The sequence below is a fragment of the Borostomias antarcticus genome (assembly GCF_949987555.1).
Source record: "Borostomias antarcticus genome assembly, chromosome: 8".
Taxonomy (NCBI): Eukaryota; Metazoa; Chordata; class Actinopteri; order Stomiiformes; family Stomiidae; genus Borostomias; species Borostomias antarcticus.
In genome coordinates this window covers 18,479,893-18,723,233 of record NC_140241.1, presented here as the reverse complement: position 1 = coordinate 18,723,233, position 243,341 = coordinate 18,479,893, and the positions used below count along the sequence as shown (strand labels likewise).

The window sequence follows — 243,341 nt, the reverse complement described above, 5'->3', positions numbered from 1 at the left end:
AATGCCAAGAGGGGATACTCCTTGACAGCCGCCATTTTGGACTGTCAAGTTGCTTGCGCAACCTGGGGCCTCATTTATCATTGAGGTACGCCTTCTTTTACACGGTCTTTTCCGCGATTTCAGGCGTACGGCTGCAATAACTTTATCGCGAACGGAATGAATACCATCTACTAGCAAACAAAACATGTTCAGTTATATTTAACCTGTTAAAACTAAGATGCCTGGATGAAAAAATAATTTCTCCAATGGATATATTTGACAAAAACAGGTTAATATGCAAGCCGGTTTTCATTGCTAAATCAAAGCGGGGAGAGCCGACAGAGCCGAGAACGTGCGTCTACATTTCACATAAAGGTGAACTTTTTCGTGGACGCGCGTCGGACAGAAAAGCTCAACTGCGCAAGTACAAAAGTCACCGGAAATAGTCAAATGACTACAAATCTAGCCAAGATGGCGCGGTTCAATAGGCCTTCACTTTAGATTTCGAATCCTGGGGGCTTGCTTTCTACGCGCTTTTGTAGGACACCTCTCAACACAACCTCTCAAAAGTCGTACCGATTTAGACGGGTTTTTACACCCTTTTTGAACACAGGGGGAACTGGCGACGCAGGTGGTGCGTCGGTGAATTACAATGTTTGATGGAGAGAATAAGAGCGACAGTTCATGAACGCACAATCATGTAGGCTAATAGCCCAATTCAGCACAAACATATATCTCAATGCAAGATCGTGTCCTCTAACCGGCTCATTAATGGTCCGATATGGATTTGTTCCCCAAACTTAACCTATGCGCACACCTAATGCAGGCACTCCATCAAACGGCAATAATTGACCAATTAGATTGTCATTAATATGTGATCATGTGGACCTGTTTGCTGTTTGGTAAGCATATAAATGACAGCCCTCCTGTGCGTAATGCGAGCCTAAATGAATCCGGCGCTACTCGGCCTACTGGCCGAGATAGAACTCCAAAGAGGTGACGGCGATGGCGACTGCACCCACATATTGATAAGGGCACCATTAGTGAATGAATACGTCTATGTGAATCGCAAAAATGTGCACACTATAAATACCCAAATCATATGTGACGCCGACATGCTCATCACAAGTGTAGTGGCACGGTGGCCTGGCTCCACGCATGACTCATTCATCCTGGCGCACAGCAGGGTAGGGGCTAGACTGGAGGCAGGCGCTGCGCGTGACGGCTGGCTTGTTGGTGTGTGCATAGCCAAGATACATATTCTTTGTCTTTTTTACTTTAATCTTTATTAGCATTTTCCATCCATACAACGACAATACAATAAAACATAAAAACTTACAATAACAGCTTATGGGTACTTCCATCCATGCAGCTTTTTTTTCTTACTCAAATATTACAATTTTAATATTAGTGGTATCATCATACTTCCTTCTATAATCCATCCATTTTTCCCATCTCCCTTCAAACTTTCCTTCCTGCATCCTCAATGCATAAATAAATCTCATAAATCTCCTCCACAACACCCACCACTGCTCCTTGGTTGGGGGTTCCACCTTATACCAAGCCCTCATTATTGTCTTTTTACTAGCAACCAATAGTTCTTTCACTAGGTATCTGTCCCCTCCTTGTGCATCATCCTGTGTTATGTTTGCCAAGATATATATTCAAAGCTGATAAGAATGAGAACCAGTCAAGACCCCACCACAAAATGAGGACCCAAGCCCTCAGCCCCCTCCCCGTCATGAGGGTTACCAGCGGGGCCAAAGGGCCCGCACTGAGGTCATGCGCCAGCTATGAAGACACAAACAAGTAAGGTTCACATTTTTACCATTTTATTGTCTGTTGGTGGGTGACTGTGTGAGGTGTGTGAGTGCGTTTGTGAGTGAATGTGTGAGGTCCGTGAGTGTGGTAGTGAGTGACATTGTGAGGTCCGTGACAGCATGTGTGAGGGAATGAAGTGCAGTGAGGATGTCCTGTTGGCTCTGGTGGTGTAGTGTGGTGACCTCCACCAACTGCCCCACAACTGCCCCACAACTGCCCCAATCCCTTCTGCCATGTCCCTCTGGGCCTCTAGGGTCATGAGCCTCCAGCACAGTGTCTGAGTGGAAGCCCAGCCCTCAGGGACCCTTGAGGCAGGGACGCTGGCAGCCGGAGGTGGAGGCGTGGGCGGTGGAGACGGAGACGGAGGCGCTGGAGACGGCACTGGAGGTGAAGGCCGGCGCGCTGGTGGTGGAGGCACTGGAGGTCGTGGCGCTGGAGGTGGAGGCTGCAACCGGCGGGGGCACGACCGTCAGGTCAAGGACCACTGCAGACTCCCCCTCCTCTGAGTCCCACCCCACGTCAGAATCTGGAGAAACAATTTCAGTCATTTTCTTTGAGTTTGTCTGTACACTTTATTATGCATTAAACATTTCATTGTGCAGCCATATTCATTTGATATGTTTTTCTGTTGGCAGTCAAATAAATGCTGTGATTTACCGGGTGATTTAGATGAGAGTCTTAATTTCCCAGAGGGGAAAATGTTTAATGTGGTCTAACATTATGAAGTGGTCATCTGTGTTATCGTTCCCTGTTTTTGGTCCTAAATCAATCATAGCCTACCACAGAATGTTTGCTTTCCTCACAGCCACATAATACAGCATGTCCGTGTAGCCTACACCAAATACAGGATGCACGAAACATACAGTAGGCTACCTAAACTGTAGGAGCAATCAGACAAAGGTAGGCTAGTACAAATACTTCCGAAGATGATTTTTTTTCCTCGCGTGGACCTCACCAACAAGCACATGCACCTCCGTCTCCGAAAAGTTTCTCTTCTTTCCGCGTTTTTCCATAAACGTAATTGTCTTGCCTTTGCTCCACGCTATATTATGTCGGTTCCTTCCGGGTATCCACGTTGTGCGCTATCATAGTTTTGACCATATATGGTTGAATTTGGGCGTGGAGAGGGCGGAACACGAGGCGCGTGCACGTCCGCTGTCTTCTACGACACCGTCGGATTTTTCATTGAGGAATCGGCGCAGCAGCGTGTACGCCATGTTTGATAGATCCGGAAAGCGTGTAAATATTCTCGTCGTACGCGGCAGTCCGCCCTTTTCTCGTTTTCGTCGTACGCCCTCTTTTACACCTGAATTTACACGCTCTTTGATAAATGAGGCCCCTGCACTGTTAGCTGTCAGTGTCATGCATTCACTTTTTCATGTTGACACTTGCGTTTACTAAATAATAAATCATCAGGAATTCCCACTATTATGATCTCACTCTTTTTATTTTATCTTTATGGAAATATACAATTAAATCTGCACAAATACTATTCAAGTTATTACTCATTCAATATAGACTGATACAGCTACATCCACACAGGTTTACAAAAGGTCAAACTTGACACAAGGTTTTCCCTTTTTTTCACTGAATTTAACTTCCACAGAAATTCTTGTTTCATATTGAAATCTATGTTCATACACACATATTTACATACCTACACTTCACAATCACAATCTTTATACCATATTTACATCCCAGCTATACTTCTATTTCATCAATGTGCATACCCATATTTACATACAAGCTATAACTTGGCTAGACTAGCCATCTTCAGTAATCCCAAGCAGCTGTGTCTGGGAGGTAGGATGGAGCAGCATGGGGCCTTCAAGCCTGCTATCATGAAGGGGCAGAAAGTGGAACAGGCCACTAACTTTAATACCTGGGAATAATCATTGACAATGAACTCACCTTTCAGACCAGCGCAGGCCATTCTAAGCAAGGACCTACTATAATACAATAACCCCCCCCCCCCCAAAGTGCAAGAGCACACAGCACTGTATTTATTAACTTTATGTTTGTTTTTTATGCACTTTATTTTTGACAGTTTTTATACTGTGTTGCCAGAGTGCCAAATACAAATGTCCATTGCTTGTAAATATAATGGACAATAACATTTTTCTTAAATATCTTATCTTACAACAAAGCTAGACTAATACATGTTTATTTTACTGATTTCTCTTCTGGTTTGGCTGAGAGATAGAGCAGTTTCCCTCCTGCGGGATGTGATGGGTTCTGATGCGTAACAATAACTTGAACACATAGATGAGTCACACACCACTCTGTTGCACTCTCTCTGAACCCTCATACTAGTGGTAAATAACCCCCCCCCCAGGCCATCTGTGTGTATAACTGAGGTGAGGTTTTTTCTAAAGTTATTTTCCATGGCTGTGATTAGATCAACCTGTGCCAGGCTGGGCACTTAAAGCCCTTTTCTTCTAGGTTGAGATAAGTGTGCTGTTTGTAACTTATAAATGTGCACCATGGATCATCAGGGACATCTACAGGTGCATCTCAGAAAATTAGAATATTGCGGAAAAAGTCAGCCGAAGGGGGGGACTTTAGGTTGGCCGGTGTCACGTGGTCCGTCAGTGAGTGAGTGAGTGAGTGAGTGAGTGAGTGAGTGAGTCAGTGAGTGAGTCAGTGAGTGAGTGAGTGAGTCAGTCCCCCCGTAGTACCAGAACCCACCACATAAGGGGCGCCTTTCCAATGCAATTTTCCAGTGACAAGTACATTTAGATTTTTACATCAAAAACTCTGCTTGGTGTCTCAGTATAGTTTTAGACAAGTTTACTCGGGAAACCATGTACTTTCTACATCCGCAGAGAGCAGACATTGAGGTGTTTAGTAGAGCTAGATATGTCTGTATTTCAACATTCATTATAGGATTTTAGACCATACAGGTGCATGGACTTGTTTGCCCACTAGATGGAGACGTTATTGTACTCTTATTCACTCTACCATGGCTTGTTGAGAGCTTACTTTGGTCAATCATTGATACACATGATTTTACATTAGTAGCACTATGTCAGTATGTCAACATTCAATATAGGACTTTTGACCATACCGGAGCATGGACTTGTCTTGAACAACTAGTGAATGTTGCGTCTAAGGGTCACGCCTCTCGATTCCTGATTGCCGGCATGCTCTATAAAATCACACATTATGCCGTCTTTCTTTTGTTCATTATAAACAAACAAAGCCATAAAATGCCTAGTGAGAGGCAGGAGGCTTGATACCACAAAGGAACATGCATTATGGGTGGGGGACAACATGTTTACATGTGTAGACTACAGGACGTGTTACAATATATTCTGTGCCTTCTTCAGAACTATTACATTTTGGAATATAGCAAAAAACGATTTTTTGATTTTGCGCAAAAGAGACAAGCTAAGATCTAGCTTGTATCTAGTTAAGATATAGTTAAGATTTAGCTTTAAGATTTATGCCTGTTCAAAATGCAGTTGCCATGACACAAATGCGCCCCCCTTCCCATTATATCCCCCCAGAAGCCAAGATATGGGCATCGAAACGGCCGCTATATTGAATGAATGGTGTTGAATATTGTTGATTTTCAGAGAAATGCCTTTTAATATGATCCTGTTAGCTATTTCCTAATTATGATGATTGACCTCTGAGTAGGGCTGTCGGCTTGAGTTTTCGGTAAGCAACGGTGTCCCTCTTCCATAGACTTATGAGATAACGACATTCCATGGCTGGTACACTCTGGGCCAAACACCATTGTTGTGGTTAGAGATAAAGGCCTGGGCGCCGAGGCGGCGTAGGTTAATGGGACAAAACAAGACCACAGAAGAGACCAGAGACAGTCTTTTCGGAGAAGAGACGAGGGAGGGGGGAACACTCAAACCACATGAGAACGTTGCAACGAGACCAATGCTTTGACTTTGGTTCAGACAGCATACAGAGAGGTCAACTGTACATTAGGCATGCCATCGTCTTTTGTATGTAAAACCTTCTGGAAAAAAACGCTTTTGCTGAGGCTCAAATCCCGTGTTGGAGAGATTCATTTGGAATACACCTGAAAAGGAGACACTGGACTGTGTGGTATTGTGTGAGATTGGGGGCCGTCTTTTATTGAAATCAAAACACAACGCAGAGCTAATCAAGGACAATAATAAAAGACAACGAGATTCATCAATTGGTGCCGTGACCCGGATCGGACATCGAGCCCTGAGAAAGTCCAAGACTGGTCTTCAGCCAAAGCAGACAGCGACAGCCACGGGAGACGCCTGGCAGTCATGCTGTGACCTGAACGACCCCGGACAGAAAGTCCAAGACTGGTCTTCAGCCAAAGCAGACAGCGACAGCCACGGGAGATGCCTGGCAGTCATGCTGTGACCTGAACGACCCCGGACAGAAAGTCCAAGACTGGTCTTCAGCCAAAGCAGACAGCAACAGCCACGCGAGACGCCTGGCAGTCATGCTGTGACCTGAACGACCCCGGACAGACAATCAGACCCAACTGGGTGAGTGGGTTCGATATCCCGATCATAAAGAACAAATCAGTAAATCTCAACTATACCACACATAGTCTCTCAACACGTAAAACAAAACCAGTGCTGGATGTAAATGTATGTCTATATGTAGCTACATGTCTGATGTTTGTAATGCTAGAGTGCCTGCCACGGTGCTTGCATGTATTTTGTTATGTGAAGTAGATCACTTCTCTATGTGTAGCCTTTAAGGACAGCCTGTGGGAGACAGGGAATTGCCTTAAAGTAGACCAGCAGGATATTGGACATCCTGGGGTGCCTTCTCACATGTAAAACTGTGAAAGGTGTACGTAGGCCCTTAGGCTTTACTAAGGAAGACCAGCAGGATATTGGACATCCTGGGGTACCTACCACATGAAAGACTGTGAACAGGTGTATGAGGCCCTTAAGACTTTCTTAAGGAAGACCAGCAGGGTTATCACCCTGGGGTTGCCCGCCCACGCGAGAGATCGGTGGAGGGTATTTCACTTCTAAGGATCGGCCAGTCCTTGAGAAGGCCCCCGTGAAAGACCGGGGTTTTGGATGGGTTTGTGATGTATGTGTATTGTCGCACATGGATTCTAGATGTACATGTATATATACACAGTCTAGGGAAGCGGTTTGGTTAGGTCACTGTGATAAAATCATACTGTGTGTGAACCAAGACCTTATCTGCTCCAGCAGAGTGCTGGAGCCATTCCATCTCGCTCCCGACTCAGCCCCTCCCTTACACAGCCACAGAGCCAAACTACAGTAAGTAAGTCGCTTGACTATCAGTGAGAGCAGAGTAGGCTTAGGGAGGGGAGTCGGAGGAGGAGATAGAATACCGTCAATGACGGTCGGAGGTCTGTCTCATCTTACCAAAGTGAGCCCGTCCCACTGAGGGGGGCGGGGCTGACAATGCCGTCAGATGAGGACAGAAATGACGAGAGGTTAAAGGAGGAGCCCGAGTTTTCCGCCCCCTCCTCACACAATCAGGAGACAGAGGAGGGATCGTACTGTAGATGTAACACTCCCACCAGCTGTTTCGAACTGGCGCCCCCTACGACCGGGGGGTGTTACTGTCAGTACAGATGACGATCTAGAATTCTGGTCGGCTAGTGTAAAATATCCATGCGATGTAGGGGATGTGAACATGGCTCAGGCCAGTCACCCGTTGGTCGGTGACACTCTAACTTAAGCAATCACCACCAAGGTCAAGAGAGTAGAGGAGAAAGCCAGAGCTCCACAGATCCCATTCAGAGCTAGGGATGACAAACGAGAACGCTGTCATCTTTGTGGGAGCAGAAGCTCAGAGAACAGCTTTCACCCTCACACGGCTCCCCCATTATTCAGAAGCTGATGCTGCTCCGTGGCCAAGGCCGCTCTGTTACAAAAGCCAGAAGGCCTGGGTGTAACAACCACCTTGAACGGAAGCCAAAACATGTAAAGTTCCTCCTCGATGCGAGGGGGGGGGTGGCCACCGTCACTCCTTGTCGCTGTCTGGAGGGAACCGACACAATGGTGAGAGAGCAAGGCATGCATGCATTGGTGATGGGGGGGGAAGCCTATTTTTGGGTGAGAAAAACCTGGCCATTCCTGCGGGAATTGGGATCTGTGTCTCTCACGACCTCTGTGTGTGTGGGACCGGTAGGATTACCCCTACTGGGCCTTGATGTGTTAACAAATAGATTCATCCCCTCAGTTCCCACAAGGGAAAGTTAATGGAGTTGGGTAAACGAACCTGACTTGGCAGAGTTGCCAATCTGGGCAAAAGACAGAAGTGATAGAAGGTTTCTGAAGAAACTCACAGGGCCTCCAAAAGCCCAGCGTGGCCTGTGTTGAAACCTTCAGGTGAATGGCGCCTCTGTGTGAACTACAGAGTGGCCAATGAGTATGGGGATAAGATAGAGCCCCTGGTGGAGACCGGTCCACCATTTTCAGTGCCTTGAAACCTGAACACCAATGGGTTTCAGTCATCAACATGACTCAAGGCTTAGCGTCCCTCTTGCAGAAGAGGTGCAACCAGGGACAGCTTTTAATATTGATGGAGATCAATATCAGTTCACTTGAACGCCAATTGGGTTTACACAGCTTCCCAAACACCTATCATCAGGTGTTGCGTAATCACCTACGCGAAATGTCTCCCATCACTTTCCACTTAAAGGGCAAGACTGCAAACATCCATGTAGTCAGTCGGTATGCACATGGCATGACTTTGGAGAACTTTGGAAACAGAGAGGTTTCCCGTCAGCATTTAGGGACGCCCATTAAGAAGGGAGAGTTGGTTAGGGAGCTCATGGAGGCCATCAGCCTGCCAAAAGGTGACAGTGATTAAGGTCAAAGGACACTCTCATGGAGTTTGAGTCGAGGTAACACTCTGGTTGACCAAGCAGCAGAACAGACAGCTCGTGACAGAGATACCATACAAGTGCATTTGTCCTCAGCCCGACCTGCACCCCCGTATCAGATTGATACTGTCACTGACCACAAGGTGATACAGGTAGAGACTGAGAGGGGGGAGGTGTGGACATGAATGGAGAATGGGGCAGAAATGGACTCAGACGAGTGTGGCGACAAGGTCAGAAATTGGTTGCACCACAACGGTTGCTCCCTTATCTGCCAACACAGATTCACTTCACTGTTCTTATCATCCTCAGAGTAGTGGACTCAGACTGAAAGAATGAACCGTGTCATCAAGGGGAGACTCACAAAGTCATCAGGAGGGCGTGATTTGGCCCGACGCTTTGAGTCTCGTGCTTTGCTCCATTCGAGCAACACAATCAGGAGATGGGCCTTAGCCCTTTCGAGGTCATCTGTGGCAGGCAGATGTTCATCTCACTAGTGAGGTGTTGAGTGGTTACTGTGAGTAATTTAGCATGGCTGTGGCCAGGGCCCACAACAGGTGCTGGCAGTATGGAGCGAGATCCCAGAGGGGGGACAGGCTCTAATCCCAGGCCAGTACGTAATGATAAAGGGGTTTTCAAAGAAGAGAAATTAGATGCAAAGTGGGATGGACCTTATCAGACCTGGCTCATCACCCACACAGCAGTTAAGGTAGTAGGGAAACCCGACTGGAGCCAAGCTAGTCAATGCAAGGTGGTAGCACCACCAGACACAGATTAGACTGAGTACACCTCAAAGCGAACACACCCTTGTAGTATTGAATTGGATAAATTGCAGAGCCAACCACTCCAGACTTAAAAACATCGGGGTAGAATAGCGTCCAGGCTTAGCACCCCAAAACTAGGGACAGTCGTGGCAGCTGTTGTTCGAGCAGAGTCCTTGAGCTAAAGAACCATCCGTCTAGCGGTGGGGGTCGACTCGGGATGAAGACGACAACTTAGAGAATTACGACGTAATGCTCTATACCTGTGCCCACTGCTCGGATGACTGTAGCGCTGCTAAAGGGACAGGAGAATGGGTGCTAAGACCGCAGGCAGGCTTAGAACGGACCTTCTCGGAGGGTCACAGTCTGGAGTGGGGGGGGGCTCTTCTAGAAATAGGATAATGGAACTAAGGATTTTGTGAAACCATAACCTCTAGATCTGGTCTGAGTGAGAGAGAGTGAGAGAGAGAGAGTGAGAGATATGCTATCACAATCAGAGTCGTGGAATGAATGATACCGTCGCAGTTTTCTTGTGTTTTTCTGTGCTAACAGGTGGAGTTGGAGAGAAGGACTTCCGGGTTGACTTGAGACACGGGTGTACAACGTGTGCTGGAGTTCAGCAGGGAGGACTACACTACTCCGGGTGGAGACGTCGACAGACCAAGACGGGACATTTGAACTTTCACACCACACAATAACCACATCTTCCATTTACAGCTTGCTGGTCAGGGACAGGACGTGGAGGGTGTGGGTCATTGTCATTCTGTGATTAAAAACTCCAGGTTGCACTTGAGATATACTCATGAAACGGAGACAGGGGTATTGGGACGTGTATTTTGTTAAAAAGGTCATTTATTTCTGGGTCGGGGACACTCGGATTTTGAGTAAATTTTCCTTTCACAGCAGAGATACACACAGCAATTAAAGAACGTCTCTCAGGGAGAAGACACGTCGATTCAAACTCACAGACTAGATTTGGGTGGTTTTAAGTTGCTATCATGAAGGGTTTGTGTCTTATCATCCTGTGGCTTTTATCATGACGGGTGGTTAGACCAACACCGTCAGCCGTGGAAAACCTTGCTTTGAAATTGGGCTTATAAGGTAGTCAGTCAAGAATGTGTCATCATGTTTGTGTGTATGCAGATCCCAGACTCCCAAGCGAGCGGAGTGCCTCAAATGGCACACCTCTTTAACTCTACTTTAATGCTACGATACATCAAGTGTTCCAGGGAAGTAGCAGACGCTGAATTAGAAAGAGGGATTGTTCAGATGATGGTTAGATTCCACTCTGGAGGGACCTACAGAGAACGTGGGGTTAGGACCGCAAAAGTGGGCTCAGATCAGTTCACCAGTTTCTCTTCCGCAGAAAACCCAGGGCTGTTTTTGTCTACAGAGAGAGGAGCAGGGAATGTGGGGCACAGCCAGTGTCTGCATACTAGGCTTTGTACTGCTCCGAAATGTGGTAGATGGAACTTGCGCACCCTAGGGGGTTGATGTAGTTTCGTTAAAGGGGTTTTTGACACAGAATGCCACGTTTCAGTAATCTCAGTCACCATCCAGATAAAAGCTATATCAGGCTACAGTGACTCTGTACCAATGTATATTTAGATCACTGCTAAAGGTGTTAGCAGATCAGGAAAGGTCAGAGGGGTCTCAATTGACCATGCAGTCAGCAGAAGAGCCGTCAACAACAGCTGGACCATTGCTCAATCCGGACATTAGATATAGTTCAGGTCTAATCTTGAACTAGGTTATGTTCCATCACTGCTTCTCACCATAACTAAAAGAATTGTCAGGTGACCAGCCTCTGCTAGCCACCCCTCCATTAAACAGTATAAAAGAAGCACCACCAGGAATGGCGGGTGCGCTTAACCTCGTAGCTCTGTTGGCTTAGGCTATCTTACTCTGGCTTTAGCTTAGCTTAGCAAGCTAGCATGTCAGCATGCTAGCTCCACCTGTTGTCCACATCTGCTCATCTGTATACGGTATTGTACTTGTCTAATCCTGTTACGTAACTGTTTGGTAATAAGCTATGTGTCAAATCTATATTGAACCATGCCTAAAGCGTGGATGCTGTATGTGTTTTGATATATGCTTATTATGATGAATAAACATCACAAAGATTTCTCTTCTCAGCATTCATTGATCAGTAAGGTTTAATCAAGGTTCCCCAACATCAGGGTCTACTGGGTTTGGGGAGAGACAGTCCTACCAAGGAACTGGACGGGTTCCTGTTTGTTTGGGGGTTTACCTTGCCAGGGGTGGTTACCCATCAGGATTGCGGGACTCAGCGGTAGGAGGTTAAAGGCATAGTGGGAGAAAGACCGATTCAACATTCTGAAATCCGCCATACTAGGAGAGACTAGGGCGGGGGTTGTGGATGGCATACTCAATCACATAGGGTCTAGAAAGATAGTTTGCTTTTCTTTTTCACGCATAGCGTGGGGGTCGAATTATTAGTGACAGACATTGAGAAACTTGCAGTGGCATTTGGGACGTTGTCCAACAGAACAACTGATGCTTCGGGTTTGATTAATGAGGAGATGTCTAGCATGCGTGTGATAGTAATTTAACTGATCTAGTCAAAAGGATTTACCAAGATTCGCTCAAAAGGTTAAGTCTGGTTTATTGTGAAAAACATACGAGCGCAAGGACTTCCTGAACAACGAGTGGTTAGTCAGCCAAGTGCCCGTTTGGTCTTCTGCTGTGGCTTATATGCAGTCAAAACACAGGTAAGGTCCTTCCAGGATGTGATTGGCTACTGCATTGTACATCATATGAAATGGCAGGCGTGGCCAAGAGTACAGACATGTGACATGAGAAAAAGGGCGGCAATTGGGGACAAAGGATGGTTATTCTATTGTAGACAGATGGCCTTCTGGAAGCCATTTTGTATGTTAGCACAGCTATGTGAATATTTGAGGGAGGTGATGAATTACAAAAGGAGTGAGAGGACAAAGGTTTAAGGTGTTTGGATGTAAATTCCTGGGTGTTTGGATGTAAATTCCTGAACAATCCCCCATTTGTGCCTGAACAGGTACACAAAAATAAAATATAAAATCCAAACACAAAGTTTAAACATTCAGCTATGCTATACATGTGGAAAGGAAATAATCTCTCCACTAGGTGGAGCAAAAAAAATAAAAAAAAATAGATTATTTTCTTTCCACGTGCAAAATCACGCACCAAAACCCCTTGTTTCAGAAATTTGACAGGAAACAAGGTAAAAAAGATGACATGATTATACTATTTATAGTCTAAGAGTGGACAACCATTCACCAAAAAACCTTGATTTAAAGTTTGAACAAGGCAAAAAGATAAATGGTTACCAGTGTAAGAAGGGCAAAAAACCTCTTGGTCAATTTAGAGGAAAACCCAAACTTATTTATCAACTCATGTTTCAACCATTGTAACTCTTGTAAACAAATATGATATTTTTTTCAAGATAATTTCAAAGTTCATTCACTCTTGTTGTGAATAATCGCATGTAATTTCCTCTGGATCATAGCTTCCATGTTTGCGTCTCTGAATGTTTAATGTAGGTTCCAGTGTGTGCGGTTAGAGGTGCAGTCATTGCTGTTGAGATTGTCCACGTTGTCATACCACAACCACGAGAAGGAGGTGACCGGCAAGGTCAGTCTCCGATTGCTCATCAGAGGAGAGGAGAGTGTGGCGGTGACCGTCAAGGTCACTCTCCGATTGCTCATCAGAGGAGAGGAGAGTGTGGCGGTGACTGTCAAGGTCACTCTCCGATTGTTCTTGAGATCTCTGGTTCGGCTGCATGGACCATCCTCTCAGCTACTTTTTACAGCTATTCCACACAGGCCAGAATGTCCTGGTGCTGATTGTTCCATCTTTGACGGGTAGGTTCCTCCCGCAACATCTACTTCTCTTCCATGTTTTCTGGCCTGTTCTCAGGCTGCTCATCTGCTCCTGGTAGTCTGTCTTCCCATTGGGCAGGTCTGCATAGAGCGGTCACCCAGCGAGCTCTCGGAAGGTGAGGAGGGGGTCCCTGTCTTGGTTCAGCAGGGTGAAGGTGCGCAGCCAGGGCGCCAGCAGCACGTACAGGCTCTTGAACTGAACCCGGTCCACACGGTACTGCTCCACGTAGGGCCGGCCCGGGTCGTGCTGCTGGAGGGCCACCTCGGCGCTCCCGCTCCCCCAGTACAGGCTGATGAAGTGCTCCGTCTGTGGATCCACAGATGAGAGAGACAAACAGAGACAAAACAGAAGAGAAAAAAGGAGAGTCCTCTGGTCTGGTTTCCCTGTTTCCCTTTGAGTCCTCTGGTCTGGTCTCCCTGTTTCCCTCTTTGGTCAGGAACGGTTATCAGCAGTCTGTTGGGAGATACTCAGAAACATGGTTAAGTGCAAGCTCCTGCTTTGGGGAAAAATTGTGTTATTCAGTCAGGAAAACTTAAACAGGGTGTCTGTTCAAGTGTCATTAGAGCCAGTCAGTTCGTATCTAGGCTCTGCAGTAGCCTACAGTGACATCAGGGGCAGTGTTAGAATGACTTTAACATGCTCAGTCCGCAGTCATGATCAAGGCAATTGGATTTGGCTCTAGAATTTCTCTCGCGATTTTATGAAATAAAATAAACACATTCTCGTCTCAACAAAATAACACCCCTTAAGGGTAGAAACAAATTTCCTGAAGTCAGGATAAAACAGAGGTGGGGGAAAAAAAATGCATCACTCAAATAAAATGACACTAAAATGAACTGGCTTCATTTACAATTAAGAAAACATCAATTATCAATTAATCAAAAAATCCATCAAAGCTTCATTTGTATAGCAAAAAATTGTATATCTAAAACTTCCCTCTTCTGCATTTGAGGACAGAGTATTGGGCCCGCTTCGGACAAAAATGGTCTCTTCCCTATGTCATACTTATCTGTCGCTCACAGTGAGTCGGTGACATGGCGTTGGTCCTGCATCCCACGAACCACAGATCGCCCATCTGTAGAGAAACAGGCCGGTAACCCCCATCTCCACCTCCGGTCCTGTGCCCGTCTCCTGGTTCAGCATTCACCCATCACTCCCGGAACGACAGTTGTCTGTAAAAAAAACACTCAGGAAAAACACTCAGGCCCGATGAATGTGCCTCAAACTATAAACATGAGATATTTAACATAAACATTAAAAATATATAATTGGGTTAGGAGATGCTGTATTCAGGTTAAGACACTGGCAAACATTATCTATCCCCCCCACTATCATGTACAAACCTTACGTCCTCAGCTACATCTGTCTCGTCCTGTTTATTTACCTTAAAAAAATGGGTCTATATTGGCTAGTTAAAATCTACCTTGTGGGTTGTTCAAGGGAACTCCAGCAGGTGGCGCTGGACCCCAGGTCTGAGAATTCTCCATTTCTTTTATCTTGCGGTAACTGTGACACTGTGCCATCCAGTGACCATACTGACCACAATGGTAACATGAATCGTCTCTGTCTTCACTTCGATTATACCTTTTTCCTCGCCTAACCCTACCAGAACGCTTCCCATTGTTTCTCTGTCGCCCCTCTGGTCGTTGTTGGTTGGGAGCAGACGGAAAAACAGAGTTGGGAGGCGGGGCGGCAGCTACAACAGCGAGTGAAACAGACATAGTTCGGGAAAGAGGTGTGAGCTCTGAGTGCCGAGTCGGCGTGATAGAGTTCAAAACGGAATGACTAGGAGGGGGGAGGGACTCTGAATATTCCTCTCTCTGATTAACTTCGTCAGCTACGCTTCTTTTTGACTTGAAAAAACACTTGTGTGCGACTATTTCCCACTTCCTGAATGCATTCCAATCTATCGCATTTCCAGGCTCCCTTCCTAACCTAGTCATCTCAAACGCCTGTAACTGAGCCCTAACAGTCGCTAACTCACTAATATTGAGTGTACCGGACAGGGGGAAATCAGAATGCTTCGCCCAGATCAAATACTGTACACAAGCATCATCCCAAAACCTTTGCGCAACAATCTTAGCTGGCCCAGACAGCGAACTAGTATTGGTATTCATAATTAACACAGTACCCTACAGCCTATAATTCAAAACTAACGGTGAAAAGAAAAATATAGTTAAACACAGGCGGGAAATAAACAAAGGAATACAATTTCGAAAGAAACAAAGACACATTAAACCGCTAAATAACTCACCCAGTCAACTGGTCCTTTGTTCTCTGGCTCGATGGCGGATCACCGGGAGAGCGGAGTGGTGTTTTCCTGCGTCTCCCAGACAACCAGCTAGCCTACTGGAAATCTAGCAGTTACGAATTTAACAGTCTAAACAGTGTACAAAATACTTACAATACTTTACCTGGATCCATGGCGCGCTTAACAAACAATACAAGGCAAGAGCCGAGGCTCAAACAGTAAACAACAAACTAACAACCCCGTGCACATACAAGACAGAGCCGAAACTCCAACAGTAAAACAGCAGACTAACACGGGGACGCAAAACAAAGAACGACCAAAGATGATGAAAAGAGGACGAACACACGACTTAACACACGACAAGCATGCCTGGCTGCACCAGCCACTTAGTCAAAGCTAAACTTAGTTTAGGTTGACTAAACCACCCGGGATCAAAGGGACAAACGCTTCTACCAGAAACGCGGGTCGGACTAACATACCAAAACCACTCCCGTAGCTACCCTCGCTGAGAAAAAAATACAACGGTACAACCTTCGCTGAGAAAAAATACAACGGTACAACTCCTACGACCGGTCAAAGGGAAATACGTTCTGTGCCAACTCTTTGGCGTATTAACTCAAAAACCCGTTCTAAACTGCAACCGATAAACAACCTGAATTGTACATCAACTACAGGGGAACAAATTCACGAGACCAAAACTCACACTTCTTCTGAACGGCATATACCCTCGTAACGAAACAAGGACGAAATCAAAGGACAATATAATATATAAATATATCTATTGCTGTTCACATCTCCTTGGATAGTTACTTACTTATAAAATACCCACGCCGGGGTTTCTGTTTTCAATAATCCAGACCAACACAATCTGAACCAAAACCATGGCAAATAACAAGCATAAAAGGATTCGTTTTTCAACGTACCGTGAGTCTAGCCGAGTGGAACCAACGGCGGACTTCTCCGAACCAGTGCGCATAGACGCAAAGAGAGAAGTTTTCCAGAGCAGCTACCGCTCCGCACGTCTGCGTCCTTTGGTTCCACCCCAGGCGAACCCCACGGCAGTCGATCCCGTCCCGAGTCGCCAACTGTGATAGTAATTTAACTGATCTAGTCAAAAGGATTTACCAAGATTCGCTCAAAAGGTTAAGTCTGGTTTATTGTGAAAAACATACGAGCGCAAGGACTTCCTGAACAACGAGTGGTTAGTCAGCCAAGTGCCCGTTTGGTCTTCTGCTGTGGCTTATATGCAGTCAAAACACAGGTAAGGTCCTTCCAGGATGTGATTGGCTAGTGCATTGTACATCATATGAAATGGCAGGCGTGGCCAAGAGTACAGACATGTGACATGAGAAAAAGGGCGGCAATTGGGGACAAAGGATGGTTATTCTATTGTAGACAGATGGCCTTCTGGAAGCCATTTTGTATGTTAGCACAGCTATGTGAATATTTGGGGGAGGTGATGAATTACAAAAGGAGTGAGAGGACAAAGGTTTAAGGTGTTTGGATGTAAATTCCTGGGTGTTTGGATGTAAATTCCTGAACATGCGGAAGGCAGTGTAAGAAATTAAGGCGGACATGCTGTTTCACCATTGCGGATAATCAACTCCTGTTGCAGAATCAGATTGAACAGATCAGAGCCATGACTAATTCGCTACACATAGGCGAGGTGTCTCATTTCACAGATCTGTTTGGTTGGTTGCAGGGCAATCCGCTCATATCTTTCTTACTGCAGCTAGCGACACTTGTTTACAGATCGCTGTATCCTTAGCAGGGCATGTTTTCCGGAGGGAGGTCACATTCGTACGTCAGTAGACTGGAGATGAGATCCAGTGCCCGCAGGTTTTCTGTAAGAATGGTCTAAGGGACACATGTGAAGCTATTCTACATAGGGTGTACCTGTATGGATGTTAGGTTCATACATGAAGTAACCTAATAGATAGTTATTTTGTTTTCCTTTGAAATTGTAATCTTGCTAGAGGAAGCAACGATTGGGATATTATGTAACTGTTCATCTGTTTATCTTAAGCACGCTTTTCTGTTCAGTTATTCTTTTTCTTTCTGCATAATGGCTGTTCAGGTTTAGGTTTTGGAAGTCAACATTTCTCTTGATCATTATGATTCTGCGTGTTCACGTATAATCTTAGGAGGGATTGTTGAATATTGTTGATTTTCAGAGAAATGCCTTTTAATATGATCCTGTTAGCTATTTCCTAATTATGATGATTGACCTCTGAGTAGGGCTGTCGGCTTGAGTTTTCGGTAAGCAACGGTGTCCCTCTTCCATAGACTTATGAGATAACGACATTCCATGGCTGGTACACTCTGGGCCAAACACCATTGTTGTGGTTAGAGATAAAGGCCTGGGCGCCGAGGCGGCGTAGGTTAATGGGACAAAACAAGGCCACAGAAGAGACCAGAGACAGTCTTATCGGAGAAGAGACGAGGGAGGGGGGAACACTCAAACCACATAAGAACGTTGCAACGAGACCGATGCTTTGATTTGGGTTCAGACAGCATACAGAGAGGTCAACTGTACATTAGGCATGCCATCGTCTTTTGTATGTAAAACCTTCTGGAATAAACTGCTTTTGCTGAGGCTCAAATCCCATGTTGGAGAGATTCATTTGGAATACACCTGAAAAGGAGACACTGGACTGTGGTATTGTGTGAGATTGGGGGCCGTCTTTTATTGAAATCAAAACACAACGCAGAGCTAATCAAGGACAATAATAAAAGACAACGAGATTCATCAATGGGAACTGCTCAAAAGCAGATTCTGTAGGAATCCAGTGATATCCACCTGTTGACATTTGGTTGATTTTACTCACAGTGAAGAAGACCAATTTCACTCTTGGAGCTATTAGCGTATCCACTAGCCTGGTCACGAAGCCAGGCTAGTGGATATCAGTGGATAAGCGCTATTCAAGAGCAAAAAGTTGTTTTTTATATAAAAGGTTGAGGGATGCAACTGTAGTCACCTCAGAGAAATGGCTTCTATCCTTCTTCCTGTCTTCACTTCGGAGAATAACAAAATAATATTATCTGTAGATATGGTAATGGAGACTGAGTGAAAAAAGTAAATGGTGCAATGAATGGTTCCTGACGGGGCGGTATACCGGGATAGAGCCCCGAAATAGCATACTCATCTGGACTAGGGCTAAGGCATAGAGTGCTAGATATAATAGCTAAACTAGATAAGAAAATGTAACATTAGGACTTGTATCAGAGTGATGTCTTCATAGCCCAAAACAGGCCAGGTCCAGCCTGGCTTATGTGCGTAGCTGGCTTGTTTCTGTTCAGGACTGGTAGGACGGAATCTAGTCATGCCACTGAAATAGCTGTGAATTGAAATGACATGAAATAATGTCTGATAAATTAAAGTCAGGTTTTAAGAACTTTAGACAGATTAGATAGAAGGATAGCGTTGATTGACGGGTGGATGTCGTGAGATTATTGGCCTAAAATCTAAGGTACCTGTTGTCGTAATTGCACGTGACCTACCGTTTTCCAGGAAGTAAGAAATTATATACTTTAAAATAACATTACAACAAAAGTAGAATTTTGTAACATTTTTGGGCATACATCGTTGAATAGGTGAACACTATGACCAATTATGTGAACCATAATGGGACAGAATGCTTTTTTCATTTCTGTGCGACTTTAAGATAGGTCTTGTCGCCTGGACACAGGGCCGTTGCTAGGAATTTTGGGCCCCCTGAAAGAATATTGGTGTGGCCCTCCGACTTTTCGTCACCACTTTTTTCTACCCCTTTTTTATTTTTATTTTTATGTATCATTTATATATTTATGTATCATTTAAATATTATTTGTCTGTTTTGTCTATGTTCTTTTTCCAATTAACCTTTCCATAGACATTTACTTGTGTAGTTCCTGTGCTTGGACTGTCTCTGTCTGTAGCAGTTTCATGACTGGAACTACTATGAGCCTCTTCACTCCCTTCACTCTCTGTTTCTGGACCTGGCTCTGTAGACAGTAAGAACAGAGCAGTGTCTTCTTAAGACTTGTGAATAAATCTATGTAGCACTGTAGAGTTTACAGGAAGCTGGCTAGGCGGCTGTTGATTGGCTAATAAACGCCTCTCTTATTTCAAGAGCATTCATATGTAGGCTATCTTAACCTGGATTACATCTACATGTTGCTATTCAGTACAGTAGTTCAGTAATACGTTTAACTAGCCAACCAGTGTCTACCTCACTCACTCACCATCTAAAGCATCTTCTGGGGGCTGGGGGTGGGTGTCTAGGTCAGACGAGGCCACAGCTGATTCTGTGAGTAGCAGGACATAAAGATTTTAAAAAGAAATCAACTCTATATGAATTTATATTAATTAACTTAACAATATTTATTTATTAACCATGGATTTCTTTATGTAATGTAACTGTTTCATATGTAGGATATATTAACCTGGGTTAACTTACATCTACATTTTGCTATTCATAGCAGTACAGTAGTTTAGTAGTACGTTTAATAGCCAACCAGTGTCTACCTGTCACTCACTCACCATCTAAAGCAGGGAGTGGGTGTCTAGATCAGAGGGGGCCACAGCTGATTCTGTGAGTAGCAGCACATAAAGGTTTAAAAAGACATGTCAACAGGACCGGCTAGCTAGCATAGCACATTATAATTTAAGCATTCATGAGAATGGAAACATGTGTCCTGGCTGCTGCTACTGGATTTTTATGTATTTATTTGGACAGGAAGTATTTGCAAGTGTGCCAGCTGGCAAGCTAGCTAACAGTAGCCACCTCACTAGAACAGTGCAGTGGTTGAGGCTGGCTAGCGAAAGCTAGCTTACTAGAACTGTAGTAGCTGTCTAGTTAATCTTTCATCTAGTTAATGGTAGCGTAATGTTATCTAGCAGCTAGCTTACCAGAACAGTAGTTGGCTGGTTGCTAGCACTGTAGCTACTAGCTGTCTAGTTAATGGTAGCTAACGTAAGTAAGTAAGTAAGTAAGTTTTATTTATATAGCGCCTTTCACAGCACGAGTGCACAAAGCGCTTTACAATACAAATAACACATAAAAGGGAAGAAAGAGCGACATACAAAATACAATACATACAAAATACAAGGCAATTACGACATACAAAATACATTACAAGGCAGTTACAAAATACAGTACGAGGCAGTTACAGTTACCAGGGGAGGGGAGGGGGGAGGGAATTACCATACAGGCAGCCAGCCTGCGTGTGGTGTGGTTTGTGTATGTGTGTTTCTGAGTCCGTGAGTTCAGTCCATGTGTGTGTGTGTATGTGTATGCCTGAAGGCCTCTGGCCGAGGACTCGGACGGAATGTCTTAGCGATAACAGCAGGTTGCTATGGAGACGTCCTCGATCCTCAAGACCAAAAGTCAACAGGAGGAGGGCAGGGAGGAGGGGGGACGGTGCAGCGCCTCTTTAGCCTGTGAATCTTCAGGGGAGTTTGGGCGAAACGGCCTTGACGGCCGGGTGGGAGTCAAAGTAGATTAGATGTTTGGGTTAGGGAGAAGAACAACAGGTTCCAATGGTCATTCCTCTCTGTAACGCTTCTCTTTATCGAGCCTGGTTTTCAACTCTGCCACGTCGCCTTGCAGGGTATCGATCTTACGGTTCAGTTCAGAAATCACCACAGGTAGATTACTCACTGCTCTGCCCAGCTCCGTTAGCATGACGTGCACCCTTTGGGCTAGAGTGACTGCCGTCTTCCCAATTCTTCGATAGACCAGGGCAAAGCTCAGTCCGAAGAGCAGATGTCCTGTTATCATTAAGGCAAATAGGTAAATGTCTTCAATGTCCTCTATGGAAAGGGGCGCAAGGCACAGAACCTGCCAATTGTCCCACGCGTCCCTGGAGTAGCCCGCGGCAAAGGTCCCGTCTGGGCACATAGGTTCCCCCGGTCCTGAGTTTCTTGTTGAAAAGATTTTGTCGATTGCGTTGAGAGACCAGCTTATCAATTCCATGTTTAGATTCGAAAATCCACAGAAAAAAGAAGAACTACAAAGTAAGGGGAGATAGAAAAAATACAAGAGCAGGAGCAAGCAACAAAAGCGTCTGCTCTGAACGAAAGCCGGAAGGAAGTTATCTAGCAGCGAGCTTACCAGAACAGTAGTTAGCTGGTTGCTAGCACTGTAGCTAGCTGTCTAGTTAATGGTAGCTAATGTTATCTAGCAGCTAGCTTACCAGAACAGTAGTTGGCTGGTTGCTAGCACTGTAGCTAGCTGTCTAGTTAATGGTAGCTAACGTTATCTAGCAGCTAACTTACCATAATGGTAATTGGCTGGTTGCTAGAACTGTAGCTAGCTGTCTAGTTAATGGTAGCTAACGTTAGCTAGCAGCTAGCTTACCAGAACGGTAATTCGCTGGTTGCTAGAACTGTAGCTAGCTGTCTAGTTAATGGTAGCTAATGTTAGCTAGCAGCTAGCTAACCAGATCAAGTTGTTACCAGAACATAAGCTTACTAGCTAACGTTAGCTACCTAGCTTAGCACTTTCTTCACACACTAGGCTAATGGCTCTCGTTATGGTTAATGTGAGACCGCGGGCAACTGACCGACCGTCTTAACATAGCTACTCTCACCTTTCTTGTGGGAAAAAAATGCTTATGGGCTCCCGCTCTGCTGCCTTTTCTCCTGGCTTCTCTCTCCACTCTTTTCTGGTGCCCGGATTTATGTATGGGCTTGATGTTTATGTTATGTTATTTAACGTTAGGCTATTAGTGCTAGTATTTGACAGCCAGACGGTATAGTGAGTTAATGTCAAAAGAGGTGAGACTTGCCAGCATGAACCATGGCATGGACCAAACCATTTAAGAAGGGGGATATTTCTCAGGAAATTAAAACTTTTTTCATCTGTATTGCATTATTTGTGGCTTAATTTGAATTCTGATGCAGCATTAGTGTGACTGATCTACAAGCAGAATAATTTCGTCATAGATAGAGGGACCTCTTGTTTTTTTGTGGGCCCTTATAATCATCATCACCTTTCACCGCTAAACAACGGCGCTGCCTGGACACATCAGTTCTGATGCTTCCAATGCTAATCCAGCACAATAAGAGCGGGATAGCCAGTTAGCTCATGAGCTCACAACAACTAGAAGCAGCTTCCATAACATTAATGGTAGCGGTCAGTGGCTAAAGCAGTTACACTGATGATTCCTGTAACATTAGTTATTTTGCTGCAATTGGTTCAACTTCTGTTTCTGGACAAAAGTCATTACCTACTGTATGCACTTCCCTTTAGGTGGTGAAGTAGACGGTAATCTCTGTGAATTTCCCGCATGGGAGCCCAATGCTCTGACCACAATTCTTGTGGAATTTAGGTAAGGGATAAAACAGTTGGAGTGAAAGGATGAACGTGTGGAGGTTTGGGGTATAGTCCCATAAAATCATCCCCACCGGGTCTTGAACCCCGGTCTCCCGGGTGGGAGTCCAATGCTCTCACCACTACTCTGCTTGTGCAGTGGAGATCAGTGGGTTGGTTTTGGTGTCCTTCTTCCAGTCCCTAGTGTGGGATGGGGCTAGAATATGGTTTGGGGTTGGGACAGGATCTGACCTATAAGGCAAGGGGATCAGTGGGTTGATTTTGGTGTCTGACTTGATTTGGTGTGCTGGGACTACTGCCTCTTGTGGTGCCAACAGAGAGATGCAGGCCAACATTGTCGGGAGTACGGGAGTGATAACCCAACAATCGCTATACTAGGTGCGCTGGCTTCAAGCCACGTACAAAAAAAAGGCACAAAACGCCGTATTTCCATGCACCCAAACAGCTAGTTTGCCATAAGCTATTCAAAACACCTGTAAAATAATACATATTAAAAAAAAATCTTTCTAATTTTAGAGTTAACATTTTAATCGAATCTAATTTCGTTTAATTTACCAGAAGACCGGTTACAATTGTGGGCGTGTCCTCTGCAATGGGATTTTTTTTCGCCTCTGAAACACAGTGCACATGCGCACATCGTGTTGGCATGTCATTGTGATCGGTGGGTCAGACTGTCAGAACACGAAGCCAACACAAGCCGGAGAGATCGCTTCGCACTGCTGGGCAGAAGAGGAAGTTTGATGCGCTTTACCTGACTGCGGTTTCTAAACCTAGAAACAGTCTCTGGATCGTTTATCAATGCCAATTGGTCGAGAGATTTTACAGAAAACAAACCCACCGATACGAGTCTCTTAAACGTAGAGCTATGAGTTTAAACGAGCATTCACTGCAAGCTCTGTCTTGGAGGAAACTCTATTTGAGCCGAGCTAAACTGAAGGCTTCGAGTCGAACGTCAGCTTTGCTATCAGGATTCGCTATGGTAAGGAAACGGATTGTCATCTCCACTCGGACAGACCGAATTTCTGCTTTCTGTGATGCAACATACTGTATAGCCTAATCATTATCGGGCTTCAGAGGCAGCATTGCTGATGATGAATTTAACGCATCATCCCCAACATTTATTGTTTTTATGCTTGATCCATTGTAGATACTCAAGATGTTTAAATCTGATTAAATTGTAATCATGTGACTGTTATATCCTCTTTAGGTGGCGATGGTGGAGGTACAGTTGGATACCAACTATCCTTATCCACCTGGTCTCCTCATTGCTTTCAGTGCCTGTACCACTGTGCTAGTTGCTGTTCACCTCTTTGCGTTGATGGTCAGTACTTGCATTCTCCCCAATATAGAGGCGGTCAGCAACGTCCACAACCTGAACTCTGTGAAGGAGTCTCCTCACGAACGAATGCACCGCCACATCGAGCTGGCCTGGGCCTTCTCCACTGTCATCGGTACCTTGCTTTTTCTGGCTGAGGTGGTGCTGCTCTGTTGGGTCAAGTTTCTACCTGTTAAACGAGTCAATTCAGACAAAACTAATGGAACCATGTCTGCCGGTGTGGCAGCCGCCATCACCTCCACTTCAATCATGGTGCCCTTTGGATTGGTGTTCATTGTCTTTGCTGTGCATTTCTACCGTTCTCTTGTCAGCCACAAGACAGACAGGCAGTTTCAGGAGCTAGAGGAGCTTTCAAATCTGACCAGGCTTCAGAATGAGCTGGACCACAGAGGAGATATCTCCATCATGCAGTCCCCCAGCTCTCATTTCCCCTGAGTCATAATCCAGAGACGTTTAGAGGAAGAACTTTGGTCTTAGGGATATTTCCTATAAGCTAATGCTGTAGTGACAATTATTGTTGACATCTCCATGAAGACAATTCACATTTCTATTATGAACATATTTTATTAATAAGCACTTGTGTGAAATGTTTTTTAATAGATTTTTAAAAAATGTTTTTAATATATAAAGGAAGGATGGAATCAGTGTTGCAAACTCAGCTGTGAAAGCATGCATGCTCTTCGATGCATGGAACTCTAAAAAAAATAATCTTAACTGGGTATTGAGGTTTGTTTAGTTATCATTTTATCTTGCAAGTTATGGCATACAGGACTCAGAAGGTCCCTTCATGGTTTCCAATAGATATGAATTGCTCGTCAGTTATGCTGACATCTTTGATACTGTAGACGTCACTTGACTCATTGTGTCACATGAGCACCATGGATGTGAAATGCTCCATATCACATGAGCACCATGGATGTGATATGCTCCACATCACATGAGCACCATGTGTGTGACATGCTCCACATCACATGAGCACCATGGATGTGACATGCTCCACATCACATGAGCACCATGGATGTGACATGCTCCATATCACATGAGCACCATGGATGTGACATGCTCCATATCACATGAGCACCATGGATGTGATATGCTCCATATCACATGAGCACCATGGATGTGACATGCTCCATATCACATGAGCACCATGGATGTGACATTCTCCATATCACATGAGCACCATGGATGTGACATGCTCCATATCACATGAGCACCATGGATGTGATATGCTCCATATCACATGAGCACCATGGATGTGATATGCTCCATATCTGGCCACAAGCTGCTTGCTCTGATTTTGTGGTATTTACTGCGTTACATTTTTCTGCTTATTGAACTTTTTTTTGTGTCTTGCCAAATGTTTGCATAAACTATTTTCAAAAACATAACTGTACAGATTAGCAGTAAATAAACATTTTGTACCATGACTTTGGTATAGCATATATACAAAAACTTTTGCTTAGTCCTGTTCCTCATGTCTGCACTGCAATAACTGATTGTGTCTCTTTGTACTACTAAGCAATTGCTTGAAGCAGTTGTGGTAGCACTTGTGGTGGCTTGTGATCTTACTGAATGTCAGTTAACTTACTCACAACCCACCATGACTCCTCATGAGCACTCTTTATTCGTTTCATAGTGTGTTGCACAAGGTACTCGTATGCATGTATTCTTAGCCTGGTGCAACTTAGCATGAGTTGGGCATTTTGCAGCAAAGGTGTGCATCTGGTGGAGATTCTCCTGATGTCACTTAGCATGGCATGTTGATTGTGCTTCCACCAAAACTGATCCCACATCCAGCAGATGTACCTTAAAAAGAAAAAGACATTTGTTCATCTTGTGAATGTATATTTAAATTGTATGAGCATGTAAATGCTATTTCAATGTGGCAGATAAGCCTTCTTTGTGACACGTCCAACTGGAAACAATACTGAACCTTTGGGATTGGATACATTGTAGGCCGCGGTGCTTCCTCTCTTCCAAAATCAGACACTGTTCCATATTTTGCCACTCCATCCACCCAGAAGCCTTCATAAAGCTGTCCTTTGTCCAGGTAGAAAAACTTCCCATGTCCATTCTTCCTCCCATCCTTCCAGTTCCCCTCATACCTGTTTTCATTGGCTTAAACACAAATCAGGTTTAAATCTAATTTGCAGCTTTTGTATGGATCCAGATTAGTTCAGGTACAAACTGCAGAAAATCTACTGTTCAAAAAATATCAGTATTATGCTCAATCAATAGAGGAATACCTGCCCTTACCCAGCCGAAGCATGCCTTGCCCATCGTGTTTATCCTTCAGCCATTCACCCTCATAGATGTCACCATTGTGGTAGAACATCCGGCCCCAGCCACTCCTCTGGCCCTCGCTCCACTCCCCCTCATAACAGGCAGAGGTCCTGCAGAAGTGTGTTCCAAACCCCTGGGAAGATGGACATTCATCAAGCATGTGTGGTTTACACTGTGCCCCATACAATCTCTCTAGTGCACACTACAAGGCCAATGTGCTTACGTACATGCTTCTTGTCATTTTTCCATCCACCCGAGTATTCCCTTGTGTATTCATTAGTTTCTGAGAGAAGCCTGCTATAAGTACCATATCCCTCTCGCTTGCCATATTTCCAGTCTCCATCATAAATGGCACCACCCTTCTTCCAAATTTGAGTTCCTTTCCCTAGAAATAGAGATCAGTATTCAACACCAGAATGACAGTTTTCTACTAAAATATTGAGTCCTAAATGAAATGTGCAATAGCAGACATAGAGATAATAGTGGATCGTGTTGTGTCATGATTCACTACCATGTTTCTGGTCGTCTAGCCATTCCCCTGTGTATCTATCTCCATTTACTGAGAACACTGTGTGTCGCAGTCCACATTTCTGTGCTTTTCGGTCCCATAATTTAACAAGGGGCTCGTATTTTCGATGTTTCTTCAGGTGAGGCATGGCTTCTGGTACGAAACAAGAAATAATACATTTTTGTAATGACTTCCTTATTTGGTCTGCAAATAGCTAGGCTAGCTAGAACGTTAGTGCTACGTTAGCTAGTAGCACTATGCTGATTAGTCTAGTAGGGATATCAAAAAGCTGTTTCAGCTGGTTTGCATTACCTCGTGTGTCCAAGCGAACGACTCATAAAGCTCAATCCGCTTGTTTTTCCAACTTCAAAAGTGAGGGATACTCAAAAAGAAGTTTGATTTCATGAGATCATTATGGGTAGTTTACCTAGTCTCGCGGTTGCCAGCCTGTTTACCTAGCTGCTGCTACTAGCTAGCAGGCTACTGCCTGCGTTGAAAACAGAGAAACTAGCGTTTATCGTAACCTAGCAACCTTTATCGATGGAGCGGAATTAATGCTGGGCTGCATGCGTGATTGCCGTTTGGCAGCTGCTTATGATCGTGTCTAAACAATCAGTTGCGTCCAAATGTGTTAATTATTAAACTTTTGTAATCCGTAGTAGTCCAGTCAAAGTAAGTAGCCTACTGGTTGCGTTCATAGTGTGCATGCGGCACTTAGCTCGGGAGGCCGGCAGGTTCAGTCCCAGCTCTCGGCATTGTGCCTAAGTGTCCTTGATCAAAATCCGCAAACCCGTGTGGCACGGTCGTCTCACAGCAAGAAGGTGCTTTGCGGAGTTTGCATGTTCTCCCGTGTTTGCAAGGGTTTCCTCCCAAAGAACCCAATACAAAAAACATGCAGAAGAACAGATGCTCTTCAGTCCGGCTGCTCACCGTGTAATGTGTGTGATCACTGTGTGGCAGAATAAAGACCTCCTCTGGTCATATACATAGCCTATATTTATATATGCGCCTTGATTTTAGTGATAGGCCGGGGGCTGAGCGCAGGCGCGTGATGAAGACTCGTGAACAGCGGTGGCTGACGGTCGGTCTGGCGTGTCGTTCTTCTGTTGAGGAAGATAACTTGTGTTGTTGATAACTTGAACAATGTCCCTGCAAAGATGTCAAACTGAATGGGAAGAAATTGACCAAGAATATCAACAATTACAGGTAACCAAGATTATGGGAAATCAGCTAACTCGGATAACGAGCTAGCTACAATGGCTACCGTTAGCTACAACTGGCAAGGTTCTTGCAATGATGACCTGACGTGGACGACCACCAACTGATGTGCGTGCGATATTATCAGCTTAGATTTGGCTAGCTAGCTAACTAACTTAGCTAGCTTGCTGGCTAGTAACTAACTAACGTTAGCTAGCGAACGTTAACCCGCAAAGTCACTGTGATTCATCACACTATTATAGCTAGCTAACACCCCCTACAATACGTATCACAATCTGATTAAATGTTAAAAAGGTTATCAGGTGGTTTTATGTCGCGCTTGCGCTAGTGCTAATGTAGCCAAGCTACAATAACATAATAGTAACGTACGTTAGCTAGTTGAACAATAGTTGTGTAGCTAACTTTGTCCAACTAGCTAGCTGGGTTAGTTTGCTCCTAGCCTAGGCTAATACAGTACAGTAGTCAGACAGATAGATGCTAGCTAGCTAATAGATAGCTACTACTGTAACGTTACTAGAGTTAAGAGTTAACATTATCTTAGCCAGTTGGTAGGTTGGGCGATGAGTTTGCTAGCTACGAACCATTAGCATCGCCAGAAATACTAGAGGAAAGTGTTGGTGTGACCTACTAGCTACAATCGTTCTTGTTCTCTAGCCCCGCTAGCTAGCTAACGTTAGCTGCTTTTACTGCCTTCTTGTGCACTGCCAACTGCCCCTTTCGTGTTTCTGTTTTCCAGGAAAGTCACAAAGTGTACAGACAAAAACTCGAGGAGCTCACCAACCTCCAGGCAACGTGCAGCAGTGCCATTAGTAAACAGAGGAAGGGTCTCAAAGATCTTAGACAAAGTCTGCACAGGTAAGAACAGGCAGTGTTCAAAGCTCTTAAGAATGAATAGTCTTGTGTGAATGTGCTGCTGTGTTTGTTTGACAGTTAAACACCTCTATCAAGTACAGGTATCTAAACTGCGTTCAGTCAAGCCAAGACAGATTTAGAATTGAATGGTTATTTTGAAACTGCCTTTCCAGTTCTAAAACGTCTATTTGACATGATGGATCTTCAAGACTCAGAGACATTCTATAATTCAAATGTAAAAATTTTAGGACACACATTCTAAAATTATTTAAAACTATCTGGGTTGTTGAACTGTATGTTAACCCAGTTAAACAGATGACACACAGAGAGAATTGGTTGACAAGTCGCATTGAAAGCAAGCTCTCATTCAGTGTTTTCTGTTTCATAGGTGTGCGAAAACATGTGATGACAAAGAATCAGAGCTGATAAAAGACATCCAAGTACAGATTAAAGAGAAAGAAAATGTGTTCTTTGACATGGAAGCGTACTTGCCAAAGAAGAATGGGTCAGTACAGCAAGAATATCATCTGGTGTGATCATTCCGAGCTACGGTGTTATTGTCCAATATATTGCAGAATGTTGTGTGGCTGTAGTATAAGTTGTTCCCATTTCTTCTCAGATTGTACTTAAATTTGGTTCTTGGCAATGTGAATGTTACACTTCTCACCAACCAGGCAAAGTAAGTATGACACATTATCTTTAATATGTATGTAAGATCTCAAAGCCAGCGTTCATTTACTAATCTGCGCAAATTTAGACCTGGCGATGTAATCCATTTTGGAAAAGATAATGAAAAATGAATGCAGAAAGAAAATCATGTTGTACAGAAGTGTCACAACTGCTTATGTTCTTTATATTTTCTGTTTTGCAGATTTGCCTACAAAGATGAATATGAGAAGTTCAAGCTTTGTATGACAATTATCCTGATGTTTGGTGCCATAACCTGCCTCTTCTTGCTCAATTACCGGTGAGTTTCAATATTGTTTGTTACCCTGTAGTCTTCTGATATTTAATTCTCATTCACTAATGGTAAAACGTGCTGAAAAGCAAAGCGCTGTCTTATAACTAGAAAGGCTGTGTGTGTGTTTTGTTGTTGTAGTGTCACAGATGAGATCTTCAACTTCCTGCTGGTGTGGTACTATTGTACCCTGACCATCAGGGAGAGCGTCCTCATGAGCAACGGCTCCAGGTGAGCTGCAGGGATTAAACATGCTGGAATCATTTAGTCCCTCTGGCAGGTTTTCCTAATTAATATTCTTCTCCATGTTATTGTTCAGGATTAAAGGATGGTGGGTCTCACATCATTATGTATCTACATTTCTATCTGGTGTAATGCTTACCTGGTAAGTTGTTTGGAGATTTCCAGTTCTAACCAAATAAATCAAACCTTAGTTGGGTATCCATCTTATTCACATCACATTGATATTTGAAATGTGTTTCCTCTGCCAGGCCTGAGGGGCCGATGTACCAGAGGTTCAGGAACCAGTTCCTGGCCTTCTCCATTTATCAGAGTAGGCCCCTTCCTTCTGATGTTATGTTGACTGTTGTGTGTGGTCAGTTTGAAAGGCAAAAATTGTATTTTACAACAACAATTACAAGAAAGTCTACTTTGGAATGTACTAGAATATAGTCTAGCCTGCGCTACAATGTATGTCTGGTTTATAATCCATCATTACGCTGTTTCAGGCTTCGTGCAGTTTCTCCAGTATTACTACCAAAGTGGCTGCCTATACAGGTTACGAGCCTTGGGGGAGAGAAACCAGTTGGACCTTACAGTGGGTGAGGTGCTTCTCATTATCTACCCCCTCCCCCACTTCACCAGACCTGCTGGGGGTCAGCAGGGCTAGCAGCTGTAGGGGAGAGGGGGCCGTTGAGCCGCCAGACCCATCTGTGTAAAAAGGGCAAAGGTGGCGTCTTGAGCAACGTGTCACACATCACTGACGTCAGTTGTCACATGTCTCTGTGAAGAATTCATTCAGGGAACATTATGCTGCCTTTTTAATTTGGATTTAATCAGGAAGATTTAACTTGGATTTAAACAGGAAGATTTAATTTATGTAACGAAAGTTTTGGTTGTGACTTTAAATGTAGGTTTGTCTAAGGGCGCTTTCACACCTAAACGTCTAGACCAAGGTCCGAACCAGAATCCCCTTTGGCGCTTTCACATTTGTTATTTTTTATTGATTAGTTCCATAACTTTCGCTTTCACACCAGCGGACCAAAGGATTTTTGGTGGCAGACCTACATTCGTCATCGCTTGCATGGGGGTGTGTCTCCCTATACTTGACACTGATTGGTTTGTGGATGCACGTTGATCCGAAAGTGCGAACCTTTGATTTAACATTAGGCAGCAGCGAACCTTGGTTCGAGCCGAGACCACCTCTTGAGGTCAGACCAGAGACCGAGTCTTTGATCCGCGCACTGTGGTCCAGGAGGTTTCACACCTATCAATTTGGTTCAGATCAAACTGGAAAGTCTGAAAGTCGGGACTAAACAACGTAGGTGTGAAAGGATCGTAACTCTCCCAGTTCTGAGGACCCACTGTGTTCTGCGTATAAATCTTTAGTTTAATCTCCTGCTCTCCAGAATGTTGTTCTGTGCCTCTGTTTTCCAGAGGGGTTTCAGGTTCTGGATGTGGAGAGGGCGGTGTGTGTGTGGGGGGGGTGTGTGTGTGGGGGGTGGTGGCGGTGTGTGTGTGTGTGTGTGTGTGGGGGGGGGGGTGTGTGTGGGGGGTGGGGGTGGGGTGTGTGTGGGGGGTGTGTGTGTGGGATGTGGGGGGTGGGGTGTGTGAGGGTGTGAGGGGTGAGTCATAATGTGATGTGTGTTTTCCAGAGGGGTTCCAGTCCTGGATGTGGAGAGGGCTCACCTTCCTCCTACCATGCCTCTTCTTCGGTCACGTGAGTCAAACAACCAACACATTCACTCTGAACGTGCCTATGTTCCCCAAACCTTTCACTCTGGATTACACTGTTCTGGGTTTACGCATGCTTAACAGGGAGGAACAAGACATACATGGTCATCCAAGAGTTCAGTCCCATGTTGGAGGTGTATTTATTTAGCCTGGTGTGTCTCAGGCTGCCATGTCTAACAAACACACAGTGTGGCTAGAGAAGTGAACCCTAACCCTTCAGTCAACTGAAGATACTCAGGAAGAGAGAACTGTGTTCCACATCGCATTTGTGAAAGAAAGGCATGTTTCTAATCAGGATGGTCACACGGTTCATGTGAACGCTTTCACACGCTTTCTCATTCTTGAGAAGCACAAGCAAGGAAACCAAGTCTCACACAAACACACACACACACACACACTCTCTCACACACTGTCTATCTCTCCAGTTCTGGCAGCTGTACAATGCTGTGACCCTATTTCGTCTGGCAGGACATGAAGACTGCAAGGAGTGGCAGGTAGGAATATTAACAGCACTAGCTATGAAGCCTCTGCTAACAGTGCTAGCAAATACACATTGAATTAAAAGCAGATTGAATGAGTCTTTTTTTTTTTGGAGGGGGGGGGGGGGTTCAGGTGTTCATGTTGGCTCACTGGGTCTTTTGGGAGGGGGGGGGGGGTTCAGGTATTCATGTTGGCTCACTGGGTCTTTTGGGGGATGTTTCAGGTATTCATGTTGGCTCACTGGGTCTTTTGGGGGATGTTTCAGGTGTTCATGTTGGCTCACTGGGTCTTTTGGGGGGTGTTTCAGGTGTTCATGTTGGCTCACTGTCTTTTGGGGAGGGGGTGTTTCAGGTGTTCATGTTGGCTCACTGGGTCTTTTGGGGGGGTGTTTCAGGTATTCATGTTGGCTCACTGGGTCTTTTGGGGGGTGTTTCAGGTATTCATGTTGGCTCACTGGGTCTTTTGGGGGGTGTTTCAGGTATTCATGTTGTCTCACTGGGTCTTTTGGGGGGGGTTCAGGTGTTCATGTTGGCTCACTGGGTCTTTTGGGGGGGGGGTTCAGGTGTTCATGTTGGCTCACTGGGTCTTTTGGGGGCGGTTTCAGGTATTCATGTTGGCTCACTGGGTCTTTTGGGGGATGTTTCAGGTGTTCATGTTGGCTCACTGTCTTTTGGGGAGGGGGTGTTTCAGGTGTTCATGTTGGCTCACTGGGTCTTTTGGGGGGTGTTTCAGGTGTTCATGTTGGCTCACTGTCTTTTGGGGAGGGGGTGTTTCAGGTGTTCATGTTGGCTCACTGGGTCTTTTGGGGGGTGTTTCAGGTATTCATGTTGGCTCACTGGGTCTTTTGGGGGGGGGTTCAGGTGTTCATGTTGGCTCACTGGGTCTTTTGGGGGCGGTTTCAGGTATTCATGTTGGCTCACTGGGTCTTTTGGGGGGTGTTTCAGGTGTTCATGTTGGCTCACTGGGTCTTTTGGGGGGTGTTTCAGGTGTTCATGTTGGCTCACTGGGTCTTTTTTTTGGGGGGGGGGTGTTTCAGGTGTTCATGTTGGCGCTGACATTCCTGGTTCTGTTCCTGGGGAATTTTCTCACCACCTTAAAAGTCGTCCACCAAAAAGTCCAGAAGAATAAAGAGGAGGTAGAAAAACAGGACTGAGAGAGTCTGGGAGCAGCTCTGACTCTCAAGTGGCCAGTAACCAAGCAGAACGGCACTTTGACATGCAGTCGATGGACAGACTGACCACGGGGGAGGGGCCAGAAAGAGCCTGGGCAGAGACTGCTGTGTGTCTGAGGCCATGAGAGCAAGTTAGCCAAGGCTATTGGTTAACAGGCTTTTGTTTCCAACGACTTCATGTTGTCCTTGCTACACTTGTAATTACAACACAGCAGCTTTCACCTGGCAAACAAACCACTGAAGGCTTGACCCTATAGAGTTAAATTATTTGGACCAACTGCTCTTCATTTGGGTGTTTATACATAGTGTGCATCCGTGCATGAACATGTTAGAGAGACTTTCTTCAAATGATATGCAACTATAAGAGGGTAAGTAGCACCAATTAATCAGAAAAGCGTAGTTTGCCTTCAGAGACCTTTGTCTGTATGGTCATGTGAATACCTCACAATGCTGTGAAGTAGTAGTGGTCAAACTCTGGGTAAGACATATTTGAGTACATCCAAGGCACAGTGTTCAGTTCTTTTGTAAGTACATTTATCTACATCTTGTGACTTACATGTTTTTCAGTGATATGCAAACTAATATAACACTTAAAGCTGTGTGACATGTTTATATACACCGTTTCTGCAGGTCAGTAAGATACCAGTGGGATATACCTTGAAACCAGATTGTAGTGTCAAAGCCAGCTACCTTTTTTTAGGTTATTATGGCTATTTCAGTTACATGATGGAGTATCAGTTATATGATTTCCAAAATTGTCAAAGGTAATTTAGTAACCCTGCAATCCTGCTTTGTGATATACCCCCATCACATGTCAACACAGCAGCACAAACATTGGACTAATATTGGAGTCCAGCCATTGTTTATACTGCTGCAGTTTGCCTAATGAATATATTATTGTTCCCAGTGCGAGTGTGTCTCTAAAACGACGACTTTTGATCAAACTATTTGGGACGGTGTCTTGTCCAGCTCAGGTAGTTGAAGAAAATGCTAGTAGATTCTGGATCACACTTTGCTGTTAAGGTCGACTCTAAAGAAACGCTGCTATGATCACTCGTACTGTGAACATACTATTGGGAATAATGTCAGGATCAAAATAGTGTAACATACCAGGTTTTGTCATGTATAAAATTGACTATAGCCAAACCAATTCCTTTGTCACAAACGATCATTTTGAGGCTTCTTATTTGTACTGTATTAGATGAGGATTTTGAACAAATGAATATGCATCCCTGTAGAACAGTGGCGGCTTGAATGCCTTATTTCCCTGTAGCCTGTCACACATGGCTGTCTGTTTTCCCCTCTGAATCAACTGTCCTGTCCAGTTATTTAAAAACATGTTTTGTCTAGGAGGTTGGTGTGAAGTGCATTTCAGAAACACTTGCTGTGCTCTTTAAGGGAATCACAGTTTCTGTTTCACAAGTGGGAAAAGCTACAGCATGTTCTAGACCAATGGAGCCGCCGTGATGCACATCAGGTCCCAGATCCCTCCTCTAAGATCATGTGATATCATGTACGTTCCAACCTGACTGGCCTGTGCCTGAACGTGCTCAACTAGAACCAGACAATAGGCTCTGTGCACCAGCTCCACTACTTCCTGAAAGGAAGTGGGCATCTTTATTTCCTGTCCTATACTATTAAATTAAGTAATTTATCAGGTGTGCGCTGGGTGTGCCGCACACCTGATCAATCACTTAATCCAATAGTATAGGACAGGAAATAGATGCCCACTTCCTTTCAGGAAGTAGTGGAGCTGGTGCACAGAGCCTATTGAAAAGTTATTTCATTCATGACAAATTTGATCTCCATGTTGAATTTTCAAATTGTACATTGCTGTAGGACAAATAAAACATCAGTTTTAAACATCTTACTGTCTCTTGGCACTTAATCATGCTATGTCACATGCTTGCTCAGTACACAAGTGCATGTGTATTGAATATACAGTTTCAACATCTGTGTAAACCAATTTGCCAAAGACATTGCCTTGAAGCTGCCACAAGGGGGAACTGTTGCTGAAGATTGGAGGACTTTCAGCAGCTCAAAGTGAAACGAGAAAGGATCATCTTCATGACTGCTCCTTCCTAATCTTTTAGTGGTCTACATGGTGAAATGCCCTACAGTACAGTATGACTGTGGTAGCAGTCTAGTCATTCTGTTATTGCAGACCATTGATACACTGAGTTGTATCATTGTAGGGATGAAGAAATAAAGACATGGAGAAATTACAGAAATTGTGTTTTTAGTATGAAACTATACAAGCAACACTGAATTCAATTCACTAAAACTTTGAATTTAAAAAAGGCAATGACAAATCACCGATGTACCTGATTCACACTTGCACACACAGTCCTGTATTTACACTAGGAAGAGGCCAAGTCCTCGACAGAATTGAAACCCAAGTAGCTACTGTACCTTTACAGTAGAGAACTGGACACCCAGTTGTTTTTTTTATGTTGAGTGAGTCATTGCGGTTTCCTTCATTGTACATTAGGATGAAAATAAAATAACAGCTCAATGTTCCCCGTTAACCCCACCGCAGTGACCTGGGTGGCCCTCAAGCCTCGGCCTCTACAGAAGCACACAGGGCCTCTTCCTCTTGCGGTGTCTTCCTCTGCGGCGGGCAGATAGAGCTTTTTTGGTGGCCTCTCTGAAAATGTCCTCCACGTTCTCCCGATATTTGGCTGAGCACTCCAGGTACAGCTCTGCATTGATCTGCTGCCTGGTCTCCTCACCCTGTTCATTCAAACATACATTTGCAAGGTGACATGAGGTTCTGGGTTAGAAGATTGGACCGATAGAAAAACAAAAAATACTCACCTGAATATAAGTAATAGGAGCCTGATCCATGGCTTTGAGCTTCCTGCTGCGCTCCTTATCCTTCCTAAGGTCAGTCTTACAGCCAATCAGGACAACAGGAACATCCTTACAGAAGTGGTTCACTTCTGGGTGCCACTGGATGAGACAGCGGAGGACAGGAGAGGTCATGACCTGTGTCTGGACTCGTCTCTCACAAACATTTTAAACATTTCACCAAGGTTCACCAGGTCCCAGAGATGCTGGTGAGACACATGTCCATGATAGTAGCAACAGCAGTACAATAAATTCAGAATGTGAAAAAACACAAATAACTTTACATGCTGTTAATAGTGTCAAAAGCTGCTTCATACAGCAGAGTCCCTCCCTCAGGTGATGGCTGTGTGCATGGGCATGATTCTCTTCTGTTTGTCCTCTAACTAGGTGTTCAACACTCACAATGTCTCTCAGCTACATTCCCCAGGTCTTAATCATCACTGTTTCCATTCATGTCTGTATTGACATTTCCCTGGTCATCGAGGGAGGGTTCCTGCACAATCCCAGTGCTTTACACGTGAACCCTACTGGGGTTGAAGGTCATGTGTACTGGCTGAGTGAAGTGGCAAAATGAGTCACTGTCCAATCAAAATCAATCTCTTGTAATAATTTATTAAACTGAATTCCTGCTAGATGTTTAAGCAGAAACTACTAATAAGGTGTGACCTTCAAGCCATAATGGTCAGGAAGAGGGATAATGTATCAAATCTATTTGGCAGAATGTTTTTGAAAAGTTAAATAATTCATTCTATGAGTGAAGCTGTCACAGGGGGTGGTGTGGAGTGGATGTGATGAATAACACGGTCAATGTGAAAGTACCTTGATTAGGACATTTTCAAAACTGGTGGGGTTGGTCACATCATAGCAGACCAACACGAGGTTAGCATTTTGGTAAGAGAGTGGCCTCAAGCGGTCATAGTCATCTTGGCCTGAAAAAGAAAACACATTCATATCCCCTTCCAAAAAATATTAAGGACGTCTCTTAAGTAAGAACAAATATTGAATCTACTGGACAACCCGCTGTAGAGGCACAGAGTGGGAGAACAGGTTTTCACTAGAGAAGACGCGTAATTGAACCTGTTCTGCTTTTCACATCGAACAAGTTGATACAGAATCACGCAGGGGTCCACCCACTTCCTGCCTTCAACTTCCTTTTCCTGTGAGTTATGGGTGTCTTAGCGGCAGTAATACAAAGATAAGCTGCCAACCCATAGAGGGAACTGTGCATGGACTCAAAATGTCTTCCTAACCCGTTCAGATACAGGATCCTGCTTATTCTGACACTTATATTTGTCAATACACTGTTGTGTTATTAGTCAGACCAACATCAATCACATCCCAGAGTCCCATGATCCTGTGATTCAGCCTACTGCTCATCCTTCTGAGAGACCTACAATGGGAGAAGAACTGGAGGTCAGGGGTCACGGCCTGGGCCCCCTACCTCCCCCGCCCTATCCCAAACATGAGCTCACTGTATGATAAACACAAATGATTCAATCAGACTGTTCAAACCACTGATTTTCTGTGAGATATATAATCTGTTTTAAAATCCCATCAGCATACAATGTTGACCCATTTAAATGTATTATTCTAGTTTAAGTTCAAGAGTTACATTTGTAATTACCACAAATAAGTTTTTACATCAGCCTCCATCTACCACTTCCTGTCCCAGCAGCCATTCACAGGAAGCCTGCTTCTGCCTCGCCTGCACCACGGCTGCAGAACGAGCTGTCTAGCACTGCGTAATACACCTGTTATTAACACTATCTGATACATTTACACACTAAATGTCTAGTTTACTAATGTCATATTGTTATATAGTGTGCCATTCTACTGTCTTTGGCTGTTAATCTGCATCATGGTGGACCCTCACACAGCTCTATCTGTTTATCTCGATGTTCACACGATGCTGATCACAGATCTGAGATCACAGCGTCTCTGCTCCGGCCTGTCGGCCGAGGCTCGTCATCTCCACACCCACAGAGCGTCACACGCTTGATTCTTTCCACATCTAACTTTTGTGAAGTTAGAGATTGAGATATTTGAACTACTGATACCCATATAATGGATGTTGTGGATAAGGAGCCTTACCAGCTGTGTCGTACAGGTTGAGCACAATCTCTTTCCCTCCGTGTGAGATGGTGGTGACATATTTCTCAAAGACAGATGGCGCATATTTCTGGTTAATAGAAATAACAAACCAGGAACCAAACTTAATAATTGACTGTCACATGTTCAAACAAATGACATGTTAGTCAATAGATAGCTATTCATGTCAGAGTCAACAGCGGTGTTTTGATATAGCTGCTAGTTTTCCCTCCTTTACCAATTGTCTACATTCTGTGTCCACATTCAAATGGTCATGTTTACCCCGGTACCCTCTTTACCACGTTACCCTGTTTACCCCGGTACCCTGTTTACCACGTTACCCTGTTTACCCCGGTACCCTGTTTACCATGGTACTGTTTACCCTGGTACCCTGTTTACCCCGGTTTACCCTGGTACCCTGTTTACCCTGGTACTGTTTACCCTCACTTATCAACAACTAGAATAAGGACTAGGACCCAGTTTAAGACGGGGTCGGAATATGGCAAGATAAGTTTACACTTAAACCCTAACTCTAACCCCTAACCCTAACACTTTCCCATCTCACACAAGCCATGGAAAACAAAGACAGCATACAGTATCAGTTCACCCTACCTCTGGGAAATCTCCTTTGGCATACACCATGAGAAGGGAGGTTTTTCCACAACCCCCGTCGCCCACGATGACAATCTTGAGTTCTTCGCCCTTTCTTGTGGTGCCATTGCTTGTCACAGCACCGTTTTCTGTCATATCTCCTCAGCAGAATCCAAACAGGTTTGTCGGTTAAACGAATCAGTCTCTCCAGAGTGAGACACAACACATGGTAGATACAGGACACTTCATAGAGAGAAACTGAGCATGGTTAACAGAGACGAGTGTCAACAAGAGAGAGAGAGAGACCGGAACAAGCCAGGCTCATCTCTCCACAAGGTTCTCTTGCTCGTCACCACTTCCTCTCAAACTTCCGTTTTTTCTCTGAATGACCATGAAGACACAAGCACCTTTACCAGAAGCATCTCTGTGGTGAGACCGGTGGAGCTCAGCAGTAGTTTGCTGCTCTCTCTACCTCTCCCTCCCCAACACCCTCCCACCCTTGAGTTCCTGTTCCATCACTGGGCGGGGACTAACTCTGAGGTACTGCCTACATTAGTGTGAGTGTGTGTGCATGCGTGTGCTGATCCTGTGATACAGCCTACTGCTCATCCTTCTCAGAGACCTACAATGGGAGAAGAACTGGAGGTCAGGGATCACGGCCTGGGCCCTCCAGCCTCTGGTCTTCCCCAAGGACAGGTCATTCTGTTGGCCATCATGTGAATCCTGCTTTCCTGAGTTTGTAATGTAAACCTCTAAGACTGGAGCTCCTAATTAAGTACATATTCCTCTCTTCTGCCATTGCTAATTCTAACTATTACAACCATCTAGTGCCATTTGACACCTCAAATGATTAGCCATATAATCTTCATAGTCATTCAGTTATAATTATCACTTTTTTCAAAATCAAGAAAATAGTCAATGCCAATGTCCAGACAAATGTATGTTTATTTGTATTCAACAATAACGCAGCACAAGCATTATAATAAAATGAACGTAAAGAGACAGACACAGAATGAAAAATGATTTTCAATCAAATCATCGCAAGAGGCATGAAGGAATGACAGCCTTCTAAAAAGACAACACGCTAGCTTGGGCCTGAGGCTGTAGACAAACGTTAAAGTGGTCGGCTTCAAACATAGGGTGTTATAATGTTGCCACAAGTCATTAATGCTGCCACAAGTCATTCTAAAATTGCAGTGATAGATAGCGCACTAAACATGCTAAACATAACATGCTGTTGATATGCTATTGTCGTTTCCGTCGTGGTATACATTTCCTAATTCCTTAATAATGTTGTGCGCAGCCGTAGGAATCTTTTAAATTAATCAAGCTTTTCAAGATAGCTTACCACTCCTGTCCGCTTTGTTGATGCAGCCTGTCCCCACTGCGTCACAGCCAGAGAGGCTATTCACCTCCATTTTGTGTGTGTGTGTGTCTGTCTGTTTGTGTGTGCGTGCGTGTGTGCTTGACCGATGATTGTGAGGCTTGGGGAGATAATGTGGGGATTCTCCAACGATCAAGGAGTGCATTTAATTCAGGCCTATAAAAGAGGCACTATCTTGACGCAAATTGTTTAGGCTACATGGCCCATCTGTGACATTGAGAAAACCATTCTTCAGCTCGGTAGTTCTAGAACCTGTTCCGTGAAATCCTGACAAAAATGTAACATTTTAAAACTTCTAAATCCAAGTTTACAAATCCTAGATCTCAAATGGAAGCGAAAACGGCAACTGCTGTGTCCATAGAGCGCCACTCGTGTAAAAAAAAAAACACAACAACATACATGCGTAGCCTGGTATGCCTTTAAAATAGCCTAGCCTACTTTACATTTGAGTAGGCTACATGTCCAAATCGACGGTTAATGGCTAGACTAGGGTAAACGAAATGCTTGGCCACCAAAGCAGGTTGGATCCCGGTTCTTGTCCACACGAAAATAGAACGAGCAAATAAGGACTGTAGGCTACCCTGTAGAATCCCTTGCACAACAGAGGCCCTCGCTACCTTTGGCACGTCCTCCGTGTGCATTCAGGGCCGTCAGCCTTCTTCTTTACGAGTAGATAGCCCAAAACGGAACGCAATCAAGTAACGCAAACATGCATTAAATGTTGTCTTTAAAAAAAAAAAAAAAAAAAAAAAATCGAGGCTTCGTCAGCCTTTGTAACAATCAACCAGCTAAAGAGGCTATGAGGCTTCTCTTCCCTAGAGAAAACACGGCCCCTAGCTGAAATAGCCTTGTGAACTCGGTGGGTAAAATGGATAACAAAAGGTTTTCAGTCGCTGATAGCTGGCGCAGCCTTGATTAGGCTGCTGGAGAGGGAAATAGGCCTTCAAAGTCTGAAAGGGAGAACCCCTAACCGCCCATAGCCTCGTGTCTGGATATCGTGGGCAATAGCCTACTGAGCAATAACATTTTCCCCTGAGCTGAAGCAATAATACGTATGCTGCACATTGTCACGTATTAAGTTCTGCTTAGTGGTAGGCCTAATAGTCATAGATTTTAAAAATTGAGAACTCTGTGGTTGATACAGCATAAAACTAGTGCTCACACATGACAGCCCTACCCGACCGATACACGGAAACCCTGAAGCGCGCGCGCACAGAAAACACACAGCAGGTTTTTCAACTTTTCTCCTTTACCTCCTTTATTGGGTGGTTTTTATCTTGCTGGTCTGACACCCCAATATCCTCTGAGCGTCTGGTCAACACCCCGAAATATAACATCAAACTGTTACCTTGAAGGGGACAGGGAGAGCACGGAGAAGCCTGAAATCCCCTTTTCAGTATCTTGAGAAATAAAACACAATGTACGAAATCGTTCCTTGACCTTATATGGCTGTGTGGGTGCAGCAGCCTATCAGGCGCGTGGCTACCTGCCAGATTCTCAGATTACAGTGAACCAGACCTTCACAGATCACCAAGTCAGCTGCAACCAGGCGACGAGACGGAGTGCGCAATGCTATGTAACTACGTACTGAGAATTACAATTCTGCTAGTTCCACTCTGACTTGTACACACAACATCCACCCACACCAATTGAAGCCACTTCTCACCGTTTATCCAGTTCGTTCCATATATTTTATGAGCAAAGCCGACGTGTGTGGGGGAAGTGCAGCTGCTCGAATGACTGAATCCTCGCGCAGCGACTCAGCACAGCGCTTCCCTTTGTCTGTGAAGAAGCCATTTTGAAGGTGCGAGCAGCAGAGAAGCCATTAAACGACATTTCACAAAGGCTATAGCCTAGTTGTTTTTGGACAAAGCGAGGCAAAGAGACGCCTATAAGATTAATTTTACTCTCTAAAGCACTTCTAGTCTCATTTATGGTAGCACTTTTGGATTACATGTTGTAATTCACTGTAAGTTACCAAATAAGATTGGCATTGAAATAACACAATCAAATGACACTTATTACATGACTTTTGTTATGTTGAAAAACTTTTGATGGATCATCATTGGCTAACTTCTGACAGCGACCACGTTCAGAATAAATGTTTTGAATCAGGATGAAATGTATTACCTTTGAAAATACAGGATTTCCATTGCAGTAGTTTATTTTGAATAAGCCTCATTCTTAGAATCTTGAAATTAACGAGGGTTAAGGATTTGACTGCAATCCTGTCTTCAGAAAGAGGTGGTTTGCATATTTTCTCTCAGATGCTGCTTGAAGATGTTCAGTATTTTGATAATCGTTGGTAAAGTAAGTTTATAAGTCCAAAAGTACCAGAAGAGGAGGTTTTTGGCTAACTGTTTTCTTACTTTTTAGGAGATGCCTCCCAACTCCTTAAAGTCATTTATAGAGGATCCGAAGATGGGAATTAAAGCGTTCCTTTCCCCTGTGCGTTTAGGCCTGATATACTACCTATTCCATCACAGTGCGAAGGTAAATATTTTAATCAGAGTTTCTCCATTCATAATTCCTGTTGTATTTAATGAACCTTAGTAGACAGTTGGAAGGAAGTGTCTATATACAGAAATTGAATATGCCCTTGGAGCAAGGTCAGTCAATTCTTTACCCTCATTTGGTTCTCTGTCATTCCAATTACAATAGTCTACTCTTCTAGCCTATCATTCGCACACACAAAAAGAAATGGCATTTAGTAGCCTACACTGGGTGCCATCCTTTTAAATAAGAATACTTACTGACTTTTAGGGTATTAAACGTCCCTGTTGTGTAACCTTGGTGTATGTGGAAAAATATAATGTGGAGCAGAAGTTACCATTCTGTAATGTAGAAAAAGTATCAAGGGGGGTTAGTCAGGAATCAACAGCCAATTTCCAGTCACCCTGATGGCATTTCTGCAAAAGGCCATTTGCTGTCTCTGTCTGGCCTGCTTTCTCTGCACACATTTGAGGAAACGTCGCCTCTAATGTTATAACCCATGAGCTTCTACAGCATGCCAATGAATGTTTTGAAGAGAGAAATTGGCATTTATACTTATACCATTATTCTTAGGATGCATTTGATAATATAAGTTAATGAGGCTAAATAAGATTGGTACTTTAATAACAGTACTGCATATTTGATAGCTTTTTACAAATAGAAGTTAATAAAATTTAACTTACTCATTGCTAAATCATAGAAGGCCAATACAGTGCAATGTCAGTAATATGCCAGTACACAATTTAATTATCTGTGTTTACACCTTCAATCAATAAGCTGTTTATTTACTATATATTTTTCTTTTTACTTTATAAACACAAATACTATGTTATGGGTGTGCCATGACCTAGTTAAGACAAAGATGGATTCCAGGCAGAGAAAAAAAGGTTCAAAATGTCAAAGGGGTAACATCCAGTATTTTATCTTCCTTCTTCTCAATCCTTTCAATGAGGAATCATTGTAATTTATCATATAGTCCATAGAGAGATGAGGAAATCAAGTATAAGATCCCTTTTGGAACAAAGGAAACCCATATTGGCCATTGAGTCCCATTTCAGGAAAATGGCTGCTGGGAGCGCACAGCCCCCTCTCTCTGCTCTCTGTTGAAGGGTTCCTCAACTGTGCCTCTAATAGCAGAGGCTGAAATGGTGCTTCGATCTGATTGGCTGACGGAACAGCTACTGTTAACCAGCCAATTGCCCAAGCACTGCAAAATATCAAGCAATGTGTTGTAATGGCACTCACAATCTCACAACACACAATAAGACTAACTGATAATTCATACACATTTTGAATTTAATTTCTAATGTAATGATAATAATTGTTTTTGGATATCATAGGCAATTTTAACAATAGGCTATTGTATTCTATGCGTATCTTAAACTAAGAGATGCACGTCTACATTGTGGCTCTAGATTAAAAAATAGTAGGCTAATGGGTTAAGTTGCTTTATCGTATACTTATAGTGGTGGTGAAGTAAGCAAGAAAGGACGATATGTATCCGAGATATTCATGAGCCATGAATGGGAAGAGATCCCCTGAAAACAGTTCTAGGGTCAGACCTTAATATTATAGTGCCGACCTTAACTCTTCGTTGTGGAAACGTAACCGACCCCAGATCAGTGCATACCCTCGAAAAATAGCCTCCTGTATCCATCTTGTGTTTGCCGTTTACGTAAATGCAAGGAGCAGATTCAACATTTACCACAAAGTCAATGTTCAGGCTACTGAACCAGTAAACCGACATTTTAAGACATGGACATCTATTAAATTCGAAATTGTATAAAATCCCAGTCCATGGAGTTTATTATAGTCCGACAATATGAAAGAAGGTAGACATATTAAAAGAACTTGGTATCGAAAGTGCGAGTGGTATGAGGGGTTGCCAAGCTCAAAAGTGGTGTATTGTGGGAGAGACAGAAACCCCAGACTAGAGGCACACAATATGTGTTGGCTCGCAAAAAGGAGGCAGTATCCTTTAAATCATGTAATGTAATCAGCGAAAGGTGAACGATCTCGCCGTTTGATTAATTAAAAATAGTCGATCGGACAAATCATGTCCAAGCCAGGAGAAAGAAACAGACTAAACGAAGACCATGGCAGAAAGCAGAGTTCAAGTAAGCTTGCTCTTTTTTTCTTCTTCTGTAATGTCTGTTTCGGTAACTGGGATATTATTCTCTCCCGTTTTCTTCCGCACAGTAGCCTAGTCTATGTGCAAATTGCAGATAGAATGCGATGCTTGAGAATGTGCTACAATGTGACAAGTGATCGTACGCGAGACCGTGTTGCCCTCATGTTAATGTGTCTTTTCAGGTTTGGCGAACGGCATGGAAAACAGACATCCCGTTTGCAGTTCGGGGGAGAAGCGAAGTCACCATTGGAGAAGTTACAAGTTGATTATTGATCCAGCGTTGAAGAAGGGACCGCTAAAAGTGTATCGCTACGATGGACAGACTTTTAGTACGCCCGTAAGTGGATCACTCACATCCGCCTTTCATATGACGAGTAAGCAGCGTTACATTGGAACAGTGGCCCCCCAAGATTGATCCATTGTTGATTCTTGGTGGACTGGTACTCTAGTCTTTGCACCTGACCATCACAGTTATCACTATCCCTTCCTTGCCAGTCACTTGCAGTCGAACGACATGACACTTCTGAAAAGTAATAGCCTATAGTCCAGGATATTGTCATTTGAATGGGCTGCACATTTAATTTAATCCATAATCTATACGATGTTCTTCCCGTGTGTTCCAAACTCTAGAATGGTAGCTAACGCGCTGTTCTCCCCACAGGACCCTGGCATGCCTCCAGTGGATAGTGTTCGGGACCCTAGAATCGGCCGTCTCTGGACTAAGTACAGAGAGACTGATCTCCCGGTACCGAAGTTCAAGGTACCGTATTAAACCGCTCGGTGATCCGGACTTTTATGCTATTTTAGTTTTGTTGGTTTTAAAACTCAGGTGCAGGGTAGCCAGACACACCCCCTCGCTCATCTTGTTCCAAAGTCTCGTGCCGTTTAAGTTTTTAGGAGTAGGCTAGCAGCCTGAGAGAAGCGCACAAGACGATGCACGATTGTTTTTAGCCGTTCGCAAGCTTTATTAATAATGTATTCATTTTTCTAGTCTTTGTTATTAGGCTGCCCGGTTTTCCAAATTAGAGTGCGTGTGGCATCACGCAATATGGTGCAAATAGGCTAAACGGTCTACAAATGCAGGACACATGATGTTTAGCCTGCCAGTAATGATGCTGACATCCCTTTCTTTCAGATTGATGAATGTTACATCGGCCGTGTGCCTCCCAAGGAGGTTACATTTGCGAAGCTGAATGATAACATCAGAGAGGCCTTTTTGACCGATATGTGCAAGAAATTTGGAGATTTAGAAGAGGTTGAAATTCTGTACAATCCGAAGAACAAAAAGCACTTGGGAATTGCCAAGGTTGTTTTTGGAACTGTCAAATCGGCTAAGGATGCTGTCCAGAGGCTTCACAACACGACTGTCATGGGCAACAAGATCCACGTTGAGCTTGACCCTAAAGGTAAGCAATCTATGAATTCCTCTAGTGTAGAACAAAAAACTTATCGCATGTCCATATATGTCCTATAGGTCTACCCTTATTATTATGTCACTTTATGTAGAAATTTAGGTGGACAGTTGTAGTCACGTGTACACATTTACATTGGTTGCCTGGTAACATAATTGCATTTCATTGAGCGCTTAGGACTCCCATGAGCCTCAAACGATAACCTAACATTTTACCTTGATGCACATTTTTTATTTTAACCCGCAAAAAATAGAACCAACAGCACCAACAGCTAACTCATTCCTTTTTTTATTTTTAAGATTTCTTTTTCAGTCGCCCATTAATATTGCTGTTGAAATATTAAACCCCTCGCAGCAATAGGCCTAAGCTATTCCAAACGTTTAAAAGACAAGAAAAATCTTGTTGAAAAGTTTTCCCTAATAGCCTATTCCACAGCGCTGCTTGTAAGAATAATTTGCTTCATTGTTTATCACATGTACATAGCTACATTTGACTGTAGACTAGATCATTGACAGTAGACTAGGATGTAGGCTAATAGAAATAACTCCTTCTTGCTTTGATATGAAACTGGGTTATACATAGGCCTAATGCTAAATAATATTGGTCATTTGACCTGGGCAAATAAGGACTATTCTATTTCCATATGAAACACAGTTTGAAATTACACATTGTTTTCTTTCATCCAGCAACTGTCTCGCTGCTCTCTTAAAGAGACAGTGGTTATTTTCATTCATCCGTGTGGCATGTTTATGATAGTAGTAGGCCTAATGCATTTTTGTCCCAGACATTAATTTGACTAGTGTTAAAGATATAAGCTTTATTCTCAGTCAATGGCATAGTCAGTGTGTGTCGTAGGGACTTTTATTATGCTTTTATTTATTTTTTGTACTTAAAAAAAATAAATTACTGTATATTCTAATGAATAATTGAGCATCGGCGTAAAGCTGATGTACACAACTTTTTATAAACCACTCTCATTTTTGTGCTCTTTTTTGTTCTGGTGTGTCTCTGTTATCTGTTTGACTTGCCTCTCACTGTAAAGCTTCCTTGGATTTTAGAAAGGCACTATATGAATGCAATTTATTATTATTATTATTATTTCAGGTGAGAAACGCCTTGAGTACTTCCAGCTCCTTATGGATGGCAGCTACACCCCCCGGACTCTTCCTGTGAGTGGAGAGGAGGCCAGAGTCTCTCCTCAGAGTCTGGCTGAGGCCCTGTTGGTAAGAGCCCTAACCCTATCATGACCTTTCAGAACTATCATGACCTTTCAGGACTATCATGACCTTACAGAACTATCATGACGTTTCAGAACTATCATGACCTTTCAGAACTATCATGACCTTTCAGAACTATCATGACCTTACAGAACTATCATGACCTTTCAGAACTATCATGACCTTTCAGAACTAGCATGACCTTTCAGAACTATCATGACCTTTCAGAACTATCATGACCAAGAATGAGCAGGATATGGTCAGGAGAATGGGCCTTTGCTTTCCATGTGCTTTTGACTGTGTTTTATTAAGGCCCACGTGTTTACTATACTGGACCTGGGTAACCCATCACCATGTGTGTACTATACTGGACCTGGGTAACCCATCACCATGTGTTTACTATACTGGACCTGGTTAACCTGTCACCATGTGTTTACTATACTGGACCTGGGTAACCATCACCATGTGTTTACTATACTGGACCTGGGTAACCATCACCATGTGTTTACTATACTGGACCTGGGTAACCATCACCATGTGTTTACTATACTGGACCTGGGTAACCTTCACCATGTGTTTACTATACTGGACCTGGGTAACCTGTCACCATGTGTTTACTATACTGGACCTGGGTAACCATCACCATGTGTTTACTATACTGGACCTGGGTAACCCGTCACCTTGTGTTTACTATACTGGACCTGGGTAACCCATCACCATGTGTTTACTATACTGGACCTGGGTAACCTGTCACCATGTGTTTACTATACTGGACCTGGGTAACCATCACCATGTGTTTACTATACTGGACCTCGGTAACCCGTCACCATGTGTTTACTATACTGGACCTGGGTAACCATCACCATGTGTTTACTATACTGGACCTCGGTAACCCGTCACCTTGTGTTTACTATACTGGACCTGGGTAACCTGTCACCAGTAATGCATTTGAGATTGAAGCTACATGATTTAGTCTGAGCCAGTTTGAAGGTTTACTTGGTGATTTAGCCCAGGCCTTTAGCCCATGATTTAGCCCATGATTTAGCCCAGGCCTTTAGCCCATGATTTAGCCCAGGCCTTAAGCCCATGATTTAGCCCAGGCCTTTAGCCCAGGAGTTTAGCCCATGATTTAGCCCAGGCCTTTATGCCATGATTTAGCCCAGGCCTTTAGCCCATGATTTAGCCCAGGCCTTTAGCCCATGATTTAGCCCAGGCCTTTATCCCATGATTTAGCCCAGGCCTTTAGCCCATGATTTAGCCCAGGCCTTTGTCATTGTTACTGGCCTGGACTCCGCTGAGTCCCAGTGAAGCCCTCAGCGATCTGAGCTGACACCCTTATCTCTAATCCACTTTATCAGTGCAGCAGGTGGTAAAATGGGGCCCAGGAAGGAATGTTGTCCAGGCGCTCTGCCTGCACAGAAAGGGGGAACAGCCATGGAGACCTGCTGCACTTTGAGACCAGAGGCCTTTAACAGGAGGCCCCCGCTCCCCAGGCTGGAGCACAGCAGCGCTAAACTCACCACCATCAGACGATCGGACTAGGTTGTGTAAATATAGTGAGGGCTGGCAAGTTATTCATCATAACACTATATCTGGAACATGGTCAGGTTGGGTCATTTGAATTTATGTCTTGTTTTGCTGCGGTGCCGTCAGAGTGTGTGTGTCCCTCTGACCAGAGTGTTGTGTCCCTCTCCAGGGCAGGCACTCTGAAGCCTCCTCGTCTGCGCTGGGAGGCCCTGTGACCCCCAACAGCAGCAGCACCCCCCTCTCCCTGGACACGGCCTACTCCAGCCTGAGGCAGGACACGCCCCAGTCCCAGGGCACCCCTCACACCCCCCGGCCCACGGGGACCCCCTACTCTCAGGACTCCAACTACTCCAGCAGACAGTCCACCCCGGCCTACCAGTCCAGCCGGGCCGAGGGCTCCGGCGGCTACAAGTCTCGCCGACACGAGAGCAAGTTCCAGGACGCCTACAACCGCCGACCGGAGCGCCGCTACGTCCACACCAGCTCCACCGCCGGCGCCTCCTACCGGGGGAACACCCCCTCCGAACCCGCCCCCTTTAAGCAGAACCCGCCGCCCGAACCCCCGCCGCCTGCCTCCTTCGCTCACACGCCCCCTCCCCCCGTCGCCGCTAGCTTTAAGACGGCGTTCTCCCCGTACCAGGCCCCCCTTCCCCCAGCGTTCCCCCCCACAGAGCCCCCATTCCCCCAGCCTGTCCGGCGGGAGGCGGAGTACCACAGACCCCCCCAGCCACCCCCAGAAGCCCCCACTGACTTCATACCAGTCAAGAACAAACCAGAGACCCCCCCGATCCCAGAGCCCCCCCCTCAGCCCGCCGCCCTCCCCAGCACCCCGCCCCCCCGGACCCCAGAGCACTGCCCCTCCCCGGGCCCCCCCACCCTGGAGCAGATCAGTCTGGACTCGCGCATCGAGATGCTCCTGAAACGCAAGCTGCCCTTCCTGGCCGAGCGCGACTCCGACACGGAGGTGCGGATGGAGGGGAGTCCCATCTCCTCCTCCTCCTCCCAGCTGTCCCCCATACCCCCGTACACGACCGGCTCCCAGGGGGCCCCGCACGCTTCGCGGCCCTCCAGCACCGGCCTGGAGGACATCAGCCCCACGCCGCTGCCCGACTCCGACGACGAGGAGCTCATCCCTGGGACGGCCTCGCTGCTCAAGAGGGCAGCTTCTCCTGTCCAGGGGAAGACCATTTCCAATGACCTCAAAGATGGTCGCCTTGGAAACCACACACCCACGGACAAAATGGACACGGTAAGACCCCAAAAGCAACAGCCGACCGTCCAATCAGGAGCTTCTACTGTACGCATCATTAGACATTTGAAATATAAAGACAGTTCATGTCCAGTCCATACATTTTCATTCAAAAAGTCCTGAATGTCACTCCCCACTGAATGACCCCAGGACCTCAGACCCCCCAGCTGTGAGGAGAAAGGCTGGTCAGGGCTTCTGGTCTCCTGTGTGATGTTTTTCCTGCAGTCTGACCCATGGGTCAGTTACAGAGAAGCCACAGGGAGCAGCCTAGGCCTCAGTGGGGGAGGGGGAGGATGAGGGCTCAGCAGGTGAGGGTGAGGATGAGGATGAGGGCTCAGAGGATGAGGGTTAGGATGAAGGCTCAGAGGATGAGGGTGAGGAGTGTGAGGATGAGGGTGAGGAGTGTGAGGGTTAGGGTGAGGATGAGGGCTCAGAGGATGAGGGTTAGGATGAGGGCTCAGAGGATGAGGGTGAGGATGAGGAGTGTGAGGGTTAGGATGAGGGCTCAGAGGAGGAGGGTGAGGAGTGTGAGGGTTAGGGTGAGGGCTCAGAGGATGAGGATGAGGGCTCAGAGTGTGAGGGGGAGGGTTAGGGTGAGGGCTCAGAGGGGGAGGGGGGGGTTAGGATGAGGGCTCAGAGGGGGAGGGTTAGGGTGAGGGCTCAGAGGGGGAGGGTGAGGGTGAGTGCTCAGAGGGGGAGGGTGAGGATGAGGGCTCAGAGTGTGAGGGGGAGGGTTAGGGTGAGGGGGGAGGGGGAGGATGAGGGTTAGGATGAGGGCTCAGAGGGTGAGGGTGAGGAGTGTGAGGGTGAGGAGTGTGAGGGTGAGGGCTCAGAGGGTGAGGGGGGGGGTTAGGGTGAGGGCTCAGAGGGGGAGGATAAGGGTGAGGGCTCAGAGGGGGAGGGTGAGGATGAGGGCTCAGAGGGGGAGGGGGGGGGTTAGGATGAGGGCTCAGAGGGGGAGGGTTAGGGTGAGGGCTCAGAGGGGGAGGGTTAGGGTGAGTGCTCAGAGGGGGAGGGTGAGGATGAGGGCTCAGAGTGTGAGGGGGAGGGGGGAGGGGGAGGATGAGGGTTAGGATGAGGGCTCAGAGGGTGAGGAGTGTGAGGGTGAGGAGTGTGAGGGTGAGGGCTCAGAGGGTGAGGGGGGGGGTTAGGGTGAGGGCTCAGAGGGGGAGGATAAGGGTGAGGGCTCAGAGGGGGAGGGTGAGGATGAGGGCTCAGAGTGTGAGGGTGAGGGCTCAGAGGGGGAGGGTGAGGATGAGGGCTCAGAGGGGGAGGGTGAGGATGAGGGCTCAGAGGGGGAGGGTTAGGGTGAGGGCTCAGAGGGGGAGGGGGAGGATGAGGGCTCAGAGGGGGAGGGTGAGGATGAGGGCTCAGAGGGGGAGGGTGAGGATGAGGGCTCAGAGGGGGAGGGTTAGGGTGAGGGCTCAGAGGGGGAGGGGGAGGATGAGGGCTCAGAGGGTGAGGGGGAGGGTTAGCAGACTCTTCTTTTAGTCTGTCTTATTTTGCAGCCCATTTGCTCGTAGAGGAAATGGTTCATTTTGGTGTCATACAAACTGATGTATGAAAACATTGGCTGAGTTGTTTGTTTAAAATGTGGTAATCTGTAGGTAATCATATTGATATGATATAAATGGTGCTGAGGGCATTAGGTTGGGTTTGTAAAAGGCTAACCAACCTAGGAACCGCTCCAATATGTAACTCTTACCGTTTCATGCTAGGCTGCATGCCTATGGCCCCAGTAATCTGTTCATTATGTTCTTGGATTCAAGTGTATATTCATATCTGGCCAGTTCACCACTAGTTCAGCCCAGCACTGCTGCTGATGAAGAGAAACATGAGGGAACCCAACACTTTCACTTCCTCTATCCAACCCCCACGAGGCGCTGACAGGGAGCAGAGCAGCTCTGACCGTTGGCTGCATTCAGAACCTCACTTCCTGCTTTCAGTTGAGCCTGACAGGCAGGATCAGCCACATCGCTTTTTATGGCTCGTCTTTCATGTTATCAGAAAGTAAACAAAGCCACATGCTCAGCACACACTCCACACCTCCGGCCCAACGGGTCACTTCTGGCTCAGGAGTCCCACAGATTAATTTGTCAACAGCTACAGATGTGAAAAATAACTACATTGAACTCTTTTCACGTCTGTGTGCGTCCACATTGTTTAGCCCCTCCCCTGTGTGACATCACCAGGCCCAGGCTGCCTTTGTTGTGTAGCGTTTTAAATATATCCCCACAGTTCATTGGCATTTGAATCAACAGCTGTGTTTGATTTTGCGCTTCTGAAGAGTGGAGGGTATATTTGCTGATGTCTGTGGACTGGGCTCCTCCTCCAGGCTGTGGCTGTGCTTGTTTCAGGGATTCATATAGAATCACATGCTGCTAAATGCAAGTGGGGTATTTTCAGACACTAATGTCAAGGTTAGATAGAGCCTGTATTCAATGAAGGACGCGGGGGTGACTGTGTCATTCCGATGGCGTGTCCGAGACCTATTAGCCTTCACTACATGGCGGGGCGCCCTCATGTGCAGTTGGACCTTAAATCATGATTACATTTCACGCAACTCCCGTTGAAAACGTTCGGTTCCATTAACAAGAAATTAATTGAGTAACCAAATCTTAGTCAAGTAAATTCTTATCGGCAATTAATTGATAGTGATTGATTAACATTAACATCCCTAGAACCTAACCCTAACATCCCTAGAACTTAACCCTAACATCACTAGAACCTAACCCAAACATCCCTAGACCTTCTGATGTGTTTTCTGTCCCCCAGAGCCACCAGTCGTCCGGCGAGGACATGGAGATCTCTGAGGACGAGATGCCGGGCTCCCCCAGCGCCAGCGGCGACTGCGCCAACGGCATCGTGGTCAACTCTGCCGTGTCCCCCATGCACCCCCAGAACCTCTCCATCCCTCCTCCCGGGTTCCCCCCCCTCCCCCCACAGACCCGCTTCCCTCTCCCCCCGCCCCACCTGCCCCCCCACTCGGCCGTGCCGGGACCCCACCCTCACCTGGCCGGCCCCCCCGGCGTGCCCCCCCCCATGTTGCCCCACCTGCCCTACCCCCCTAACATGGTGCCCATAATGCAGATGGAGCTGATGAACTGCCTTCCTCAGTGGAGCAGCGTTCACATGTCCTTCCAGATGCAGACCCAGATGTTGAGCCGCATGGCCCAGAGCCAGAGGCCCTACCCCTACCCCCACTTCATGGGCGCGGGCGGGGCCGCCGCAGGGGGGGTGGGGCCCATGGCGTTCGGGAGTCCCTACCCCCCCCTGGCCATGGCCGGCGGCCCAGCAGGAAACGCAGCGGCGCCCGGGCAAGCCTGGCCACACCCCAGCATGCCCAAGTTCAACCCTGCCGTCCCTCCCCCGGGCTACGAGGCCCAGAAGGAGGACCCCCACAAGGCCACGGTGGACGGGGTGCTGCTGGTCATCATGAAGGAGCTCAAGGCCATCATGAAGAGAGACCTCAACCGCAAGATGGTGGAAGTGGTGGCGTTCCGGGCGTTCGACGAGTGGTGGGACAGGAAGGAGCGCTCAGCCAAGGTACCAGCCCCCCTCACGGGTCACCTGGTCCCATGGGTCACCTGGTCCCACAGGTCACCTGGTCCCACCGGGTCACCTGGTCCCACCAGCTCACCTAACCCTAACCCTGGACCAAGAGCATTCAAGTGCTAGAATGTGTCCATTGTTGCCCGGATACCATAGAATGTTTTTCTGAAGCCACATTTAATTTATATAATGTTTCACATTAAAGTTTCTCAGTAATTGATAGTGAAAGGTGAAAGTGAGCAAAGATAAATTCACACAAAACTCTGAGAGGATATTAAGACTGTCTTCATATTATGGATAGTGGTTACAGTATGGTAGGATTTAATGTTATTTAATAAGTGTCTTTAATCTAGTAGTGCTTCTTTTGTCTTCTATGAACTGGCTGTGGTTGAATGATGGGCCTTGTACAGGGTTGAACCAGCTGAGCTCAGACCTGAGACCATGTTGTTGTTGTTGCTGCTCCAGGCGTCCTTGACTCCGGTGAAGGCGGGGGAGGGGAAGGAGGAGGAGAAGCCCAAACCCAAGGAGACGCTGGGCTCCAGCCTGCTGGAGAACTGGAACAAGGGCGAGGGGCTGGGCTACGAGGGCATGGGCCTGGGCATCAGCCTCCGGGGGGCCATCCGCCTGCCCTCCTTCAAGGTACTGGACCATCACACCTCCTAGCACACCTGGCCACAGGGTGACCAGAGGAGTACAGAAAACAGGATGGACTGGATCCACATCCTCTTCTTGCCTTCACACTTCACACGTCCCCGACTGCGTGTGTTCTAGATTGTGCAGTGCAAGTGAATAAGGACCACATCCACCAACCAATCAATCAATCAATCAATCAACCAATCAACCAATCTAATGATTTTTACATGGCACCTTTCATTTTACAGTAGGACCCCACTTATCCGAACCCAACGGGACCGAAGGTCGTTCGTATCTCTGAAATGTCCGGATGACTGAAACTTATGTTAAAATGCACCAAATTCAATAAGTGGTATACTTGTTTCATATAGACTCATAATAGACCAATAAATACCCTTAATTACTTGCATCAAAATTGTAATCAAATAGCCAACTAAACTCATATAGCCTAGCCTATAATAGACCTACAGTAGCCTAAAATAACCTGAATTTCCACTTGAGTGCGTGCTTTGATCAAATACAGTACTTTATTCTCAAATGAGGCGTAAGCTGCATCAATAGGCTACTGTATTCGCAGAACAAAATGGTATAGCCTAAAAACAACCCAACAATTAGAGCAAATGATAATCAATAAATAAATAAATGAAATGACAGACAAGTTGTCGTGTCTTAGGCTATTGTAGCCTAAAAAAGTCTCTAAAACAACCAATGTAGGCTAACGTGGCCTAGGCTGTAGGCTATTATTTAACAAATACAGTAGGTCTAGTAGGCTAATCTACATGCTCACAACACGTCTGTGTTCCTGAAGTCCATTAACTGGGAACGAAAAATGACTCGATGCTCCTCTGCTTCAGGTTGTTGACGCGCTTTCTGGCTGCCAAGGAATGCAGAATGCGTTTGCGTTTTGCGCTCGACATTAGAGTAACAAAGAAATGAAACGTGACAGTAGGCTACAGCCTACAGGCAACATGTAGGTCTACATACAGTTCTGTTTTTATTCACAGTAGGATACAGTACTGTAATGAAAATCCCACTAGTAACCAGATAGCAGGCAAAAAAAATAAATAACGTTTTTCAAGCCTGTCCGGTAGACCGGGAGGTTCGGATCTCTGAAGTTCAGATGAGTGGGGTCCTACTGTACTGTATAAATGCAGCTTTTATGAGCGGTTTAGCCTTATTTGCTGGTGGTTTGTGTGTCTCAGGTGAAGAGGAAGGACCCTCCCGAGGCCGCCTCCATAGGGGACCCCAAGCGAGCGCGTCCGTCCACGCCGGTGGATGACGAGCTGGAGGACGAGGGGCAGACGGACCTGCCCTCGGATGACTCCAAACTGGACGCTGACGGGGCGTCACGGCGACGCCACGCTCGGCCGCTGGAGCTAGACAGCGAGGGAGAGGAGGAGGAGGAGTCTGGGAAGGAGTCGCCGCGGTCGGACCGGGAGGAGGAGCCGGACCGGGAGGAGGAGCCGGATGAGACCGAGGCCTCTGAGAGACTGTCATCCAGCAAGGTGACCCGTCACATCACATAACCACAGACCTTATTAGGCCGAGTGTCAGAAATGCCTCCGCAGAGCCTGTCTGCCGCGTGTAGAACCTGATTCATGACTCTGTATGCGCAGTGATTTCACTGATCTGTAACTGGGGGGATGGGCTCTTTCAGGAGAGCAGCGCAGAGGATGAGGCGGACTCGTCCAGCGACGGTGAATCATCAGATTCGTCAGACGAAGGTTCGTTCTGCTTCTATTAAGCCGCAGCTGTTGGGCGCTGCGTGTGTGAACTGTTCAATCACTGTGTCTCTTCCTCTTCCTCCATAGATGCAGCCAGCTCTGCCTCCTCCAAGGCCGACTCTGACTCGTCTGCAGAGAGCGGAGACTCCTCCGACTATGAATCCAGCTCGGAGGAGGAGGAGGAGGTGGACGGGGTGCAAGTAGAGGTGGAGTCTGAGGGGAAAGGAGAGGACAGAGCTCGGACCTCTTCTTCCTCCTCCTCCTCCTCTTCGTCGTCTTCTTCTGATGAGGAGGAGGTGGAGTCCAAGGCTCCCAGCACGCCCACAGGGCCGGCCCCCGAGGAACAGCCCTCAGAGGAGGAGCAGGGGCCCCTCATGGAGCCCGGCGGCCAGCCCAAGGCCCCCGGAGACGGGCAGGAGGCTGTGGCTGCGGGAAAGACCGGCCTGGAGGACCTGCGACCACCATCGCCCAAAGGAGTCCCAGGTTTGAGCTTTCATCCTGCTGGCGCTCGCTCTGCAAATGCTCCTTCTGTAAAGGTGTCTCTTGTAGCTCTGATACTCGCTGTTGAGATTCACAGGTCTAATACTCGCTATTGAGATTCACAGGTCTAATACTCGCTGTTGAGATTCACAGGTCTAATACTCGCTGTGGAGACTCACAGGTCTAATACTCGCTGTTGAGATTCACAGGTCTAATACTCGAGATTCACAGTGATTGACGGCGCCGTATCGGTTTGCTTTTCAGTTGAGGAGCCAGAGATCGATCTGCAAGTCAGTATTCCGGTTCCCAAGTCTGAACCCCAGGAGGATGATGGGAATGTTCGGCCCCCTACCCCCACCGGCTCCCCTGACCGGGACGGGGGCCCCCAGCCCCAGAGCCGGGCGGCGGAGGAGGAGCTGCCCTGCACCCCTGGCCGAGGGGCCTCCGACACCCCTGTCCCCAAATCCCTCCCTGTTCCCGCCATGCACCTCCCCCCGGCCCCGGAGCCCCGCCCCCTCCTCCTGCCGCCCCCGGAGCACCTGCCCGACCAACCGCTCCGCGCCCGGCTGCCCACTGACGACGACATCCCTCGCACCCCTGGCCGGGACCTGCTGGACCGGGCACGCAGGCTGGGCAAGTCCCAGAGCACGGACCCGGTGCCCGTCACGCCCGGCAGCGACGCCTCGCTGACCGGCAACAGCCTGGCCGCCCTCTGCTCACCACACATCCCCGGGAGTCCCTTCTCCTACCCCGCCCAGTCCCCCGTCTTGAACGCCGGCATCCCCCGGACCCCCGGCAGAGACCTCACCTTCACCCCCGTCTTCCCCGACCCCGCCGCCCTGGCCGCTGGCCTGCCCCTCCACAGGAAGGCCTCCTCCGACGGCCTGGACGACCTGCCCCTCCACAGGAAGGCCTCCTCCGCCGGCCTGGACGACCTGCCCCTCCACAGGAAGGCCTCCTCCGCCGGCCTTGACGACCTGCCCCTCCACAGGAAGGCCTCCTCCGACGGCCTGGACGACCTGCCCCTCCACAGGAAGGCCTCCTCCGCCGGTCTGGACGAGCGGCCCGTCTTCAAGGAGCCTCCCCTCAGCTCGCTGGCCGGCCCGCCTCCCTCCGCCGGGTCACTGCTGCTCCTCCAGGGAGAGGTCGAAGCCCCGCCTCCCCTAGCGCCCGCAGACGTCCCCGACGCCACGCCGCCCAAGAGGAAGCCTGGCCGGCCGAAGAGCAAGAAGACGGCTCTGGCTCCGCCCCCCGCCGAGCCCATAGAGCTGTCTGTGAGCTCCATGCCCCCCTCACTCCCCCGCGACGGTCCGCTCAGAGAGCTCCCCGCCGACGCCACGTCCTCAGCGCTGCCCGACGGCCCCAGACACACCGGGCTGGACGCCTCCGCCAAGGGGCTGGACTTCCGGGAAGGAGAGGCGGAGCCTCAGATGGTGCTGTCCTCTGACGACGGGTACCTGCACTACGACGATGAGGCGCCCATCAAGCCTGCCCGGCGGGCGCGCAGAGGGTGGGAGGAGCTACTGCTGGGCAGCCTATCCCCTGTGAGCACGCCGGCCAGGCCCTGCTTTGACCCGCGCTCGGACTTTGAGGAGATGACCATCCTGTACGACATCTGGAACGACGGCATTGATGAGGAGGACATTCGCCACCTGCAGGTGACCTATGACAAGATGCTCCAGCAGGACAACGGCAACGACTGGCTCAACGACACGCTCTGGGTGCAGCACCCTCATATCCTTTACTACTGAGATCACCTGTACTGTATGTGATACGACTGTAATGAACTACTGCATGTGATACGACTGTAACGAACTACTGCATGTGATACGACTGTAATGAACAACAATGCTCTTTTTCTCATCTAGTACTTGGCGATGCAAGCGCCCTCTGCTGTCGCAATAGGTCAATTACACTGAATTGAGTGACACCATCTCCTGCTTCCCATATGAAGTAGTATAGTCTGCCAGCCCAGGCAAAGCAGTGAAGTATGGTGGTGTAACCACTGAAGGCTCTAACCTTTTTCCAAAATCTCGCTAGTGTTTCCCTTGACTCCCGTGAACCGACCAGCATCCCCGGGGTGAAGAGGAAGAGGAGGGATGATGGGATGAGGGATCACATGACCGGCTGCGCGCGGAGCGAGGGCTACTACAAGATCGACAAGAAGGACAAGATCAAATACCTCCAGAGCACGCGTCTGCTGTCCGAGGAGCCCCCAGTAGACACCCAGGTAGACCCCAGACGTGTGAGACAGAGGATGTTTTAGCTGTAGAGGGACCCTCTCTGACTGTATGACCTGAGATTACTGGATCCTTCTTTTGTCCTCATCTTCCCCCTTGCCTTCGTCTCGCTCCTCCCTCCCCTCCTCCTCCCGTCCTAAAGGGGATGAGTATCCCGGCGCAGGTCCACGCCTCCACCAGAGCGGGCTCGGAGCGCCGGTCCGAACAGCGCCGCCTGCTGTCCTCCTTCAGCTGCGACAGCGACTTGCTCAAGTTCAACCAACTCAAGGTGCGCAGAAACACGACCTGCCTGAAACTAGTCTCTGTCTGTCTGTCTGTCTGCCTGTCTGTCTGTCTGTCTGTCTTCTGCCCTGTGAAGGACGTCACGTTCTTGCACTTTTACTGTAACGCTACGTTCTTAGATGCACTTACGAGTAGTAGTGCACTACCTTATGGTAGTAGTAGACTTCACTACAGTAGTAGTACACTTCACTACAGTAGTGGTACACTTCACTACAGTAGAAACACACTTCACTACAGTAGTAGTACACTTCACTAGAGTAGTAGTACCCTTCACTACAGTAGTAGTCCACTTCACTACAGTAACTATGTTGAATGCACTTGTTGTAAGTGTGCTAAATGCTGTCCTGTTTCACCTCACCTGGCCTTCGCTCTCTTTCTCTCAGTTCCGCAAGAAGAAGATTCGCTTCTGCAAGTCTCATATCCATGACTGGGGCCTGTTCGCCCAGGAGCCCATCGCCGCCGACGAGATGGTGATCGAGTACGTGGGCCAGAACATCAGACAGGTAAGAGACGGGAGAACCAGTCTGGACCAGTACCACCTATTCACAACCACCGGCATATATATATATACTTATTCACAACCACCGACATATATATATATACTCATTCAGAACCACGGGCATATGTATATTTTCAAACCTTTATTTTGACTCGTAAAAGCAAAACAATTACAAGAAGAAGGTCAAAGGTCCAGAGCCAGAGACTTAAAGGATTAACATGGTAATTCAATATAACACTTTCCAGATATCTTTAGGCAACAACAAAACAAATGTGTTTAACTATTTCAGAATTCATCCATAAAAATTCTTTTAAAATATGTTTTTATAGGTCTGAATCTGCCACTCAAAAAGTTCACTCACTCAAAACTGGGCGTGATTCATTACAACTTCTCTGAGCAAATGACCAACTGGAATCATTATGATTGACAGACGTGTGCCCCGTTACCATAGCTACCACCGCTCCGAGCTAGACAACACGAGCTAGATCGCACAACAGCCAGATCAATAGCCATTTTTCTAGCTGCTAACCAGGGGCATTTACAAAGTCCTTAATATTATATTAACCCCCAAACATTATAAAGATACACGCTACCTAACAGGCCGTATCCTCGAATTTGCATTAGGCCTATTTGGGAAAAGTATGATAAAAGTATAACGACGACACGTCTCCCCCACGACACAGAGGAAAAAGCACCCTGCAGCCGGCCACGCAAGCTTGGAGGCTTGGGCTATTAGACTAACGTTATAGCTTTCAGCCAGCTACGAACAGTACCTATTTAGTCAAATAATTGCAATTGTGGGTCTTGCCAGAAGACAGATCATTTGCGCTGTGAAACCGACATAACATCCGCATTGTTCACCAGTCTAACGTTATTTATCTTAGTAGGTGTCCAACAAAGCCAGTTGAACACTGAAACGTTACTGTTCTGGGTTCAACATCTGTCAGTTGTGGTGATGTAAGGAATCGAGCGGAATACCACTGCAATAACTGATTATTGGTCAGATCAATTAAATCATTATAGCTCATTTCACATACAAAGGCAACACAATACATTTTGCAGAAAGGGGCTGGGGATGTAGCCTACTGATCCTACTAATATGTGGCAGACTGCATGCGTAGCGCAGCGATTCAACATAATCGATGAGTTTGGAGACAGAGGGCCGTGCACTACGACTCCGTGAATCTGGAGACTAACAGGTCATGCAGTCAATAGATCTCGTTTTGAATGTTATTGTAATGCCCTCTGGTTATAATAGAATATCGCTACTGGAGCTGTTTAATCCCAAAATGCGCAATGCTTCCTGAAGTTGGGTCGGATCGAGGTGCTGGGATGATCAACATTATGTGGAGCAGATGCCACAGTGATGATTAGGCTTACACAACTTTCAGAATGTTTTGCAGAATTACAATTATTTGGAGTTGTAAATTATGAAAGGAACATAACTTGACTTAATATCTTCACCTCCACCCACCCTGAAATGTAGTCATAATTTTAGCACAGTAGCCTCTATATGCCATCACAACGCTGCAATACAAGACCTTAGGACAAACGATTCAGTACACAGCAGGTGTGTTTGATCAAGTTAAGATCTCAATGTGAGAATAAATAAATGACAAAAAGGACTACGTCTTTATTTTCCGAGGTAATTGTTGCGCATACAACATGACATTAAATTAAGACAGGCTACTTTCTCATAAAACAGGGCGGTGTTGTAACATTTATAATATCATTAGGTGACATTGGCTGCAACCTGCCCTCCAGGACCTGCACACCTCCAGAGCCCTGAAGCGCGGGACCTGGACCTCCCGAGTCCCAGTATTGGAAATGTAGTGATCGGGCTACAAGAAAAGGGGGCAAATTATAAAAGCGATTAGTAATAGCATCGTTATTTTGCATATGCAAAACAGCATAAATTACAACAATAGGCTATTTATCAGTAAGTCTACATTATATCGAATTAAGTTTGAGCGAGAGATAATCGGGAGATTCTTGTGGAGACAAACTGACTTATATCCAACTTTGACTTCGTAACGTTGCCTATTGTATTGGCCTATACAACAAAGCACGCTCACAACAGTTATGGTAGGCTATCGCTTCGGAAACCTTACAGCACAGTTTGCACCTGGTGCAAGTAGATTTTATGCCAGGGAAGAGTACAGTATGGTGCGCTGTGTTTCTGCCATTGCACTGGAGGGCTAACGTTACCAAAAGCAAATGCATTGAGAGCTAACGTTAGCATGCTAGGATAATTAACACAGCTAGCTGACATTCCAAACATTAGGCTAGCTAACGTCAACATGCTGGATAAAGACAAATAACTAGCTGGATCAGACAGCTTTTTAAAAACTGTTGCCAATTACAGCTAACGTTATGGTTCGTTTATCTAACATTAGCTAGGTTGGCTACTCAGACACGGAGATCATGGTAAAAACTTCCCAATATGTATGACAACCACAAATACAATTAGGCCTATAAAACGTACAAATTATATAAAATTAAGAGACTGCAACTATTCAATTATTCTCAAGATGAGAAAGGGTTCAGAGCTGCCTTACCATGTTGGATAGATGGTGAAACGGCGCAGACAGCAGGTGCGGGAGCCAGACAGGTTTCTGTTGGAGGCGGTGCAGGGGAGTGGAGGCGGGATTTTCAAACTTTAGGGTGACGTCAACAAAGGGAAAAACGTCACGAATTCGGAGTATTTTTACCCCGAGTCAAATTGGACTGAAAATGTTACGCTTCCAGTTTCTCAAAAACGACAAAACGGATATATTTAATGTTTTTATTGTGTTTCTTCAATGTCCTATTGTGCAAATAGCACGTTCAAACTCAAAAAAAGTGAAAATTACCATGTTAATCCTTTAAACTCCATAAATGAAGGGAGGACCTCAAGCTTCAGAGTCAGCTGTAGGCTATTCCACGTATGTGGGGCCTCATGAATAAAAGCACCTTCCATGTTCTGAATGCACTCGTGGAACCTTAAAAACAATCCAGTCTCTTGCTCTAGTCTGGTAAGAGCCAAGGCTCCAGTCCAACAGAGATTAAATATATGATGGAAGTTTACCAATAATTGCTTTGAAAATAAACAGGTACCAGTGATACAGTAGTTGCGTCGTAATGAAAGAGATGAGCAGCCTACCTTATCATAAAGGACACAGATGACCAGCCTGCCTTATCATAAAGGACACAGTGATGTGCATCATATCTATCACCAGTAACACATCTAAGGGCGGAGTGGTAGACCCAATCTAGGGACCTCAGGATTGCAGCAGACATGACTATAGATTGTATCACCATAGTCCAACACCGATAAAAACACTGCCTGAACAACTCTCTTCCTACAGAGCATAGGAAAGCTTTAACGGTTTCTGTACAAAAATCCTACCTTCTGCCACAGCTTCGCTGCCAGGTTATCTACATGATACTTGAAGGACAGTTTGTCATCGAGCCATAGACCAAGATATTTATATTCAGTGACTCTCAATACGCAAGCCATTAGCCGTTGATAGATGGATCATATCATAAACATGGACCTAGCTCTAGAGAACAGCATATACTTAGTTTTGTTGGAATTAAGCACTAGTTTAAGATTAGTGAGAGCTTCTTGAAGCACGTTAAAAGAAAGGTGCATATTCTCAATGGCCACCTGAACAGAGTCCGCAATACAGTAGACAATAGTGTCATCAGCATATAGATGAACATGGCAACCAGTGAGTGAAGACACTGTCATTAATATGATGGTAAAAAGGACAGGACCCAACACTGAACCTTGGGGCACGCCTTTAGCAAGGGATAAAGGTTAATTACGATATATATGCCCTTATTCAGAACGACAGGCATGCATATTCCGTCCCAGGCTGTTTAACGGGTTGTTCCGGCGTGTTCCTGCAGGTCATCGCGGACATGCGGGAGAAGCGCTACGAGGAGGAGGGCATCGGGAGCAGCTACATGTTCCGCGTCGACCACGACACCATCATAGACGCCACCAAATGTGGCAACTTCGCCCGCTTCATCAACCACAGCTGCAATGTAAGACCACCTGAAGACCGTCTAGTCTAGTCTAGTCTGACTAGCTCTAGTTTCTCTATAGATCATAAGAGCAAGTGATAAAGATTGGTGATGAAGAAGAGATGAAGATATAACAGTGTTTCACATGCTAACACTTCACGTCATTTGCTTCATTCTTTCACTCAGCCCAACTGCTACGCCAAGGTGATCACAGTGGAGTCACAGAAGAAGATAGTGATCTACTCCAGACAGCCCATCAACGTCAATGAGGAGATCACCTACGACTACAAGTTCCCCATCGAGGATGAGAAGATCCCTTGTTTGTGTGGGGCGGAGAACTGTAGGGGCACCCTGAACTAGAGGAGAGAGCCTTCCAGACTCTCCAAACACCCCCCCCCCTGTACTGGACCCCAAACACCCCCCACCCCCCCTGTTCCCTGGACCCCAAACACCCCCCTCCCCCTGTACTGGACCACGCACACAGAGACCCCACGCCAAAAACACGGTGACAGAAAGTTGGGGAGCAGCTGAGGATGCTGGGTTTGAAGAGTCATCTGGATACATGCAGCTAACCTGTATGGGGGACATATTTACTCAAGATTGTTTACGATTTCAGGTGCTTCTTAAAACAGACAGATTAATGAGTTTTCCACAACTCTGCCAGTGATCTAGAATTCACACAGCTCCGTACCGACTGACTTCCTGGTCCAGCTCTCTAAACCTTCCCTCCTCCAGTGTGTTTTGCTCAGCATGGTTCCTCTCCAGCTGTAGTCCTGGGTAGTGGGATCTAAGCTCGCTTTCCTCATAAGCTTTATGGAGACCACATGTGGTACGTAAGCCCCCCCCCCCCCCCCCCACACACACACACACACACACACACACCCCTCTAGCTGCTCATTGATACTGTTGATACGCACAAGGATAATAATTCCTCTCTTTGGAGGGACATTGTCACACTATTCTCCTCCAGTAGCACAAATATGAGGTCGGGGCTCCTCCTGGTCGGGGCTCCTCCTGGTCGGGGCCCTGGTCCGCTCACACCACGGCTTTCACTTCTAATCCAGACCAGTCTGAGGGAATATAACGGTGCTTCTGCCATGTGTTCCCAAGTCTAGAATGTGCAGTCGTCACTGGGGCTCCTATTGTTCTACACCTGCTCTTACCAGAAAAGAACATGGATCATGCTGCTGCCTGTTACTTTATGCAAAATCTAGATGGATTCAACGATTTACAAATGGTATTATCCTCTTTCTGTATTTTCCATTCTTGCTCAAAATTGACCCATTAGCCTACTCTGTCTTCTCAAAGACACTACTGTGTGTGTGTGTGTGTGTGTGAGAGAGAAAATACTGAATGAGGAAAAAAAGCATACGATGACCTGTTATGATCTAAAGTAATTTTGAACCACGAACTCCAGTGTTAAGACCCAAGAAAAGCATCAGTTCGCTGTGCTGTTAGGTAATCAAGATAAATGGTGAAAATGCAGTCCAATCCCAGCTCAATGTAACTCAGTCCATCGGACGCCTCTCACGACCTTAACATGACAAACGGAAGTGCCAGATGCATGCGTCTGCAGGCCCAGTGTGAAGCCGCCTCTAGCTGCCATGTTAATGCGCTGTGTGTGTCTCCTGGTGAGTGAGTGTGTTTTTACTGAGTGAGCCGAGTGTGTTTTCCTCCGCCTGTGATGAGGATGATTGGTTCAGCTGTGCTCCTCCTCCCATGGTGCTTTTCTGCTGTAGCATTTTTGGCCCAAACAACACAGTATTCTGCCTGTCATCGTAACACAAGTGTTCCTGAAACGACCCCTTGGACCTCGTTCTGTCACCACCTCACTCAAACCCCCAAGCCCCGCCTTCTGTTCACCTCTCAATCTCTGTCAGGGTGTATGAACCACCATGTCTGGGTGTATGAACCACCATGTCTGGGTGTATGAACCACCATGTCTGGGTGTATGAACTACCATGTCTGGGTGTATGAACCACCATGTCTGGGTGTATGAACCACCATGTCATGGTGTATGAACTACCATGTCAGAGTGTATGAACTACCATGTCAGGGTGTATGAACTCCTTCATATTGTTGCCGTCTGAATGCACTAGAGGCTTGCGCTTCCGCTCTCTGTAGCCAGTTGGGTTCTTTAAGACCAAGTCATTCTCTGCTTCTCGTTCAGTTTGATAGCATACTGAGATTTTTCTTTAACAGCGGTGATGTTTATATTGTACATGATTACTTGTATAGAAGATCTGAAGCTTTTTTTTCACTGGGGGAAAACGTATAATAACACATCTTTCCTTTTTAAAACAAAAAAGACTGAGTATTTAAAAAGATATTATCAGGGATCTGTAAAAGGAATTTGTAAAGATAAACAAGGGTTGAATTGTTTATTTAAAGCAAAGGTCCATCTTGTACAGAAAAAAGCTCCACTTCCCTTTGAAAGATTGTTTCTTGTAGAAACTTCTTCATTTTCTGCCCATTTCCTTTGTAATCTTAAAATGTGTAAATACTTTAACTGAATATATATATATTTTTGTTTTGGGGGATTTGCTACAGAAGTACAGCTCAGATGTATGTGACAGCCGGAGCGAGCGTTGAGCTGGTGGCAGGATTTTCAGCTTGTGTCAAGCTTTATTTTTTATTTTCTGTTGTAAATTCTATGAAAACCTGTTTGCAGTGTGAGGTAAGAAAACGAAACCTTGGTGCAGAATCGGCAGGGGAGCGGGGTGGAATCAGCAGCCTGGTCCTCATGTCTATTTATTACACAACAAATGTATAAAAAGAAAATCATGAAAAAATAAATACTTTTTTTTTTTCAAAAGACTGCATTTTAAAAAAACATTTTCTTTTCCTTTTCCAGCGGAGTGACAAGTTTAGATCTTTCTTAATGTCCTTCCAATACATCTTATATGAGCGTATGAAATTAGCATGAATTATAGAACGTGGATCTTAAGTGGAAGTGGATCTTAATCTTATGTGGATCTTAAATGCGATCTAAAGTAAACAGGTACATGCGTGATCCTCAGTGGAGGATGAAGGCCTGTAATTAATGTTGAGCATCAGATACAGAATGGAAAGCTGAATGAAACAATGCTCTCCTGTCTGTCTGTGCTCTATAGTTTGACCAGGGACCTCATCATGTGGTTTAACCCTCCCAGTTTGACCAGGGACCTCATCATGTGGTTTAACCCTCTCAGTTTGACCAAGGACCTCATGTGGTTTAACCCTCCCAGTTTGACCAGGGACCTCATCATGTGGTTTAACCCTCCCAGTTTGACCAGGGACCTCATCATGTCGGTTAACCCTCCCAGTTTGACCAGGGATCTCATCATGTGGTTTAACCCTCCCTGTTTGACAAGGGACCTCATCCATCCATTGTCATCCGCTTATCCGGGGTCGGGTCGCGGAGGCAGCAGTTCCATCAGGGGGCCCCAGACATCCCTTTGCCTGGCAGCATCAATCAGCTCTGCCTGGGGAATCTTAAGCCGCTCCCAGGCCAGTGCAGAGATGTAGTCCCGCCACCTGGTCCTGGGTCTACCCCGCGGCCTCCTCCCAGCCGGACACGCCTGGAACACCTCCCTAGGGAGGCGCCCAGGAGGCATCCTCACTAGATGCCCGAACCACCTCAACTGGCTCGACACAAAGGAGCAGCGGCTCTACTCGAGTCTCTCCCGGATGACTGAACTTCTCACCCGATCTCTCAGGGAGACCCCAGCCACCCTCCAGAGAAAACTCATTTCGGCCGCTTGTATCCGTGATCTCGTTCTTTGTCATGACCCATCCTTCATGACCATAGGTGTGGGTGGGGACGAAGATAGACCGGTAGATTGAGAGCTTTGCCTTTTGGCTCAGCTCTTCTTTCATCACAACAGTGCGGTAAAGCAACTGCAGAACAGTACCAGCTGCTCCGATTCTCCGGCCAAACTTCTCCATGGTTCCCTCACTCGTGAACAAGACCCCCAGATACTTGAACTCCTTCACTTGGGGTAAGAACTCATTTCCTACTCGGAGTGGGCAAACCACCGGTTTTATTGCTGAGAACTATGGCCTCAGATTTAGAGGTGCTGATTCTCATCCCAGCCGCTTCACACTCAGTTGCGAACCGATCCAGAGAGTGCTGGAGGTCGCAGGCCGATGATGCCATCATGACCACATCATCTGCAAACAACAGTGACGCGATCCTCAGCTCACCGAACTGCAAACCCACCTCCCCACGGCTACACCTCGCCCCTTTTTTGAATATTGAGACCACTACCCCAGTCTGCCACTCCTTTGGCACTGTCCCGGAATTCCACGCAATGTTAAAGAGGCGTGTCAACCAAGACAGCCCCTCAACACCCAGCGCCTTCAGCATTTCTGGACTGATCTCATCAGTCCCTGGGGCTTTGCCACTGTGGAGTTGTTTGACTACCTCAGTGACCTCCTCCAGGGAAATTGACGATGACCCCCCTTCATCTTCCGGCTCTGCCTCGATCGTAGAGGGTGGGTTAGTCGGGTTCAGGAGTTCCTCAAAGTGCTCCTTCCAACGCTCAATAACCTCCTCAGTTGAGGTCAGCAGTGTCCCATCCTTGCTGTACACAGCTTGGATGCACCCCCCTTTCCCTTCTTGAGGTGTCTGATGGTCTTCCAGAAACACTTTGGTGCCAACCGAAAGTCCTTCTCCATGGTTTCTCCGAACTCCTCCCACACCCGCTGCTTTGCCTTGGTCACGGCCGAAGCTGCAGCCCTCCGGGCCTGTCGATACCCTGCAACTGCTTCTGAGGTCTCCCAGACTAACATGTCCCGGAAGGCCTCCTTCTTCAGTCGGACAGCTTCCCTGACCACCAGTGTCCACCATGGTGTCCCGAGGGTTACCGCTCCTTGAGGTACCTATGGCCCTCAGGCCACAGCTCCCAGAAGCAGCTTCAGCAATGGAGGCTTCGAACACCGACCACTCGTGTTCGATGTCCCCAACCTCCACAGGGATGCCGGAGGTGGCAGTTGAAATCTCTCCGGACAGGCTCTTCCTCCAGACGTTCCCAGTTCACCCTCACTACACGCTTGGGTTTTCCAGGTCTGTCCAGAGGCTTCCCCCGCCATCGAACCCAGCTCACCACCAGATGGTGATCAGTGGACAGCTCTGCCCCTCTCTTCACCCAAGTGTCCAAAACACATGGCCTCAGATCAGATGATACGATAACAAAATCGATCATCGACCTTCGGCCTACGGTGTTCTGATGCCAAGTGTACTTGTGGGCACCCTTGTGTTCGAACATGGTGTTTGTTATGGACAAACCGTGACTAGCACAGAAGTCCAACAACAAAGCACCACTCGGGTTCAGATCGTGGTGGCCATGCCTCCCAATCACGCCCTTCCAAGTGTCTCCATCATTGCTCACGTGTGCATTGAAGTCCCCCAATAGGACAGTGGAGTCCCCTGCAGGAGCCCCATATAGGACTCCACTTAGGGTCTGTTAGAACGCCGAATACTCCGAACTGCTGTTTGGTGCATATGTACACACCACAGTCAAGAGTTCCCCCCCCCCCCCACAGCCCTAAGGCGTAGGGAGGCGACCCTCTCGTCCACTGGGGTGAACTCCAGTACAGAGGTGTTCAGCTGGGGGCTAGCTAGTATAGCCACACCTGCCTTACGCCTCATACCGTGAGCTACTCCGGAAAAGAATAGGGTCCAATCCCTATCCAGGAGTTTGGTTCCGGCGCAGGTGTTGTGCATGGAGGTTAGCCCCACCAGGTGTAATTGGCATGCTCCTCCTCCCTCACAAGCTCTGGCTCCTCCCCCCCCAGCGAGGTCACATTCCATGTCCCCAGAGCCAGCCTTTGCTGCCCGGGTCCCAGGTTGGCAGCGCACCTCATGTGGTTTAACCCTCCCAGTTTGACCAGGGACCTCATCATGTGGTTTAACCCTCCCAGTTTGACCAGGGACCTCATCATGAGGGTTAACCCCACCCCCTCACCATGGCTGCGCTGAGACTCCAATCATAAAAGTTTATATTTGACAAACTGTACAGTGAGCAGAAACATGACACACACACATACACACACACACACAGCTTTCGTGTGTCACCGGTGGAAATTGTCTCCTGCATTTCTCCCATCCAAGCCGTCCTCCTCCAGGGGCAGCCATCGTTCATGGTGCCCGGGGACCAAGTGCTCAGTCCAAGTCCTGGTCAGGGGCCAGACTGAAGAGCATCTCTTCTTCTGCATGATTTCCATATTGGGTTCTTTGAGAGAAAAGAAAGACCCAGAGACCTTCTTGCTGTGAGGTGACAGTACTAGGTACTGCACCACCGTGCCGCACGTGAGCGATTGTGGGGTTCAGTGTCTTGCTCAAGGACACTTAGGCACAATGCCGGAAGCTGGGATCGAACCGGGGACCTTGTGATCCCCAGCCGGCCGCTCTACCTCCCGACATCTTCTGACATCTTCTTAGTTCTCACCTCAGCTGTTATATACAGTATCAGCATTGTTGAATTGTGGCCAGAGTTACCTCATCCTCTGTCAGTCCTGATATCTACACGCGCCCCGGGGGGGGGGGAGGGGGGGTTAGAGGACAGAACAGCCTCTGTGTCGTTCCGGGCCACCCGGTCAGTGACAGGAGGAGGGTGGCGTGACAAGAAGAGAGAGAGAGGCTTTTCATTATCAATGTGGCTGTTGAGATCTGTCTGTAGATATGCCGTTTCTCCCTCCTATGCATTAACTGATGTCAAACTCACCATTACTGAGAGGAGCAAGGGAGACAGAGAGGCTCCACCAGAGACACAGTTCTGTCTTTGTCTGTTATTCTAAAATATCCAGGTCACTCAACTACCAGAACACACTGATACAAACACAGAAAGCCATGGAAGGACTGTAATGTAGCCAGAAATGCATTAACAGTATGATATTGTGCATAAATTACAGTTTAGCTTACCAGCATAACATGAGTTAAAACTGTTAAAATATATTGAATTCATGCGATCATATTGGTGAATTAATGTGATCATATTGCTGAAAACATACAACAGTGAATCACGTAAACAGTAAAACTCTTCACAGTATTGTGTCCTTCCTAGACCTCATCACCAGGGCTCTGAGTCCAGATGGAGCATGGAACTGGAATCACAGTAATGAACCAGTCTTCACCCAGGAGCAGAGAACAGGGTTAGACCAGGGTTAGACCCAGGTTAGACCAGGGTTAGACCAGGGCACAGAGCCGGAGTCCATAGATGCTCCCAGGTCCTAAAGCGAGCAGCAGCAGGAGCGTGGAGGTGGGTCTGGAGAGACGCGGCGCCGTGGCCGTGAGCAGCCTGGCCTCTCTGGAAGCGTAGACGCTGCGGCTGAAGGTGGGATGGACGTGGCGGAAGTTGTTCTGGAGACGCATGACCAGTTCTGTGTCCTCCTCTTTGGAGTATATACCAGACGCAAACTGGCCCAGCTGAAGACAAGGATTTCACCATTCACATTAATTGTAATTCCTTTGCAAACCATTACATTGACTCAACAGGAAATAAGTCATGTATCATTCCTTAGATGCAGATAGGCACCTCATCAGTATCATAGGATAGTCAATTAGTAATAAGAGTATTGCTGGGTTATTCAGTAATATTTTGGGATATTCAATGGTAACAACAGCATTTGATCATAAAAACAGTTTGGGCATGCTCAGTGAACGGACCTCACCTGTGAGTAGGAGATGTAGATCGGTCCAGAACTCACCTGTGAGTAGATGTAGATCGGTCTAGAACGCACCTGTGAGTAGGAGATGTAGATCGGTCCAGAACTCACCTGTGAGTAGGAGATGTAGATCTGTCCAGAACTCACCTGTGAGTAGGAGATGTAGATCGGTCCAGAACTCACCTGTGAGTAGGAGATGTAGATCGGTCCAGAACTCACCTGTGAGTAGGAGATGTAGATCGGTCCAAACTCACCTGTGAGTAGGAGATGTAGATCGGTCCAGAACTCACCTGTGAGTAGGAGATGTAGATCGGTCCAAACTCACCTGTGAGTAGGAGATGTAGATCGGTCCAGAACTCACCTGTGAGTAGGAGATGTAGATCGGTCCAAACTCACCTGTGAGTAGGAGATGTAGATCGGCACCTCAAAGACGGTCCAGACCACCACCTGGTAACAAGGAGGGGTGGTGAGGCTGCCATGGTAACGGTAGTACTGGCTCATGTTGTTCTCTGGCAGCAGGCCCATCAGAGGGAAAGGCTTGACTAATGCTGTTTGCCCTTGAAGAAAAGGGGAATATACAACCAAAATATATAATATATGCAACCATAATATATAGTATAAACAACCATTATAAATAATATATACAACCACAAGATATAATATATACAACCATAATATATAATATACACAACCATAGTATATAATATATACAACCATAATATATAATATATACGTCCATAATATACACAACCATAATGACCACTCACACAGTTCTAAGCCCATTGCAATGAATAGGTGCATGATTCAGAAGCAATGAAGATAACGTTTATGTTCCTGTCTGTGTATTCTGCAGACCTTTGTAAGCAACTGAAGAAAGTAGCTGGGAAATGCGTCCAAACTGGCCGTTGTCTGCGTACACAACCTGCAAGATAAATGTGAGCAATGACAAAACTCAAACAGGGATTTTCATGAATGTGTCTGTTGAGCACACTGTACTGTCCACGTTACATCAATGAAGAATCCAAGAACTGCCAAGCCAGTTGGGTCATTAAAAGCAGCTGTCAGATTGGGATGGCTTGACTTCATGTTGACAATGTGCATCTGCAAAAGGAAAATCATAATGAGCGGCATTCTGTCCACGGTATAGTTCAGTGGTAAGGTTCAGTGAGCACCTCCCATGCTGATAGGAGATGATGGGAGATGATGGCTCTCCTACCTCCATGGGGTACCGGAGGAGCTGCACCGTGTGCTCGGAGCCGTTGGAGGAGGGGCTTCCCCAGTGGAAGTGGATCTGGAGGGTTTGGTATGTCGCTGGGAGACCGCCACCACTCACCGACATCCCACTTCCCACCTCCATAACAACTAGACACAAACACAGACCACTCACTGACATCCAACATTTACTACACATTTCTCTATAGACTCTCATTATCCGTAGAATGGATGCCATGTGAAAAGTGATTTAATATCATTTGACATGAGAATAATGAATCAATGAAGTCCTCCTCAGTCTGGCATGGTGTTACAGCTCTACTGCACAATCATTCAGACTCTGATCTGATCATCCTCACTAGAATGTCCGTTGTTCCTGAGTTTCCAGCGTCCTGATTGGACAGCATCAAAGCCCTCCAGGTGTAGCGCCTCCAGTGAGTGGTTCCTGGTCATGTGATGGTCCAGGTTGATGGGAGAGTGGTGCTCCTCCAGGAGAGGGTGGCAGGAGGGGTAGGTGTCCCCCCAAGAATAGGGGTCTGTTAGTGGCACACTGAGCTCATACTTTATGGTGTTTCGAAAGTCACTACAGGTCATTTGTGTAAATATTTGTCTATCATATTCATCATATACTGTACTGTATGCACACTAAATGTCAATGTTTTTTCTTATAAAGTCATAAAAATGGAAAATGAGAGCAAATTTGACACTTACCGCACTGACCCTCATCATAACAGAAGTCATCTAAAAGGGTAGTAAATCATGGGGGGGGGGGGGGGGTTAGTGGGTCAATTATTGGTTTTCAAATCTACTTGAATAGGCCCATCTAATAGTTTGTGAACATAAGGCTAGCGAATGTTGTCTTCAATCATATTCATCACATTCTGTCCAGGGTTAGGGTTAGTGCTCTGCAGCCATGCTCATCACAGAGATGAGAAACTAAAGGACACTCACCACAACAACCCTCCTCGCAGGGCTCATCTACAACATGATCTGCAAAAGGATTTTATTAAACCGTCAAATAATTAGACAAATAATTACAAATCAAGAAAATAGGGGAGGATTGTTTACAACTGTGAATCTCTACATTTCAGTAACAGGCTGAACAGAGCTGAACGGCATTAACAATTATATATGGATTAACAGTTATATATGGATTAACACTTATATATGGCACATTATATATATAAATTATATATGGATTAACAGTTATATATGGCAAATGATATATATGTTATATATGGATGACATTTATGGCAAATGATATATAAGAGTTATGTATGGATTAACAGTTATATATGGCAAATTATATATATAAGTTATATATGAATTAGTTATATATGGCAAATGATATACTATAACAGTTATATATGCCACGTTATATATATAAGTTATATATGGCACATTATATATATAACAGTTAAATATGGCACAGCTATATGGATTCAGTTTGTCCTCATTAGCCTACAGGGTACTTACCCGAGGAAGAGCAGGTAACAAACATCAGGAAAGTGGTCAGAATAATCATCTTTAGATGAGCACAGTCGCACATTCGTCTAATGAAGTCTTATGGTAAATCAAGGCGGCGGGCCAAACCGGTCTCCTGCTGAAGGGCTCTGAGTGCTCCGACCTCCAGGAGGACTGGACCTGAATGCAGAGTGGCTCCCTCAGCCAGGCTGGTCAGTGGAGGGACGGGCAGAGCGTCTCTCAGTCTCAGGCTGGTCATGGGGGGACAGGCAGAGCGTCTCTCAGTCTCAGGCTGGTCATGGGGGGACAGGCAGAGGGACAGGCAGAGCGTCTCTAAGTCTCAGGCTGGTCATGGGGGGACGGGCAGAGGGACAGGCAGAGCGTCTCTAAGTCTCAGGCTGGTCATGGGGGGACAGGCAGAGCGTCTCTCAGTCTCAGGCTGGTCATGGGGGGACCGGCAGAGGGACAGGCAGAGCGTCTCTAAGTCTCAGGCTGGTCATGGGGGGACAGGCAGAGCGTCTCTCAGTCTCAGGCTGGTCATGGGGGGACAGGCAGAGCGTCTCTCAGTCTCAGGCTGGTCATGGGGGGACGGGCAGAGGGACAGGCAGAGCGTCTCTAAGTCTCAGGCTGGTCATGGGGGGACAGGCAGAGCGTCTCTCAGTCTCAGGCTGGTCATGGGGGGACGGGCAGAGGGACAGGCAGAGCGTCTCTAAGTCTCAGGCTGGTCATGGGGGGACAGGCAGAGCGTCTCTCAGTCTCAGGCTGGTCATGGGGGGACAGGCAGAGCGTCTCTCAGTCTCAGGCTGGTCATGGGGGGACAGGCAGAGGGACAGGCAGAGCGTCTAAGTCTCAGGCTGGTCATGGGGGGACAGGCAGAGCGTCTCTCAGTCTCAGGCTGGTCATGGGGGGACAGGCAGAGCGTCTCTCAGTCTCAGGCTGGTCATGGGGGGACAGGCAGAGGGACAGGCAGAGCGTCTAAGTCTCAGGCTGGTCATGGGGGGACAGGCAGAGGGTCTCTCAGTCTCAGGCTGGTCATGGAGGAACAGGCAGAGGGATGGGTATACGGCTAATAGCTCAAATGGATGCATGTGGGCCTATATAACCTATAGGTGTACATGTACAGCCAACAGATAGTTATATATTTGATAGGGCAGAGTCAACAATAAATCACTGACACGTGCAGTGGTTTGACATGAGTCAGTTGCTTTGCGCCACCATGCTTTAAATCACCTAGATGCTAGTAGCCTAAATATGCTCTTTGGTCTCAAAACAAATCAAAATAACCAGTAAGAGGCCTTATGTGTGCGATGAATATTTCCGCTTGCTATAAATAATCTCCATCTATCTCGCCAGCAGGGACAGGAAGTCTGGGGGCTCTGCTTCCTCCAGTGGAGCGGTCCAGGGGTTTCCAGAGCGTCACCTTCATCCTCCGGACGTTTGGTCACGTGGCTGAGGGATTTCCTTGATGAATTGAGAGGGTCTAGACTACAGGGCTAAAATGCCACATGTAATGAAGCTCAAGGCCTCTTGTGACTGAAAATGTCTGTCTTATTTTAGCCCCTTCCTAAAATAAGTTATTGAACAAAGGTTGTCCTTCATGATAGAATTTATTTGGCATTTGATTAGATGTACATCTACCTCAGAAAAACACAAACCCCCCCCCTGCAAATTAAGCATAGTTTCTTTTTAAAAGCTATGAAATAAATGACAGTAAAATGTATTAATGTTCAATTTTACATAACACATTTTAAACCCATGGAAAGTATTTTTCACACCACCATAGTATAATAACACAACTACAGCGGGTCGCATCTTTAAAGGGCAACTACACCCCATTTCAGCCTTCGCATCCCCTCTCTCTTTAAAAAAGAAAGAAAGAAAACCGTTCAGGCATAGCATTAGCCAGCCGTCCCCACCTGCAGCTACGAGCTGCTCCCCTGAGATGAGAGGCCACCTCCACGGCGCTTCTACAATCAATCTCAACGACAGTTGAACCACTAAGAGCAAAAGTAATTTTGCTATATTTTAGAGTAGCCTAGGTAGGACTGCAGATGAAATGGGCGATTGTAGGCTATACTGGGCAGGTTTCATGTTACAGCGACACTAGACAGGTCAGCTGCAAGGGGAGGTAGAACGCTAAGAAGCCAGTAGGCGTGTCTGTTAGCAGCAGACTCCAGATCAGCTGAACCACAGGCGCTGCTGCACGGCGACGATGGGGGAGCTTTCAGACTACAGAAATAGGGGGAAAGTAGACAATTTAATTTCATAATAAATAAAGAACCATTGCTAAACAAAAATAAAAGTCTGTCTTCATTACTGGTGGAGGGATGTTTCTAACAGTTGCCTACTGTAGGTTGTAAATTGGGCCTATATTTAGGCTACTGTAGATAGTAAATTGGGCCTATATTTAGGCTACTGTAGATAGTAAATTGGGCCTATATTTAGGCTAGTGTAGATAGTAAGTTGGGCCTATATTTAGGCTACTGTAGATTCTAAGTTGGGCCTATATTTAGGCTACTGTAGATTCTAAGTTGGGCCTATATTTAGGCTACTGTAGCAAACCTTGCCAAAAGCTAGTAAACAACCATTATAGGCAAAGGAACTCACCTCTCATCCAAACAGTAGCTGTGGGTGCAAAGCAGGAGGCCCTCCTATGCTTGACATTTCATAGGCAACTGATTTTTCCATTGATACATTTTACATTGATAAGGCAACGTTATCCCAATCTCAATATAATTTACTTTCAGAGCCTCTATATCAGCAATACAAAGACACTGGACTAAGCTTATTAATTATGCCAAATATGCAATCAGATGGGGCATCGTCTTGTAATGCAGTGTAATGAAACACCTAAAGCCAATAAAATAGTACTGTCCAGTATGTCACAATGGAACAGGTTACATGTTAGACTTGAGTCCAGCCTACTGCTAGATGTGCTCAGAGGTGCCCCCTGGTGGTTGGGTGGAGGCCTCAGCACATTCCACACTGATGGGATCAGGGTCATCTAAAGGCCGCAGTGGTGTGGGGGTCCAGTGCACATAGAATAGAGACCTGTAGACAAGCATGAGGGCTACTCCTGAACCAAGATCAGCAGACAATGTTTGCTTAAAATTATTCCATTTTAAAAATCGTTCGCTCAGCATGCCCAAAGATTTATAATTTAAAAAAACAAACAAAAAAACATGCACTTGCAGGTCTAAAAACAAGCTGAAAACACACTCAAACCAAAGATTCCAACCCCCCCAAAAAACAGCCCCGAGACATGCACACGCTACTTTTCACAATTCATGAGAACAAATGATTTCCTTGGATAACCCACATGGGATTGTCTGTGTTGAAAAAAGACATTGGAGACCGACTAGAAACAAAGTTGAGATGCTATGTACAGTACACACATTAAAACATGGGACACACACACACACAAGCACGCAAAGCTGCAATTCTCAAGGTGGATCTGAAGCTATTTCAGTGCTGGTGGTGAGAAAACATAACAACAAAAGGCCAAGGAGATACCATACTGTGTGAGTACTGGAGATACCATACTGTGTGAGTGCTGGAGATACCATACTGTGTGGGTGCTGGAAACAGTTGGCTTGTAGACCACCCTTTAAGGGGCCTTTGTGCTTTCAACAGGCCTGGCATTGAAACCTTTGACCTTTCAACTACACGTGATCAAGCACAGCAGGGGAGGAGCTTCCCAGAGGTCTATAAAGTGATTCCCACAATGGGGTCAAATGATGCAACTTAAATATAGATCCATGGTTAGTAAGTATAGTGTCTTTCAGCTGTAAAACCCCTCTGAAATGAGCAGGAAACAGAAGTGAAAAGAGACATGCCAGGCCAGACATGGGCTGCGTTCCGAATCGCCTACTACCCTACTATATAGTAAGCCAAAACAGAATGTAGTATGTCCCAATACATAGTATGCCACATGCAGTATGGCAAAAGTACCAGGATGACCTACTACATCCGGTCGTATTTTGCAGTATGCAAGCCAGCAGGCTTTTCTGGCTATTCTGACCCACAATCCTGTGCGCAGCGGAAATGTGCGTCACATGTGCGAGTCGTGACAGCTGTAGACGAATGTCGCGTTATGGACAGCGACGGATGTGGGCAAATTTCAAGGCGCAATGTTATGACAAGGTAGTATGTCCCAATTGGATGCCTACTGCTTGCAAAGTACATACTTTCTAAGGGCAGCTGTAGTAGGTACTGGTAGTAAGAAGTAGAAGTATGCGATTCGGAACGCAGCCATGGTTACGACTAAACCAGGTTCCCACTAAACCAGGTTCCCACTGAACCAGGTTCCCACTGAACCAGGTTTCCACTGAACCAATTACAAACCAGCTCATTCAGCCTGGGTAGATTAACTCCACATGATGGCGTAAGTCACTGAAATAAATGAATTAGATGTAAAAAAAAAAAATAGTACAATGGATCCAAGGACAGCATCCAACAATGATGATACTGTATCCTAATTTTCAGTTACAGTTGAAAAACATGTTGAGTTTCAAAATACTTGTTCAGTAATGTCACTAAAAGCAAATGCATTTTCTATCATTAAAAAAACAAAACACCTGTATGCAAAGCGTATATGCACATGTAATCGACTGGAGGAGAGGATTGGTTTTGTATTCAATATTTCGCAAGGAGAATCTAGCAACATATTTTGAAAACAATGTCATAATGGCATATTGACAGTAATTGATCACCATGAGCTATAAATGAAAAGCTTGACACTGTTGCCATTTTCTGTCGTCATGTGTGCTCAATGTTCATATCTCACCAGAAACAATCAAGACTACAGTCTACCTTATTAAATACAAGGACACAAAAATCAACTCAACATCTACCACTAGAACTCAAGAAATACATTTCATATGAACATTCTTTGCAACATAATATGTTGCATCATTACCTCATAAAAAGCCTAACTGTAAAGTAGACTTCAGTAAATGACTGGTTTTCATGCCATGGACACCGGCTCCTGCTAGTTTTTCCCCTGCCTGCCTTCATCCGTTACTGCTGGTCTGGTGTCCCCACAGCATTCGTCTGACCGCTCCTTTCATTAAACCCACCGGTAGCGTAAGAAACTAGTTGAGTCCAGCAAGCATGCAGCACTCTACATCACTCAGCGTACCTTAAGATTTCTGCAAGTCGACAAACCTCTCGTACCAAAACGGTTTCATTCCAAATTTCTGCTTTCAATCTGGAAGACATCTATGAACTTAGCATATCAGACTGATTAGAGTGAAGTAATATGTATAAAACATAAAAAAGGACAACAAAGATAATGAGCTTTTTCCATTTAGAGAGGGTTAGGGACCTCAGACTTATTGCGAGGAAGAGCTGATGCCCCATTATGATGCAAACACAAGCATGAGGAACAATCTGGTGTGGATCCATCTCCTCCCTCACTACTACCTTCTGATGGGTTTTGACTGCAAGTACAACAAACTGAAACAGGCACAGACCTGAGGGACTATATACACATCAGGGTCTCTAATTCAAAAGCTTAGTCCAATTTCAACTAGAAGCAGAAGCACAGCCTCTTCAGCCGGGCGCAGTGTTAGTCATCTCTATACAGAATCACTTTCTCTGCCCAGTCCTCTTTGTCTTAGTCTGCCAGCCTGTAGAGAAACAATCTGCTCCACTCCGGTCTCGCAGATCTGCTGTAGAGGACCAGTCGTCCAGATGAACCAGGTATCAGACAGACACCATCCCCTCAGCCAGATGAACCAGGTATCAGACAGACACCATCCCCTCAGCCAGATGAACCAGGTATCAGACAGACACCATCCCCTCAGCCAGATGAACCAGGTATCAGACAGACACCATCCCCTCAGCCAGATGAACCAGGTATCAGGCGGACACCATCCCCTCAGCCAGATGAACCAGGTATCAGACAGACACCATCCCCTCAGCCACGATTCAAACAGGCCAGTAAGGTTCTCCGCACTGTCACAAAACTAGGCTGGTCCATCTTGGTCTCAGTCTGACTCAGTCTGACTCAGTCTAACCCTCGTATTCTAGTCCCCCCCCCCCCCCCCCCCTATTATCGTGGACCTATACCACGGTGCTGAGGGAGGAGCTGCTGCTGTCTGCAGGCATGGCGTCGGGGGCGTGTCCGTCGGTGGGCGTGTCCGGCCCCACCAGGAGGGTGCTACTGTCGATGGAGTCCTCCCGCTCCGTCTGAGAGGACGGCGCCGAGTCCGGCTGAGGAGCCGAGGCGTCCGGGACGTCTGGCTGGAGCCCCTCCCCCATGGCGCTCATCTGGCCGGGTACGATGGAAACCCCGTTACGCCCTGGAGAGACCAACCACCAACAACAACACTGAGCAGGTCGGTAGGCAGAGCTGGGCGGAGCTCCAACATTTACATGGGCCCCAACGACGGTGGCAACAGTTACGGGTGTTACTGCAATACGGCTTGCATGTCTCAATCACATTCAGAATGCATTTCAATTTGAGCTCCACTGTACATTCCATGTCTGAGAGGGTGTGGCATGTCCACCTACCCAGGTCCACATACAGGATGCTGTCTGGGTTGATGGAGGCTTCGTAAGGAGGCGGGGGGTCGTCCGGGTGCTGGATGTCAGGGTATTTGTAGGCAGCGTAGGGTGGCGGTGGCTCCTGGAAGTGAAAGGCGCCTCCCTCGCCATCGTCGGAGAGGTGCAGGGGGGTCAGGCCCGTGCCGAAGGCGTCCGGTCCATAGTCGAACCCTGGGACTCTGCGGCCCAGGTTGAAATGGTGCACTGAGAGCCAAGAGATCCCGCAGTCAGAAATGGGTCAGAAATACATGTAAAAACCAGCAATCACAACTGGGCGTCACGCAGCATCAGACAGGACCGGTGCTTCTACCATTGAGGTGAGGCACTTCCCGCGTGTTCTGGACCAAACATGGGTGGCTGGTCTACTCACGATTTCCTCCAATCAGAGTCTCGATGCGTTCGCGCCGACGCTGGCGCAGCCTGTGAACCATGAAGAGCAGCAGGGAGAGGATGAGGAAGGAGGAGATGCAGCTGACGATCAGACGCATCCCACTGGCCATGGAGTCAAACAGGCTGCTCCCATCTGAGAGACAGACAGACACAGAGACAGACACACACACACACACACACACACACACACACACACAGTAAGACAGAGAAGTGAAGAGTGGATTCAGCCGCCATAGGCACCCCACAGCCTTCTTCTCTGGCGCTGAGGCCCTGTCAGAGCAGTACCTGGGTCCAGACAGGTGAACTTGCAGCACTCCTTGGGGTCCTTGCGGAAGTGCTGGCAGGCCTGGGGCCTCTCGCACAGCGCGGCCACACACATCTCCGGCTCGCCGTCGTGACACGTGCAGCTCAGACAGGGGTCGTCCCCCTTAGGGGTGAAGTAGAAGCCCTCGTTCACCACATTGTCCTTGATGTCCACACATGTCTGCCCTGTTGAGGCAGGCACAGGTTTAACACAAGGGGCTAACTAACGAAGCAAAATTAATACGATACTAATGTCATATCGGTATTTCATTTCTGATGTAAAACCACATCAGAGCAATTAAAGCTGCAGGATTCACTGCTATGATTCTGATTATTATGATGACAGAGAACCAGGTTGCTTCAGCTCTCTGTCCACATCCAGACTGAAGCTACATCTGCAGGTGATGTTTGAGGAGAGAACACGTACTCCTCTTGCAGAGGAAGGGGAACTTCTTGTAGCAGTTCTCGGCGTGCCAGCTGTGTAGGCCGCGCTCGTTCATGCTCTTGATCTGGAAGCGCTGCAGCTGGGCGCAGAAGATGTTGTCCTGGGTGGGAGACGCGTCCCCGAAGTTGGTCAGGCCCTCTGGAGGCAGGAACACCTGCATGGGCCCTGCTCAGTAAGGCGAGAGAGAGATGGTCAGGCTCTCTGGAGGATGGGTCCTTCAGTAAGGAGAGAGAGATGGTCAGGCCCTAGTCTGGAGGATGGGCCCTGTTCAGTAACAGAGAGAGAGAGAGTTGGTCAGGCCCTAGTCTGGAGGATGGGTCCTTCAGTAATGGAGAGAGAGTTGGTCAGGCCCTGTGGAGGATGGGCCCTTCAGTAACGGAGAGAGAGAGAGCAGAGGGGCAAGCACTGCTCACATGCTAAATGATGGTTGAAGCTGAAACTGCTCAGAACTAAATAAAACCGTAAAATACCCAGTTTGAACTTACCTTTATTAGCCACCTCCCATTTTCCCTCCAGAGAATGGTTCTTATTGGTGATCACGTACTGGTAGCCCACCCAGAACCTGAATCAGAGAGGTAGAAACCATCAGAAACATCTAGAGGCTCATATGCCTGGTTAATACCCCCCCCCCTCAAGGTTAATGCCCCCCCCAAGGTTAATGTATGGAATTCAGTAGATAGTAAACTGACACACTTACTTGCACTGGTCTTTGCGCTCGCACACTTTCTCGTCAAAGTCCACCTCAATCTTGAGGATGAACTGGAGTTCCTCGTTGGTGACGAAGGTAGCCAGCGAGCCGTTGACTTTCCAGCACGTCTCCACAGCCTGCCAGTAGTTCTCGTTCTTCAGGTAGACCTTGTAGCAGCTGGCCGTCTTCTCATAGTGGTGCCAACCGCTGGGACACTTCTCTGTGGACAGAAAGGACTCGTTAGGAATTACAAGCAACAACGTCAATTATTTACACTGTTGTTCCACAACAATTCAGGTAGTTTAAACATGGCTGGATGCGAGGAGAGGTAAACTGAGGGAGAGAATCTTACTGTTAAAGCGCACAGGCTGGGCTACTCCTATAACGTCTTCCACCTGGTCAAAGCCATTGCCGAAACGGAACCTCTCCTCCATTATGGCTGTAAGGGAGAAACAGAGAGGGAGGGAGGGACAGGGGTTATGGTCATTGGGACATCATGTATTGAGCACTTATTAGACAAAGCCATACTGTGTATAAACTGTCCTGAAAGGTCAGATCAATGTGCACAGTGGCCTCGCGTCTCCCGGAAAGCCTGGTTTCTGTTCATGGTCGAGAGCCCCCTTTCCCGTCTCTAGAGACGCCTTCTAACAACCTCTTTCCTTGTTTATGCCGCAGTGTTGTCGTTTGTTCGCCAAAGATAGATCGCTACGAGACAGAAGACATGGACATACCAGACATGGACATACCAGACATGGACATACCAGACATGGACAAACCAGACATGGACAAACCAGACATGGACAAACCAGACATGGACAAACCAGACATGGACATACCAGACATGGACATACCAGACATGGACAAACCAGACGAAGTATTACAAGAACTTAACACCATTGAAGGAGGGTGCCCACCTGATGACCCCGATGAAGTAAGTAATCCCCCACCCTATAAGGCCTATAAGTCCCTTGTGATTTGCTTAACTACAACTTAAAGGCGAATGTTCGTTTTTGACAACCTGGACCTTATTTACGGCATATTATAAGACGTTTGACTCACAGAGATAACTTTGGTGTAATTCGGAGGCCTGTAGAAGAAATTTAAAATCCATGTAATGGCGGCGGACGGGGCACTGAGAATGCAGCTTCTAAAAAATCTATTTTCTGCCGCGAAACTGTTGTTTTCATCAATCTGTCTTTATGAATCGCTAGTTCTGCTTACATAGAGCGAGGGCTTGTTGTGGTTTTTCACATGCCTCTGTAATATGGTCTTTAGAAACGTCTTTAGAAACGAAATAGCTTCCCCACTTGCTCCAGCACACATGCGCACAGCGCGCAGACTGGCTATTCTCCGTTACGTCTGTAGGCTACACTCACGGCTCACATTCTCTACTCTACAATCGGCTTGTTGGTGCCTGGAATATTGTGTGCAATATGCCTGAATATTTATCAGATTTTGAGGATATAGAAGATGACTTAGAATATGATGGACGCCGATCGTAGCGTAGAGAATGTGAGCTGCGAGTGTAGCCTACAGACGGAGAATAGCCAGCATGCGTGCTGGAGCAAGATACTGACAAGCAATGACAAGAACTCCACTGTACCTGGCTGTACCTACTTGTTACATAAACAATTTAATGGACCTGTGCCGGTGTTGCTCCAGAGAGATGAAGTCCACGTGGTAAGTTTCCTTCCAGACTGGGTAGAGCCTACACCTTGTCCACCTGGTGAGTTTCTAGCCTACACATCCTGCGTCTTGTTGCATCTTTTGCCGTTTTTGTCAGTGTGATAGGTGGTGATGCCATTACACTAATCTTTCCATTACATTATGTAAATAAGTATTAGATTAAGCAGCTTGTTTTGGGCTGCAAATTTATTTATTTATCTATTTTTCATTTTGAGATTAGGATAGTTACTCGAACTGTAAGCGGCAGATCACAGCCCAATATCCATTTAGGAAACGAAAATCTATATCCGCTTAGACTGGGGTGACAACTGAGAAGCTGCAGGCTAGAGAACAGAGCTACGAACAAACAGCCCAATCAAATAAAAAGAAAGCTGGAGGCAACAGTGGCTACATCAAATGACATCATAATAACACGTGAAACAAGATGAACAAGCTACACAGGTCACATTGGGCATGCTGTGCCCAATCCTTCCAATAATTCCTACTATGCAGCCAGAGATCAAGGGATCAATGCCCTCTCTGGATTTAAGAAGGGTGTTTTTTCCCCAAAGAGTGTCAACAAACATAGCTGTCAATGAATGGGGTGAAGGAACATACCCATAGCTATTCAGAGCAGGAAGTCTGCTGAGATGATAAAGAGTTGTGAGAGTGGTCAGATAGTGAACATAAAGAGTGAATACAGTCTTCCTGATGCTACAGTGTCACGTCATGTCAAACATACACTATAAGCATGTGGGTGGTGGGGTTGAGGGGGAAAGCCTGAGGTCTGTGTGATTTTAGCACTCAGGTTAGGGTCAGGTTAGGTTGGGGTTAGGTTAGGGTCAGGGTCAGGTTGGGGTTAGGTTAGGGTCAGGTTAGAGTTAGGTTGGGGTTAGGTTAGGGTCAGGTTAGGGTTAGGTTGGGGTTAGGTTAGAGTTAGGTTAGAGTTAGGTTAGAGTTAGGTTACCACTTACGGGGGCAGTCGACCTCGTCACTCTTGTCCTCGCATGCCGTCCAGCCGTCACACTGCCAGGACATGGGGATGCACTGCATCTTCCCACTGCGGCAGGCGAACTGGCCAGGGTTGCAGCGCAGCTCTGGAAGACAACATGGGGTCAGCAGGTCAGAGGCATGGTCACACACAGCGCCCCCTTTTATCTGCCAGTCACTGCAACATGTCATCTGATCTCCCCCTAAATGAACACATCCTCAGAGTTAAACACAGGGAAATGCAGTAGTAGTGTATTGAAGATACAGTATGTCCTCAAAGTTGAGCCTAGGGGCCCTTATTGGTTCAGTTTACTACAGGCTGGTAACCCAGTGTATTAATGCTTTAATAACTAAAGTAAAAACATTGTTCTTTCACATAGCATTGCATTTTACAGTCCATAAAACTTAAAAATGAACAACCAAATTGCTACACAACATGGTTTTTGCAATCAGTTCTGTGTCAGAGATTCGAAAGGGAAGAGCTGGATACAAACATAAGTTTCTTCACAAGTAAAACACTAGCTGTGGAACTTTACAGGGTGCACCCCTGGGGATGCCTGTGTAAACATCCAACAACACATAACACTGCTAGATCGTCAGTATCTCTGGGTCATGTGTGATTAACGTGAGACTTATCAGGGTGACTTCTCGTCAGGCTTTTCCCCTGAGGGGTGAGCAGCACTAGCCATTTTAAGACACGTAGACAACTATTTTTCTTTATATTGTATAGATTTGTATTTCTTGCGTAATTTGTAAATTGTGTATTTGTAATTATCTGTAATGAGCACATCACGGAGCCGGCAGCAACATTGCACTGTGATTACACTACGTTTACATAGTAACCCTAACCCTAATCCTAACCCTAAACCCTAACCCTATCCCTCTAACAATCTGAATCTGAACTCTGGACATTCTAACGTAAATTGTCAGGGCACTAAAGGGACATAGAGGGTCTCAATTATCCCATGATAAATATAATCCCAGAGGCTGTTTCCATTTGTACCCATTAACAAAGAGAATAGCAACAGTGGTGAAAGCTAATGAGCAGCCTGGTTTATAACCTCCACCCTGCAGGTTGTGCTGCTTACCGGACGTTAATCCTGTTGCCAGAGCTAACCGCGGACCTGAAACACTATTTTAAAAGGCAAGATAAACCAACCTTGATCCCAACCTTGATCCCAACAAACTCCCTGTTTGGACTGAAAACCACACTAGAAGCTCAGAATGGAGCCTGGTATAAGGTCAATAACAGGCTGGTTTTCTAGGGTTAGGTAGCTAGCTAACCCTGCTACACAGTACAGTTTTCCACCAAAAGAGCTTTGACTTGCAAGTACATGGAAAAGGCCCCTGGTCCTTTACAGACATTCTCTCTGCCTACCAGTAGGTACTGGGTAAGTAATGGTGCAGGGGTATGATGACCATCTGTCATTGAGATACAGAGGGTTGAGTTTAAAACAGATGGAACCAGTCCAGGACCACCCACTATTCTAGCTCTCTCCGCTTCTAAATGTGAATGTTGTCCTATCAAGCTCCAAACAACCAGCTATGTGCACGATAATTAGCCTACCACAGAAGGTATGACTGATAACATAGAATCACTAAAAAGATTAGGCCTAAGTCTGTGACTTCTCACCTTTCCTCTGACACACAAGTCCAAACACTTTAAATCCTGGTCCATGACAGCTTGGCACAAAACTATTCTGTCACGTTCAACCCCAAAGGGGGCAACCCTGTGGCTTGTGAACACCTGTTCGAGCAGACAGTGTAATCTCCTATGAGCAGGGAAACTCATACTGGTCATTTCTGCAGGAAAGGGCCCGGATCCTGACATGTTTAAGCGTCTTTACCAGATTGATGTGGTTGTCTGATAAATTAAGACCTTTCTATGATCAGGATACATGTTATGGATTAAATTATGTGTGTCATATGTAGCATCAAGATAAAGGTAGGCTATCGATGTGTACAATTAAATGCTCCGGGATGAAAGCGATGTGGTGTGGATAGAAAAGATACCAAATCAGTTCTCTGCATGGTTTTAGGGAGATTGGTTCCGCCATATAGCATAAAAAGCTAGCAAGTCCTCTTGACAATCACAAGTTGTCATAACAAGGGCACACAAATTCCACCAAACACATAAACCACGCGCTATAGGCTTCGGAGCTGAGCGACAGAGCACTGCGCACAGCAACAGCGGCAGAGGGAAAAATCTGATCCGTGGTCGAGCAGGCAGACGCCATACAGACAACAGGCCTACGAGCTGGCTACGTAGCTTAGCCCGTGGGTATGCACAGAGCAGCAAGGCAACTATATGAAGGAATTGCAATCAATTACATATCACCAGTCTTACCTGTCCGTGGTGGGTCTGTTAAAGTAAGGACGAAGAGTAGAGAAAGAAGGACCAAACTGCTGCTGTCCGCCTTTGGCAACATTTATCCTCCATTCATAGTAACTCCTCTAATGAGAAATAAATAAGACTACCCGAGGTTTAAACCACCGTTGGCTTCGGCTCTAGAAGCGCCAAAGATAATATCTATTGATTCACAATCATTTAGACTTGGCAATTCACTACCAAACGTGGGATCCAAAATAACAGTGAGATTGCGAACTAAATAGCTAAATCCCTAAACTATTCCCTGTTTTATGTTCGGCCCGTTCGCGATTTGAGAGCGGATATAAAACAAGATGGCTCCGTCCTCCCAGTTCCACCACAACAATCCCAAACACGCAGCACAGCCTATCAGCTGGAGGGCTGTGGGCGGGCTGCCTGGCCCGAGTGTACAATGAATATAGTAACAAATTATATCCAGACAGGGATATAAGCCTGTTATGATGATTACTTGCAATTAATTGGAAAATAACAATTAGGCGTAATTGGCAAGTAAACGGAAATAAATGTCCAGGCCGGCCACCAAGGCTGGAGGGATAAGCAGGAAAAAAATGATATAAGGAATAATGACGACTTGAAAGACATGTCATTCTGATACTTTTTATACTAAAAGTAAACGTTTAACGGTATGTTATCCGGTCAGAATGATCATGCGGTGTAAAAAGTAGGCTAATGAACCCACATCTTTGGAATCATATTGGTCATCAATGCCCGTCATTATCATTTTATTGTGACGCTATTAAATATTAGGAGCAAACTTCATAATGGCATTTAGGCCTATTTACGAATCGGAGATGTCAGTAAAAGTTAGCTCGTGTTTGATTACTTGCTCAACTGGTACTTGTTCAACGTGGAGTCAAACACAATGGTATAACTACACAACTGATAATTAACCATGGACGATTCCATTGTACTGAAGAAACGAGGCTATACTTTGGGCATCAGTCTGGGTGAGGGGTCATATGCCAAAGTCAAATCGGCTTATTCAGAGCGCTTGAAGACAAATGTTGCCATCAAAATTATCAACAGAAAAAAAGCGCCAGCTGATTTCTTGGAGAGGTTCTTGCCTCGGGAGCTGGAGATCCTCGCATCCCTAAACCACCGCAACATTGTCAAAACCTACGAGATCTTCGAGACCTCCGAGGGAAAGGTCTACATGATCATGGAGCTTGGTGTGCAGGGTGACCTACTAGAGTTCATCAAATTCAGAGGTGCTTTACCTGAGGATTTCTGCAGAAAACTATTCCGACAGCTGTCACTGGCGGTCAAATTTTCACACGACCAACATGTTGTCCACAGAGACTTGAAATGTGAAAACCTACTATTGGACAAGGATTTCAATCTTAAAGTGTCTGACTTTGGATTCAGCAAGAGGCTCAGTTACGATGATGATGGTCAACTGATTCTTAGTAAAACATTCTGCGGCTCTGCAGCCTACGCAGCCCCGGAGGTCTTACAGGGGGTCCCGTACAACCCCAAGATCTATGACGTCTGGAGTATGGGGGTAGTTCTGTTCATCATGATCTGTGGGTCGATGCCCTATGACGACTCAAATATAAAGAAGATGCTGAAGATCCAGAAAGAGCATCGCGTGGACTTCCCAAGCAACAAGACAGTCCCAACAGAATGCAAGGACCTGATATACCGGATGCTTAACCCGGACGTGACCAAACGAATAGAGATCGATGATATCATTGAAAATGCATGGCTGCAGGCAAAAGCTAAAGGCAAGGATGGAAGTAAGAGACGGCAAGATGGACCCACTACATCCAAAGCTTGCTCCAAGACACAGCAAGATGGACCCTCTACATCCAAAGCTTGCCCCAAAAGTAAGGAGAACATGCACAGCAACGAGAACAGGAAAGGGGCTAAAGCTGAGGTGGAACCTGATCCCAAACTTGTAGAAAACAGACATGCAGGTGTCCTCTAGGCAGATGAAGACCAGGTCCTCCACCAATGCAAGGCCTGAGACCCCCTGCAGATTCAGAAGCTAAATGCTGACAATTGTTTTATCAATCAATAAATGGAGTGTACCTACACCTTTGTGGACCATCAGGACTATGTTCAGTTAAATGTGTTCAGTTGGGCCGACTGTGATAAAGGTGAGTGTCTGAGGCAGAATAATTTGTTTTCTCAACACATCTGACAGAGACAGTTTTCAAATTGAACAAAGATTATATTGCAGAAAGAGGCATAGAAAATAGACATGAGCAACATAAGCAATTTGGCTATATTTACAAAATCTTCTGCAACCTAATTTTAACATTCACCTAGATTCTAACCATATCAGTCTATGTACAATCAAGGGATCTTTCAAACACCACAAACAGTGTTGACAGTCTGAGGATGCCAAGTATCACATGATGTATATATAAAAAACAATGAGGAGGACCTTCCACATTTGGGAATTTGGGAGGTCTAGAGATGGGGGGGTGAAGAAATAAGTTCCTTTTGCCCAGATAATAATCCTCCTCTGAATATTAGTTGACCCCTGTCAGAAAAAGTCTGAGGCTTTCCTCCTCTTGGGCAGCTGCAGCAGGTCGTCTGTGATGGAGGCAGGGTCCTGAGAGCCGGGGGTCCGTGCCTTGCCAGGTGTGGGAGTGCCTGAGGGGGTGGACAGACCACCCAGGGGGGTCTTGCAGGCTGATCCACCGTGGGAGGGCGATGGGGTGTAGCTGGCTCTGAGCGCTTTGTCTGTGTATTTGCTGGAAGTCCTGTTAACAAGCCTCTGCAGGGCCGGGGTCAGCGCTGGGCTCAGGCCTTTAGGGGTTAAACTGCAAGAAAACATTTGGGTTGATCAGTAATACAACAGCAAGTAACTGTAGCAAAATACTGACACATTGAACATACATGATAGAAAGTAAGACTGCGCATTGGCTTTGGCCAACACAAATTATTCTATGGATATAGTGCCTCGTCACGGCAGCGGTGGCTCAAGAGGTAGAGCGGGTCATCCACTAATCTGAGAGTTGGGTGTTCGATCCCCGGCTCCTCCTGTCCACATGTCAGTGTCCCTGGGCAAGACACTGAACCCAAGCTTCCAATGAGCAGGCCCTGCATGGCATCTTCCGCCATGGGTGTGAGAATGTGTGTGAATGGGTGAATGAGAGGCCATTGTAAGTTCTTTATCCGTTAAGGTAGAAAGGCGTTATACAAGTGCAGTCCATTCACCATTCATGATTATAATCTGGAAATGTATATTCAGCCAATCTTACCTTGCAAGGTTCTCTGTGACCTTTCGCAGGGCTTCTTGCTTCTTTGCTCGGTTTTTGGCTGCAGCCTCATTAGCCATTTTCAAACCCAATCTCTCTCTTCTTCCTGGTTCTGGAATCTGTGTGTAAAATAATCTCATTAGCTGCGTTTACATGCACACCTTTTTTCAATCGGATTGAATATTTCGGGTCAACTGTTTACATAGGAGGTGATCTAATACGCTGTTTACATAGGAGGTGATCTAATACGCTGTTTACATAGGAGGTGATCTAATACGCTATTTACATAGGTGATCTAATACACTGTTTACATGGGAGGTGATCTAATACGTTGTGCTGTTTAAATGGGAGGTGATCTAATCCACACCACGTTGTGGTGTTTATATGCACCAACACACAATCAGAAAAGCTGTGTGACATGCGCACGCAGGCAGGAGTGAGTTACTATGGTTACGGAAGTCAAAGCTGTTGTTGTGGTGCTCTTAATCAAGAGCTTGATAACAACTTACTCTCCTACTGGACATTTTGTGGAGTAAATAGTTCATTATTCCTTATCCCTGCCATCTAGGTGTCCAGTAATGTTTAGTTCTGAGTTTGGATTAGAACTGTCCACTGTGGTCCAGTTCTGCTTGGAAGCAATTTGCCCGCCATTGACGCACGTACCCTTCACATTTAAAACGGAGAGCATGCGCAGAAAGAGCGCAGCCAGAGAGCCATCGGTTTCATGGTTTCATGGTTTACATGGTACTTGATTGGTACATGAAAAGGTTTAAACTACCCCTCTGCAACCGGTTTGGGACGGTTTATTCAGATTGAGGTGTTTATATGGAGCATTTGTATTGGGGTTGGGCTTTTAAACCTGTTATAATCGGATTATTAGGCTCCATGTAAACATGCCTAATGATTTACTAACTCCACTCCATTTCAGCCAAAACTATATTAAGAAACTAGAAATGGTGCTCAGAAAGCACAGACCTCCACCCATGAATGCATTTCATGGCTCTGTTCTGCAAACATGCAGGGCATGGAGAGCTTTACGCCAGTCTCTGTGACCTTCTCATGTCCAGATATGGCAGTTTCAACTCCCCCTATTGACAATGAATGGAGGGAATGGCCGTCCAAAATGAATGGAGGTGAATGACCGGCCGTGTTTGGGCGGCTCGTGGAACCACCTTGTGATTCGGATCCACTCCAAAATTGAATGGGCACTAAATTGTCATTGGTATGTGGGCCTACCTTAAAGGACGGCCCGTGGTTCCTCTCTGCATACGGGGAGTCGGAGCCGTCCAGGCGGAACGGGGTGCTCTCGATCTCCCCCCAGGTCATCAGAGGAGAGTCCGCCACACCTGAATGGACAAAGTTCATATCAGGACAAATCGCCTGTAATTCTGAAAGATATATGACAGTTGTTGAAAATAAACTATAGTGAGATCAGATGAAAAGAGAATATCTTATTACCCGGTGCAGGGGAGGGGGATCCTTCAAAGCCATATCCATTCACGGTCGGGCCCTCGTGGGGGATGAGCTCTTTGCCATCTGGGCCCACTTTACCCTGTTTGAACTGGAGATACAACTTTTGCATTACATTTTTGAAACCAGCCACATCAGGCATTCATCTATGAGCATTAACTCTTTGGATCTTTTTGTTTGGCTATTTTGGAATCCCTGAATGTCTTATGCTACTTCACTAACACCCATCTAAACATACACCATCTCACCTGAGCATTGAGGGCTGCTGCTTGCTGGATCTGGCATTTGTTGAGAGCTTTGCTGAAGGGGTCTCCCACGAAACGCGTGTTCTTGTGAACCACTTCCCTCGGCTTCTTAAAGAGGGTATCATCATCTTTGACCCCTAATCAAAATGATCATAGAGCAGTTAAACCCATGAACACATATTGAAACATATGCCACATTCTATTGAAACATATGGCAACCAAATCCCAATACACCTCCATGTTAATTCCATGGCTTCCTCACCCTACTAGGTATGTAATGTTATGACTGCAGGTCGGGCCTAACAGCACCTCTTCCCTGTGGCATATTAGCGATAATACCATGTCGTTATTTACTTAATGCACATTAACGCACAAAAATAAAGCTTTTTATTTTTAGACATTTATTTTCTGCAACATATTGTCTAATTACTCCCTACTTACTGTTCAACATTAGCCGCCGTACAAGAGAGAGAGAGGGAGAGGGAGAGAGAGAACTACTGGACTGAACTAAAACTCTGCAGCCGACGGGGCCGCTGTAGCTTGACCACCCTTAGGGAGCCGCCCCCTCTGGGATCAGCTCGTACTCGGATCTGGCGAAGCCAGGGCGCGAACCCCGGAGGGCAACTGAATCGACACCAAGGGTGAGACATTAGACCGCTACACCACGGGGGATGCATTAGACTGTTACACCACCAAGGGTGACGCAGTAGACCGTTACACCACCGCAGACCCCCCCCCCAGAAAAGCCTATTTGATCAACGCAAACAGCAGCACACTACTCACCCTCTGGATAATACATGAGAGCGTTCTTTGCTTTGTACTCCCAGGTCTCCAGCCCAGCTTTAACACACTCCAGCGCCTGCTTCTCTGAGGACGGCAACGCCAGGTTCTCCTCGTGACGCTGAAACAAATAAACATGCAAGTTATTACACAGGACCTCACTATAAGTTATTACACAGGACCTCACTATAACTAACCTCTAATCCTGTTATTACACAGGACCTCACTATAAGTTATTACACAGGACCTCACTAGAAAGTCTAACCTCTAATCCTGCTTCTAATGCTCCCATGCCACAGACCTCCCCAAAATATGGAGGTCAGTTCACAGACGGGTCCCACTCACTTGTACAAACAAGCAGGAGTCAGATGTTTGGGTCGATTGCGTATAATGTGCTATCTTACAGGAAATGGCAGCAAGTCAGTTACAACTTTTGAAACATCAAAACTAAGGATCAAGTGGTTGAACAGGTTGCCGCCGATGAAATGTTCTCTGCGCTTAACCCATCCTATCGTTCTTCCCCCGAGGGCAGCCGGGAGCAGACAGTAGGCAGCGTGCAGGGGACGCACCCGGGAGCCAACCAAGCGCCCCTGGCCGTCTTCGTCAGAGACGGACAGCATTAGCGATCTGTTGTTCTTTGGGAGGAAACCCATGCGAACACAGGGAGAACATGCAAACTCCGCACAAACCTTCTAGCTGTGAGGGGACAGTACTAGGTACGTGAACGATTTTGGGGTTCAGTGTCTTGCTCAAGGGCACTTCGGCACACTCCGGAGGCTGGGATCGAACCGGGGACCTTGCGAACTCCAGCCGGCCGCTCTACCAACCGAGCTACGTGCCACGCCAATAACAGCAATGTTTTATTTTGATTTACATTTCACATGTAGATCAGTTGATTTGAGATCAGCTCAGCTGTAGAAATGAGGAGGTTGTACCTGTTTGAATTCAGCCTCAGCCTCATACAGCCACGCATGGCGCAGCTTCTCCTTGTCCTCTGCCAGCACCATGATCTGCTCAAACGACGCGTTGTCCTCACTGGTGTTCCTCGCCAGGAAACCATCCAGGCAGGGAAGCTCCTTCTCCTCCTTGTTCACTGCAAACACATAGAAACAAGGTTAATCCTATATGATTTAAAGAGAACAGATTAAAACCATAATTAATTACAAAAACGTACATAAGAGACATGCATGTTACTAGACATGCATGTTGCATTTTTCCCAGTAGAAAGAAGAGCAGCTGGACTTACCCCCCTCTGCCTCTTTGCCCCCCGCCCTGGGTCTGCCCTGGGAGGAGGGGGATCCTGGTCGCACTTCTGGCGTCTCAAAGCTTGATGGAGTTACGTCTGAACAAGGAACGATGGAAATCAGCCCAACTAGCACATCAAATCAGCAAAGGGACAGGGAAGATGTTTAGCTATGTTGATGTTCACTTGTCATACTCACATGGCACGGTGGAGCGTGGTGTGGACTTGGCCATAGAGGAACCATATCTAATGGAAATCTCTCTCATCTTCTCCAGGTCACCATTTTCCTCGGCTTCAAGGTAATCCTTCTGGGCTTGCAATTTTGTCACGTCTGGGAAAAAGTCTCTCTGAATGATCTTCTCTAGATTCTGTTCGAACACACAGACAGAAATGAACTGAAGGGGGTATTTAGGGTTACAGTAGCTAGCTAGGATGACTAACACCAGATTAGCTAGCTAGAAGAACAACAACAGGAATGCGTGGAATCAAAGCTGTGGTGTCGTTACCTCAATGTAATCTTCTTCGTCGAGAACCTTTCGGTTGGATTTCGCTTGCTCCTCGTCTTGCTGTCGAAGAGCGACTGTTGTGACGGGATTTGATGAAACAAGTGGTCCCGACATCAGCGTCTTCCTCACACTCCCGTCCATTGCCATCCTAGCGATAGGTTGGGCTAGCTTTAGCAAACAGTTAGCTAGCTAGCGTTAACCGAGGCCCTCAGCTCGATGCCTTGTTCCTCTTAAACCGTATTCAAATATTCTTAATTTATTTTACACAAATCCTTTGTCCCGTAAGACGCGTAGAAGTGTGGAGCTAAATATCGTAAATGCGCAGTTAACAATCCAACTACGGTCATCAGAGCTTGGTTTGTGTTTTGCTGTCCTCATGCGAACGACACAAGACGACGAACTGACGTTATCTGACTTTTCCGTAAGTGACGTAGTCTCGTCAGCAGCGTCCAAGGATTGGATCGATCCATTTAATGGAGGTAAACAACCGGAGGTACGTTCAAACCACGGAGGTGTAGAAGTATGGCTGCATGGCAGGCGTTTAACATTTAATCAGTATTGCCCAGGAATTGCCAACTAGTGGCAATTTAGTTTTAGTTTTCACATGTTGTAATGAGGCATATGTCGCCATTCAAAAAAGGGGAGTGAGCAAGTGAATGGCTATGAACGGGATGGGACAAGGTAGGCTAACACTGAAAACAAGTTTATGAACGCGCCCTATCCTTTAGTTCCAACTGGTTGTTTCTGAATATCTCACATCAAATGTAAGTCTTTTTTGACGCCTCCACTTCGCTCTTCGGTTTTTGAACCACACCTATAGACAAAGGATAATAGGATCAAGATTGTGATCAAATTTGACCCGACCACAAGATGTTTCTCATAAACTGTAAAATAGGCCTAAATAACAAACAATAATATTTTATTACGAAAACATACAATTACATATTTGAGAGATGGAATTAAATTACTAAAGTTCTTAAAATGTTCATACCCTAAAAAAAACCAAATTAACCTCGAAACCCATAGGCTAACTATTAACACTCACCTCCACTCTCTCCTCACGTAAATGAGTGAGTTGCGCTACTTTTTCTCTCGTGTTGACATCTGGGTATTGGTTCTGAAGGAATAACTCCTCCAGAGCGCCCAGCTGCTCTTCCGTGAATATAGTGCGGTGACGCCGCATGCGCCTCTGGACCTGATATGAGTACTCTTCTGAAGTGTCTCCCGCTCTTCCTGAGTCTGGTAGCATTCTTCTGGACCACGAATATTGGCGTGCTGAATGAAAAAGTACCTTACTGTAAATGCACTAACCTACAGATGTCAGATGTCAACGAAGAACTGTCTTACATTGCATACCGTAGGTCGTACAATAGCAAATCACACAACATTCAGTTCTGTAGTATTGTGATCTTACTTTCAGGAAGATAGTCAGACTGGAAGACCTCTCCACAGTGGGAGCAGTAGCAGCAACAAAGGCACGTGTGCTGTTCAGACCCGAGCTGGCCTCCGGCAGCACGGCTGTCACGTCTGTCCGCATCCTCCCCAGGTCCTCTGGCGCGGGTCACACCAGAGTGATCATCGCTGCAATTTGGGAATCTGCTCAATATGTTGTCAATGGTGAATGGAACCTTCTGTCTCTCCATTCTTACTGATCCAGCGATCGGAAATGTAACACAAACTTGGAATGGAACATTCCACATTGATTCAGGATGGACGGCTCTCTCCCTTCTCCTCTCTGCACATGACTAGGCCTACTGAGCCACTAGCTCCCATTTATAAGTGACATGAGAAGAAAAAAAGAGCCAAGCCATAATCTCCCCTATGGACCAGTCACATATAAAATGGTTGAAACTTAATTCTCAGATAATCTGGGCAGTTTTCTGGGGTGAGGGTGTGTGTGTGTGGGGGGGGGGGTGGGATTGGAGATTCGACTAATCTTTTGTCGTTGCTTTCTCAAAAAGAAATCAGATTTTGCTACATTGAGGGATCGAGTGCTTCTAACATCCTCATTGTTGTGGTTTTAGAAAAAAGGGGATTGCTTGGCGCTTGGCATTACAAACCTAGGCTTTAAGATGAACCCTTTGGTGTGACCAAGGACCTATTGGGTTTACTTTGGGATTAGCCCTTAAATGTATTTCTTCACCCAGCACATAAAAGTTCCAGTCAGGTTGTATGCCATCAAATATCAGTTCTGTGTGTAAACAGGGATTCACCGTCTCAAGATCACCAGCCATATAAGGGCAAGGGAGGAATATACAAAAGTTCCATTCTCACTCACACACATAGCAATTATTCATACAGTATAGAAACACCTGCAACATGTATTTCAGCCTATTGAATATCAGTCAGAGTGTACTGTACCGGGTCTCTGTGCCTGTGCTCAGGGTGGTGGCCTCAAGTGCAGTCATTCAATCAGACTTTTCTGACATTGTGTACAGCCAAGGTAAAGCTATTACAGGTTGCATTTATTCTTTAACAAATCATTTTATTTCATACAAGGCAATGTGCCTTTATCAAAGAATTAATGGATTTTCAAAATCTGTCTTAAGCTCCCCAGATAAGGGCTTTTGAAAACAGATGACAATAAAAACCACCTCACCCTTTTCACTGGGATTTAATGGCTAACAGATTGTTGATTTATAGTTTTTTCCCAAAGCAGTTGAGATAGTCATCTCTCGTCTTTGTGTCTCTCAGTAGAAGCCATTGTATGACATCCACACAGGTTCAAATGGTGCAACATTCATTACTGGGGCTCAGTATGAAAAGGAGTCTTAGCATTGTTGGCAATGCCAAGTTTGATGTAAAAGAAAATCCCCTTGAAAAAAACACATAAAACATAATTTCACCAAAGCACTACAATGAATTTGGTTGTTAAGAGCTGCATTTAATTTAATTTGACAATCTAATTTCCAAAGAAGACATGCCACTGAAACTTTTAGACAATCACAAAGCAGCAAATAAATGCCTATATTCAACCAAAAGCATTTGCATATCTGCAACACACACAATACAACATCATATAAATAATAATAATGCTTTTTTTTTTTTATATAGCACACTTTAAAATGCAGGACAAATCTCAAGGTGCTTAATTAACATAGTGCAGTAAAAAAAAAAACATAAAACATAAAAAAAAACTAAATATGAGGCACAGTAGTCAAAAGGCCACACTTCTCATTATAAAACCACAGTTGAAAGTACACTAGATCATGTTTTTCATGCATATCATATCATATCAACATTCCATTACATCCAGGTTTTAAATCTTGGATATCACCATAGATAAAACTATCACTATAGATAAAACACAGGTGATTTTCAGAACACTTGCAGTGATATTATGGACCCTGAGAACCTTGAGCAAATTCAATGTATGCAAAATTATGACATCATACCATCAGACCATTAATTGCACAGCTTCTTGATTACAGAATAGTTGTATGTTTAAAAATAGTTTGGAACTAAGTTTTGAACAATTTGCATTAGTCTATATTTCCTGCTTGACCCAATTGAGATGGGAATGTAGGCAAGTCTAAGCACTTTTGACATTGTTGTGTGGAATGTTTTCAAGTTGGTTCCAATGTTCGTTCTCTCCTTCTCTGAGAAGAAAGAGGACCGGAGGAGGCCGTTAATAATCAGTATTTCAGTTAGGCTTTAGAAAAATACAGCTGTGGGGAAAGTGTGGGCTGATCAATATCTTGGGAATTTACATGCAAAGGTTTCAAATTATATCAGTTCAAAGTGGTATTTTTCCATACATAACGGATCCGTGGATCACTCTGAGTTTTGTAGATGGAATAGGAGTGATTTTCTAAATCCAATCAGCTACAGCAAGATGCTGAAGAGTCCGCATCGCCGTGTGACAGCAAGACCTTGAGAGAGGTTTCCAGAGACGGCAGAGGAATATAGCCCACATGCGTCAGAGATAAATGCTCTGAACAGTCTCTGTAAATTGTTAGGGGGGATAGTTCAACCCGCTTCCCACATGTCATGTGTTGGAATATGTCTTTCTGGACCAAATTTCTCTTGATAATCGTCACACTTGCTGGTGGAGCATTGAGTAATCAAGGTAGGTTATACAAAAAAGACACAAAAGTTCTGATGGTCTCAGACAGAAGCATCACAATGTATGCTTTACTTAGTAACCTACCTGTACTTGGTTCACTTCTTCTTGACAAATGTAAGTTACTATGAATAAAAGCATCTGCTAAATGACTGAAATGTACTGTTATCATGAGATGAGTATAGACCTAATTTGAACATTTTCTTTAGACGTGATTAAAGTCAAATTAGGCCTTATCTGTGCATCTTTCATCAGGATGTAATCCTCCGAATGCGGTCCCAAACAGCGATGAGCAACAGGTGTCCATTTCTGGTCAGAGGTGTCTCAACTGGCTGGACACAGTCAGCAGGCACAATTCAACCATTCCCCTGGACATTGAATCAGGTGAAACTTTTGAGTGTTTCCAAGTATGCACGCATTCTTTTCTAATCCTATTTTTCTAAATTATATATTAGTGCCTTTATGACAAGTTGCCAGTATTCAGCAGACTCAGTCTTTATCCACACATTTGCAATTTCAACTCCTACTGCAGTGATCTGTGGTGAGTCAATGGAATGTACAGGGAAGATGTGAAGAGCAGAGATGATATCTACTTCTCTGTACACTGCTCAATGTCAACACAGGGTATTTTGAGCCACTCACTCTTTGGTATAACTTGTTTTAAAGACTGAAATAAAAGAAAAGACTGTACACTAAAACTATCTTTACATGCTACAAAACAAATTATACAATATCCAAATAAAATGTTTGTGACAGCATTACTGTACATCCCTATTTTTCCTCACTCCAGGAATTTGGAATCACAGCTTTTGCCGCAGCCCAGATGATTCCGGAATCCCCTGGTGCTACATCCTGGACCCGGAGGAGACCGTTCAGAAACAACATTGTGCCAGTAACACATGCAAAGGTTGTTTTCCATTACACACATACAGACATGAGGGACTGGGATCCCATCAACAGAGAACTCTCTCATTTGTTTTGTTGCTCTTCAAAACAGTAACGGCCTTGACTTCTTCAAAACACAGATACTCCCCAGAGTCCAGACAGACCCGACGCAGGGGTCAGTAAGCGTGCTCGCGCTGGACACAGGAAGGACTTGGGAGTGCTAGGTAAATCTGCTCACTTTACGTTTTTGAGATATCAGAATTAAGTAGCACTAATTGGGATCCACTTTCCTCATTAAGTGCACTGTTTACCTGCAGTATCATGTTTACCTGCAGTGTCATGTTTACCTGCTGTCAAGTTATGTTTATCTGTGCTGTCCCCGAACTTGAAAAGGGCTAAACTGTCTGCCCAGAGTCCCACAGGATTCCACTCTCAATGATCAGACAGAAATGATCTTTCTCCTTTTATTTAGGATTTTGTTTTCTTTTTGTTGTCGTTTCATTGGTGGTAGCAGTGAAAAACCTTTGGAGGTGAAAACACAATTAACAATGCACATCAATCATCTCTGCAAAAATTGTTCACTACGCCTTTAACCACAAATTCACCATTGTGACACCAAAATATACAAATGGTCTGTCAAGCACACAAATGCACACACAGTCTAACCATAAATGCACACATACATACAGTACACACATGCATACAGGCTATGTTACACACATACATACAATACACAAATGCATACATACACCTAAATAGGCTAGACCCCTGTGACATGTAAACATACCCACAACCAACTGGATTGGAAACAAACAATAATTGGCAGTAGGCCTACAACTCTATCTACCAACCAGCACAGCAATCCACACATTTAGCCAACTCCATAAACAAGCTATACTCTACCAAACAGTAGTCCACATTAGAATGACATCAAACAAATCAAACATCAATTATCATCAAACAATAACAACAATCAAGAATCATGTCTCACCGGCAGCCACTCTGGTCATTTAGCAGGCAGTTAAAAGCACAACAGTTCTTTGTAGTGGGCAATCTTCCCCACCAGTGTTTGTTCCAGCTCCAATTGCCTTCTCACTGGAGTTTCCTAGTTAAAAGGGTGAACAGCTCTGTTGAGCAGCTATGGCCTTAATTGCACATTGCCCTCAGCTGGTAATAGTTGACCAGCCGCAATGACTGTTTTCCCCTCTAGGGGGGAGAAATGGGAACTTTCCCTGAATTGTGATGTTGATGTTGTTTGTGGTTTCCCAGTTTGACAAGACACCTCCCACTCGATCTTCACATGGAAACATCGGGAAGATCGCCGGCTTTAAGGGCAAACTGTGTGGTCATGGTTTGGTGGCTCTGTACTGACTGGACTCCATTTGTTCTTCAACAGGGAGCAAGACAACCAACCGTCTAACATCCCTGTGCAAAATGGTGGCTTGGAGCTTCTCCTTTTTCACGTTAGAGTTGGGATGGTTGGTCTTTGCTTTTGGGGCCTTTGTCAGGGGAACGCAGTAGCTTGGGAAAACCCTAACGTGAACATCTCTAACAATGCCTTTGCTGTCTGGATTAGTGCTGACAACTCTGCCAAGCTTGAAGTGACCTCTCAGTACGTTTTGGTCACCTAACCAGACAATGTCCCCCACGGCGACATTTCTCTCTGCTGTGTGCCATTTGCTCCTTACAACGAGGTTGGGACCAGCAAGTTGACTCCAGGACTTCCAAAACTTAGTCACCTCCGATTGCATTGCTCTGAGTCTTTTGTAGGGGTAGCTGGAAAAGTCAAAGGTTTTAAAGTCTCCACTTTGAGATGCTCGACCAAGTAGGAGGCTATTTGGTGTAACATACTGGATACTATCTTCCCGGCTCTGTACTCTAGCGTCAATCGGGCGCCCGTTTGCAAGGTTGGCTGCCATGTAGAGAGTTGTCTGGAACTCGAGTAACTGAGCCCGGACTCCTTTCCAAGACTCTGGAGTGCCCTCTTTGCAACACGCACAGCAGCTTCTGCAGCACCATTCCTGTGTGGAGAATCGGCTGGGTGAATTTTCCACATCCACTCTGTTCCATTCTTGGCTGCAGTGTCCTCCAGGACTGTTTTATTCAAGCTGTCTAAGAACCTGTACAACTCCTCCAAGACAGGTTTTGCCCCAATGAAATTGGTTCCTGGATCTGACCAGATCTTTTTTGGATGCCCTCTGAGTGCGGTAAACCTTTGGTAAGCCATCAGAAAGCCTTCAGTTGATGGGGCATTTACTAGTTCTGTGTGGATAGCTCTGCTCGCCATGCAGCAAAAGACAACTCCCCAGGCTTTTAGTGTTACTCTCTTCTTGACATCATCTCTTACTTGGTATGGTCTGAAGAGGTCTACTGTTGTAAACTCAAAGGGTGCAGCTGGTTCAGTCCTTTCTGGTGGCAAGTCACCCATCACTTGTCGACACTTCCTCGCTCTTGACCTCTTGCAGGTCATGCAGCCATCAACAACTTTTTGGGCAATTCTCCTTCCTCTTATGACCCATGCCTTCCTTCTCATTTTGAGCAATGTTCCGGCCACTCCATCATGGTTCTCATTGTGGGCCTCCCGAGCTAGCAGTGTGGACACCCCGGCATCATAGGGCAGGATTGGGACACAACATTGGGACACAACATTGATCTTCTTTTGAAGTTTTGCACTCGGCCACCACAAACCAACAGGCCAGAGTCCTGGTCCTTGTAGACCACCAACCTGTCTTGTGGTGGAGCTTGGGAAGATTGTGCCCTCTTGTGCTGCGAGAAAAATGTCCCTTAGGGCATCTTTTCTTTCTCTTACTGAGATGACTCCTTCTGAGGAGACTGCCTCCCACTTTGGGCTGTCCATGGCCTGATGATCTCGCCCAAGGAACTTTTTTGCTGCCCTCCAGACCATCGCAACTGTTTTGACTAGTCTGGTTAGAACACTGAACCGCTTAACATCCACAAGCCTTTGGACAACTGACCCTCCTGGTGGTCTTTTTTGTTCCGGTATCCTTTGTTCCACTTGGACCTGGTTCAGATTTTGTGTGGGCTTTTCCTTTACTGAGGTCTGTTTCAGAGCCTTGGCCCTTGTCAGCACAGCAACAAATGCTTTCCTCTGCAACTTGTTGATGCTTTCTCTGGCAGTGATTGCTAGTTCTTTAGCAGATTTGGCTGGCCACTCATTTTCTGGCAAACTTAAGAACTTCGGTCCATTTTGCCACTCGGAGTGTTCATCCAGATCTTGAGGGCCTGCTCCTCTGGTGATCACATCAGCAATGTTTTGAGGCCCAGGAATCCACCACCAGTCCTGAATCGCTGTGCTGTTTTGAATCTCTCCAATCCTGTTCACAAAAAATGTTTGATAGCCATAGCTTTCTCGCTGTATTGCACCAAGGACTGTTTGACTGTCGACAAAGTGGTACCACCTTCCAACTTGGATTCGACTATGCAGCTCAAAGAACTTCTTTAGCCGTGAGGCAAACACTGCTCCACACATCTCTGCTTTGACAGCGTCGCCTTTATGGTCCAATGGAGTTAGTTTTGACTTGGATTCTACCAGCCGGACAGTGGAACCCTGGTCTGTGGTCCATCTTAGATACATCACTGCTCCATATGCATGCTCGTTTCCATCAGAGAACGTGATTGCCCAGGGTTCATTTGTGAAGCATTTGGGGGTTAGAGCCCTGGTGAACTTGACTTTGCCGAGTGGTGGTACTCCTCGAACAGGCTGATTGCATCCCCCCTGAGGCCATCTGAGAGTGCAGTGTCCCATGTGTCTTTGACTGGGCAACTTTGACCTTTTGCATCTTGGAAAGCTCTCCGTACCAGAATAGCTCCTTTCTGCTTGGCAGGAGTTACTAGTCCAACTGGGTCATACAGTCCTGACACTTGACTGAGAAGTTATCTTCGTGTTAGGGGGTTTGGTGTCTGGCCTCTGATTTGCTCTTGTAGAAGGTCTTGACCAAGTCGCATCTTTTGCTTTCTTTTTGAGAAATTGATTCCAATCATGACATGGAGCTTATCTTCCTCCACTATGTAGCCCAGGCCCAGTGCCTTGTTGTCCTCATCATGCATCTGGTTTGGTAATACCATGGTCTTTGTTTTTGTCCTTTCCTCTTCTCCAGTGCACTCTTTCCTCCCACTTTGCCCAGAAAAGACCCAAGGTTTCAGCTCAAAACCTCCAGCCTTTAGGATCCTCTCTACATTGGCTGTGATGGATTTCAGCTGATCAAGGTTGTTGTGGGAAGTGAGAATATCATCAACATAGCTGTCATTGTGAAGCACCATACGCTCCTCTTTGAGGTGGGCAAAGAGAGGGAGGTTAGCAGTCTCACGCATTGCGAGCTGCGCTATGCACCCTGCTGGTTTGTCTCCAATGTTTACTCGTTATGGCATATTCTCCCAGCTCCTCATCCTCAGTCTCGCCAGAGAAATCTGTGTAGGTGCATTTCACGATCTTCCAACCAGACAGAATTATATATCTTTTTTACGTCCCCCAGAGCAGTGTACACTCCGCCTCTGAATCTGAGAAGGACAGCTCGAATCTGATTGAGAACATCAGGGCCTTTCATCAGCAGGTCATTCATGCTCACACCTCTGCACCTTTGACTGCTGTTCCATACGATTCTCACCGGAGTTGTGACAGTGTGGGTTGGGGACAATGAGGTGACTCAGGTACCACACTGGTCCATTCCAGTTGGTGATGGCGCCCATAGACAGTCTGACTGCAGCTCTTCGATTGACCATGTCATGTATTTGTGCAGCATATGCAACTTTCCATTCAGGTGCTTTGGCTAGTTGCTTTTCTGTTCTGAGGAATGTGGCCTCAACGGTTCTTTTATTGTTTGGCAGGGAGACAGGGTCTTCCACCCAAGGATACCTGGCATGCCAATGCGGCTCCCTGATGTGACTGTCATCTGTGACATAGGTGAGGCCTTCCCTTACCACTTCAAGCTCCCTCTCCTCCGCAAGAGTCATTTCTTTGCCACCTGGCTGACAGTTTCCACAGCGGCACCCTCCACACTTTGGTTCGCATGCTGCACCGATACTGTCCCATTTCCACCACTCTAGGAAGTCCCGGTTGGTGGTTGAGGTGCTTGACTCCTGGAGCGTGGTGTAAACCTGAGTGTTTGACGGAAGTCTCTCTGAAACTGTGCCAGTGAGCTCCTCATACCTCACAGCAGCAGTTCGCATTGATCTTGCAAAGTGTGTTTTGGACATGTGGGCTGACACGGTGAGCTCCTCAAAGAGCTCAGGATGAGTCCCTCCCACTGTCTTCCCCAGCGGTCCATCCCATAGCACAAGGTCTCCGACAACTTTGATCCTTTGGGGTGCAAGCTGACCTTCTCTATGGCTTATGAGCAGGCTTATCTCTTTGGGTCTTGTCAGCTCTCCAAGTGGGATGTCTGGAAAGAGTTTCTGCAGCTGTTTGGGATTCACACGTTTGTGGATGTCGGCAATACTGTCCAGCCCATAGCAGACCAATTGGTAGGACTTCAGGGTGCCTTTAGGAGTGTTCACTCTGATCTTTAGGAGGTACCGCTTTGTATCCACACGGGCCTTCATCCCACCAACACCATGGACAATGAGAGTGATGTCTTCACTTCTGAGGTTCAGTCTGTTTGCAGCCTTGTGAGTTATATAATTAGTGTCTGATGCCAGGTCAATTTATGTTCCAATCTTTTGTCCAGCATTTGCTGTGACCTCCAGAAGCATCATGATCACTGGTAACTCCTGTAATCCACTCTCCACTAGAAGGCCTGGTTGTTCTTGTGCAGTGCTGAAAGCCTTTGATGCAGCATTTGAGAATACATCACATTGTTTTGCCAGCTCTGGGGATAGCTTTTTGACGAACAGCTTTTTGACGAACTCTTCTTGTTCCTCTGTTTACTTCCTCTTGCTTTTCTCTTCCTCTGATCCAGGTTTGCTCTTTTTCTGAGGTACACTGCTTTTCTTGTTAGGACACAGATAGAAGTGATGCTCAGGAGCATGTTCCTCATTGCAGGCATGGTTGGTACACAGGAAGTCTGGTTTGCAGTATGAACTGTCATCATGAACATCAAGACATCTCTTGCATGCTCCCAATTCTTAGCTGCCGCCTTTTTCTCTGTTAGCTTTAGCGCCCGAAACTGCATGCAGAAGTAAAGCTTCTTCTTGTGTTTGCTATCTCCACAGACAACACAGCCAGTGCGGTCGTCGCCTGCCTTGGTAGACTTTGTTCTGGCATGTCTTGGCTCTGTCTTGGTTTCTCTCCTGCTTGGTTCTTCATCCCTCAGTTGCTCAAGCTGCTCATATATGCTTTCTTGCCCTTTGAGGAATTTCAAGAGACTGTCAAACCGATTGGCTGGAGCCACAGCATTTATTCTATCAGCCGCATAGACAAGCCATTCTTTCTTGAGAGAATCTGGGAGTTTACCCTCAATTGATTTGGTCACCATTGGATTTTTTATAGCACCTGTGTCTCCAAGCTCACTCAGGTCTTGAAGTGCCTTCTCCACTGCTTGGATCAACTCCACTATTTTCCGTGGCTGGTTACTTCTGACAGGTGACATTTTCTGTAGCTCCTCCACTATTTCAATAGCAATGGATGTCTGATTCCCGTAGCGGTTCTCTAGGACACGGAAGATGTCATCTGCAGCACTGTGAGTGGTGAGGTGAAGGTCTCTTATGATCCTGTCATCAATACTGTCCAGCAATTGGGCTTTTTTCACCTCCTTAGAACCGGTCGGCTCACCCTGCCTCTGGAGTGCTTCCCAGTCCTTTCTCCACCTGTGAAAATTATGTTTGTTGCCAGTGAATTTAGGAAGTTCTGTTGGTTTCAATTTGATGGCTGGCAAAGGATGACTGGAGGCAACTGGTTCTCTTCTAGCTTCCCCTTTTATCCTCTCCTGTATGAAGTCAGCCTTCTTGGAAACCAGCTTGGTGGTTTGAAGTTCAAGCCCCTTTAAGTCATTCAGAATGATTCTCTGTTGATCTTGGGGGATTCATCGCTTCCACCGACTGTGCATCTCCTTTGCAGTCTTCACCAGTCCTTCCAGGTGGTTAAGCATGAACTCATATCCCTCCTGGTTACTGTTGGGTTCTACAGCAGTAGTGCCTTTACACTCCTCCTCTGCTGCCTGTAGAGCTATGGACATTTCATCAACTCCAAAATTGTCCCAGAGAGCAGTCTGAATTAGATGCTTGACTTCCTTGAGTTTCAACTCAGACTCCTTCACAGTCTTTGCTAGATCGGCTTTCTGACACTCAAGTTAGCTCAGCTGCCTCCTCATCCAGCTCTGCGAGGATTCCGGCCTCCACATTGTCATTGGCTTCCATGACTTTCTCGGCTCCTATTGTGAGTCTCTTGAAACATTCTCTGAGTTCTTCCTCAGACATATCCTCATAGGTCCTGGTGATGCTGTTGACCAGACGAGAGAATAATCCTTTTGCCGTCGCTCTCTCCGCCTTGAGTTGCTCAACTGACTTCCCAGTAGCTTCCTCAGCCATGGTTGGGGTTGCTCACAGGTGAGGGCTTGAGTGAGGCCTTATGGTGAATTGTTTGGAACTTTATGTCCAGGATCCTAGGTTGTTGCTCCTGCTGTTTCAGTTTGCAAGACCCCGTTTCAGTATCCTGGTCTTCCTGTCTCCGTTTCCTGGTTTTCCAGTGGTGACACGGTTTTTCACTGTCAAATTATGTTTATCTGTGCTGTCCCCGAACTTGAAAAGGGCTAAACTGTCTGCCCAGAGTCCCACAGGATTCCACTCTCAATGATCAGACATCATCAAATTATCTTTCTCCTTTTATTTAGGATTTTGTTTTCTTTTTGTTGTCGTTTCATTGGTGGTAGCAGTTTAAAACCTTTGGAGGTGAAAACACAATTAACAATGCACATCAATCATCTCTGCAAAAATTGTTCACTACACCTTTAACCACCAATTCACCATTGTGACACCAAAATATACAAATGGGCTGTCAAGCACACAAATGCACACACAGTCTAACCATAAATGCACACATACATACAGTACACACATGCATACAGGCTATGCTACACACATACATACAATACACACATGCATACATACACCTAAATAGGCTAGACCCCTGTGACATGTAAACATACCCACAACCAACTGGATTGGAAACAAACAATAATTGGCAGTAGGCCTACAACTCTATCTACCAACCAGCACAGCAATCCACACATTTAGCCAACTCCATAAACAAGCTATACTCTACCAAACAGTAGTCCACATTAGAATGCCATCAAACAAATCCAACATCAATTATCATCAAACAATAACAACAATCAAGAATCATGTCTCACCGGCAGCCACTCTGGTCATTTAGCAGGCAGTTAAAAGCACAACAGTTCTTTGTAGTGGGCAATCTTCCCCACCAGTGTTTGTTCCAGCTCCAATTGCCTTCTCACTGGAGTTTCCTAGTTACAAGGGTGAACACCTCTGTTGAGCAGCTATGGCCTTAATTGCACATTGCCCTCAGCTGGTAATAGTTGACCAGCTGCAATGACTGTTTTCCCCTCTAGGGGGGAGAAATTAGAACTTTCCCTGAATTGTGACACCTGTGTCATGTTTTGGTGATAAACATATTTCCGTCTACAGTGAATATGCTTGCTGTTTAATTGTTTGTTTGTCTTCAAGGTTATGTTCTGGGAACCCTTATGATGACCATAATCTTACTATTGGGATCAGGCATCATAATTGGCTACTTTTATAAGAGGTCAGTAGAAGAAGAAATGCTACCTTTATTTTAAAGTCTTACTCATATATTTCATTGTATGTGGACCCATATCATTTACATATAACACATGTGCAAGATTAACATTTTATTTTCAAGTATGCATGCACGCACATGCACACACACACACACACACACACACACACACACACACACATACACATACACACACACACACACACACACACACACACACACACACACATGCACGCACACACCATTATAACTGGTAGTCTCCATCCTTGTCCGTGTGTGTTGTCCAGGGGCCAGAGCCTCATGAGGGAACAGGAGCAGCAGGTGTGTGAGCGGGAGATGCAGAGGATCAACCTGCCCCTCTCTGCCTTCTCCAACCAAGCCTGTGACCTGCTGGACGAGACCCCAGCTCCAGCCACTGTCCAGGAGACACCTAAGGACAAGAGGGAGGAGGAGGAAGAGAACGAGGAGAAGGACGAGCGCCCAGGCGACCAGATCCCCCTGGAACATGAGATGGATAGAAAGTTCTCATTCCTTCCTGAATGAATGCTATTTTAATCACATGAATGAATGCTATTTTAACACTAAAAGATTATGTGCCGACAAATGCTTTCATTTTACTACAACCTTTTTGTTGTAATGATTGTGGTTTCCTGGTTCAAACCAGTCTGGGAATTCAGTAATCCTGATTTGCCAGGTAGGCCCTACTGCATGTTAAATAAATTCCAGTGTATGGAAATAATTTCTTTATAAGTTGATTAATAGATTCCTTTGCTTTTCACTTAATCTCCCCATTATGTGGTTGTCAATAAACACATACGGGCTGTCGCATATAACTGGATATGCAAATTATATGAATAGCCTAGGCTTTAAGAGTAATGGCGACTTAGGTTATTTAAATAATTAATTGATAGGGATGTTTTTGTACAAACCAGACACATAATCAATAGCGAAATGTATTTCAAGGCACTGTGATTTTCGTTTAGGCTGATGATTTATTTCCAATATTCAAGTCATTCCTGTTCTGTATACTCGACACATGTTTTGATACTGAAATCTAGCGTAGCCTAGCCTACTACTTCTAGCCTAGCTACTCATTCAGTTGGTTACACAGAATTCCTCTACCCTCTTGTGGTGCAAGTTTGCAGTGAACGAGTCTGTTGAATTCATTCCTGCGATACAAGCACGAAGCGGCAAAGAGCGGCAAGCACGCGCCTCGTGATACTCGCATAGCCTACGTAATCATGCACCACACAGGCGGAAAGACGAGAGGTAGTCGCTTCCGCTGCCGCGCACAATTCAGGCAAGATGGACGAAAAGTTGATATTGACAGTGTTTAATTTCCCTGAGCTCTACAATGTAACGCTACCAAATTATCGGAGCGGCGATAGTAGATCTAATGCTTGGACAAGAATCAGCGCCTTAACAGGTCTTCAACGTAAGTGTATGTTTTATATAGCAGCTAGCTAGCTAGCTAGACGTTTCCCCACGTTCTGGGACGCGCGCACAATCACAGCGGTAGCCTCAACAAATTCGTTGATGCGCAGTACAACTGTGTGTAGCGCGCAGAGGTAAGATCCCTGCAGCTACCGCCAAGTTCTGCGAGTTCAGCTTCTGTTTGAGAGTCATCATCCAGGCATTATCCGTAATATAAACTCTTTTGGGGGTAAATATCACTACTCTCCGAGCAATTAAATAGATTGGAGGAGCAAAATAAACTCCATCTTCTAGCTATTGGACTCTGGTGTACCTGTTTTTCACTGTGCACCTGTAACTAACAAAAGTTGTATATTGATGCTACATCAAATAAGCTATCACTTATATCTTGTTTTGCTGTGACTCATTTATATTCTCTCATTTCTCCAGCTGAGGAGTGCAAAAGAAAGTGGAAGAACCTGAGAGACAGATACCTGAAGGAGGTTCGACAGGAGAACCGAACAAAGGAGCAAGGAGAGCTCGTCCCTAGTCGCTGGAAATTCCGACAACTTCTGAATTTTCTTGCACCATTTTCAAAATCGAGAAATGGCACAATTCCCCGTGATGATGATGATGACGACGACCCAGAGAGCCCCGATGATGCCTCTGAAGCCATAGAGAGCGACATCAAAACCGAAACGCTCAAGATAGGCCAGACGACCATGACCCCCACCACCCAGGCTGGCACCATGTCCCAGCTCGCCTTTGTGACCCAGCTGTCTCCAGTGTCCCAGGGTCCACAGATGGCCCAGCTGGCTTTCCTGGCCAAGCTACCTCCAGGTGCTCAGATATCCCCAATGCCCCAGCAGTCTTCTGCACGGAAGCGGAGTCAGGCAAGAGAACTGGAGTCACCTGCATCACCATGTTCCTCCAGCACCTCTGCCAAGGTTCCCACTAAGACCAAAAGTCTGTTCAAAGATAATGATTCTACACACAACAGGGCAAGGGACGAGGATGAGTTGTTCTTGTTGAGCTTTGTTCCCGCCTTGAAAAGGCTCGCTCCACAGAAGAGATGTGAGACAAAAATGAAAATCCAACAGATCATGTATGAGGCAGAGTTTAGTGTGGCACCGCAGTCAGAGACCCAAGAGCAGCCGGATCCAGAGGCCTAATTCTTTTCTTAGTGTTGATTACCAGTTATTCTCAGTTTAGGCTGAAAATTTTACTTTATGATGACATTATGTTTTGTAAGATATATATTTTTTAATTCTTTCCTCAATTTGCAATTATAGTTTTTTACTGGATCCATTGGGTTATCTTTGAGGGCTGTTGGCATGTTCTATTTTTGACAATGAACCAAATAATAAAATGTTTATACTTAAACTGCAAAGCATTTCACTGAGAGTTCTGAATTAAAAGGAAAGTTTGTTTTTAAGTTAACCGTCTGTTGGTATTGGCATTGGATAATCTTGCATCCTACCTCACCTTCTTTCTCAAGAGTTTTAGAAGTTCAACAGAACTTCACCTTGTATCCCTCTAAATGCACTGAGGTGAGTAGAGGACACACGGAACCACCATGAGTTGATTAGAGATAGACATTGGAATGGGACAAACAAAAATGTCTTTATTTACAGATTACCTGCAAATTACAGGATAAAATCACAGATTTTATTCACATTTTATCACCTAGCTTCATTATAGGTATCTTAGTATTTTACAGTATTTACTTTACAATAAAGTATGCTACACTAATAACAGGCCAAATTAAAGAATGACATTTTAATTTAAGATGAAAACATTGTATTAAACATAATATAATGCTGATATGCTTTTAATCATGACTTTCATATTGACAGGACCCTAGATAATATTTATCTTGACGGTGTGTATTGTGCATTAGAATTTGACAAACATTTGTCATGAATGGATAATATCCTAAACAGCATACAGCTGGCAAACAACCTTCAAAAGCTGACATCTCACATCTCCTAGCATTCTGATTTTAAAAAGTTACCATCACTCATATTATTTATTGAACTCTATTGGAGGCCAGATTACCTCTCAACCATCAGGCAGAAATGTCCTAATACCTTCAGCAAGTCTAACAACAACCTGAGACACACAAGTACTGAATGTTATCAAATCAAATATTTCAACGGTATGTCAATACTGATTTTTTTTTCTTTCATATTTCAGTACATGGCCTATGTATAGCACGTCTTTCCCGTCTGAATCTGGTACATCATGTAAATGTATTGATAAAAAACATAATGACTTAAGATTCAAATGAGGCAGAATCACATTAGAGTCCACAATGATGGTGATTGAAAACACCAAAACAAATTCCTTAAGACTTTTCTGTTATTCGAGAGGTCTTTTCTGTATATCAAGAGGTTGCTGGATCAATGGACAATACTTAAGATCGCATAGATGAAAAAAACAAGGACATGTTAGCACTGAGGATTAAAATCATGTGACTGCTATGATTTTTACAGTGTTTTTCAAATGTAATATTGGGTTATTATCCATCTTGAGCTTTTGTCTTTCCTGTCCAGTCGTTTTTATGCAATAAGCAGCCAGAACATGATCACCAGGGCCACAAACAGGAAGAGGCGTGACAGGAAGTGCTCATCCATGTGCTGGGGGGTCCCAGGGGCAGCTGTGAACAACAACATTATTTTACAATAAGATTGATACAGAAGACCAAGAACGGCTGGTTTCAGACCCTGGTTCATATACACAGTTCAGGGCGCTTAGCATTCATACCAGGGGGTGGCCTTCCATCATTGATGTTAAAAGCTGTGGCAAAAATACCAAATGGAAAGGCTCCGATGCCAAAGGACATCTGGAATCCACCATCTCCAAACCCAAACCCTTGGAATCCCTGTGAAAAGTTGGAAGATAACCATTCATTAAAACATTTTACTCAGCTTTATAAGGTGAAATATAGCATGTTTCAAAGGCAAGATGTGATGCAACTCCAATGCAGACTGTTGTCATTCACTTTCCTGTTTACTCTTCTGAGACCATGTTTAATAGGTCCCACTGGGAACGGTAATTTTGCAAATGAATTACATGCAGGTTTGCCCTACAGTATCCAGACAATCCCATGCAATAGTTTCATCATGAATGGGTAGTGTAACACAACAGCTGGCAATCTAAAACACTGTAAACAAGGTATACGTTATTTGAAATATCTAATCTGTTGGATAATAAATGAGTTGACTAGTTGATTGGTGCGAGTGTATAATAGTAATAATATGCTCTAGCAGTGACACTGTTACAGAACACTTACTCCCCGGTTCTCTGGCTCGGGTCTCTGTCCTTGAGGTCGAGGAGGAGTTCGCTCTCTAAAACAGAAACAACACTAAGCAGCAAGGCAGTGTAGCTGTTGTAATGTGCATTGTGTTTGGATATATCTTGGTTTTAACGTAAATCAGCTCACCTGGGGTCCTGCTGACCAGTGCTCCCCCTGCCGTATAGGGGGATGACTTTGTCACGGCTGATGCCAGCTTTGCAGACTGGACACACCTGTCTGTTTGGTCTAGTCTCCAACCACTATATTAACAAACAAAAACACTTTTGTGAGTGTGTCAATAATAAACAAAGAGGCATCACACTTATTGGTACCTCGAGTGAAAAGGATGGGTAGAAAAGCAGGTACAGGTAGACTTACCTGATGCAAGCAGGGCCAACTGCATGGGCGAGTTAAGGGACGGAAGGAGAGGGTTTGGTGGCGGGAAAATATAAAAAGTCAGGTCAACAGATATAGTCTATACTACAAACCAATACCGCGATAAGGTACCAAAAGAGGGTGCTTACCAGAAAAGGTGCCCGCACAGACTGATCACGGCGTCCTTAGACGTGTCCAGGCAGATGTTACATTCAAAGGTGCTGTCCTGGTTACCACTCTCCCCTGCGGTCGAGCTGCTTGAGCCGGGGTTGGAGTTCTCCGGGGCTGCAGGTCCAGAGGCTGGAGGTGCAGCGCTGGCCATTGCTTCCACAGATCTGGAGGTGGAAGGCGTGAGGGTGGTGTAGCGAGCGAGCCAGCTAGTTAGCTTAGCAGGAGGCTAAACTCTTGTCCATCAGAAAGCATCCGTATGAGAAAGCTAGAAGCAGATTAAACAAAAGAAGATTAGCTAAGAGAGTACAAAAATCGTTTCAAGTGTGTCGTTCCTGGCAAAAATGTACGATAAATTAGGTAGCGAGTCGACCACAGATTTCTGACGTTAGCTAACGTTAGGTAGCACTAATCTAGCAGCATATAGAGCAGGGGCTGCGCTACAGCTAGCGAGATAGCTAGCTAACGTTAATACAACTAATTTGAGTGGCTGACTAACTTATCTAATACCTCAATCGTTCCTTAGGTAACGTAGTCTGCGGTATCTCAGTAAACGGTTAGCTACCTTAATAGTCCAAGCTGCCAGGTTTTTATTTCTTTAGTTTCAACTGATTGCATCACTACCCAGCTACTGTTTCCGGATGTTGTCAACAGGGCATTCCCGCAGAGCAGGATCTACAGCCTGTTGGGTGGGGCTTGAGCAAGCCCCCAGGATTCGAAATCTAAAGTTAAGCCCTATCATGGATGTATTAATAGAACTGGATACAGCCACTCCATTCACTGAGCGCTATCACAAATGAAGCCCTATTGAACCGCGCCATCTTGGCAAATTTTTAGTCATTTGACTATTTCCGGTGACTTTTGTACTTGCGCAGTTGTGCTTTTCTGGCTTTCCGGTGACTTTTGTACTTGCGCAGTTGTGCTTTTCTGGCCTACGCGCGTCCACGAACAAGTTCACGAAATGTAGACGCACGTTCCCGGCTCTCTCCGCTTTGATTTAGCAATGAAAACCGGCTTGCATATTAACCTGTTTTTGTCAAATATATCCATTTGAGACATTATTTTTTTTATCCAGGCATCTTAGTTTTAACAGGTTAATTATAGCTGAACATGTTTTGTTTGCTAGTAGATGGTATTCATTCCGTTCGCGATAACGTTATTGCAGCCAGGCTAAATTCCTCCAGGGAGCCAGTGACAGGCGAGTTGAAAAGCTTCACTCCCCGCTAGCAGGGCTTCATTTGTGATAGCGCTCAGTGAATGGAGTGGCTGTATCCAGTTCTATTAATACATCCATGGGCTTGAGGGACCTACAGTTGTTGGGTGGTGCTTTGAGGGACCTACTGCTTTTGGGTGCATGGAGGTAGGTCCCTACAGTGTATTGTTGTGGCATTTTAAAAACTAATCTGAATTTGGAGGAAATAGTAGGTTGTATAGGACATTTTTAGAAGGTCTTTATTTTGAAATGCCACACCAGAATGTCCCGAAAGTCTCTGGGTGACACCCTGAGGTGGTCTGCTAGCACCCTGAATTGGAATGGGTGTGGCATTACGGGGCGTCTCCTTTTAATCCTAATATGACATTGGAAGAAAATAGTAGGCTGTATTGGGCATTTGAGAAGGCCCTTATTTTGAAATGCCACATCGAAATATCCTGAAAGTCTCACAGTGACACCTTGCGGTGATCTGGTAGAACTCTGAAGTAGAATTGGTTTGACATTATGGGGGACTCCATTAAATCCTAATCTGAAATTGGAGGAAAGTAGTAGGCCTTATAGGACATTTTAGAGGGTCTTTATTTTGAAATGCCACATCAGAATGTCCTCAATGTCTCTGGGTGACACGGTGAGGTGATTTGCTAGTACTCTGAAGTGGAATTGTTGTGGCATTATGGGTGGTCTCCTTTTAATTCTAATCAGAAAATTGAGACAATATGACATTTAACAAGTCCTTTATTTTGAAATGCCACATCAGAACTTCCTTTCACTTCCTTAATTAAACAGTAGTTAGTTGACTTCACTAATTAAATGAATTAAATAACGCAAAAGGGAATAGATGGTGACCCACGTGACTTGCATTTCCAAATTGACAGCTGGTTTGACCGCCATGTTAACAGGAAGCTCTGTGTAGAGTGGGCTCAAGGATGTGGAAACTGCCTGATGCCATATGGTTTAATAGCCATGGCTACTAAAACAATGGGCTACCATGATGTTTGACTGAAGCCCATTACAGCTCCCTTCAGAGTTCATACACTAAAGAAAAACAAACAAATCAGGAATTTCTTTGCCTCAATTCCCATCATTTCCCCTTTGTACACTGTAAAAACTAACTTTGTGGTCTAGTAAAATATATAAAGAAAATGTTGATAATATCTACATTGTAATATTAAGTTTCAGTAAGAACTTAATAAAATTGTGAATATGTAAACATTTTATTAATGTAATAAATAAATTGCAATATAAGAGTAAGTTTTATTATAGATTTACGCTATTCATAGACTGCGCATAAACCTAAAAATATGAAGTACATTTTAATCGAAAATGCCAAGTGTGTACAGCCTGTTTGAATCTGCGCATGCTCATTGGACAACCGCGCGAGACCTCGAGCAGTCTGAACTTGTCAGCCGTTGACACCGTCGGCAGTGTTTGGAACAACCCAGTGAGACGGTATTTGATGCTTGATGTCAGTAGCCTATTTCATGACCAGGTAAGTAACTCAGAATTGAATTACTTATCCTCTGCTTTTTCCTGACCCGTTTAACTTTTTCAGTTCCATAGATAAGACTGTTAACGTAAGTTACATGCCTGCCGGGCCGCTGTCTTAGCAGTGTAGCAATATTACACTGCTAGCTAGCACTAGTCCACCACGTTTCGAGCCTTGGTACATGACTGCTATAGTCATGTTCAGCGAGTCCTAGTTTGAAATTAGGACGAACAGAGACACTTCCATAGACCGATACCCTGCCAGCTCGCTATTATTTTAGCACTGTAATGTTGGTGCTAGCTAGTAGCTAGCTGGTTAGCACTAATCAATCAACCACTTTCTAGCTACCAGCCAGCTTTTTTTTGTCGTCAGCCTGCGAGCTCTAGCCACGAACAGACAACATTCGGATATCACTGAAGGTTCAGCTTGTGATTATTGCCAAGATACAGGTCCATTAATTTCGATTGTTTGATTGGGCTTGATTGAATAGTCGAAGACCATGCTTCCACTCGTTAAATGGCTTTTCCAACCTCATGTTGGCCAACGCCATTGGACACAATCCGTTCTACATCGTGGAGCTACGCCCCATAGGGGGGCGCTAGCGCTCCTATTGGTAACCCATGTTGGCATGCCAACAACCAATCTGAAGATAAAAACATGTACTCTTATCGTCCTAACCAATCACAGACCCCCCACCTACTATAAAGGTGGCTAAACCCCAGCAATCTGCTCTCCCATTTTCAGACGAGCTTTCAAGCAGCTGAAGGAAACCTTTCTAAGATGAAGAAGACTAAGAAGAGCGAGAAGAGCGGCGGCGACCTACCTCTGAGGGGCTCCGGCGCTGGATCCCCGATGGACGTCCCCGCCCCTCCTCTTCTGGAAGAAGATGCCCCGCGGGTCGAGGACTGCGGCTGTGGTGCCTTGGACCCGGAGGACCGCCACGACCGGTGTGTGGCGTGCCTGGGGAAGAGCCACGCCGAAGAGGGAGTTTCTCCCAACCCGCCGTGCTCCCAGTGCGCGCTGCTGCCCTCTGAATTCAGGCGTGCCCGCCTGGACTTCTGGCGCGCACGGAGTGCCGTCCCCTGTCCTCTCCCCTCCTGCGAGTCCGAGCCTTCCGACGACGACTCTGGGGATTGTAGTGACTCGGAGGACAGTGGGGAGTTGCCCGCCTCTCAGGGCCCCTCCCCACGCACGGGCTCATCTGTGTCTGGCTCCGAGCCCCCCGCCGGCGGCGAGGGCGGCCCCCCAGACGATGAGCCCCGGGATTCCGGTGGGGCCAAGCCGCTCGTATTCCGGAGGGTGTTCCCCGGTATACTTGAGCGCGCGGCGGTCTCCATCGGAATTCCCCTCCCGTCAGAGCCTGAGGCGAATTGCACCAACCTCTGGGGCATTTCTTGCTTCGAGCTCTCGACGCGGAGAATCAAGCGGCCCCTCCCGGTCATGGAACATATCGACAAGTTTGTCGAGAGTACCTGGGTGGCGCCCCTCGAGCAGGCTAAGGCCCCGGTTCGCGCCTGGATTGAAGCCACGCGTGTGTCCGGCTATGAACGCGACATCTCCGGTGGCGTCCCGGCGCTCGAGCCCTCCTTTGCCGCCCACTTCGCTCCTGGTGCGGCGGCGTGGAGCAATACCAAGAAGCCTCAGCTTCCCGGGGCGCGAGACCGACAGGCGGCTACCCTCTCCGACCGCATGTATGTCCTCGCTGCCCAGGCCACGGCCGCCGTCTCCTCCATCTCCATCCTGGTCACTACCCTGGCATCGGAGTTGAGCAGCGGCGCCTCGCCATCGCCCGAACGGGTTCCCGACCTCCGCTCAGGCTCCCCGTGCTCCTTCCACCGCTCGCCAAGGTCCTGCTTCGCGGTGGAAGAGAAAGAAGCCCGGCGCTAATGCGTGACAATTAACGTCTGCTCAGGCTGCTATTGTTCACGATGGCCCTCCCCTCACGTTAGAGGCTGGTTGTGGTCCCTGTATTAGGGGCTCGCACAATAAAGAGCGTGTTCATGTGTACACCGGTGGTCACTTGTGTCATTTCCATGCTCGACAGTCTGATGCTATGATTAATGTGTCTCTGGGTTCTGGTTCTGAGATGGTTGCGCCTGCCCCTCCGCTCTCTACCGAGAGAATTAAGTCGGTGGAGGGTAGCGCTGTTCTGCCCCGTTATCACTCAAGTAAACTACGGGCCAGTTCATCCACTCAGTTGGCTAGCGCTAGCCTGGCTACTCTTCCTACCCCGGCGGGGATATCAAGGAAGTTTGTCGGGCAGCCTTCCCCCTCTACGGGTCAGCTTTCGGTAGCTAGACTTTCCGTTTCCAAGAGGAGGGCTCGACATAGAGTTAATGTGTAATACTGGGAAGGCGTTCTCTGCTACTTCTACGGTGAGCGCAGGTATTCGTGTACCGCACCATCGTGAACGGCTGGGAAATGAAGCACCTGTGTCTCGTTCGACTAAGCTACTCTCGCACACAGCCCGAGAGACGGTTGATGTCGTTAGGACCGTTGAGCGAACTTCGTTTGAAATTGAGCGCTCGCTCTGCTATATTTCAAATTTGAATGCTCGTACGTCATTGGTTTCCCCCGTTGCGCTGCATCGGTATGGGTCGTCTGCCTCATTTGCATATGGGAGCAAGATTCCCCGACTTTTCTCGGCAAGTTCAAAGGCGTCTGCCTCCACACAGCCTGAGTCTATGTCGGCGGCGGCCTCATTTGCATACAATGACAGGGCTCCGCTACTTCAGCCGTCTGCCTCATTTGCATATGAGAGCGATGCTCCCTTTCCTTGCGTTGTGAGCGATACAAGGGCTACCGCTGCACAGGTTAAGTCGGTGGCCTCTTCGTGTGCATACACTAACGCGGCCCCACTGTCTGCAGAGATGCTAGTTGGTTTTCACAACAGCTCTCGGGCTACTTGCGGGCTTACGTCTCCGGGCTCTGGAGGACGTTTACACTGTACTGACATTGATGTTGCCCCCACTTCGAGTAAGTCGGTGTGTGATGTCAGTGTCTGCGGTTCGCCTCCCTTTCATATGCGGCCCCCCTTGGACTGCGGCAGCCCCCACGGGTGGGGAGGTGCCAGCGGTGGCGGTCGGGGCCGTTCTAGAATACGATCGCTTTCTGGCGAACGTCCCGCGCACGGCGGCGGGCCCTCTCTCGCTATGCAGAGTGGCGTGGATGCGGTTGCCATGCCTCCCTCGCTGGCTGTTTCGCATCCTGTCATCGGGGTATGCGATTCAGTTTATCGCCCACCCTCCGTCCTTCACCGGGGTGGTGGAGACTGGGGTCTCGGGTCCGCGGCAGGAGAGCGCTCTCCAGTCGGAGATAGCGGAGCTCCTATCCAAGGAGGCGATAGCGGTGGTTCCACCGAGCCGCTCGGGGGCGGGATTTTACTCTCGTTACTTCCTCGTTCCGAAGCGGACAGGGGGGATGCGTCCCATCCTCGACCTGCGCCTTCTGAACAAATGCGTAGCCAAACGGCATTTTCGTATGCTCACAGTGAGGCACCTGTTGGACTCCGTTCTCCAGGGAGACTTCTTCACAAGCATAGATCTGAAGGACGCATACTTTCATGTTCCCATCAGAGAGGGTCACAGAAAGTTTCTGCGTTTTGCCGTCCAGGGTGTGGCTTACGAGTACACCAGGCTCCCGTTCGGTTATGCGCTGGCTCCTCTGGTGTTTTCCAAGTGCCTGGAAACGGAGATTCTACCGCTGAGGCGCGAGGGCATCAGAGTGCTCGCCTACCTGGACGACCTTCTGATCCTCGCCTCGTCGGCCGCTCAGGCCAGGTCGCACACCTCCCGGCTTGTGACTCATCTCACAGGCTTGGGTTTCGCCATCAACTGGGAAAAGAGCACGCCGCGCCCGTCTCAGTCTGTGATTTATCTGGGTCTCAGCTTGGACTCTGTCTCGATGCGCGCGTCCCTGGCGGCGCCGAGGCGCGATGCTCTGGCCCGGGCACTCTCTATCTGCCTGCCAGGGAGGGTGGTCACGGCTCTGACGGTGATGCGTTTGCTGGGCTTAATGTCATCGGCCCACGCGGTGGTTCCGCTGGGCCTCCTGCACATGCGTGGCTTACAACGTTGGTTCGCACGTCTTCATCTGAATGTCAGCAGGGACAAATTCAAGATGGTGACGTTGCCCGGGTCCCTGGCTACGGACCTGGTTTCCTGGAGGAACCCGCGCATCATCGCGCGTGGTGTCCCTCTAGGCAGGGTGTCGTTCCGCGTACCGATTTTCACGGACGCTTCCCTCTCCGGCTGGGGAGGGACGTGCCTGTCCCAAGCCGTGGGGGGCCGTTGGCCTCCTGGCGAGAACAGGCACATCAATCTCCTGGAGCTGGAGACTGTGTTGCTGGTTCTTCGGCACTTTGCACCTGCGCTGAGGGGGCTCCCTGTGCTAGTGCGCTCGGACAACCGTGCCACGGTAGCCTACATCAACCGTCAGGGTGGTGTCCGCTCAGTGGCTCTTCATCGCGCGGCGGTGAGGTTGTGGCTGTGGGCGAGCTCCAATTTGAGCTCCCTCCAGGCTCAGCACATTCCGGGCCACTTGAATGTCGGCGCCGACCTCATGTCGAGGGGCGGGCCGCGCCACGACGAGTGGAGGCTGCATCCTCAGATTGTGTCACATCTTTGGGCGCGCTTCGGTCGTGCGAAGGTGGACCTGTTCGCCACAAGGGAGAATGCTCACTGTCCTCTTTGGTTCTCTCTGAGTCGGACGGACAGCCCCCCGCTGGGAGTGGACGCCTTTGCGCACACCCCTTGGCCGGAGGGCCTGCTCTATGCCTTCCCCCCAGTGGCGATCATTCCTATGCTGTTGACCAGAATACGGTCCGAGCGTCGGACAGTGATCCTGGATGCGCCAGACCGTCCCAGTGCGCGATGGTTCGCGGAACTGATGGCTCTGGTTCAGGTTCGCCCTTGGCTCATTCCGTACGGGCGGGATGCCCTGTCCCAGGCGGGCGGCACGATACAGGCCCCCCCGGTTCTGGGTCAGCGCTTGGTGGCCTGGTTACTGAACGGCGCAGATTAGCTCGGAGGGGTCTCTCCGCGGCTGTGATCAGCTCTATTCAGAGCGCGCGTGCTGGCTCTACTTCTAAGCTGTACGCTGGGAAGTGGGAGTCTTTCGTGCGTTGGTGTGATGGGGATGATGTAGACCCGGAGACCTGCTCAGTTGAGGCAGTGCTCTCCTACCTGCAACATCTGTTGGACCTGGGGCTTGCTGCCTCCACCATTAGGGTGTATGCGGCTGCTATTTCGGCATGCCATGAGGGGTTTGCTAGGACTACGGTCTTTGCTCACCCTCTGGTCAGGCGTTTTTTGGCGGGTGTGGTCCGGCTTAGGCCACCTGTCAGAGCCTTGGCCCCCCAGTGGGATCTGTCTCTGGTTTTGGATGCACTGTGCAAGGTGCCGTTCGAGCCTTTGGAGCAGGTTGATCTCAGATGGATGTCTATCAAAACGGCATTGCTCCTCGCATTATCCTCGGGTAAGCGAGTGAGTGATCTGTGTGCGCTGTCGACGCAGCCGGGCTGCCTCACCATCACTGGGGACGGCAGTAAGGCCGTTCTGAGGCCCAACCCGGTTTTCCTGCCCAAGGTGGTTAGGCACTCTTATAGTGCTAGGCCTCTGGAGCTGCGCGCCTTTTCTCCTCCTCCGCACTGCTCGGTGGAGGGCGCCCGGTTGCATCTCTTGTGCCCGGTCCATGCGCTCTCTGTTTACATTGGGCGCACGGCCTCGTTCAGGACCACGCCTCAGCTGCTCGTATGCTACGGTGCGGGCAAGCTGGGCTCCCCCCTTTCCAAGCAGCGCCTCTCTCGCTGGCTTTGTGAGGGCATCTCTGCTGCGTATACCGCGGCAGGTCGCCCTTTGCCTGGCCGGGTGCGCGCGCACTCCACTAGGGGTGTTGCCGCTTCGGTTGCGCTCTTTCAAGGGGTGTGTGTGGAGGATATCTGTGCGGCGGCGTCCTGGGCGTCGCCGTCGCCTTTTATCCGCTTCTATCTACTGGATGTGCCATCTAGCTCCCTGGCGGACTCTGTCCTGAGTTTCGCTGCTAGGGCCACGCCCTGAGATGGCGTGGCTGTGTTGGTCGGTACTCCCAGCCAGTTTTACTTGCATGTTTATGCGGCTTGACCATTGTTCCGCCCCCTGTGCGGGGTGCGCGGCCTTTGGTTTTGAGCTCCTGGTGGACACCAGGGGACCCTTGCGTTCCGTTTGCGGTCCTTTGCCTCGTCCGCCCGTCTTATTGCCTGACCGGCCCTCCGTTGGGGTTCGGGTGGAGGGAGTTGCACTTTACTACTGTGTGGTGCTTGTGTACTCCCTTGCCTCCAGTGGGTTGATGTTTTTATGTCGGCCTGGCCCGCGTACATTGTGGGCATCGCTGGAGCTCCGCCTGTTACCAATAGGAGCGCTAGCGCCCCCCTATGGGGCGTAGCTCCACGATGTAGAACGAAGGTTACGTATTGTAACCCCAGTTCTACGAGTGGAGCGGAGCCCCATAGGGTTTTTTCCGGGCCCTGCCTCTAGCTTTCTAGCTCGTCTGACTTAGTGTGGGAGAGCAGATTGCTGGGGTTTAGCCACCTTTATAGTAGGTGGGGGGTCTGTGATTGGTTAGGACGATAAGAGTACATGTTTTTATCTTCAGATTGGTTGTTGGCATGCCAACATGGGTTACCAATAGGAGCGCTAGCGCCCCCCTATGGGGCTCCGCTCCACTCGTAGAACTGGGGTTACAATACGTAACCTTCGTTCTCTCTCTTAACCATCCGAAATAAACATCTCTAATTAACTCTTGATACAGTGCAGTGAAAATGTAATGTTTTGTATTTTGATAAAATTATTGCACTTAAGCTAATATTTTTCTGCGTGTTATTTTAGCAGTGTAATGTTATTGTCTGCGTTATTTGCCAAAATTGCTCCCAATTGAACTAGTGCAGCTTGCCGCCATTAGTGCCATATGTGGCCCAGTTAGGTTCTATTTAGTTAGAATAATCAAGTTACACATCAAAAAACTAAGTAAATCTTATATGCATGTAATGGTTACAGTTATGAAGTAAAGAAGATTTAATTACTTTTACTTTTTTCTATTTGACAATAACAAATGTATCAAGAAGCAATTTAATAGAATCAGGCAAATGTTACTAAATGTGTTGAAATAAATGTGCCTCTAATATTTTGTGGTACAATAAATGTGTGCAGACCTCATTAGCAAGCCTGCTAGTCACCTGGTTGTGTGATGTAGATAGCAAACTAGTGTAGAAAACTAAACTATTTCTTTCCATCAACAGAAAAATCAGTGTATCAGTGAGTGGGATCTTTGAGGCAAGAACTGGGAAAACTGATTAAGGCAAGTACAAATTGATGCATTCTATTAACATTGATGTGGTTTTCCAATGTTGTCTGTGTAATTGGGGCAAAGCGGCATAGGCTTTGGCCACCATTAAGTTTCTACCTTATTATTATTTGTGTGTGTAGAAGGTCAAGACACACGCACACAGGCTCAATGGTTTAGGTCTTTGTTTTAATATGACACTTTCTGTTCTTTTACAGGGTCACTTGTAGGAGGAGACAGTGCAGTGGACAGTTGGTTTAGTTTTATATAGGCTAATAACAATAATTGTTGGTGAGTGTAGAACAGGTTTTACACAACATTACATACTTTACAATTACATCACCAGTTTAGACAGGTCTATATTGGCTGGTTTGAACTATGCTATGAGATGGTCATGCAAAAGTTGCAATTTTAGGACATCAACCCGTTTAGAGCTCTTAAAGCATTATAGATTGAACCATTTACACACCAGTCAAGGCCGGTCATTACCCTGCTTGTACTCGGATTGTCCTTGTTCGTTTAATGGTTGGGGTGCACTTCGCACACATTTGTCTCGAGATCATCCAGAAACTGAACAGTTAGGGCAAATTGTTTATTTTTCTTGTCTTGTTTGTAATTCATGTAGTTTTCACACAGAGAAGCAATATTTTGAACACCTCGGGATTCATCTTAAACAGCACGAAACTGTCCAGTGTGTTTTTAAAGGGTGTGACTATAGCACTTATATATATATATATACAACTTTTGCTTCACATAAAAGTAGGAAACACACTCTTCACTGCCTGGAAGATTTTAAGAATACTGTATACCAGACGTTTCCAAATCAAGTAACAGATGATGATAGTTCGTTGGTAGATGAAAATGAAGTTACTTCTAACGAAACACTTGTCGGGGAGGGTGAGGACTTGGATAAAGTCATTGTAGATGAGCTTGGTTCCTTACTGCTTAAATTAGACTGCATCTTTAATGTGCCTAGTAGGTGTATAGATGAGATTGTAGGGGAGCTTCAATTTATCACTTCCTCCGCATCTGCACCTGTTATAAAAAACATTGTCCATAAGACATTAGAAGACCACAATTGCACTGTCGGAGAACTGGTGATCACAGATTTGGTAAATAGAATTTGCCAATTAAATCCTCTTAGTGCAGCCTTTAGTGAAGAAGGTCCTCTTGGTACAGCATACAAGAGAAAAGGGTACCTAAAGGACAATGCTCGTTTTTGACAACCTGGACCTTATTTATGACATATTATAAGACGTTTGACTCACTGAGATCACTTTGGTGTAGTTCGGAGGCATGTAGAAGAAATTTAAAATCCAGCGCGAGCCTGACTATACTAATTTTTTTTTTCCAAACTCCTTAAAGAGGAAAACCCCTGGAGAGAAGTATCCCGCGAAGAACTGCAAGAGGCCGAGGAGAGCAGAAGTGAACTACCTGCCTCCACATCCAAGTGGAGAAACAGACGACAGTCTGGAGGTATGTTGGTTTGGGTGTTTTGGGTGTAAATGAGTCTGGGGGTGTGTAGGTGTTGGTCTGGGTGTTGGTCTGAGTCTGGGGATGTGGGTGTTGGTCTGGCTGTTGGTCTGGATGTCTGGCTGTTGGTCTGAGTCTGGGGGTGTGGAGGTATGGGTCTGGTCTAATTCCCTTCTTGTTCACTTGGAGCTGGAGAGGCGGGAGCTCCTCAATGACATAAAGAAGAAGGACAACACAAAGGTCATCCAAGAAAAAATGACCAAAACCTTCTCCTGCCGAAGGCTGGAGGTTGTGACCAGTAGTCCAGCTGCCGCTGACTTCAAAGAGCGATGGCCTGCTTTGTTTTGTGAAGCTGAGGTAGGCAGATTTAAAAGTGTTTATTTCTCCATTGGGAACTAGCAATTTGTTTTCAGAATGTACGAGTGCTGTTCGGGGTTGATCACATTAACATTAATACGCTTTAAATGCTCTTCGCTTAATGTTGAAATTGGAAGCTTTGTGTGCCTCTTTTTACTGTTTTAATGTCTGTAGCTGCTTGTTTAAAGTCATATGTTAATGGTCGGTGGGTAGGGACGCTGTCCGAGTGACCTATAAGAGGTGCCAGACAGCCTTGTCAATATGCACAATTCGCGCTTGTTGAGTTGATCATTGTAAACGAGCACAAATTGCGCATATTGACATGGCGGACTGGCGCCTCCTATGGGTCACTCAAATAGTGCCCTATGTCACATAAAGGAGTGAGTGATCCCCTTAAATTAGCAGCTTTGGTCCTTTAATATATGTTTCGACATGATTTAAAATGCTGTATACAGAATTTACCCTCCCTTTTGCATCACACTATTTTGGCCAGTTCCCGATAATGTTCTTCAATCTTATAAATAATGACTCTGCCTTTCTGTCATGTGTAAATCCAATGTCAATTCAGATCAAGGAGGAGTTCAGGAGAATTACTACAATTCCCCTGGAGCAGAGATTCCTGTCCAAACTGGACCTGTACACACCAAAGCTCATTGCCTTGATGAAGACCAAGGGGGTTACTGTGGGGACCAAGCTGAGGCCTCTCCTGAGCAAACTGAGTCAGGTCAGTGTGCTTGGTTAAAATTGAGCTTGTCCACTTTTTTGCATGGAGACGATACTGTCTCTCAACACACTGCCCCATACGTATAGTATAGTTGCATAGCAAATCCCGTCACACGTTGACTCCAATTGCCTATGCTCCCATCTTCCACTCATTGCTCTTGCTCCCTGTAAATCATGGCACATGCTACTTTGTTCTCACCCGTCAGTTCATTGTATTTAAAAAATGATTCAGTATTAACACACTAATAATCTGTTCACAGAACCTAAGCACTGAAGCAAGACGTGAAGCCGTTATCCGCGCTCTCATACTGTACCTTGGCGAGAAGGAGGAGGACCTTTTCGAAGATTGCTGGGTAAAACATGATTTTATTTAACAGGCATGAGTACATTTGGTGAAGGCAACGCAGGTCACTGGTGTGCCGACAGACGCCACTGGCTTGTCATTCATTTGCCATTGGCGCCATCGAGTTGCCAGTGTCGCCACGGGTCTTTGGTACCATTTAATGGCCATGGCAACTCATCCCGCTAGACCTCATTGTTATGCCTCTGTGCGGCCTAGCTGTGCCCAGATGGCATTGTTTTACTCAATTCTGGTTAATTGGAAAATAGATTTGACTCTTAAACTTACGTTGAGCCATCTTGATGGTCCATTTTAGTATATACTGAATGAATGAATGAATGAAAGACAGTTATTGAATATGGACATTACAATTACATTAAAATAGTCAGTGGACAGACCAGGTGCATTGTATAAGTACATACATTGCATAGCACAAGTGCAGTAACTTCAAATTATTTAAATGGTTCTATTTTTTATTTGTTTCTGAATACAATTTGTCATTCTTGTTAATTGTATGCAGCAGGACAACCGCAGTGATGCCACTCAACACACCCTCAAGATCCTGGTCGTCCATGGTGCTGATGGAGAGGATCAGGAACAAATATATTTTTATAAGAAAAGAAATTGGTTTTAAAAGTGCTCTACCCCAGAGTCAAAATGTTGTCATTGCACAATTTAGATGCGACTAACCACACAAGAAAATGAGAAGTCAAAACTAAATTATACTGAACAGCAGGCATGTTTTTTTATTTTAATTTTAATTTTATTTTATATACATGCCATTAATGTATACATTGCCTGATATTTAAAATAAAGTATTGCATTGAGAAAATGATTATTTATTGTAACATTTATTTCAACAAATTTAGTAACAACTACCTAATTATATTGAATTATAACTTGATACAACTAAGTTATTGTCAAACAGAAAAAAGTGATTTAATCTACTTATTTGCTTTATAACGGTAATCATTACATGTATATAAGATTTACTTAATTTTTTGATGAGTTTAACTTGATAACAATAACTAAATAGAACTTAACTCAAGTATGTAATGTAGTAAGAGTTGCTTACTGTATTGTAGTAAGAGTTACTTAAAATATTCATAAATGTTATGTTTAGTGGCAAGTATATTTTACTTGATACTGGTGAGTGAGTTGTACTTGATATTACAGCAGTAAAATTTACTTAGAGTGAGTGCAAATTGTTACGAGGATTTTATTAAGTAAATCTTACAAGTTATTTTTTACAGTGTATGTTGAGACGTTGGGTCGTTTTCTGATTCTAAAAAACAAAACAAAAAAACATACATGGAACTCAAGAGAACATTTTTCTTTGTTTATTGCTTTACATTTTTCTTTGTTTATTGCTTTACAGATTTGCATTGGTGTCACAGCGTAGCTTCTGCGCTCACTCTGCCCACAACTCGGGTCCTCTGACTTACGAACACGTGACCACCTCTCATAAACACTGCTTCAGCCACCTACAGCACCGAAAACCTAGTGACCCCTAAATTCACTCCACACACGACAGCGACCCCAGCTGGATGAGCTGAGCTGTGTATCTGGGTCACGGCACCATTGTCACAGGCATCACGTCGCTCGTCACATCAGTATAGCTCCTACCCTCACTTTGCCCACATGGTTCAAACTCGGGTCCTTTGACTTACGAACACACAACCACCGCTTATGAACATCAATTTAACAATGATTTAACCAGCTAAGCCCCTGAAAAGCTAGAGATTCGATGGTGTGGATGGGTGGTATTCATGGTGGCACCACACCATCACAAAAGTATAAATACCGCCCAGCTGCACCATCAAATCTAGCTTTTTGGTGGCCTAGCTGGCTAGATCTGTGTTATAAGTACCACCCACCTGCGCCATCGAACCACCAGGTTTTCTGTGGCATAAATGGCTAAAGCGGTGATTGTGAGCGGTGGTCACATGTCTGTGAGTCAGAGGACCCGAGTTCGAATCCATTGTGGGCAGAGTGAGAGTGGAAGTGACACCAATGCAAATCTGATGTAATGTAATTGTGGGTAGATGCTGTGCAAAGCAAAAAACAGCATGTGAGCATGTCACTTTCATTTCCCTCAAAAGCTAGCTACGTATTTTAAAGAGAACAAGACAACTAATTCTTCCTTCCTCTTTTTTGGTTGATTTTGCTTCCTCTTTTGTGTTGATTGTCTTTTACAGTGTATTGTTTTCAATGCTTTTCTGGTGTTAGAAGAATAATTTCCAATGTCACCATCAGGGGAAGAAGTGAGACTTACACAAATTTTTGGGTTCTGTCTATTCTCTCCTCAACCTGTAAGCGTCTGCTACTCTGAGGCATATCCTGCCCTATCCTGCCCTATCCTGCCCTATCCTGCCCTATCCTGCTCTATCCTGCTCTATCCTGCCCTATCCTGCCCTATCCTGCTCTATCCTGCTCTATCCTGCCCTATCCTGCCCTATCCTGCTCTATCCTGCCCTATCCTGCTCTATCCTGCTCTATCCTGCCCTATCCTGCTCTCCCAGCCGAAGCAGCTGATGGCACTCGCTAGTGTTGTCCAGGGAAAATCTGGAGACCATGCCTGATTGGGTTAGGGTTAATAGCTACAACACAGGCTTCTACACAGCTACAACTTTGATGGTTTTCATACATTTAAAGTTAACATGCTATCATCTGTCTAAAGACAGGATCCTCACAGTAGTAATAGTAATAATACTATTGATAGAGGACAGTAAGTTCTGGAAAAATCTAATGAATGATGGCCAGACATTTGACAAACCATTTAATTAATATACAGAGTAAAATTGTAATTATAACAGTTCACCATGTAATTATATCACCTCTTCCTTACAAAATATATATTGTTTAACAAATTATCTATGTATATTCTGTGATTAACTTCTTTTTTTGTGATAAGTTTGATAATAAAAGTATGTGTCACATCAAATCTGTTTGATATTTCAAAACCATGAAGAGGAACTTCAAATGTGATTGTCAGATTTGGGTGACAGCTTTGTTATCAAATGATTTAGAGGTGTTCGGTCTATCTGTGCGACCATCCTCCGCCATTGCATTTTCTATCCTCCACAAAACGGACTTCTTCAGGATCCGCCTGAAGTCATGACCTATGAACACATAGAGGATAGGATTCAGAAAACTGTTTGCAGCTGCCAGAGTGGTGCCCACCTTCAGTCCAGTGTTGACTGCCTCCAGGCTGTGTTCATCCAGGTGTAACTCCAGCAGGACGAAGGTGTGAAAGGGCACCCAGCAGACAACGAAAGACAGGATGAGGGCCGCCATCACCTTGAAAGGCTTGATAGATTTGATGGTTAAACTCATCAACTTCACAAAGAGGATGGAGCAGCAAAAGATGATCATCAGGACAGGAACCACAAACCCACAAATGAACCGTATCAGCGCCACAGCTCTGTGACTGGACCCATATTCCGTGTAGCACAGTGTGGCCGAGCCGTGGGTTTTGGTCTGTCGATGCACCAGCGAGGGAACAGTCAGAGCAGCAGAGAGCAGCCATGCGAGGACGACCAGTCCAGACGCCTTTCCCACAGTCCGGGAGTTCTGTGACCAGACAGGAAATGTGATCATCGCACAGCGGTCAACACTTATCAGAACCAGCAGGAAGACGCTGCTGAACATGTTGAGGAAGAGAGCTGAGGAGGTGAACTTGCACATGAGCAGTCCGAAGGGCCAGTGTGAGGTCGCTGTGTAGAACACATTGAAGGGCAGACAGGCGCAAAACAAGAAGTCTGAGATGGCCAGGCTCAGGTACCAGGTGGTGTTCACTGTTCTCTTCAACTTGAAGCCAGAAATCCAGATGACTAAAGCATTTCCAGCCAGGCCCAGCAGGGATATAATGGTATTGATTGTCACAAGAGTTTCTGTTAGAAAGGAGTTAGTGCTACTATTGCTGAATGCCACTGAAGGGAAGGTCTCACCAGTCCCATTGTCTGCAGTGTAATCCCCATAATCACTGTACTCAAATGTTGCCATGGTGTTAAAGCCTGTCCTGTTTTGTGGAAAAACACAGTTTTAGTAAATAAATAAAACCCTGATGAATTATGCCAAATATTCTGCCTAATACAAAAATACTGTCCTGTTTGTCTTTGATAAAGTCTATGACTAAACTCTCTGAGAACATTCATTTAAACTGTCAAAAGAAGAGGACTCACCTTCTGTGGCCACTATTATTGTCTTACTGGTAATCAGTCACTCTGTTCTGATACTGATCTCCTAACCCTAACCCTGCTGACCATCTTCACTTCTTCTTCCTAAAGTATTTCTCAACAGAGTAGAGTCACAGAGGATGACGAGTCGTAGGGTCTGGCTCCAGGGTCAGGGAACAGGAAGAGTTCAGCCAAGAACTCATGCCAGCCAGTTATATAGTCTGTTATAACGTATACCCTAAACCAGCTAGTTATACCCTAAACCAGCTAGTTATACCCTAAACCAGCTAGTTATACCCTAAACCAACTAGTTATACCCTAAAGAAACTAGTTATACCCTAAACCAGCTAGTTATACACTAAACCAGCTAGTTATACCAGCTAGTTATACCCTAAACCAACTAGTTATACCCTAAAGCAACTAGTTATACCCTAAACCAGCTAGTTATACCCTAAACCAGCTAGTTATACCCTAAACCAACTACTGTAGTTATACCCTAAACTAAAACTAACCAGAATAGGACCATGCGTGGGGCATCTCACAGACACAAACCAATTGCCGTTTTGATACTCTTTGACAAGACTAATGACAGTTTTTCTGTTTCAGAGAGAGGGTATGTGTGAGTGTGTGTGTGTGTGTGTGTGTGTGTGCGTGTGTGTGTGTGTGTGTGTGTGTGTGTGTGTGCGTGCGAACTGTATGTGTGTGTGTGAGAGTGAGAGATGGATAGATTGAAATGAAATGTTTAGTTATATAGCAATTTTTATACACAAATGCGGCACAATGAGCTTCACAGTAAAGGGGAAAAAAATACAATTCATAGCCTATATATAGCCTAACTGTACTGTTCTAGCACAGGGGAGCAGAAGAGAAGTGCAGCCATTTGAGCTAATATGGGAGAACTGTGAAAAACATTATTCACTGACTTCTCAATAAGACGATCGGGCAAGCTTCTGGAAAATGTTGACTATTATATTTGCTATCATATGACATATTACAAAGCATGCATAACATGAATGCCACTCTGTAAGACACACAACATAAAAGACACTGAACAGCAAGCTCCTGGAAATAGTTGAACTAGCTAGAGGCCTATATACTTACCTGCGGGCCTATGGTAGTCAACTATACTAATGCCTATATATATATATATATATATATATATATATATATATATATATATATATATAATCCCTCCATGCCGTTGCCCCTCAGTAACTATCTGACCTCCTCCACCAACATGCCCCATCCTGCGGTCCTCGGACACCGGTCTGCTCTCCACCCAAACCCCCGCACCAGCCTGCCAACCTGCCGGGGACAGAGCCTTCAGCGTGGCCCCCTCCCTCTGGAGCTCTCTCCCCTCAGAGATACCTACACCCCCCTCCCTCTGGACCGCTCTCCCCTCAGAGATACCTAACACCCCCCTCCCTCTGGACCTCTCTCCCCTCAGAGATACGTAAGCCCCCTCCCTCTGGACCTCTCTCCCCTCAGAGATACCTAACGCCCCCTCCCTCTGGACCTCTCTCCCCTCAGAGATACGCAACGCCCAACACCCCCCACCCTCTGGAACTCTCTCCCCTCAGAGATACCTAACACCCCCCTCTCTCTGGACCTCTCTCCCCTCAGAGATACCTAACACCCCCCTCCGTCTGGACCTCTCTCCTCTCAGAGATACCTAACACCCCCTCCCTCTGGACCTCTCTCCTCTCAGAGATACCTAACACCCCCCACCCTCTGGACCTCTCTCCCCTCAGAGATACGTAACCCTGGACACCTTCAAATCAGCCCTCAAAACCCATCTGTTCACCAAGGCCTTTGGCCTGTAGTTGGTTAGGTTAGCTAGTAATTAGTCAGCCAGTTATTTAGTTAATTAGTTAGTTGTCTGTTTGTTAACTAGTCAGTTAGTCTCAGTGTTGATTTGTTCTTGTCTGTCTGTCTATCTGTCTTGTTTATTTATGACTGTGTAAAGCGTCCTTGGGTCTCATGAAAGGTGCTATATAAATTGTATTTATTTATTTATTCGTTATGTTCCTCTCGGAGTGAAGATCTTATCACAGTATGACTGAAACAGTGCATTCTCTGGCATTTTGGCAACCAATATGTTGTGTTGTTGCAGTTCTTATCTTTAGACACTAGATGGGGGAAATAATCCACATACTACATATTATACCTTTAACACATTATAAAACACATACACGTATCATGAACAGCACATTACACAACACATTCAATATAGACTATTATGTGCCGCACAGACCCACTTGAACAAGGTATATAGAGAAAGACACCTTTTCAGGACCATGGAGAGCACTTGTATATTCAAATTTGCCAGGTTGCGGCTGTTTGGCCAATGCCACTGTTGGTTATTCCTTTGGTTTTATTATGTAGATACGTTTACCAATTTTCTATATAAAACATACAACTTTAAACTTTCATAATACTGTACTTCCTGTTGCATATGAGCGTCTGCCCCTCCCCCCATGGTCATGCGCATGGACAACTATATAACGCGCTCCTTCTTATTTCTAAGTGCGTATAGTTTCGTCTTTTCAGTGAACATGGCAGGTGCTGTCGCTAAGAAGTGGATCACTCCTCTCGTTTTAGTAAACAGAAGGCTTTCTGCTCCAGAGTTCAGAGTGCAGTGTGCGTATCACCAGAAGGTAAAATATCTAGCTAGATGATAGCTGTACTGTAGCTAAATCTAAGGTACATCATTTTACTTGTTTAGCGAGCTAGCGGATTGATGTGTCTCTACGAGATGTAACTTTGCTCCTAATGTTAATAGCTTTGATAACTAATCCCTGTTTGAAATCGCTTGAAACAGCAGCTGTGCTACAACTTTTGGGTCAATGACGTTGGAAACGAGAGCTTGGAAGATCTTGCTAGCTAATGAACCTGCTATAAGCTAGCAATTGGAATTGAATTTAATTTTGCATTTTGAAGGTTAATCTAATTTTTTTTTGTACCAATAAAGAGTTGCCAGTAAAATCCGTGTTGCGGGACCTTTCTCCACACCTAGATAATCTAAATCTTCCTCATAATTCCACAGGCGTTACTATACAGGTGGTAGTTGTATGCTAGGTGATTAGATAAAATAAATATAGATGTTAGCGACCTGCTAGTAACGTAGTATTACTGGTTAAAATTAAAAGTAGTAGTAATTAAAGTAGTATTTCATATTAGGATTATTTATCTTCATCATGTGATACCATTCACATAACATTATTGAGGTATGATTCACCATCATGATCTAAAGTTGGAAGAGAGAATGTATGAAGGGATAGAGTAGATATAGCTTTTCCGTTGTTGCTTGAAATAATTTGGCCCAGGTTCAGATATTCAAGGTAAGACTAGTGTGGCAAAAAGGGAATTTGTTCTTGGTCATTTCCCACACTAGTAGAGCCCATCTGCTTCAGAAGTCTATCAGAGACAATTACAAGTTTTTGTATCTCCAAGTCAGAATCTACCAACTGCTGCTGAGATGTCTATTTCTGAAGGAGATTATTGTGTTATATGTTTTAATGTGTTTTTCCTACACTGCATAACCTGGGAATGACTCTGCATGAGAATGACTCTGCATTTAGTCCAGGAAGGAGAGGGGGGGGGGGTAAAAGTAGCCATTACCCAAGTAGCCTAAAGTAACAAATCAGTTTATTTTAATTGGCTACCATTAATAATAATTAACTTTTATTTGTATAGCACCTTTCATACAGAAATGCAACTCAAGGTGCTTTACAGCAAAGAAATGACATGCACAGAGTGTTTCACATGAAACAGAACAAAATGAAAACATACAGAAAATAAAATGACATATCCTTGAAACTCATTTGGCAATGCAAGAGGCCTTTCAACCCTTGAGGTGTTTTTTTTTTTTAGATGGATTGAATTCTAAGGTGGTTGGCAATAAATTGTTTTGAGATAGTACCGACTGTTTTTAATGTGATGCAGGCTATATGCCTACTAACCACCTATCCGTTATGCTGTAGGTGGTGGATCACTATGAGAACCCAAGAAATGTAGGCAATCTGGACAAGAAGTCAAAGAATGTGGGGACCGGCCTGGTGGGGGCGCCTGCTTGTGGAGATGTGATGAAACTCCAGGTACGTTTGTCACCTGTACTCTTTTACTGTTGCATACTGTAGTTCACCTGTACTCTTTTACTGTTGCATACTGTAGTTCACCTGTACTCTGTATTTACTGTTGCATACTGTAGTTCACCTGTACTCTGTATTTACTGTTGCATACTGTAGTTCACCTGTACTCTGTATTTACTGTTGCATACTGTAGTTAAGCTCTGACTCTGGATGGTCTGGGATTCACGGGGTTAATATCATTACTGAGATCACAAGAAATCACTGGATTGCATCACATCATGTCAGTGAATGTCAAGCAAACACTTCTATTTACACAGACAGAATAAAACCATGGACTTGTCTCCTCTTCTCTGATGGCAGATTGAGGTGAATGAGCAGGGGAAGATTGTGGACGCCAGGTTCAAGACATTCGGCTGTGGCTCAGCCATTGCCTCCAGCTCCCTGGTTACAGAGTGGGTGAAGGGCAAATCTGTGAGTAACATTCTGCTCCACGCCACCACACTCCCTCCCATCCTGTTAGTGCTCAGTGCTGCTCACAGTTTGAATTTGTTCATTCAACAACCATGTTCCCTCTGTTCCCATGGTTAAATCTATGAATCTATGAATTGTTGGGCTTTGTTCTAAACATATTCAGGTCAATGAAGCCCTGAAAATCAAGAACACTGATATTGCCAAGGAGCTCAGTCTTCCACCGGTCAAACTCCACTGCTCCAGTAAGTCTGTATTTCAACCTAATGTCCATCATTCTATTTAGCTTCTACTCTATACACTGCTCTTTGTGAAACTTGAGACATTATCTTCCAGTATGTGACCATCCTGACTGTCCCCTCTTTCTGTGTCCAGTGCTGGCGGAGGACGCCATCAAGGCTGCCCTGGCAGACTATCGTCTCAAACAGGAGGAGGCCCAGGAGACTGCTGGGCAAGTCAGCAGCTAGTGAGACCTTCTTCATCTAGTCCTGGTTCCCCCTTTTCCACTGCCAATGGGACACATACAATTTCACCTACAGCACCTACAGTATAACCTCTGGGGCACCCTATATGAGTCCCGGACTTGTCCACTCTCAGTCAGACATAGATAGCCCAGTCTTCATCCTATATGAGTCCAGGACTTGTCCACTCTCAGTCAGACATAGATAGCCCAGTCTTCTCCAGGCCTGTTACAGGTTTAACCAGTGTTTCCTCTCTAGCCTCTCCAGTCATGTAAATGCACAATGTAAGAACTGACCAGTTGAGTCAAGCCTTATTTGATAATTGCACGTTTGCTCTTTATTTTGGATTTTGACATGGATACATGCCATTGAGATGTCATGCTTGAATGCAGTGGTGGAAGTATTGATGAAGACCTGTTGGTTGTCTTCTATTCTATAGATGTTTTGAGGCCAATTATGAAATTAAATGTGGTAGATGTCAAATGGTAGCAAACTATCAAAAGGTTAATTGATTTATTGATGGTTTGTAACTCCTTATCTTAGTGCAATAAAATGTAAACAAGGAATACGCTTCATTGTTTTGTTTTATTACATGACCTAATGTTAATGTATTTGTCTCGACTTGCATACAGAATGTTATAAAAGCACCACTATTTGGCCACTAGGTGGCAGCATTGCCATACTGGCCTGTCATGCAGGTCTTACGGTGTTGGTGAAGTATTTCCTGTTATATCAAGTTGCATCACACCGTGCTATGCTGGACAAACACAGGACTGATCCTGATGGGTTGGCTAGTAACACGTGTTAGCTCTGCAGCAACAGCTGTCCCTTAATGGAAATGTTTAGAGAGAGAGGGTCAACATTGACTATCGATATGATAAACAGATCTGTTTGCTTTGCTCAGAATAGTTTTCTGTAGCGGAGGGACATGCCAGACCATGACATGCTTTCAGCGCGGACTCACAGGAAGGCAACATCCAAACGTTCTGAAGAAAGATTACAGTAAACCATATCCATACCCTAAACATTAGCATGGTTTTGGGTATAAAAAAGTAAACGTAAACATCATACACACACACACGCACTTGGAGAGCAGGACCGTGTGTGTGTGTGTGTGTGTATGTGTATGTGTATGTATGTGTGTGTGTGTGTGTGTGTTGCGGGGGGGGGGGGGGGGGGGGGGGGGGGGGGGGTTATATAACAAGGCTGACAGTTTTCGAGATACTGTTGACCTTGCAGGATGAAGCGAAATTGCTCCGGTCACTGAAGCCGATGTATTTAGTTGGGCCATGTTAAAAGGCTGTTTTCTCCCCAGTGATCAGCTGGCGGGTGGGTGAAGAGTCCCTCTGTGTGTCTGCCGATGGGGGCCTCTCTTCCTGTTGGGCCGGTGAGCCCCGGGGCCAGATGGACCCTTCGCTGAGTCCCCCTCCCACAGGCCTGTCTGCTCTGCAGGGGTCACAGGCCGGTCTGGACCGCTGCTCCGCTGACACGGCCCCTCCGGCTCACAGGGATCTGATGTCTGGCTGTCCGCGGCGCTCTCCTCTGCCTGAGGACTTCCATCTGCTGCCCCCTGGGCTCCTTCCTTGGCCTCTCGCTCCAGAGCGGTCTTGGAGGAGGTGCGGAGGTTCCTGGCTGCCCTCATGATGTCAGCCTGCAGCTGCTTGCCAGAGTCCACCGGCTCACTCTGCTGCCGCTCCAATGGCTTCTCTGGCACCTCGTTGAAGGGCTTGATGCCGCCACTCTTGTCTCTCTGGTCCACGTACATCTTGGAGGGGAAGGAGCAGGGGTAGTAGGCGTTGATTTTCCTCTTGTGACTCGTGATGGCCGCACAGCAGACGACGATGATGATGATGATGAGCAGGAAGAAACCCACGAGTATGAGGAGCAGGTTCTCCTGCAGGAAGTGCACCATCTGGCTCAGGAGGGCGGAGCCAGCTAAGGTAGGCGGGGACTCAGAGGTGGGGCCACTGGTTCCAGGTAAAAAAGATGTGGGGATCAGACTGCCTGGCTCCTCCCCTTCTGCACTGCCCTCCAATGAGATGTTGAAAGGGAGGGGCGTGGCCCGACAGCTGCTGGACCACAGCATCGCAGACAGACCCCAGATCAGCTGAAGAGCTAGGGGACGCATGTCTGACAGCACCTACACAGGAAATACAGGATTATTCAACTTGATTTAGTTTTTTTTGGGTGTAATATCTTACTCAGTTTAATGAACATATCGGGGTAATTCAAATACAATAGAGGCCTGAATACAGCTGTGCTGCTTCACAGACCGTGAGACGTTTATAGAATGAGAACAGCTGAGGGCTGAGAGGCAGGTGGGATTAGAGATGTCTAGATTCCAATCATAGCATCTCTCTCTCTCTCTCTCTCTCTCTCTCTCTCTCTCTCTCTCTCTCACACACACACACACACACACACACACACACACACACACACACAACACACACACACACACACACACACACATTGTTTTATGACTAAAGCTAAGCCTATCTGATCAGTCTGTTTCCAGTGAGAGGGATGTCATCTGATCTGATGTCCTTAGTCTATCAGAACTGTTGTGCTGCATTTGTCTGTTATAAGAAAAAAAATAAGCACAAATAATTAACGCTAGAAAACCTCTCATTATCTCATCCTTATCTCATAGAGAAGCCTCTGATCAAGAGATATTTAGGAAGTCGTCTTGAAAAACAAGGTATCCTTTTCATGTTGTTGCCCTAAGTAATTTTCTGAGGTTGAATTAAGCTTAAAGAAAAAAGCAGACAGCAGCTCCTTAAACAAGCAGCCCCCCCCGAGCAGAGAGGCTTCAGTTATGGAACTGAATGTCACTTTCAAAACACTTTCGGCATGCAGAGTTAGGGTTAGGGTTAGTTTAGTTAGGGTTAGCAGAGTTAGGGTTAGGGTTAGTTTGGTTAGGGTTAGCAGAGTTAGGGTTAGTTTAGTTAGGGTTAGCAGAGTTTCATAATGCTAAACTTGACTATGATGTTCAGTAATCTTTCTTTCAGCAGAGATGAATTCTGTTCTTCGCCTCAAGCCAAACCTGGACTGGGCTGCAGCATGGGTCGGTCCTGACCCACCCCCCACCCCCCACACACATACACATACACACACACACACACACACACACACACACACACACACACACACACACACACACACACACACACACACACACACATCCCCTTTTTCCACTCCATCTGTGTGCAAGCTGGGCTACATGAGCCCCTGCACTCATCAGGAATGGGGGAGGGGAATTCATGTCTAATTTATCACCCATTCACCCCCAACATACCTATTCACACACGCACACACGTTCTCCACGCACACACACACACATGCTCTCCACACACACACACACACACACACACACACACACACACACACACACACACACACACACACATCCACTAACTATTAACTGAACTGTCCTTACCTGTGCCTGGGGCATCATAATGCACATACATTATTTACAGTGATCATGGGAGGTTAGCTGTCTTGTCTATAGTGAAGTCTATAGTGAAGTCTGTATTTATGAAAAGAATGTCCTCTCTATAGTGGGTTGTGAGAATCATTTACTTCAGGAGAAGTTCTCTGAACTGAAAAGAATAAAGATGAAAATGAGATGACTCACCGTCATAAACGTGGTCACACGGACGGAACAGGCCCCCTGGGGTGGACGGTTAGGGTTAGGGGTGACAGAAGCTGAATCAAACTGGTCCAAAACAGAACAGAGAGAAAGTGTGCGTGCTCCACCTCAGTCAAGTAACTTCTACAGTTTCACATTTCAGGCAGGAGGGTCCTCTGACCAGCACAGAAAAAGTTCTTGGCCATCAGGACAAATCCCTCCTTCCTTCCCTCCCTCCCTCCCTCCCTCCCTCCCTCCCTCCCTCCCTCCCTCCCTCCCTCCCTCCCTCCCTCCCTCCCTCCCTCCCTCCCTCCCTCCCTCCCTCCCTCCCTCCCTCCCTCCCTCCCTCCTTCCTCTCCTCCCCCCCTCCCTCCTTCCTCTCCTCCCCCGTGCTGAGCGTCCCAGAGAGGCCTGGGCTCTGGCCACCTCACAGATTGTTCTTGTTAGCGGTGGTTTATAGAGGAGTGTGGGGGGGGGGGCAGGGTTAGGGGGGGGGGCTCTCCTGTCCCCACGCTGGATGCTCGGAGCTACAGGCAGCACATGCACGGCAGGAGGGACTCAAACAATGACTAGCCTTGTCTGGGACCTGGAAGAGGACTGCTGTTGTGTATACCTCTCCTCATGAGTACTCCACCTCTAAGCATGCTTAGACATCCTGTGCAATAGCTCTCTCTCAGATCAGTTCTCTCTCAGATCAGCTCTCTCTCAGATCAGCTCTCTCTCAGATCAGCTCTCTCCTCACCCAGATCTAGAGCCTGGTCTCTGAAGGGAGGGAGGGATCAGCTGTGGGGGTGAGGAGGGCTGTGGGGAGGGGGAGGGTTAGGAGGGCTGTGGGGAGGGTGAGGGTTAGGGTTAGGAGGGTGAGGGGTAGGGGTAGGGTTAGGAGGGTTAGGGTTAGGGTTAGGGTGAGGGGTAGGGGTAGGGGTAGGGGTAGGGGTAGGGGTAGGGGTAGGGGTAGGGGTAGGGGTAGGGGTAGGGGTAGAGGTAGGGTTAAGGTTAAGGTTAGGGTTAGGGTTTGGAGGGCTGTGGGGATCAGAGTTCTGGTGCAGGCTTGAGCCCTGTGCTGAAAGCAGCAGTGGAGTAGGACTCTTATTACACAGCTCTAGACCAGTGTGATCAGCTCTCACAGGAAAGGGTTAATGTTTCCTGTGCAGACAGGGGGAGGGGGGGGGGGGGGGCAGGAGGGGACACACTGAGGACCTTTCCAGAAACAATGAGGAGGGTGTTCTGTGGAGAGGCATAGTGAGACACGCGCAGTGTATGACCAGTTCAGGGGGAGAGAGGGTAGGCCTACAGGCAACTGTGTGTCTGTGTGTGTGTGTGTGTGTGTGTGTGTGTGTGTGTGTGTGTGTGTGTGTGTGTGTGTGTGTGTGTGTGTGTGAGAGAGAGAGAGAGAGCCATAGGTGTGTGTGAATACGTTGCATTATTGCTCACCTCAAGATGGTGCATCTCAAGCTAAAGAATGTGAGTGTCTGGCCAGCTGACTGTGTTTGAGATTCATCAAGGCCACACAACCTTTATATGGTCATCAGCGTGATGAGGTGAGGCTGCGTTCAGTAACTCAACTCACTTCCCTATTTGTCTTCAAAGCTCTTTCTCGTCCTCTGGTGTCACTTCTCCCCCCAACACACACGTTGAAGTGAGGTCTATGAGAAGCAGACAGACAGACAGACAGACAGACAGACAGACAGACAGAGAGACAGACACAGACAGACAGACAGACAGACAGACAGACAGACAGACAGACAGACAGACAGACAGACAGACAGACAGACAGACAGACAGACAGACAGACAGGCAGGTCTGGGAATCCTGCTCCCTAGAGCTCCTCCTCTGTCACGTGGAGGGAAGCGAATATGAAAACAAACCCAAGGAAAAAGAAAAGCCTTTATAAAGTCAAACATCTGAGCGCTCAGGAAGTGTGCATTATGGGTAAATACAAGGACACCAAAATCACCAAAACATCAATGTTGCCTTGGAGTGTCTGAGACCCCCCCCCCCCCAAAAAAGATACTAAAGATGTAGTTTTATCGAGCACCTTGACATTGAAACCTACAGCAGCTAATGACTGAGTTCCTCCTGAGAACCCTAACCCTAATGACTGAGTTCCTCCTGAGAACCCTAATGCTAATGACTTAGTTCCTCCTGAGAACCCTAACCCTAATGACTGAGTTCCTCCTGAGAACCCTAACCCTAATGACTGAGTTCCTCCTGAGAACCCTAACCCTAATGACTGAGTTCCTCCTGAGAACCCTAACCCTAATGACTTGAGTTCATCCTGAGAACCCTAATGCTAATGACTTAGTTCCTCCTGAGAACCCTAACCCTAATGACTGAGTTCCTCCTGAGAACCCTAACCCTAATGACTGAGTTCCTCCTGAGAACCCTAACCCTAATGACTTGAGTTCCTCCTGAGAACCCTAACCCTAATGACTGGGTTCCTCATGAGCCGTCGGCTCCGGCCTTGTCTCAGATCTGAGCTGCTTCATTATCTAGACCTGCAGCAAAAATATTTCAATGGGAAGCGAGAAAATGTAAAATGTGATTGTCCGATTTTCTGAAATCGGGTTATAAGATCCCTGTTGTGCGATACATGTCACACAGAGGACAAGCCGATTCTTATTTTATGTATTCCATATATTTATTCAACATATACAGGAAAAGAAAGCCTTTAATTGTTATGTACACACCAACACGCAATGGGCGACACATGAACACACACACACATGCATTTTTAGCGACCGCCAATGAAATGTGTTCTTGACCTTTGACCCGTGCGGGAACAATGATCCTAAAAAGTAAATTGGACTTTAATTCCAGGTCTATAAATCACTTGTAGATTCAAAGTCTTCCCTGTGAACTGCCTGTAGAGCTGGGAGCCCTTGTGAAAACATGCCTTTCTGTTTCCTGTTGGTAAGTGAAAAACCAGCAGAACTCAGTTCAGCGGACGTTAACGATTCTTATGTCAGTTTGTGTGCAACAGCGTAGAAAAGACGTCATGATAAGAAAGCACTGGTTCTGCCTTTGAGGTTACTTACTGACTGACTGTATCTCTCGGAGGAGATCGATACGCAGTGAGGCCGAACCAACAACTTCAAACAGGAAGCCAGAGTCTATTCTAAGAACAAAAGTTGTTTCCATATTTGCAGCAGTCAAGCAGTCAGACGCAATTCAGTCTCATCACCAGAGCATTTTCAGACACGTTTTTATCCTCCTCTTGGCATCACTTTCTCATCCTGTTCTAAAACAAGTGCACAGTAAACCTGTGTTCCTCCACCCATGATGCAATAAAGGAGTGGAAACATGGACATTTATTTTTGAATTAATACGAAACAATCCTAATATTTAATCCTAATATGATTAAACAAGCCAGGAGAGACCAGTCTACCAGGAGAGACCAGTCTAACAGGGAGAGACCAGTCTACCAGGAGACCAGTCTAACAGGGAAAGACCAGTCTAACAGGGAGAGACCAGTCTACCAGGAAAGACCAGTCTAACAGGGAGAGACCAGTCTAACAGGGAAAGACCAGTCTAACAGGGAGAGACCAGTCTAACAGGGAAAGACCAGTCTAACAGGGAGATACCAGTCTAACAGGCAAAGTAGAAGGGTCCCTCAGAGAACTATACCTGTATTGAGACCTAAAGTATATTAAGTATATTAAAGTAAACAGGTATTGGCAACGGAAACAAGCAACCATGTACTGTACACACATGTGGACCGACCGACTGACCGACCAGCCATCAGAGTGAGCTATACAGATTCACGGCTCAAAATGACTGTGGCTAGCACTCCTAGAGGTGGACTCTGGTATATCTCAAAGACGAACAGACGAGCGGCATTTTAAAAGCCCTCGCCCCTCCGATTTCATCTGGTGAGGAACTATGATCAAACTGCTTCCTGCATTTGATGAAATGTGCCTGGTACAAACAAAAATGCCTTGGAGTCTGGCACTGAACTGTATCCTGGTCTGGTCAACCAGAAGAACCTCTATGAACAGGCTGCAGGACTAGACACACTGATATTCCCTCTAGAAGTCCTCTCTGAACAGGCTGCATGACTAGACACTGATATTCCCTCTAGAAGTCCTCTCTGAACAGGCTGCAGGACTAGACACTGATATTCCCTCTAGAAGTCCTCTATGAACAGGCTGCATGACTAGACACTGATATTCCCTCTAGAAGTCCTCTATGAACAGGCTGTAGGACTAGACACTGATATTCCCTCTAGAAGTGCTCTCTGAACAGGCTGCAGGACTAGACACTGATAATCCCTCTAGAAGTCCTCTATGAACAGGCTGCAGGACTATACACTATTATTCCCTCTAGAAGTCCTCTCTGAACAGGCTGCAGGACTAGACACTGATATTCCCTCTAGATTCTGCCGGATGAAATGTGGTGGCCAACCCGCGGCTCGCGAGCCGCATGCGGCTCTTTGCCCGTCAATGTGCGGCTCCTCCATCCATTCATTTAAAAAAAGTTGGCTTGCGGCTCTTCCATCCTTTCATTAAAAAAATTAATTCATTCCATAAGAACGTTTCTCTCTCTCTCTCTCTCTCTCTCTCTCGCTGTGCATTTCTTCCCGCCCATTTTAGTTTATTGCAGATTTGTCATAAAATCTATATATATGATTCGTTTCGCTAGGTCGCGAGGAAGTTGCGTGAGAACCACTTCAAACCAATCATATAGGTAGCAAATCACCTTGGTAACAAAATAATTGTAAACAAAATAATTTGCTTTGCGTGGGTCATTCTCTTTTACGACAAAAGCAAACGTAGCCTAGACTAGGCTACTGTACACAACCAAAGAATGGCTGGAAAGAAATGCGCAGCGAAAATAAAATATGAAGACGAACACAGGACATTTTTTACCCGAGTGGGAGAGTCATTTTTTCTTCATAAAACGTAATGGTAAGCCATTCTGTCTGATATGCCAGACATTTCAAAGTCTCAAATCTCCAGCCCAGTCGAGCCCAACCCAGCCCAACCCAGCCCAGCCCAGTCCAGCCTAACCCAGCCTAGTCCAGTCAAGCCTAACCCAGCCCAGCCCAGCCCAGCCCAGCCTAACCCAGTCCAGTCCAGTCCAGTCCAGTCCAGTCCAGTCCAGCCCAACCCAGCCCAGCCCAGCCCAGCCCAGCCCAGCCCAGCCCAGTCCAGCCCAGCCTAACCCAGTCCAAAATATATTATGTCAGAAAATATCTTGTTGTATGTATTAATTTTAAATAAATTAACTTTAAATGTATATTTAATGGACAATAACGTTTTTCTTCTTATTTTAGACTGTGGTGCCTTGGGATTTTAAGTACTTATGAAGGGTGCAGTGACTGAAAAAAAGGTTGAGAAACGCTGGTATATATGGTGTGGCTCTGGGTGGTACCACAGTAATTTTTGTGGCTCTTAGTCTCTGACTGGTTGGCCACCCCTGCTCTAGAAGTCCTCTCTGAACAGGCTGCATGACTAGACACTGACGCTGTCTGCTGGGAGGAAGCTGAGGAGGGTGAGGTCGTCCCCTCCGTCCTCGTCGCTGTCCAGGTCCACTCTGGGCCGCAGGGCTCCGTTGCTCTTGTGAAGGTGGGACCTCCCATGGGGGCTGCTGCCCTCGGGTAGCAGGGCGGAGATGCACACCATCTCGGTGCCCTGGTCTGCCTGTCCCATCCGGTACAGGTGCTTCCTGGAGGACAGCTTGGTGCAGAGGATGATGGTGCTGACCATGAAGATGGTGGCTATTGCAGCCAGGGAGGCGATGCCGATCAGACACTGGCTCACCAGACCGCTTCTGCGGGTGGGAGGGCAGAGTGGGACCCCGCCTCCTGGTGGGATCTTGTCTTGGTTGGACGTCTTGGCTGATGTTGCCATTGTGGCTGTGGCCAAAGCAGTGACACTCTCTTCTGGTTTCTTGGGGACCAGGACCCCTGAAGAGGTGGTGTTGGTGCTGTTGGTGGTGTTGGCTGTGGCGGAGATGGCCATTGTGGCAGAGGCAGTCTTAGTGATAGAGGAGGGGGGCTCATTGGTCGAGCTAGGGCCTGTGGTAGAGGAAGGCTCATGGGTAGGATCTATGATGGAGAAGGACTCATTGGTAGAGCTAGGGCCTGTGGTGGAGGAAGGCTCATTGGTAGAGCTAGGGCCTGTGGTGGAGGAAGGCTCATTGGTAGAGCTAGGGCCTGTGGTGGAGGAAGGCCCATTGGTAGAGCTAGGGCCTGTGGTGGAGGAAGGCTCATTGGTAGAGCTAGGGCCTGTGGTGGAGGAAGGCTCATTGGTAGAGCTAGGGCCTGTGATGGAGGAAGGCTCATTGGTAGAGCTAGGGCCTGTGGTGGAGGAAGGCTCATTGGTAGAGCTAGGGCCTGTGGTGGTGCTGAAATATTTCACATCTTCACTTCCCATGTTAGACACACTGCTCTTTGGTGTTGCTTCTGTTGTGTGTCTTGTCATCTCCGGTGGTTGGGACACCGACGCCGTGTTGCTGGTTGTGTTCTGGGATTCTGAGGGCCGAGAAGTATGGTCTGGTTCATTAGTCTGGGGCAGCGGGGAGGATAGAGACCTCTCTGGCATGGTGGGGGTCTGGGCTGGGGCATCTGAGTCACTGCTGTGTCTGGAGCTGCTGGATTCTAGGAGAGAGACTTCCTGAGAAGGCAACAACAGGATACTCCACAACAGAACAACAAACACTTCATCCATCCATGAGATCATGTTGCCAATTCTGAAACCACAAAATACTAAATTAGGACAGAATTTTAGACATTACATTTCCAATCACATCAGGATATCTATGGGAATTGGAGGGTATCTATGGAAATACATAACATAGAGTCACAAGGTGTACGGGGACGGTGGTGGGTTGTCAGCACTTCATGGAACATTTAGTCCTCCTGTGTCTAGCACCACACCCGCGTAACTGTCAAAGCAGGAAGTCAAAGGTAGATTCTTAGCTGCTGTCTACACTACATTTGTTCTGTCAGAATAACAGCAAACATATAGAAAATGGTGAAACCTTAAAACACAAAGAAGGTTGCGCATTTCTGTAACAATGACCCCATCCAAAAGTGTTTCATATCAAAACTCTGTGTGAAAAGGAATTATAGTCACACAGATGCAATCATCAACTAGAGAGAAAACGCTCCGTACAAGACATCCAGTCTGTCCCGTTTCTACGTACTGGACGGTACCGCCGGTCTTACCTGGCTGGACGGGTTAGGGTTGGCGGGCAGCTGTCCTGGAGGAGAGGGCAGAGGGCATCTGGCCGGAGCTCAGGAGTACGCTGACGATCTGACGGAGGAAAGTTGGAGAAAGAGGTTGTACCTGCTAGCTACGCGGAAACAGGAAGTGAACACAGCCCAGCAGCAGAAGTCGAGCAGCACTGATGCAAGAGACATGGGGAAAGATTCTGTCTGCCAGTGATTGCTATTGTTTATCTTTGAAATAAAGCAGTGTGTTAGTTGAACAATACATGGAGTGGTGTCTGGATGGTGGTAGGAGTCTGATAGCTTAGAGTTAATCTGCTGCCTCAGGAGAGTTATTTCAAGAGGTACACAGACGTCCTCTGGCCAAATTCATTTCTGTACTATGAGAGAATGGAAATGTGGCAAGTATTGAAACCTGCTTCCATGGCAACCACTACTTCCTGTTCTGGTGACTCAGGGGTGTGCTGTAGCTGTGGCTCCTCAGTGATGAGGCTTCAGTTCAACGTCTCAGGAAACAAGAAATTATCAACAGACAAACCTTTTGTTCGGAAGCTTACAGCAATACTAATTTCTTCTCTTCCTTGCATGGAGATGCTTCTGCATGACACTTCCTTACCCGATTAGACTCCTTATCCACTTGAATACCCACAGATCCACATTCCCTCAAAGAGCTATAGTCCCTAACACATTCTCTAAACTGCATAGGAATTTGGAGACAGACACAGCCATGTTGCATAAAATCAGAGTAGCCCAACACACAGCCACAACAGACTAGTTATCTCACACAGTGACCTTGGCTGTCTTCCCAGCCAAGGGTTTTAAGAGGTGGCTGACTGCCTCATAAAGACAACAATGATACAATTATATTGCAAAGTTTCCAGAATATATGTTTCAAAGACTCTGCTACGAGCACGCTTGCCTTTACCTGCCATTCAGTCAGTGAGGCTTGACCTGGACTGGACCTGGACAGGTAGGAAAGGCCTTGGTGACAGAAACAACCCATCTTTGATGCCCTCATCCCATCACAGTAGTTAACCTCCTCTAGCTAGTGGTTCCTGGAGTGAGGCAGCCAGACAGAGCCCCCCTCTCTGAGGCCCCCAGCAGGGCTGATGGGACGGACCGTCCTCCAGAGGCCCAGGAGCGGATGCCTCTGTTTGGACAGGAAGTCAGGAGCAAAGAGGCGCGTTTTATAGGCTCACCACCGCAATGAAAACCTGTGCACCAAGCTTTTATGTTTGTTTTGACTGTGGCTCCGCTGGTAGCTAGGGACATCTCAGTCAAATCTCTGATATCTCATAGTGATGGCTGCTTTGATCACTTGTGTACAACTCGATGAACACTGTTGTCCTGAGAAACTATATTTGTATCAATTTGCCATCTTCTCAGTTGTGTAGCTGGCTGGAGCAGTGTGAAAGTGGTCATGTTTTAACAGTTGGAGGTTTTCTTGGGTTTGATGGCAGAGTTGCTGAGTGTGTCCCAGTGAAGGGGAAGCATCGTAACACCACCTGCGTCTCACGAGCTCAGATGCTGGTTAGTGAATCAGAACGTGAGCTCAGATCCTGAGTAGTGAGTCAGAACATGAGCTCATGTGATGGTGGTGAATCAGAACGTGAGCTCATGTGATGGTGGTTCTAGGAGGCTAGAGAAGGTGGTTCTAGGAGGCTAGAGAAGGTGGTTCTACGAGGTTAGAGAAGGTGGTTCTACGAGGTTAGAGAAGGTGGTTCTACGAGGCTAGAGAAGGTGGTTCCACGAGGTTAGAGAAGGTGGTTCTACGAGGCTAGAGAAGGTGGTTCTACGAGGCTAGAGAAGGTGCTCATGGGAGAGGACACAGCGCAGCGAGGGCCGTTACACTAGAGAAACAACAGAAATGGGGAAGCGAAGTCAGAACAAAGGGATTTATTGTGGAGACGTTTGCATGAGTAAAATCTTTATTGCATGCACAGAACTATTTGTCGGAGGGTTCAGTGAAACAAGTGCTGAGAGAGTGAGAGACCTCAGTTTGACCCTTAATACCAGTCAGAGTGACAGCACCACTACATTTACACAACATTTACACCAGAGAGAGAGCTGCAGTTCCCCTACCGCCCCCAACATCCCACAGTTAAAATCTAAACCCAGAAGAGCAGGAGCTAAAAGTAGCAGAAGAAGTTCCTTCACATTCAGTGACCTGATGCGTATCAACATGATTGGCAGAAAATCAAATTTCTCTTCTTTTTGCAACAGTGTAACAGCTATAATTTGGAGAAAAATCATTCTCTTCTAAATCATTCGATGACAGCCTCTAACTGGAATGTGCAACAGGAGAGAAGACACAAAATAAATGAGAATGTAAAAGCAGTGCATGAAACCACACACCGTTCAAATTTGGCAGCACAAAAATCAGGGGCATATGGCAATACTGATGGCTACATAAAATCATTGAGATTATCAGTAAGTACAAACTTCACATCAGAATGTTCCCGACCACAATTTCAAACAATAACAAAAACTAAGACTTTTTCATCAACAAAAATGGCAGTTATTTATAAGTGTTTTATCCCCAGTAAAAAGGTGAACGATGACTTGCCAGAGTTTCTCTTTCTCAGTGTTTAAGAGGAAGGTGTGAGGGTTGGCATGGGGGGGTTGTCTTGGAATGTGAGCTTGGGATCGTCACTGACAAGACGCCAAGCGGAATGATGAAGCCGAATTTCAATTTGGCAGTGACTGGCCCCGCCCAAGAGATTCTCTCCCAACCAATGAATGGTCCTGAGAAGGGGGCGTGTCCTACATGGCGACCTTGGCAATTTGCTCCTCAAGTTTGGCGATCCGGCGGTCCTGAAGGGTGACGAGGTCTCGGAGAGACTTGACCTCTCGCAGGAGCTCCTCCATCTTCCCTTCGTTCTTCTGGAATTAAGAAGAGACGTCATCAGACACTAGAGACGTCATCAGACACTAGAGACGCCATCAGACACTAGAGACGCCATCAGACACTAGAGACGCCATCAGACACTAGAGACGCCATCAGACACTAGAGACGCCATCAGACACTAGAGACGTGACTCAGCTTCAGAGATGACTCAGTATTCATCTGGTCTTGCACATTTATTGATTCACTATTGGGCGGATGACAAGGAGCAGCGTTCGGTGACCAGGCGCATGATCAGAGCTACGTCACACCACCACTCACTCGTGAGGGCTGTGGAGAGGCTTGCTTCTGGGCAGGTGAGGTGATGTTCTCAGCTTTTGTGGCTGGTTTGCTCTCCAGGATGTTCTTCTTCACCACCTTGAGGTCGCGGTTCTTGCCCGGCACGTAGCCATGCTTGAGGGAGATGAGGATGGGCTCGCCGTTCTTCCCATCGAACCAGTCCTCCGCCTCCAGCGCACAGTCAGGGCCCGCCGTGTCCGGGTACAGGTCATCCTGGAACAGGTCCGACTGAGAGAGAGAGAGAGAGAGAGAGAGAGAGAGAGAGAGAGAGAGAGAGAGAGAGAGAGAGATGAGTGTGTGTAACAGGACAAGAGAGTGAAGAGCAAGAAGACAATATTAGATGGGAGTACACGCCTATTTGTGAAACCAGGCAGATGATTTGAAAATGTTCATGAAATACAACAGAGTAACAAACCTTTCTAGGTACAGTCATGATGATTGGCTCACACTTTCTCTCGTGCAGTTTATAAAACCTACAAAGAGAATAGACAAAACATGTCTACCTTTCAAGAATAATTTGTTCTACAATAATCCTTGATTCTTAAATGAAGATAGAGCCACATTCCATAGTCTGGAGGACCAAGTGAGTGCCCTCTAGTGGACTAAATGAGAACAACCAGGTATACTGGCTGGTCTGATTCATCTTTGATTCAGATTTCTGCCGTTACCTGGCAATCTCGCATTTGTTGACGTCCAGTCCTCGTTTGGGCATGTACCCCATGCCCCTCTGGGGCTCCTTGCTGGAGAAGGTGTTGAGGTAGTGCACGAAGGGCGCCTCGTCCGTAATCTCAAAGTAGCGGATGCTGCTGTCGCCCTGTGAGAGGAGGAGAAGGTCAGGGGTCAGGCCACGGGACTACGGTCAAGGAAGGAAATCCCAGAGACTCACATGAACGGCCCCTGCAACCCGAGGGTGAAGGAAGGAGGATTGTGGGAATGGGAATGAAAAGGTGGGAATGGGACAGTGGACAGAATCCTCACCTTGCCACACAGGTAGACTACGTTGGTGTCGGGGTCGTAGAAGGGCAGGAGGACCCCGTTACTGGTGTCCATCTCGTGGACTGATATTGGCTCATCCATGCTTTTCTGAATCCACAGAAGAGAATATTTCCGTTACGGACGTGTGAGAATTTACATTGGCTTTACGCATGTTTCACGTGGTGTGTTGAAATGTGTGTGGGCGCGCGTGCGTATGTATGTGTTTATGTCTGTGTGTGTGTGTATGTGTGTGTGTGTACTGTATGTGTGTGTGTATGTATATGTGTGTGTGTGTGTGTGTATATGTGTGTGTGTGTGTATGTATACGTGTGTGTGTGTGTGTGTATGTATATATGTGTGTGTGTGTATGTAAATGTGTGTGTACGTACGGGGTTCCAGAGGGCTAGCTGTCTCTCACTCATGCGGCTGAAGCCGGTGGTGAAGATGTTCCCGTCGGCCAGGAAGATGGCCCTCATCGGCCGCGCGCCCTCGTGTGCCTTGTCCTTCTCCTGCCACGGACAGAGAACCACCTTCAGCCTGGTGTGCCTCTGCAGGAGGCCGTCGTCTGTGCGGTGTGTGTGTGTGTGTGTGAGGTGGTCCCCCCTACTCACGGCCACCACGGTCTCCTTGCGGGGGTCGATGACGCGGATCTTCTTGTCCTTGCAGGCCGTGCAGATGAGGGCGCCGGAGCGGCTCCAGCAGGCGCTGAAGATGACGTCGGGGTGCAGGTCGTCCAGGCTGATCACCGCCTCGCCACGGCCCACATTCCAGATAAGGATCTGGTTATCACAGCCTGGGGGACAGAGAGAGAGACTCAGGATCTGGTTATCACAGCCTGGGGGAGAGACTCAGGATCTGGTCATCACAGCCTGGGGGAGAGACTCAGGATCTGGTTATCACAGCCTGGGGGAGAGAGAGAGAGACTCAGGATCTGGTTATCACAGCCTGGGGGAGAGAGAGAGAGAGACTCAGGATTTGGTTATCACAGCCTGGGGGAGAGACTCATGATCTGGTTATCACAGCCTGGGGGGAGAGACTCAGGATCTTGTTATCACAGCCTGGGGGAGAGACTCAGGATCTGGTTATCACAGCCTGGGGGGAGAGACTCAGGATCTGGTTATCACAGCCTGGGGGGAGAGACTCAGGATCTGGTTATCACAGCCTGGGGGAGAGACTCAGGATCTGGTTATCACAGCCTGGGGGAGAGACTCAGGATCTGGTTATCATAGCCTGGGGGGAGAGACTCAGGATCTGGTTATCACAGCCTGGGAGAGAGAGGGAGAGACTCAGGATCACAGCCTGGGGGGAGCGAGGGAGAGACTCAGGATCACAGCCTGGGGGGAGAGAGGGAGAGACTCAGGATCACAGCCTGGGGGGAGAGAGGGAGAGACTCAGGATCACAGCCTGGGGGGAGAGAGGGAGAGACTCAGGATCACAGCCTGGGGGGAGAGAGGGAGACTCAGGATCACAGCGCCGTCAACATCCACCCCCCACTGGGTCTGAGGGAGCAGGACTCTGAGGGGTTAGGGTAAGGCCACACCTACCTGCACTGAGCAGGGGTTAGGATTAGGCCACGCCTACCTGCACTGAGGAGGACGTTGCGGGCTGTGGGATGCCAGGTCACGATGCCCACCCTCTTCGAGTGCCCCTCCAGCACCACCACTGGCTCAGACAGCGCAGTGACCAGTCCGTTCTCTGGGATCTGCCACACCTGGACACACAAGACACACATCATCATCCATGAAGCCTGAAGCAGCGTTTGATCTCTCTCTGGCTCCCACCCATGGAAGCCTTGACATTTTGGGGGATATCATCTGGACTTTGAAACCTTCGAAGGTGTAATCTACAACCATGCACATCCATCAGCCTGACTGATGAGGCTTATTATTGAGCTTCACAGAATGTGATGACCATTAACAGCCTGCGGGGGGCAGCAGAGAGGCCTTCCTAGTGCAACTATGGGAAGAGAGAGGTCAGGTAGGCATGATAACACGACTAGATTTTAACCTGCTTTAGGACTTAAATTGCAAGAAGTGAACAAAAGTGACAGGATGTCATTAAAAGGGAATGCAAAAAGATAAACAAGTGCACAGTAATCATGTTGTCCCCCAGTGACCCCTGACCCCATCATCCCCCAGTGACCCCTGACCCCATCATCCCCCCAGTGACCCCTGACCCCATCATGCATGTTCCCTTGTGGTAACAAAGGCCTCGGACTCCCACTGACTCTGGGACCTGCACCCCTCCGCTGCACCCTACAACCCACGCACACACACACACACCCTACAACCCACACACACACACACACACACACACCCTACAACCCCCACACACACACACACACCCTACAACCCATGCACACACACACACCCTACAACCCACGCACACACACACACCCTACAACCCACACACACACACACACCCTACAACCCACACACACACACACACACACACACACCCTACAACCCCCACACACACACACACACCCTACAACCCATGCACACACACACACCCTACAACCCACGCACACACACACACCCTACAACCCCCACACACACACACACACACACACACACCCTACAACCCCCACACACACACACACACACCCTACAACCCATGCACACACACACCCTACAACCCACACACACACACCCTACAACCCACGCACACACACACACCCTACAACCCACGCACACACACCCTACAACCCAAGCACACACACACGCACACACCCTACAACCCACTCACACACACACCCTACAACCCACTCACACACACACACACCCTACAACCCACTCACACACACACACCCTACAACCCACTCACACACACACACACACACCCTACAACCCCCACACACACACACACACCCTACAACCCATGCACACACACACACCCTACAACCCACGCACACACACACACCCTACAACCCACACACACACACACACACACCCTACAACCCACACACACACACACACACACACCCTACAACCCCCACACACACACACACACCCTACAACCCATGCACACACACACACCCTACAACCCACGCACACACACACACCCTACAACCCCCACACACACACACACACACACACACACACACACACACACACACCCTACAACCCCCACACACACACACACACCCTACAACCCATGCACACACACACCCTACAACCCACACACACACACCCTACAACCCACGCACACACACACACCCTACAACCCACGCACACACACCCTACAACCCACGCACACACACACCCTACAACCCACGCACACACACACGCACACACCCTACAACCCACTCACACACACACACACCCTACAACCCACTCACACACACACACCCTACAACCCACTCACACACACACACCCACCCTACAACCCACACACACACCCTACAACCCACTCACACACACACCCTACAACCCACGCACACACACACCCTACAACCCACTCACACACACCCTACAACCCACGCACACACACACGCACACACACACCCTACAACCCACACACACACACGCACACACACACACACCCTACAAACCACGCACACACACACACCCTACAACCCACTCACACACACACACACACACACACACACACCCTACAACCCACTCTCACAAACACGCACGCACGCACGCACGCACGCACGCACAGTGCATTATAATGTATTAAAAAATATATATATTGTTAGTAACACTTGTTTTAAATATTGTTTGATATCTTCTTTTCCTTTATTATATTTTAAAAATTATTTAATTAAAAATAATAATCATAAATAAAATAAATAAATATATTGTGAATGACTTGAGCTTTTGTATTTGTTATTGTCACTTTACGTAAATACCTGGCTAATAAAAGAGATTCTGGTTCTAATGTGTATTTGATGTTTTATCCAGTTGGTGACACCGTTCCTTGCTGCCATCTATAATTTGTGTGACAGTCCTCACCTAAAGGGCAAAGGAGTTGAAATGCCGTATAACATGAAATACCGTTAACCGTACTGTGTAACTAGATACCGTACCGTACTGCAAAAATCCATACCGTCTCATCCCTACTACACACACACACTACACACACACACTACACACACACACTACACACACACTACACACAACACACACACTACACACACAGTTGGATTTATAGACCTGTGGTGGGGGACCGTGACGTGAGAGAAATTAAAAAAGGGAGGAGGCTTTCTGTGTCAACTGTGCTTCAAATAAAACCTGAACCAGAAGATAACTCCACACAACATTCAGTTAACCAGACGATAACTCCACACAATATTCTGTTACCCAGACGATAACTCCACACAACATTCTGTTAACCAGACGATAACTCCACACAATATTCTGTTACCCAGACGATAACTCCACACAACATTCTGTTAACCAGACGATAACTCCACACAACATTCTGTTACCCAGACGATAACTCCACACAACATTGTTACCCAGACGATAACTCCACACAACATTCTGTTAACCAGACGATAAATCCACACAACATTCTGTTAACCAGACGATAACTCCACACAACATTCTGTTACCCAGACGATAACCTCACACAACATTCTGTTAACCAGACGATAACTCCACACAACATTCTGGTGCATTGTTTGAACATAAGTTATAAACACATGTTCAGGGCTACATGTTGACTTGTTTTACAGCCTGTTTGCCTCTATTTATGTGTGTATTTGAGGCGGACCAAATAAGGCTCAATAACACTCACACAATGACCTCATCGGCGCCTAATCCCATGAATGGCTGTGTATCTGATTACTGGATGACATGCTCTCGGTCCCTAACGCACTCCACCGGGAGGTTGGGTTACACAGCAGAGACAGGGCTGTCGATAACCGAAACATATGAGTTTCACTCCAGGCTCCGTAAAATATGCTCAAACTGAAACAAGTACCAGATCAAAAGCCAAACTTAAAACACGCAGTAGAAACAGAGCAGAAGAGGAGATGGAGTTTCCGCACCATGACTGTGCAGTCCTCCGAGCCGCTGGCGATGACGTGGTCGTTGTGAGGGCACCAGTCGATGTCCAGGACCGGGCCTGTGTGGCCGCACACCGTCGGGTACGTCTTGTCTATGCGCCCCGTCTGAGGAGACAGGAAGACAGGAGGTCAGAGGTCGTCTGTGAGACGACAGGAGGTCAGAGGTCGTCTGTGAGGAGACAGGAGGACAGGAGGTCAGAGGTCGTCTGTGAGGAGACAGGAGGACAGGAGGTCAGAGGTCGTCTGTGAGGAGACAGGAAGACAGGAGGTCAGAGGTTGTCTGTGAGGAGACAGGAGGACAGCAGGTCAGAGGTCGTCTGTGAGGAGACAGGAAGACAGCAGGTCAGAGGTCGTCTGTGAGGAGACAGGAGGACAGGAGGTCAGAGCGGTCAGCCGGGCGACAGAGGAGAGCTGGAGGCTGGCGAGGGAGAAGGGTTGGGGTTAGGGGTCAGGGGTTAGGGTTGGGGTTAACCCTAACCCTCATCTGATCCTCCCCGACACGGGAGTAAACAACCTTCACAAGCTCCCCCGGCGGACATTCCCAACCCAAGACTGTTCTGTCCAATCAGTGGTCCTCCAGATGACATCAGCAACCTGGAGGTCAAGTGGTGTGACCCCTGCTGTCCTGTGGATCGATGAGTGACGGGGAGAGTCAGTGGTACTGAGTCTGCTCCCTGGCTCAGCTGGTCCCAGGCCAGTGGTACTGACCTCAACATCTGAACATTTCACACTGATAAATATGGAGAGTTTGAACTCAGAGCTCTGGCATCTGTACTTGTGAAAGCAGGCGGTGGTGTTCAAGGGGAACGATGTATTCAAACGTTTTGTTATGTCTGCTGCGATAGTGCTGACCTCAGCATTCCCCCTTCAACCTCTACAGCGGTCTCTCTGCTTCTCTCTCCTCCCACGGTCTCTCTGCTTCTCTCTCCTCCCACGGTCTCTCTGCTTCTCTCTCCTCCCACCGGTCTCTCTGCTTCTCTCTCCTCCCACCGGTCTCTCTGCTTCTCTCTCCTCCCACGGTCTCTCTGCTTCTCTCTCCTCCCACGGTCTCTCTGCTTCTCTCCTCCCACGGTCTCTCTGCTTCTCTCTCCTCCCACGGTCTCTCTGCTTCTCTCTCCTCCCATGGTCTCTCTGCTTCTCTCTCCTCCCACCGGTCTCTCTGCTTCTCTCTCCTCCCACAGTCTCTCTCCCTCACCAGACGCCCATCATCAATAGACACCCAGAAACCCACCGCTATTCATGAGACGCAGGAGGGGGGTCTGTCTGAGAGGGTTGGGGGCGTGGCCAGGGTGATCACATGACTAACCCCATGGGGATACACGCCCTGCCATTACTGCAGTTGTCACGGTAACTACTAGCCAGGAGGAGAGTGTTAAGAACAGACATTTTATTTTTTGGATAAAAAAATATTATCTTATAATAATAATAATAATAATAATAACAACAATAGATTGGATTTAATCTTTCTAAAACTCAAGGACACTGTACAGTGCATAACATAGTAAAAGAACAGAGTAAAAAGATTCAAATAAAAAATAAAAGGGACTAAAAGTTCTTCTGCTGAGGGTGAGGCCTGAGGCAGGTCACCTTTAGACACACCCAGGATCTTCAACAATATTCCCTCACTACACGGAACACTAACAGGTGATGCTGGTCTATGAAGCAGCGCTGTCTATGCTCCCTGCCTCCCTCACCTCTGACTGGATGGATAACTAAAGAACACCTGTATGTTATGAGACATTAGTCTTAACCATCCTTCTTTGGGCCTCCCTATGACCCCATCAGAATGCTGGCAGGTAAATAAGGGAGGCTCAGAACTCGAAGCGGGTCTGGGGTTGTTCACTAATTAAGCTGCAGTAGCCACACAGCCCTCAGGGGGAGGTCAGCTCTAGAGAGGCTCACCTGAAGGCTCAGTTTTAAATGTATCTGCTGTGTTTTTGTCTCCACCAGAACAGCAGCGTCTGGAGGTCCGAGGTCTTCAGCTTAGGTGAACATCTTTCTGGCTTCAGCTACAAGCAAACACCCCGCAAGCCTGGAGTGCTTCGGCTGATGTTGTGGAAAACATTGAATATAAACTGTGATTTACCAAACTAACATTAAATGTTTAATATAAATGCTTTTATTGAACCTATTATTGTATAATACATTTTTTTTTTTTTTTTTTTGAAGTTTCACGTACCCCCTGCAGAACTCCAACATACCCCTAGGGGGGGTATAGTACCCCATCTAAGAACCACTGGGCTACAGTACATGGATAGAGTCCAGGTTGAGTGATTGAAGCAGAAGACACACCGAATCTGAAGTGGGCACAACCAATACAATAACTCATCTGAGAGAGTAAAGCAGTTGTGGGAACATTTCATGGCTCATACAGCCGTGGTGTGAGACGATTATCAAGACTAAGCTTCATCAGTTATCAGGACTAAGCTTCATCAGTTATCAGGACTAAACTTCATCAGTTATCAGGTAGGGATGGGAGAAAAAATCGATTCTGTTACAAATCGCGATTTTTGTGTGTGACTATTTTTAAATCGCCATGCTGCCCCAAAATCGATTTTTTTGTTTTAAAAAAACAACAACCCAAAAAAAAAGTCCTGCTAGGTTGCTAGGTTACGGTTATTATTCAGTCAGAAGTAGTGTTGCACGGTATACAGATACTAGAAAGGTACCGCCCTGCCGTCAAAAACGGTACAATACCCCATTTTATTAGTACCGGTACTTTAAGAATGTGCCGTATTTCTGAGTTGGGTCGAGGCAGTGTGTCGGGGGACAGTGTGCGTCTCTCTCCCTCTGGAGCAGTGTGAGTATGTGTGTAGCGATCTGCTTCTCTGTGGGCTGCGACCCACTCTGTGCGAGCGGACAGAGTGAAGGAGAGGATCAGTAGCCTGGCTCCCGCCCCTGAATCTGAATGGCAATTCAATCTGAGTGTCAGACTAGTGGAGCAGAGCAGACACTTTCAGCTTATAATTGTAGCATCCCAAGCTGATTATTTTACAAAGTAGAGATTTTTTTCATTTAATGAATAAAATAAAATATATATGTAATTTATTTAGTTTAGTTTAGTTGACATTCTTGCTCCGCCTCTGCAGACAGCAAACACAGACCAGTAGGCTACACCTGACATTGTATTATTCCATTAGCCTACTTTTCCTGATGTTTTAGGTTTTTGCCATGGTATCGTTTCAGTATCAGTAGCCTATCAAGATACTTTTAGCAGGTATCGTATCAAATTTATAATTTTGGTATCGTGACAACACTAGTCAGAAGAAGCAGCAAACATGACGGACGACAATGAGAAGATTCATGCTGCACCTCCACAATTCAAATTGCACATCTGGAAGAAATTCGGCTTTCATAACTCGCCAGGTAAAAAAAAATCGCAATAATTCGTCATATCGAATCGCAATATTACAGAATCGCAATTGCTACAAAAATCGCAAAATAAATCGAATCGGCACCTAAGTATCGGGATAAAATCGAATCGGGAGGTCCCTCCCAATTCCCGTCCCTATTATCAGGACTAAGCTTCATCAGTTATCAGGACTAAGCTTCATCAGTAATCAGGACTAAGCTTCATCCACAGTTGTTCATCACTCTTTCTCTGTATGGGCTGCAGCAGCCATGTAAACTAATGAACCATTAGGCCCATATGGGACTGGTCCCTCCCCCTCCCCCTCCCAGCGGTCCGTGAGGCCCCTTCCCCTCCCAGCGGTCAGTCAGGCGAGTCTAGCCCCTCCCCCTCCCAGCGCGGTCAGTGAGGCCCCTCCCCCTCCCAGCGGTCAGTGAAGCCCCTCCCCCTCCCAGCGGTCAGTCAGGCGAGTCTGGCCCCTCCCCCTCCCAGCGGTCAGTGAGGCCCCTCCCCCTCCTAGCGGTCAGTCAGGCGAGTCTGGCCCCTCCCCCTCCCAGCGGTCAGTGAGGCCCCTCCCAGCGGTCAGTGAAGCCCCTCCCCCTCCCAGCGGTCAGTGAGGCGAGTCTGGCCCCTCCCCCTCCCAGCGGTCAGTGAGGCCCCTCCCCCTCCCAGCGGTCAGTCAGGCGAGTCTGGCCCCTCCCCCTCCCAGCGGTCAGTGAGGCCCCTCCCCCTCCCAGCGGTCAGTGAGGCGAGTCTGGCCCCTCCCCCTCCCAGCGGTCAGTGAGGCAGGGCTAACAGGGGAGTGGAGGCGTGACATTCATGCAGCGTTAGGATCACACTGATTAAAATAGATCTGATTGATTGTTTCTGGTGAAACAGAGGACAGCAGTGTGAGCAGGAGCATTTAAACCAACCAGTCATTTCTAATTCATTCATATGTATTCCGTATGAATCTCAGGCAACATGTCAGCGGATAGGAAGACTCACAAACGACACATCAGGAGGAAAGTTCCCTCCAAAATGTCACTGAGGAGAAGCTGTCCTGTGGGCCACCCTGATATGGTCAAACCTGCTGACCGCAGCAGCTCTGGGGTTGTGAACACAGAGGGACTGAGATGAGACGCTCTGGGGTTCTGAACACAGAGGGACGAAGATGAGACGCTCTGGGGTTGTGAACACAGAGGGACTGAGATGAGACGCTCTGGGGTTGTGAACACAGAGGGACTGAGATGAGACGCTCTGGGGTTCTGAACAGAGGGACGGAGATGAGACGCTCTGGGGTTCTGAACACAGAGAGACTGAGATGAGACGCTCTGGGGTTCTGAACACAGAGGGACTGAGATGAGACGCTCTGGGGTTCTGAACAGAGGGACGGAGATGAGACGCTCTGGGGTTCTGAACACAGAGGGACTGAGATGAGACGCTCTGGGGTTCTGAACAGAGGGACGGAGATGAGACGCTCTGGGGTTCTGAACACAGAGGGACTGAGATGAGACGCTCTGGGGTTCTGAACAGAGGGACGGAGATGAGACACGGACAGCAGCTGCGCCAGCGCCCCCCTCCTCCTACACAAACAACGCTCTCTAACAGGAGCCAAGTGTTGGTATTATTATTATTATTGTTATTATTATTATTATTATTATTATTATATCTAAAGTAACTCTAGTCTAACCTCCCGGACATCCAAGTAGATCTAGCAGTGGCCACTGAAATATAAAGTCATGACCTCTACAAATATTTATAGAAATTTCAGTTTAATAACATTATAAAATCAGTAATAATCCAGAACCATGTTCATATAAGCCCTATACCAGAATGACCCAGCCAACCATTATGGACCGTGGAGGCGTGGGGCAGAACCCTGAGACCTGCAGAACCCTGAGACCTGGAGAACCCTGAGACATGGAGAACCCTGAGACCAGCAGACCCCTGAGACCTGCACTCACCTTAGAGAGAGGGAGGACGAGGAAGGCCCCGCCCCCGCTGGCCTCGATGATGATGGCGCAGAACTTTGGGTTGACGGCGCAGAAGGAGCTGTCCCATGTGACCCGCGACACGCGGATGTCGTCATAGCACTGGTCGTTCTTCACCGCCTGGCCAAACACATGACGGAACTTACTCTGACGCACCACTCGCCTGAACATATCTGCCATCAGAGAGAGAGAAAGAAAGAGAGAGTACAGGGGGAGAGAGAGTGTACAGGGGGACAGAGAGAGAGAGAGAGAGAGAGAGAGGGAGGGAGAGAGTACAAGGGGAGAGAGAGAGTACAGGGAGAGAGAGAGGGAGAGAGGGAGAGCGAGAGAGGGAGAGAGAGAGGGGGAGAGAGAGTACAGGGGGAGAGAGAGTACAGGGAGAGAGAGAGTATAGGGAGAGAGAGTACAGGGAGAGAGAGGGAGAGAGAGAGAGGGAGAGAGAGTACAGGGGGAGAGAGAGTACAGGGAGAGAGAGTACAGGGGGAGAGAGTACAGGGGGAGAGAGAGAGTACAGGGGGAGAGAGAGAGTACAGGGAGAGAGAGAGAGAGGGAGAGAGAGAGAGGTGTCATAATTACAAAACAGTTCAAAATAATGTCAGTGCAGTGGTGTCATTTCCCAAAATGAGCTGCACAGTTGTGTCTAAAGCCTCTTCAGCCAGACTAGAGCAGTGAAGTCATTAAAGGCTCATGGGGACAGATTCACTGCCCAGGCTGAGAGCTCTCACAAGCCTTCCCTCTTCCTCTGGGCCACATCTGATACTAAACAATGAGTGAAGTGGTAAGTACAGTACACACACCACCACCTCTGCCTCCATCATTTCCCGTTTTACTATCTTAGACAGCATGATGCTGGAGCAGGCTGGGCACACAGAGCCCCAAGGGAGCTCCAGCTAGACTCCCACCGTTTCCATAACAACCCAAGATGGATTCCTGACACGTAGGCTGTGCTTGGAAAGAGTCTCATCAGGAGACTTGAGCCCTCAGCCTAACCCCTACATGCAGGAGGGACTTGATCAAAGGCCTTCCTTGTGTCGCCATACAGCCACCAACACAAACCAGCACAGGGACCCGGGACTGTTTCCCGGGTGGAGGGTTATTCCAGGAGGCAGTGCTGAAGCTCATAGATTTGGATTACTCCAACCCGCCCTGACCCACCCCCCCGACCCCCCCCCCCCCCAACTCAAAGGATATCTGAGACAGATGTCATAATATAGGCTGAACACTTCACAACTGGCCAGATAGGTCACACCAACCAACCTGTTAAGTCCTATTCTGACATCCCCCAGGACTAACCTTAGCTTGTGTGACTCTGTAGATCAGACATAGACATGGTTGGACAGAGAAGTAGCCCCTGACCACCCTGTTCAGACACACAGGTCTTTAGACTGAATGCCTTTCTGATCCTGTCTCTATCCCAGGTGCGCGGTGGATGTTAACTTTTGCAGACGGTGTTTCCTGCAGAAGGAGCCTTTCCTTTGCAGGAAGTGGAAGCAGGCGTCCTCTCTTTCTCCCACATGGCAGAGCAGTGACTGGACACATGGCAGGGAGGTGACAAAGTTCTGTCCATTTAACCTGGCAAAATAACAATGAGAGAATGTCTAGTCTCCGGCTGATTGATGGACGGGGTTCATCCAGAGTGCGTTTTCCAGGAGTTGGTCCATCATGTGTGGATGTGTGATCCTGTGCTGTGTGATCCTGTGTAGATGTGTGATCCTGTGTGGATGTGTGATCCTGTGTGATCCTGTGCTGTGTGATGCTGTGTGATCCTGTGCTGTGTGATCTCACCCCGACCCTGACTGCTACAGACTAACTAACCCTGACCCCGACCCTGACTGCTACAGACTGACTAACCCCGACCCTGACTGCTACAGACTGACTTACCCCGACCCTGACTGCTACAGACTGACTAACCCTGACCCCGACCCTGACTGCTACAGACTGACTAACCCTGACCCCGACCGCTACAGACTGACTAACCCCGACCCTGACTGCTACAGACTGACTAACCCTGACCCCGACCCTGACTGCTACAGACTGACTAACCCTGACCCGACCGCTACAGACTGACTAACCCCGACCCTGACTGCTACAGACTGACTAACCCTGACCCCGACCCTGACTGCTACAGACTGACTAACCCTGACCCGACCGCTACAGACTGACTAACCCCGACCCTGATGGCTACAGACTGACTTACCCTGACCCCGACCCTGACTGCTACAGACTGACTAACCCTGACTGCTACAGACTGACTAACCCTGACTGCTACAGACTGACTAACCCCGACCCTGACTGCTACAGACTGACTAACCCTGGCCCTGACTGCTACAGACTGACTAACCCTGGCCCTGAGCCGCTCCTCACAACAGACCTGAGGGGCGGGGTCCTTCAGCTCAGCCAATCAGATGTCACCGTGGAGCTCAAGACCAGAAGGTGTCTAAATAGCGAGTGGCATGGAGGGCGTTGTTTCTGGACCAGGCCCATCTCTCACAAACCAGATATCCCTCAGGGTGAAAAGGCCTTCAGAACCTGGCAATGAGGGCAGAGGCTATTCTGATAGCAGGAATATGGAGCCAAGGCTATAGTATCCCAGCAGGCAACAGGGCCTGATGCAGGCGTCTCAGAGACGTGTTGACTAGGGGGAGGGGCTCCAGAAGAAAGACTCAATATGGTGCGGGCGGGTCACTCCCACAGCGCCAATCTGATCTAGGATCAGATAAAAAAGGCCCAAACTCTAAGGAACCAACAAGATAAAACCAGAGACATTAACTGCTTTAATGTCTAACTTACCTTGTCTGTCTGTTTATATATTTTGTCTTATTAACTGCCTTTTGGCTTTGGTGTATGGTGAGCCAAAGACAATTTTCCACCTCTGTGGACAATAAAGTTATATTCTATTCTATTCTAAACTGGTCCAAGACCAGAACTCTTCTCTGAAGGGGTTTGTGTGAATACAGGTCCAGAGCTGTGGGCCCAGATGATGGATTTGGGACCTTGAAAAGGCTCTCTCACCAAACCCTTGTGCCCTGAAATGTCCCCCTGCTCTATGCATGAGGTTGACCTCCCTCCACATGCTGACCTACTTTCACTCAACATGAGGACTGTCTATTCAGCAGCGCCTTTATGACACATCACCAATGATCATCAGGAATAATGAGCCACTGAGACTGTCTGAGCCATCCTTTCTACCCAAATAAGGTCTCAGCTGCTGTCAAACTCAAAATCAAAATAGAAGGGTCTTGGATCTGTGGTATTAGGCTGATCACATGGCCTTGGTTTAGTCGCAGACATCTGTCAGTAGGAATACAACAAGGATTCTAGATGAGAGATATTCTGCCACCTCAGTGGCACAATACAAACTGCTTCACATCGCAGGCATGAAGGGCTATTTAGGCTTAATGGACAATATCTGAACAGCTGTTGCCCTCAAGCCGTGAACTCCCCCAGACACTGCGAGTCCATCAGTTATGGCCTCGCTATGAGATAGCAACACAGAGAGCACATCATTTGACACATCATTGATTGCTAAAGAGCAAAGACCAATGAAGTAGAGATGGATGGCCACTGAAAGTGACGTTGAATGCATGGTGCATTGCTCCAAATCTACCTTTGATACAGAAGTCATTTATGGTGATGGTTTGGAGCATGATAATAAGACAAATAGAGACAAAATCAAGCCATACGCTCAGTGCGGACAAAAGCAATTGTGTTGGTTTGTGGCTAGCTAGCCTCCCTTGTTAGCTAGCATTGTGCTAGTGCTACTTCCTTACCTAGCTCGTGTGCTTCGGTATATCTTTCAAAACAATGCATCATCCAAAGCATGCTGCTATAAGAGGCTTGCCTTGGCGTACAAATGAGCCACGTCCGACTGCACAAAGATTATCATGAAAATACAAAGCTAACTATATGGTCCCCGTTTGCAAGCTAGCTTGAAGGCTAGCTAGTTAGCCACGCTCATTTAGTGAACAGACCACCGCCAGCGAGCTATTATGACGCAAGTGCAGATTTTATCCATGGTTCTGGCTGCTCCCATTCAGAACAGCTAATGGTGCACACAGTCGTGTAGGCTACACGCAAGATGTTCAATTCTAATCGAGACCGGTAAATTTCCCTTACCTCCTAAATCTATGCAATGTTTTCCGTGAGCACGAGGTAATCAATCTGAAAACATGAATATGGTAGTGTAGGTCAGCCCTTATCCGTTTGGATGTTCCTTGTTCCAACAATCGTTGTCCGTTCTTTCCCTCCTGACTGCAAGTCTATGAACCGGAAGCAACGCCCTGTTTCATCCCACCTCGTTCATTTGTTTCATGAGGATAGCATCCCCATTTTCCTAAAATGTTATAAATTACAATAATATTGATAACTATAATAGTCAGCAATATCATTTACCCATTGCAAATTACACTTTACTCTAAATATTCAGTGCCCATCCTTGATCATCATCATCATCATCATCATCATCATCAACAACAACAACAACATCATCACCATCGAATCAACTAGTATCCAATTTAATTTGCAATTCATGGTAGGGCATATACAGCTGTGTTTTCCTGGAATGGACTAGGGCCATATTGTCTCTCATTGATTTCAAAGATAATGGTAAAAAAAAAGAAAAGAAAGTAAAACAATTGTAAACTGAAATATAAATGTACACTCACACACAATCACATTTCAATGAAGACCGTATCAAAAACAACAGAGCTGAATACAGATGGTCAAACCACTGTCCAGACTGCCTGCCTCTGTCAGAGGTTTGTATCCACTGGTCTGACTCCTGGTGAAAGCGGCCCCATGTGGTGAGAACAAGTACTTCATGTTCACTGCATGAGCTCATTGTAACGTCTACAGCCTCTTATCAGAGTACTGCACCCATGTAAATGTCCACCACCAAGAAACAGACGAGTAGGCCTATGTATATTATCTTATAACGACTCCCCCAATGAGCACAAGCACTCAGATTGATTTAAGTCAATGGGAAGAAAGCATTACTCTGTTATAATGTTTATCTGATCCGCACACACATTCATAGGAAATCCTTAATAAGGAACTCCATCTGAAACCAAGAACTGTTAGACTGTAATCTGAGGATATAATGTGAGGAAAATATATATTTTTTAACAACACAGGATAGGTACTGTGTAGGTAGCCAGGTAGCCAGTGAAGAGAGAGAGAGAGAGAGAGAGAGAGAGAGAGAGAGAGAGAGAGAGACTGAGCGAGTGTGTGTGTGTGTGTGTGTGTGTGTGTAAAGAAAGAAAGATGGGGGGGTCCTACCTTTCTTGAGTGGAGACCTGGAATCTGGTTGTCCCTCTGCTGGTTTCTTAGTGACGTCAAAGGCCTTCTTCATCTGGGAGACTTTCAGGCTGCAGCCAGTCGAACTTCCAGCGTTGGTGTTTGGGGATTTGGACCAGTCCTGGAGGTTTCTGAACCTCTGGTGCGCCTGGCTGCTCTCCTGGATGAGCACAGACTCAGCCCTGAACCTCTGGTGCGCCTGGCTGCTCTCCTGGATGAGCGCAGACTCAGCCCTGAAGCGGGACGCCTCGCTGTCTTCCTCCGCGCCGCTCGCTTCTCCACGGTCACTATGGCTACTGACGTCCCTCCGGTTGACCTGGTCAGGCTTGGTTTGTGGGTCGACCTCAGTCCTAGTCCCCCTGGTTCCCCGCAGGGCGGGTTCTAGTCCCTCAGCCCTAGTCCCCCGCAGGGCGGGTTCTAGTCCCTCAGCCCTGGTCCCCCGCAGGGCGGGTTCTAGTCCCTGGGGCCCGTCGTCTGAAGGCGAGGTTGTGATCTCTGACACAGGAATTCTCTTTGGTGAGGCAAATGGATTTTTGGGCTTCTTTGGTACCGGAGGGGGAGGGCCCTTGGTTCTGGCTTGCTTTTCCATGGAAGGTGCTACTTGAAACATATCGAGACATTTTGGCTGCTGATTGGGAGGTTTGACCATATGAGCCCAGGCATCAAAGTCAATCATGTGTCTATACTGATCGTCCCTGTTGGGTCCCCTTCTCTGTCGAAAATCATCGACTGGATCAAAATCAGGTGACATACGAATGTTGGGAGGTACAGTGTGCACACCTGTCTCACCCCAGAACAGACCCATGTCCTGGCGGGGGGGCATTTGGGGGGAGTTTTCTCGGTTTAACTGATGTTCCAGCTTCCTTCTCCCCGCCTCCTTGGATGGTGTGTCCCCTCCATTGTTCTTCTCTCTCTTCGAGCGAGACGTCTTAGAAAAGGGATTTTTAGGTTTTTTGGGGACGGGTGGGGGAGGGCCCTTTTTTGGGATGGTCTCCCCTGATGCTGCTCTCTCCTCAGGGTCTTTCTGTGTGCTGCTGTGCTGTGTCTCTCTCTCAGGGAACAGGTGAATCATGGGTGGTGTGGTGATGACTGCAGAGAAACAGATCAACTCTCTCTCCCTCTGCAGGCTAGCGACCTGTCTCTCTCCCTCTGTGTCTTCAGGGGAGCCCGGAGGGGAGGGTCTCTCTCCCTCTCTGTCTTCAGGGGAGACTGGAGGGGAGGGTCTCTCTGATGAGTGTGAACAGTGGGCCGTGTGGAGGTGGGACATCTTGGGCGCCGGAGAGAACATGTCTTGATCAGACAGCCAGCTCTGTTTGGCATCTTCTATTACCAGACAGATATTAGATGGCTTTTGTGAGGAAAAACCTTCATCGCCCTCAAGATAAGCCGATGTCTCCCTGGTCTCTGTACCGGTGGCTTTATCCTGAGCCCAAGGGTGCTGGGAGTCATGTGAACACCAAGGTGCTTCAGATCCATTCGGACATTCTGACACCTCTGTGCTGTTGTCCATGACATTGTTGATCTGGTTTTCATGATCCTCTGTCTGATCCACCTGTGGAAGGTCGTCCGGGGTTGGGCTGTCCATCTCTTCATCTATACTCAGTTGGACCAAATCCTCAGTATCGGTTCCATCATTCTGATGTCCGTCTTCACTTTGCCTCTGACTGTCCACAACACTGCTGTCCTCCTCTATTGCCAGGTCACTTGCCGGACGTGTTGATTTTAATACATTTTCTGTCTCCTTGCCAGCCTTCTCCTCTGTGTTCACTAGGACCACCATATTATCGGTAGCGTGTTCCACGTCATCAGGGAATGGACCATTTCCCTCAGCCTGAGGTCCGTTCTGACAGCGCCCCTGGCCATCAGCAGCACAGTACTCTTGGACTCTTCTCTTTACGAACAGCTGTCTCTTTTTAAGCTCTTTCACCCTGCTGCCAACCTCGCTTACAACAGGGGATGATGTGGACCCATCCTCCTCCAGCAGCACAAAGTCTTCCGTGGGAGTAGCGGTGACCGTGAGGTCCTCCAGGAGTTTTCTGTCTGCCTCATCTGTGCTGAGGTCCCTGTCTCCTGTCTGTGAGTTCGTCCTCCTCACTGCTCCGGTCCCAACACTTCCCATGGTCTCACTGTCTATGGCACTGCCTGAGCTCTGAGTGCTGTCCTCTGGGCTCGGGGCTGTTTCTGGCCTTTCAGCCCCTCCCTCCCTGTCCCCTCCCTCACTCCCTCCCCCTACGTTCGGGGGGGTCCTCTCTTCGCTCATTGGCTCCTCAGGAGGGGGGTCTGACCGGGCAGAGGTGGCTGGGTGCTCCACCGTCTGCCTGGAGGCAGAGCTGCTGACCCTCCCCCGGCCTCCACTGCCCCTTAGCTCCCCTGCCCTCCCCTGGCCCCCGCGGCTCCCAGTGCTGCTGACCGGATCTTCCGGGTCAGACTGGCCGTCTGACTCCGCCTCCTCCTGCTCGCTCTGCTCCGCCTCCTCCTGCTCGCTCTGCTCCGGCTCCTCCCATCCATCACCGGAGCCGGACCAGATTTTCTCCCATTCTGTCACTCTGCCCTGAACTTGGCCCATGGTGGATCCTTCTCTCTGTGGGGACAGACGGACACAATGAACAACCCACAGGGGTTTATAAGGAGGGTTTATAACGAGGGTTTATAATGAGGGTTTATAACGAGGGTTTATAACAAGGGTTTATAATGAGGGTTTATAACGAGGGTTTATAACGAGTCTGGCGCCGTGCACGTTCCCTGTCTTTTATTTGACACAAGACCTTATGTCAGGCCTAGCCATCTCCTGTGCTGTCTCTCTCTCTCTCTCTCTCTCTCTCTCTCTCTCTCTCTCTCTCTCTCTCTCTCTCTCTCAGTCCTAGCCATCTCCTGTGCTGTCTCTCTCTCTCTCTCTCTCTCTCTCTCTCAGGCCTAGCCTTCTCCTGTGCTGTCTCTCTCTCTCTCTCTCTCTCTCAGGCCTAGCCTTCTCCTGTGCTGTCTCTCTCTCTCTCTCTCTCTCTCTCTCTCTTTCTCTCTCAGGCCTAGCCTTCTCCTGTGCGTCTCTCTCTCTTTCCCTATTTCTACCCCTCTATCCCCCCCACCCTCTCTTTCTATCTCTTCATTCTGCGAGGGTGGAATGTTGTGGCGGCTATAATTAACGCGGGTCTCACTTCTGCCAGTGAGTCACAGGGGCCAAAAAGGAAACAAGACAACTGGGATAATAGATCAGTCGCCAGGTGCCCAGGTCACATTAAACACAGAGAGAAAGCGTTTCAATACTGAATAACCTCTGGGCTTCATTATAATATACCACATAATAGATTTTGATTCCGCTGGCATTCTAAGACCTCAGTCTGAGTTCCATCAAGGGTTTGTTCATCTGCCTTTGGAAGTTGAATCATTCATTCTGTACATACAGTATCTGGTGTCCAATCAGAGCCTGCTGTCAGCAGCATGCACTCTGCATTACTGGTCATTAACCAAGGGACATCTGCCCTGTGTCCTCTGCTTCCAACCCAGGGGATGTTTATGATTGTTTTGACAACAGGAGCTACATGAAGGTGGTTTGGAATGATGGTTCAGAGTCACAAGGGCTTCACTAACCCTAACCCTTTCACTAACCTTAACCCTTTCACTAACCCTACCCCTATCTCTCTGGGAACTGATCCGGACCGGGCCTGAACAGGGTACAGGAACATGATAGATGGGACAGATTATTCCACAGGAAAAAAGGCTCAACAGGCTTTGGATTGGCATTCGGGTTCTCAGTAGTTCTGGGTAACAAACAAACAACAACAATGACCATCACAACAACATTGATCTCATTGCCACTGATCAACCAATACACATCATTTCATTCAAGATTTAATTGGATTCATTAGCACAATCTACACATACAGGAATAAAGAGCAGCTAATGGACCAACAAATGATGTGTGAACATCCAGACTGTATTTGCTAGTCCTCCAGAAAGCCTCTATGGGGTGACATGTGATTGAGGACAGACATGGGGTGACATGTGATTGAGGACAGACAGGTGACCGAACCCCTTGACTCTGCCTCTCTAATCCTGCTCTCCACTCCTCCAGCTATTTCAGGCCTAAGTGGTGCTGAGAGCCACACACTCTTTTTTAAGCTACATGTTTGTCCAGGGCAGGGCACACACACAACAACAAACACATAAAACAACACACACTTAAAACAACACATCCATGTTGGCATCCCTAGATGATAAGGGTCCAGTCATACAGTATGAGTAGATCTTATCATCAGAGTAATTCTTAGACTACCCCTAAAGGTTATGAGCCTAACATTTACAAAAGGTGTGAACAATAATTTTGTCTCTAATAATAACCAATATTAACAAGTCATATAAAATCATGTCGGTGATCTTCAACTGCTGAGAGCCAACTAACCATCAAAACACATCCTGCTGTTTCCCAATTCTGGTATCATGTTGTAGCGACTAGATAACATTACAGTGAGGTGCTCATTGCAAGGCTCTTCAGCCTGGACTGTATCTAAGGGGTTATTTTGGGCTGGATGTGTGCAGGGTCTTATAATGGCAGCAGCTGGCAGCTGTGGAGGGCGTCTGTGACTATGGCCTTACCCAAATGTCCTCTCCCTCTCTCTTCCTCTCTCTCTCTCCCTTTCTCACTCTCTTCCTCTCTCTCGCTTTCTCACTCTCTCCAAAGAACATGCGGGAATACTGAGCCTTTATGGGAGACTTGTGACTCAGAGAGCAGAAAACTATTAGTGACAGCTCTGAGAAAAACCCCCACCAGGCCTGAGGAAAAGTAGCATGAATGTTGGTTCAGGCTCAAAACTGATGGGCTTAGTTTGACATAATGGTTGCTATGGAATTCTGTATGGGATGACCTAAGCTCATAAAAAAGAGATAACCAAACAAATTCCTCTGCTAACTGTTGTGGTTGACATCGCCACGGGCTGAGGTGGAGTTTAATATAGCTCTGAGTGTTCTGGGTGGAATGGTTCAATGCAATGAAGACACATGTCCCACTCTGACACACGTGAACACAAGATTATGTCTGTCACTGAGACTAGCATCAATGCTCCTGTAATTGAATTCCTAAAAGGCTCTGACATTTCAAATTATGTAAAATCAAGACAACACGTGACTGATGATTTCAACAACAAAAGTATGAAAGACGGTTGAGTGAGTTTGCCATTAAACGTACACCCTCACATCATGCACTGGTCTTGCACTTGGAGAATTGGCAGGTCTGTTAGTAAAAGTTCAAAGCACACAGTAGGACTGGGGGAGTCAGTGGCGGATAGAAGCACACAGTAGGACTGAGGATAGAAGGACAGACTCACCCCCGGGCTGCTGTAGACACCGCTGGCTGGCCTAGTCGTCTGTCTGGCCTGGTCGTCTGTCTGGACTGGTCGTCTGTCTGGACTTGTCGTCTGTCTGTCTGGCCTGGTCGTCTGGCTGTCTGTCTGTCTGGCCTGGTTGTCTGTCTGTCTGGCCTGGTCGTCTGTCTGGTGGTCTGTCTGGCTGTCTGACCTGGTGGTCTGTCTGTCTGTCTGGCCTGGTGGTCTTTCTGGCTGTCTGGCCTGGTCGTCTGGCTGTCTGGCCTGGTGGTCTGTCTGGCTGTCTGACCTGGTGGTCTATCTGTCTGTCTTGCCTGGTGGTCTGTCTGGCTGTTTGGCCTGGTGGTCTGTCTGTTGCTCTCCAGGACCACAGACTTTTAGTTGAAAGACGTCCTGCTTCCACGGCCACCAGTCTCATACAGTCTGCTCATCCCTGCCCATGTGATGTCAGAATGACTTCATTTGACTGATTCAATAAGCGTTCTCACTGCCTTGTGCATCTGGCCAACAGCCACTAACAGAGGGCTACTAAGCACGCTGTCCTCCCTCTATATCCCTGCAAAACCAAGCAGACGTCAATAAGAGCCCTTTATCGTAGGCACAGATCTGTCTTCTCATTCATAGTGCAGTGCATTATCTACTGGTGGTACTGTACAAGTCATCATTTAACTGTGTGGTACAGTAGACTGTACCACACAGTTACACTGTAAAACCGTGATTCCCAACCCTGTTTGAGTGCTGCACCCATGAAGTACCTACTACACGTGTAACCAGTGTTGATCCCTAATTATGTTTAAATGGCCCAACATATGTTTGATATGATTTAATTAAATCAGTCATAAATATGCAGTGTTTAATGTTGTATAGTAGCCTATGAGAAATGAAGACTTGCCAATTAATGAGATGTTTGGTTCAGAGGGGATGTGGTTAATGAGATGTTTGGTTCAGAGGGGATGTGGTTAATGAGATGTTTGGTTCAGAGGGGATGTGGTTAATGAGATGTTTGGTTCAGAGGGGATGTGGTTAATGAGATGTTTGGTTCAGAGGGGATGTGGTTAATGAGATGTTTGGTTCAGAGGGGATGTGGTTAATGAGATGTTTGGTTCAGAGGGGATGTGGTAAAGGGTTTCATGCTTCACCACCGAGGAAACAGTGGCTCGGCAGCTCTGTGGTTGTTCAGGTAAAAAACAAAAACAGAAGAACTGTGGTGCTAATAAAGTCTCCCCCCCGTTAAAACCTTTCCACCTCAAAATAATCACTTAAAAGATTGCGATAACTTTAACAAAAATAATTGAAAAATAATAATTTGTAACTTTTTATTTTATTCATTTTAGAAATCTTCCTGCGCTTTTCAAGTTGGGAATCACTGCAAGGCAACAATGAACTCACTGTAGGTTTTGTTGAAAGTACATAATTAAAGCTATTAATTCTAGCAGTGTTTCCCCCGCAGTGACATGTCAAGATGGCCGGTCTATTGTTCCACATGCAGCCAATTTAGGAAGCAGTGGGAGATCAAGACAGCTGGACCAGACGAGCTGGTGGCTCCCAATCAAGATGAACAGAATGAGAAAACATCTTACGCAATGTAAATAGATTACGCAGAGGAAATGGTTTATTTCCATAATACACATTGAACGGACATCATTTTGACAAAATGTAAAAAAGTGCAATACATATTAACATTGCAAATGTACAGTACAGTGCAAACAATAAGTTATAGCTTGGAAGTAAACAAATGTTAACAAAAACAATCAACGTAACAAAAACTCACTCCCAATGTGATTATGTTTGAGAATTTTCACTCATTCACATCAAATCTGCAAAACGTCTCTTCAAGCTCGATTGTGGGAGGGGGTGAATAACGATGGCAACTGTTGAATGTCTGTGTATTTCCTCTTCCTGTTGAATGTCTGTGTGTATTCAGTGTCCAGTAGAAGGATTGTCAGTGTGGTGCCTGGGAGGTCAGATCTAGGTCAGTCTCAACAACATCAGCATAAACAAAGATACTAGCAAATGATGGCTGTCAATCAACTGTGTGGAAGAACTCATATGTTGGTGAGAGTAGGTGTGTGTGTGTGTGTGGGGGGGGGGTTCATATGTACATGTACACTGCCAGGGGTATCAGGAACACATGTATATTTATGGGGCAGAGAGGAAGTTGTGGGCTAGAGTCCATTTCCCAGAATCCCTCATTCAAAATGACTCTGCAAAGCCTGCGCTGCAGTATGACAGAGCTAAGGCCAGGGTTAAGGCACTTATGTAGAAATACAAAACAAATCCAAACAGTTGAACATAGTGCAGTGGCTTGAAGCTACAGTAGCATCAGTGACAATGAGGCAGGTGGGACAGGGACTTGGACCGCCTGGAACCTGCAGCATTAACATGGCTGCCTTAAGTGTCAGAGCCACCAGACATAGGCTCTCCTTTTACTGAACATTTGAAGGTTCCCGACTCCTAATCAATGGCTGCCAGGCCTGCTGTCACAGTATTACGTGATAACGGGTAGTAGATGGTGCTGTGATGGTCACTGAAGGCAATGTGACAGGGAGGGTCAGATGAAATGTCAAAAGCCAAATGACCTACATGGTGACAAACCCAGGAGTCTAAATTAGGGAGGAGGGAAGCAGACTGGAAACAGATCATGCTAAAGATACCTGTTTTGGACATGGTTCCACAACCACTAGAAATCCCAAATTTTCTTATTACAGATCCAAAGCAACCCTGTCCACATTATGTTACATACTGTATATTATGCATCAGTGACAAATCACCAGAACAAATGTCTGTTAATCCCACCCACCCCATGTCTAAAGATATCAAACAGTCCTGTGTATTCAACCAGAGACAGTTTCCCCATCCTCCCAGTACCTCAACACTGCTCTACTGCTTCCTGTGCATGTGCCTGCACACACACCTGCATCCCAACCCCAACCCCAACCCATCCTCCACATCCCCCCTGCAGTCAACGCGCCCAAAACAGCGCTTCTACCTAAACTACACAACACCCTGAGGCAAAACTTCAGTCTGGCGGCAAGAAGGTCAGCCACTTGCATATCATGAACCATTTCCATGTGATAGAATTAAAACATTAAGTACAGTACAAAATAAATAATCCAAGTAATAAATAAAGGGATCAGGGAGTGACTTTCGGAGAGCGTTCAGAGAGCTCTGGGCTGGGGGGGCGTTCAGAGGGGAGCGTTCAGAGAGCTCTGGGCTGGGGGAGCATTCAGAGAGGAGCGTTCAGAGAGGAGCGTTCAGAGAGCTCTGGGCTGGGGGAGCGTTCAGAGAGGAGCGTTCAGAGAGCTCTGGGCTGGGGGGGAGCATTCAGGTGGAGAGCGTTCAGAGAGGAGCGTTCAGAAAGCTCTGGGCTGGGGGGGGCGTTCAGAGAGCCTCTGGGCTGGGGGGAGCGTTCAGAGAGGAGCGTTCAGAGAGCTCTGGGCTGGGGGGGGCGTTCAGAGGGGAGCGTTCAGAGAGCTCTGGGCTGGGGGGGGGGGGCGTTAAGAGGGGAGCGTTCAGAGAGCTCTGGGTTGGGGGGGGGCGTTCAGAGAGGAGCGTTTAGAGAGCTCTGGGCTGGGTGGGGGGCGTTCAGAGAGGAGTGTTCAGAGAGGAGCGTTCAGAGAGCTCTGGGCTGGGGGGGGCGTTCAGAGAGGAGCGTTTAGAGAGCTCTGGGCTGGGTGGGGGGCGTTCAGAGAGGAGCGTTCAGAGAGCTCTGGGCTGGGGGGGGCGTTCAGAGAGGAGTGTTCAGAGAGCTCTGGGCTGGGGGGGGCGTTCAGAGAGGAGCATTCAGAGAGCTCTTGGCTGGGGGGGCGTTCAGAGGGGAGCGTTCAGAGAGCTCTGGGCTGGGGGGGGGCGTTCAGAGAGGAGCGTTCAGAGAGGAGCGTTCAGAGAGCTCTGGGCTGGGGGGGAGCGTTCAGGTGGAGAGCGTTCAGAGAGGAGCGTTAAGAGAGCTCTGGGCTGAGGGGGGCGTTCAGAGAGCCTCTGGGCTGGGGGGAGCGTTCAGAGAGGAGCGTTCAGAGAGGAGCGTTCAGAGAGCTCTGGGCTGGGGGGGGGCGTTCAGAGAGGAGCGTTCAGAGAGGAGCGTTCAGAGAGCTCTGGGCTGGGGGGGGGCGTTCAGAGAGGAGCTTTCAGAGAGGAGCGTTCAGAGAGCTCTGGGCTGGGGGGGGGGGGGCGTTCAGAGAGCTCTGGGCTGGGGGGGGGGGGCGTTCAGAGAGGAGCTTTCAGAGAGGAGCGTTCAGAGAGCTCTGGGCTGGGGGGGGGCGTTCAGAGAGGAGCGTTCAGAGAGGAGTGCCGGCCTGCTCAGATACGGGCCGTCATGGCTGCTGCGTGGAGGTGGGTGTCTCTGTGTGGCTGGAAACACAGCGTTGCCCTCTGGTCTCTCCTAGTGATCTTTTCTGCAGCGGACCCGCCTCCTTGGGTAAGTATGACAGCGCTGTGTTTAAGAGTATGACAGCGCTGTGTTTAAGAGTATGACATCGCTGTGTTTAAGAGTATGACAGCGATGTGTTTAAGAGTATGACAGCGCTGTGTTTAAGAGTATGACAGCGATGTGTTAAACAGTATGACAGCGCTGTGTTTAAGAGTATGACAGCGCTGTGTTTAAGAGTTCGCTCCTCCTGAGTCCTCTGTTGTCCCGACGTCCTCGCTTGGACGGTATCTCCGTCACGCCAGCGCAGGAGTGGCTGAGAGCAAAGCTGGGTCTGGTCTTTCCTCTCTGGTCCACAATCAGCTGGAGCTCTCTGGGACCTCGCTGGTATGGGACCTCGCTGGTCTGGGCCTCGCTGGTCTGGGACTCGCTGGTCTGGACCTCGCTGGTCAGGACCTCGCTGGTCAGGACCTCGCTGGTCAGGACCTCGCTGGTCTGGTCTGGAACCTCACTGGTCTGGGACCTCGCTGGTCTGGGACCTCGCTGGTCTGGGCCTCGCTGGTCTGGGTCTCGCTGGTCTTGACCTCGCTGGTCTGGACCTCGCTGGTCTGGACCTCGCTGGTCTGGTCTGGAACCTCACTGGTCTGGGACCTCGCTGGTCTGGTCTGGGACCTCGCTGGTCTGGGACCTCGCTGGTCTGGACCTCGCTGGTCTGGTCTGGAACCTCACTGGTCTGGGACCGCACTGGTCTGGTCTGGGACCTTGCTGGTCTGGATCTCACTGGTCTGGGCCTCGCTGGTCTGGACCTCGCTGGTCTGGGACCTCACTGGTCTGGTCTGGGACTTCGCTGGTCTGGTCTGGGACCTCACTGGTCTGGACCTCGCTGGTCTGGTCTGGGACCTCGCTGGTCTGGGACCCTGCTGGTCTGGGACCTCGCTGGTCTGGGACCCTGCTGGTTTGGGACCCTGCTGGTCTGGGACCTCGCTGGTCTGGGACCTCGCTGGTCTGGGACCCTGCTGGTCTGGACCTTGCTGTTCTGGGACCCTGCTGGTCTGGGACCTCGCTGGTCTGGACCTCGCTGGTCTGGACCTCACTGGTCTGAGTGAGTGTAGCTGAGAGAGAACAGCTTTCAAGCCTCACATGGGAGTGCATCACAAAAAGATGAACCCTAACCCTAACCCTAAAACTAAACCTTCAGGCAATTGTGACCTATTTGTTAGCCTAGTCTAAGTTGTGAGAGTGCCAGAGATGAGCAGAGTATGGCTTCGACCACAGCGGGTCGGGGGAGGCGTGTGAGCGGGTCGGGGGAGGCGTGTGAGCGGGTCGGGGGAGGCGTGTGAGCGGGTCGGGGGAGGCGTGTGAGCGGGTCGGAGGAGGCATGTGAGGGGAACAGCTCAGTCAGACCCACACCCAGAGCAGTCATGTGACCTGTTATTGCCGTTGTACAGCAGAGTCCAACTGAGGCAAAACTAACTCAAAGAAAAGCTTGGTGTCGATTTGCATGACCCCAAAAATATCTCTTCCATACAAGAAGGGTTTTGTCTTGATACGTGGAGAGAGGTTGTGTAACACTGGACTGCCATGAAGACGTAACTGACCACTTGAAGACATAATTACATGAAGTACCTCAATGGGGAGGGTGATTCAGTCATGGAGGACAGGAAGTCAACAGACGTCTGAGAAGCACGAGTGCAGAGGAACACCGAGGTTTGCCGCTCGCTGGGTCCTAGATGCCGCTGGCGCTCAGGAGAGACCAGAGCCGAGGGGAGACGGGTTCAATGATCACAGGAAGAGACACTGAATGAATAAACCCCAGGGCCCGGTTCTGAATGAATAAACCCCAGGGCCTGGTTCTGAATGAATAAACCCCAGGGCCCGGTTCTGAATGTTGAGCTCTGTTGTGAATAAAGACCTCTGATGGCACCTCTGATTGGATCGATACATAGACAGAACACAGACATGAGGAGGAGGAGTTAGTTAGTTCTGCTCTTTCTCCCAGGCGTCTGGGTGGAGTGTCCAGTCCAGTCTGACCTGTTCTCTGGCAGAGTCGGGTTAACCCTAACCCAGTGGCGTGGAGGTGGGAGGCCGTGGCCGCGTGCAGTCAGCTTCGTGGGGGCGGGGCCGGGGGCCGGGAGGGGTCCCCCAGCGAGTAGGAGGGGCCGGCCGGGGGCTGGGCAGAGAGTGGCGGGGCGTCCGCCAGGTCCGAGGGGGGGGTGGCGGCCATGGAGAGGTCCTCTGTGGAGAAGGTGAGGCCTCCCAGCTTGGCCAGGGAGCTGGAGCGCTTGAGGCGGGAGGGCAGGGTGAGGCCGGCGAGCCTCAAGCGGGTCTCCATCTCCTGGGCGCGCTGGCGGGCCGGGCCGGGCCGGGCGGCGTGGAGGCCGTCGCTGCTGGAGCTCCGGGTGACAGTGGAGCGCTGGGGGGGCGGGGCCGAGCACTGGGGGGGCGGGGCCGGGGGCTCCGAGGCAGACAGCGCGGGTGTATCGGAGCGCGGTCCTAGATCTCCCTCCACCTCCATGTCCTCCACGGACTGCGCGCCTGGACCCTCCCCCAGGCTCAGCTCCATCTGCTCGGGCGGGGGTCCCTCTGGGGCCGAGCCGTACAGCCGCTCCAGCTGCTCTGCCCTCTGTCTCACCAGCCCCGCCCCCCCGTCGGTTCGCAGGCCTGTCCTCTGCAGCCTGGCCGGGGCCTGCTGCTGTAGCGCCCCCTCGCCAGCAGGGGGCTGCGTCTCCGGGCCGAGCCAGAGTCCTGCACCCTCACCTGGGACCGCCGCCGCCGCCGGCCGCTCCCCTTCCAGACTGAGCTTCAGCAGCGTGAGCTCGGTGACGGCGCCAGTCCCCCCGGCCTCCCTCGGCCCCCGCTCCTCCTCCTCCTCCTCCTCCTCCTCCAGCTCCTCCATGTCCTCCGTCTCCAGGGAGCAGTGTCTGTCGCGGGGCAGCTCCTCGCAGCTCATGGGCGAGGCCAGGCGCTGGCGGTAGGCCTCCAGGCGCGCAACGGGCGCGGGGGGGGCGCAGGGCTGCCGGACCGGGCCTGGCGGGGCCGGGGGGTCCACGCAGATGATGGGGACGCTGCAGTGGCGGGCGGGGTTAAGGCGGTGGGCGCGGCAGCGGCGCGTCTGGGGCAGGCGCAGGCAGTCTGAGCACGGCTGGTAGGAGGGCTTCACCTTGGACGGGTTTCCTCTGCTCAAACTGTCCTAAACACAGGAAACGAACACACAGACGGATGCATGGTCAGGGACAAGGAGATTGAGGCTGCGGCCAAAAAGTCAAGACAAAAAACGTTACAGCTAAGGTTAAATCATACATCGTATGGGCTTAATGCCTTCAATACACAAGGTCAGTTCAAGTAAAGTGAGTCGTCCCGGATGAGCCCTGTTCATGGGAACAGACGGCCACTAGAGGGCAGACAGCCGCTCCACTCACGTCGAATGCAGCCGGGCAGCTGCGCTTGGCAGCCAGGCGGTTGCTGTTGTTAGTGTTCAGGTTGGCCAGTCCCAGCCTGCCGTCCCCCTCCCCCTCCTCCTCCCGCCTGCTGCTGCTGTCGTCTCCTGCTGGCCTGGCCAGGGCGGCCATCTCCGCCTCCTCCTTCTGCGCCTCCTCCTCGTCCTCCTCCTCCACCGTGCTGAACTCCAGCCGCAGGCGCGTTTCCTCTAGGGGCTCCGGCCGCCCGCAGGTCTGCGCTGCGGTCCCCTCGCCCGGCAGGGCCAGCTGGGCCATGGGGAAGCCCTCATCCTCCAGCAGCGCGTCACGCTCCACGTCCTCAATCTCGATGAACACCCGCTCCATGCCCCTCAGCGGGGGGCCGCGCACCGGCGTGGAGGGCTCGCTGTCCAGCGCCGTGTCCGACAGACGCCTGAAGTAGTAGTTGTAGTTGAGGGGGTCCAGGGGCTCCACCTCCGGACCCCCGTACCTGCAGGGGGAGGCCCCATGGCCCCCTCTCCCCCACGCCTCCTCCTCCTCCTCCTCCTCCTCTTCGGACCCTCGGAGCACCGGCGTCTCCTCTCCAGGGACCTCCAGGCCGCAGCGCTCGTCCGGTGCCGGCAGCTCCTCACAGGCCTCCTCACCCGCCTCCCGGCGCCACAGCTTGTTGTGCCGCTGCTTGCTGTAGAACACGCACAGAACACACACAGAACACACAGAACACGCACAGGGGACAAAAGACAGCTTTTAACAGGATCACCGGGGTCTTATAATATCTTAACTACAGTAACTGAGGTCTACTGTAGCACAATAACCGTTTGACCTTCACCATGACCTCCAGACGCTATGAGATGTGCTCTGCTTAATACATTATCCAGCCTAGGACAGACAGCAGAGTTTAGGGTGAACCTGTCGACCTGACTCACCTGGCGTCCAGGATGCCCTCGTACTCGGCTAGCTGCCTCATGAAGCCGGCGTTGGGCCGGGCGATGCTCCTCTTCTGCTTGACAAAGTTGAAGGCCTTCTCCAGCGACCAGTCATACTCCTTCATAGCGTACGCTATCACTGTGGAGGCCGACCGACTCACACCCATCTTACAATGGACCAGGCATTTAGACTGGTTCTTCCTGAGAGACCATCACAACACACATCAGATGAATGACCAAAAGGTCTCACCCGAGTGAAAAAAACTACTTTAAGTCCATGAGGGAGTCTACAGAAGAACAAACGTTATCTAAGAGTTAAATGGCTTTATCTACGGCTCATACGCTTGGTACAGGATGGGGTTTAGGGATGTCACAGATTTTTTCCCAACAACTAGTAAACCCATCACAACACCAGTATTACCCGTAACACCGTCTAGCCTACAATAAGAGAGTGATTACTAATCTTTACCGTTAGATCTTTGCCTTACGTTGAACAGCACTGTTGTGTAGCCTAATTGAATTTGGTGTTGTAAGCCACCACGGCTTGCCTGCAAATGCGCGATCACAGTTATATATAAACATTACGCTCGCTCCTGTACTTCTTTCTAATCAGAATTTGTTGATTGCCATGCTGTTTTTGCTGTAAGCCAGCACCTAGGATAGCGTTTGTTCGGTTGTCACTCCCTCCCTCCATCCCTCCCTCCGGTCAATGTTGACCTGCATTTCTCTGTTGGCACCACAAGAGGCAGTAGTCCCAGCACACCAAAATAAAGGAGGACACCAAAATCAACCCACCGATCTCCACTGCACAAGTAGAGTAGCTGTGAAAGTATTGGACTCCCACCCAGGAGATCGGGGTTCAAGACCCGATGGGGATGATTTTATGGGACTACAGCGACAATCCTCAGAGCGACAATCCGCTAGAGTGTTTTACTGGGGGGTGTCTGGAGCCCCGTCTAGGGCACCGTTGTTAAACAGCTAGAGAATTTCTGCTGGCGAGTCGGTGCGGTGTCCGAGCGGAATTCCACTCGCATTCGCACGCGCTGATGCCCTGCCCTGTCGCCCTGCCCTGTCGCTAACCCTAACTCATGTGGACCTCTGTTTGGATACCGTCGGAATTCCACTTGCATGGCACCTGCATCCCCTGTCCCTTTTCCCATGGTGGAACTCTGTTGGGATACCGTCAAAATTCTGCTTGCATCCGTCACTGGAGGGTAGTCTTGAACAACATAGTCACTGACGACAAGCTCAACACAACGTCCCGGACCGGTCAGGTAAATTCTGGTTCAAAATGTAAAGCTGTATACTGTACAAACATCCCATAAAACATGCTTTTAAAAATGTCAGTGTATTGAGGACATTTGCTACTCAAATGTTAACGCTACTTCACGTTAAGGCAGCTATCTTAGCTAGCTGACACATTTAGGTTAGCTAATTAGCTAGCTAGTGTTAATGTTAGCTAGCTAACGTAACGTTAGCCTAGCCACCAGCTACTGTGTTGTAGCTCTTTAGTTGCAAGTCTTTTATTAGTAAAGAGATGGATAACAGTGTGAGGGATAATTATATTTGAAAAAGGTGATGAAAGTGTACTGGTTCAATCCCTTAATGGTGAGATTCTACCACAATCATTGCTTATAAATGCCTGGTAGATTAGTGTTAGCCCTATGTTGCTAGCTATGGCTTCGGTAGGGATTTTGATAGCTTCTTCATACTATTATCATGTAATCTCTGGTTATAAGCTATTGGTAGACCTGGTCCAGGGCGATATCTATACAGTCAACGCCCTGTTACTCTCAATGCAATTTGCCTATGAAAGCCCTTCATCGGCCCGGTCGTCCGAGTCTACAGACAAAACCGTTTCGTTACTCACCAAAGTAAACACATCGTTGGAAAGATGAAAGCCTTTTCTCCTAAGTCGCTACAGTTTGTAGTCCCCCACCTTTCAAATAAAAGGGAAATTTGTACACTTAAATGTTTTATATCCACAGCGCATCGACTGTCTTCTTCTACCGGCGAATCGGCGCTCTCCGCTTTGTTTAGCCTACTCACTGCTGCCGCCCATGTCGGGGATGATCCATTACATCTTAAAGTCTCTCAACACCATTTAAGATGTAATGCATCATCCCCGACATGGGCGGCAGCAGTGAGTAGTCTGCGCTGGATTTTAAATTTCTTCTACAGGCTTCCGAATTACACCAAAGTTATCTCGGTGAGTGAAACGTCTTATAATATGCCGTAAATAAGGTCCAGGTTGCCAAAAACGAGCATTGTCCTTTAATTTAGCATAGAAATCCATAAGCCTAGGGCCAATGGGCCTAGGATATAGACAATAAACTACCGGTGGAATGGTGATGGAGCAATAGCGGGAGCATTTCGGATTGCTAAAGGACCGCTGTCCCTGACGATAATAATCCACCAGAGGTCCGCTTGCCATTCGATGTGCAAATGGCCAGGAACCCGCCGGTGGATTCGGCCGGAGGTCCGCCAGCTCGTCCATCAGGGACCCGCTGTAAGTCCGCTAGCCTTGTGTTATCTGGGTTTATCCCTTACCTTTGTCCAGAAACAGAAGTTAAACCAATTGCAGCAAAATAGCTAATGTTACAGGAATCATTAGTGTAACTGCTTTAGCCACTGACCGCTACAATTAATGTTATGGAAGCTGCTGCTAGTTGTTGTGAGCTCATGAGCTAACTGGCTATCCCGCTCTTATTGTGCTGGATTAGCATTGGAAGCATTGGAACTGATGTGTCCGAGCGACAAGACCTATCTTAATTTATTAGACATTATTTCAAGTCATTTTAATTCACAGCTATTTCAGTGGCATGACTAGCTTCCTAACCTACCAGTCCTGAACAGAAACAAGCCAATCACGCACATAAATCAGACTGGACCAGGCCTGATTCAACATAGCTTACTAGGAATAGGCACCACGCCCAAAGAAAATTCCTAGTATGTTGAAAAGCGACATGGAAATAAACAATTTCTGATTATAAAGAAGCACAGGACCGAGTGTAACGTTGATCTTATTCTTACAGGACTCTGGTCGCACATTTACAGGCAAGCTGTGGAGGCGTACAACGGCAGATTGCCTCCACAAATTGGTGTTATGATGAACAGAACGCTGCTAGAATAGGCGAGAGAACAGGCTGCTAGAATCAGCTAGCCAGCTCGCTAATGGCAACAGCCACTAGGGCAGGTTACAGTGTAGCTGAACCGAAGCTGAAGATAGCCATGAGAGGCTAGTAGCTATAACCTCCCCCTCCCCTCTTTCTACTCTCTTCACATGAATTGAAACTGAAATCTGATTCCTCTAGACTCTGTGCTGCGTGCGGACGGGCAGATCAGACATTAAGTTTCATGAGTGGGTGCTGATATTCGAAAATGAACTAAATAGGTAAAACGGCGGTGTTCAAAATAATGGCTCCTCGGTGAATACACAGTGTATGCCCGAACACCGAGTAACACCGACAACCCTGACAAGCCTAGAGGGGTCTCACTTGGCTCTGACGATGAAGTTGTAGGTTTCGTTCCAGTGAGCCAGGAGGTCTGTGGCCTCCTCGTCGTACACGCGGACATTGTGGTAGGAGAACGTTCCCGGGAAGAAGTTATCGATCTCCCTGGTGACGTTCAGAATGTAACCAACTCTGCAACAAAAACAAACACATACCCGGTCTTTAGACGTACTATTTTTTTTAAAAGGACATAATCAATTATTCAAATGTAAGACTACATATGAGAGAGCACTGGTGGCTAAGGGCTGGTTTTAGGAACTGGCCCAGGTCTGCTAGTCAGACACTCACCCACAGTCCTGCAGCTCCTCAAAGTTGGAGGCATTCCACTCTGAGCCCTGGAGAAGAGCCGGACAGTAGTGAGCATCACACTCCCACAGGGTTAGAGGTTAATGGGTTAAAGGTTACAGGGGTCAGGAGAAGCCTGTGTTGTTACCAGGTAGAGGTGGTCGAAGATGAGCGTGGCCTTGTCCATCTGCCCCAGGATCAGCAGCATCTCGTTGTCCAGGAACTCCTTGTACTCCTTCAGGTTGCAGCCCATGTGCTGCTCCAGCTCGGTGCGGATCTGAGGGAGGGACGACAGGAAGGACAGTTAGACTCCTCCTACAATGTTAGAAAATCTATTAGAAATTCACCAATAAATCCTCACAAGCTCCGCATATCTTAAAAGAATGATTAGAACATACAAGCCAGATGTTCTGAGGTGTGATGGAACTCACCTCCTTAGATGTGATGTTCTCCAGGTCCTGGAACATCATGATGCTGCGCAGTTTGGCTTTGATCTGGCACTCGGTTCTCTCCCGCTCTGTCGGCCTGCCCAAGAAACACCACAACAATAGAAACAAGAAGAAAACACAATAAGGAAAGGCTCAGGCCTAGTCCACAATGGACACACATAGGTGGGTCAGTAAGACCAGACGACCATATCAGCGTATGAACCCGAGGTCTTACCGGTCGACAAACATGGAGGGGGAGTCTGGCCGCGTGGTCTCCAGGTCGGTCATGGCGTTCCACTCGTTGATGCAGCTCTGCTCGGAGGTGATGCAGCTCTCGTAGAAGCCCGTCCAGGTGAGCGCCATGCCGCCGGGGAAGTAGTTGAACCTGCGGGACACCTCGCTCGCCTTGTGGAGGATTTGCAGAGCAGACCTAAGCACAGAGGCCAGACGCCTGGTTATGTTATGTTATGTTATTTTTATTTATAATGCGCCCCCCAACCAACTGTTACATCAGCCCGGGGCGCAGCCCGGGTACAAAGAGAGACAAACAAAAACACAGAACTGGTTACGCAGAAGCACGGGGTTCTGTGTCTTGGGACTATTTAATGGGGTTCTGTGTCCTGGGACTATTTAATGGGGTTCTGTGTCCCGGGACTATTTAACGGGGTTCTGTGTCCCGGGACTATTTAACAGGGTTCTGTGTTCCGGGACTATTTAATGGGGTTCTGTGTCCCGGGACTATTTAACGGGGTTGTGTCCCGGGACTATTTAACAGGGTTGTGTCCCGGGACTATTTAACAGGGTTATTTCCAGGGACTATTTAACAGGGTTCTGTGTCCTGGGATTATTTAACGGGGTTCTGTGTCCCGGGACTATTTAACGGGGTTCTGTGTCCCGGGACTATTTAACGGGGTTCTGTGTCCCAGGACTATTAACAGGGTTTTGTCCCGGGACAAAACGATGGGGAGAGGGGGTGCAGATTTGAATGAGGAGAGGGGATACAGATTTGAATGAGGAGAGGGGGTACAGATTTGAATGAGGAGAGGGGGTGCAGATTTGAACGAGGAGAGGGTCTGCAGATTTTAACTGTAGTGGCGACTGTGGACAAGTGGTGTTGGGTATTTTACCCTGTTCACCAGGCTGAATTACTTCACTATTTTATAGCCTTCCATTCCTTTGTACAAATTGTAAAAAACATGTTCACTTGATGTACTGCGGTATTGAGGTATGCAGTATTCTCAGACACTGTCACCACATGATAACAGAAGTGCCTCTGAAGCAGACACACCGGAATAAAACAAAACAGCAACATCACAAACAATTTCTCTCACTTACCACATGGCCTGCACAGACACAGGCTTGAAGACATGCAATCGTCCTGCTGTAGTCACACTGAATCCTCTGAGGAGGACAGATGAGGTGAGGAGACAGGGTTACATTGAGTCCACAGGGAGAGAGAATGAGAAACAGAGAGGTGGAGTGATCCAGGAGCACAAACAGCCTGAACTGGAACTATTCACAACACAAACCAGTGGAACATTCCTCTAGCACACAGAGGGCTGGCTTTAACAGGTCAGCAAGAACTCCACTGCTGTGGATGGAAGAAAATGGCTGCAGTGCACTATACTGTCCACTGGCAGTCAGTAAAACCAAGTCTGCATGCTGTCTTACCGATTTGCAAGGATGCATTTGGATGTCTACCGTATGTGAAATCTGATGACTTTATCCATCAGAAATAGCCATTAGCCACACATTACATAAAGCTTGGTATTACTCCAGCAGTTTGTGATTGAGTGATTCCATGTGTGTGTGTGAGTGATTCCATGTGTGTGTTTTATATATTTTGAAAAATAGATCCTATTAAGAGTGGCACTCACCCATCTCCATCTAAATGTATCTTGGTATCACTCCACAGAGGTAGAACCATACCGACAGAGCAGCTTTTGCTGGGGAGAACAAAAACATAAGAATTACACTTTATTAAACATACAGACTGACAGTAGCACACAAACTGACAGTAGCATACAGACTGACAGTAGCACACAGACTGACAGTAGCACACAGAGATCCTATCCTCTGGAAGTTGGGTCTACAGACACAGTCACACTGAAAGAGTAACCTCCTCTGGACAGTGTTGAGTACTGGAGTACTGGACATGTGTACCTGTCCTTATCGGTGAAGTCCATCCCCAACAGGACGTTCTCCTCTGTGTCCTGCCGACCGCTGGTGTAGACAACAACCATGTATCGCACGCGATCTGACCATCCACTCTCTAACCGTACAGCCTGGGCTCGAGAGAGAGACAGGGTTTACACACTGCGCTATGGTGTGTATGTGACTGTGTGTGTGACTGTATTCCTTCTATGTGAACATGTACTTATGAACTGGATTGTGATTGGGGTGTGTGTGAGCGGTGGATGTGGGGTCATTTGACCCGAGCAGCGGCTTCCTTCCACTGACCAGTTTGATGCGGTCCTCTGAGCGCAGGATGTTGATCATGACCTGCAGGTGTTGAGGAAGATCACCTGAAGGGCATCAAGGCATTGAAGGTGTTACACGCCCACAGCGCCAGCAGCCATTACTACCTGTCCAGCTAGGTGGCGTCCGGAACTCAGCTCTCCAGCATTTCTTCATCAGCGCCCCTGACCACGCCCCTGACCACGCCCCTGACCACGCTCCTGACCACGCTCCTGACCACGCCCCTGACCACGCCCACCCGCCTGCTTCTCTCACAGTTATGCAACCAAACCTGAACATCTCATGACAAGAGATAAAAGGAAAGTGTATCAAAATGTCTAATCTTAAAAACAAGCCCCCTGAGGCGGAGCAAACGTGCAGAAACAGGCTCACAGACGCACAGTCTATGCATAGATGCACATGAATTATACATGAATTATGACAGCCCTAACCCTCCTAGATGAATGATAACAGCAACAAAGGCCAGCCCATAAAGTGTGTGTGTACCTGTGTGCTGGTGGTGTGTGTGTGTGTGTGTACCTGCGTGCTGGTGGTGTGTGTGTGTGTGTGTGTGTACCTGCGTGCTAGTGGTGTGTGTGTGTGTGTGTACCTGCGTGCTGGTGGTGTGTGTGTGTGTGTGTACCTGCGTGCTGGTGGTGTGTGTGTGTGTGTACCAGCGTGCTGGTGGTGTGGGTGTGTGTGTACCTGCGTGCTGGTGGTGTGTGTGTGTGTGTGTACCTGCGTGCTGGTGGTGTGTGTGTGTACCTGCGTGCTGGTGGTGTGTGGGGGTCCTGGGGTCCTGTGAGCTGTTTCCCTGCTGCAGGAAGAGCGCAGCGCCTTTGACCATGAAGAAGCTCTCGCTGAGGCTGGAACACAGAGGGGACAAGGGTCACTCTACTACAGTGCGCCCTGGTGGAACACAGAGGGGACAAGGGTCACTCTACTACAGCGCCCACTGGTAGAACACAGAGGGGACAAGGGTCACTCGACTACAGCGCCCCCTGGTGGAACACAGAGGGGACAAGGGTCACTCTACTACAGCGCCCCCTGGTGGAACACAGAGGGGACAAGTCACTTTACTACAGCGCCCCCTGGTGGAACACAGAGGGGACAAGGGTTACTTTACTACAGCGCCCACTGGTGGAGCACAGCGGCTGGACAATGCACACTTAACTACAGCGCCCCCTGGTAAATGGACTGCACTTATATAGCGCTTGTCCACCTTAGCGGCACTCAGAGCGCTTTACAATGGCCTCTCCTTCACCCATTCACACACACTCACACACCAATGGCGGTAGCTGCCATGCAAGGTGCTAACCTGCTCATTGGGAGCAATTTGGGGTTAGGTGTCTAAGAACACTTCGACATGTGGACAGTCGGAGCTGGGATTCGAACCACTGACCCTTCGATCATTGAACGACCCGCTCTACCAACTGAGCTACAGCCGCCCGGTGGAACACAGACGGGACAAGGGTCACTTTACTACAGCGCCCCCTGGTGGAGCACAGCGGCTGGACAATGGACAATCATCCATTACTCAGCCCAAAGAAAAGCTTCACATTGTAAATTAGACATGGATCATCTAAATATAATTGCCATGCATGTGCCACTCGCAGACTGCACATAACAGTTGTTAAATAAACATTTACAGGAGACGTTTGAGATACATTCTACTGTAATACTATACTATTCTACTGCACCTGCTTGGCCTGTCTTTGTATTGTTTTAATTATATACATGGTTATTATTCTGATTCATCCATCTTCCTCTGTTGTTCCATTTGAATGCAGCTGTATGCATGTTGGCAAAGATCATTTGCTATTACTCATTTCTTGTGATGTGTCTGACAGGTGTTGTGCAATCAATCAGTTACGTGTTCTACAGAAATAGGCCCCTAGCTGCTGCTATAGTCTAGTGTGGCTAAGCTAAATAGCCCCCTAGCTGCTGCTATAGTCTAGTGTGGCTAAGCTAAATAGCCCCCTAGCTGCTGCTATAGTCTAGTGTGGCTAAGCTAAATAGCCCCCTAGCTGTTGCTATAGTCTAGTGTGGCTAAGCTAAATAGCCCCCTAGCTGCTGCTATAGTCTAGTGTGGCTAAGCTAAATAGCCCCCTAGCTGCTGCTATAGTCTAGTGTGGCTAAACTAAATAACCCCCTAGCTGCTGCTATAGTCTAGTGTGGCTAAACTAAATAGCCCCCTAGCTGTTGCTATAGTCTAGTGTGGCTAAGCTAAATAGCCCCCTAACTGCTGCTATAGTCTAGTGTGGCTAAGCTAAATAGCCCCCTAGCTGCTGCTATAGTCTAGTGTGGCTAACCGGTCTGGAGGTTTTCTTCCCTCTACACCTCCGTCCTCCTGGAGGTTTTCCTCAGTGACCAGAGACTGAAACGGACCAGAGGATCTGACCCCCGGAGGTGAAGGAGGGGAGCAGCGCTGGGCGGAGGTGAAGGAGGTGAAGGAGGGGAGCAGCACTGGGTGGAGGTGAAGTAGGGGAGCAGTGCTGGGTGGAGGTGTAGGAGGGGAGCAGTGCTGGGTGGAGGTGAGGGAGGTGAAGGAGGGGAGCAGTGCTGGGCGGAGGTGAGGGAGGTGAAGGAGGGGAGCAGCGCTGGGCGGAGGTGAAGGAAGGGAGCAGCGCTGGGCGGAGGTGAGCAGCGCTGGGCGGAGGTGAAGGAGGGGAGCAGTGCTGGGTGGAGGTGAGGGAGGTGAAGGAGGGGAGCAGTGCTGGGCGGAGGTGAGGGAGGTGAAGGAGGGGAGCAGCGCTGGGCGGAGGTGAAGGAGGGGAGCAGCGCTGGCCGGAGGTCTGGAAGGACTGGTCATTACAAGGGATCAGTGAGCAGGAAAGGGTGTCGGAGGCTCATCAGGGAGTGAAATACCTCCCCCTCAGATAATGAACTGACTGAACTTGATTAGGTCCAGCGCTGTACCTTCCGTCTGTCTGTCTGTCCGTCTGTCTATCTGCCCGTCTGTCTTTCTGCCTGTCTGTCTGTCTTTCTGCCTATCTGCATGCCTGCCCTGTCTATCTGTCTGCAAGTCTGCTTGCCTGCCTGTCTGTCTGTCTGCCTGTCTCTCAGTCTGTTCTCACTTCCCCAGACCCTCTCTCTAACAGAGTCTTGTGTGTGGATGCCCTGACCCTGGGTCAGTCAAACCATTAGCCTCCCCCTGGACTCGGCACAGGACTAGCCGGGCGTTAGCTGGCCAGAACAGCTCAGGAAGAACATAGTGGCTTTGTCTGCAGCCAGGCTAGCTGCCCTCTCTGCCACCCATCACAAAGCCTGGTATGACCGAGTGGGGCCGTCAGAAGACCCTTTGTTAGAGACCCACTGTTATGTGGCATCATTGTTCCTTTTCAGATTTTTACTGACAAAGTGATCTGACGATGATGATGAATGTGCCTTTGGCCATGGATTCTTCCCATAGTAGAGACGGCTCAATCTGCAGCATCTACAGCTCATCCTCAGTGACTAAAACAAACTTGATTTGGCATTTAAACGACTGCAAAATCTTTAGCTGGAGAGATGAGAGATATGACGGCTGTTCTTACTTCAGACAAGTGCTAGAGCTCAAAAACAATTCAACTCCCAACCCTACACTACCTTTGTACCGTAGACAACACTGTTGCCGAAAACAAACAGATGCATTTTTTGTCTGCATTAAATGGACTAAACGAAGCCCTCAAGACAACTAGAACATAATTTAGGAAAAATCATTTGAATCCTTGTCCTCACACAAGAAAAGTTAACCCATAACAAAAACACAGACACTGTCATGAAAACTTGTCTTGCGAAACATCAAACCAATCTGTCTTCAGAAGGGAACCCCACTGGAGTGACTGGGTCCTGGTGTTGTGAGGACTCACATGCGCCAGATCTCCCTGGGAGTCAGCGCAGCGTTGTCCAGCATGGTGAACACAGCTCCCTCACAGGAACCCACGGCCAGATGCATCCTGCCGGCTGCTGAAGACGCTGCCTCGCCGCGGTGCGCTGCCTCGCTGTCTGCCTCGCCGCCGTCCGCCCGGCTCTGCAGGCCTCCTCCTTCGCTCTCAGGGCTCTTCCAGCTTGTGTTGAAAGTGTATCCTATAGGGTTAGGGTTATCCTATAAGTGTATCCTATAGGGTTAGGGTTATCCTATAAGTGTATCCTATAGGGTTAGGGTTATCCTATAAGTGTATCCTATCCGTTCTTTTCCCCCCTCCTTTTTCCCCTGTTCAATAAGGAGCAGCGGATTTGGTTAGGCGCGTCTTGTCATCTATCCTGTCTTGGTCTGATGCGTCTGTCTCCACTTCCTGTCGGTTGTGAGGATCAGTGTTCTGTGCGTCTGGCTCCGCCCCCTGGCTGTTCCTGCCCACGAGCAGCAGCTCCTCTGCTCCTGGCTCCACCCCCTGGCTGCTCCTCTTCCTCCTCACAGCGCCGCCTGAGCACTCAGCACTCCCTCTGCCCTCTGCCACACTCAGTCACAAAAGCCCCATTCAAGCATGGCACGCGCTGGGTGGGTAGAGTGGCAGGGAATCCAGTTCGAATTCAGTTAGAGGAAGCAGTCGTCTGCAGAAGCCATCTGACACGAGGCGTCCCTCAGGAGTCCTGATGAGTCACACAGGACTAACCCTAACCCTAACCCATCCCTCAGGAGCCCTGATAAGTCACACAGGACTAACCCTAACCCATCCCTCAGGAGCCCTGATGAGTCACACAGGACTAACCCTAATCCATCCCTCAGGAGCCCTGATAAGTCACACAGGACTAACCCTAACCCATCCCTCAGGAGCCCTGATGAGTCACACAGGACTAACCCTAACCCTAACCCATCCCTCAGGAGCCCTGATGAGTCACACAGGACTAACTCTAACCCTAACCCATCCCTCAGGAGTCCTGATGAGTCACACAGGACTAACCCTAACCCATCCCTCAGGAGTCCTGATGAGTCACACAGGACTAACCCGAACCCTAACCCATCCCTCAGGAGTCCTGATGAGTCACACAGGACTAACCCTAACCCTAACCCATCCCTCAGGAGTCCTGATGAGTCACACAGGACTAACCCGAACCCTAACCCATCCCTCAGGAGTCCTGATGAGTCACACAGGACTAACCCTAACCCATCCCTCAGGAGTCCTGATGAGTCACACAGGACTAACCCTCACCCATCCCTCAGGAGTCCTGATGAGTCACACAGGAAGCCTGCTGCTCACTGAGGAACTTGACACAAAGCACGACACAACGTATTCAACTCTGCATGGGAATGCAGAAATAATATGACCTGCAGGCATAGGTCATCTCAACATGCACACACACACACAAACACGCGTACACACACACAAACGCACGCACGCACACGCACGCAAACACACACACAAACGCACACAGTCATGAGGACAGGTCTCTCCTGGCTGCTGCTCGCCTGGTGTGGTGTTTACTGGGTTAGGGTTAGGGTGTTTACTTCCTTTAACTTCTTTATAAAAGTGCAGACTTGTGCAAAAAATCTACAGTATGTCCAATTTTTGCCTATTTTTGTAGGCTACATCTTATATTTTGATGGTTTGCTATTATTCACGAATGTTTTGCACTCACATTTGGCCTTGAGTTCTCATAAAAAGTTAAATTTGTTTAATAATTAGCCTTTTTGTTTAGTTAGTTAATTAACGAATGCATTTAAAACAGACCACAGACAATTAACATTTCAGTTTTCAATAAAATCATGAATATGTCCAAAGCTTGCCGTCACTGAAATTTAATATTTTACCCTAGTCTCAAAATATCGGCACCATTCTACCGACATCCAAGGCAAAGACAAGAGATGAACTGTTTACCTCTTTATGTAACAGATTGAGAGAGTATTCTCAGTATTCCAACCCAGTTCTATCAACCTCCAAGTGACATTTGGCTGCACTTTATCAAAGAAATCTCTCCTTCCCATCCTTCACACATTCCTCTGTGTGTGGAAGGAATGTCCTCTGCCTTGTCAGTGTAAAAATCTTTTCTCAGTCACTGTGTACCTCCTTGTCCAACAGGGTGGCTGAACATCTGCCTTGTGTGAGGTTGAGATTAGAGGTCGGCCGATTAATCAGGCCGATATAATTCCCTTTTTAGGTAATCGGCATAGGCCGATCTCTGTGCTCATGAGGCCGATATACAACAATTGTCTGCAGAGTGCACACATTTCTGCCCGCAGCGGAATGATCTTAGCGCTGCCACTTCCACGTGGAATGATCGTAATGCAGTGATAATAGTTGAAAGTGGGAACGTGATAATAGTTGAAAGTGGGAATGTGTTCTCAAAAGCTCTGTATGGACAGATTACACCTGAGAGAAAATGGTAAACCTAAAAACTACTGTACCTTTTGAAGCTCAATACATTTATTTGGACACTTTTATACAATGTTTAATTTCTGTAATTCGATCGATTCTTGTCCTTTTGTGTGAATAACGCCAGGAATTGTAATTTGGGATATTAACCTAACCTAGAGAGAGTTTGCTAAAACATGCGACATTACCCAGCTAGCAGATCATCTGTGGGCAGCAAGCGGCCCGCTGACGACCAACTCGGTGATCAACCGGTGGGAGCCGCGGCGGCCCCGCTATGGCGTGATCAGTGGCTAGGCAGCGGGGCCGCCGCTGGCGCTGCTAGCGGTCCTCCGTCGGTGAGTTGGTGGCTTTCCATTCACATACCACGCCAACGAACCGACAAAGGACCGCTAGCGCCGGCGGCTGTATGTATATGTACGTCTTTGCTAGCGACCGTTAGCAGTCTTGGTAGTTGAGCTTTTAACGTTACATTGGATGCAATGTTAGCTAGCCAGCGCATCATGCTAGCTAACGTTAGCTAGTGCACCTCACCACTTCCCAGAGAAATGAAACGCAGCATAACTACTAGCTAGTCTGACTCTTGGGTAAGCAGGTCTAATGTTAACTAGCCAGCTCGTCTAGTCCTGCTAGCTAACGCTAGCCAGCGCTAACGTTAGCATAGTGTATGTAGTGGTTACGGTGTAAGTAGGTATATTTCGTGCATAACGTATGCTGCAAGTTATAGCTAACAACTAAACAAGATGACTATGATCAGACAAACCATCAGACAGGAGTGGAGCTGGAACCTTTTTTTCACCCATCACGCTGAGTGCAGACTGGGTTCTTGTAGGGATGTTTATCAGTGATGACTACCAGGTAGGGAGATTAGTGATGGGAGCCAGGTGTAAAACAGGAACCTGCCCTGCTCGCTGCTGCTGTCTGAGTTCGGCACGCAATTCCCTGACATGCTGAAGTCCCGGAAGCGACAGAGCCCGGGGAGACTGAGGCTGTGTTCGGAATCGCTCCCTATTCACTATATAGTGCACTATATAGGGCGTCAGCCATTTTGTTTGTACAGATGTGGGAACATAAGAATGTAACTTGACCCGCGGTATTCTAACAGGCGCTTTACGTCATTCCGCACCACCGCTCGCCTGCCCATAGGGGCGCAGTAATACCACTCATTGACCCATTGCTGGCTCGCACATTAGATGAGCCTACCGTTCTCAAACTCCTTGTTGTCTGTCTGGTTGTAATTTAATTATTACGAACAAAGCCTATCTATTTATAGTTTCTATCTCTGTAACTGTCGCCGGGTCTATATCTGTTAACTGTCGGGACAAGTAGAAGTTTAATACATTAGGCTGACTGAGTGTTCTCATATGGAACATGGCATCAGGACGAGTAAGATGGCTAACGGAGATGACCAGAGATGTGTTTGAAATGGTTCACTCACTCCCTACTCCCTATTACCATGGATGTATTGAGTGCGACTCATAGTGAACTACATGGGGAATGATTTAACAGTTTTGGGACACTACATGGAATATAACTGCGTAAGATATTCATGACTCAAACAAGCAGACGCGCCGATCACTGATGGCAGCAGGTTGAAATATCAGGTAGTATTCAGGTTCCATGTTTAGTTGAATGATAAATCCCATATAAATGGTTGGAATTCTAATGATGTGCAAGTGTGATTTTGTCAACTTAATGCTGTCTGCTAATAGCAGGCTGTGAAGCTGCACGATGAGACCGTGATAGCACGTTAGCTCACGACAGCAGCTTCCATAATATTAACGGTAGCTGTCGGTGGCTAAAAAGCAGATAGCTAACTTTACAACGTTGATTCCTGTAGCTATTTTGATGCTATAAGTTCAACTTCTGTTTCTCGGGCAGGAACGGAGACGAACTCGCATTAGCAGCAAAGCAGCTAGAGGAATGATCGCGCGGTCTCTTTAGCCCTGAGACCATCAGGCAGGCAGCAGGAGGTCGTTGAAGGCTTTATATATTATTATGATATTATGTCTAATAATACATTCGTTGAAAGTACACAGGCTGATCTACTATACGGAATTGGACCGAGGAGTGTTCTCATATGGAACTAGGCTGCGCGCCCGCCCGCGACAAGAGCTGAATTGTAGTCAGCTTTCCCCGCTGCGCGCAGGACGCGTGCGTCGCCCGCTCCGAGCGAGAACGCAGGCGGAATGTCGCTCCCCCTCTGAAACGGCCTTGACTCCTGGAATCCCAAGGTCTTTCATATTGAAATTCTCTTGATGGTCTGGGAAGAGACGTGTTAAGGGAGTGCATCAGTCGTGAGCCTTGACAGTAGATACCAGCCTGCGCTGCGCTCAGAACAAAGTTGGATGAATGGATGGACTTTTTGGAATCCTGGAAAATGTTTATTGCGCTCTAAAATCATGAAAGCATAAATGTAAAAATGCAGCAACAGAAGTAGTCTAGATGAGATGGTGGTTTAAATGAATGGCAACACATAAATTGAGACATAAATTGAGACTGGTGATAATGCTGATAATCTACAGTAGGGCCTACCTCTGGCTGAGTTCATGGTTACAGCCATTCATCTCTTACACATGGGCCTATACAATACTTGCACAATCTACTTTGGACGTTAATCCATCAATCAATCAAACTAGCGAATTCAATGGCCGGTCATGGCAAAGCACCCGCTAACGCAGGCTACCCCCCTCCCACGATCCAGGGCTAGGAAACCGGTTCATCCAGTTTATTTGAATATAAAAGAATTTGGGGGGGGGGGGTTACAATAGTCTAGTCCAGGTTCGCTGGAGGACCTGTATTTTCAGTGTTTGCTGGTAGCGGACTGCATCGATCAATGCAATGACTCTCCATGTTTTCCAGTTTTACCCTTTTCATCAATAAAACATCATTTTTACAACCATGTCTCATTGACTGTGAAGGCATTTAGAGCTGCCGGTCTATTAGCCTACATTCGGACTCAGAGGATGACAGACGATAACTGTTTATTGAGAAACAATTGGCTATATAAAGAAATACCACAATGCATGTAGTCTAGATATATTACATTATGGTTATACACTTTATGGTAGACTGCCCTCTCGCTCGCTAAGCAGGCTACATTGTGGCTGTTTTGTTCATCGCCTATAGGCTACACATTAGAAAAATGTTTTTTTTTTTATATAGACCTAGAAGGAATCAGAATATGTGGAAATTTAACTTTAGCCTATTTTAATACAATTCAAATTCTGCTTAGAGGGAATTATTTTCAACGGACATTATGACCTGAGCATAATTAATAATTATCTAAGTTAATATAGGCCTATGAGAACGCAACGCTTTTTACGATAGGCTAGGCCTATGCTTCTTGTGATTGTACTGTAGCCTAGGCTACAACTTAAGGCTTGCCCTATTGAATTCATTTTATAGCCTACTAGGCTACTCATTATTATCGAATTATCTAGTTGATATTTGAATAAAACAATAAGCCGTTTTAATGGCTATGGGCTACTAGTTGTAGCTATATGATGCGCTCTGCTCTTATACACACGGTTGAGGCGGCAGCTCAAATACACAGCCAACTGGAGATGTCGCGTCTGGGGAGGCTCTGTGTCTCTCCACCATTCCCCAGCGAGTCCAAGCTCCCTCAATGAATAATACTTAGGCCTATTTATAATAGCCTACATAGCGCGAAACTGTTCATATAATAGGCTGTAGCCAGCGCGAAACTGCGCATTCCCTATAGCCGTTCATTGAACAGCTGGCGGCCGGTATAAATAAATAAAAACATACACGATATTTTGTTATTTGAATGATCTTGAATATATATATTCAAGATCATTCAAATAACAAAATATTGTGTATGTTTTTTTCATTTATAATTTAACAATAGGGGGTGCAACAGAACACAATTTTAGGGAAAGTCATTGACAGGCGGACTTCAATGTTTTATTAAAATATAGTTATGTGCAAATTAAAACCCACAATCGTCCTATGGACCTTACCCCGATTTTGGAAATCAGATAAAGGCGTTCACAAGACCATTTCAATAATCGCATTATTACAATTATCGGTTGATGTCTCACTGTCAAACCTGCCGCTATGCACAAGATAGTTAATGTCCGGATATGATTGGCAATGAGTGATCTTTACTCATGGCGACTATTTCAATTTTGTATGGATCCACACCTCCGATCAAGCTTATTTTTTCTTTGTATCGTGCTGAAGCCATATAGCCTACTGCGCTCAGACTTGGCTACATTAGCTGGTGCCCTGTCTTCAAATTTACTTCCGGGGTTTACGAGTAGCCTACCAGTTGAATGCGTTCCAGAAACAAAACGCAAAACCCTCACGTTCACCACATCTTTACTAACAAATATATTTACAATACTGTTATTTTGCGCATTTGACTTAACAGACACCACGTCTTGACCCGACGTCAGTTGCCGAGATAGATAGGCTACTGTAGGCCTAGATATATTATAGGTGTTCGTAATAATTAAATTACATCGAGATGGATAAAACATGTGTTTGAGAACAAGGTAATAATAACAATTAAACATTATTTGTATAGCCCCTTTCATACAGATACCTTCAGCTCAAAGTGCTTTACAACAGAGCATTTAAATTAAAGAATGTGAAATTTAATGATGCTTCATTCGTAGACTATAGGAGAAAAACACTGAGCCCAGCCTGCTAAATCTACTCAAAGACGCCACCTGGCGGTGGTGCATCACTAAAACGAAATAACACCCGTCTGAAATCCCACGAGATTTCCAACGGGATTTCCCTGCCAAATACCGCGACGTGAAATGCTGCAGCAAGTTACATTTCTAACTTCCCACATCTGTAGTGTCCGAATTCTCCACGGAATTTTCGTTCCCTATATAGTCCACTATTTATTACCCACAAGTCACCTTGATTTCCAGGGTACAGTGCATGTACCCTACATTTTCTCCGGTATACCACAATGCAATGCAGTTGAGTTGTCTCGCGAAGAGGGCTGTGAACGGAGGATGGCGGCGGCAACTTTCGGGTATAAACTGAAGGAACTCTAGCTTGCGGAGCTAAATCGTAAACATGTAATGTTTGTAAACATGTTACTTGATCGTGCGCTTCATAGCTAGCTAGGTAGCGCGGCTATAGCCAACGTTACATCTTGCAATTAACAGACAGGACCAAAGTAGAAAAACCACACATGCACATGATTAGAATTTAAATTTCAACACTTTATTTGGGATTTAACATTCAAAATGAACACACAAAAGCAAATCCGATACTACCTGATTGAGTACATCTCAACCTGCAGCGTGAATGCTCCCTGTTAGACTTGTTTGTTTACACGAGGGCGCATCCGCCTGCATCACACGAATGACCGACGCATTTTTGTGACGTTCGGTGTAGTGTCCGAATACTCCTTAAACCATACCCTAGGTAGTTCACTACATAGTGAACCCTATATAGGGAATAGGGAGTGAGGGAACGAGGGAGCGATTCCGAACACAGCCTGAGTGTAGGCTAGTACTGGGAAGAGGCCACTGTGGAGGGCAGACGCACCGAGCAGCGCACAGGGGCAGACAAGGGTGGAGGCGAGGGAGCAGGGAGTGCCGTAACGCCCCCAATTCTTTTTTTTATCGTATTTTATTCGATGTGGGGGAAGGGGAATGGCGGCGTGATATCGGCCTAATATATCGGCCATCGGCCACCCTGCTTGCTCTCAAAATCGGCATCGGCATTTAAAACCCATAATCGGTCGACCTCTAGTTGAGATCCTGTGTACCTCCTTGTCCAACGGGGTGGCTGAACATCTGGCTTGTGTGATGTTAAGACCCTGCTGGCCCAGGTGTAGTACAGAACTGCCAAACTGACGGAGTCCAACAAAATCAACATGTCCGTCAAGGGCGTAGGTTTGGTTTCAACATTGGTAGGGACCATATAACAGTGTAGCCTGCATACACAATTTTTGCTGGGGATGAGTGGTTAAACCTCTTAAATATGCATATATTTATGAAATTGAATAATACTAATACAATGTTCTTAGTGTATCACATCCTGCCTGCTGCTGCTCCCTCCACTCTCTCGACTTTTGCTGCTGCATCCCTCCACTCTCTCTCTCTCTACGCTCTAGTGGAAATAGCGCGCGCTCTGTGCGATAAGTCACAGTGCTGCCACCAATCGGTGAATGCTGCAGCAGCACGTTTAAAGCTCGTCACGCAAAGCAGGTACAGGTGGAAGATGGCGCAGCCAACATGTTACACACAACCCTTCTCTTGTCACCGTTACAGCCACTACAACAACCACTAGCTACAGTTAGAACTTGGTTCGTGCTAATTTTACATGTGCTGCTGCAGCATTCACCGATTGGTGGCAGCACGGTGACATATCGCACAGAGCGCGCGCTATTTCCGCTAGAGCGTAGAAGAAGCAGAAAACCCCTAAACGGGTGAAAAATAGGCTATAACAGTGGTTATTTCACCTATAAACGACCCGACAAGCCCCCAACCTGACAAAAGACATCTACAGGAATGCATGGTGAGAGTCAGATTTGAAATTCGCCGCCCGGAATAGTCCGGTCACCCTTTTCTATATCCTTATATATGTGACCCCAGATTAGAGGAGCGGCAGCGTATCTCTGGGGTCACATTGGGGCTACTGCTATCCTAATGTTACAGGATGATAGAAGCCATCTTAACAGTTCGCTATCTAGTCAGCTTATATCACCAGTTGATAATTTGCCACAATGGAAAGACAAGTGATGTTAGTTTAGGTAACGTTAGCTAGCACCAACCTAGCTGGTTTTCATGTGGCTAATGCCCAACGTTGGCTACTTAGTTTACCAGTAACTAGCTAACGCGAACGTTACTTACAGTTGCAGAGAAAAAGCTCCTGATATCCCTCATCCTCTTCAGAGGGGGAGGCGACATTGTGGTGGATGTACCTGAATTACTGTCAGAATTACAACTGTATGGCTTGCTGTCAGCGTCTGTCTGTAAGGCTGTTGGTCTTCAGATCCAGCGAAAATGCAACAATCTATCTCAGCCAAATGAGCCAATCAAACGAAATGAGTTGTAAAATACTGGGATGGCACATTCACGGTGGAGGAAAAGGGTAGGCTAACAGTCTAATGTAACTCCGAACATAATGCAAACTAACTCACTCAAAATGAGTGTCCTTCCAAACTATGGGAAGGCCATCCAAATGATCTAATATAACTGCACTCCAAAGATAATGCAAACAAGGTTGCTTAAAAGTTGGTAGGGACAATTTGGGCCTCCCAAAATGTTGGTAGGGACATGTCCCGACCGTCCATACGCAAACCTATGCCCTTGATGTCCGTATTATTGTATCCGCGAGAAAGCAAGTCTAAGCTCCCACAAAACATATCCCCAAGAACATACCGAGGCCTCGGCCCGACTGGGAGGCCTTTGCAAGATAGAAAACATCAATCCTGATATATGGTCCCTCTCCAACATCATCCCGGTGCCAAAATCTGGAGATCTTGTCAATGAATTTCAAGTCTCAACAAAGTGTTCCATTTTCCTACTTGACTGTTGTTCTAACTTTGTAGTTCGTTCTCATAGATCAGTCTGTTAAAACTACAAATTCTTCCCTGTGTGACATCACTTCCCTGTCCTCTTCATCCTGAAACTATGTCACTTCCTTTTTCATTATATAACCTATCGACCTCGTCCACATCTGACTCACTATGCCTGGATTCACTTCCTGTGCTAGAGTCCGACTGAAGAATCGTAACAGAATAAAACTATTGCCTTTGTTTTAAACCAGCTTGAATCGACCACTCGCGTGCTCTTATTTTTTAAACCAAGTATAAAAATACTTTCATAATCTGGCGACGAGAATTAAAACGAAGGACGTTTTTGGGTCAACTACCGTTTTTTTTTTTGCGTGCTCCGGAGGTGAAGCGTGGATCCGCGGCAAGTTCTATCTTGTGGAGACAACTCCGAGCGGCCAGCGTAGGCTGTTGGCTAGGTTTCTCGGGGCCCTTCTCCTCTTCAGCTCGCTAAAGGACTGGTACGTTGGGAATCTTAATCATAGTGGTACGTTGTTTTTTCAGCTGGGGACATTGACCATAGTTTATTCGCACCGGTTATATGATTCTGTGTTTTGCACTACATCGGGTTATTTTGTTCTGCATTATACAAGGAGGTTACGTAGGCCGTTGGCCGCATGACTGTTTACGAAAACCGGTTGGGTTTTCAGGCGTTTCAGTTACCTCGGATAAGCCTGGTTCCGCGTTGTGGGGGTTGCCGCGACGCGAGGGGGTTTGTTATCTGAGGCTCGTTGTTTTTGTTTCTATTCTACTCCTGTTGTGAAGAGCGCAACACGGAGATGGCTGTTACACTTCAAGAGTTTATTTGGTATCCCCGGGTGGTTTGCTAGGTAAGTCGTACCTAAGACATAGCCTTATTTTGTTTTTCGTTTTGTTTGTTGACTTGGATGTGTGTGTGTGCGTTTGTGGTAGACACAGTCTTTCGTCGGCGGGTAGTCTACATTTGGCTGTTTGCTGCGTCCTGCGTTTTGTGTTTCATGTGAAGCTGAGGCTTCTTAGATATTGTATCCATTGTATGTTTTAGTACAACTACTACCGTGAGCGTAGTCACTTCCTGTGCTAGAGTCCGACTGCAGAATCGTAACAGAATAAAACTATTGCCTTTGTTTTGAACCAGCTTGAATCAACCACTCGCGTGCTCTTATTTTTAAACCAAGTATAAAAATACTTTCATAATCTGTCTAAGCCAGACAACTATTGTGGCATTAGCCTGACATGTGTCATAGCGAAAATGTACAACCGCATGATACTAAACCGGATTCGAGATGCCATTGATCCTCACCTGAGGGACAACCAAAATGGCTTCAGAAAAGGAAGGAAGGAACATTGCCCATTGTGTAGTCTCTCTCCAGACTCAAATACTATGTAGTACGCTCCGCATACTACATAGAGTCTGTGCCACTTCGCCGCCCAAGCTGGTGTTCTGAGGGCGTATCGACGGATCAGAATTGAAAGAGTGACAAGTCGTAGCAGCAAATGAGAGACGCTAGTCCAGGTTAGATGGGCTGGGCTTATCTATGGGTGGAAGCGCCTGATTGCGAAAGTCGTTACTGATTGGTGTCGCCGGGATTCCGGCAAAACTAATGAATTGGCTGGATTTGAACACAAGATTTTTGCAAGTGTCCCAGACCCATAGAGAGATCTGCAGCATGCATTAACGTAGTTAGCGTAGCTTACGTAGTGTATCATCAAAAGAACTCTCATGAGTCTGGCGTTGAGACTCATAGGTATGGTTTTGAGACTCATGGGTCTGGTGTTGAGACTCTCATGGGTCTGGCGTTGAGACTCATGGGCCTGGCGTTGAGACTCATGGGTCTGGCGTTGAGACTCATGGGTCTGGCGTTGAGACTCATGGGTCTGGCGTTGAGACTCTCATGGGTCTGGCGTTGAGACTCTCATGGGTCTGGCGTTGAGACTCTCATGGGTCTGGCGTTGAGACTCTCATGGGTCTGGCGTTGAGACTCTCATGGGTCTGGCGTTGAGACTCATGGGTCTGGCGTTGAGACTCATGGGTCTGGCGTTGAGACTCATGGGTCTGATGTTGAGACTCTCATGGGTCTGGCGTTGAGACTCATGGGTCTGGCGTTGAGACTCATGGGTCTGGCGTTGGGACTCATGGGTCTGGCGTTGGGACTCATGGGTCTGGCGTTGGGACTCATGGGTCTGGCGTTGGGACTCATGGGTCTGGCGTTGGGACTCATGGGTCTGGCGTTGAGACTCATGGGTCTGGCGTTGAGACTCATGGGTCTGGCGTTGAGACTCATGGGCCTGGCGTTGAGACTCTCATGGGCCTGGCGTTGAGACTCTCATGGGTCTGGCGTTGAGACTCTCATGGGTCTGGCATTGAGACTCTCATGGGTCTGGCGTTGAGACTCTCATGGGTCTGGCGTTGAGACTCTCATGGGTCTGGCGTTGAGACTCTCATGGGTCTGGCGTTGGGACTCATGGGTCTGGCGTTGGGACTCATGGGTCTGGCGTTGGGACTCGTGGGTCTGGCGTTGGGACTCGTGGGTCTGGCGTTGGGACTCGTGGGTCTGGCGTTGGGACTCGTGGGTCTGGCGTTGAGACTCGTGGGTCTGGCGTTGAGACTCGTGGGTCTGGCGTTGAGACTCGTGGGTCTGGCGTTGAGACTCGTGGGTCTGGCGTTGAGACTCGTGGGTCTGGCGTTGAGACTCGTGGGTCTGGCGTTGAGACTCGTGGGTCTGGCGTTGAGACTCGTGGGTCTGGTGTTGAGACTACACATTGTGTATCAAGTACATTATAGTGTATGGAGTACAGCACATGATGCTGACTATAGCTCCTGCTGTACACGGCAGCTTTGGTAAAAATGAGGAACATCTCACCTTTGATTGGCTTTCCGGTCATCATCACTCCCAAAGTCCTGAAACACAATGAAATAGGCTTTAGAAAGGAATGTTTAACAGCTTTGGAAGGCATGTAGGGAAAAGCAAAAGCAACACATGATTCATACACCCCAGGGATATCCAGCATCTAGTGTAGCTATTCAATTGACCTCATCCTGAGACTTCATCACAATTACAAGGTGTGAGCCACACACTGTCCTAGAATATTTTTTTAGCTAGCTAGCACGTGGTGGACTTCTATGAGAATCCTGTGCTTAGATGTGGGCAGACAGCTGCTACTAACGGGGGATGCAGTACATTAGTCATTTAGACTGTATATCGCCCAGCTTCCCCCAGGGACATGTAACTCTACACAGACAGATAAGAGCTCACAGCACTGTGAGAAGGAAGCAAGTTGTCTACCACAGCCAAAAGTAATTCTATAACAGTGCGTCGAGTTGATCCATGCCCTGTTAGATAATGTTAGATCACTTATCAATAAGATCACTTCTGCAGCGGTATCTTTCATGATGTAATTAGTATGACATCAGCAGTCGCTGTGTATGTTCTTGCGCCCTATATGGGATTCACCACCATAAGAACGGCCTGCCACTATCAAGCCTTTTGAATACCATCTTGTGGCCACATTGTTTATGAGAGACCAAGTGCATTTTATGTAAGAGATCACATGAGATATCACCAGCTATGTAGATGCTGTTCCCTGACGCTCCCTGACGCCCGAGCAAGGTGTAGCCTACCACACAATGGCAGAGGGCGGTGTCAGTCAAGGTAGCCTGTAGTACAGTATACCAGCGCTCTCTACTGGCAATACATGGAAACTATGATCTCATCTGTGTTTTGAAACATTGCACACCTGCCACAACCACGATACTAGACTAGAAACAGTACTTGACAGTCTTGACAAGACTGCTGGAGGCAACAAAGCCCAATGTTCTAATTAGCAAGCCAGGTTATTTCCTGGACAAACGTGTTCTGCAATCGAGGGTGCGAAAAGACATGGGCCTAATGTGTACCGTTAGAAGAATTCCCAGATCCCATAGCTACATTATTGAGACAAACTGGGGCAGATTAAATAAATGTAGCGGTAGCTAAGGGAAATACTATGCGTTGTTTTTTTCTTTTGTTACAGATCGAATAACAATGAATGACAAATCCAGCTAACGTTAGCTAAATGAAAGGCTACAGCAAAATAATGCTTTGTTGTGGTATAGCACTAATCCCCAGATAAGATTTTGTTTACGAGCTCTAGCAAGTATGGTCATTTTCTTAGTCGAAAGACAGTATTCTTCAAGTAACACTCACAAGATACTTTTAGAATAGCTGGGTTAATGTTACTCGATGGTGTGAGAACATTGCAGCATGCAGCTAACGTTAGCTACAATTATTTGACAGTTGTTGTCAAGCAACTCTGCAACACGGGGCCTAGCGGATAGAGCATCTCTATTGGTCGCATCCTCGGAGTTTCCTCCATTGAGCTGCCTGCAGCAGCAGCGCCAGCGAGTCAGTTTCCACTTACCTCCCCCGCGTTGGTGGTGGCTGTGCTGGCGGAGGATGCTACACTGGGAGTGGGGGAGCGCTGCAGTGTTACCAGGGCCATGGCTGGCTACTGCGGCCGAGAAGTACAGTCCTTGGACGGGGAATCTCTCGGACAAGATACGCCGAGACTGTCCCTGACCACCACCAGGGAGAGAATACTCGGTATCGCATTAAATATTTTTAGCATCTGATTTCACCACTCAGATAAAACCATCCACCGGTTCCCGCTTCGCTCATCCTCCACAGATCATTCTGCTACAGTCACAGAGGTTTTGTAAATAAGTATGAAATGCCCCCCATGCGCGTATTTTGCCATGGTATCCGCGCACACAAACAACAGTGCAGGATGCATGCGGGACAGAAGTGACATGCGGCGTTACTTCTTTGCCGGGTGCTGTGATTGGCTCCTTCAGTACGCGTGCGAGCTGTTATTGGGCCAAATGTCGTCAAGGTGACTCGGGATAAAATGAACCCCCCCGCCCCTCTAAAATAATGCTGTTCGTGATGATTACAAATATTGTTTTCAACTACATTTATATATATTATTCGTATTCAATTACTTCCACATATTGGAGTCAACGGGTCATGCATCACAGTGCCATGCACGAAGGCAAAAATGATGACAAAGATGAGGTAGACTATTGGTATTTCCCTTAATCCAGACTTTCGTGCAAAATCAATCATCTTTCTTACACTGTATAACTTTAAATGTCCAAAGATGAAGGCTATACATCTTAATGGCTTCAGTGGGTCAATTATTGTCTTTTATTTGAAAGACTGAGGCAATCACTTTTTTTCAATTTCTCTCAATGCCTTGTGCCATCCTGTTGTTGTTAATGGCTGTCGTGGACGTGGGTGTTGACGTGGGCTCGGAGCCTCTGGACTGCTGGTTGGTCATCTCCTGTTCCCCAGCGCGGGGGCTGAACTCCTGCAGGCCGCGGCCGGTGGTCTCAATGGGCAGGAGCAGAGATGCTCCTATGGCCAGCACGGAACAGAGGCAGTACACCGACAGGCTCAGAAACACGGATGTTCTCACCAACACCTACGGTATGAACACAATAAGATGGAAAATACAACAGAATACTACGTGCTCATTACTTGAAAATAACAGTAAATTAGTAAAGCACAGAGAAATGTTACACATAGAAAGAGGATCTTTTCTTCACAGAGTGGTCCAGTGTTACACACCTGTGCCACAAAAGGAGTGAAGAGGGCTCCGACCCTGGCCATCCCACTGCTAGAGCCCAGCCCAAGAGCTCTGACTGCTGTGGGGTATACCTGAACAGCCAGGGTGGGGGAAATTACAATACAGCTACATACACCATACACACTATATATACACTGTACAGCCTTATCCTATAACAATAACAACAACAACAACAATAATAATAATATTAATAATAAACATTTGAACTTGGATCAAATGTGCTCAAGATTACAAGTAAAGAGTTAAGCTTGCAATACCTCTGGTGTGTAAACATAAGCAACTTGGAATCCCGCAGTGATGAGGGCTCTAGCTATGAAGATGAAGATGATGAGAGCTATCCTGAAGAAAGAACAAAAGAGAGAGAGAGAGAGAGAGGGGGGGGGGGTGAAGTTCATATAGTCTTGTAGATATACTCCAGAGTGGCAAGAGTGACAAGGTGACCCATAGCACTTACCTCCCAATACAAGCGTACAGGGGTAGAATGGACAGAGCGAACCCGAGGAAGCACAGCGCCATGCTTCTCTTCCTGCCCAGGCGATCAATCACCCACAGGGCTAGGAAGATCCCTGCAGTGGGACGAGCACAAACATGGCTGCTTTGCTGAAGGTAAACATGCTGATGGAGGCTGAGGATCAGGAGAGGAACCGGCCCAGCCAGAGGAGCTTCAATAGTTTCCCTTCCTGGTAACTCTGGTTAAGTTTGTTGTTTACCTGGGAATTCAGCTAATGTGGTCCAGAGAAGGTCTTTGTAATCATCTAACGTTAGGTGTTTGCACTCCAGGTCACAGCTGGGCTCAATCTTGGCACCTTGCGTCACTAGGGGATTGTTCTGTTTTCAGACTTCCAAACTAGACAAGACATGAAACATGATATTTTAAATAAAACTTGCTTTCACTCACCACCGCACACATCCCCCGCTTGGAACAGCTCTGTGGTTAAGAGGACCAGGCCATAGTAGGAGAAGGCGTTCGCAAACCTGGGGCAGAGAGAGATCACACACGGTCTGAACCACTCCTGTTACGTCTGGCACTGTCGTGGCAGTGCTGTGTTCTAGCGTTCCACTCTTACGACAGAGCTGTGTTCTAGCGTTCCACTCTTACGACAGAGCTGTGTTCTAGCGTTCCACTCTTACGACAGAACCATGTTCTAGTATTGCATGTTACATTTGTCATGCTACTACTGACGTCACGTTGTGCGTCCGCTTGCTTGAGAATGTGAGATTCATTAAATGGAGTAAGCTCCAACTATAGCTCATGCCACAGTCTCAATTATTTTACATAACAACTCCTTGACAGGACTCTGAGACCATCAAACTGGTGATAATTGGACAGGAGGAAAAAACTAATCCTGGTATCTATCTTACCATATAAACCACAGAAGAAGAGTAGTGGTGTGATACTGAGGGGTGAAGAGATCGCTGATCCTTCCGCGGTTTTCCTGCCACACAGAAAAGTAACACAGTTGTTATCATTTCACAGACATCAGTGTGAGCAAGACTTACTAATGTTGAGTAAATGTTTTGCTGGATCTAAGATCTCAGTGACACCACCTTGTACACACCTTGAACAAACACACAGCACACTCGTTTTACTGTCTTACCTGCTTGTTGGCTACCAGCACGCCTAGCGGCATGGTCTTGCCATTGTCAGTGGCGATGCGGTTCAACGTTGACAGAGCTTTCTCCCTGTTTCCTGTCAGCACATCAAAGCGGGCACTCTCAGGCAGCCACTGCATCAGACAGTTCAGGCTGCATTACTTCCTGTTCACTAGCGAGTACAGGCGTGTTCAGTGAGCCACGGATGCACCTGAGTGTTTGCCATGAATGATACAGAATGAATAACGATTTGTAAGCAATACTTACATAACTGAGGGCAACAAAGACCGCCAGTGGGGCCGTGGACAGGGCTAGCAGCCAGCGCCAGCCAAGAGTAGGCATTATCCACATGGCCAGAAGGACCTCAGATACAACACCAAGGGCCCAGAATATCTGAGGGGAGAGCAAAGTTCAGAAGGGGATTATTCTATATACAGTCTGGGCTGCAGCCAAAATCTTTGTCTTTTATGAGATAAAAGAGGAAACCCGCACACTGTCTAAACCTGCACAGATTTTAATAGGTGATAGGGTTAGGGTTAGGTAATGTTTTGGTCATAGACCTTCGTCAGACAAAAATGAATGAGAATCCATACACTGAGACTCCAATCTAAATAGGTTCCGGTTCCAGGGTGTGGTTCTAGGGTGTGGCTTCACGTGAGAAATGGAATTTGCTTAACAAAAATCATCGACTACTCAGTTGATAACAAGTCAATAATCAACTAGTTAAAATAACAGGATTAGAAATTAAACACATGACAAATGAACACAAGTACAGAAAAAAGTACAGAGATTGCAAACAATTTTACATTTCAACTACAAAAAGGGGGGCATTTCAAAATAACAATTAGGGAGGATCAGAGATCAATTAGGTGCACTAATAGTTTACATTTTTCCTTTTTTATTACTTTGGATGTATCCCTCTCCTACACACCTGTCTTTGAACCAGATGTGCGAAGTATTTCCTTGTTATGACATAAAAAAGGAAAGTCATAGAAAAACACTCTCTGGACACAGCAGGCTACCTCAATCAGTATAATGCAGTTGCCTCTTGACTTCACTGGGAGGAATTCTGAGTACAGGGTCACCCTGAAATAGAAAGGAAGGTACGTACTCTGCTCATTTAAATGTGTCTATGATGATGTTGCAGTGTGTGTGTGTGTGTGTGTGTGTGTGTGCGTGTGTGTTTGTGTGTGTCTGCGTCAGGAACAGGTTCTGTCACTCCAGGATATAAATACACAGTTTTGTTCCTTGTTCTGCTGTTGTTCACAGGTCTAGAGCAGTGGTTCTGAACCTGGGTTCGATCGAACCCCAGGGGTTCGGTGAGTCAGTCTCAGGGGTTCGGCGGAGGTCAAGACACACCCCCGACTCATATGATTGGTGATGACACGCCCCGCTTGGCCATCATTGGCTGCAAGTGATCACGCTACATCGCTTGGCCTATCTGTGCTGCAGGGAATGCGCTCAGTAGTCGACTCTCTTTCTGAACTGCTCTCTGAAAGGCAACAGCAGAAGTCACACTGATTTGCAGTAAATATTCATTATTATGTTTTTGTTTTTGTGTGAAAATCATGTTTTGATGGTTTTGTTCTTTGAACACAGTGATGTTGATGCACGGTTCATTTTGTGCACCAGTAAAATACATACCTATGTTTTGAATTTGAAAAAATCATATTTTATTTTTCCAATTAAGGGTTCGGTGAATGCGCATATGAAACTGGTGGGGTTCAGTACCTCCAACAAGGTTAAGAACCACTGGTCTAGAGTTACTGACCTAGGAGATTATGTGGGCGTGTTACAATAACACCATGTTCTTCATTCTGTCTGATGGCCTACATTCAACATTTCACAAGATTTGAAACTTGTTGTACAAAGCAGATGTTTTGTCTATTCTTTCCCTTTCAAGCTTCATATTATGTTTGGGTATTACTGTGTTAAATGAAACCCTGTTTGAAAGTGTGTTTGATCCCTGACATGATGCAGCAGTGGAGGCCCCAGCGGTACGGCGGCCTACGAGGTTCACTCACGACTGAGGGGCTCCTCTGATGCCCACGCCCACCAGGCCGCGCAGGACCAGGATCCAGCCGTATGTCGGAGCGAAGGCACACAGCATGCCGTAGTACAGGGTCCACACCATACACAGCACCAGGCCCTGTTACACACACACACACAGCACGCCATAGTACAGGGTCCACACCATACACACCACCAGGCCCTGTTACACACACAAAAGCGTACGAGTGCGCACAACTCCAAATTAAACTGGAGCAGTCACAGGTGCCAGGTCAAGTGCTATAATGAATGAAGGGAAGCAACGGCACTCATGAGATAGACAATGGTCTTCAAAACTTTAATGGGCAGGAATGAACGTTTCAGCCTTAAGCCTTCATCAGCATCCAACGTTCATTCCTGCCCATTAAAGTTTTGAAGACTACTGTCTATCTCATGAGTGCCGTTGCTTCCCTGTTAAACACACACACACACACACACACACACACACACACACACACACACACACACACACACACACACACACACACACACACACACACACACACACACACACACACACACAATGTAATAAGTAAGTCCACATAACTATTTCCATAACTCAACACATTGAGTGAACAATAACCTTTGCCTCAAGTGCATGTAAAATAAACACATACATAAATAAATAAATAAACTTACTAGTTTCCTGCCATACTTGTCTGCTATATTCCCCCACGGAGTGGAACTGACCATCATCCCAATGCACACTGCCTGAGAAACATGCAATGCCATTATAAAAGCACAGATCCTAATAATCTACACAGGCTCATCTTGGACAATTTGTAAACAAGTAGTTGAAAGTGCAACTAATATCATGTAATTCGGTTATGAATGTAATGATGCTGTGTGTTCTAGCTCAAGCAACAATATACTAACACTTGAGCCACAGGGGTACCAGAGAGAGAGAGAGAGAGAGAGAGAGAGAGACTGACCGACACTATTAATGCCAGTTTATAACTGGGAAGCCTCCATTCACAGTGTAGCTGAGGAGCCAGGATACTGAGGGTCATCATCTCCATAGCATCTGCTGTCTAAAGCCAGCCAATCAGATCAGAGACAACAAGACACCAGAACTACTTTAGTTGACTGGTCACTAGGAGTTAATTACAATCATCAGTCTAGCATAAGAAAAACGACAGTAATGTCCACTCTCACCCATGCCAACCCAGTGAGGACAGAGAGCTTCCATTGGAACATTCCAAAACCAATGGTCTCCACGGCGTCCTCCACGGTGAAGGTATCTGCATGAGAAACATGAGGAGAAAGAAACCACAGGACAACCATGAGAAGAACAACTCTATCCCATCCAAACTCACCCATACACAGCTTTAGTACAACAAAACAAACCACTGAAAATATTATGATCATAAATAGTTATTGAGACAATTCATGATGAATTAAGTGCCAGCACAGCATTGATTGGTTGTTGATTTTGCACATGCTGGTGTCCAATTAGAGTTAATTATGCAATGGTAATTGTTAGGGAAACAATGACATATACTCTTACAAAATCTGCAGTTCTTACCTGAATGAAAGGAGGATACGAAAACAGTGTTGATGAAGCAATAAACCATGGCATTAGCCAGCTGAACATCTTAAACCATGGCATTAGCGAGCTGAACACCTTATCACTGTCATAGACACTCCAGACCATATCAGTCAAAACTGACTTCAGTCCATTGACTATCAGGGCTTTTTAGAGAGAAGTCAGGTAATGTTGAACATGACTGTGTTGAAACGTGTTTCTCCACAAACCTTGAGTGGGCAGATCCTGTCTGAAAGGCGCTGAACTGTGGAGCACAAGATCCACAGTCTGAATAGAGGTGGTGGTGTTAACCTCATAATCTGCACACTGGTCCTCATCTGTGTGACGGAGACTATCTGCTCCACCTCTGAATGTTACCACGCTGCAAACAGGACATTTCCAAGAACATGTTTGATTTATAGAACATGCCTGGGAAAACACAACAGAACTTGTGTAACTCTTGAAACTTGAACTTGTATGTAACCTGGAACACAAAATGCACATTTTCCTTCCCTGAAACCCCTCCCAGACAGGTGTTTCCTCAAAGACATTCACCTATGTACTTACTGTCGCCCTCATGGAATATGAATACAATACATTCCTGTATAATATGTCTGATTTGGTTACTGTACCTAATTTCAGAATTTCTCCATTGCTGGTAACCTATTGATGTTTTTCCCAGTTTGTTCATGTCGCTGAGGCTGGTGACTGCTACCAACTGACTGCATATTTTAGATGGTTTAAGCTGCTAGAGCATTGATCTCAAGTTACAGTGAGATACCCAATCAGCAAAAAGCCCTTTAGGTGGGCTGGGTGTGGTTAGGGACATTTAGGTGAGGAAAGGGGTGTGGTTAGAGCCATTGTAAACAACTTTAGAAGTGTGTGTTGCAAGGAGAGTAGGCGATGAGTGCGTTTCACTTATGAGTGAGTTTAAACAATTCAACTCGGTTACAGTCTATCTAAGGCAAGTTTATCATCTAACACATATCATTAATGATGTAATCTTGGCCTACCTGCCTGCCTGTCTATCACTCTCTATATCACTATCACTCTATGTCTGTCACTCTGTCTATCACTCTATCACTCTCTGTCGATCACTCTCTCTGTCTATCACTCTCTCTGTCACTCTCTCTACTATCACTTTGCCCAAAATGAGTGAGGCTGCCCTGATACAAACACTGAGCTATTACCTCCACCCAGCCCTGATACAAACACTGAGCTATTACCTCCACCCAGCCCTGATACAAACACTGAGCTATTACCTCCACCCAGCCCTGATACAAACACTGAGCTATTACCTCCACCTAGCCCTGATACAAACACTGAGCTATTACCTCCACCCAGCCCTGATACAAACACTGAGCTATTACCTCCACCCAGCCCTGATACAAACACTGAACTATTACCTCCACCCAGCCCTGATACAAACACTGAACTATTACCTCCACCCAGCCCTGATACAAACACTGAGCTATTACCTCCACCCAGCCCTGATACAAACTCTGAACTATTACCTCCACCCAGCCCTGATACAAACACTGAACTATTACCTCCACCCAGCCCTGATACAAACACTGAGCTTGCGCCAGCATAATCAGGGGCCGGGCAGCCTCAGCTGCCAGAACTCTTGTATTTGGCAATATATAATATATAAGATATATATCTTCTTCTTCTTCTACTTTTTCTTCTTCTTCTTCCTAGGACGTCTGACTTCCCATACATGAAAAATCACCAAAAATAATTTTATCCCAAAAGCTGTATTTTTGACAGTATTTTGAAAACTGTCGCCTCAAAGTATTGCTGTTCCTACAGGAAAAAATACACTACCCACAATCCTATAGTGCAACAGCAATGTCTCCACCAATCAGATACATTGTTGTTGGCAACTCTGCCCCAATAACGGACCCTACAACTGGCTAAATTGACTCTGATTGAGAGGACACTTGTGCCACTGATTGTTTAATTGGTTTCCACCTTTCTGTGTATATATAGCCTACATGTAGCACCCCTCTTGTTCTTTGTCTGTTCATTATTTGCTGTACCTGTGTGTTGTCCTGTGCCAACTTGTAAGTCTGTAAGATGGTAAGCTTTGTCTTTTGTTCTCCACTTGCTGAGTGTATACCTTGGTTTTATTGTTTAGTCTTTGGTTTTTGCCACTTGTGCTGCCTTTTATTTTAGTAAATATTGTGTGGAAACTGCTGAAACCTCCATGTTACATGCACCTGTGACATTTACATGAAACCCTTGTGATTATGATGTTTAAGTCAGTGTGAAACCATGTCTTTTCATATGGAAGGCAGCTCAACAAGAGTTCCAAGCCCAGGGGGATGCAGAATAAAAATGCTAATGCATACTCCACTGTGCTGTGACATGATTTTTTTTAATGATATTTTTAATTTGTAGCTGTTACTATTTCTTTTGTTTGCATGTCTTCATCTGACCAGTCTTGTCAATCCGTGCTACCGGTGTTCAATCAAATCGATCAGTGAATCCATGCTCAGTCCAGAGTCCCACAACAGTATGGAGGCCTACTAATATGTTCATGCAGGATTCCTATGGTGTAAATATCAATCTGTGACATTTAGACTTTTTAGGTCAAACTGCCAGCTTATCACTTGGCTCAAAGAAGAACATGACCATCATTGGTGTCTGGTTGAGTTCAAGCCCCGGGTGATGCAGAATTAACATGCTAATGCCTACTCAGGCACTATTACACTTCGGATTTCAGACATGATTTTTAAGATTTTATTTTTTTGTTTTAAAGCGACCTTGTCATCGGTTTCCTTCCTCTTCCTCCTCAAAACACCCGGCCCCGATCCAGTGCTGCGCAGCAGCTGTGTTCTACAGTAGAATTATTTTTCTGTTGCTTAGCTTTGCCCTTTGTATTGTAGCTACTAGCAAACGAGAGCCATACCATGCCAACTATAATTCAGATTGGACTTGCCAAAGATATGTCCGCTATGTTGGAGACGGGCATATAATGGACTAAATGCAGGTTATAAAGACAAACGTTGCGTTGATTGGGTGGGCTAAGCTGGAGTGATGGCAAATGTACAGTATTTAGTTGGTGTCAAGACTGCAACAGGTATCAGAGCTACTATAACTGATCTACATTTCCTTTCAGGGACACAAGCAAAACAACTCCAACAATCTTCTATTGTATGTCTACAAGGGCCATAGGATAACAGATCTTATAAATGGGTGTTATTACTAAATGCATATCTAACATGAAAATGGGCAGATATATTACATGTTTGATTGTCATGGAATTTGTTGGGAAAATAAGAGGTCGAGTTTCTAACCCTGCTTTGCCATAAAGACGTAATACTCTAGAACAGCAGTAGGCGGTGATCTTCAGTAGGCGGTGATATTCAAGCTGACCAGAGTGGGTTCCATTAAAAGGAGTCAACAAACTGCAGAACTCCAGAAGTATTGTTTTGTAAGTATTGTGCAGAACCTCAGAAGTATTGTAAGTATTGTGCAGAACTTAAGAAGTGCTGTATTGTAAGTATTGTGCAGAACTTCAGAAGTATTGTAAGTACTGGGCAGAACTTCAGAGTAGCCTATGTTTAGTAACAAAGTTCTGTGTGATGCTAGAACGTGCTGGCTATGATGGGGACTATGTTGATTGGGTTAGGGTGATAGGCTGATAACGGCCAGGATGAGTACTGTACACAAACACTGATGTCATTCGTCCGCTACTGTGAGGACGTGTGTTCCAACCCGCACCAAAGTCAGCTACAACAATGACAAGCCCTGGTTAACAACCAAGCTCAGAAAGTTATGGCTGGAGAAAGAGGAAGCAAGGAAGAGTGGAGACAAGGAATGGTTTAGAGGCCAAGTACAGGTTTAGCACAGTATTGAAGGAGGCTGAACAATGCGTCTGAGAAACTACTCAGCAGTTCTCAGAGGGGAACACGTCCTCTGTCTGGAAAGGCCTGAGACAGATCACCAACTACAAACCGAAATCCCCCCAGTCCACTGATGACCCACTCCTGGCCAACGACCTGAATGAGTTCTACTGCAGATTTGACAAACAACCCCTCCCGCCCCCAACAGCCCCATCAACCCAACCCCACTCCAACAGGGCCTCGGACCTCCCCACAGCCCCCCACCCCACTGTAGCACAGCCTCTCACCATCCTAGACAAGGATGTGAACTGTCTGTTCAGGAGACAGAATCCCCAGAAAGCGGCCAGACCTGACTCCCACAGCCCCTCCATGCTGAAGTTCTGCGCTGGTAAGCTGTCCCCGGTGTACACAACACCTCACTAGAGACATGCCATGTACCAGCCTGCTTCAAGACCTCCACCATCATCCCCATCCCCAAGAAAACACAACACTGGTCTGAATGACTACAGGCCTGCCGCCCTGACCTGTAGTAATGAAGGTCTTCACTACATTCAACAGCATCTGGAACACGCAGGCACCTATGCCAGGATCCTGTTTGTGGACTTGTCTGCCCTCAACACCATCCTCCCGCTCACACTGGCATACGAGTGGCTCACCTACCTCACACCTACCTGCAGGTGGATCACCCACTTCCTGTCCGACAGGAAACAGTATGTGAAGCCGGCCAAAACATGTCTGACTCCAGGTCCGTCAGCACCGGCTCCCCCCTGGGCTGTGTCCTGTCCCCCCTGCTCTTCTCCCTGAACACCCAACAGCTGCATCTCCAGCCACCAGTCTGTCAAGATCCTGATGTTTGTGGATGACACCACCCTCATCAGACTCATCTCTGGGGGAGACCAGTCCACCTACAGGTGGGAGATCGACCAGCTGCTGTCCTGGTGCGGCCAAAACAACCTGGAGCTCAACGCTCTCAAGACAGTGGAGATGATCGTAGACTTCAGGAAGAAATCAGCCCCACCCCCCATCACAATGAACGACACCCCAGTTTCCACTGTCGACTCCTTCCGCTTCCGGGGCACCGTCATCTCCCGGGACCTCAAATGGGAACTAAACACCAGGGGCCGGTTGCACAAAACATCTTAAGTTTTTCCCTTAAGTATGACCCTTAAGGGTTAATTTCCCCTTAGTTAAGGGAATTACTTAAGGGTGTTGCACAGAATCCCTTACAAAGTTTCCTTGGCTAAGGAGAAACGTTAAGGATTTTCATACAAGGAAATAGTTTTTACAGCAGTAAAATTGTAGTTTCCATGGTGTCCATTGGTTTGCTTGCACGTGACCGGTTATCTGTCAGAACACTACACTGGAACGTCCTGCGACGCTGTGATGAAAAATATGGACTGTCGATTAAATCTGTAATGAAATATCAGTCGCTCCTCATTAAGAGTGTCTAGTGGGTTCTCCCTGTCGTGGAACACTTCTTGGGATGCGATTTCCATCATTTATGTTCATAAACGCAGCCATGTGACTTGGCTAAGGTTGGGTTAGAGGTCCCTTACGTTTTTTACCTTATTTTGCTTACTAAGGTCTTTTGTGCAACACCTTAACGGACTTTAAGGGACTCCTTAAGTATTAGACCGAGATGAGTAGAAAACCTTAAATACTTGAGGGACATCTTTAGGAAACCATAAGGGAAATACTTAAAGTCCCAGTTAACCAAAATCAGAGATTTGCTTGAAAACACATTATATGTGTTAGTGATGCATTGCTGATAACATGTAAAAATGGGATGAACCATGTGTAGTACTGAATTGTGAAGTTAGCCCAGTTTTGTGTTTTTGACCAGTTTTGATTTCTGGATTTTCTGGGCGGGCTTAAAACGGTACTTGTTGACGTAGAGCGGTGTTCTTAGCATATCCCCGTCCTAACACTATATAAAGCTAGAACGGATTTGAATCTTCGGTTCTCCTGCTCAATCTGTGGTGGCTGGACTCAGTTGACCTATGACCTTCGGACACTCACAAAGTACTATTATAACACTTCAGATTGAATTCACCAGTACCACAGGGTTCTCCTCCCAAGGACCAACACAATCACACAACCTTGTCAAATGAGGACACGAAATATAACAGAATAGAGTAAAAGAAACTTACTTTATTACCTTACAATTGCAGCAAAGGGACGGTTACACAGAGACACAAGTGTTATCTGAGCAAGCGCGCCGACTGACGTCGGGACGCTCTAAATATGCTATTCCACACAATACTTTGGCGCGTGACTACATGTGTTAGTACCTGATTGGTTGAAACTTTTGTCTAGTGCTAGTCCTATGAGCTTACTAGTTTCGTTTTCCATTCAGCCGATGTGATTAGGGTGTTCCCTGTTAGTTACATTTACTGCAACTTTGGCAGGCTTTTTTTTAGGTTTTCAAGGGGTCTGGAGCTTTCGAAGGCTCTTTTCGTTGCAGGTTGTGTGACCTTGGCAGTCAACTTATCTGCTACTGGAACACAGATAATAACTTTTCATGCGTACTATGTGTTCTGGAAAAGTACAGACTGCTGACATTTAGTTCTAATCACGCGATGCTGTCGATGCCTCACATTATACTCAAAGATGTCTTAAGGTCAAGCACATGCGCAGTATGAGCGGAACTAGAACCCAAATAAGGTAGGTTAGTTCTAAACAGTTGGAATAATACTTTATCAAATAGTACCTTTCACATTTCCCCCCTTTGATCCATACTATGGATCATTCTATGGTTACCCTTACTTGTCTTACAAAGAGCTATAATAGCATATCAATTCTAAGAGGGGTCTAAGAACAGCTAAATGGCATTGTAAGAAAATCATTGTAAAACATGGTAAAAAGCCCCGATAGGGTACAAACGCAACACTTTAATACTCCACGCGGTGGTTACTGTACTGTAACTTAAAATATAGCAAAACAGCAGAAGAATGAAACAGCTCATTTTTTGGTGTCTTCAGGACTCCAAGAGTCCTATCCGGTGCTCAACCCTTGCATGACTACCAGCTGGCCTGTCATGGTGGGGAGGTGGTTGTTGCTCGACTGGACTGGGGCCACGGCTCTCGTGTCTACCTTCAGTCAGGAGGTCCCTGTGTGGGGTGTATGTCAGTTATCAGTGTCTGGAGGTGTATGTGTATGTTCAGATCTTGCCTGTTACTGGAGGATCGCCTTGGGGTTATCCTCGTGGTACTTCTGGAGATCCCAGGCCTTCTGTTGGGCCGGGGACAGGGTGGCTTCTTCGTCCTGCAGCAGGATCATTTCGGTGGCGTCGGCCCCCAGGGTGGCTCGGGTCGCTTTGGTGATGAGACACTTGCAGATGGGGATGCCACAGAACACTAATACTCCAATTAGAACCAGAACACTCACGATCATGGAGACCTCTTTCCCCGCCCATCCAGAGAAGAACTCGGTCAGCCAATGTAGGTCTCCTCCGGTGGGGTCGGTTGGGGTGGTTCCTCCTCCTCTTCTGGGACCTCTGGGTCCGCGGGCTCTGGGACTGGTTGTTCTTCCTTGACAGGGGAAAGACTGGGAACAGAAGGAATGTCAGTTTGTGGGGTGTCGGGTCCCCCCTTTGTTGGTGACTCTGGCTCACACGATGGGAAGTCTCTGGTGGTTTCCTCTGGGATGTCTTCCCCTCTCCAACGCTTCACATGTGCTGTGTGTACCCTGGTTGGTCTCTCGTTCACTCGGATGGCTGTCGGAGTGGCGAGGATGACTTCGTATGGGCCTCTCCACCTGGGATCGGTCCACTTGGTGCGGCCGAACGCTCGGATGAGCACAAAGGATCCTGGGCTGATGGGGTTGTTTGGTTCTGGTGCTGGGTCGTATGCCTGGGCTGTGAGAGTGGATCTGATGACAGAGAATTGTTTAGACAGACATACAGCGAATTCACATGCATTGGGTGGTGGTACCAGGTCCGCTGGTGGGTCTGCTCCTGTGTATGGGGGACGGCCGAACATGCATTCAAAAGGTGTTAGAGGTGTCCCTGACCTTGGCGTGGTTCTCATGGACAGCAGAGCGAGGGGCAGGCACTTGACCCAATTCTGACCGGTTTCAGACACGAGTTTGGCGAGCCTGCTCTTGAGGGTTCCATTGGATCTTTCTACCTGTCCTGCTGACTGTGGGTGATAGCTACAGTGTGTTTTGAGCTCTATTCCCAACAGTTGTGTGGCGTGTGCCAGTATCTCACTGACGAACGGGCTGCCGTTGTCTGAGGAGATTTTCTTGGGTAAGCCAAATGTGGGGAACCAACCTCTGCACAGTGCCTCAGCCACTCCTCGTGCTGTCTCCCGTTTCATTGGGTAAGCCTCCACCCACTTACTGTACATGTCCACGACCACCAACGCTACGTTCTTGCCGGCTGCAGGAGTAAGGTGCACAAAATCAAGCATTAGATGAGCTCCTACTCCCTGGGCTAGACCCCCATGGTGTCCTGGTGTGTTTTTGAGGCCCCTGGATACATTGTATCGGGCACATGTGATGCAACATTGACAAACTTTTTCTGCTGTTTGTGTGATGCCTGGGCAGTACCAGGATCGGGGAAGGATCTGACTAATCCCCCCTTTGCTCACGTGACCACGTCCGTGAGCAACATGACAGTAATATGTGTAATGTTTTCTCGGCATGCACGGTCTACCGTCTGCTGCCCTCCAGATACCGTCTGTTTTCGTGCAGCCCTCTTCCTCCCATAGGGAGGCTTCCACAGGGCCCAGATCAGTCTTGTACATTCTCCTAAGCACACTCGATCCTGCAGCCACCAAACAGTCCTGTCCCTCAACTGGATCCTCCTCCGTCAGCTCCTCTGGTTCCTGCGAGAGAAAGCAAGTTTCACAATTGGAGAGAGAGTTAGGGTTGGCTGCCAGGTGGTAACCAGCCGCTCGCTTGGCCTCCTCATCGGCCCGCTGGTTGCCCCTTGATGCTGTGTCTGTTGCATTGGTGTGTGCCATGACCTTGACTACCGCCAGCTTCGAGGGTAGCAGCATAGCTGCGAGTAGGCCGTCAATCAGTTCCCTATTCTTGATATTGGTGCCTGCTGATGTTTTGTAACCCCTTTTGGCACATAGGGCGCCGAAACTGTGTCCCACTCCCCATGCGTACTTGCTATCGGTGTAAATGGTGACCTTGTTACTACTTGATGCCTCACACGCCTGGGTGAGGGCCCACAACTCTGCCTGTTGTGCCGACCACCCGTCCTGTAGTCTGCCACTGGTCACTACCTCGGTGTCGGAAACAACTGCAAAACCCACATGTTTGTGACCTGTATTGGGATCGATGGAAGCAGAACCATCACAGTAAAGCGCACGCGCGCCCTCCAAAGGCACGTCCTTCAAATCTGCCCTTGGTTTGCACTCTTCGTCCACTCGTACCACGCAGTCGTGCTCCACCTCCGCCAGGTCGACATCTGGGAGAAGGGTTGCAGGGTTAAGTGTGGTACAGCGGACAACTGACACGTTGGACTGACTCAAGAGAGAGCTTTCGTACCGCTGAACACGGGCAGTACTAAGACAGCCTTGTTCCGAAGAGTTAAGGATCGCCGTCACTGCGTGTGGGGCCTGAATGACAACCTTACAGTATCCTACAATCGGAGCACACTTTACCAGAGCGATGTCGCACGCCACCACGGCCCTCGTGCACCCAGGGAGCCCCAGCTCGACAGCAGAGAACGCCTGTGAGAAGTAAGCGATTGGTCGGTGTCTCCCCCCGTACCTCTGGGTCAGCACACACCTCACATGCTTACCACTCCCATCGACGAACAGGTCATACTGCTTGGTGGGGTCCTGGTATCCAAGGCATGGTGCTGTGGTGAGCGCGAACCTCAGCTCCTCCCAAGCCGACTCCATCTCGGGGCTCCAAGTCACCTTTTCTCCTGGTTTGAGGGAGAGAAACGGGGTGCGCAGTGTTTTGTCTAACCTGCTGCATTCGGGAATGAAGGTGCGACAGTAGCCTACCATCCCAAGGAAAGAGAGGACCTCCTTCTTGGTCCCTGGTCTTTTCATGGCCAGGATCGCTGTGACCCGGCTTGGTGTGATACGCTTACCTTCGGCCGTGAGTGTGTGGCCCAAGAACGTGACCTGTTGTGTCACAAGCTGGGCTTTCTTCCTGGATGCCTTGTGGCCTCCCGCCGCCAGCAGGCGTAGGAGCCTCTCGGTCCCTTCCAGACAGCCTTCTCTGGTGGGACAAGCAAGAAGTATGTCATCAACATACTGAATGAGCACCCCACCAGCCGGTGGGACATACTCACGAAGGTCGTTGGATAGGACAGCGTTGTAGATTGTGGGGGAATTCGTCCATCCCTGGGGACAGCGTGTCCAGGTGTAGCATCGACCGTTGAAAGTGAATGCGAACCAGTGCTGTGATTAGGGGTCGACTGGTACAGAAAAGAAAGCATTGGCAAGATCCACAACAGTGTACCATTTTCCAGTCAGGTGTTAGAGGTTCAAAGATGGTGTTAGGGTCTGGTACCAATGGAGCGAGTTTCAGACATACCTCATTCACGGCCCTGAGATCCTGCACAAACCTCCACTCTGGTGGCTGACCTGCTTCCCGGTGCTTTTTTACTGGGAAGATGGGTGTGTTAACAGGGCTTCCTTGTGGCATGTCTATAATCACCCATGCTTTTAACAGCTCTTCCAGCACCGGCCTTACCCCTTCTTCTGCCTCTTTTGAGATGGTGTACTGCTTTACCTGAACTCCGGGCGCCTGGGCCCCTCCGTCTCTGTTGGATACCACCACTGGGCTGGCTGACCTAACCTTCCCTACATCATACTTCCCTGATGCCCAGATGCAGTGGGGTAGCCTGGCTAACATGTCCCCTACATCGGCTGGTTCCTCCTCGGTCATCAGGTACTGTGGATCAAAAATTGCCATAACATCTCGGGTCATGGTCAACATCATGGGTTCAAACAGTTTCAATCTATATACAAGTTCACCATACATCAATAGGGAGGTTACCTCACCGAACTGAGTGTAACCCTCCTTCTCATGTTTACCCGTGCTCCACAGCCACTCACAGGCCCCTGTGAAGCCTCCTAGGCCAACCCATGCATCCTTCCGCCCTTTGGTGAGAGAAACATGGGGCACCCCCTCCTTGACGGCGGGCACATAGTCGTGTGCCTCGGCGTCTCCTAGGGTGACTCCCGCTGTGGTGATAGAGTTGCTGAAATAGATGCTGTTAATCCTGCCTGCGCCTAGCTGGGGACCTGCTCCATCTACATCCCTTACCCATTCTTCAACTTCCTCTTTGCTTTCTGTAACTCGCATAGTAACATGAGGTGTGTGTACTGTGCAGATAGGTGCTTCTGATATCATGTCTTTCCTAAAATCATCTGCCATGTGTGCCAGTAAGTCCCCGTCCTCCTCCGCTAACTCCAGGACAAGGGCAAACCGGTTCTGTTCATCTAGCATGAGCCTGAACTCTGTGTCTGTGTCTGGGTGTGGTATGTGCGCTTTGACTCCGGCATCTGTAACTAACAAATTTAGGTTGAGTTTACACATGATGTCCCTGGCTAGCAAATTCATGGGACACCCTCTGCTAAACATAAATGAATGTTCAAAATCAATCGATGCGGAATCAGTGTGAAACGTGCATTTTACTGGTACAGTGAGTGGTTCAGTGGTGGAGGCCCCAGACGCGTTTCTAGTGGTTCTGGTATCTCCCGACAGTGTAGGTCTGAAATTACTATGGTTAGCACATAACACAGAAGTGGTAGCACCGGAGTCAACGAGAAACACTACATCCTGACCCTCGATTGTCAAAAGAACAGTGGGCAATCGTCTGTGTGCTCCCTCCATCATAATGTATGCTCCCTCAGTGTGTGTATCAGTGCTAGATGTACCTTCAGCCTGGGTTGGTGGACCCGTGTCGGGAAAGGGAGGAACGGTCGAGTCGTGCCGATCGTCAAAGACTCCCTCCCTGGCCTCCTCGCCCCATCATGCACGGTCATTGCGGTTGGCTGGTCTCCAGGTGCCTCCTGATCCTCTGGTGCCTTGGTTCTGCCTTGGACGGTCCTGGTTGTACTGTAACACATCGCCATGGACCTGAAAAGGGCCTCTCCCTGCTCTACCTGGGTCTCCTTCGCGGTTCTGGTGCCTCCTCCTCCACTCCTTCTGCTGCTCCGTCTCTGGATATGGGCAGTCCCGAATCATGTGGCCTTCCTCCTTGCAGTTGAAGCACCTCATTGGTCCGTACTGGTCTCTCGGTGGTCCGCTCCTGGTCCGCTGGCTCCCCTGGTACCGTGGCTCCTGTAGATGATGCGCACGAGGTCCTGGACAGTGAGGAGGCAATCACTAGAAAGTCTGGTTAGTTGTCTGGCATACCCTTCAGAGTCGGTCTTTAGTGGGGGTAGTTGAAGTATCATGTCATGGATATCACTGGGAGTCATGGAGCGGTGGACGAGGCTCATGGTTCCATTGGCGTTGGGTAGCTCGATCATCGGGAACTGGCCGTCCTCCTCCTCCATGGCTGACACGGATGCTCCGAACCCGGTGTCGGAGTCTTCAGGGCCGCCGCAGGCACCCCCTGAGTAGAGTGTGGACGCGGCCCGTGGGGCCCTTTGGGTGGGTGTCTGTGGTGCTGGAGAGAGGTTACGAGATTTCATTAATTTGTTAAAATTGTCCTCAGATAGTTTACTTTTTTCCAGGTGGTCGGTGATGAGTTTGATGGCTGCCTCTTCGGTGGACATTGATGGCGGCCCCAATTGGAGTGGTGCCCCGGCCTGGTATGCCCCTGGCTGGTAGGCTGGTGGTGGTGCAGCGGGAACAGGTGCCTGGAGGGAGAGAGAGAGATTGGGATAGAGAGGGGGCACTGGTGCCGGTTGGGGCATCTGTGGAGCGCTCGCTGGTGGAGGGTGTGGCGGCTGCTGCGGGGGTGGTTGCGGAGGATTGGGGTTGGGGAACGGAGTGTACTCATTGTCTCTTCGGGCCTGAGGGTTATCAGTCTGGAACGGCGGGACCGTGTCTCCCCCCTGGCTGGAAAACAGTGTTAATTCACCTCCCTTCTGGCGGTTCCTGGCCTCGGTTTCCCAGAGACATAAAACCGCACAAACATCGCTTTCTAACTTACGCTTTTTCCTTTCCTTCTCTGTCATCTCTTCTACTTTATCCTTCACTTCTTTTATCACACACATCGCAAATGTACCATTAGCGGGCCATCCCACTTTATCGAGGTTGCGGAAGGCGACCACGCTACGGACCCCCTGTGTGTCTCGCATGTAGGCATAGCATTTGCTCTCGGTACAGTATTCATCGCGAGTTTTACCTGCGTTGGCACCCATGTTTTCAAACACTTCAGGTCTCTAATGCACACAACACAACAGTCACTTCAATCACAACTTCTTGAATAGTAGTAGAACAATAGAATAGTAGAATAATAGTAGTAGAACAAAATGGTACCTTTAATCAGAATGTGGAACGTACTTTATGTGGATCAGCAACAATTGTTTAATATCGGAGTCGTTATGGTTCTATTTCGCACCGCTCGGATAAAACACTTCACACAGTCAATGAATATGAAAACCCAACCAGAAGAATAATTCTTCAACAACTATAATGTTAACACGGGCGCAGCACTTCTCTGTGAGCCTATAACCAGGTGTCTAGGTATGGGAATTCTTGGTCTATGGACAGACTATGTAGTTATGATGTAGCAAGCATCAAACCTCACTGTGGCAACCAATGTATATGTGTGGACCTTAATAATCTCTCTACACCCAATGCCGTACGTCTCAAGGCAAGGCAAGGCAAGTTTATTTATATAGCACATTTCAGCCACAGGGCAATTCAAGGTGCTTTACATGAGACATTAAAAGCATTAAAACAAAAAGCAAGACATTAAAGACATTTAAAACAAAAGGCAGGACAAATTAAAAGCATTAAAACAAAAAGCAAGTCATTATAGACATTTAAACAAAAAGCAGGACAAATAGAATACAGGAATAAAAGTTACAGTGCAGTATACTGATAAACATAGCTCCTCTTAGAAAGCAGTGGCAAAAAGAAAAGTCTTCAGGCTTGTTTTAAAAGAACCAAGAGTTGCAGCAGACCTGCAGTTTTCTGGAAGTTTGTTCCAGATATGTGGAGCATAAAAACTGAATGCTGCTTCTCCATGTTTTGTTTTAACTCTGGGGACAGAAAGCAGACCTGTGCCAGACGACCTGAGGGGTCTGGATGGTTCATAGCATATGAGCAGATCAGAAATATATTTTGGCCCTAGACCATTCAGTGCTTTATAAACCAACAGCAGTATTTTGAAGTCAATTCTTTGACAGACAGGAAGCCAGTGTAAAGACCTTAGTACTGGTGTGATATGCTCCACTTTCTTAGTCTTAGTGAGGACTCGAGCAGCAGCGTTCTGAATCAACTGCAGCTGTCTGATCGATTTTTTAGAGAGACCTGTATACATGCCGTTACAGTAGTCGAGTCTACTGAAGATAAACGCATTGACAAGTTTTTCCAAATCCTTCTGGGACATAAATCCTTTGATCCTTGATATATTCTTCAGGTGATAGTAGGCTGACTTTGTAATTGACTTAATGTGGCTGTTGAAATTCAGGTCTGAGTCCATGACTACACCAAGATTTCTGGCTTCGTTTGTGGTTTTTAGCATTACTGATTGAAGTTGAGCACTGACTTTTAATCGTTCTTCTTTGGCTCCAAAGACAATTACTTCAGTTTCATTTTTGTTTAGTTGGAGAAAGTTCTGGCACATCCAATCATTGATTTGTTGAGTGCACTTACTCAGCGCTTGTATGGGATTATAGTCTCCTGGTGATATAGTGATATAAATGTGTGTGTCATCATCAAAATAATCCCTGTCCTTTAAGTAGGATTCAAACCAATCTAACACTGTACCAGAAATTCCCAACCAATTTTCCAGTCGGCCTAGTAGTATGTTGTGGTCTACCGTGTCGAACGCAGCGCTGAGATCCAGTAATACTAAGACTGAGATTTTGCCATTATCTGTGTTTAAATGGATGTCATTAAATACCTTAATTAGAGCAGTCTCGGTGCTGTGGTGTGGTCGAAATCCTGACTGGAAGACATCAAAGCCATTACTTAGTGCCAGGAAGTTATTCAGTTGTTGGAAAACAACCTTTTCAATTATTTTGCTTAGAAATGGGAGGTTTGATATGGGCCTATAATTGTTCATTTGTGAGCTGTCTAGATTATTCTTTTTTAAGAGTGGCTTGATGACTGCAGTTTTCAGGGTATGTGGGAACACACCTGAAAGAAGAGATGTGTTTACAATTTGTAGTTAATCAGAGGCCATGCAGTTGGATACAGTTTTGAAGAAGTCTGTAGGTAGAACATCAAGGCAACAGGTGGAGGATTTCAGATATTGTATAGTGTCCCCCAGGGTTTTATGGTTGATCGGATTAAATTGTGTCATGGTATTGATTTTAAGTGGACACTGTGACGACACATGTCCTGTACCTGGAATGGAGGCACTAACTGCTTGTCTAATTTTCTGAATTTTGTCAGTGAAGAATGAGGCAAATTCATTGCAGGCCCTGGTGGATAGAAGTTCAGAGGCTACTGACACAGGAGGGTTTGTCAGCCTATCAACAGTGGCAAACAAAGCACGCGCATTGTTATGGTTTTTGGTGATGATGTCAGAAAAGGTCTGCCGTGCATTTCTCAGCTCCATATTATAAATGCGAAGTCTGTCTTTATAGATGTCATAATGAACATGGAGATTTGTTTTTCGCCATCTGCGTTCAGATTTTCGACACTCTCTCTTTTCTATTCTGACCAGCATGGCGTTTCTCCATGGAGATCTTCTCTTACCAGAGACCACCTTCACCTTAGTGGGTGCAACGGCGTCAATAATGTTTGTAATTTTAACATTGAAATTATCTACAAGCTCGTTGACTGAGGCCATATAGAGGGCAGGTGTGGACGAGAAAGCCTGAGTAAATATCTCACTGGTGTTTTCAGTGATGTGCCGTTTTGAGATAACCTCTGATTGAGAATTTGTGTGCATGGAGATAGTACTCTCAAAGAAAACATAGGAATGATCAGAGAGCGCAACATCAGACACCTGAACCTTAGAAATATTCAGACCTTTGGTGATGATTAAGTCCAGAGTGTGCCCCTTGTTGTGTGTGGGCTCCGTCACATGCTGAGTCAGTCCATAGTTATCAAGGACACAACCTAGCTCTTTAGTCCCTCTGCCCTGAGGGTTGTCAACATGGATGTTAAAATCACCAACAATAACCACACAGTCAAAGTCAATGCAGACAGTAGACAACAGTTCAGCAAAGTCATCAAAGAAGTTTGGACAGTATTTGGGTGGCCTGTAGATGTTTAGAAATATGGCTCGAGAAGAGGAATTCAACTGAAGAGCCACATATTCAAAGGAACCAAAATTTCCATAACACATCTGCTTACATTGGAGGGAGTCATTAAACAAGATGGCTACTCCACCTCCTTTCTTATGCACTCTAGCCTCGCTCATAAAGCTGAAGTTGGGAGGAGTTGACTCAATAAGAACAGCTGCACTGTTACCTTGGTCTAGCCAAGTTTCAGTTAAAAACATAAAATCAAGATTGTGGTTGGTGATAAAATCATTGATTAAAAATGTCTTTCCTGTTAAAGATCTGACATTTAATAAAGCTAAGTTTAGTGTGCTGAGGGTATTATCTGCACATTTCTCTGTGATAGTTTGTGGCTGACGAGGAATAGATACTAAATTTGATACATTTGTAGAGCCGGTTGAGTGTTTCCTGTTACTTAGCAGATTCACCATTGTTTTTCTTTTACCTATCAAGACAGGAATTGAGAAAGATACCATCACGTTGGGTCCTGGCTTGTCCTGGAAGGGGTCATGAGTGCCATTAGCCTTGTAGCCTGGACCCAGTACATATCAGTTAGAGCTTGCTGTATTTTGTAAAAAAGTAACTGAATGTGCTGTGCCTTTATCAGACTGGGCCCGGCAGGGGGTAAGGGCGGTTGGGAGCGCGTAATACAGCGCGTGAAGGTGCTTGCTGGTGGATGCCGGTGAGAGGAAGCAAGTGAGAGACTCCCCCTCTTGGGGGGGTGGATCCTCGCTGGTGAGTGCTAGTGGGAGGGGGGGAGTGAGAGATTCCCCCTCTTGGGGGGGTGGAGGGGGTGGATCCTCACTGGTGAGTGCTAGTGGGAGGGGGGGAGTGAGAGACTCCCGCTCTTGGGGGGGTGGATCCTCGCTGGTGAGTGCTAGTGGGAGTGGGGGAGTGAGAGACTCCCCCTCTTGGGGGGGTGGATCCTCGCTGGTGAGTGCTAGTGGGAGGGGGGGAGTGAGAGACTTCCCCTCTTGGGGGGGTGGATCCTCGCTGGTGAGTGCTAGTGGGAGGGGGGGAGTGAGAGACTTCCCCTCTTGCAGTAGCTCATCAATTTGGCTGAGCTTCAGTGTGGCAGCTTTGATGAGGCCCTTGATTGGTGAGCGTGGTGGAGGAGGGGAGGGGCATCGTTGGGTTGTTGTCGATGGGTTGTGGTGTGAAGATTCTTCTTCCTGGCGCAGATGTCTCCCATAATCAGAGCTTTGTTGAAGCAACAGCTCTTCAAGGTTTCTGCCATGTTGTGATATGTCTTCCTTCTGTTTTGGTATTTCTTGTCTCTTGTCCTTGACCATGGCAGAGGGAGCAGATGGATGACACAGAGAATAGAACAGATTGGAGATAAACAGTTTTACTCCTGACCTGTTAAGGCAGAGTCCATTTCTCTGAAAAAGATGGTATCGTTCCCAAAAAAATGGAAAATTGTCAATGTAGCGCACTGAGTGAGTGGTACAGGCAGTTGAGAGCCATGTGTTCAGTGCCAACAGTCTGATGAATCTCTCAACCCCTCTTCTGACTGGTGGTAGAGGGCCGCTGATAAACACCTCCGCTTTCAGAGAGCTGACTGTGTTCAGCAGATCAATAAAGTCTAAAGAACTTTAAGAACTTCCGACTGCTGTTGCGCAACGTCATTTGTCCCCACGTGCACAATGATGTTTTCCACAGTTGGATGTGTAACCCCGATATGCAAGATTTTTTTTGTCATGTCAGCAACCGTATCCTTGGGAAAGCAGAGTATTTTGGTGCTTTCACTGCACATGCTTCTCACATCTTTTACAGTAAAGTCACCCACAATCAGAGTTTGAGGCCCAGTCGGTAGCTTTCCCTGTAGCCTTTTACTCTCAGTCCTTACCCTGCTGTGTGAAGAAGAGATGTGATCCAGGTCATCAGAAAGTGGGGCAAATTTGTTCTCCAGTTGTATGGTTGATTGTCGGCGAGATCTGTTTCTGGTTCTCCCTTTTGCGGTTGTCCACGGCGGTGTCCTTCTAGGGACAGGGGTTGAAGAGGCACTCTGCCTGGATGATAATGCAGGCCAGTCAGTCTCATAGTTCTCCAGGGACGGGTCTCTGCCTTGTTCTCCCTTTTCCCTGGGAGGTGAATTTCTCTTAGGCTTTGCACCAAGAGAGTTCCAGGGAGGGTTTGTAGGTTTAGTGCCCAGTACATGGCTCTCCTGTTTCTTGGTAGTCTCCTTGGTGCTAATTAGCGGTGTGTTAGCATGCTCTTGTCTGGTACTGTTTTGAATCCATGGTAAGGTGGTGTCGTTCCCAGTTAGTCGATTGACTTCCACACTCATCTCTAACCGGTTCATTTTTGTTTCCAGCACTGTAATCTTCTGCAGAAGTTTGTGGAAGTCATCTGCAGTGAAAGGGGGCATCTTGCTGCCGTGCTCACGTTATCGTGAGGAGATGATAAAGACGTTGAAATATGGCAACTAAATCTTCAAAAAAAAAAAAAAAAATATATATATTAGAGTCCCCGTGATTTAAAGTATCCAGGAGCCACTGCTCACAGTTTCTTATGGAAGAAAAGCAACACTATCAGCTGAAAAATGCAGAAAATGCAAACAAAGGCGAGAGCAAGCAGCAGAAGCGTCTGCACTGTCTGAAAGCAGGAAGTAGTATGTGTGTAGCCCTTGGCGAGTACTCTCATTAAAAAGGAATTTTTCTGTGAACAATCGATGTACGTTTGGAACTTTATGTGGAACAGCAACAATTGTTTAATATCGGAGTCGTTATGGTTCTATTTCGCACCGCTCGGATTAAACACTTCACACAGTCAATGAATATGAAAACCCAACCAGAATAATAATTCTTCAGCAACTATAATGTTAACACGGGCGCAGCACTTCTCTGTGAGCCTATAACCAGGTGTCTAGGTATGGGAATTCTTGGTCTATGGACAGACTATGTAGTTATGATGTAGCAAGCATCAAACCTCACTGTGGCAACCAATGTATATGTGTGGACCTTAATAATCTCTCTACACCCAATGCCGTACGTCTCAAGCGTAGCCCTTGGCGAGTACTCTCATTAAAAATGAATTTTCATCAACAATCGATGTACGTTTGGAACTTACTATAATGTCAGAAAAGCAAATCCTCCAGTTGATGTGTTGGTTGTCCTTTTTATGGAGGGATTCCAGGCCTCCCTGCCCCTCTGAGCGACCCTGCGTCCGCCCTCAACCTCGTCCGTCGACGGCTTGGCTAGGAAGTTGATACGTGGAAGGGTGATCAGTCCAACGGAGGTCCACTCAGAAGGGCAGATCAGCTGGAATCCCACTTCTGACACCAGTGAAATGTGGTGGCTGGACTCAGTTGACCTATGACCTTCGGACACTCACAAAGTACTATTATAACACTTCAGATTGAATTCACCAGTACCACAGGGTTCTCCTCCCAAGGACCAACACAATCACACAACCTTGTCAAATGAGGACACAAAATATAACAGAAAAGAGTAAAAGAAACTTACTTTATTACCTTACAATTGCAGCAAAGGGACGGTTACACAGAGACACAAGTGTTATCTGAGCAAGCGCGCCGACTGACATCGGGACGCTCTAAATATGCTATTCCACACAATACATTGGCGTGTGACTACATGTGTTAGTACCTGATTGGTTGAAACTTTTGTCTAGTGCTAGTCCTATGAGCTCACTAGTTTCGTTTTCCATTCAGCCGATGTGATTAGGGTGTTCCCTGTTAGTTACATTTACTGCAATTTTGGCAGGCTTTTTTTGAGGTTTTCAAGGGGTCTGGAGCTTTCGAAGGCTCTTTTCGTTGCAGGTTGTGTGACCTTGGCAGTCAACTTATCTGCTACTGGAACACAGATAATAACAACTTTTCATGCGTACTATGTGTTCTGGAAAAGTACAGACTGCTGACATTTAGTTCTAATCACGCGATGCTGTCGATGCCTCACATTATACTCAAAGATGTCTTAAGGTCAAGCACATGCGCAGTATGAGCGGAACTAGAACCCAAATAAGGTAGGTTAGTTCTAAACAGTTGGAATAATACTTTATCAAATAGTACCTTTCACAAATCTTGAGTCTAGAATTAGCTAGTTTTAACCAGCAGTCTAGAATTAGCTAGTTTTTCTTAGTTAGCAATGCCTATGCATAAAACTAAACGAAAATGCATCCTTCCTGGATGCCAGTAGGAATGGGATGATAAGGTCTCCATCTTTCAACTCCCGAGTAAAGCTGAAATGAGAAGCAAAATGGTTAGCATTTTTGAAGAGCCATGGTGTTACAGAGGAGTCTGTTACCGCTAGCGCCCGCCTCTGCAGCAAACATTTCACTCCCGAAAGCTTCTACAATTATAATATGAGGCTTTTGGGTTTCACGGACTCACGACCGGTCCTGGTGAATTCGGCGGAGCCAACCATCTCCCTCCCTAGACCTGGTCCAGGGCGATATCCTACGTATAGGATATCGCCCTGGACCAGGTCTACTCCCTCCCCGGCCTCCATTCTCCTCCTGTCGCATCAACCTTTGGTGCCGACACCGCTGCCTTGTGTGCTTATAGCTAATTAACGTTATAACGTTAGCTAGGTAACGTAAGCAATAGGAAAATACACTGCTACGGTAATCTACAAAATATGTGTCTTAACATTTATGTGGTAATGTCAGCTATGATGAATTATATGTAATCTTAGGAGGAATTATAGCTAACATTAGCTATGTAGTTCTATATCGTGGAGCTCCGCCCCACAGGCTTCGCTCCTAGTGGCTTGACCAATCGTAGCTAGCTACGTGCACTGAACAATTTTTACTATGCACGCACCTCGACCAATGGGAGTAAACCGGTGCCTTGCCAGAAAACCCGCGAACCCAGGGTATAAATAGCCTGTCATACCATCAGTTCGGCTCCTTAAAATCTTCAGCTCGCGAAAGAACAATGAGAGAGAAGATTCCTCCGATTAAGAGGATGCCTTCGGCGGCGCTGGCAGCATCAGCGCCCCCGCCGCTACCTTCTTCTTCTTTCCGCTGCCGCTGCCCCAACACACGGCGGGCAGAAGACCGGCACTCCCTGTGCTTCATCTGCCTGGGGCAGCGTCATGCCACCGAGGGACTGGATCCCTGTCCTGCATGTGGGGAATGCCGTCTGCTTCCTGCGGCGGCTAGGATGGAGCGGGCAGCGTTTTTCTTCAAGAAACAGCCAGAAGATACGCTGGACCGGCTCGACTCCTTCCAACCCACACCTGCCGTGGATACTACACTCCCGGCGTGCCAGCTGTCACCGCCGGCAGACGCTCGATGCAGCCCCGTGTCGCCCCGGCTTGGGGCTCACGGGCACACAAGAGGCAGCCCACGACTACTCCCATCAGACCTCCGGTGCCCAAGTTGCCGCGTAGCTACTGACGGGTTGCGGGGATGTCAGACAGTGTTAAGAGTCCCAGTTCTGCTCTGTGTTCGGGCCCTCCGAGCGAGTTAGCATCGGAGAGTGCCCATGTAACTAGGACCGAGTTCAATAAACACGCAGCTGCACTTTATTCAAGTTGTCACGGCTCGGTTTATGGGTTTTCACAGTCTGCATCCCCTGCTACCCTACTAACACACGCAGGTTGCGCAAACGTTCTACATACGGCCGCTATAGGTGACGATTCATCTGCGCCGCGTACGGAAATTACGCGGCCATTTACGGAAACGCGAGATCTGCCGATTAGTAGACGCTACGTTAGAACGACACGTCATTCAGAAGTTGCGGCCGTGTGCAAAGAACGCACGTGATCACGTGGGCAGGAACCTCCGTTATAAACTCACTTGGCTGACACTAGATTTACAGGTATTTATATGACTTGGTCTGCACGTCTTTTTCGCACGGTGCAAATATGGTGCGGCCGCGTGCAAAAAACGTGGGCAGGAACTTCCGTAATAAACTCACTTGGCTGACACTAGATTTACAGGTATTTATATGACTTGGTCTGCACGTCTTTTTCGCACGGTGCAAATATGGTGCGGCCGCGTGCAAAAAACGTGGGCAGGAACTTCCGTAATAAACTCACTTGGCTGACACTAGATTTACAGGTATTTATATGACTTGGTCTGCACGTCTTTTTCGCACGGTGCAAATATGGTCACTTACTGACCACTGGCTATATTAAGCATTTGCAGTACCACTGGCTATATTTAGCATTTGCAGTACCACTGGCTATATTTAGCATTAACCAGTACAAAAACGAATTAATGCTATATGGGGATATAGCAGCAAGCATTATGATACAAACCAATATAAGACTGAACACCATTAACAGTTTAGAACATTTTATTACACAAAGTACATTACAAATTAAAAGTATACATATTTACAAGGATGAGGTTTACGGTCTGTCACATTACGCATAGCCAGAAAAGCAAAAAAAAGCATGTACAAGCTCTGGCTAGCAACCCATTATCTGACAATTGCAAAAGTTCTAAAAACAAAAATGAAACAGTGCGCATTCTGTGGCAGGCAGACCGGGAACAGACCGTTGTATCCCATAAAAAAAAGGTTAAAATTTACAAAAACTATTTACAAAAAAGGCATCCATCCTGGCAGGCTGGAAAGGCAGGTTTAGGGAGACGGGCTGGGGGTCACCCACATCTGAATCGAGGGTCTGGGCAGAAGAGGTCATCCTCATCTGAATACTCCACTGTGGTCAGGGCTGGAGCTGCGGTCAGGGGCTGGGCTGGGGAGGTCAGCTGGGCTGGAGCAGATGCCTAAGGACATAATGAAATGGCTGTAAAAGCAAGTCGCATACGTTCATTGGAAGCGTGCCATGTCACTGGATACGAGAAAATTAACTGCCTGACATCACATACCTTTTTGCATCGAGCAGGGGCATGTTTCAGCATCTCCTGCAGCTGGGCAGACACCTCCGTCACAGTGGTGCTTGGCTTACAGGCCATAACTGCACCTTTTAACCAAAAAGGGAATGGTTTCAATGCACATGGCATGAAGCAAAGACAATGTATTATTTTGCGAAAATATGAACAATCCCTTAAGCAATATGACATTGTAGAGGGTCATATTCTTCAGAGGCTTCTTCCCCCTCTTCCCATGGACGCTTCAGACACACCACACTCTGTGTATGGCAATGGCTGACAGCACCCGCCGGACCACATCTGGCAGATCTTTGCCGCCAATGGAACTCAGATATCGTGTCTGCAAAACATAAAGACAATCATTTACTTTTACATTTCCTTAACACTTCCCTGCAAAAATAAGGAACAAAGTTCTGCCCTGAAGTTACTCACCATCTTCCTTTGATGATACTTGTCCTTCAGCTGCTCCTCCAAGACCAGCAGCTCCTCCTCCGTTTTAGCAGGGTGCAGGTCATCCAGTACTGCTCCCCGATAGCTGTCTGCAGACTCGCCGGACAGTCTCTGCTCCAGCCTCATCATTGTCTGTGCCATCTCCCTCAGACTCTGCATGACGCTGGAGAACTGCTGACACATCATCCTCTGGAAGTCTGGATATTAAACACAGATGTGGCTATAAGTAATTGTACGGTCCCATAATGGATATTCAGCTTAAAGTATATCCCTACATGCAGCATGAAGTAGTTCACAAAATTCAGCATACCAGCATCTGCAGAGCTTGATGGCAACACTGCTGGAGCTGTTGGTCTCACAGGCGATGGCATCAGAGAACTACCTGAAAACCAGAGGATAAAGGGATGAGCAGGAAACTATGGTGCTGGCGGCGTAGTGATTCTGGCATAAGGGGAAGAATCAACTCGACATGAGACATGTCAGACCCTGACCTGGTCTGGCCGGGGTGCTAATCGCTGATGCATGCTGCTCGTGCCTGGACGTCTGAAGGGCTGAAGGGCCTGGGCTCACAGCGCCTTGGCTCAAAGGACCCGGGCGATGAACATCTACTGCCGAGTAGTGAGATGTGAGATGAGCGAATTAGTGAACTGAGTACATGAGTCTTCAGAAAGTCCAGAAAGACAGAGTTAACTGTAAGTGTGCAAATATGCATAGACATTTCACCAACACAAACATGCATGGATACCTGCATTGATAACTGGCAGAGCAGGCCTTCCGGCTCTGGCACCTGGCATAGCTGGTCTGGTCTGAGTTCTGCCGACCGGCTGCCTGGGCACTGGAACATATAGTAGAGGTAAATTAGCTCAGATTAGTCAACTCAAGTAGTACTCTTTTGGGACTGTTGAATGCACTTTATTATATTACCTTCGTCACTGGAGTCATAGCGTGTGTTGCGCTGTCTCTTCCTTGTGTCTTGGGAGTTAATCCATTGATGACTGCTGCTCAAACACCTTCGCCAAGGCACTGGCTACTTCATAATGCTTTGTGTGTTCCTCAGCAGAGACAGAGGTTGTCATGGCTCCTCTTGATGTGCTTGTGGAGGTAGATCTGGGAGGTATAGGAGAATGGGCACTCAGAGCAGGAGAACACCCAAGTCTTGCACAACTCTAACATCACAGCTAGGAGAGTGAATGAGAGAGACCATTAAAAATGATTCTCTCACCTGTAGTACAAGTTCAAATATAGAGTGATTATACGTCATTGTAAATGAGAGCTTACTCTCAATTGATTCACGAGGTTAAATAAAGATTGAATGAATATGTAGCTAGTGGGGGGTTACAACCACACAACTGTGGAGAGAGAATGAGACACTTGGTTCCCTCCTCTACTGGTGTTCATGGCCATGGCCACACACCTGGAATACTCCAACCCTGATTTAAAGGCATAAAAGTGGGGAACACATTCTTGAGACGGTTCCTAAAACTGGAGGGAAAAAAAACGGGAAAATGATCTTCCCTCTCCTCATCACTCACTTCTGCATGGGGCTGAGCTCTACCCTGTCAGCAGTGGCAATACATGGGATAGCGGCTCAGCACACAGGAGAACTGCACAGAGAGGAAGGAGGAGAGAGAAAACCAACAACAAAAAAGGCAAGAAGGGTTAATAACTGAGCGAATCTTGCAAGTTTGCACTACAGGGAAGCAATTGCTCAATTTCCCTGATATTGTGGCGTCACTGGCGTCAGTGATGCGTCTTATGAATCTCACATGTCTACCGCTAACATTAACTCAATATCAATATCCCCATTTGTTTATCCCGTCTATGGAAACGTATGTGCATTTGTACTTACGTGTGCCTGCCTTTATTGATGATCAGGTGTTTCTCCACCTAAGGGCTGGCCAGACAGAACCATCAGAGACCATTGGGCTGAGCTGAGGAGAGAGCGACATGTTAGAGTGTATGTGTGCATATGTATATGGTGCTCTTCTGTTAATACTCATGAGGGCATTCAACTGAACAAGACTCACAGAGCCTGTGGTGCTGTCCCAGGACTGCCCCTGGCCACGCCTGTCCCGTCTTAGCGCCTCTTCCTGTCCCGCTCACCTGCTTCGTGCTCAGTTCAAACAAGAACTGGGAGGTTGGCAACTGAGAGCATGGGAGGGGAGAGAGGGAGAGAGAGAGAGAGTGGGTGGGTGACCCTCTCGTAGGCTGACATGCACACTCCACAGGACCACGTGATTTCTGACACGTTTAGAGGAACAGGGCAACATGTCTACCACCCTTCACACTCAGTAATTAAATAGATTTTGCAAGACACTATATTAGTAGTCCACATCATGAGTACCTATTATGCAAAATTTGGATTTGTATGTGAGTGAAAACGTAGTACACAATTCTTTACCCGTTTGACAGAATGAGCAACCATTTCAACAGTTAAGAGTAACATGAAATCCACCAAGATGGCAGCTGTAACCAAATGAGCCAAGATGGCTGCTATAACAAATCCTGCTAGCTAGCCTAGCTCCGTTGTTGGGGCTTCTAGTATTCTGTTAACGTTAACTTCGGAAAAATGAATGCCTAAAAACAAACACATACTAACGGTGTTGTGGGTTAATGCGAAATCAATGAGTAAGCTAATTATCGCATTTTATTCCAAGCGATGAAATAGTACGAACGTGCAGGAGCTCGCGCGAGCCTGCTAGACTTGAGAAGACTCCACCATTGCCCGTAATTAGGAAACAATGGCCCACGACAACACTTCATAAAAGTTATAGTGTACACAACTGAAATATTCTCAAGTTGCCAAGCCAACATTATAATTTAAGCTACAATTACACAAAAGCTAAAGTTATAACAATAATTGCGAGAGTAATTTTACGTAGGCTACTTAGCTAGCCATGATGTACAGAAAAAGGCTAATCACGTTAGCTGGCTAGCTAGTTAGCTAACATTGGAAAGAGAGCATCTGCATATAGATAATCATTACAAAAGGGTAGCTTGCACATAACGTTGGTGTTTTATCTGGGACGATACCAAAATACATAGTATGTATGTATACATACTAATGTATACATTGAAATTGAGATACTTACAGGATCTGTGTTGTCGCGGGGACAAAGACAGCGTGTTGGTCTTTCTCAATCGCTTCTGTTTCAAACGGAGCGGAAGTTTCACCCGTCCTCGTTCTTCTTCTTCTTCGCTGGGTTTAGTGGCGGATCGCAAACAACTTTAATGTGCATACAGCCACCTACTGGCACAGAGTGTGTAACTTGTTTGTCTAGTTCTTCAATTGTGTCACCTAAGAAAGTAGCCCAATGCCTTGCATTCTACGTTCATTGCTCACATTTAGGTTGCAAAATTAGGAGTTTAATTATAGGCATATTTTTTATCATTATTTTTATTAGGCCTAGACTGCAAATCTTTAGTGTTAATATTAACTGTAAATGAGAAATTACACACAAAACAGACATGCAGGATTTCTCCTCATTATTATAATTCTGTAACTGTATGACTTCAAAATTTATTTTAAAACCTAAGTAATTTACAAATGTTCTGACCCACTGTGACACATTTCCAATAAAGTCAGATTGGGACTGTGATGTAACCACATTGTCACGTTATTTAATTACATCGTAGTTACGGATTTAAGCAGCAGTGGCGGCTACGTTCCCTTACAGTGTCCTTGAGGACGGCTATTTTGGTTATTTTGCGACTGAAAAGGCAAGTGTCAGCTAGGTGTCAGCTAGGTCCGCTGCTGGTACCGTCGCAAAGTTACCACAATTACACCAATGTGTCCCGTCAGTTTTACGTACTGTGTTAGTAGGGTAGTCATTCTACTGTGTTCACTCCGGTTCTGAGCCCCGCGCGAGCGCTCGGAACCGTAGAGAGAGACGGTACCAAGCCCCCAGGATCAGTTTGGCGCATTGAAGCCACCATGGGCTTTCAGGCCAAGCTCGGTATTGCAAGTCACGTGATGGCATGCGGCCCAAGACCCTTATTACCCTTATTTTTTGTGGATTATGATAGATAGGGTTAGGAAAGGAAAACAAAATTTTTCTCGGTATCATTCAGCATCAGAGACCAATCTAATCAATATAAACTTTTAATTCAATGGGGTTTTGTTTGTTTTTGAAGCCACCAATATCTGTATCGAGCCATTTGAAACATGTGCTGTGCACGAGCCTCAGGGACGCTGGTCGCGCGTTCAAGAGTCCTGCGAACTCGGGAAAGCACGTCACCATAGGAAGACCCGCCCTACTCTGCCTCTGATTGAATAGTTTTAAGGATGTCATGCAATGACGTCGGCTAACATTTGCTATGCTTTTAGCAATGAAGCTGCTATGATCATGCTAATCATAGATATGAACGTATGTCTATGATGCAAATGATCATGACATGTGGTTACTTTAGGAAATCGTTGGAAAAGATCTAGAGGGTAAGTGGGTCAATGTTGAATAACTTAGCTAACATTATCTAATGTTACATTTCTTTATATTAACATCAACTATATTAATAGGCTAGGGAGCTATGCTAACGGTAGCTAATGCTAACGGCTTAGGGTTAACGTTAGTTAATGCTAACGTTACGTTCGGAGGTCTCAGATGTATTTCAATTTTAACATAATGTTGAGCATGATCAATGTGACATTGTTCATACATTGATTACAGTCTGTAATCTTGTCTGGCATTATTTAGCTATAGTGGGCTGATGCTACTATAGCATTTGCCACATTATACATCAAATTAATCAAGCATAGCACGTGTTATTACCTGAAGGCATTATTACCATTGCAAGTAAGCATGCCATGTATATGCCTCTCCATGCGGAGATAGCAGTGTATGCCTCTGCTATCTCCGCCTGTCACGAGGGCTTCGCGAGGAACTACGGTCTTCGCACACCCCTTGGTCAGAAGTTTTTTGACGGGGGTTCGGCGCCTACGCCCTGTGAGGAGGGCAACGGCGCCGCAGTGGGATCTTCCTCTGGTGCTGAACGCGCTTTGTGAACCGCCGTTCGAACCCATAGAGGAGGTGTCGCTTAAGTGGCTCTCAATTAAGACCGCTTTGCTCTTAGCTCTTGTCTCAGGCAAGCGGGTCAGTGAATTACGGGCGCTGTCTATACAGCCAGGATGTCTCGTCATCACTGGTGACGCAAGTAAGGCTGTTCTGCGACCGAACCCTTCGTTTGTTCCGAAAGTGGTTCAGAGTGCATTCAGCGCGCTCCCGGTTGAGTTATCGGCCTTCTTCCCTCCGCCACAGGCAAACCAGGAAGAGGCTCGTTTTCATCGGTTGTGCCCAGTACGTGCTTTGGCACAGTATGTCCGGCGCACGGCCGGGGTCAGGACCACATCCCAGTTACTAGTCTGTTACGGACCTGGGAAAGTGGGCTCGCCGCTCTCTAAGCAGCGTCTCTCCCACTGGTTGTGCGAGGGCATTACCCACGCCTATGAGGCGGCGGGTCGCCCTCTGCCTGAGACTGTGAGGGCGCACTCCACAAGAGGGGTGGCCGCTTCGGCGGCCCTCTTTGGAGGAGTAGCGGTTGCGGATATTTGTGCGGCAGCCTCTTGGGCTTCGCCTTCGCCTTTTATCCGGTACTATCTCTTGGATATGCCCCCCTCCTCTTTCGCCGCCTCTGTTCTGGGCACGGCGGCTCTGGGCGCACGGTAGGTTTCTGTGTTCCACCTTGGGGGGCTTATCTTATTATGGGTCGAGTCCTGTTCGGGCCGTTTCCATGCGTATTCGCCTCGGGTAGGACTCCCCGCATGCACCTTACCGCCTCTTGTCAAGGGGCGAGTGGGCGGGACTTCGGGTACAAACACTTGTGTGTGTGTCTTTGTACTTGGGGCGTGGCCCTCGGCCAGGCTGACCTATGTTGCAGGAATGGGTCCAGCAAGAGTACATTGTGCGGTTCGCTCCGCTCCGCCTATGCCACTAGGAGCGAAGCCTGTTGGGCGGAGCTCCACGATATAGAACGATGGTTACGACTTGTAACCCCAGTTCTATGAGTGGAGCGAAGCCCCACAGGCAAGATTACTTTGCTGAACCCCCTTTGGCTCGCTGAAGATTTCTTTAGGAGCCGAACTGATGGTATGACAGGCTATTTATACCCTGGGTTCGCGGGTTTTCTGGCAAGGCACCGGTTTACTCCCATTGGTCGAGGTGCGTGCATAGTAAAAATTGTTCAGTGCGCGTAGCTAGCTACGATTGGTCAAGCCACTAGGAGCGAACAGGCTTCGCTCCACTCATAGAACTGGGGTTACAAGTCGTAACCATCGTTTGTTGCAGATGGGAGTGTGTATATAACCTTAGTCTAGCTAACATAGCTAGCAGCACCGACCAGGCGACCACCCACCAAATAACGTTACGGATGATATATTATGACTATAAGCGTTAACTATACAGAAACTGCCTGCCATATTTGTGGCACTTAATGTGCGTATGGGTTCACCGGTAATGGTTACAGTATATTTCTCCAGCGGGAGACCGGGAGGCGGGAGCGAGGGGGATGGTTAGGTAGACCAGCTGCAGCTGGAGAAAGACGCACCCTATCCCAGTGAAGCGGTGCTCGGCGGCTACTGGCTGAACATTACAGTTCTGTTGGATATGTTGCGGGAAAGTTGAAGCCGAGTGCTCGTTATTCTCACACAACATTGCCAACGAGAGTGGATGAGTCTTTCCCGATTATCAACTCCGGTAGTGTACGCTTCTTTGCGCTATCAGCGCTGTTCAAGCCAGTGACTAAAAGGTACATTTTAAACAACTTTTTCCATTGATCCCAAGGGACGACAGGATCGCCTGGGAGGGATAGGAATGGGTCCGGAGGTGGCAGGGAGAAAATAGGGACAGAGTCATATCTTCCTCGTTGCCTGTTTTTGTATTTTGCATCTAAGGGCAGTAACTGGCGCGTTGGTATAGAGTAGCTACAGTTTTACCTGTGTTGTTTGTCAGGAGGTAGGTTAGGAGGAAGCATCTGTGCGTTTGACTCATTAGACAAGTGTAATTTCAACTCCTTTCTGTTTTCACAAAGCTGTGCCTTCCTACCACAAGAGATGGCGTGCCAGTGTGACAATATGCAGACCAGAGAACGGTACTATTTGACAGGTTCTTCCCTCCACACCCCCTCCCCACGCAATAGGCTCAGTGCACCAGCTCCACTACTTCCTGAAAGTCACTTGGCACCTTTATTTCCTGTCCTATATGTTTGGATTAAGTGATTAATCAGGTGTGAGGCAGACCCAGCGCACACCTGATTAATCACTTAATCCAATTATATAGGACAGGAAATAAAGATGCCAAGTGACTTTCAGGAAGTAGTGGAGCTGGTGCACAGAGCCTATTGGGTGTGGCTTCGGTGCCTTCAGCAGACACGCCCCCACAGTCTCAGACCAGAGAATGCTGCTGATTTTTAACCGATTTTTAAGCCTTATTTTATATACTTAGACATTTTTAATCACTCAGATTTGGCTGGGTGGTTAATGCCATGTTTTCCTGTGGTGTGTGAAGCTCATAACAAAAATTTGAACTGGGTTAACCTGGACTTTAAGGGTGTTTGTGCAACAGATTTTATTGTAAGGAAACCTTAAGTCAGAACTTAAGGTGTTTTGTGCAACCGGCCCCTGCTCCCTCTTGAAGAAGGCACAGCAGAGGATGTACTTCAGAGGAGGTACTCTTCTTCGGCGGCTGCCCCAAGGCTATGGAATAGCCTGCCCCTTCATATTACATCCTCCCAGACTCTTGAGCTTTTAAAATCCTCCCTAAAAACCACCTTTTCTCCCTGGCGTTTAACCAGTCTGTGCTCAAGCCTTGTTCATGTTCAATGTCTGTAT

The 243,341-nt window shown here is 47.2% G+C and overlaps 17 protein-coding genes across 22 annotated transcripts; 6 read left to right on the top strand and 11 right to left on the bottom strand.

Moving 5' to 3' along the window:
• Positions 1-23,695: 23,695 nt before the first annotated feature.
• orai1b (ORAI calcium release-activated calcium modulator 1b) lies at positions 23,696-24,601 on the top strand (the record flags this gene model as incomplete). Its single annotated transcript, XM_084442113.1, has 2 exons — positions 23,696-23,809; positions 24,038-24,601. The coding sequence occupies 2 exons, from the start codon at positions 23,696-23,698 to the stop codon at positions 24,599-24,601; spliced, it is 678 nt and encodes a 225-aa protein (XP_084298239.1).
• A 1,193-nt stretch (positions 24,602-25,794) lies between these two features.
• Positions 25,795-28,005, bottom strand: morn3 (MORN repeat containing 3). Of its 3 annotated transcripts, none has more exons than XM_084442138.1 (6): positions 27,891-28,005; positions 26,964-27,113; positions 26,680-26,837; positions 26,426-26,585; positions 26,103-26,287; positions 25,795-25,975 (listed from the first exon to the last, which is right to left on the bottom strand). In XM_084442138.1, the coding sequence occupies exons 2-6, from the start codon at positions 27,106-27,108 to the stop codon at positions 25,913-25,915; spliced, it is 711 nt and encodes a 236-aa protein (XP_084298264.1). In that variant the 5' UTR covers positions 27,109-27,113; positions 27,891-28,005; the 3' UTR covers positions 25,795-25,912. The 3 variants fall into 3 exon arrangements, with proteins under 3 accessions (XP_084298264.1, XP_084298263.1, XP_084298265.1); XM_084442137.1 differs by lacking the exon at positions 27,891-28,005 and adding an exon at positions 27,273-27,816; XM_084442139.1 differs by lacking the exon at positions 27,891-28,005 and adding an exon at positions 27,273-27,816 and having other exon boundaries at positions 26,964-27,110.
• Positions 27,976-35,243, top strand: tmem120b (transmembrane protein 120B). The gene is made up of 12 exons (XM_084442135.1): positions 27,976-28,166; positions 28,915-29,033; positions 29,419-29,535; positions 29,650-29,709; positions 29,902-29,997; positions 30,130-30,219; positions 30,308-30,373; positions 30,480-30,541; positions 30,717-30,809; positions 31,863-31,927; positions 32,367-32,435; positions 33,458-35,243. The coding sequence occupies exons 1-12, from the start codon at positions 28,104-28,106 to the stop codon at positions 33,572-33,574; spliced, it is 1,017 nt and encodes a 338-aa protein (XP_084298261.1). The 5' UTR covers positions 27,976-28,103; the 3' UTR covers positions 33,575-35,243.
• An 812-nt stretch (positions 35,244-36,055) lies between these two features.
• Positions 36,056-39,410, bottom strand: rhof (ras homolog family member F). Its single transcript, XM_084441785.1, has 5 exons — positions 39,143-39,410; positions 38,534-38,621; positions 37,262-37,371; positions 36,410-36,544; positions 36,056-36,325 (listed from the first exon to the last, which is right to left on the bottom strand). The coding sequence occupies exons 1-5, from the start codon at positions 39,275-39,277 to the stop codon at positions 36,161-36,163; spliced, it is 633 nt and encodes a 210-aa protein (XP_084297911.1). The 5' UTR covers positions 39,278-39,410; the 3' UTR covers positions 36,056-36,160.
• A 5,533-nt stretch (positions 39,411-44,943) lies between these two features.
• On the top strand, positions 44,944-66,651 carry setd1ba (SET domain containing 1B, histone lysine methyltransferase a). Its single transcript, XM_084442611.1, has 17 exons — positions 44,944-45,115; positions 45,312-45,466; positions 45,791-45,889; positions 46,265-46,535; positions 47,646-47,764; positions 49,455-50,534; positions 53,310-54,080; positions 54,552-54,725; positions 55,922-56,224; positions 56,377-56,443; positions 56,531-56,926; positions 57,188-58,664; positions 58,994-59,153; positions 59,306-59,431; positions 59,829-59,948; positions 63,839-63,976; positions 64,142-66,651. The coding sequence occupies exons 1-17, from the start codon at positions 45,055-45,057 to the stop codon at positions 64,313-64,315; spliced, it is 5,691 nt and encodes a 1,896-aa protein (XP_084298737.1). The 5' UTR covers positions 44,944-45,054; the 3' UTR covers positions 64,316-66,651.
• Positions 66,652-71,123: 4,472 nt separating this feature from the next.
• Positions 71,124-74,339, bottom strand: car15 (carbonic anhydrase 15; the record flags this gene model as incomplete). Its single annotated transcript, XM_084442502.1, has 8 exons — positions 71,124-71,363; positions 71,999-72,159; positions 72,458-72,524; positions 72,611-72,703; positions 72,819-72,964; positions 73,174-73,350; positions 73,526-73,555; positions 74,291-74,339. The coding sequence occupies 8 exons, from the start codon at positions 74,337-74,339 to the stop codon at positions 71,124-71,126; spliced, it is 963 nt and encodes a 320-aa protein (XP_084298628.1).
• A 6,005-nt stretch (positions 74,340-80,344) lies between these two features.
• Positions 80,345-87,927, bottom strand: dgcr2 (DiGeorge syndrome critical region gene 2; the record flags this gene model as incomplete). The annotated part of the gene is made up of 10 exons (XM_084441863.1): positions 87,656-87,927; positions 85,293-85,415; positions 83,006-83,092; positions 82,663-82,873; positions 82,451-82,527; positions 81,948-82,130; positions 81,503-81,706; positions 81,198-81,350; positions 80,795-81,031; positions 80,345-80,583 (listed from the first exon to the last, which is right to left on the bottom strand). Exons 1-10 carry the CDS (start codon positions 87,735-87,737, stop codon positions 80,345-80,347), a joined length of 1,596 nt encoding a protein of 531 aa, XP_084297989.1. The 5' UTR covers positions 87,738-87,927.
• A 662-nt stretch (positions 87,928-88,589) lies between these two features.
• LOC311312540 (testis-specific serine/threonine-protein kinase 1-like) lies at positions 88,590-89,624 on the top strand (the record flags this gene model as incomplete). The annotated part of the gene is made up of 1 exon (XM_084442501.1): positions 88,590-89,624. One exon carries the CDS (start codon positions 88,590-88,592, stop codon positions 89,622-89,624), a length of 1,035 nt encoding a protein of 344 aa, XP_084298627.1.
• A 286-nt stretch (positions 89,625-89,910) lies between these two features.
• Positions 89,911-95,657, bottom strand: ess2 (ess-2 splicing factor homolog). The gene is made up of 10 exons (XM_084442337.1): positions 95,151-95,657; positions 94,844-95,012; positions 94,648-94,743; positions 94,337-94,494; positions 93,405-93,522; positions 92,625-92,758; positions 92,365-92,467; positions 92,143-92,252; positions 90,910-91,025; positions 89,911-90,468 (listed from the first exon to the last, which is right to left on the bottom strand). The coding sequence occupies exons 1-10, from the start codon at positions 95,295-95,297 to the stop codon at positions 90,189-90,191; spliced, it is 1,431 nt and encodes a 476-aa protein (XP_084298463.1). The 5' UTR covers positions 95,298-95,657; the 3' UTR covers positions 89,911-90,188.
• On the top strand, positions 95,624-109,401 carry LOC311312539 (phosphoinositide-3-kinase-interacting protein 1-like; the record flags this gene model as incomplete). The annotated part of the gene is made up of 7 exons (XM_084442500.1): positions 95,624-95,643; positions 96,571-96,767; positions 99,469-99,597; positions 100,004-100,120; positions 100,239-100,322; positions 108,736-108,814; positions 109,096-109,401. The coding sequence occupies 7 exons, from the start codon at positions 95,624-95,626 to the stop codon at positions 109,349-109,351; spliced, it is 882 nt and encodes a 293-aa protein (XP_084298626.1). The 3' UTR covers positions 109,352-109,401.
• A 699-nt stretch (positions 109,402-110,100) lies between these two features.
• On the top strand, positions 110,101-111,565 carry LOC311312759 (uncharacterized protein). Its single transcript, XM_084442755.1, has 2 exons — positions 110,101-110,243; positions 110,672-111,565. Exons 1-2 carry the CDS (start codon positions 110,114-110,116, stop codon positions 111,391-111,393), a joined length of 852 nt encoding a protein of 283 aa, XP_084298881.1. The 5' UTR covers positions 110,101-110,113; the 3' UTR covers positions 111,394-111,565.
• Positions 111,566-111,823: 258 nt separating this feature from the next.
• rnf185 (ring finger protein 185) lies at positions 111,824-114,724 on the bottom strand. 3 transcript variants are annotated; one of them, XM_084441586.1, is made up of 7 exons: positions 114,628-114,724; positions 114,044-114,330; positions 113,898-113,916; positions 113,667-113,779; positions 113,517-113,588; positions 112,988-113,105; positions 111,824-112,880 (listed from the first exon to the last, which is right to left on the bottom strand). In XM_084441586.1, the coding sequence occupies exons 2-7, from the start codon at positions 114,214-114,216 to the stop codon at positions 112,809-112,811; spliced, it is 567 nt and encodes a 188-aa protein (XP_084297712.1). In that variant the 5' UTR covers positions 114,217-114,330; positions 114,628-114,724; the 3' UTR covers positions 111,824-112,808. The 3 variants fall into 3 exon arrangements, with proteins under 3 accessions (XP_084297712.1, XP_084297710.1, XP_084297711.1); XM_084441584.1 differs by having other exon boundaries at positions 113,517-113,571; XM_084441585.1 differs by having other exon boundaries at positions 113,517-113,571; positions 114,573-114,671.
• Positions 114,725-129,962: 15,238 nt separating this feature from the next.
• On the bottom strand, positions 129,963-130,976 carry LOC311312538 (chemerin-like receptor 1; the record flags this gene model as incomplete). The annotated part of the gene is made up of 1 exon (XM_084442499.1): positions 129,963-130,976. The coding sequence occupies one exon, from the start codon at positions 130,974-130,976 to the stop codon at positions 129,963-129,965; it is 1,014 nt and encodes a 337-aa protein (XP_084298625.1).
• A 6,511-nt stretch (positions 130,977-137,487) lies between these two features.
• On the bottom strand, positions 137,488-138,297 carry LOC311312536 (transmembrane protein 119-like; the record flags this gene model as incomplete). The annotated part of the gene is made up of 1 exon (XM_084442497.1): positions 137,488-138,297. One exon carries the CDS (start codon positions 138,295-138,297, stop codon positions 137,488-137,490), a length of 810 nt encoding a protein of 269 aa, XP_084298623.1.
• Positions 138,298-148,934: 10,637 nt separating this feature from the next.
• Positions 148,935-165,714, bottom strand: coro1cb (coronin, actin binding protein, 1Cb). 2 transcript variants are annotated; one of them, XM_084442692.1, is made up of 11 exons: positions 165,586-165,714; positions 161,443-161,642; positions 156,130-156,252; positions 152,712-152,841; positions 151,742-151,923; positions 151,520-151,639; positions 151,134-151,238; positions 150,824-150,969; positions 150,571-150,628; positions 150,138-150,383; positions 148,935-149,854 (listed from the first exon to the last, which is right to left on the bottom strand). In XM_084442692.1, exons 2-11 carry the CDS (start codon positions 161,638-161,640, stop codon positions 149,735-149,737), a joined length of 1,428 nt encoding a protein of 475 aa, XP_084298818.1. In that variant the 5' UTR covers positions 161,641-161,642; positions 165,586-165,714; the 3' UTR covers positions 148,935-149,734. The 2 variants fall into 2 exon arrangements, with proteins under 2 accessions (XP_084298818.1, XP_084298817.1); XM_084442691.1 differs by lacking the exon at positions 165,586-165,714 and adding an exon at positions 165,240-165,318.
• Positions 165,715-178,543: 12,829 nt separating this feature from the next.
• ssh1b (slingshot protein phosphatase 1b) lies at positions 178,544-205,766 on the bottom strand (the record flags this gene model as incomplete). The annotated part of the gene is made up of 15 exons (XM_084442496.1): positions 178,544-179,632; positions 179,862-180,540; positions 180,785-180,985; positions 184,282-184,428; positions 184,585-184,631; positions 184,730-184,858; positions 185,013-185,106; positions 185,245-185,439; positions 186,345-186,410; positions 186,887-186,955; positions 187,173-187,294; positions 187,470-187,534; positions 188,232-188,332; positions 204,149-204,186; positions 205,686-205,766. The coding sequence occupies 15 exons, from the start codon at positions 205,764-205,766 to the stop codon at positions 178,544-178,546; spliced, it is 3,123 nt and encodes a 1,040-aa protein (XP_084298622.1).
• A 735-nt stretch (positions 205,767-206,501) lies between these two features.
• Positions 206,502-212,128, bottom strand: LOC311312534 (synaptic vesicle 2-related protein-like; the record flags this gene model as incomplete). The annotated part of the gene is made up of 15 exons (XM_084442495.1): positions 206,502-206,747; positions 206,894-206,983; positions 207,170-207,251; positions 207,367-207,478; positions 207,623-207,727; positions 207,811-207,887; positions 208,275-208,348; positions 208,511-208,639; positions 208,773-208,898; positions 209,528-209,591; positions 210,530-210,654; positions 211,194-211,265; positions 211,487-211,585; positions 211,710-211,795; positions 212,080-212,128. The coding sequence occupies 15 exons, from the start codon at positions 212,126-212,128 to the stop codon at positions 206,502-206,504; spliced, it is 1,536 nt and encodes a 511-aa protein (XP_084298621.1).
• Positions 212,129-243,341: the final 31,213 nt, after the last annotated feature.

Coding starts and splice junctions, on each gene's coding strand:
- rnf185 (XM_084441584.1), bottom strand. CDS start 114,216: ATGGCCAGCGCTGCACCTCCAGCCTCTGGACCTGCAGCCCCGGAGAAC. Junction 113,106..113,516: donor CCGAGCCAGAGAACCGGGGA/GTAAGTGTTCTG, acceptor AACTTTTCACAG/GGATTCCAAGGGTTTGGGTT. Junction 112,881..112,987: donor TGATGGAAGGCCACCCCCTG/GTATGAATGCTA, acceptor TGTTGTTCACAG/CTGCCCCTGGGACCCCCCAG.
- tmem120b (XM_084442135.1), top strand. CDS start 28,104: ATGTCCCTGCAAAGATGTCAAACTGAATGGGAAGAAATTGACCAAGAA. Junction 30,810..31,862: donor CCAGTTGGACCTTACAGTGG/GTGAGGTGCTTC, acceptor TGTGTTTTCCAG/AGGGGTTCCAGTCCTGGATG. Junction 31,928..32,366: donor CATGCCTCTTCTTCGGTCAC/GTGAGTCAAACA, acceptor CTATCTCTCCAG/TTCTGGCAGCTGTACAATGC.
- rhof (XM_084441785.1), bottom strand. CDS start 39,277: ATGACAGAAAACGGTGCTGTGACAAGCAATGGCACCACAAGAAAGGGC. Junction 38,622..39,142: donor CCAAAGGAGATTTCCCAGAG/GTAGGGTGAACT, acceptor TCTATTAACCAG/AAATATGCGCCATCTGTCTT. Junction 36,326..36,409: donor CTCCTATTACTTATATTCAG/GTGAGTATTTTT, acceptor TTGAATGAACAG/GGTGAGGAGACCAGGCAGCA.
- LOC311312759 (XM_084442755.1), top strand. CDS start 110,114: ATGGACGAAAAGTTGATATTGACAGTGTTTAATTTCCCTGAGCTCTAC. Junction 110,244..110,671: donor CGCCTTAACAGGTCTTCAAC/GTAAGTGTATGT, acceptor TCATTTCTCCAG/CTGAGGAGTGCAAAAGAAAG.
- setd1ba (XM_084442611.1), top strand. CDS start 45,055: ATGTCCAAGCCAGGAGAAAGAAACAGACTAAACGAAGACCATGGCAGA. Junction 47,765..49,454: donor GTCTGGCTGAGGCCCTGTTG/GTAAGAGCCCTA, acceptor GTCCCTCTCCAG/GGCAGGCACTCTGAAGCCTC. Junction 54,081..54,551: donor GGAAGGAGCGCTCAGCCAAG/GTACCAGCCCCC, acceptor TTGCTGCTCCAG/GCGTCCTTGACTCCGGTGAA.
- ess2 (XM_084442337.1), bottom strand. CDS start 95,297: ATGGCAATGGACGGGAGTGTGAGGAAGACGCTGATGTCGGGACCACTT. Junction 94,744..94,843: donor ACCACGCTCCACCGTGCCAT/GTGAGTATGACA, acceptor TTCCTTGTTCAG/ACGTAACTCCATCAAGCTTT. Junction 92,253..92,364: donor ATCCCCCTCCCCTGCACCGG/GTAATAAGATAT, acceptor TTGTCCATTCAG/GTGTGGCGGACTCTCCTCTG.
- coro1cb (XM_084442691.1), bottom strand. CDS start 165,291: ATGCTTTGGATGATGCATTGTTTTGAAAGATATACCGAAGCACACGAG. Junction 151,924..152,711: donor CAACGTCCTCCTCAGTGCAG/GTAGGCGTGGCC, acceptor TCTGTCCCCCAG/GCTGTGATAACCAGATCCTT. Junction 149,855..150,137: donor CCTCTCCACAGCCCTCACGA/GTGAGTGGTGGT, acceptor TCTTAATTCCAG/AAGAACGAAGGGAAGATGGA.
- morn3 (XM_084442138.1), bottom strand. CDS start 27,108: ATGCCTCACCTGAAGAAACATCGAAAATACGAGCCCCTTGTTAAATTA. Junction 26,838..26,963: donor GCTAGACGACCAGAAACATG/GTAGTGAATCAT, acceptor CTCTATTTCTAG/GGAAAGGAACTCAAATTTGG. Junction 26,288..26,425: donor GCAAGGCATGCTTCGGCTGG/GTAAGGGCAGGT, acceptor TTTGTGTTTAAG/CCAATGAAAACAGGTATGAG.